Source organism: Oncorhynchus kisutch, linkage group LG18, assembly GCF_002021735.2.
Source record: "Oncorhynchus kisutch isolate 150728-3 linkage group LG18, Okis_V2, whole genome shotgun sequence".
NCBI lineage: Eukaryota > Metazoa > Chordata > Actinopteri > Salmoniformes > Salmonidae > Oncorhynchus > Oncorhynchus kisutch.
In genome coordinates this window covers 20,681,625-20,969,217 of record NC_034191.2, presented here as the reverse complement: position 1 = coordinate 20,969,217, position 287,593 = coordinate 20,681,625, and the positions used below count along the sequence as shown (strand labels likewise).

Sequence of the window (287,593 nt, the reverse complement as noted above, 5' to 3'; positions counted from 1 at the left end):
CATGACTCCCCCTGACAAAACATTATTAATAAATAAATACAAATCGCAGCACCCCTACCCCCAAACTACTTCCCATGGCTATAACTATAGTCTCTCTCTCTCTGTGTCTGGGGAGTAGGTTTACTATAGTCTCTCTCTCTCTCTGGAAAAGGTTTACTATAGTCTCTCTCTGTGTCTGGGGAGTAGGCTTACTATAGTCTCTCTCTCTCTCTGGCGAGTAGATTTACTATAGGCTCTCTCTCTGTGTCTGGGGAGTAGGTTTACTATATATACTCTCTCTCTCTCTCTCTCTCTCTGGGGACTAGGTTTACTATAGTCTCTCTCTCTCTGGGGACTAGGTTTACTATAGTCTCTCTCTCTCTCTGTGTCTGGGGTGTAGGCTTACTGTAGGTTCCCTCTCAAGACTGGATAATCCCTCTGTCAGAAAAATACCCTACAAGGATGTTCCACCCAGATTATTCATTTTCTAAATTTTATTGACACTGGGAAAATAATCTAAAAACTGAGAAGATAGCAACCCAGAGAGTTAGCAACTCAAGTTTTAGGTTTGTTTACGTGGCTAGAGTGTCAATAGGCCTATTGCAAAAGAAGCTCAGTTGTTCAGTATCTTTCACCTCAATACAGGGCCTCTATGTCTGGCTGGGCCCAATTAATATATAGAATTATTTGATTTTCTAAACCTGAACTCACATGAGAAAAGTATAACATAATTATTGAAAATCAGTCTCCAGCTATATTTTTACTGTGGGGATGTCCTCTGTCCTCTACAGCGGAGCTGAATGACCCAGCTATGAGGACTCTAATGGGGAGCAACCACCCAATTAGTTTTCAACATTGACAGACAGTGCTGCATGAGGCACAGGAGTGGAGGGGTTGGGGTTCACAGCACAGGAATGCTGGGGGGAATGTGCCTGGGAGAGTTTGTAAATGGAGCAGAAAACAGATGGTCAGCAGCACACACATCATGATAAAAATGAAATATTGGAGAGGATGGCAAAAGGAGACACAAATATGCCTCATTGTTGACCACTCCAATAAATCAATAAATCAACTTTCAGGTATATTAGTGCTGTCTTTCGACATTAGGTAATGCTGCTCTCATTTAGACTTACCACACACAGTTCTGCCAAAAATGTTACAATTGTGAAAATTGATATACTGTACTTTCTAAAAAAAGGAACTGTACAGATGCCGTACCTTAATTTGATCACTCAGTTGTTGCTAAGAATTTCTGTGCCGAAATTCAAATGAGCCTCTTGATTTACATAAATTCTCTCACTCGCTCAAATGCGAAAGCAACAGACAGACTAAATGTTCCACTACTGTAGGTCCTACTACTGCGACATTCAAATGTACAAAAATGTATCTGAAATGCCGCAATAACCATCAACAACCATCGTTTTCTATACAGTTGAAGTCGTAAGTTTACATAGACTTAGGTTGGAGTCATTAAAACTTGTTTTTCAACCACTCCACAAATTTCTTGTTAATTAACAAACTATAGTTTTGGCAAGTCGGTTAGAACATCTACTTTTGTGCATGACACAAGTCATTTTTCCAACAATTGTTTACAGACAGATCATTTCACTTATAATTCACTGTATCACAATTCTTTTAGACCTCCACAAGTCTGGTTCATCCTTGGGAGCAATTTCCTAAAGCATGAAGGTACCTCGTTCATCTGTACAAACAATAATACGCAAGTATAAACACCATGGGACCGTGCAGCTGTCATACCACTCAGAAAGGAGACGCGTTCTGTCTCCTAGAGATGAACGTACCGTGGTGCGAAAAGTGCAAATCAATCCCAGAACAACAGCAAAGGACTTTGTGAAGATGCTGGAGGAAACAGGTACAAAAGTATCTATATCCACAGTATAATGAGTCCTATATCGACATAACCTGAAAAGCCGCTCAGCAAGGAAGAAGCCACTGCTCCAAAACCACCATAAAAAAAGCCAGATTACAGTTTGCAACTGCACTTTTTGGAGAAATGTATTCTGGTCTGATGAAACAAAAATATAACTGTTTGGCCATAATGACCATCGTTGTGTTTGGAGGAAAAAGGGGGGCACTTGCAAGCCGAAGAACACCATCCCAACCGTGAAGCACGGGGGTGGCAGCATCATGTTGTGGGGGTGCTTTGCTGCAGGAGGGACCGGCCACTTCAGATGGCATCATGAGGACGGAAAATTACGTGTATATATTGAAGCAACATCTCAAGACATCAGTCAGGAAGTTAAAGCTTGGTTGCAAATGGGTCTTCCAAATGGACAATGACCCCAAGCATACTTCCAAAGTTGTGGCAAAATGGCTTAAGGACAACAAAGTCAAGGCATTGGAGTGGCCAACACAAAGCCCTGACCTCAATCCTACAGAAGATTTGTGGGCAGAACTGAAAAAGCGTGTGCGAGCAAGGATCCTACAAACCTGACTCAGTTACACCTGCTCTGTCAGGAGGAATGGGCCAAAATGCACCCCACTTATTGTGGGAAGCTTGTGGAAGGCTACCCGAAACGGTTGACCCAAGTTACACAATTTAAAGGCAATGCTACCAAATACTAATTAAGTGTATGTAAACTTCTGACCCGCTGGGAATGTGACAAAATAAATAAAAGCTGAAATAAATAATTCTCTCTACTATTATTCTGAGATTTCACATTCTTAAAATAAAGTGGTGATCCTAACTGACATAAAACAGGGAATTTTTACTAGGATTAAATGTCAGGAATGGTGAAAAACTGTGTTTAAATGTAAACTTCCGACTTCAACTGTAGCTTAATAACACAGAAAAGATATTGGTCTCCACTATGACATACAAGTGTATCCGAAATGCTGACGTTGTCACGTTCTGACCTTAGTTCCTTTGTTTTGTCTTTTGTTTTAGTATGGTCAGGGCGTGAGTTGGGTGGGTTGTCTATGTTCGTTTTTCTATGATTTTCTATTTATGTGTTTGGCCTGATATGGTTCTGAATCAGAGGTAGCTGTCTTTCGTTGTCCCTGATTTAGAACCATATTTAGGTAGACTGTTTTCCATTGTGTTTTGTGGGTGGTTATTTTCAGTCTTTGTGTGTCTGCACCAGATAGAACTGTTTCGGTTGTCACTTTGTCGTTTTTAATTTTTTTTATGTGTTCAGTTGTTTATTAAAAAGATGAACACTAACCACGCTGCGCTTTGGTCCTCTCCTTCTTCCACCGACGACAACCCTTACAGAACCACCCACCAAAAATGGACCAAGCAGCTTGGCAGCAGCAGCGGCCAAAATCACAGGACTCCTGGACTTAGGAGGAGATTCTGGACGGCAAGGGACCATGGGTACAGGATGGAGAATATCGCCTCCCCAAGGCTGAGCTGGAGGCAGCGAAAGCGGAGAGGCGGCGATATGAGGAGGCAGTGCGGCTGGAAGCCCGAGAGGCAGCCCCAAAAATGTATTGGGGGGGGCACACGGGAGTGTGGCAAAGGCAGGTAGGAGACCTGCGCCAACTTCCCGTGCTTACCGGAGAGAGGGAGAGGGACCGGGCAGGCACCATGTTATGCCGTGAGGCGCACGGTGTCCCCGGTGTGTGTGCATAGCCCGGTGCGGTATATTCCAGCTCCTCGTATCGGCAGGGCTAGAGTGGGCATCGAGCCAGGTGCCATGAAGCCGGCTCTATGCATCTGGTTTCCAGTGCGTCTCCTCGGGCCGGCGTACATGGCACCAGCCTTACGAATGGTGTCCCCGGTTCGCCTGCACAGCCCAGTGCGGTCTATTCCACCTCACCGCACTGGCCTGGCTACGGGGAGCATTCAACCACGTAAGGTTGGGCAGGCTCGGTGCTCAAGAGCTCCAGTGCGCCTGCACGGTCCGGACTATCCGGTGCCACCTCCATGCACCAGCCCTCCGGTGGCAGCCCCCCACACCAGGCTGTCTCTCCGTCTTCTGCCTACAGGTGCTCCCGCCTGTCCAGCGCTGCCAGAGCCTTCCTCCTCTCCAGCGCTGCCAGAGTCTCCCGTCTGTCCTGAGCTGCCAGAGTCTCCCGTCTGTCCTGAGCTGCCAGAGCCGCCCGTCTGTCCTGAGCTGCCAGAGCCGCCCGTCTGTCCTGAGCTGCCAGAGCCGCCCGTCTGTCCTGAGCTGCCAGAGCCGCCCGTCTGTCCTGAGCTGCCAGAGCCGCCCGTCTGTCCTGAGCTGCCAGAGCCGCCTGTCACGCCGGCGATGCCGGAATCGCCCTTCACTCCGGAGCTGCCGGAGTCGTCCTTCACGCCGGCGCTGCCGGAATCTCCCGTCCATTCGGGACCCGTGGCTGGGGTCCGAGGTCCGAGGTCGGTGACGAGGGTCGCCACGTTAAAGAGGCCACGGAGGCGGGTAGAGAGGCGGAGAAGGACTATGGTGGAGCGCCAGAGCCGCCACCGTGGACAGACACCCACCCAGGCCCTCCCCTATCCATTGTGTTTTAGGTGTTTAACACCACCGACGACAACCCTTACAGACGTAGGCTACACCCACACTATATCTTCCTGTAGCCTATCAAAACAAATTTCCATTCGAAATTCTCTTTTTTTGTTACTCCTGCAACGAAACTGGTCAAATTAAGAACCATTTACATAATTTAACACTTACATTTAGCGACTTACAGGAGCAATGAGGGTTAAGTGCCTTGCTCTAGGACACATTGGCATATTTTTCACCTAGTCAGCCAGGGGATTCAAACCAGTAACCGAAAGCCAATGCTCTTGTTAACCGCTAGGCTACTTGCATACCTATATATCAATAAACAAGGTATGACATTATACAATCCTATATACTACAAAGTAAAATATGTGCATTGCTATGAAGAATAGTACCAACATTACTTTCAGAGTTAATGGGGTACAATGGCAGAGTTTCACCATTCCCTTGTCTTCTCTCTGTCTCCCTCTGTGGAAGGCAGGTCTATTTAAAGCAGCAGGTCATTTCCGCCCGAGTCTGTTTTTAGAAGTTCGCTTTCTTAAGTGATTTCACAGGAGAGGAAATTAGATATAAATTATGACAAAATCTATCACACTGGAAAATCAGAAGCTCCCCTATCGCCCATTTATTAGACAAGTCAGTCACAGTGCCACACTGAAAGTGAATTTTTATGGAAAGTGGAGAAATGGTGGATGCTCATTAAGAGCAGGCTGTATGTGGAAAATATTTGCTGAGGTGTGACTCCATGTCTGTATGTGGATGAGATTTGCTCAGGTGTGACTCCATATCTGTATGTGGACTAGCTTTCCTGAGGTGTGACTCCATATCTGTATGTGGACTAGCTTTCCTGAGGTGTGACTCCATATCTGTATGTGGACTAGCTTTCCTGAGGTGTGACTCCATATCTGTATGTGGACTAGCTTTCCTCAGGTGTGACTCCATATCTGTATGTGGACTAGCTTTCCTCAGGTGTGACTCCATATCTGTATGTGGACCTGCTTTCCTGAGGTGTGACTCCATATCTGTATGTGGACTAGCTTTCCTCAGGTGTGACTCCATATCTGTATGTGGACTAGCGTTCCTGAGGTGTGACTCCATATCTCTATGTGGACTAGCTTTCCTCAGGTGTGACTCCATATCTGTATGTGGACTAGCTTTCCTGAGGTGTGACTCCATATCTGTATGTGGACTAGCTTTCCTGAGGTGTGACTCCATATCTGTATGTGGACTAGCTTTCCTGAGGTGTGACTCCATATCTGTATGTGGACTAGCTTTCCTGAGGTGTGACTCCATATCTGTATGTGGACAAGCTTTGCTGACGTCTGACTACAGTCCATATCTGTACTGCTCAACTCTTCATCATTTAAAGGTTCTCAGAAGAGAAGGCTATCTCGGCCGCAAGCTCTGCGAGTCTGGGACAATGATCCATTCATCACTAATGCATTTCACAGCACTCTCTCCTGATGCGTGGAGTACTAGCATGAGCAGAAACATCGGCCACTGAATGTTTTATAGTAGGATAGTATACTATACTTTTGAGATACAAAAATTGTAAGGCCACGGTAGACAATTGGCTATCTATAGCTTGAGCTTCCTAGATAAATGTGAAGAAAAACTTCCATCATTTGTGCAATGTACATAAAGTAAATATTAACATTTACAATATGAAGAGTATCATCAGCTAAGGAACTTTAAAGGGTCAGTCTTAACAATCATTTGGGTGAGTGTTAAATTCAGAGAGAATTCACATTTTGTATGCATTTAAAAAGTGCGGATGAATTCAAAGTATTCAAAGTAGTAAACAGACACCTGTGAATAGAAAAAGGATGGAATTTCTTGCAAAATTAAACTAAAATTAAAAATATAAAATGCAGATTATTGGTGTGAATGGTTGTTAACCAAGGTTGCCAGGTGCACAGTGTTTCCTCCAACACATTGGTGCTGCCCGCTTCCGGGTTGGATGCGCACTGTGTTAAGAAGCAGTGCAGCTTGGTTGGGTTGTGTTTCGGAGGACGTGTGACTTTCAACCTTCGTCTCTCCCGAGCCCATACAGGAGTTGTAGCGATGAGACAAGATAGTAGCTACAAACAATTGGATACCATGAAATTGGGGAGAAAAAGGGCAAACATTTTTTTAATTTTTTATTTATTCATTTTATTTGTGGAAATACAAATAACTAATATAACAACATTCTAAAATATCAGTATTTAAAAAACATGATTTATACTAATTCTCATAAAAGTGAGATTTGCAAACTGCATAACCTACATTTATAAGCTCCCACGTAACAGTACTCAATGACATGCTCAAACAATATAAACCAACATGCACGCTTTAATCACCACACTTTGACCTAAGTCATCCTGAGAATATCTAAAAGCACAGCTGGAGGGCAGGGTCTTTTCCTGTTCAGAGCCCCTTCATCATGGAACAGCTTGCCAGGCATGCCCCGGTTTCTGCCTCTGCTAAAATCAGGAAAATCGTGTTGAGCTATGGGTAGTGTATAGGTTAATCTCCCACTTTCTTGTCACCCTATAACCCCAGATAGAACAATGAGACAGATATTTCACCAGATGTAGAAATGTGAAGCATTCGCTTGGCGTTTCCACTCACGACCAATTATGGTAGTGAGAGGAATCCCAGTGGCCGGCAGAGGGAGAAGATGCAAAGATATTGATTTTGGCCGAGATTCTGGAAAATTTCTCATCGATTAAGCATTTTATCTCAATACAGTTTTCTGTTCCCAAAACTACAATATGTCATGAACATAATGGACTAAGTTTTGTAGACTTTACCCTTTGCTTTGTTTAGAAGGAGTGCAAAGGCGAATTTAATTATTACACACTTGCACTTCAGAGTGCAGGGCGTCCCCTAACGGAAATATGCAAACGCCGGTTAGAACGTGACAAAAGGATCTCGCTAGCTCGTGCTTGCCTCTGCCCACCGCCTTGCTTGTTCTTCCCACTATGACTAATTTGTTTGCATTTAAAATGACAGACTGTGATCTATCTTGGTTTAGTTATAAAACATCTTTGCAATAACTCCCTGTTTTTGAAAGATGGCGGCAGCTTTACACTATTGCGTTGTTTCAGTGTCTTTTCCCCCACCTACTGGTAGGTTAGATTTATTACATTATTCTGGGTACGTAATATCCAGACAATCCACTTACCACATTTACTCTCCTCCCTTCTTCGCAATACTGAGGTCAGAAGAGGCATAGTTCCTGAGGCTGTCAAGCATGTGTCGTGTCCTGGAAAGAAAGTAGGACTTGTGAGATTGAACCCCGGAAACTATGGTATATATGTGACCGGTGGAATGCTCCATGTATTAGCAGTAGGGACTTTAGGTGTTTAACACTTTGAAACTTTGTGGGGAGGACAGTAGCAGGGACCGAGTTCAAGTCCCAATTCAATACATTTGTGTCAAAAGTGGGATGGATGGCGTGTCAGTGATGCCATAGTCCCATTAGATGCCTCCTGGGACAACATTTAGGGAGATCTAAAGTACCTACCGGTATCTATAGTGCCTATTCGTTCTGAATGAAGTCCTTGGGATAAGAACAACACCTAGCAAAACCCAGTGGCGGTATTAGACTTGTGCAGTTGAAGACAATGGATTAAATACTTTAGAAAAGGCCTCCCGAGTGGTGCAGTGGTCTAAAGCACTGCATTTCAGTGCTTGAGACGTCACTACAGACCCGGGCTTGATCCCAGGCTTTACTTGGCTCATCGCGCTCTAGCGACTCCTTGTACTGGACAGGCTAACTTCGGTCGTCAGCTGATCGGTGTTTCCTCCTCCGGTTAAGCAGATGGGTGTTATTAAGCAGATTTTGGAGGACGTATGACTTAACCTTCACCTTTCCCGAGCCCGCTGGGGAGTTGCAGCGATGAGACAAGTTTGTAATTGGATATCACGAAATTGGGGAGAAAACAAATACGATAAAATTAAGATAACCTCAACGGGGCTACCAATGCTGTCACAGACACCATAATGGGACAGAAACAAAGATAAGTCCTCTAATTATGCTTTCTAGAGGACGACGGTAAATATATGTCTTAAATATAGGGGTTGTTGTTGAGACTACAGTAGCAGACCATTTCAAACAGTCCAGATATACAGTGCATCTGGAATGTATTTCAGAGCCCTTAACTTTTTCCACATTCTATTACGTTACAGATTTATTCTAAAAGCCTTGAGTCTTCTTGGGTATAACGCTACAAGCTTGGCACACCTGTATTTGAGTTTCTCCCATTCCTCTCTGCAGATCCAAGTTCTGTCAGGTTGGATGGGGAGCATCGCTGCACAGCTATTTTCAGGTCTCTCCAGAGATGTTCGATTGGGTTTAAGTCCGGCCTCTGGCTGGGCAACTCAAGGATATTTAAAGACTTGTCCCAAAGCCACTCCTGCGTTGTCTTGGCAGTGTGCTTAGGGTCATTGTCCTGTTGGAAGATGAGTGTCCTGGAGCAGGTTTTTATCAAGGATCTCTCTGTACTTTACTCCGTTCATCTTTCCCTCGATCCTGACTAGTCTCCCAGTCCCTGACTCTGAAAAACATCCCCACAGCATGATACTGCCACCACCATGCTTCACCGTAGGGATGGTATTGGCCAGGTGATGAGCAGTGCCTGGTTTTCTTCAGACGTGATGCTTGGCATTCCGGCCAAAGAGTTCAATCTTGGTTTCATCAGTCCAGAGAATCTTGTTTCACGGTCTGAGTCCACCTAAGTCCTTAGGTGCCTTTTGGCAAACTCCAAGCAGGCTGTCATGTGCCTTTTACTCAGTCTGGCCACTCTACCATAAAGGCCTGATTGGTGGAGTGCTGCAGTGATGGTTGTCCTTCTGGAAGGTTCTCCCATCTCCACAGAGGAACTCCGAAGCTGTCAGAGTGACCATTGGGTTCTTGGACCTTCAATGCTGCAGACATTTTTTGGTACCCTTCCCCAGATCTGTGCCTCGACAGAATCCTGTCTCAGAGCTCTACGGACAATTCCTATCTCATGGCTTGGTTTTTGCTCTGACATGCACTGTCAACTGTGGGACCTTATATAGACAGGTATGTGCCTTTCCAAATCATGTTCAATCAAAAGTTACTACAGGTGGACTCCAATCAAGTTGTAGAAACATCTCAAGGATGATACATGGAAACAGGTTGCACCTGAGCTCAATTTCAAGTCTCATAGCGAAGTATCTGAAAAGTTATGTAAATAAGCTATTTCTGTTTTATTTTATTTTATATACAGTACCCATCAAAAGTTTGGATACACCTACTCCTTCAAGGGTTTTTCTTTCATTTGACTATTTTCTTCATTGTAGAATAATAGTGAAGACATCAAAAATATGACATAACACATGAAATCATGTAGTAAACGAAAGTGTTAAGTAAATCTAACTATATTTTATATTTGAGATTCTTCAAAGTAGCCAACCTTTGCCTTGATGACAAATCTGCACACTTTTGGCATTCTCTCAACCAGCTTTATTAGGTAGTCATCTGGAATGCATTTCAATGAACATGTGTGTCTTGTTAAAAGTACATTTGTAGAATTTCTTTCCTTCTTAATGCGTTTTAGGCAATCAGTTGTGTTGTGACAAGGTAGGGGTGGTATACAGAAGATAGTCCTATTTTTTTAAAGACCAAGTCCATATTATGGCAAGAACAGCACAAATAATCAAAGAGAAATGACAGTCCATGAAGGCCAGTCAACGAAGGCCAATCAATCTGGAAAACCATCAAGTGCCATGATGAAACTGGCTCTCATGAGGACCACCACAGGAAAGGAAGACCCAGAGTTACCTCTGCTGCAGAGGATAAGTTCATTAGAGTTACCAGCCTCAGAAATTGCAGCCCAAATAAATGCTTCACAGCCCAAATTAATGCTTCACAAAGTATTCCATGTGAAGCTGGTTGAGAGAATGCCAAGAGTGTGCAAAGCTCTCATCAATGCAAAGCGTGGCTACTTTGACTAATCTATTTTGAGTTGTTTAACACTTTTTTGGTTACTACATGATTCCGTATGTGTAGAAAATAGTCAAAATAAAGAAAAACCGTTGAATGATTAGGTGTCCAAACTTTTGACTGGTACTGTACATTTGCAAACATTTCTAAAAACCTGTTTTGCTTTGTCATTATGGGGTATTTTTATTAAATCAATTTTAGAATAAGGCTGTAAGGTAACTAAATGTGGAACAAGTGAAGGGCTCTGAAATACTTTCCGAATGCACTGTATACCCGGACAGTTTGCAATGGTCTACTACTATAGTCTCAACAGCAACCCCTATATTTGACATATGTTTACTGTCGTCCTCTAGCTCCATTCACTTCACCAAAGAGGAAGAGGTGAAGACTTCACCACAGAATTTTCACACCATCTTTGACTTTAATAATGATGGTTATAAAAAAAAAGATAATATGATGTAGCTCAGGGGAGAGTGAACAGATTACCAATCAGATATCTTGCAATAGCATACCAAACATCAGGAACACCGTCCTAATATTGGGTTGCTACACATTGGGGCAGGCACTTCCAGTAATGTCATGTGAATAATGATTGGTTTTTACATAGATAATTTGTTTTCTTCTATGCTTCAAACCACAACTTGCAACCTCACTTGGGCAGCTCGTGCTGCAAAGCAACAACTAGACGAAAGTCGAGTGTAATCGAAGGTGATGCATCTAGCACACCCGAAAGTCGAGTGTAATCGAAGATGATGCATCTAGCACACCCGAACGTCGGACCCTTACAGTATATGGTTTTCCAACAGCAAGGCTAGATCAATATGGCAGTTTTGCCATTGTTAAAACAAAAAAATCTTTATCATGTTGAAATAAACGTCTTCCAAACCCCATAGCACACACTCACAAACTGAAATCATAATTGTGTAGATTGTACAATCAATCAGTGAAAGAGAGCATCAAACATCACATGCATTTGTATGTATCCACCGTATAAATGAATCGCAGGAAAAAGTTGGTTCCTGTTTGTCATGTCTTTGGTCACGTTCGCGTGGGTCAAACAAAAACATCCTTATGATAGGATGAAGTTGGGATAGAGAAACTTGCATTCAAGGGCTTCCAAAAATGTAAAAAGACACACCCTCTCCCCTCAGCCCTCAAATTAAGTGGATACTTCTGATGACGTCTGACAAATTGACACTTGCAGGGAGAGAGAAGAATTCATAATTTTTTTAAATGGGCCACTCTTGCCTGGAAATGTGTCACTTGTCCGTCCCATGGTTGTGTTTTCAGTCATAATGGAACCCATGGTAGTTGTTGTGTGTGCTACAGTCAATTATGATTGCATTTCATATCTTGGCTAGAAGACAACGCATCCGCAGACATCGAATATTAGCTATCCGACCATATCAGGTAAATTGAAAATTACAATGTATAAGTGTGGTGTCAGGGAAAGTTGTAAGTGCAAGCTAAAATTTTTACTTACACTTGTATGCTGACTTCTTCATATCAATGTTTATTTTAGGTTTTTGTGGACTTTTCTTAGTGGATGTACAATCATTGCGAATTTAATTGTGGCGCAGCGGTCTAAGGCACTGCATCTCAGTGCTAGAGGCATCCCTACAGACCCTGGTTTGTTTCCAGCTGTGCTTGTGTAACAGGGTTATATTGGTGATTCCCCTTGCCACTTTATTGTTAAGCCAATGGGTTTTTGGTTTGAGTTTGTCTTGCCTTCACCTACTCAACATGGCATCTTATTGGCTGGTTTGGGTATCTTGCTTACGAGGGGGGATGTTCCAGTTAGAATCATCCCAGTGAACAAGCACCAAACCAGCGGTAAGTTGTTGGTTGCCAAGCACTGTACATCAAAAGTGATTTTTATACTCTCAAGTGATGATTTATATGTACAATTTATATTAAATTGTTTGTAAATGTTATTCGAAGATCACACATAAGATGCAGCGGTTTTTGGAGAATATTTGTTGTGCATTTTGTTGTAAAGAATTCCCGCTGGTACTAGCTAGCAACTTACTGTGTCTGGTGGGGGGAGTTCATATTTGTACAGTGCGTGAGTGCAGAGTTGGATGGTGAGACGTGCATTGCATGACGTGCAATTTTGTGTCGTTTTGTGTCGTTCCTATCAGGTACATTGTTAAAGATATTATATTGTATATTGTAATTGTATTATTTTGGTAACTAGCCCAGTGAACAAGCACCAAACCAGCGTGCGTGAGTGCAGAGTTGGATGGTGAGACGTGCATTGCATGACGTGCAATTTTGTGTCGTTCCTATCAGAATAAAGCTACATGACTGGTGCTACATATTGGGGTTCCGTGTCGATGACTGATTGTACACAACGCAAGAAGAGTACTGTTACACTTGCAAGTCCCATAGGGTGGCACACAATTGGCCCAGCATCGTCTGTGTTAGGCTGGTGTAGGCCGCCATTATAAATATGATTTTTTTCTTAACTGACTTGTGTGAGGATTTATGTTCTATAACCCACTACTATATCACGTAAGATTGAATTGTTTGAACAGCAGCTGTCTGTGTGTGTGTGTCAAGGACTGAGCAACATGCTGAGACTGCTACATGTTGCAAAACTGTAGATAACAGCCCAGCAGATGCTTTGTCCTTGTGTTTGTATGTGACAATGTTTAGCAACACGTGTGACTTGCTGTATCTTACAAAGTTGTGGTTAATCAGGTACAGGGAGGGGGAGCTCATCACAAGGTTTGATTGAATTAGAAAATACTGAATAACAGATAACGGGAACTGAGTAGTTGCAGTAACTAGGGTGTGATACCAGAACAGTGAATCTATACATCGACAGAGGGTGGACTCCCAAGAAGTGCCAAGAGGCGGGGACCAGCCTGAGCGCCTGCGATAGGCTGAGTGAGCCTAAACCAAGTCTAAACCACTCTCAGCCTCTACTGTGATAGACATAGTTCCAACCTGTCTGTTGGCCTATCACAGTATAAGAACAACTGTTTACATACATCCTGTCAGTTCTCTGTTTGCCCTGCGAGGTGGGACAGAGAGCCTGTATATACGAAAATTGCATTTACCATTTATTGCTGGAATTTAATTAAAGATAATTAACGACAGATTCTGTCTTTTATCCTTCCTGATATCGGATTCGAAAAACACAACTCTAACACTTGCCTACTTAAATAAAAATTGGGCGTTTCAGGCCCTAGAGTAAACATAATTGAACACTCAAACTCTACCAAAAACTAGGGCTCTGGGGCTTACGTTTCCCTTTCTTGGCTAATCATTTGGACCAACGACAAAGATGGCCGTGGGGATTCCCCCAAGTGCATAAGGCAAGGAAGGGTATGTGTTTAAAACGCAGTCAAAACTTCATGACATTTGATCACATGATTTTTGTAAAAACATGTAGGCGCAAGTCATATATTGTGAAACCTAATGCAACACACTGAAAGACGGTGACCTATGATGGTGACTGACTTGAGAAAATTGATCGACTCGAACAAGCCCAACGACATTCACGAAATGAAGTCATGGGCGTTGATTGGGCAGGCCGAATGTTTCCTCTATGCCACTGGCTAGCTAGTTAGCTTACTAGGGGAGGCAGCCTTCGTGTATTTGCGTTACACTTCAATGGATGACCGGCACGATGGACGGGTGTCTGCGGGATGTTTGAAGCATGTAGACGAGAGTCGCCCCGGTCCCCCGAACGCATGGGTAGAAGATGATCAACACCAGTACGAGGAAGCGCAGACGGAGAAAACGGGTCCGAATGTCCCTCCATAATCTATTAGCAACAAACTTTTGAGTATTCACTAGCCAGCTTGCTGCTAGGTGACTAGCTAGCTATTATATCAAACATGAGCTAGCTCGTTGGCTAATTAGGGGCTTTTTAGAGAGCGTTGTTAGGGAGTGTCTTGTTCGTGGTTAGTTAGCTAACAGTAGCTAAAGATTGGTACGGTTAGTGAACGTTGGCTAGCCGTTAGCTAGCTAACGCGACATGATTTGCAGGACATTGACCTTGTTCACTGGCTAATAACCAGCCAGCTAGTTAACTAGCTAGTCAGTTAGTAGTAATGCCAGCCAGAAATTATTTTAAGAAATGTACCAGCCAACAAGTCCGATGTAGTTACGTGAAACTAACGTTAGTCAGCTGAGTGGCACTTTTGCAAACGTTATCCTTTGTGAATGTAGCTATCTCAACACGAACCGGCTTCTCTGGAATGTTCCGCTAAACGTTTGCTAGTTAACTATTAACTTAGTTATGGCACACAGCGTATACCCCCCCCCCCCCCCCCGGTCCGCCAGAAATGGTTTATTTCTGTAATTGTAATAGTTATGGTCTGAGTATTGACATAAATAGTAATCGTTAGCTAGCGAAAATCTATCGTTATTTTGGGGCCTGTTGCTCGTGTCACTAACTCGAGTCTACTCTGGCATTGGCATAGCCAGCAGATTTGACCCACCTGCTTACAGAGCTGTACTAGGGTCAGAAATTATTCCTCTGTATATTAAGACCCCAAGGAGTCGGCACAGGATATGGCTCAGAAAACGTACCTCAATCCAGGGATGAGAAATGCGTTTTACTTAGTTCCACCATTATCCCAACTATTACACAGAGAAGGTTAAACGGCTGTTTGTTTTTTTGCAGTCATCTAATGTTGTTAGTGTAACAGTTGGGATAATGGCACAATTCGGAGTACAAGGTATTTTTCATCCTGAATTAAGGTATGTTTTCTGAGCCATATCTTGTGCCGACTCCTTGGTGTCTAATTATACACAGAAATGTTTTCCGACCCTAGTACAGCTGTAAGCAAGTGGGTCGGATCTGCAGGCTAGCATTGGCAATGACATGTATCTAGTCATGTGAGAGGGCCTTACTGTCTCTTTCGAATGTATTCACGTTTAATATTTAAAATGAACACTATTTCAATATCAGATTTTGCATTGTCTGCAGGAAATATGGCAGGCACATCAGAGTGTATCCATATGACTTCATTGGATAGCCTGTATCGTTATGGACAAAAAAAACAGGCGTGTATTCAGTTGGGTGAAGCTAGTTAAACAAATCTAGGCCTACTCTATGCAAGTACAGTGTGTGTGATTGTAGTTGTTTTCTTGTCATGTCATCAGGTAATGGAAAAATAAATGGAACCCTAGTGGAGCGAGAGGACACCCCTTCTGCCCCTATTCCTGTGGCTGCCCTTCATTACTCGAGCAGCAGGCAACATGAAACTTCTAACTTGAAACCAAAACCACCTGGGAAGCTCCTTGCCATTCACCCAAAAGGCAGTCGTAATAGCCATTTTAAGAACAGTATGAACTGCAAAAATGACACTCCTTCAGAGTTGAAAACACGTGATAGCAAGAGCAAGTCCATTGCTTTACCAAATGGCGTTGTGCTTCTCAACCCTGGTCTGTATGCTAACGGCTACCCCAGCAAGCCAGGACCAGACAGTGGTGGCAGTGGTTCTGAGAGTGGATACATCACTCCCAAGAAACGCTGGGCTCAGAGGAGTGCAATGGCTGAGGAGAGTGTGACTGCTGGGCAGGAGAAGGCTGTTATACAGGCAGTTATGGTCCCTAACAAACATGAGATGGAGCCTCACACTCCAGAGGCTGCCAAAACAGCTGCAGACTCTCTGTCTCCCACCTCCATCAAAGGTGTCCCACCTGTGGCACAGGCCCATGTGGATCAGGTTGGTGAACTACAGTGTAGGACCTCTGAGGAAAAGGCTGCAGCATGCTCTGTTAAAAAGCTCGAAGACAGGCTGGGCAAAGCCAAGCTTACCTCCAAAAAAGAGGACTCATGGACCCTCTTTAAACCACCCCCTGTCTTTCCTGTGGACAATAGTAGTGCTAAGACAGTGCCCAAAATTAGTTATGCAAGTAAAGTGAAAGAGAATCTAAACAAAGCAGCAGTCCAAGCTGCAGGTGACTCCTTACCTCCCCAGTCCCAGGTGCCCACCAGACTCTCCCAAGTCCCCATGTCTGCTGTCAAAACCATCACCTCCCCTAGCTTCACCAATGGACCCCTATCTGGAGAGGGGAGTAGCTGCCCTCTCCCTGCGCCCCTTTTTACCTCTACTGTTTGCACTGCCCCAATGCCTGTCTCCCCTGCCAGCAAGTGGGAGAACGAAGCATCCTTGTCCAGCAACGGCACTGATATGTCAGGCACCCCCTCCATGATTACTAGAGAACTGAGAAAGGCCAGTCTCCTTGTTTATCCCCTGGGCACTTCAAATATGCAACCCGCCCTCTCCAGCGCCTGCCAAGTGGACTCACCTGCCGCTAAGACAAATCCCAAATCTCTGGTGGACATTTTCCAGAACCAGTGGGGGCTGTCATTCATCAACGAGCCCAGTGGAGGGCCTGGGGTGGGGCCGGCATTAGTGGGGCAGCCAGCCCGGAAAGGCCAGATCGTGGAGATCACCTTTCAGGGAGGTGGCCCTGCAGATTTGCCTCTACAAGTCTCTGCTACCTCCACTCTGAGACCCGACAAACCCCTCTTCCCAAAGGCGTACGAGCAGGACAGACTCACTATCTCCCAAGCCCCTAGCAGTGTTGGTAAATCAGGCCCTCCCTTGGCTCCTGGCCCTGATGCTGGGCTGGGAGACCCAGACCCTCTGAGGGGTGAGGCTGGGAGTAGAGGTGCCATAATGTCCTCTTTTAAGCACCCTGGTACTGAGCTGCCTCTTGCCTCCCCTGCTCAACCTGTGTCTGTCCTGGCCAAGGAGCCCTGCCACCCCAGGGGTTGCGACCCAGGATCTTGCTGGGGGGCGTTCGATCTAAAAGCTGCTGTTATTTATCACACTAAAGGTAGGTAGCTGTTCCATTCAACGTTCATTCACAAAGTTAAATAATTGACCTGCTATGGCTGGTCCTTAGAACAGAAAGAGAATAGTGCATGTAATAATTATGAATCTCTCACACTACTAAATATGTTTTATATTTTTACAGAAATTGAATATATTCAGAATTTACAAAAACAAGGTGAGTTAGTAATTCCTGCCGTATAATTGTAGAGAACCCGAAAAGCCTTGTCTTTTATATTGGTATAGTATGTCTTGGCTGAGCAAATCTGACGTGTCCTACTTCCTCCCCCCTCTAGATTCAAATGGAGTTGTGTTCTATGATCAGTCCAAGGATGGGCCTGTTCAGTTAAGTCATGACTGAGCGCTACACCCTCTCCTGGCTGCTGCCTCATGAAACGGTGCCCTGGAGGAACTGCTCCCTCTCCTATCTTAGATTCATGTTGCAGGACTCCTTTGATGCGAGCAGCTTGTGCCGTAGAGGGAACACAGTAGAGCAGCACCACACTGAGCCTCTTACAGGGGTGCTGTCATTCGGGAGATTACTGGATGGTTGAACAATGGGTGAACAAGCTTTTTGACGGGAAACGTGTCCACAAGAGTGGAGACAGGCTTGTAGAGGACATCATGTGGGATAATCAGTCACCACCTCTGCATTCCCGCCCCATCTTTGGAATCACAGGATACTGGAGAGAGATGGCCCCTCTCTTAGCCTGTCATGGAAGACAGGAATTCCAAACGTTCACATTTGAACTGTAAGGTATCACAGATGCCTAATTTTGTATTCGGACTGAAAACAAATGGGAAAGACTTGGAACGTTTTAGAATGGTTGCCTTCTAGATGTGAAAACAGTGTGGAAAGATGGGGTTTTCTGCTCGAATTCTAGTTTAGATGAAACCAAATATCATGGGGAGGCTTTTGTGAATTACACTAATTAGAAATCCCAGGTCATTGGCTGGACAGATGGATGGAATTTATTTGTGTTCAAGGTTCAAATCATGAGAACATGCATCCCTCTCCCACCGAGGCCTAGTCTGTTTGGTGTGTTTGTTGTGCCTCAAGGTACGGTCTCCATTCTTTGGGCTCTGTTAATACTGGACACATTTTTTTTTAGGGGGGGGGGGGGTTCCTCAGGATGTGGTGGTTACCAACACTGCGCAGAGGCTATACTTTTTTCCTTATCTTTTCATTTTCTGTTAATCAACCAGTTTATAATTACAGTTTATGCTTTACATGCTACCTCTACTTACCATCTCAATGCTCAAATGAATGCCCCATATTTGCATACCTTTTCTTTTAAGATTTAGTTTTTAAAGTTCTGGGCAGTCTTTTTCTCATTGGTTTTTGCACAGAATAGGCGCTTTGGCAGTGTTCACTTTTTACTGTAGTAATGCTTTAGAATTAGAGATTCATGCAGGGCAGTATTTTAACCAGAAATATGCAAATGTTCATGTTACAAGTCTCCTATTGACATCAATGCAGGATTTAACTGAAACTTAGGACTGTTTCAAGTCTGTTTCACCTCCAGAGGAGAATTGTTAAATTCATATGGAAAGGAATTCTTGGACTCTTTGACCAGGTTAGGCTGCTCCTTTCTGAGACTGTTAGATGTTTCTCTCTCCCGAGTCACCATAAGTGAATTTAATTAGCTTACATTGACTGATCAGCACTTTAAATCTATAGAATTAAAGCATAAAATGTACTAAATTTAAATGTCTATTTATCCCAGCGAACTCTTTGGCTCCTAACAATCACTGCAATTTTCAAATAGGACAGCCTGTTTATGACCTAATATAGTTGTTGCCAAAAGTTGTTTGGCAATGTTGATCATTAACGTGGCCAAACTAAGCCAGGGGACGTCTTTTGAACATTGTTTGTCAAGGTTAATGTGAAAATGAATCTTTATTTTGATAATGGCTAATTTATGGCACCTTAATTCCTTTTTTTGTCCCTCTTAATTGCAATTAAAATATTGGAAAACAATCAAATATCTCTGACCGTTGCATTGGGTACTAAAATAATACTACAGTGTATTTAGAAGACATCAGCACCTGGCGTATTAGAACATACTGAAAAACCCAGTTCAAGGACCGCTGTCTTCTGTTATGACAGACAAATAGCCTGTGTGTGTGTGTGTGCGCGCATGCATGCATGATGTATATCTTCACAAACATGGTCAAGGGTCAACACAAAATACAGGGTGCTTTTTATAACAAGAACATTGGAATTGCATCTGCTTCGTCAAGTAGGTCTCCACCTGCAAGTTGTGCCATGTCTCGACTGTTCATGCTGTCTTGTATTAAGTTATGTTAGTTTGTTCCTCACTTTTCCTTTCCTGCTGTAGTTATGGTAAGAATTTTAACAATCTATTAAAAATTACAGCTCATTTGCTGAAAGTACCTGTATTCCTGTCATTTAAATGACTTACAGCACACTCAATTAAATCTTTAAATGTCCCTTAAATTAAATCAGTCCGAATCATTCATTTCCATATTAGTGGTTGTTTGACAAATCTGAGGTTTGAATGGATCAAGAGACATACACAGCCAGAAATGTATAGAATAATACTAGTGGACCTAATAGATTCTACACATGCTGCGAGCGTGCGCCTACAGTTGCTAGACAAGGAGGTGGTATGTGTGTTTTGAGTCATTGCTCAACACCCCCCTTTACCAATGTAATGAGTGTATCAGTGAGCCGAAAGAGGACAGACATGTCTGAAGAGAGAGATGTGTACAGTATGTTGACTGAATATAGAGATGAGGTACTACCTCTTGAACCTGTCATTTTAACGCAAAAGGTGATGCTTTATTTCCTTCTGTTTCCTCTTGCTGTCCGTGTCTCCTGGAGACTAACATGCTGGAAATTGTAGAACTTAACAGGAGATGAAAATAAGGGAAATAATTTGTTCCACATTTGTATTAATAAAACCTTGTGGAAATTATTTGTATGCAGTCAGACATTCTTTTGGTAAGGAAGTGAAATATCAGATCAACATCAGAGATATAACAATGACCAGACAAAAATAGACTGATTTTATTATGCTATACACAGCATTACATATCTGACAATAGAAAAATATATCCACAGCATTCAAAATGCTTTTTTTACTGGTCAATCAATAACAGGAAATAAAAACAATCAATCTAGTAGTCAAACATTAGGCTACATAAAATAGTGAGATGTGAAACATGCAGTGGCAACCTGTCATTCAGAGGCCGAGCCCCACCTGTTTTACATGTTATTTGGCATTTATAGGTGTCACATATAAGTTCGCAAACAATGATAAAATAAATACAATCATTGAGTTAATTCAGCCGCATACAATCTCTTTTTTGCTTTCTTGAGTAAGGCAGTGCCAAAATGCAGATGTTTTAGCCTAGCTCAGTGTTTTCTGTGGTGGTGGGGCAGCCAGAGGAAAATACGGAGCGTAGTGGTTGGTAATGTTCTCTAGTTGTGCCGTGATTGACTCCAGTGTTCTATCACTCATGGGGACACTACGTCACCACACCACAAAATCTAAGGGTAGAGCTCGAAAATTAAAGTCCCTGGGAGCTGCCATAGAGTTACATTAGACGTGCCCACCCAAGAAGGCTCAAGGTCACTGGCCACAGATAACGGTCAGATCACGTTATATCTACAGAGGCTTTGATTGGACTGATCATGTCAACATACTTTTGAAATCTTAGCTAGCAAGCTAGCAGTCATCGTCATGAATCAAGTCGACAATCTAATGGCAAATCCTTTTCAATCCTTGTCATATGAAGATAAATAATTAAGATAAATGATAGATAAAACGTATCGGTGCTCATTGGCCAATGGACATAAGCATTACACAACAAGTTGGAAAATGCAAATTCAACAATAAGTGGTTTGGAAGGAATCCGTGGCTAACTGCAAGCATTGCAAAGCAATCACTAGCCTGCTATTCAGTGGAGTGGGTGTGTGGTCCCAAGTCTGGGTTTAAGGGTCTCTTTGGCCATGCTGTCAAGCCACGTTCAAAACAACTGGAAGCTCGGAGTTGGGATATCTGACTACAGGGAGTTCAAGACAACTGGGAACTCGGGAAAAAATGAGCTCCGACTGGGAAAATATGTTTTGAGTGGTCATCCAACTCCAGAATTGCAAGTCGGGAACTCGAGCCTCTTTCTAGTACATGCTAAACATATTTCATGTAGTCCTCGTATCCTGTTTTAGAGAAATGTAACCATCGAATATAGAGCTTTCATTGTCTGCTTATTTGACCCGTTTATTTATCCTACGGTTCTGACTTGGTGTACAGGGAGAATATTGGATGAACAGCCCATGTTCTGAATTCTGTAGCTGTACATTTCAAAACTGCTGAGCAAATAGTCATATTGACGACATCCGTCCTAGCTCACTCATTAACTTCTTGGTGACAGGGGGCAGTATTTTCACGTCCGGATGAAATGCATGCCCAAATTCAACTGCCTGCTCCTCATCCCCAGAAGATAAGATATGCATATTATTAGTAAATGTGGATAGAAAACACTCTGAAGTTTCTAAAACTGTTTGAGTCATGTCTGTGAGTATAACAGAACTTATTTAGCAGGCGAAACCCCAAGGACAAACCATTCAGATTTTTTATTTTGAGGTCACTCTCTTTTCAATTAGTTTTCATTGGGAATCCAGATGTCTAAGGGACCTTCTTGCAGTTCCTATAGCTTCCACTGGATGTCAACAGTCTTTAGAAATTGGTTGAGGTTATTCCTTTGTGGAATGAAGAAGTACGGCCATCTTGAACAAGGGTCACTTGAAGTGTACTGTTAGATAGAGGCGCGTGACCAGAAAGCATGCTTCAGTTTGTTTTCTTCCTGTATTGAACACGGTCTTAAATTTGATTGATTATTTACGTAAAAAAATACCTAAAGTTGTATAACAAAGGTAGTTTGAAATGTTTTGGCAAAGTTTACAGGTAACTTTTGAGATATTTTGTAGTCACGTTGAGCAAGTTGGAACCGGTGTTTTTCTAGATCAAACGCGCCAAATAAATGAACATTTTGGATATATATTGACGGAATTAATCGAACAAAAGGACCGTTTGTGATGTTTATGGGACATATTGGAGTGCCAACAAAAGAAGCTTGTCAAAGGTAAGGCATGAATTATATTTTTATTTTAGCGTTTTGTGTCGCGCCTGCAGGGTTGAATTATGGTTACTCTCTTTGTTTACGGAGGTGCTATCCTCAGATAATAGCATCGTTTGCTTTCGCCGAAAAGCCTTTTTGAAATCTGACATGTTGGCTGGATTCACAACAAGTGTAGCTTTAATTTATTTGCTATCTTGCATGTGTGATTTAATGAAAGTTTGATTTTTATAGTAATTTATTTGAATTTTGCGCTCTGCATTTTCCCTGGCTTTTGGCCAGGTGGGACGCCCACATATCCCAGAGAGGTTAATGTCTTAATCGAAATTACGGATTGCCTCCTATCAACTCATTATTCCGCTCATCGTTCCCTTATATCTGAGGCTGGTAACTTATCCTCTGCAGCAGAGGTAACTCAGGGTCTTCCATTCCTGTGGTGGACCTCATGAGAGCCAATTTCATCATTGCGCTTGATGGTTTTTGCGACAGCACTTGAAGAAACTTTCAAAGTTCTTGATATTTTCTGTATTGACTGACCTTGTCCTGCTAGCGAGACAACTTCTGGTGAAACTGGAGGGCGCACAATTCAAATAAATAATCATAAATATTATGGATTTGAAACATTTAGGTACATATAAGTGTCTTATATTGGCTGAAAGATTTTATTCTTGTTAATCTTACTGCACTGTCTGATTTACAGTAGCTATTACAGCGAAAACATGCCATGCGATTGTTTGAGAATGGCGCCCCACATCAAAATATTTTTCCAACAGCACAGGTTTCATACATTCACATATAACAATGAAATATTCACTTACTTTTTGAAAATCTTCCTCTGATTTGTCACCCAAAGGGTCCCAGCTATAACGTGTAGTGTCATTTTGTTAAATAAATCCTTCTTTATATCCCAAAAAGTCAGTTTAGTTGGTGCCATCGATTTGAGTAATCCACTTGTTCAACTTGCAGAGAAAGGAATCCAAAGATATACCCCTAAACTTTGTTTCAACAAGTCATACATTTCTATTTACTCCTCAGATACCCTAAAATATAATCAAACTATAATATTTCTTTCAGAAAGTTCAATAGGAAACCGATTTTAGCAGGTGCATCCTTTCTTCAAGGCGCACTCAAACACAAATTTCCAAGACCGTGTCCTTCTACTTAAACTGTTATTTCTTATTCGTTTTTGAAGTTACAAGCCTGACACCTTGAACATAGACTGCTGACACCCGGTGGAAGCCATAGGAACTCCATTCAGGGAGCTAATTTACAATATGACCTTTCTCTTGCATTTGTAAGAGGATGGTTTCTCTGAAAAAAAGATTCCGGTTGGTTTTCTTTGGATTTTCTCCTACCATATCAATTGTGTTATATTCTCCTACATTATTTTAACATTTCTAAAAACGTCAAGGTGTTTTCTTTTCAATGGTATCAATTATATGCATATCCTGGCTTCAGGCCCTGAGCTACCTGCAGTTTACTTTTGGCACGTCATTCAGACAGGAAATGGAGAAAAAAGGGGCCTATACCTAAGAAGTTAAAGAAATTATGGACTGTTGTTTCTCGTTGCTTATTTGAGCTGTTCTTGCCATAATATGGACTTGGTCTTTTAACAAATAGGGCTATCTTCTGTATACCCCCTTACCTTGTCACCACACAACTGATTGGCTCAAACGCATTAAGAAGGAAGAAATTCCACAAATGAACTTTTAACAAGGCAAAACTGTTAATTGAAATGCATTCCAGGTGACTACCTCATGAAGCTGGTTGAGAGAATACCAAGAGTGTGCAAAGCTGTCATCAAAGCAAAGGGTGGCTATTTAAAGAATCTCAAATGTAAAATATATTTAGATTTCTTTAACACGTTTTTGGTTACTACATGATTCCATATGTGTTATTTCATAGTTTTGATGTCTTCACTATTATTCTACAATGTAGACAATAGGAAAAATAAAGAAAAACCCTTGAATGAGTAGGTGTTCTAAAACTTTTGACCGATAGTGTAGGTACAGCAGATCACCTTATTTTATGGGACATTTTTAAATGTACTTTTAGAGGACATTCAATACAACACTCATTATTAAAACAAAAGCAGTTTAGGTCAAAGTAGATTAGACTAATAAAGGAAATTACAGCACAGGTAGATGGTAATGGTACTTTACTATAGAGGGACAAAATAGTTTAGAGAAAAAACTAAGTACTTACTCAAGAACGATCAAGTGTAATTTATTACAAGAATAAAGCAAATTGGATGGAAAATTGTGAAAAATGCACTACATTTTCTTGAATCTTCAACATAGAAATGCTATCAAAAAGAATTTACAGAAACTAGTTACAAATGATGGAGTTATCCATGACTCACGAAATTATATTTTGAAAAAGGAAGCGAAAAAATGTGAGCATATGTTTTCATATCAATCCCCTCCATTTCCACTGAATGATGTTAACTGTAAGGAAAGATTTCTTTCCTAATAATAATAAAGTCAAATTAACAAATTTACAGAAAGACCTGTGTGAAGGCCAATTTACAGTGGAGGAACTTTTTGAGACCATTAAATATTTTCAGTCTGGGCTAAAAACAGGGCTTGATGGTATGCCAGTAGAGGTATATCAGACCTTCTTTTTTTGTACTCAAAGATCCACTATTAGCATGTTTTAATTACTCCTATAAAAATGGTAGACTTTCAGGTGCTCAACAAGAAGGTCTGATTTCATTACTACTGAAACAGGACCCAGATGGTAAGTATAAAGATCCAGTCCGTTTAAAAAACTGAAGGCCTCTAACACTTCAATGTTGTGATGCAAAAATCCTGCCCGAAATGCATAGCATATAGATTAAAAAGGTTTTACCAGATATTGTTCTTCCTGATCAGACAGTTTTTTTTACATGAATGATATATTGGAGATAATATAGGACAATTACTTGACACAATTGAACATTATGAAACATCAAAGATACCAGGCCTGGTCTTCATAGCAGATTTTTAAAAGGCGTTTGATAAAGTACGATTGGAATTTATATATAAATGCCTGGATTACATTAATTTTGGTGAATCTCTTATACAATGGGTTAAAGTTATGTACAGCAACCCCAGGTGTAAAAGAGTCAATAATAGTCACTTCTCAGAAAGTATTGAGCTTTTAAGAAGAGTAAAACAAGGCTGTCCGTTGTCTCCATATCTATTTATTATGGCAATTGAAATGCTGCTATTAAAATTAGATCCAACAAGAACATCAAGGGGTTAGATATCCAGTGGATAAAAACAAAAGTGTTAATGTATGACGATGACTCTTCTTAAGTCCGCAATCTGGATCCCTGCTCAGTCTCATTGAAGATCTTGATCACTTTTCTAGGCTCTCTGGACTAAAACCTAATCATAACAAGTGTACCAAGTTACGTATTGGCTCGTTAAAAGACACAGTTTACACTACCTTGTAGTTTACCAATAAAATGGGCGGATGGTGAAGTAGACCTACAGTACTTGGTATTCATAGCTCAAAAAATATAAATGAATGTACCGCAATCTATTTCAATAGAACGTTTGCAAAAATAGATAAGATTCTGCAACGATAGAGAGGTCTATTTCTTGTCTATTTCTGAATAAATCACATTGACTAACTCTTTGGTCCTATCACAGTTGACTTACTTAATAATGGCACTGCCTACTCCAGACAACTCGTTTTTTAAATCATATGAGCAAAAAATATTTCATTTTATTTGGAATGCTTAGCCATACAAAATTAAACGTGCCTATTGATATAATGAATATGAGTTTTGGGGGCTAAAATGATTAAATATTAAAGCTTTAAACCTCTCACTAAAAGCTTCACTCATACCTAAGTTATACTTAAACTCAAAATGGTTCCCCAGTAGATTATTAAGAAAGGTTCATCCTTTGTAAAAAAAAAAAAATGCCTTCTTGCCTTTACACAGACTTCTCATTTCCGACAAATTGAAAATGACATTTTGTTTAAAGTATTTCCCTTTCTTAAACAAGCCATACAAAGCTGGTTAGAATTTCAGTTTTATCCTCCAGAAAAGATGGAACAAATATTACAACAAATATGGTTAAACTCAAATATACTGATGAATAAAAAAACATTCTTTATGGACCCCCCCATGGAATTATATGTATTAATAATATTATGAACAGAAACGGTAGAGTTATGTCACATATCCAGCTATAAAAGGAATGTCTGCTCAATCCAAACTTACAACCAACTGATTGCAGCATTACCACAAAAATGGAGGAGGCAAGTGGAAAGAGGGAGAAGGTAGGGAACTTGTTTGTCTGCCTTATACAGTGGGCTCCAAAATTACTGGCACCGCTGACTGGCAATGCACAAACAATACTTAAAAAATATAAACAATGTAATTATAGAAATGAGCTCAAAATACCAACGTGAGAAATACTGTACTTTACTAATGTTTCAGTGGAACCAACCACAATCATACAATTATTTAATACAAAATAAATGTAACCAAAATCAAGGTTTCATAATTATTGGCACTCCTCATTTAGTACTTAGTGCAAACACCTCTGGCAAGGATAACAGCATGGAGTCTTTTCCTGTAATGTTTGACAAGGTTAAGGAACACATTTGGAGGGATTATGGACCATTCCTCTATGCAGATCCTTTCAAAATCCTTAACATTCTTGGGTTTGCGCTTATCAACTGCCCTCTTCCACTCAGCCCACAGGTTTTTGATTGGATTGAGGTCCGGCGACTGAGATGGCCATGGCAGAACATCGATTTTGTTGTCACAACCATTTCTGTGTGGATCATGAGATATGTTTTGGGCCATTGTCTTGTTGGAAAATCCACCTACGGCCAAGTCCCAGACCTCTGGTAGAGGCAACCAAATTGTCAGCCAAAATTGCCTGATACTTGGTGGAATTCATTATGCCATCAAGGTATTGGAGTGGCCATTACAAAGCCCTGACCTCAATCCTATAGAAAATTTGTGGGCAGAACTGAAAAAGCGTGTGCGAGCAAGGAAGCCTACAAACCTGACTCGGTTACACCAGCTCTGTCAGGAGGAATGGGTCAAAATTCACCCAACGTATTGTGAGAAGCTTGTGGAAGGCTACCCAAAACGTTTGACCCAAGTCAAACAATTTCAAGGCAATGCTACCAAATACTAATTGAGTGTATGTAAACTTCTGACCCACTGGGAATGTGATGAAAGAAATAAAAGCTGAAATAAATCATTCTCTCTACTATTATTCTGACATTTCACATTCTTAAAATAAAGTGGTGATCCTAACTGACATAAAACAGGGAATTTTTACTAGGATTAAATGTCAGGAATGGTGAAAAACTGAGTTTAAATGTATTTGGCTAAGGTGTATGTAAACATCTGACTTCAACTGTATATGATTAGAACGATTCAAAATTAATGTAAAACATTACAGCACAACTGAAAAATATATGGCACATGGAAACCAAACAAGGGTGGTCTATGGTGATAGGTGGGATGGCCTGAGAGTGGCTGAGGGGTGGGATTAAGGAATTTATGTTCAGAAATGTATTATTGTTATGTGATTACTGTATATAAAAGTATGTAAAATGTGTATGCAAAATGTATGTATATGTAGCAGAAACACTGTAAAAAAAACAAATTTGTGTCCCCCTGAAGAGGATGGGTTAAAAATGGAAAAATATATATTATACAAATATTGTCTGGACCTCCATGGCATAGAAATAGAATGACTAGATTCTCATTTATCAACTACCAACCAAACTAACAGGCTGACAAACGGGGGTGAATATCTATGTAAAAGACAAGGAAACTGTGTCTTAAAGCCAAAAGCATTTTCAGAGCAATTGTGTGGACACAAAATAATGTGTTACATGCTGACCACACCGCTTGCAATTTACACATACATGTTATTCAATCATTGCACCCACACTGCTCGCGGGCATCAGCGAGCGTCTGCGTGGCCAGACGCTAAAATATAAGTTGGTTCTATTTGTGACGCTCAACGAGCTGCAAGTCCGGCCTCTCCCATCTCCTCATTGGTTTTTAGGAGCATATACCCACGTTGGTGATTGAAAGATGAACTTAGGTCCACACTCCAGTAGGTTGTAGTAATACTGTAAAGTTGGTTGCCAACTGCCATATGAAGTCCAAAGAAGAAAAAGAAGCCTTAATAGATTTTTAAGGAAGAAGGAGAGATGACAAGAAACAAATTCGGTTTACCGTTTGATCTGTGGATTAATTGTCAGAGTTGAGGACCTTGTGCATTTCAGGTAAAATAACAACCCAATGTTTATATACCAGGACAAATTAGCTAGCAACAGTAAGCTAGCTAGCTAAATTGCCATAAATGTTTAATACTTTTTGACCTGTCCCCAAATTAATATAATTGGTTCAGAGTTTGTTTTGATATTTCAACCTGCGTGTCCTGATCACTTCTGGTGTGAGTGAACAAAATCAAGTTGGAGCAAGTTTTTTTCAGAGTTCCCAGTTGTCTTGAACTCACTGAAGTCTGAGATTTCCCAGTTCCGAGTTTCCAGTTGTTTTGAACAAGGCAGAAGTCATGCTGGATTGACAACATGGCCAATGTATTCAATATATTTTGGCCTACGGTGTTGCATGTGAATGTTTATCCTTTTAAGCTTGGAAAAGAGACCCTTAAACCCAGACTTGGACCACACACCCTCTCCACCGAATAGCAGGGGAAGCAAAATAGTGATTGCTTTGCAACACTTGCGGTTAGCCACTGATTCCTTCAAAACACTCATTATTGAATTTGCGATTTCCAACTTGTTGTGTAATATTTATTTCCAATGGCCAATGAGCACCAATAAGTTTGATCTAGAATTTCTATTCATATGACAAGGATTGAAAAGTATTTGCCAGTAGATCGTCGACGTGATCCATGATGATGACTGCTTGTCTAGCTTGATTTTGAAGGTATGATGTTGACATGATCAGTCCAACCAAAGCTATGGTAGATATAACATGATTTGACATAATTTTATCTGTGGCCAGTGACCTTGAGCCTTCTTGGATGGGCACTTCTAATGTAAATCTATGGCATCACTTAAGGGGGCTTGAACTTTCTAGCTCTCCCTGTAGATTTTGTGGTGACGTAGTATCCCAATTAGTGACAGAATACTGAGCCAATCACGGCACAACTAGACAAGATTACCAACCACTATGCTCTGTATTTTCTGCTGGCTGCTCCTCCACCACAGAAAGCACAGAGCTAGGCTGAAACACCTTAATTTTGGAGCTGCCTTACTCAAGAAAGCAAAAAAGAGACCCTGTTTGTATGCGGCTCCATTAACTCAATACATTGTTTGCAAACTGATATATTTACACGTATTAATGCCAAAATAACAGGTGGGGCTCAAAACACTGTGAAGGACGGGTTGCCACTGTTTTTCCCACTGTTATGGTGGTCTTCACTGGAAAGATCCTCAAAGTGTTATCATGACGAAGTATAGGGAAGATTGTCTTTGTGAAAGTGTGTGTGATTGTGTGTATGTGTGTATTTTCATCAAGGTCAAAGAAAGACAGCTTTTCCTTGTCCCAATCCAGATGCACTCTCATCATTCGGGGAAAGTGATTCACCTCAAGATGATGTAAATCATCCTTTTGGGAAAATTCTAGGAAGTGACTAACACAGGTAGTCCAAATACCCTAGGATTTATATGGCATACTGCTAGATCTAGACCAACTAGATCTTTTGGGATTATTGGTGGCCACACCTACAGCCCAATAGGAACCATCAGAATTTTCTACGTCCCAGCTGTGTTATAACCCTCAGAACCTAGGACACATCCATGAAGCCTCTCTGGGTTGTCAGGGAGCTGTAGTGCTTTATCACAGTGTCTCATGCTGGTCAAGTCCTCGTACAGGATGAGACCTGTGTCTGCAGTGTTGGGATCCAGGATTACAGGAGCTAAGGAGAGATCATTTAACTTTACCATTTACTCTGTAAATTCACTACAAGTTTCATTGATACTCATATCTAAATTCCTATGAGCATTGTTTTGCAATAGAGAAGTTATGCAATTTAACAGTATGGGGGTCACTACTAGAATTAATATGAATTATACTGATACAGTCCTAGGACTAAGAACAAGGCGCAGATGAAACCTACTGTTGTTTTTTGCTGCAAAACATTACTCAGTAGCTAGGTTTCCATCCAATTTGCGAAAGATTTTCATGCGAATATTATTATAAAAAAATCACTCCTTGCTCCAAGCTCCGCTCCGCTCACATACTCTGCACCAGACCGAGGTCGCGTTCCCGGTTCAGACGTTTCATGCATAAACCTATGGTTGCGTACCACGTCATGGACGATTTTATCGGCTGACAGATTGGTATAACATATGATATGGTTAGCTAATACTTACAATACCTATCCAGCTGTTGTAAGATTTGGCATCCATCAACAACACCTGGGCAGAGAAACGCCCCCGGACTTTGTTGCGGTTCAAAGACTGTGCGTTATGACCTGCACATAAAAACACTTTTGTGCTTACATCATATACTGAATCAAAAACACGAGTTTAATGTGTTACCATTGTATTTTCGACTCTACCAATAGTTTTGCCACAAACTGTCGCGATAAATGCAAACTTGCCCAATCTGGTTTTCGCACATGCTCTCTAGACAACAGTTCGCTGATAAAGTGTACACTGGACAAGTTATAGGCTATACGATGAGATGGATAAAAGCAAGATCATTATGTCACTAGCATACAAATAATACCCTCAATTTTTATTGGAAAGCAGCATCAAGCTCATCACTGTGTACTTTCACCATCACGTAGCTTAAACTGTGCATGCTTTTCCAAGTCGCACTGGAAGGACCACACAACATTGCATCGCGTGACTGCACATTTACCTCGACATGATGGTTATTCTACCAACAATTGCGCAAGAAATCGTTTGCAACGCAATGTGTCGCATGATTAATTTTACAGACACAAAAAGATCCCATCATGTCGAACGAACAAATTGTGGATGGAAACGTATTTACAGTATTGGACCATCCCTTTCATCTTCTCCCTGACTCTTAACTGCAGGTTGCCCAGGTGTTTGGCCAGTCTATCAGCGCTCCTGAAACCCTCTTTGGATCTGGCAGTGTTTGCTTGGCTCTGGAAGAACATTCAGGAGTTAGTACTGCTGTGGTCTTGGTTATAGAACCACAGAGAGCAGGGAGAAAGGAGGAAGACCATGTACCTTGTCTCTGTGGCCTAGTAGTTCTGAAGAGGACCAATAAAGAAGGTGAAAATCAGTCTTACCAATAAAATAATCAGTAAATAATAATCACTATATACAATATCTACTCATAAGATCAGCTGTTTACTGAACCTGCAAAAATGAGATGTCTTCAATGCTCAGCTGTTGTTAGGTGGCTTTGATTGTGTATGAAAGTGATGATATCTCTCAGCTCATCTCTGTTATCTTGTGTTTCATCACCCGACTTTTCCTCACCTCTTCCATTCTCACTTCATCTATCCATCTATCTTCCTCTTGCAAAAACAGGTACAGCTTTTTAAACTGCCCCTTAATCTGCCACCCTGTATCCTGGGCTTGGATCTGGAGAGAGTGCAAGGAATATCTCAGATATAATGTATCTCTCCTGTTATAATTCTCTGTCACCAATTTAACTTGCTGGTTCTTTCTGTCATTATTCATACTATTTCCTCCCTCATGGCATCCAATCAAAATTGCTTCACCTCAGTCTTCCTGTAGGGCATGATCTTCCCTTAGATTAGAACAGAGTAGACAATAAAGAACACAAACTAGCCAAAATGCATACATTGTTGTTGCATCAATACTTAAATGTCATACCTTAATATGTTTTGCTGTATTATCACAGGTGAGTTTGACTCCCTTAAAGAGCCTCAGTTTATCCTTAAGAGGGTTCAATGCAGTCTTGAGTTTAACCTGAAAAGAAAGCAGCATGGTATTCACAAACTTGACCTGTATGTTACTGTGTGGGATTGCTGTGTAGGAAAGATTTGTTTATGAGTAAAAAAATAAAAAAGATTAGACAGGCCATATCTTAACACCAACTATTGTAAAGTACCACAAACTGGTTGCTAAATGTTCAAAATGATCCACATAGAAACAGCTACTGCAATAGTTTGTTTCCACAAATTTCCCCGGAAAAACAATCTATGCAACCGTATGTTCCTGTACAGCTTCCTGTATGGGGATGCAGTCATGCTTTTTATGCTTCCTTGAATCACGACACACCAAACAGATGAGCTCTTTATCCTCCAAACAGAAGAGCTTGAATGTCTCACTATGCAGACTGCAGAGAACCTCAGACCCTCCTGAAGCCCTCTGACTTCTTTCCTTTAAGACAGCCTCACACAGGTTCTTTAGAGCCCGGTTACAGGAATGATTACCCATTGAAAATACTTCCCTACAAACTGGACATTCCCAAAATCCTCTCTGTCTACAGCACTCCTGCAGACAGGCTTTACAGAAGCTGTGGCTACATAATAAGATGACAGGATCACTGAAGGTGTTTAAGCATACAGGACAGGAAAGATCCTCTTCTGGGAGAGACAATCTGGAGGCCATTTTCTCTCTGTCACACTTCTCCCTCTTTTGTAATGCCTTAAGAAAGCAGTTTACTTTCACTTTTAAAGACTCACTCCTGTTTTGTAGCAGCTACAAAATACTATAAATTAAAGGATGTCCTCATCTCCTTCAGTAACCGCTCTGAAATGTTGATATTAACAAGCAATATAGCTCCTGTGTCATGTACTTTGCCCTTAGTTGAACAGAACAAGCAAATAAAACGAGGTTGCAGCAAGAGCAGACTGTTACAGTGTTGTGCTGTGTCATCTCCTGTCAAAATACTTCCTGCATTCTGTGTATTACCTGTGTACGAGGAAAGGAACTACTGTGTGTTTGAAATACACAGATACCACAAAGGCCTGTGCATAATATAGTATTATCATAGCAAACAAATTGATAGTTTAATGTGTCTTGCTTCAATCATTGTGACTACCTTTTAAACTCTGTTAGTGGTAGATGTGTTCTTTTCCAAGGTAACCACTGGAGGGCAGTCAAGGTTTTGCAGATCTTGTACTTGAAGACACTTCCCTTACAAGGAATGATTTACACGATTTGTGTACTTTTTGTGTGTACAAGAACCATATTAATTCCAACAAATATTATTTCAAGTCATCTGTTATTTCAAGTAATCTTATGCCATGATAGCAAACACCAAAATATTCACATAATGGGGGACATGAGCATCGCTAGGATGAAATCATCTGTAAAGGAATATCTCAACAATAAACTCTTTATTTCTCTAGAGCAAATTGTATTTTTGCTTCATGCAATTCTAGCAATTTGATTAGAGATTAGTTTATTCAGAGGTCACATGTTTTTGTAGTTTTAATTGCAGGATGTAAACTGCATATTGTCTCAGGGTTGTCCCACTGTACATAGAACCACCTTCAGAGGGACAAGTCTCCTAAGTTTCTGTGTGAGAAGAGAACAAGGAGCCCCTGGCCCCTTAACCTTGACCGCCATGTAAGTGTTTGAGGCCATAATGACTACTGTGTGTAATTATGGTGTGAGGCAGGCTGGAATGTGACTTCAAAGCGTCTCCCTACTCTGTCGCACTATTCTTGTCATGTTGAGGGTGGAGAAATTGTAAAAATATTTCTTTAACAATTCTTTATTATTTATGTTGTCTTTTTTCCAATGGGCGGGTCTGCATGTCGAGGCACATGTTGTGTGTGAATTTGGAAGGACATAAAGCACAACTATAGTGGCTTGCAAAAGTATTCACCCCCTTGTTATCTTTCCTATTTTGTTGCCTTACAACCTGGAATTAAAATATAATTTTGGGGGGGTTTGTATCATTTGATTTATACAACATGCCTACCACTTTGAAGATGCAAAATATTTTTATTGTGAGACAAACAAGAAATAAGACAAAAAAATGAACTTGAGCGTGCATAACTATTCACCCCCCCCCCCCCCCCCCCCCAAAAAGTCAATACTTTGCAGAGTCACCCTTTACAGCTGCAAGTCACTTGGGGTATGCCCCTATAAGCTTGGCACATCTAGCCACTGGGATTTTTGCCTATTCTTCAAGGAAAATCTGCTCCCGCTCCGTCAAGTTGGATGGGTTCCAACAATCTTTAAATCATACCACAGATTCTCAATTGGATTGAGCCATTCCAAGACATTTACATGTTTCCCCTTAAACCAATCGAGTGTTGCTTTAGCAGTATGCTTAGGGTCATTGTCCTGCTTGAAGATGATCCTCCGTCCCAGTCTCTAATCTCTGGAAGACTGAATCAGGTTTCCCTCAAGAATTTCCCTGTATTCGGGACTGGGAAACTGGTCAAAATTGAAGGAATGATGGATGGCGCTACATCCATCATTCCTTCAATTTTGACCAGTTTCCCAGTCCCGCCGATGAAAAACATCCCCAAAACATGATGCTGCCACCACCATGCTTCACTGTGGGGATGGTGTTCTTGGGGTGATGAGAGGTGTTGGGTTTGCACCAGACATTGCATTTTCCTTGATGGCCAAAAAGCTCAATTTTAGTCTCATCTGACCAGAGTAGCTTCTTCCATATGTTTGGGGAGTCTCCCATATGCCTTTTGGTGAACACCAAACATGTTTGCTAATTTGTTTCTTGAAGCAATGGCTTTTTTTCTGGACACTCTTCCGTAAAGCCCAGCTCTGTGGAATGTATGGCTTAAAGTGGTCCTATGGACAGATACTCCAATCTCCGCTGTGGAGCTTTGCAGCTCCTTCAGGGTTATCTTTGGTCTCTTTGTTGCCTCTCTGATTAACGCCCTCCTTGCCTGGTCTGTGAGTTTTGGTGAGTGGCCCTCTCTTGGCAGGTTTGTTGTGGAGCCATATTCTTTCCATTTTTTAATAATGGATTTAATGGTGCTCTGTGAGATGTTCAAAGTTTTGGATATATTTTTGTAACCCAACCCTGATCTGTACTTCTCCACAACTTTGTCCCTGACCTGTTTGGTGAGCTCCTTGGTCTTCATAGTGCCGCTTGCTTGGTGGTGCCCCTTGCTTAGACTCTGGGGCCTTTCAGAACAGGTGTATATATACTGAGATCATGTGACAGATCATGTGACACTTAGATTGTACACAGGTGGACTTTATTTAAATAATTATGTGACTTCTGAAGGTATTGGTTGCACCAGATCTTATTTAGGGGCTTCATAGCAAAGGGGGTGAATACATATAGACGCACCGCTTTTACTTTATTTTTTTATTTTTTAAACAAGTCATTTTTCATTTCACTTCAACAATTTGGACTCTGTTGTGTATGTCCATTACATGAAATCCAAATAAAAATCAATTTAAATTACAGGTTGTAATGCAACAAAATGGGAAAAACGCCAAGGGGGGTGAATACTTTTGCAAGGCACTGTACTTCAGACCATCGTCATTAACATAGCTACAGTATCTGCAAGTATAGATTCAGTCCTGAACACAAGGTTGCTAAATTATTCTATACCTATATTACATTAATGATTCTATGCCTATATTACATTAAATATTCTATACCTGTATTACATTAAATATTCTATGCCTATATTACATTTAAGAATCTATGCCTATATTACATTCAAGATTCTATACCTACAGTTGAAGTCGGAAGTTTACATACACTTAGGTTGGAGTCATTAAATCTAGTTTTTCAACCACTCCACAAATATCTTGTTAACAAACTATAGTTTTGGGAAGTCGTTTAGGACATTTGCTTTGTGCATGACACAAGTCATTTTTCCAACAATTGTTTATAAACAGATAATTTCACTTATAATTCACTGTATCACAATTCCAGTGGGTCAGATGTTTACATACACTAAGTTGACTGTGCCTTTAAACAGCTTGTAAAATTCCAGAAAATTATGTCATGGCTTTAGAAGCTTCTGATAGGCTAATTAACATCATTTGAGTCAATTGGAGGTGTACCTGTGGATGTATTTCAAGGCCTACCCTGACATCATGGGAAAATCCAAATAAATCTGCCAAGACCTCTGGGAGCAATTTCCAAATGCCTGAAGGTACCACGGTCATCTGTACAAACAATAGTACGCAAGTATTAACACCGTGGGACCACGCAGCCGTCATACAGCTCAGGAAGGAGAAGCGTTCTGTCTCCTAGAGATGAACGTACTTTGGTGAGAAAAGTGCAAATCAATCCCAGAACAACAGCACATGACCTTGTGAAGATGCTGGAGGAAACAGGTACAAAAGTATGTATATCCACAGTAAAACGTGTCCTATATCGACATAACATGAAAGGCCGCTCAACAAGGAAGAAGCCACTGCTCCAAAACCGCCATTAAAAAAGCCAGTCTATGGTTTGCAACTGCACATGGGGACAAAGATTGTACTTTTTTGAAAAATGTCCTGTGGTTTGATAAAACAAAAATAGAACTGTATTGCCATAATGACCATCGTTATGTTTGGAGGAAATAGGGGGAGGCTTGCAAGCCGAAAAACACCATGCCAACCGTGAAGCACGGGGGTGGCAGCAACATGTTGTGTTTTGTTTTTGCTGCAGGAGGGTCTGGTGCACTTCACAAAATAGATGGCTCATGTGGAAGGAAAATTATGTGGATATATTGAAGCAACACCTCAAGACATCAGTCAGGAAGTTAAAGCTTGGTCGCAAATTGGTCTTCCAAATGGACAATGACCCCAAGCATACTTCCAAAGTTGTGGCAAAATGGCTTAAGGACAACAAAGTCAAGGTATTGGAGTGGCCATCACAAAGCCCTGACCTCAATCCTATAGAAAATGTGTGGGCAGAACTGAAAAAGCGTGTGCGAGCAAGGAGGTCTACAAACCTGACTCAGTTACACCAGCTCTGTCAGGAGGAATGGGCCAACATTCACCCAACTTATTGTGGGAAGCTTGTGGAAGGCTACCCAAAATGTTTGACCCAAGTTAAACAATTTAAAGGCAATGCTACCGAATACTAATTGAGTGTATGTAAACTTCTGACCCACTGGGAATGTGATGAAAGAAATAAAAGCTGAAATAAATCATTCTCTCTGCTATTATTCTGACATTTCACATTCTTAAAATAAAGTGTTGATCCTAATTGCCCTAAAACAGGGATTTTTTACTAGGATTAAATGTCAGGAATTGTGAAAAACTGAGTTTAAATGTATTAGGCTAAGGTGTATGTAAACTTCCGACTTCAACTGTATATTACATTAAAGAGGGCGCTAGCTGTCTTATAACCTCAACCTCTGATGAAACATAACTTGACTTCCTCAGAGCCTCTGTGATCAAGGTGTTATTTGGGGGCCAGTGACTACCCATACAGTGCCATGAAAAAGTATTTGCTGCCTTTCTGATTTTCTCTATTTTTGCATATTTTTCATACTGAATGTTATCAGATCTTCAACCAAAACCTGATATTAGATTAGATTAATTTTCAAATAACCAAAAAATAAAAGGATACTTATTTTATTTATTTAATTAACGAAGTCACGCAACACTCAATTCCCCTGTGAAAAAGCAATTGCCCTCTTACACTCAATAACTGGTTGTGCCACCTTTAGCTGCCATAACGCCAACCAAACGTTTCATGTAGTTGTTGATCAGTCTCTCACATCACTGTGGAGGAATTTTGGCCCACTCTTGCATGCGGAACTGCTTTAAGTCAGTGACATTTGTGGGTTTTCAAGCATGAACTGCTCGTTTCAAGTCCTGCCACAACATCTAATTTGGGATTAGGTCTGGACTTTAACTAGGCCATTACAAAACATCAAATGTGTTGCTTTAAAAAGCACCTGTTGCCAAAAGCACCTGTAAGCACCTGGATGATCATGAAGACTCTTGTAAGAATGTTCTGTGGACAGATGAGTCAAAAGTATAACTTTTTAGATGACATGGGTCCCATTATGCCTGGTGAAAACCAAACACTGCATTCCACAGTAAACTTCATAACAACGGTCAAGCATGGCAGTTCATGCTTGGAAACCAACAAATATCGCTGACTTAAAGCATTTCTGTATGCAGAGTGGGCCAAAATTCCTCCACAGTGATGTGGGAGACTGATCAACAACTACAGGAAGTGTTTAGTTGGAGTCATTGCAGCTAAAGGTGGCACAACCAGTTATTGAGTGTAAGTGAGCAATTACTTTTTCACACAGGGGAATTGGGTGTTGCAAAACTTTTTTAAATAAGTTAAATAATTAACTTTTTTGTTGTTGTTATTTGTAACCTCAGGTTCCCTTTATCTAATTTTAGGTTTGGTTGAAGATCTGATAACATTCAGTATGAAAAATAGAGAAAATCAGAAAGGGGCCAAATCCTTTTTCACAGCACTCCTGCACCACTACAGGGGTAAACTACAGGGCATGTCATGTCGTCAGAGCATCTTGCTGTAGTTCCGACAAAGACAAGCTTTTGTCATGGTATCAGTGAAAGCATAAATCACATAAATCACATCAGGGTTCTTATAGTGTCCTTCAGTGAAAAGCGGCAGGGTTTTAATTGTAGAGCGCTTGAATGGATAATGCTAGACGAGGGATGTGCAATGCTGGAACATAGCTACTGTAGGCCAGTTTGCCTTGAGCGTAGTGCTTCACTCATAACACCAGTGGGACACTAGTGATTTAACTCTCCTTGTGTATTGATGACAGACTCTCATGTCAGTGGAAGGTTTGTGTTATTAACAGCTCATATTTCACTCTGCTGGAATGCATGGCTGTCTCGTTGAAAGCCCTGGCACAGGAGGCCACCTCTAAAACAGTACACTGTAAAGGTAAGTCGTTTGTTCAATGTGAAGGCTTTGGCCAGCCAGGTATCACTTTTTTTGTATGTTGCATGTAATTAGAAGGTCCTTGCCTCAATATTTGATATGAGGAAATACTCTTATTTATCTAATATCTCTCAGATCTTTATCATTATCTTTGTTTGTGTTCTTTTCTTGGCAGATGGGAATGTTTGCTGCATGTTCTCACCATGGAAACAAATTCAACAGAAAGACAACAACACAGCTCACAGTGATGACGACTTGGCTCTGTATGTGCACAGACTGATGTGTCATCTAACCTGATGATAGGCAGACAGACAGTTTTAACGGGCACTCACTGACGGCTGAATCCTAACTTCAGATCTGCGAGCGTTACAAATGTTCGCACAAATCTCCCATTGACATGAATGAATGACTGACAATGACAGGGGATTGATGCTGAAGTACTGTAGATATTGCATTTACAGTAGTAGGTTCTAAACTCAGTCCTTTGGGACCATCAATCATTTCATGTATAGTATAGCATAGAATAACTTTATTTTTTATGGAGCACAGAGACCTTCATTGGTGTGTGTGTGCATCTGTGTGTTTGTGTGACTCAGCCCTGTGCCATCGACTTACACTCTCTTCCCACAGGTAGAGCCCTGCATGCAGACAGACAGCCCCTGGTGGGTGAGTCAGTCTGGTTGAGGAGGCGGGATAGGGAGGGAGGGGGGTTAGAAGTGGGGATCCAGCTCCACCAGCTCCATCCACAGGGTAAAATCCTGTCCAAATATGACATCACTGACCTCCAAAAGGCCAAGCAGCTCTGCCAGTGTATGAAGGCAGAGGGTTGGAGCTGGATGGGGGAGAGCGTGTATGTTACAGAGGGTTGGAGCTGGATGGGGGAGAGCGTGTATGTTACAGAGGGTTGGAGCTGGATGGGGGAGAGCGTGTATGTTACAGAGGGTTGAAGCTGGATGGGGGAGAGCGTGTATGTTACAGAGGGTTGGAGCTGGATGGGGGAGAGCGTGTATGTTACAGAGAGTTGGAGCCGGATGGGGGAGAGCGTGTATGTTACAGAGGGTTGGAGCTGGATAGGGGAGAGCGTGTACCAACAGGGTCCTCCACCTCTACAGGTTGACAGCTGCAGGGACAAAGGGCCAGGGGGCCCCAGACTACCTGGCTGCTATGCTGACTTTATTTCCATCACACCCAGTTGAACTCCCCCTATTTAACAACATCTTAAGTGAAGCCCATGGAATAACAAAGACTAAAAATAACATCTCACTTTCCAGACACATTATGTTCATATTCTCAATTACAAGAGTATACATATGTTATAAGCGTTGCTGTCGCACTCCGTTTTAAAGAGCACAATTATGTTTTCATTGGTTTGACACTTTACTTAAAAGAATAGTAGCAGTACTAAATGTCTTAATTGAAAACTGTTTTTATATCATTGCTAGATTACAAATATTAGTCTAAACCTTCTCATAGGAGTGTGAAGATTCAACAACCTCCCTTGCAACTCCCCAGTCAGAAAACTTGACCCCAAGTCACTCTGCTTACGTATTATGTCAAATTACCCAAGAATAAATAGTGTACAGTGCCTTGCGAAAGTATTCGGTCCCCTTGAACTTTGCGACCTTTTGCCACATTTCAGGCTTCAAACATAAACATATAAAACTGTATTTTTTTTGTGAAGAATCAACAACAAGTGGGACACAATCATGAAGTGGAACGACATTTATTGGATATTTCAAACTTTTTTAACAAATCAAAAACTGAAAAATTGGGTGTGCAACATTATTCAGCGATTATTCAGCGATTACAGCTGTAAGTCGCTTGGGGTATGTCTCTATCAGTTTTGCACATCGAGAGACTGAATTCTTTTTCCCATTCCTCCTTGCAAAACAGCTCGAGCTCAGTGAAGTTGGATGGAGAGCATTTGTGAACAGCAGTTTTCAGTTCTTTCCACAGATTCTCGATTGGATTCAGGTCTGGACTTTGACATGGCCATTCTAACACCTGGATATGTTTATTTTTGAACCATTCCATTGTAGATTTTGCTTTATGTTTTGGATCATTGTTTTGTTGGAAGACAAATCTCCGTCCCAGTCTCAGGTCTTTTGCAGACTCCATCAGGTTTTCTTCCAGAATGGTCCTGTATTTGGCTCCATCCATCTTCCCATCAATTTTAACCATCTTCCCTGTCCCTGCTGAAGAAAAGCAGGCCCAAACCATGATGCTGCCACCACCATGTTTGACAGTGGGGATAGGGTGTTCAGGGTGATGAGCTGTGTTGCTTTTACGCCAAACATAACGTTTTGCATTGTTGCCAAAAAGTTCAAGTTTGGTTTCATCTGACCAGAGCACCTTCTTCCACATGTTTGGTGTGTCTCCCAGGTGGCTTGTGGCAAACTTTAAACAACACTTTTTATGGATATCTTTAAGAAATGGCTTTCTTCTTGCCACTCTTCCATAAAGGCCAGATTTGTGCAATATACGACTGATTGTTGTCCTATGGACAGAGTCTCCCACCTCAGCTGTAGATCTCTGCAGTTCATCCAGAGTGATCATGGGCCTCTTGGCTGCATCTCTGATCAGTCTTCTCCTTGTATGAGCTGAAAGTTTAGAGGGACGGCCAGGTCTTGGTAGATTTGCAGTGGTCTGATACTCCTTCCATTTCAATATTATCGCTTGCACAGTGCTCCTTGGGATGTTTAAAGCTTGGGAAATCTTTTTGTATCCAAATCCGGCTTTAAACTTCTTCACAACAGTATCTCGGACCTGCCTGGTGTGTTCCTTGTTCTTCATGATGCTCTCTGCGCTTTTAACGGACCTCTGAGACTATCACAGTGCAGGTGCATTTATACGGAGACTTGATTACACACAGGTGGATTGTATTTATCATCATTAGTCATTTAGGTCAACATTGGATCATTCAGAGATCCTCACTGAACTTCTGGAGAGAGTTTGCTGCACTGAAAGTAAAGGGGCTGAATAATTTAGCACGCCCAATTTTTCAGTTTTTGATTTGTTAAAAAAGTTTGAAATATCCAATAAATGTCGTTCCACTTCATGATTGTGTCCCACTTGTTGTTGATTCTTCTCAAAAAAAATACAGTTTTATATCTTTATGTATGAAGCCTGAAATGTGGCAAAAGGTCGCAAAGTTCAAGGGGGCCGAATACTTTCGCAAGGCACTGTATGTATCTGTAATTTACAAATCTCAGAGCAGAAAGAAATCTTGAGCAGTTTGCTCATGCCGGCCTGCCTTTCAAAATGGTTATGTGGATGGGTGTGAAGTAAAGTTCTTGATTTATTCATGGCGACAGATAATTGCTGGTGTCTTGTCATCTGTCAGAAACACTGGGCCAAGGGATGTTCCAAACTACAGTCAAAGCTTTTTGTGTTCGGACCATAAATCTGTCAAGCTCTGCTATAAATCTCAGGCCTCTGAGGAAGCCTGTTTGTGCACTATACAGATGTAGGATCTTAAATTGATCACCCTGTTGGAGGATAACGTTTCTGCAAAGCAGGACATTTAAAACATGTAGTGTATTTGAGGTTTAAAAAGGCTTCTGAAAATTGTAATTTCCACTTAGAAATTTCCGACTTGATTTCTCTTTACGAAAAATGTATCAACTCCTAAAAAAATCTCCATTAATTGTAATCCACATAAAAAATAAAATGTCTTATTGAAGCAGGATTATTTTCCTGCTGTAGCAAACTGGCTCAAATTAAGATCCTACATCTGTAGGACAATAGGCTATGACTCAGCACACTGTGCTGTGCTAGCCCCAAATCCTTTCCGCAACAAATGAATCAAAGACAGTGCTGGACTACCTGGTGCTGTAATTACAGATGAAGGGTATGACGTGCAGACGGAGGGAATTAGATGCTTCCAATTTCTGATGGAGCAAATGAACACCCCACAGGTGGCGGAGGGAATGGAGACGTTGGTGCAGAGCATTAAACACTGGCTCTGTCTTAGAATTTAAGATGGCTTGGGGCAGCAGCTCCAGTAACTATGCTGACAATGCTCATTCTAACCCCAAAATAAAACACTTGATTGACCATCATTTGATTGGAGTCCACTTGAATTGGCAATCTCAATTGGTTTAGAGGGCATATACTCTATAATGCCATGATTTTAGGTGGAACAATCAAGGTCAAGTGTCTTGCTCAAGGGTACCTCTTTTTAGCAATCAAAAGGCAAGCTTTGGTCAAAGCCAAGGGCACTATGGCTACGCAAGCTTAACGTTTTATTTTATTTTTTATAAACAGTTGTTGTACACTAAGAAGAGACAAGAGATGTAGAATTAGTATAATTAGACCACCTTGAAATGGCAACACAACTTACTTCACAAGGTTAGGCTACTGCAAGATGCCTAGTTCCCACTGTGTTCTCTCAGACTCCAGAGAGCCAGTCCTGCCAAAACACTGAGCTTCAGTCCCCAGGATCAAAGTCCTCAGCTAGTATTGCATTATCTCCGACTTGTTCATCAGACACTCTACCTGTACAGGTCGTACATCCTCCCTTTTATTTCCTCTCATCCAACGGACTCTCAGTCAGTCCAGGATGTGGCTAACCAAGAACGTTTCATACGTTTTTATCCTTCCCCTCAGATCTTAGAGGACCATCTTGAGAGGAGCCGTGTCTGCAATCAAACCAAGGGACAAGGGAAAGAAATGTGATAGGGTATAGTCTAACATTGAAGTCATGGTGACTCAGAAGGTCATATTGTTATGGGGATGAATTGATAAGATATGAAGACATGGGCAAAACAGTTACTCTTCACTGTTCTTTAGGGAAAGCTCTGACTGGAATTGTCTGGTTGTGACCCACCCACCTTTTCCAAAACCCAACCTATGATTAGCATGGAAAGGTTATGGCTTTTACAACTCATTTCAAATTATAGAGAGAATACCATGTCAGAGTGTGCAGACCTGTGTTTAAGAAACCTAGAAATTACGTCCTAATTGCAGAACAAGAAAAAGAAGGGCAATGTTGTAATTCTCTCCTAAACAACTTTTATTTCCAACAACAATAACTCTCTGCCTTTTACTTTAGCGTTGCAATGGGGAAAACACATCGCTCTCACCATGTCAGTGCAGGAAACAAATGTAAAAACACATTTGCATGACACAAGCCTGGACATGGACATTTCTCTTTCAAATTGTTTATTTGACCAACAAGGCATTCTACATTGTAGGCCTCTACAAAATCGCTCCAAATTAGCACCCCCAAACTGAAAAGCCAAGCTATGCCTATGACAGCAGCTTAAAGGTTAAACGTTGGAAATGCTGTCGCTAAATGAGTGCATCAGCTGCTGAGTGGAGGATGGCTCATAATAATGTCTGGATTGGATAAAAATTCAATTTGATACCATTCCACTTATTCCGCTCCAGCCATTACCACGAGGCCGTCCTCCCCAATTAAAGTGCCACCAACCTCCTGTAGTGTGCATAGCCATTCACACCACTTAAGCCAAAGCGGCTAACTGTTGGGAAGGCTCAAAACAAGCACCTTGTACCTCGTAGGCCCAATTGACTTTTTAAGCACCGTGCTATAAACCCAGGCAGGAAGGAAACAATGTCTTCAATGACCTTTCAATGAGTGTGTGATAAGAGTGATGACCCCCAGCAGCATTTGGGCTGATATGATCAGCAGAGTCCAGTCTGACAGGTGAAGCTACAGAGCCTTAGAGAACAAGTGACGTTGTAAATCTAAATTTTTTAAAATGTTTTTGAAAGCATGCACTCAAGCAGTGTAATGACAGTGCCTTGGAAGTTAAAGAAAAAGAAGGTCAATGTTCTTTTAGGGGAGATATATATCATTCGCCAGTGCGTTTGAACCTAAAAAACAAACATTGTAATGGATATGTTTCATGTCATAGGTATGTGTATTGCTTGAGGTTTGTCTTGTGATCTGTTTCTTATGCGGTATCATCTTAAGATCCTTCCTCCAGGTATGGAGTCTGATATGGCCATGTGTTGCTTCTACATGTATGGGTCAATTATGTGCCTATGCTGCAAATGCCGCAGTAATGTAAAAAGTGGTCAGATGAAGCAGATGCTAAACTACAGGACTGTTTTGCTCTCACAGACTGGAACATGTTCCGGGATTCTTCCGATGACATTGAGGAGAACACCACATCAGTCACTGGATTTATCAATAAGTGCATCAAAGACGTTGTCCCCACAGTGACTGTACGTACATACCCCACAGACCGCAAGAAGCCATGGATTACAGGCAACATTCGCACTGAGTTAAAGGGTAGAGCTGCCGCTTTCAAGGTGCGGGACTCTAACCCGGAAGCTTACAAGAAATCTTGCTATTCCCTGCGATGAACTATCAAACACGAGCTAAATCACGAGCTAAATCACTTCTATGCTCCCTTTGAGGCAAGCAAGACTGAGGCATGCATGAGAGCATCAGCTGTTCTGGACGACTGTGTGATCACGCTCTCCGTAGCCGACGTGAGTAAGACCTTTAAACAGGTCAACATACACAAGGCTGCGGGGCCAGACGGATTACCAAGACGTGTGCTCCAGTCATGTACTGACCAACTGGCAGGTGTCTTCACTGACATTTTCAACATGTCCCTGATTGAGTCTGTAATACCAACATGTTTCAAGCAGACCACCAAGTCTAGGACAAAAAGGCTTCTCAACAGTTTTTACCCCCAAGCCATTAGACTCCTGAACAGGAAATCAAATGGCTACCCGGACAATTTGCATTGTGTGCCCCCAACCCCTCTTTTTACACTGCTGCTATTCTCTGGTTAACATATATGCATAGTCACTTTAACTATACATTCATGTACATACTACCTCAATTGGGCCGAACAACCAGTGCTCCCGCACATTGGCTAACCGGGCTGTCTGCAATGTGTCCAGCCACCCACCACCCGCCAACCCCTCTTTTTACGATACCGTTACTCTCTGTTCATCATATATGCATAGTCACTTTAACCATATCTACATGTACATACTACCTCAGTCAGCCTGACTAACCGGTGTCTGTATGTAGCCTCGCTACTTTTATAGCATTGCTACTGTATATAGCCTGTATTTTTACTGTTGTTTTATTTCTTTACTTACCTATTGTTCCCCTAACACCTTTTTTACACTATTGGTTAGAGCCTGTAAGTAAGCATTTCACTGTAAGGTCTACACCTGCTGTATTTGGCGCATGTGACAAATAAACTCATTTGATTTGAGTAGCACAGTAAGGGGAGTCAGTAGCCAAGTCAGTGCTCTCTAGACCCTAGAAGCTACAGTGGGATGGCACTGACACACATCGCGGGGCATGAGACCCCACGTGTCAAATCCACTGCTTACGAACGTCATCTGCAGGGATATTGATTTATTTGTTGAATATGTTCTACTAATTGTCTGGGATATGTAGAACAAAACATTGTACAAAATAAGCTATCAGCACAAGAGTGTCAGAGAATGTCGTAAAGAGGTAAGTGGCACCTTGGTGAGAGGAAGAAGATTGCTGTTGCCACTAAATCAAACCGTGAAAGTTTCCTATTACAGTATCATATTCCATTCATTTACACAAATGGTTCCTCTGCTCACATCAAAACTGTCTTTCACCTCTAACAGAGGAAGGGTTGGGGGACGGGGATGTGGAGGAGGTGGGTAGGCCGTGGAGGAAGAAGGGGGAAACAGGGTAGCAAATAGAGGCTAAGCAGCACTTGAGCCAACAGTGATTACAGGTGATAATTGTAAAATATTTTGTGTTCTTTTCCCTCAGCTTTGAAGTCTTGGCCCTTGTCTGTTCAAGTCCTGGTGGCCACTCAAGCTTGATTTATGACAGTTTCACGCTAGACATCCAAATTACACTGTACCTTAGTCTAGCCTTGGCAAGGTAAGAATCACTCAATAGAACGTGGCTAATTGTTGCCGTAGAGATATGATGTTCATGTCACATATGATGATAAGTGTTTTTGCTCAATTTTCTCAGCTATAAGGTGTAAAGAGACGTTTATTGATGTAGCTTACCTGATGAAGTCACTACATGTCAGGCGTGAAACCACAATTAGTAATTATTTTCACTGAACACCCACGATATTATACTTTACAATAAAATAGTGTGTGTGCGAAAGAAGTGAACCTTGATTAAGTGATTCTTTGTAAGGTTGATTTCTAACATTGCCATTTGATGATAGTGTTATAACATCCTGATAGCATTTTATAATATGTATTTCCAGGGCAAGTTTATGTTCATCTCTTTCAACTACTGTATGTGTGAGACTTAGTGAATCACAACGGCTGCTACTGCAATGCTTTCTCAGTCATAAAAAAACTATCCCTGAGACGTAAAAAGTGACTCATTGTTTTTAAGATAGCATTTCTATCTGTCAGGACATTCATACTCAAAAACTTGCCTACAGAAATTTCACAATGTCTTTTACGCACCATTATTTTTGGGGTACACATTATTTTTGAGATAACATTTCTACTGAAACATTCCAGGCATGTCTTCCCTCCAACAACATACCATGTTTTTTTTCACAATGTTGTAATGCTGCTGGATATCATCACATGTTCATGTTCCATTGTGACACTGATAATGCTAATAATGCAACTCAGAAGCGGAGGAGATCCTGCATGACTGGGGAGGCTGGGGAGAGGAGAGGAGGGGGTGTGAGTGTCTGAGCAGTTGACTGATCCTTCTCCTGTTTGCCCCCAGGGCCCTCGTAAACACATAATACAACTTTGCTTTTAGGCAAGCCTTCCTACAATGTGACACATACAAAAAGACAAGTCTTTAAAAGCACCTCTCACCTGTCAGAGCCATCCAGAGGTATGAACTGACTCACTCGAAGGAGCTAAGAGACAGTAGAAGGAGAAATATTTGGGCTTGTGGTATGGCTGAACACTAGCACTGTCTGCCGTTGCATTGGAGTCACGTAGGATAGAACCGGAGCTTGAAACTACCAGCCCAGAGGAGTTTCACCAGTTTTACCTCAGCTTGGAAGGTAAACATCTATAGTGTCTGCAGAAAGAGGCACCAGTGACAGACATGAGCCTGTCTTCTCAGAGTACAGTACTGAGGAGGAGTGTGGGCACCAGGCCAGCCATGAGCAGCCACGCTATTCTCACCAAGTCAAAGTTCTCTGAGGAGGAGCAAGAGGGGATTCTGCTGGGTTTGGATGAGGAGGAGAAGAACAGTGGCAGTGAGGACAGCGAGGCTGGCTCAAAGAAGTCTTTAGAGAGCAAGGGCGGCATGGCCGGCAGCTGCCCTGATGTGAAGAGATGCAGTCGTCCTGTCCGCTCCAAATCCCGCCGTGTGGCCGCCAACGTTCGCGAGCGAAAGCGTATCCTGGACTACAACCAGTCTTTCAATGCACTGCGCATGGTGCTCAAACATGACCTCAACGGCAAGCGACTGTCCAAGATCGCCACTCTGAGGCGTGCCATCAACCACATCTCTTCGCTGACCGTCTTCCTGGGCTCCCACCCCTGCCCCAGTGCCCTGCCAGGAGGACATCCACCCTGCACCCACGCAGAGTGCCTCAGAGAGCAGCCCTTGGCTGGAATTGAGGAGGCCATGCTGGTCCTGGGGAAGGACAGGGAGAGAGAGAGGGGCTTCCAGACCCCGGTGGAGACCTACTGTCTGCAGCATAAGCCGTTGCATTGGAGTCAACACCACCAGCAGTCCCTGCAGGATCCCGGTGCTCACAAGGCTCCCATCATTCTGCCTCCAGAGCTCCAGCTCTACACAGACACCCCAGTAGGACGACACCCCAGCCCTTCGTGCCTGCCATCCCCATCCTATGCTCACTTCTCCCCCACTGAGACCCAGTTCTACACGCCCTCGCACCCTCACGAGGAGTTGAGCAGCCCCCCGTACTACATCAGCAGCGAGTGGAGTGGGGGGTCAGGGTACCCGTTTGGAGTGAGGGCCAACTGTCGCCCGAATCACACTGACAGCTTCTCAGACTCCTCTCCTGCTGTGTCCTTCACGTGGCAGCTGGGTTACCTGCAAGGCTCAGCTGGCTACCAACAGTTCCTTACCATGTACTGACTGAATGAACCCAAGACATGAGCTCTAGTGGAGGGCACCAACGTTAAAGTCTACAATGATGTCAAACAGAGGGAAGCTGACATGTGTATATGTCTATGTATGTACAGTATGCATGGGATTGCAATGATGGATTTGGCTATTTGGCTTTGCAAGGGGAATTCTTAGTAATGTCTTACACTTGTTTAAACAGATTGACAAAAGTGTTGATGAAATTAAATGTTACAGCAGAATACAGTATATGTTTTACCTCCAATAGAGTCCCTAAGAATGAAAGGAATGTGTTTTAACATTTCATCATGTGTTTGTAATGCAGAATATAATGTGCTAAATATAGCTACTGAATGAGATGTATGAGTTGTTAGTCTTAAAACAGAGCATGAGGGACTAAACACAATATACATCTATATTTCTGTTTACCTGAGCTATGTATGTTTACATGAGAAAGATGACTGTTTTCTCAATGAGAGAATCCTAGTGCATCCTTCCCCTGCAGCACAAACCCCAGAAAAGCAACTTGTAGTAATTATTATAGTGTTAGAATTGTGCCTATGCAATTTGTATTTTTGTAAGAATTGAAAAATAATGCTGGAATAATAAAGAGAATTAAACATGTTCTGAACATTATGCATCACCCATACTTTAAAAAACGAAATTAATACAGGCGTTGATATTACTGTCTGGAATATTTCTAACATAAGATGATTGTTTATACAGTTGGGCTTTATTGAGAATTATTTGCATGGTTTCTTACCCCTGCGCCTCTCCTTTACAACCCCCTCCCCCGGCTCTTCTCCTAGACACTGAATGTTCCACTCTGTCTCTCATCCTGTATTTAGCATTGCCAACCACATTGCCTTTAGGTTAATGAAATAATTACGCATGTAGACATCCTTGCAATGTAATTGACCTTGAATTAAGCTGTTTTGAGAAAATCATATGACCCCATTTCTGATTCTCACCAGAATATGAAAACAATGTGTGGAGGGGGGTTAGAGGGAGGTGTTTATGGTACAGCTATACAGGTCCTTTACATCCCTGATTCAGGAAGGCCTGTGCCATAAAGTCTCTGACCTCTAAGTGCTTGTGAGTAGATTAGCAATTGGCAGCATGCCTTCTCTTGTCACAAAGCAAGAAAACTCACTAGTGAATGAATCCCTGAGGTGTGCAAACAGAGGAAACAGGCCATGGGAGAGACGTGATCAGGGGCAGGAATACAGTAGGTTGTAGTCAGGATCATAGCAAACTGATTCCAGTAAAAGCCAGACAGATCAGGAAGCTGATAAAGGAGGAGGAACAGAGGCAAAGGGCTTTAGTCTACTGGAGTCAAGGACCCTTCCCCCTTACCACTGTAGTTCCCACCGTTTCCTATGGATGTGAAACACAGTATTTTCCAGACAGACAGACCTAAACTGTGAACTTGTATGCCCTTTCATATACGAGCTGTAATTAAATATGGCTCCATAACATGACTTGACAAGCATATTAGATACTTACATCATCTCTAGTTAAAAACCTTATTAACCATTTCATTTCCACTGTTAGTGTCCTCCAGAGGGCAGTCACATCATTTATACCTTCTACTTGGAAGACACATGTACAGTAGGTATAAGTCTGAATCCTGAAAATGTTGTGTAGTGTTAGATACAGATATGGAGGGTGAGGTCTCACTTAATATTACAGTTGTGATTGAGTAACCTGGTTGGTTGGTTTACTTTTACAGTTCTGCATTGCTGTTGCCCTATCCTCGGCCACCCACCCTGACTTCACTCATATCAACACCACAAGATTTGGAAGGGTGGCCCGCAAGACTACTGTTGCCCCAGAAACCCCCATACCTGTAAGGCTTTAACAACGGGTGGGACTAATCCTAAATGCTGATTGGGTAAAACTTTGTCTCAGGCCTAACAACACCCGTGCCATTATATCCTCCAATCACCAGCTTTAAAGAAACACTCATACCTACTGATGTTTTGCAACAGAAAACCACCAGAGTCGAGTTCAACAAGGCTTCTGTTTGCAACAAGTTTATTGAACACGATGGGAGACAGAGAGCTTGTTTCAAGAGCAGGGCGCAGCAGGTGTTTACTGTAAAGGACCACAATAGGAGGCAGGTAGCTGGGTCCAGGAGCAGGCAGAAGGTCATACACAGGGGTTCCAAAAAGGCAACAGTACAGGCAGGGAAAAAGCTAGGAACGTCAGCCAGGAGATCAGGCAATAGGTTGATAACAGGAAATCTGATAGGCTAAAGTACAGGCAAGGAATAGGCAAACACTATCATACAAGGGAGGCGTAAATTACGGGGAAAAACAGCTCCAAATAGAAGTGTGTCACAAAACAAACAATACCTCACAATGATGGTGTGCAAAGAACTGAACTAAATAGTGTGTGATAATGACATACAAGTGTGTGAAAAGGTGATCAGAATTCAGGTGATTGGGATCTGGAGAGTGAGCTGCGTTTAGGGGATCTATGTGTTTGAGAGTGTGAGTTGGAAGCAGAAGTTACAGCATGTAACGATAGTAGTCCTCCTCGTCTGAGCGTGGTACATGTTCATAATGTTTATTTGCCTGAACACTGAAATACAAAATAACAACGTGAATAAACTAAACATTCCCGTGTGGAACAAACACTGACACAGAAAAATAATCACCCACAAAACACAGGTGGGAAAAGGCTACCTAAGTATGATTCTCAATCAGAGACAACGAACGACACCTTTCTCTGATTGAGAACCATACCAGTCCAAACACATGACCACAACATAGAAAAAGGAACATAGACTACCCACCCAACTCACGCCCTGACCATACTAAAACAAAGTCATAACAAAAGAACTAAGGTCAGAACGTGACACAGCAAACATGTTGCCAGAGTAACAATTTCAGTTGAACGATTTGAATGAACATTGTAAAATGTTACAGTGAAACATCTAACAGCTGCTTTTTGTAAGGATTACTGTGGCTTTTTCGTGACAATATTCCAACTGAAACCGACTTAGCTATTCCTTCTAAAAATAGTAGAACTTCTAAAGTACATGGTCACTTGATTATTTTTAGCTGCAGTTTAAAGACGAAACAGACACTTACTTTCGCCGCACACTATCTTCTCAGACTGTTAGCTAACGGTTGCTGCTAACACAAAACAAATGGAATATGTTAGCTAACTTTAGCAAACTATTTCCATTGTTGGAACGCCAGACACAACAGTGCCACAGGGAAAATACCTGGCCAAGTGTTTAATGGGGATTAAGATGGTAGACACCTGTGAATCAGTCATGTGCCTCCTTGTACTTTGTGACAGCATGCATGCTTAAGCAATGGGGAGCTCACGACTATTGACAATCTAAAAAGCTAACTACAAAACCCTCTGACCAGAACATATCAGACAGATGGGTGAGTCTAGAAAAAACAAAGACTGTACCAAAGACACAACGCCCTCAGGCTGTTCCTATCAGTTTTAAGAGAATACATTTGTCACCACAGGATTAGGTACTTGAGCAGACAAATGAGGGACACTGGCTTTTCCCAGACAATGATGATACTCAGACAAGGACAGATAGTGCTATTGTTTATTATCACTCCTGATGAAAACAAAGGCAAACAAAGGGGGTGGAAATATTTCATTTAAGATTTCAAACTGAAATATTTAAAAACAAAACTAACTACATTTGAAGTACTCCACATTTTGGTCTAATGTGAATGTTACTTGATGTGAATTCCAGGCTGAGAAACACATTTTTTTTGTTTTTACCCCTTTTTCTCCCCAATTTCGTGGTATTCAATTGGGAGTTACAGTCTTTTCCCATCGCTGCAACTCCCGTATGGACTCAGGAGAGGTGAAGTTCGAGAGCCATACATCCTCCGATACACCAACCAGCCAAGCCACACTGCTTCTTAACTTTAACAGTAGACTGGTGGTGTTGGACTGTGTCGCTACTTCCTGCAGCATACTCAAAGTCACTGCCGTCATTTGCCTCTCTGCAGTGACAAATCAGCAGTTGTGCTTGCTGGCTCCTTGTCACTGTCAACCCCAGCCCTGATTAATGCTGTGGAGTGTGGCAGTTACACAGCGGAAAGTGCAGAAAAATGCCTGTTCCAGACAATTGTCTCATTCTCTCTTCAACCATTTCCCGCTCTCCCTGACTCGCTAGTCCAGTCATGACAGGTGGGAGACAGGAGGTGATTTTTCACTGTGCCCTGCAGCTCCTCCCTACCTGCCTGCCTGACGGCCACCCACTCCTTCTCTCCCGTTCTGAATCCTTCACCTGTGTTAAAATGACAGCACAAAGTTGTGGCCGCCCATTGAACCCATTAGCCCTTAGCCAGAACCATAATTCCATGCCATGACCCCTCTCACAGCCTCACCTCACACAGCATTAGTAGTGCTGTCAGCTCATACTGAACCTAATATAAATATACACAGTGGCAATCTTAGCATGTAAATCTTGGTGGGGCAATCCCACAAAAAATGTTTCAGATGCATGCCAAGAAGTCACTACACAACACAACACTAAACAATATATTAATTGCACTCTAAGGGTGACAAACGGTGCTCACAAACTGTTAGGGCCTACATAAAACTGTCCCAACAGCAGAGTCCCAATATCAGTCCCAACACCTTACCACTGCTACACCTGCCTATCAGTGGAGCCTTGTCTGGCAGAGAAACAGTTCATTCAGCCTCATTAACTGCCTTTAAAAAAAACATAGCTGATATGGCTGACTTGCTTTAACAAATGTGGTTTCTACTGACAATTGAGATGTACAAATTATGGCATAAGGGGACGTCGAGCGGATAAGAGGCATTAATGAGCAAGCTAGGACAGACGTAGTCAAAATAACTATTTGTTTAGCACTTTTGAAATGTACAGCGCCAGAATTCAGAACATGGGCCGTTCTTACAGTATGCTCCTTGTACACCAAGTCAGAATGATAGGATAAATAAAGGGGGCATATAAGCAGACAATGAAAGCTCTTACAATATTATATTATGATATTTCTCTAAAACAGGCTATAGGCTACATGTGCACCACCAAGCCAGAACAGTTGGCTAAATTATGAGGGGAAAAGGGACCAAATTATTAGGGTGAGGCAGATGGGCTACTAACAGGTTACACAACATACACTTAGTATTACTTTCTTAGCTGCAGTATACATATCTCCCTGGCATATTACATAATTTATGCAGCAGCATACAATACATTTTTGGACTCACCTTGTTGTGCTGTGCTCACTTGAACAGGAAGGTGGCGCGGTGGTCCTTCATGGTCAAATTTTGTCATCAAACTTTGTCATCAAAGTCTGGCATTCTCTGGATTTATGGTGCTTTCAAGACAATTAGGAACTTTGAAAAAAAACAAGGTTGAATTATGATGACATCAGTGATCTTCAGGTCAGAGCTCTACAAAGAGGCCAGAGTTCCCAACATGCAATTCCGAGTTGGATCACCGTTTGTATTTTCCCAGTCGGAGCAAAAAATGTTCAGAGTTCCCAGTTGTCTTGTACTCACTGAAGTCTGAGATTTCCCAGTTCCGAGTTACCAGTTATTTTAAGCACGGCAGAAGTCATGCTGGATTGACAGCATGGACAATGTTTATAGCTTATCCCTTTAAGCTTGCAAAAGAGACCCTTAAATAGAGACTTGGACCACACACCCACTCCAATGAATAGCAGGCTAGTGATTACTTTGCAATGCTCACAGTTAGCCACTGATTCCTTCCAAACCACTCATTGTTGAATTTGCAATTTCCAACTTGTTGTGTAATGTTTAAGTCCAATGGCCGATGAGCACTGATTTGTTTTATCTATATCTTCTCTTCATTATTTCTCTTCATATGACAAGGGTTGAAAAGGATTTGCCAGTTGATTGTCGACTTGATTTATGATGATGACAGCTAGTTAAGATTTTGAAAGTATGATGTTGACATCAGTCCAATCAAAGCTACTGTAGATATAACGTGATTTGACATCATTTTATCTGTGGCCAATGACCTTGAACCTTCTTGGATGGGCACGTCTAATGTAACTCTATGGCAGCTCACAAGGGGCTTGAATGTTCGAGCTCTACCATAGATTTTACATCTGTGCTTAAACCTTGAAAAGGATGATTTCTGCGCAGTGTGAGATGTATCAATATGAACGTTTGCTTTTGAGTGCGTACGCACATGTGCCAAGCGGTAAAATGACGGAACTGGTTGTTAAGCATAGAATGGAGAAAATATATGTTGAAAATCTGTAAAATTGTGATAGTAGGCCTAATAATAAAAATATTTTTCTATTGAATTGTATTTCCATTGTGAATTCATGCATGCTATATTGACCCAGGCTATATTTGCCCACAAATGTGCATTTATTACGATAATAATCTATATAAAGTACAGTAATTGGTTAAATTAGAGTCACATTTGAAAGTGAAACCAGTGTTTAAATACTATACCTTGTTTTAAATACTTCGAGGGTTTAAGACATACTTTAGAAAGGCAAACAGATGGCATTCCTGTGCACATCAAAGTGCTATCCACCCTCGGGTTTTTGGTAACGGGCACTTTTCAGTGGGAGCTTGCCGATCCTCATCAAACATCCCTCGATGAGCCAATGTTTTGGATGCAATCATCAGAAAAACTAACTGTAACATACCATTTCCATGCACTTTCGCACAAAAGGTTGAAGTCAAGGTGGGTTTATTTTCCATCAATGGGTTACCAATACGAACAGAGAAATAGACGGCACCCACAGCGCCATAAAAGCACCATCTCAAAACGAGTTCAACTATGTGAACAGAAAAGGCTTCCACTCTTCATGTGCAGGTGATAGGTTATGTGATCCGCAAAAACGCTTCTGAATGTGGTGGCCAGGTGGAATGCACGGCTTGTTCATTCTGCAGAACAGAAAGGCCTATATGCAGGGTTGGGGACTGGGGAGTAGCGGATTACATGTAAGGGATTACAAAAAAACGGTAACTGTAATCCGTTACTTTACCAGCAAAAATATTGTAATCAGATTACAGATACTTTTGAAAAACTAGATGATTACTTTGAGGATTAATTTAAAATTCAGAAAGGATGCTTACAAAAAAATGTTTTGACACTTCTCTGTTTTCTTAATGACATTCAAATCAGCATTGACAGAAGGCGCAAATTTAAATTTGTTCCACCTGAGCGAGTCTGACCACATGTCAGAGACCACTATGATGACACACCAAATGATGATGGATCGCGGGAAAATAACAGGAATAGGCTTTTGTAGGCTATAGTCCCAGCTATGTCTTCCAATGGTGCGAATGCTGTTGGCATCCAAAGATGATCCAATTTGAATAAACGCTTGGAGGTAAGGATGACAGTAGTTTAGCTATTTGCGCTTTACGGATTGTGGTTGTTGTGGATGGCTGTTCACAACTCCAAATGTGTATTTGAACCCAATAATGGTTGAGTTCAATAATTTGAGTTTAAGGTGCCTATCAATCATTGTTTTTGAAATCAGTGGTCAGCAAGTGAAAAATGCACTCCTGCAACACCTGCATAGTGCGGATCCCAGCCTATGGAATAAAAGTGGGGCTTTTATTGCTCAATCTAATTCATGCTGATACATTTTTTTTGCCCATAGGCCTAATGGACTCATGCTCAAATTTGCACTCTTTTGATGGACTTAAAGGGGCAATCTGTAGTTTCTACATCCATTTTTGGACTAAATTCTTGAAGAATATAATTTATAAATACCTCATGAGTTTAGTTCAACTGTCACACTCCGTGAGAACCCAAAATATAAGCTTGTTTTATTCCAATATTTGTACACATTGTAAATGTAAAAAAATTGTTAAAACAATAATTGTATATCATGGATGGGCAGTCCTTGCATCCATAGCTCTGTATGTTAATGTCATGCTCAGGTAAAACGGGGGTCATGCTCAGGTAGTTTTGGGGTCATGCTCATGTAAAACGACCCGGAGGACGAGGCGCAGGGCGATCCGGATGGAGACGATGGAACTCATGCAGCAACGAAGGGTCCAAGACGTCCTCCACCGGCACCCAGCATCTCTCCTCTGGACCGTACCCCTCCCACTCCACGAGGTACTGAAGGCCCCTCGCCCGTCGAGTCCAGGATGGCTCGAACAGCATACACCGGGGAACCTCCCGCACCTCAGACTCCTGGAGTGGACCATCCACCACCGGCCTGAGGAGAGCCACATGGAACGAGGGATTAATACGGTAATCTGGGGGAAGCTGTAACCTGTAGCATACCTCGCTCAGTCTCCTCAGGACTTTGAATGGCCCCACAACCCGTGGACCCAGCTTCTGGCAGGGCAGGCGGAGGGGCAGGTTTCGGGTCGAGAGCCAGTCCCGGTCCCCCGGTGCGAACACCGGGGGCCTCTCCGTGGTGGCGGTCGGCGCTCGCCTTCTGCTGCCTCACGGCCATTGCAGGTGCAATATGTCCTCAGGCACCCCGTAGTGCTGGAAGACGTGAGTGAACAGGGCCTCCGCAGTCTGTAGGGCCATAGGGAGACCGGGCAAAGGGAGGAGACGGCAGGATTTAGAAAACCTATCCACAACGACCAGGATCGTGGTGTTGCCCTGTGAGGGAGGAAGATCCGTCAGGAAGTCCACCAACAGGTATGACCACGGCCGTTGTGGAACGGGTAGGGGTTGTAACTTCCCTCTGGGCAGGTGCCTGGGAGCCTTGCACTGGGTGCACACCGAGTAGGAGGAAACATAAACCCTCACATCCTTGGCCAAGTTGGACCACCAATACTTCCCACTAAGGCAATGCACCGTCCGACCGATGCCAGGGTAACCAAAGGAGGGTGACGTGTGGGCCTAATAGATCAAACGGTCGCGGACAGGAGACGGAATGTACAGGCGCCCAACTGGACACTGGTGGGGAGTGGGCGCCAGCTCCCACACCACCGGTGCCACCAGGCAAGAAGCCGGAAGTATGAGAGTGTGATCCATGGACCGCTCCTCTGTGTCATACATCCGAGACAGTGCGTCTGCCTTAGCGTTCTGGGAACCTGGTCTGTAGGACAGAGTGAAAACAAAACGGGTAAAGAACATGGCCCACCTTGCCTGGCGAGGGTTCAGTCTCCTCGCCGCCCGGATGTACTCCAGATTGCGGTGGTCAGTTTGAGATGAGAAAAGGGTGTTTAGCCCCCTCAAGCCAATGTCTCCACACCATCAGAGCCTTGACAACAGCCAACAGCTTCCGGTCCCCCACATCATAGTTTCACTCCGCCGGTCTGAGCTTCTTCGAAAAGAAAGCACAGGGGCGGAGCTTTGGTGGCGTGCCTATCCCAGCTTTGGACGCGTCCACCTCCACTATGAACGCCAAAGAGGGATCCGGATGAGCGAGCACGGGAGCCGAGGTAAACAGAGCATTCAGGTGACCAAAAGCCCTGTCTGCCTCAGCCGACCACTGCAGCCGCAGCGATCCCCCCTTCAGCAGTTAGGTAATGGGAGCTGCTAACTGACCAAAACCCTGGATATACCTCCGGTAGTAGTTGGCAAACCCTAGAAACCGCTGCACTTCCTTTACCATGGTGGGAGTCGGCCAATTACGCACGCCTGAAATGCAGTCACTCTCCATCTCCACCCCTGAAATGGAAATGCGGTACCCTAGGAAGGAGACGGACTGTTGGAAGAACAGACATTTCTCAGCCTTGAGGTACAGATCATGCTCCAACAGTCGACCAAGCACATTGCGCACCAGGGACACATGCTCAGCGCATGTAGCGGAGTATATCAAATCAAATCAAAATCAAATGTATTTATATAGCCCTTCGTACATCAGCTGATATCTCAAAGTGCTGTACAGAAACCCAGCCTAAAACCCCAAACAGCAATCAATGCAGGTGTAGAAGCACGGTGGCTAGGAAAAACTACCTAGAAAGGCCAAAACCTAGGAAGAAACCTAGAGAGGAACCAGGCTATGTGGGGTGGCCAGTCCTCTTCTGGCTGTGCCGGGTGGAGATTATAACAGAACATGGCCAAGATGTTCAAATGTTCATAAATGACCAGCATGGTCGAATAATAATAAGGCAGAACAGTTGAAACTGGAGCAGCAGCACGGTCAGGTGGACTGGGGACAGCAAAGAGTCATCATGTCAGGTAGTCCTGGGGCACGGTCCTAGGGCTCAGGTCCTCCGAGAGAGAGAAAGAAAGAGAGAATTAGAGAGAGCATATGTGGGGTGGCCAGTCCTCTTCTGGCTGTGCCAGGTGGAGATTATAACAGAACATGGGCAAGATGTTCAAATGTTCATAAATGACCAGCATGGTCGAATAATAATAAGGCAGAACAGTTGAAACTGGAGCAGCAGCACGGTCAGGTGGACTGGGGACAGCAAAGAGTCATCATGTCAGGTAGTCCTGGGGCACGGTCCTAGGGCTCAGGTCCTCCGAGAGAGAGAAAGAAAGAGAGAATTAGAGAGAGCATATGTGGGGTGGCCAGTCCTCTTCTGGCTGTGCCAGGTGGAGATTATAACAGAACATGGGCAAGATGTTCAAATGTTCATAAATGACCAGCATGGTCGAATAATAATAAGGCAGAACAGTTGAAACTGGAGCAGCAGCACGGTCAGGTGGACTGGGGACAGCAAAGAGTCATCATGTCAGGTAGTCCTGGGGCACGGTCCTAGGGCTCAGGTCCTCCGAGAGAGAGAAAGAAAGAGAGAATTAGAGAGAGCATATGTGGGGTGGCCAGTCCTCTTCTGGCTGTGCCAGGTGGAGATTATAACAGAACATGGGCAAGATGTTCAAATGTTCATAAATGACCAGCATGGTCGAATAATAATAAGGCAGAACAGTTGAAACTGGAGCAGCAGCACGGCCAGGTGGACTGGGGACAGCAAGGAGTCATCATGTCAGGTAGTCCTGGGGCATGGTCCTAGGGCTCAGGTCCTCCGAGAGAGAGAAAGAGAGAAGGAGAGAATTAGAGAACGCACACTTAGATTCACACAGGACACCGAATAGGACAGGAGAAGTACTCCAGATATAACAAACTGACCCCAGCCCCCTGACACATAAACTACTGCAGCATAAATACTGGAGGCTGAGACAGGAGGGGTCAGGAGACACTGTGGCCCCATCCGAGGACACCCCCGGACAGGGCCAAACAGGAAGGATATAACCCCACCCACTTTGCCAAAGCACAGCCCCCACACCACTAGAGGGATATCTTCAACCACCAACTTACCATCCTGGGACAAGGCTGAGTATAGCCCACAAAGATCTCCGCCACGGCACAACCCAAGGGGGGGGGCGCCAACCCAGACAGGATGACCACATCAGTGAATCAACCCACTCAGGTGACGCACCCCTTCCAGGGACGGCATGAGAGAGCCCCAGTAAGCCAGTGACTCAGCCCCTGTAATAGGGTTAGAGGCAGAGAATCCCAGTGGAAAGAGGGGAACTGGCCAGGCAGAGACAGCAAGGGCGGTTCGTTGCTCCAGAGCCTTTCCGTTCACCTTCCCACTCCTGGGCCAGACTACACTCAATCATATGACCCACTGAAGAGATGAGTCTTCAGTAAAGACTTAAAGGTTGAGACCGAGTTTGCGTCTCTGACATGGGTAGGCAGACCGTTCCATAAAAATTTAGCTCTATAGGAGAAAGCCCTGCCTCCAGCTGTTTGCTTAGAAATTCTAGGGACAATTAGGAGGCCTGCGTCTTGTGACCGTAGCGTACATGTAGGTATGCAGGACCAAATAAGAGAGATAGGTAGGAGCAAGCCCATGTAATGCTTTGTAGGTTAGCAGTAAAACCTTGAAATCAGCCCTTGCTTTGACAGGAAGCCAGTGTAGAGAGGCTAGCACTGGAGTAATATGATCAAATTGTTTGGTTCTAGTCAGGATTCTAGCAGCCGTATTTAGCACTAACTGAAGTTTATTTAGTGCTTTATCCGGGTAGCCGGAAAGTAGAGCATTGCAGTAGTCTAACCTAGAAGTGACAAAAGCATGGATTCCTTTTTCTGCATCATTTTTGGACAGAAAGTTTCTGATTTTTGCAATGGTCTTGATATGTTCTTCAAAAGAGAGATCAGTGTCCAGAGTAACGCCGAGGTCCTTCACAGTTTTATTTGAGACGACTGTACAACCATTAAGATTAATTGTCAGATTCAACAGAAGATCTCTTTGTTTCTTGGGACTGTCGTGGAAATTTCCTCTATTTACCAAATCATGGGAGCAAACCACACACACAAGTCAGAGTTAGTTATCAACGTCCATTTTTAATCATATAAGCTCTAGCATTTTGACTTTCAACTGTTCAGTATCTCTAATGAAAAGTTGAGAGTCCCCACACAATGGCAAAATGGGATCCTTTATAGCAAAGATCACACATAGTCAGACAGCATAGACATAATTCATCGTTCAGCTTTGTCTCCTTTCCCAAACCCCAGAACCATAAACCAATCCTCCAAATCAACAGGCATATATCAAATTGTCATTTAGATACAACCAACTCAAAATACAACCAAACCTGGACAAGCTCACGGAGAGGAGAGTGAGGCTATAGGTTAAGATAAAAGGGAGCATGAGAATGATTCCAGACACTGCCACCCTCCTTTCCCCACTAGAAAAAGGTAGGGAGTAAAAGATATGTTTACACATGATGACACTTTGACCTCTCCCCTCTCAGTGGCCCATGCAACTTAGTCTTGACATAGAACAGATAACTGCAACCTCGCCACAGTATTATACAAAAATACCATTCTGATGAGAATTAACTTACACACATTTGATGAATATAAAACATCTTACATATGTTACCAACAAATTCTGAATCTTCCACGACAGGACCTAGAACAAGCATCTCTGTTTTGTCCGAGTTTAAAAGTAGAACGTTTGCAGCCATCCACTTCCTTATGTCTGAAACACATGCTTCTAGCCAGGGCAATTTTGGGGCTTCACCATGTTTCATTGAAATGTACAGCTGTGTGTCATCCGCATAGCAGTGAAAGTTAACATTATGTTTTCGAATAACATCCCCAAGAGGTAAAATATATAGTGAAAACAATAGTGGTCCTAAAACGGAACCTTGAGGAACACCTACATTTACAGTTGATTTGTCAGAGGACAAACCATTCACAGAGACAAACTGATATCCTTCCGACAGATAAGATCTAAACCAGGCCAGAACTTGTCCGTGTAGACCAATTTGGGTTTCCAATCTCTCCAAAAGAATGTGGTGATCGATGGTATCAAAAGCAGCACTAAGGTCTAGGAGCACGAGGACAGATGCAGAGCCTTGGTCCGATGCCATTAAAATGTCATTTACCACCTTCACAAGTGGCGTCTCAGTGCTATGATGGGGTCTAAAACCAGACTGAAGCATTTCGTATACATTGTTTGTCTTCAGGAAGGCAGTGAGTTGCTGCGCAACAGCCTTCTCTAAAATTTTTGAGAGGAATGGAAGATTCGATATAGGCCGATAGTTTTTTATATTTTCTGGGTCAAGGTTTGTTTTTTTCAAGAGAGGCTTTATTACTGCCACTTTTAGTGAGTTTGGTACACATCCGGTGGATAGAGAGCCGTTTATTATGTTCAACATAGGAGGGCCAAGCACAGGAAGCAGCTAATATCAGAATGTCGTCGATATACACCACTACACCCTGCCCGCGCAGGTCCCAGAAAATCTCGTCAACAAAGGCCTGGAAGACTTATAGAGCATTCATCAACCCGTATGGCATGACGAGGTACTCATAGTGCCCTGAGGTGGTACTAAATGCCGTCTTCCACTCGTCCGCCTCCCTGATACGCACCAGGTTGTAAGCGCTCCTGAGATCCAATTCTGTGAAGAAGCGCGCCCCATGCATTGACTCGATCGCACTGGCGGTGAGAGGCAGCGGGTAGCTGTACCTCACAGTGATCTGATTGATACCTCGATAGTCAATACACGGGTGCAGACCCCCATCCTTCTTCTTTACAAAAAGGAACTCGAGGAGGCAGGTGAAGTGGAGGGCCGAATGGAATCCTGCCCCAGAGATTCAGAGACATGTGTTTCCATAGCCGCCGTCTCTCCTCCTGGGACAGAGGATACACGTGACTCCTGGGAAGTGCTGCGTCTACCAGGAGATTTATCGCACATTCCCCCCGTCGATGGGGTGGTAATTTAGTCGCCCTCTTCTTACAGAAGGCGAGAGCCAAATCGGCATATTCTGAGGGGATGCACACGGTGCAGACCTGGTCTGGACTCTCCACCGTAGTCGTACCGATGGAAACCCCTACACACCTCCCTGAGCACTCTCATGACCACCCCTTGAGAGCCCTCTGTTGCCACGAAATAGTGGGGTCATGACAGGCCAACCAGAGTAAGCCCAGCACCACGGGAAACGCAGGAGAATCAATAAGGAAGAGACTGATTCTCTCCTTGTGACCCTCCTGCGTAACCATGTCTAGTGGAGCGGTGGCCTCCCTAATCAGCCCTGACCCTAATGGTCGACTATCTAGGGCGTGCACAGGGAAGGACATATCCACAGGAACAAGGGGGTTCCCTAAACTATGGGCAAATGAACGGTCAATAAAATTCCCAGCTGCGCCTGAATCAACGAGCGGCTTATGCTGGTAATGTGGGGAAAACTCAGGAAATGTAATAAATGCATACATGTGAGCAACAGGGAACTCTGGGTGAGCCTGGTGCTGACTCATCTGGGGTGACACGATAGCGCCCTGCCTGCTGCCTCGACGCCCTGAGGAACCCCCCCAGCACCGACCAGCAGTGTGCCCTCTGCGGCCACAGATGGTGCAGGGAATGACCCCTCCTCCGGTCGCCCTAAGCGCAGCACCTCCCAGCTCCATGGGCATCGGATCGGAGGTGCTGGGGGATGGGACTGACAGGCCCCGATCCGGACGTCCACGGGTGGCCAGCAGGTTGTCCAGCCGGATGGACAGGTCCACCTGCTGGTCCAACGTGAGGGTGGTGTCTCGGCAGGCCAACTCCCGATGGACATCCTCGCGCAGACTCCACCGGTAGTGATCGATCAGGGCCCTGTCGTTCCATCCCGTGCTGGCGGCCAGGGTCCGGATGTCCAAAGTTAAATCCTGCGCACTCCTCGTCCCCTGCCTCAGGTGGAACAGACGTTCTCCTGCCGCTCGACCCTCAGGTGGGTGGTCGAAAACTGCCTGAAAGCGTCGGGTTAACTCTGCGTAATGGTCCAATGGCGCGTCTCTCTCACTCCATATGGCTTTTTGCCCACTCCAGCGCTTTGCCTGAGAGGCAAGAGACGAGGGCGGACACACTCTCATGTCCCAAAGGAGAAGGGTGGACAGTTGCCAGCTAGAGCTCCTGCTCGAGTAGGAACCCCTGGCATCCGGCAGCCGTCCCATCATACTCCCTCGGGAGTGGCCGGCCGAATCCCGCTGAGACCGGGTGAAGGAGGGGTGGACCGTGGGACCTACTGTAGTGGGGCTGGTGGAGGCGTTGGAAAACATCCTTCTCTCTCCCATCTATCCATCGTCTGCAGTACGCGATCCATGGCGGTGCCCAGACATTGTAACATGGTCGTGTGCTGCTGGACACGCTCTTCGACTGAGAAAGGGGGGCCGTCTGCTCCTGCTGACTCCATTTCAGGTGAATAATTTTGTAATGCGTCTGTGTGTAGCTGGTGAGATGAGTCAGGTGCAGGACAGCAGATATGAGTAATGAAAGCAATTTTACTCAATAATATAACAATACACGTCGTATAAATACAAAGCCACAAATATGTACCGCAATACAATAAACAATTACTCACAAACAAACATGGGGGAACAGAGGGTTAAATAATGAACAAGTAATTGGGGAATTGAAACCAGGTGAGTAAGACAAAGGCAAAACAAATGGAAAATGGAAAGTGGATCGGCGATGGCTAGAAGGCCAGTGACATCGACCGCCGAACGCCGCCCGAACAAGGAGAGGGACCGACTTCGGCGGAAGTCTATACTTACATATTTCCAAGTCCTGTTCTTGATAATCAAGGGGTATAACATTTATTGGAAGTATAGATTAGCCAAATTGTAAAGTAAAATAAAAAATGTACATGCATATATGGTCAGCTATGTAAACTTTATCCTGCAAAATATGTTTTTCAATTGGTAACATACATTTTTGTCTTTATTCTAATGCCTCTTAAGGGGAAAGTAATCTAAAAGTAACGGAATGTAATCAGATTACGTTACTACATTTGTAAATTATTTCCAATGTGTCAAGCAATAATCACTTTGTTTTCTCATGATTTGGTTTGGTCTAATTGTGTAGCTATCCTGGAGCTCTGCGGGGTCTGTTTGTGAACAGAGCCCCAGGACCAGCTTGCTTAGGGGGCTCTTCTCCAGGTTCATTTCTTTGTAGGTGATGGCTTTGTAATGGTTTGGGAATCGCTTCCTTTTAGGTCGATGTAGAATTTAACGGCTCTTTTCTGGATTTTGATCATTTGCGGATATCGGCCTAATTCTGCTCTGCATGCATTATTTGGTGTTTTACGTAGTACACAGAGGATATTTTTGCAGAATTCTGCATGCAGTCTCAATTTGGTGTTTTTCCCATTTTGTGAATTCTTGGTTGGTGAGCTGACCCCAGACCTCACAAGCATAAAGGGCAATAGGTTCTATAACCAATTCAAGTACTTTTAGCCAGATCCTAATTGGTATGTCAAATTATATGTTCCTTTTGATGGCATAGAAGGCCCTTCTTGCTTTGCCTCTCAGATCGTTCATAGCTTTGTGGAAGTTACCTGTGGCGTTGATGTTTAGGCCAAGGTATGTATCGTTTTTTGTGTGCTTTAGGACAAAGGTGTCTAGATGGAATTTGTATTCGTGGTCCTGGCAACTGGACCTTTTTTGGAACACTATTATTTTTGTCTTACTGAGATTTACTGTCAGGGCCCAGGTCTGACAGAATCTGTGCAGAAGATCTAGGTGCTACTGTAGGCCATCCATGGTTGGGGACAGAAGCACCAGATCATCAGCAAACAGTAGGCATTTGACTTCAGATTCTAGTAGGGTGAGACTGTAGACTGTTCTAGTGCCCTCACCAATTCGTTGATATACATGTTGAAGAGGGTGGGGCTTAAGCTGCATCCCTGTTTCACCCCCTGGCCCTGTGGAAAGAAATGTGTGTGTGTGTTTTTTGCCAATTTTAACCACACACTTGTTGTTTGTATACATGGATTATATAATGTCGTATGTTTTTCCCCCAACACCACTTTCCATCAATTTGTATAGCAGGCCTGTCATGCCAATAAGTGTCCCCCTCAACATCACAATGGGATTCAATAACCTTTTAGTGTCCATTGCTATATCAATGGTGTGATAACCTAATGATGTGAATTTTGGAGATCATTACAGACTAAATTACGTTCTTTTCATTATCGCTATGCAAACAAGGCTGATTTCCACTACAATTTCTCTGTTGAAACAAGTTTTGTTTAGCTAACAAAATAAAAACATTATTTCAAACTACTTTTGGGAACCTTGTTAACATTACAACATGAAATCCATGACTTACACAATGCTACATTTCATAAATGGAAAATAACATTTGTCTCCTTGACACATTAAAGTTACTTTTGTATTTTTTTATTTAACTAGGCAAGTCAGTTAAGAACAAATTAATTTACATAAATAAAGGAAATCTGCTTGATTCATACACTGGCTTGTCTGGCTGCCATGTTTTTATTTTAACCTGCCCTTCCCTTAATATCATTTAATTAGTCCTCGTTTATTAAGCATTTTTTTCTATCTATTGTAGGATTTAGGATACAACAAGGAATAATGTGGAAGAAATTTTATTTTTTATTTATTTCACCTTTATTTAACCAGGTAGACTAGTTGAGAACAAGTTCTCATTTGCAACTGCGACCTGGCCAAGATAACGCAAAGCAGTTTGACAAATACAACAACACAGAGTTACACTTGGAATAAACAAACATACAATCAATAATACAGTAGAAAATCTATATACAGCATGTGCAAATGAGGTAGGATAAGAGGGGTAAGGAAATAAATAGGCCATGGTTACAACACTGGGATGGTAGGATGTGCAGAAGATGAATGTGCAAGTTGAGATACTGGGTGGCAAAGGAGCAAGATAAATAAATAAGTACAGTATGGGGATGAGGTAGATTGGATGGGCTATTTACAGATGAGCTATGTACAGGTGCAGTGATCTGTGAGCTGCTCTGACAGCTGGTGCTTAAAGCTAGTGAGTGAGGTAAGAGTCTCCAGCTTCAGAGATTTTTGCAGTTCGTTCCAGTCAAATCAAATCAAGTCAAATTTGTATTTGTCACATACACATGGTTAGCGGATGTTAATGCGAGTGTAGCGAAATGCTTGTGCTTCTAGTTCCGACAATGCAGCAATAACCAACGAGTAATCTAACCTAACAATTTCACAACAACTACCTTATACACACAAGTGTAAAGGATGAAGCATATGTACATAAAGATGTTGAGGATCAGCGGGGTGGAGATATTGTTACCTACCCTCACCACTTGGGGGCGGCCCGTCAGGAAGTCCAGTACCCAGTTGCACAGGGCGGGGTAGAGACCCAGGGTCTCGAGCTTGATGACGAGTTTGGAGGGTACTATATGGTGTTAAATGCTGATCTGTAGTCTATGAACAGCATTCTCACGTAGGTATTCCTCTTGTCCAGATGGGTTAGGGCAGTGTGCAGTGTGGTTGCGATTGTGTCGTCTGTGGACCTATTGGGGCGGTAAGCAAATTGGAGTGGGTCTAGGGTGTCAGGTAGGGTGGAGGTGACTAGCACTCACTAAGGTAACTAGCACTCACTTTCTTCATCATGAAGTGCTTTGAGAGACATGGTCCTTGACTAGTCTCTCAAAGCACTTCATGATGAAGAAAGTGAGTGCTAGTTACCTTAGCTTTCTTGGGAACAGGAACAATGGTGGCCCTCTTGAAGCATGTGGGAACTGCAGACTGGGATAAGGTTTGATTGAATATGGCCGTAAACACACCAGCCAGCTGGTCTGCGCATGCTCTGAGGACTCGGTTGGGGATGCCATCTGCCTGCAGCCTTGCGAGGGTTAACACGTTTAAATGTTTTACTCACATCGGCTGCAGTGAAGGAGAGTCCGCAGGTTTTGGTAGCGGGCCGTGTCAGTGGCACTGTATTGTCCTCAGTTATTTAGAAAGTTATTTAGTCTGTCTGGGAGCAAGACATCCTGCTCCGCTACGGGGCTGGTTTTCTTTTTGTAATCCGTGATTGACTGTAGACCCTGCCACATACCTCTGAGCTGTTGAATTGCGACTCTACTTTGTCTCTATACTGACGCTTAGCTTGTTTGATTGCCTTGCGGAGGAAATTGCTCCACTGTTTGTATTCGGTCATGTTTCCGGTCACCTTGCCCTGGTTAAAAGCAGTGGTTTGAGCTTTCAGTTTCTCGTGAATGCTGCCATCAATCCACAGTTTCTGGTTGGGGAATGTTTTAGTACTTGCTGTGGGTACCACACTGCTGATGCACTTGCTAATAAACTCGCTCACCGAATCAGCGTATTTGTCAATGTTGTTGTTCGAAGCAATGCGGAACATATCCAAATCCACGTGATCGAAGCAATCTTGAAGCGTGGAATCAGATTGTTCCGACCAGCGTTGAACAGACCTGAGCGCAGGAGCTTCCTGTTTTAGTCTCTGTCTATAGGCAGGGAGCAACAAAATGGAGTTGTGGTCAACTTTTCCGAAAGGAGGGCAGGGGAGGGCCTTATATGCGTCGCAGAAGTTAGAATAACAATGATCTAGGGTTTTACCAGCCTTGGTAGCACAATCGATATGCTGATAGAATTTAGGGAGTCTTGTTTTCAGATTAGCCTTGTTAAAATCCCCAGCTACAATGAATGCAGCCTCAGGATATGTGGTTTCCAGTTTACATTGAGTCAAATAAAGTTTTTTCAGGGCCATCAATGTGTCTGCTTGGGGGGGAATATATGCGGCTGTGATTATAATCGAAGAGAACTCTCTTGGTAGATAATGCGGTCGACATTTGATTGTGAGGAATTCTAAGTCAGAAGGGTTCCTGTATGTTGTTATGATCACACCACATCTCGTTAATCATAAGGCACACCCCCCCCCGTTCTTACCAGAAAGATGCTTGTTTCTGTCGGCAAGATACGTGAAGAAACCAGGTGGTTTTACCGACTCTGATTGCATGTCTCGAGTGAGCCATGTTTCCGTGAAGCAAAGAACGTTACAGTCCCTTATGTCTCTCTGGAATGCTACCCTTCCTCGGATTTCATCAACCTTGTTGTCATGAGACTGGGCATTGGCGAGTAGTATGCTCGGGAGCGGTGCGCGATGTGCCCGTCTCTGGAGCCTGACCAGAAGACCGCTTCAGTTCATCTGTGTATCTCACATATTATGTGCCCAGTATGATAAGGCAAGAACACTTTTTTAGCAGATATTAACAACATGACACTAACAGTAGCTGTAGATGATGTAATGAAATGTTGGAGGGTGGTTGGTAATGGACTACATCAGGTGGATCCACGTCTGGGTGTTTGGCAGAACCCCTAGGTCCTGGAGAACAGGAGCAGAGTTAAAGAGCACAGGGTTGGAGACAGATATAAACAATTAAACACACAGGTTACACTTTACCGTGAGAACATTTAATGGATTCGTGCAGTGTTAGAAATGGAAGAGATGTACTTTTCAACACTTTTGGAATGTATAGCCTACCTCAAGCTGGTCCCCCTCCGACTCAGAGCATAGATAATCAGACTGATCCGAACTGGTTCTGGTGGATGGGATACCTCTTGGGGGGCTTGGACAGTCGATGGTGCTAAAGTCATTTGGAGAGGTAAATTGAAGAGGTCTACCATTTCATGCTTTCTCAAATGTCAACCAAATCATTTTTACCTGGTCAAAAACCTCCACATCGGTGCCTGAAGGTGATCCTCGAAGGCGTTCTGACCTGGTTCGACAACTTCCACCACATCAGGTGGGGTTTCAGTGATCGGAAAAAACGTTATACAAAAATGGCAATAGACCAACAACAACACTAAGTCAATCACACATTTGAAAGACTACAGTATATGCAACAATAATACAATTGCATTGTTTACCTCAGTCAACAGCTGCGGCTCCCGTCCGTACTCAGTGGAGGCCTGGATGCTGTTATTGTGTGCTAAGAGAATAGCCTTTTTCTCCCACCCTTCCTGGTACCAATCAAGGAACTTTCCCATGGCAGGCTTGAGGGTCTGGTTGGTCCATTCACCAAACCTGGAGGAGGGGGCAGGCAAGCGATATCTATTGACAATGTAAGATAGTGAAATGTGTCTGATTATGTACCATGGAAAAACAAAAACCAATGGTAAAAATAAATAAAACAAACCATTGGTGACAGAATATAACGTATAACATCCGTACCAGCATTCATGACCTCGATCACTCAAGATGAGGAGAACCGTGGGTGTTGAAGATATCCATCATCGCCTTGGAGGTGACCTCGCTAGTCTCGTCCTTGATGGGTATCATACGAAACGAAAAACATTTTTTGGTTGCAAGCACCCTTTTCAATGGGTTATACAGAAGGGAATTTAGAGTTAAGCACATACACTTCCTTTTACTCACCTTAATGGGTATTGCCTCCACCCACTTGGTAAAATGATCGGTCACCGTTGCCATTCCTGGATTTCGTGAAGGTTCCGATGTGGTCCTCCCCTGACATTTAAAGTGGTCCGATGAGGCCCACCCCTGACATTTAAAGTGGTCAGATGTGGTCCACCCCTGACATTTAAAGTGATCCGATAAGGTACACCCCTAACATTTAAAGTGGTCCGATAAGGTCCACCCCTGACATTTAAAGTGGTCTGATAAGGTACACCCCTAACATTTAAAGTGGTCCGATAAGGTACACCCCTAACATTTAAAGTGGTCCGATAAGGTCCACCCCTGACATTTAAAGTAGTCAGATGAGGTACACCCCTGACATTTAAAGTGGTCCGATAAGGTACACCACCCGACATTTAAAGTGGTCTGATAAGGTACACCCCTGACATTTAAAGTGGTCTGATAAGGTACACCCCTGACATTTAAAGTGGTCCGATAAGGTACACCCCTGACAATTAAAGTGGTCTGATAAGGTCCACCCCTGACATTTAAAGTGGTCCGATGAGGTCCACCCCTGACATTTAAAGTGGTCCGATAAGGTACACCCCTGATATTTAAAGTGGTCCGATGAGGTCCACCCCTGACATTTAAAGTGGTCCGATGAGGTCCATCCCTGACATTTAAAGTGATCCGATGAGGTCCATCCCTAACATGTAAAGTGTTAGAAAGAAGAATACTGGTTTTCATACACACACACACACACACACACACACATTCTATAATATTGAACTCTGCTGTGGTCAAATAAAGGAACCATTACAAAACAACTTATCAGGGCAAAATTTGAATTGGGACACTTACCGATCAAGTGCCATGGTGAAACAACTTTGATGGGCTTCAACTCCGGCACCACAGTCTTTGCCATCTCAAACTTCTGGCAGGCTAGACAGGGTACTGAACCTTAATAAGCAAAAAGTGACAATTTGAAACATTGTGTGCTTTCTGATATGACATTCATTGAAATCCTAATATTTTCAAATATAATAATATGATTGATAAACAAAAGGTTATTTCACTTGCATAGCTGTCCACCTCCTTGACAATTCCCCGTCAGAAGAAGAGTAGGTTGATTTTTGCAATCATGTGCTTCACTACGAAATGGCCAGCATGCATCTCGGTCAGCACAGCCTCCTTCTCTTCCTTAGTGAAAATCACCCTCCTGTGTGGCTGGCCATCCTTCCCCCGTAGGTAGATATGATTGCCTAACAAGTTGGAAGAGAAGAGTTGTTGAAATACTCTAGTCTAAGTACATTTGCACTGCTGTCTTTCTCTCTCTCTGTTTCTCTCTCTCTGTTTCTCTCTCTCCATCTCTCTCTCTGTCTGTCCTCCACTCTCTTCCCACCTCTCTCTCCCTCTCTCCTTTTCAACCTTTCTTTTTCACTATCTCCCCCCTTCTCTCTCCCTTTCTGTGTGTCTGTCTAGCGAAGAAACATAGTTAAGGGCATTTGGAATTACCATAATTGCTTACGCCTATCCATTTGATTGATCAGGTCTAATGTATAGCTGGATACCTCAATATGACAGATATATAACTATATCAGTGGAGGCTGCTGAGGGAAGGACGACTCATCATAATGGCTTGAATGGAGTCAATGGAATGGTATCAACCACATAAAAACCACTTGTTTGATACCATTCCATTTACGCCATTCCAGACATTATTATGAGCCATCCTCCCCTCAGCAGCCTCCTCTGAACTATATGCATAGCTAGCAACATGGAGATGACCAACTAGCTAGATGGAAAATGGTTGTTGAAAAATGGTTGTACATAGCTAAATCCGTCCAGTTATTTAATAGAAGTTGCTTATTAACTGCTTAACATTACCCTGAATTGTTAATTTCTCTGAATCTCTTGTTGCGATCAGTGGTGCCTTCATAGTACTTCTCTTGGTTGGAAACATAAAAGAAACTCTCCTCGAGGGAGGCCATTGAAGTGCAAGCTACATACAAATAGAAAGCTACAGTAACAGTTACAGTAGCTAGCTAGCTAATGTTATCTATATAAAACTGTCTGGCTAACCAGCTACTGTAGCTGGCTAGCTGAGTAGGCAGGCTGAGGTAAATACAAATATATGGTAAAGAAATTGTGTTCTCTTTCCAGTCTTTTCGGTCCTCTGAAGCAGCAGGTAGTCAGCAGTTTGTCACCGTCAAAAATGTTTGTTTGTCAATTAGGGTGTGCAGGGTGAATACGTGGTCTGTTGTACGGTAATTTGGTAAAAAGCCCATTTGACATTTGCTCAGTAAGGACACTCACTGTGAAATAGATAGAACTCCTAACACATCTCTCTCTCTCTCTCTCTCTCTGTCATGTCTCCCTGCTTGAGTGCTCCAGTGAAGTGAGCATGTCAGCTGTCAGAGAGTGTTGAGCTCTGAGCCAGTCAGCCAGGTCTGTCCTGCTGCTCTGAGGCCATGTCAGTGGAGGAGGTGACAGCTCAAGCTTCTCCCTAGCCAAGCGCAACCCTCACATCCTGACGTAGTCCCACAGCTCTCCTTCCTCTCTCTATGAGTCAGCCGGTCTAAGAAATGGCTCTTTCTGAATATACAGTGGGGCAAAAAAGTATTTAGTCAGCCACCAATTGTGCAAGTTCTATCACTTAAAAAGATGAGAGAAGCCTGTAATTGTCATCATAGGTACACTTCAACTATGACAGACAAAATGAGAAAAAAAATTCTGGTGGAAAATAAGTATTTGGTCACCTACAAACAAGCAAGATTTCTTGCTCACAGACCTGTAACTTCTTCTTTAAGAGGCTCCTCTGACCTCCACTCGTTACATGTATTAATGGCACCTGTTTGAACTTGGTATCTGTATAAAAGACACCTTTCCATAACCTCAAACAGTCACACTCCAAACTCCACTATGGCCAAGACCAAAGAGCTGTCAAAGGACACAAGAAACAAAATTGAAGACCTGCACCAGGCTGGGAAGACTGAATCTGCAATAGGTAAGCAGCTTGGTTTGAGAAAAGCAACTGTGGGAGCAATTATTAGGAAATGGAAGACATACAAGACGACTGATAATCTCCCTCGATTTGGGGCTCCACTCAAGATCTCACCCTGTGGGGTCAAAATTATCACAAGAACGGTGAGCAAAAATCCCAGAACCACACGGGGGGACCTAGTGAATGACCTGCAGAGAGCTGGGACCAAAGTAACAAAGCCTACCATCACTAACACACTACGCCGCCAGGGACTCAAATCCTGCAGTGCCAGACGTGTCCCCCTGCCAGTACATGTCCAGGCCCGTCTGAAGTTTTTTAGAGAGCATTTGGATGATCCAGAAGAAGATTGGGAGAATGTCATATGGTCAGATGAAACCAAAATATAACTTTTTGATAAAAGCTCAACTCGTTGTGTTTGGAGGACAAAGAATGCTGAGTTGCATCCAAAGAACACCATACCTACTGTGAAGCATGGGGGTGGAAACATCATGCTTTGGGGCTGTTTTTCTGCAAAGGGACCAGGACGACTGATCTGTGTAAAGGAAAGAATGAATGGGGCCATGTATCGTGAGATTTTGAGTGAAAACCTCCTTCCATCAGCAAGGGCATTGAAGATGAAACGTGGCTGGGTCTTTCAGCATGACAATGATCCCAAACACACTGCCCGGGCAACGAAGGAGTGGCTTCGTAAGAAGCATTTCAAGGTCCTGGAGTGGCCTAGCCAGTCTCCAGATCTCAACCCCATAGAAAATCTTTGGAGGGAGTTGAAAGTCCGTGTTGCCCAGCAACAGCCCCAAATCATCACTGCTCTAGAGGAGATCTGCATGGAGGAATGGGCCAAAATACCAGCAACAGTGTGTGAAAACCTTGTGAAGACTTACAGAAAACGTTTGACCTCTGTCATTGCCAACAAAGAGTATATAACAAAGTATTGAGATAAACTTTTGTTATTGACCAAATACTTATTTTCCACCATCATTTGCAAATAAATTCATAAAAAATCCTACAATGTGATTTTCTGGATTTTCTTTCTCATTTTGTCTGTCATAGTTGAAGTGTACCTATGATGAAAATTACAGGCCTCTCATCTTTTTAAGTGGGAGAACTTGCACAATTGGTGGCTGACTAAGTACTTTTTTGCCCCACTGTACCTATAACTATACGTCTCTAAAAGATGTCCTACTCAGCCTACTCTCCATATATATCATCTATAATCAAAGCAATTTGGGGGTTGAAAGATGGATGAGTATTTGAACTAAGCTCTGAGGGATTTCAGGGAGCTGAATGATGTCCTTATTATCTTAGCATTTCTTCATCAAGATACTGTAAATGTGACAGATTCAGATTAGTTTATAGTTTTTTTCCAGAGGCTTAAATCCATTATGTCACAGTAGAAATAGAAATAAGCCAGCAGCACCAGTGTCCATACGAATAACTTCATTAATGCTGGAACAACAACAAGGACACATCTATCAGACTAAGCGAGCTACACTAAAAGCAGCATTCATCTCCCCCACTACTGAGAAGCACCCGTAATAGCAATTTATAGCCCTGTCATTTAATCTCATTACAACTCATTTGTTTACCAGCAGAACATGTAAAACTAAGTAACAAGGCACCATAAAACAAATTGCATCTTTACACCGCATGCCAGAGTTTACAAATGATAGTCATCAAGCAACAACAAAAACATAAATTGCAACGCATCCATCCCTTTTATATTTGAGACAAAACAGTACATTTAGAGTGCAGGCCAGGCAGGCAGTGCTGAAACGGAGTCTGAGAAGGAGAAGAGTCTAAATGGCAAAAGTAGAGCATGGACTGAGGCTGCATTTTTCAAGCATCCAATCCCTCAGCTTCATCCAAGTGACTGCTCTGTGGTCAAGTGAGTGTGGAAAGCAGACTTTAAAGTTCAGTTCCTCCTTCGCCCTCAGCACCAACAGACAGACAGACAGACAGACAGATCGCTCTCGGTTCATTTTATGATGAAAGGCCAACTCAAGCGGGGCTGTTTCAGTCCACCCCTGCAGGAAATGAAAGAGGGCAAAAATCCCTCCCTCCCTCTCATTCCTGACACGTGAATGTACTCTGACTGCAAGAAAACAAAGAAAGGGGAAAGGGCAGGGAGAAATAGCTGATGGATGCTAACAAACATGGAGGAGGGGGGGGGGGGCAGACCAACTCCTGACATTTCACAGAGTAAAGGAGGTCAATGTTGAACTGAGTCAGCCCTGGATTCATTCATTACTAATATGCATTGCTGCATTCAGTTTAGTCCCCGAGGATAAGCTGATTTGTACACCCGGACCGGATGACAAACACATTATCTTGGACATTACTGCACCGCAAGCTGATGAACATATCAGTCACTGGCACAGTCAGTGTACAGACTAGAGTCAGACGCATTGTCCTCCACTTGCTTATAGAGGGTAATATAAAGGCAAGGAAAGGACGCAGGGATTTCATGCTATAAGCCTTTGTGTCATATGTCCGTGTTATATATGCAGCCTTCATGCATGGATGGTAACCTGTAATGTATAGGAGGTGTTAATCCTGACCCAGGGTGAGGTGTAGCCTACTTTACAAGGGACTCCTAACATTAGTCATCTATATCCCCTGGGCACAGTTTAAAAAAAATGTATCTATCTGGATTTCACCTATCGGATAGGATTGAATGCATAGAAAAAGAATGAATAGAATGGAAAAATCATTGACGGGTGAACCCGTTCTATTCTTTCTATTTCTATGCATTTAATCCTATCCGACAGGCGAAATCCAGATAACTTTTGAAAAATTGGGAACAGATCTCTGCCACTTGATTTAATTAGAACCTTAGAGTTCTGGAGAGCTCATCCCTGCCTCGTGTGCGTCAGGATCGATGCTAGTTCTCTGTCCCTGAGATGGTTACAGGGTGTGTAATCTGCATTAAGGGCAAAGCAGTGGCATACATTAGCATCTGTTTAATTGGTATTAAGTAGGTTGTATACCTCTGTCAAGTCTGTGGTCGGCGCCAGGCAGTGTCAGCTGTAATTACATTACTTGTAGTTTGCATGGTGTTGTGCACATTGGCACTCTGGGTAATAAATTAGCTTTCGTGTTGATAGGAGACTGACTGTACAGGAGTGAAATGTAAGTGTGAATATGAGAGCTTCTCCAAAGGCTCAAGATAGCATGAAGCTCATATACCCATGGGAGTGTGTGTGGGAGTCTGCACTGCAGTGAAGAACTGTGACGGAGGAGATGTTTTACCTTCAGTTCTATACAGAGACCATTTCCATGTTTCTGTTTCTCATTAGGAACAGCAATCAGTGTGTTCATTACGACGCAACCACACAGGGATGGACTATTTCAATCTAGCAGGGGAGACCGACAATGAAGTCCTACACTGCCTTCTGCTAACTTTGTGCTGTGACTATCCATTACTAATGGCACTAAAAGACCTGTTCCTTCTCCAACCACTATATTCTCCATCAACAGTCGAACCAAGCAGCCCACTGGGGAATTCAGTTAAACAATCATCTGGTGTGTGTGTGTGTGTGTGTGTGTGTGTGTGTGTGTGTGTGTGTGTGTGTGTGTGTGTGTGTGTGTGCGTGCGTGTCCGTGTGTTTAACAATTCTTGCGGGGACCGGAAGTCCCCACAAGAATAGTAAACCAACAAAGATTTGACTAACCTGGGACATTTTGTTGGTCCCCACAAGGTCAAATGCTATTTCTAGGGGGTTTAGGGATAAGGTTAGAATTAGTGTTTGGGTTAGAATTAGGGTTAGGGTTAAGGTTAGGGTTAGATGTTAGGGAAAATAACCTTTTGAAAGGGACTGAATTGTATGTCCCCACAAGCTTAACTGTGCAAGAATGTGTGTGTAGAGAGAAAAATAACTACATTTTTTTATCCTCTGTTTTTCAGGTCCTATGTTCTAACCAGCCTTATAACAGGTCAGTAAGGCTGCATTTACATCGGCAGCCCAATTCTGATGTTTTTCCCACTATTTGGTATTTTGACCAATCACATCCGATCTTTTCACATCAGCTCTTTTTTTCAGCGCTGATCTGATTGGCCAAAAGACCAATTAGTGAAATAAATATCAGAATTGGGCTGAACACAGTTTAATTGACTGACACTACAAACTGACAATGTAGCATTTGGTCTATTCCTCCACAGCTGCACCCCTTTCTATCCTCCCTTCCACTCTGTTTGTAATTTCAGGCCAATACTGATCCCATTGATCCATCCATCCAGGTCATGACACTGATGCAGCTGTTGGAGTCTGATATTTCAAATTCAAGCCACAGATATTCCCCTGCCATCTGACACTTTCAGTCTACATAAAAAAAGACCAATAGCCAACCTCTATCTCACAGATACTAATAGGTGCCTGTAAGACCAGGGGCACCTGTCTAAAATGACAGTATTTAAACTAATTCATTGCAAGAATGTTCCATGATGGAGGCTAATTGATATATCGCAATGAATGTGATGATAGAAAGTAAATGTAAATACATATATTTTATATTATTTTTGACAAATTATTTAAATACAATCGAATGAAGGTTTATGTTAGGTAGACCATGTGTAAAACGTGCACAGTGCACATTGAAACCCCAGTGAGCTGTTTGGAGCATCCTTGAAGAGCATGCGCGCTGTATTCCTGTCTCTATCCGGTTAAACAGCTGGGTCTCTGCACGGAGAGAGACAAACGTGATTCTGCTCTGCTGTGTGTGTGACAAAGGCGACATGTCGAGGATAAAAAATATTGGGATTATTGCTTTTCTAATGCCTTCGCTTTAGAAGGCATTACATAAGAAAATAAAAAGGATGAGATGAGGCCTACGAAGACGAGACATCCACATCGCCACATGAAATGATGAGCGCCAATTCGAATCAAACACGCAAGGACTGGGGATTGCCATTTATGAAGGAGGTGCAGAATTTCATTAACATATGGAGCTTTTGTTAACGATTTGTTTTTCGTTGGTCTGTTTTAGCCCAGAATACCATCGAAACACTGGCGTTGTGGTAAGACCTGCAGTATGTTTGTAATTGTGGAGCCGTATATATTTAGAAATTGTTCATATGATGATTGTTGATTTTTTTAAACTGTTCAGTTGTCATTTGTGCATGAACTATCCCGTGGACGTGTATAGGCCACTGAACAGGTTGAAAACAACCTCAAATGTGACATTGGAGAATAAAAAGGGTTGTTGTAGGTTATAGTAAATTGAAGTGATGCATAAATGATGCATTTTGAGGCCATGGGAAAAACTACATGATGCAAACAAGTGGAATACTTGGAGAAGATATGAGATTATTTTTGATCAGTTGAAATCTAACCTATGATTTATTGGCAAATCTTTCCTCATATAAAGGATCCCACTTTTTCCCAACGTATAAAGGCGTTATAGAGTATGTATAGTCCTAATTCAAAACCATATTAAATATGATACATCATCGAAGTATCAATCAATCAAATGTATTTACAAAGCCATTTTTACATCAGTTGATGTCACAAAGTGCTGTACAGAAACCCAGCCTAAAACCCCAAACAGCAAGCAATGCAGATGTAGAAGCACGTGTCAAGTAGGTGTCCTTATTGGTGCTACATTGATGCCCAGACAAAGCAGGTGCAGTACACAGGCCTCAGTGGTGAATTTCTCACTCTGTTTTCTTCCCACACATCCTTTCAGTCAGAGAGCCCAAGATAAAGACTCCCTCTCTCTCTTGCACACACACACACACACACACACACACACACACACACACACACACACACACACACACACACACACACACACACACACACACACTCCTTTCCCTCCAATCTAGTATTGAATGGGGTATTCAGTGGGCCGTTTGCGTTAGATCACAAGCCACTGTCAGCCTCCTGGGCTCTGGCATTTGGGTCCACCAGTGGTAAAAAAGGGGGAATTGTGGAAGGTTGCAAGGGGGAATGGTTGGAGGCTTGTTGTCTGGGTTAGGAAAATGGAGGTGAAAATGAAAGATATGATGCCAGTGTGCCACCAGTCACATTTTATTTACAACCCTTTTTCTCCCCAATTTCATGATATCCATTTACAATCTTGTCTCATCACTGCAAGTCCCCAATGTGCTCAGGAGAGGCGAAAGTCGAGTCATGCGTCCTCCGAAACACAACTCGACAAAACACGCTCCTTAACACCTGCCTGCTTAACCCGGAAGCCAGCCACACCACTGTGTCGGAGGAAACAACGTTCAACTGACAACCGAAGTCAGCCTGCAGGCCCCCCAGCCAAACCCGGACAACGCTGTGCCAATTATGCGCTGCCCTATGGGACTCCCAGTCACGGCCAGTTGTGACAAAGCCTGGGATTGAACCCGGGTTTGTAGTGACATTTCAAGCATTGCAATGCAGTGCCTTAGACCACTGCGCCACTCAGGAGGCCCCATACCATACATTTTCAGCTACAGAGAGATGAAGAAAAATATTACAACAAAACATTCTGTAACTGCAGTTAAAAACTTTCTGCAAATCACTGGCTAAACACACTGTAGGCATAACCAGATGTTCTTCAATAAATACAGTCTTGCAGCAGCAGAGCTTGGTGCAGCTCCTCAATCTTTACACATGCATCCATTTTATTTCAGTAGTCAATAAAATACTGTCCAGGATCTGGCTTTTGTGATCATTTTAGCAGCCATTTATTGAGCGGTTTTTAGTGACTGTGGCTTGTTTATGGCTTGGCCAATGGAAATGCAACACAAAGTGTAAATAACCCAAGACAGGTCCATTCCCTAACAAAATATTAATGCAGCGCTCCATATATATATATCCCTTGCTGGCTGGCTCTTAAAGTATTGGTAAGTGCCGGCCCTGGACCACTCTCAGGAGTGGCTGAGTGTATTCCACACAGGTCACGCATGGAGAGGCTGTCCTTGGCTTAGCATACTCTCAGCTCACACCCTAAAATCTGGGTCAGAATTCACAGAAATGTATATATATAAATAACTCCTGTTCTTGGTCTCATACTCCTGCTTTATAAAAAATAAAATAAAATACACATTCGGTCACAAAAAATATGTGCAGAAATGCCACAGTAAGGTTTTTTAATTGGAAAAACAAATGATTAAAACTGGCAAAATGTGCAAGATAGTCTAAGATGTGAAGGTAGGCTAAAGCATATGAAAGGGAGCTTACTCTAGAGCTTAACTATGTTTATGATCATCAACTTGTCTGTACTGCACCTGAAGACAGTCCTTGGGTTCCAGGAAGTAAGGAGCAACGGAAATAATGAAATTGAAAAGAAAAACAAAGGACAACAACTAAAGAAGTACCTCGGTGCTTGCCTGGGGCAAGGTAGTTGTTCTGAGGCAGAACTCACAAACACAGAAAACGTGTAAGAGGGAGCTCTGCCTGGCATATCAGGATATGAATTTGGATGAATATTCAAGAGATTTATCTGACTCTGCATAAGATTTGTCTTGTCCTGAAACTTAAGAGATTTGGCAGGTTTTTGGACAGATAAATGTATCTGTTTGTACAGGCTCTCTTAGTCACGGCAGTGCTTTATTGCCAGCCTTCCCATAATTCTTGAAGCTGGTCTCTAATGTTTATTCTCCATTTAAAAGTAGCCTGTTTTGCATGTGATTAATGCCTTTAATCATCTGATATCTGTACTAGCATAACCCAAAATTGTTAATGCCATACACACAGTCCTGGTTAAACTGTGTGTTGTTTGAGCAATGATCTACATTCATTAGTGAAAAGCTCAGCTTCATAACTGTAGGGGTCCTATTTTTGATATATCTTCAAAAGGGAAGAGGCTACCCACAACTCAGTTGGTGATGAGAAAAACTGGCATTACCTCTGTCTTGTACTGCCCAGTTAAGATTGACAAGTGCAATCTGCTTTCTGCAAAAACAAGTATGTTATTGCCGAAAGGGAGGGGGTTAAAGGCTGACTGAGCAAGATGTGTTGACCTCACTGTTGGTTCCTGTCAGAAACTGACAAATTAGATGATGACACAATGAATCGCTCATTGTGGTTAAAGACTGTAATTTAATCACTAGCTAACGATACTGAAGCTGTCATTTTTGTGAAGGAAAACTTGCATCTGATAGTTATTCTGTAAATTCTTTCTCTAAGCTTATTTTCATTCCACTCTGGTCTCGCTTTGTGTTGGCAAGAAAGAATGCCATCGCATCTCAAGCCTTTGTTTAGAACTGGGCCATGTTCCAAACCAGTGTCTGAGATGAAGGTCAGAGGTTACTCTGACAAGAGCAGGATCTAGTTTTGAGACCATTCAGGCAATTGGTTTTGTGTCATGCATGCCAACTACATATTGTAGACATAGAACTTATAGTTTGCCATCTTGTAGAGGAGGAAATGGTGACTGACTTAGGCTCACCTCCTCTCCTTTATAATAGAGACGTATACAACCATAATCACTCTGCCTCAATAATACAATATTTCTCCTGTGTCTCCTTTCTGTAGTTTCATCTCTGGGGATAAGACGAGAAAGCTGAACCTTGACCTCATTCAGACTGCCTTCCATTGGCTCTGGAGGAGGTGGGCTGAATCATCCTGACTCGAGAGGTTCTGTCTTACATCAACAAGCTATGGAGTGGAACCTCTTGCTCAAGCGGCTCAAGGTCGAGGTACATCTAAGGACATTTGACCAGTAGGGTCTACCAACTCCTGATTCCTGTTCCTCTCGTTCTGAGAATTATTGTAGATCACAATAATTGTTTTGCTGAGATGAGTAGACAAGGGGGTATGATACTGGGATAGAATGCTTTACACCAGAGCTCTGTATATGTTTGGAGCCAGCGGCAGGCTGAGATAAAGAGGGGTATCGATGGCCAAGCCCCTCTACAGACTGCAGCGTTTCCTCCGGAGGGCTCAGCTGTTCCTGCTCTTCCTGGGTGTGGCCTACATCATGGCTGGGAGCGTCCTGCTGCTCCAACGGGCCAGCCTGGTGGTGACCCAGCGAGGGGCCACCAGCCCTCCACTGCCCTCCCTGCCCTCCATACCCTCACCACCCCGGGCCCTGGAGCTGGGGATGCCACCCGTGAGGGTAGGAGGCTACGGGGGCAGGAGCCCACGGATCATGGCCAGGGGGCAGGGGTACCAGCCTGGGAGCCTGTTGGACAACAGGACTGGAGCACGCTGGCTCATGTCGAGGAATCTAGAGATCCGACACCTGCGGCGGCGCTGGTTCCACAGCCTGATGACGGAGAAGGATATGTCACAGGTGGAGAGGAGCACCCCCAGGAAGAATGTGCCTCACAAGGGTACCTACCGACCTATCCCAAAAATGAGTAAAATTATTCTTTGCCATTTAGAGTGGAGATTCTGAAGGGGTTTTGTATTCTATAAATTAGCTATGTGGCAACTCCTCAAGTTTTGGAGATGCTACCTGAGAAAGTGGTTGACAAAATGAAGTAACACAATGACAGACTACTTAACCTGTAACTAATGCTTTGCTGATTTATGTATGTTTGTTTGGTCTCACGTCAAGGTTCTTACATAGGCTGCTTTCTGGATAATTCCAAGGAGCGGGCTTTAAGGGGGTCTGTATTTACTGATTTCCGAAAAATGACCAGCACCATGTGCCAGGATACCTGCTCAGCGAGGTAAATATATCTCCATCCTGCTTCAACACACTATTATCAGATCTTTCATAATATAGGAAATATTTCACATCTCAGGAGGAGCATATCATCAACATTATATAACCCCCATTCCCATCCTATAATCTCTGCAGATTAAACTGCACAGAATCTGTGTATCTGGAATGCACTCACAGGTAGGCAGACTATAGAATTAGCATAGCATATGCATATGCTCACCCCGAGGAGCTCCATGATACTTGACTTGTATTAACTAGCAGTGGAAGAGGGTTTGGGGGAAAGAGTGTAAGCACAGACCTACAGTTGCGGGAGCAGAGCTCTAGCTGGCTTGTCCCAGGCTGAGAATTTGAAGCTTCCGAATTAAGGACGTGTGAGCAGAGGAGGTGAGGGGTTTTGTGGTCTCAGGGTAGATGTTGGGGGAGTTGAGGAGGGGGGGGGGGGTGATCTGCAGTGAGGGACTAGGGAGCGACAGGCAGGCAGACTGCTTCAGTCTCTGTCAGTATTAATTGTGCAGCAGAGCAAAGGGAGCGAGACATATGGTACTCCCCTAATTAACCCCTAGGGTTGAAGAGCGTGCTGCATTTGCATTGCTGTTGAATTCATTATTAACATACTGTATGTTCTCATGTTATACGCCTGGTTCAGCATAGTTATAGAAAAAACATTACTCTTAAAAAGAAGACTCTTTAGGCAATCAATATATTAAATAAGTTTCTTATGAATAACCAGATTGTTTAGAGATTACGGATGTGTTGTGCATACTTTGAATTGATGTAAACTGTTACCAGAGGTTCATATCTATCTGAATGTCATTTAATACAGTGGCTACCAGTTTGCTGGTCTGGAGTATGGGTCGGAGTGTTACTGTGGCAACCACATCACCAGCCTACGTGTGAGAGACAAGGAATGTAACTTGGACTGTAAAGGGGAGAAAGGCTCGCTCTGTGGCGGTGTTGGGCGCCTGTCAGTATTCACGGTGGAGGATATGCTTCCAGGCCAGAGGAGATGTGAGTATGAGGGACCTGGTCCAATCTTGAGAGCTGGGGAACAACAGGAGATTGTGTGAAGTTGATATCGCATCGCATTCACTTGAGACTTGCAGCTGTGCAAACTACATCTCCTGTGTTTGCAGACAGGAACGTGCGTTACCGCGGCTGCTTCAGGGAGCCTGAGAACAGCTCCTCTACATCTCTGGTCCATGTGCTCCAGCTCAACCTCACCTCCCAGTCCTGCATAGAGGCCTGCATGAATAAGGTTGGACCCCTAGGGGACCATTGCCAGGATTTTGCAGTATGACGTTGCTTATAAATACATTGTGAAGCATTTACTATGTGCCTATGAAGACTTTTTGAATGCCCTATATACCCATTATATGTTTTAGTTTGTTTAAAGTGTTATCCAATTTGCCTGGCCTAGGAGTTTCCACTGGCTATGCTGAGGAGTCCGGACTGTTTCTGTGGTTACGCTACTCCTGACTTCACTCTCCATGAGCCGGCTGAGGAGGAGCACTGTTCACAGAGCAACACCACTGAAGCTTCCTTACCATCAACCCTCCAGCACTTCTACCAGGTTTACCAGACACCTGTCCCAGGTAACACGGTCAGACAACCACAAAAGCATTCTTCCTTCAAATCCAGGACTGCCAACCTTGTGAAATCATTTTAAGCACCACTTTCGCTTGACACCAAACTCCACTTTGCACCACGGAAATTCAAATCAATCACTCAAATTGTGTTGGACTTTGTCTTCTGCAATTCGGTATGCTTCTGAGCAGGCTATTTACAAATCCCATCCTAACTTAAAATGTTACATTCCTTTCTCCTAGACTCCAGATGCACAGAGAAGAATTTCCTACCAGAGAAGTCCAGTTCATTGGTAGCGCTTTCCAGCTTCCCAGGAGCAGGCAACACCTGGGTCAGACACCTCATAGAGTTGGCCACAGGATACTACACAGGCAGCTACTACTTCGATGGGACCCTTTACAACAGAGGTCAGCTCCTATACTGTACAACCACTGTATGTTTACACTGCATAGGAAAGAGGGCACCCACACATTAGGAAACCATTTTTGTCCTTGGCCATCTGTTGTGCAGATCCAGCTATTTGCCTCAGTCCATAATGAATTCAAGATTGTTTTTTGAAAGTTATGATCCATACCCCTCTTGTCTTGCTTGGTGTATATGGCCAAAGATAAAAGCAAAATATTTCCCATATGGTTTGTGCATCTGTGTCTTGGTGTTTTGTAGGCTTCAAAGGCGAGAAGGATTACTGGAAGAGTGGTCGGACCATTTGTGTGAAAACACATGAAAGTGGGAGAAGAGAGATAGAGATGTATGACTCTGTCATCCTGCTGATCAGGAGCCCGTACCGTTCCCTCATGGCTGAGTTCAACAGGAAGTGTGCAGGACATCTGGGATACGCCTCTGATCAGCACTGGAAGACCAAAGGTACAGAGCCAGCCTGGAATCTGGGTTTTATTGTGGCTTGTATTAATCATGTACAGTATAGTACACCAGCCAGTAGGAGTCCTTCTGGGACCGTGTTTTGTTTTTTATTGAAGGGGGGAGTGTCTGTGTGTCTGTCTGCATTGTGTGAGTTGATGTTCTTTCTGAAAAGCACTGCACAATAACATGCCCCCACCCCCACACTTCTCGTAGAGTGGCCTGAGTTTGTGAGCAGCTACGCCTCCTGGTGGGCATCCCACGTACTGGACTGGCTGCGGTTCGGCCAACGGGTCCTAGTGGTCCACTTCGAGGAACTCCAGACAGCGCTGGTGCCCCGGCTACGATCCATCGCCTCCTTCCTCAACACCACAGTGACAGAGGACAGACTGCTGTGTACCGAGAGCAACCAGGATGGACACTTTAAACGCTCCGGGGCCCGGCAGCCCACCTTCGACCCCTTCACACCCGACATGAGAGGACTGATAGACGGGCTGATCCGTGCTGTGGACCAGGCTCTCCGGGACAGAAACCACACAGGCCTTCCACTGGAGTATCTGCCCAGATGATGGACTGCTAAACTCTGATAACCCTGATCTCTACCTTGTCCACTACCCTGTCCCTCCTCAGTTTTCACTGCCTTAAAGCTGTGGTGGCACGGATGGATGGATACCCCCAATCCAACTCAAGAGAAAGCGTTTCAAATCAGGAACGTGCCCTGCAAAGGAAACATAGAGGCTATTCTCACAAAGCACTTTTTATGCTTTAGAAGCGCTGGTTTATTAAAGCTCTGTTTTTCTGTTTTAGATGTGTTTTGGTTTTTGGGACATTGCCTAATTGGAGGTGAACTGATAAGTGTACCAAACAACGGAAACAGTTTCCTCTGTTTTAAATCAACTCTAAATAAACTGTACCTCCTATAAAAACTATAGGCTACATCCTGTGGTACAATCCACTTTTCAGTTTTGTTTTTGTGATCAAAATATAAAAACTCAATATATTGGATTACAACATAATAAAGTGACATTTCAAATATACAATGCAGGCAACATCTTCAGAAAAGGGATACTGTTATATGAGTTAACATTGGAGTGTTTGTAAGGTGGTGTTTTAGGCATATACAGAATTAATGGGTTCCTATGGTAATACTGACAAAATATAATTAGATCATCAAATAACCAAAATATACCTTTATCCAAAAAATATCTACACTACAGCCAAGGGAAGTGGAACAAATCTGTCAGGTATTTTGAGTGCTACATCCCCAGAGAGCAGTGGTGGAAAAAGTACCCGATTGTCATACTTGAGTAAAAGTAAAGATACATTAAAGGGAATTGACTCAAGTGAAATTCACCCAGTAAAATACTACTTGAGTAAAAGTCTAAAAGTATTTGGTTTTAAATATACTGAAGTATCAGAAATCATTTCAAATTCCTTATATTAAGCAACCCAGATGGCATGATATTCTTGCTTTTTAAATTTACGGGTAGCCAGGGACACACTTCAACAATCAGACATAATTTACAAACGAAGCATTTGTGTTTAGTGAGTCTGCCAGATAAGAGGCAGTAGGGATGACCAGGGATATTCTCTTGATAAGTGTGTGAATTAGACCATTTTCCTGTCCTGCTAGGCATTCAAAAAGATATTGAGTACTTTTGGGTGTCAGGGAAAATGTATGGAGTAAAAAGTACATTATTTTCTTCAGGAATGTAGTGGAGTAAAAGTTGTCAAAAATATAAATAGTAATGTACAGATACCCCAAAAAACTGCTTAAGTAGTACTTTAAAGTATTTTTACTTAGGTACCTTACACCACTGCCAGAGAGGAGAGGGAGAGTGTGTAGGTCAATGACAGAATGATCTGTCCCAGGTCAAGAGCAGCACTGGACCAGGCCAGACAGACAGTCCCAGCCTGCAGCCCAGGGAAGAGGGTCAAGTCACTAGTCCTCTATACTAATTTGTACTGAGCTGATAAGAGCAGCAGCACTGGTTGTGTGGGCGATGCGCTTTGGACCAAAGTGTCTGGATTTACAATTGTATAATATGGTACTCTTTCTCTCTCTCTGTCTCAGTCTCTATCCCTCCCTCCCTGTCTGCAGCATCGAATACACTCAAAATATTTGTTAAATGTTTTTTGGAAAACAGCTTAGTGATATATCAAAACAGCTTAGTCATATATCAAAACAGCTTAGGGATATATCAAAACAGCTTAGGGATATATCAAAACAGCTTAGTCATATATCAAAACAGCTTAGTGATATATCAAAACAGCTTAGTGATATATCAAAACAGCTTAGGGATATATCAAAACAGCTTAGGGATATATCAAAACAGCTTAGGGATATATCAAAACAGCTTAGGGATATATCAAAACAGCTTAGTCATATATCAAAACAGCTTAGGGATATATCAAAACAGCTTAGTGATATATCAAAACAGCTTAGGGATATATCAAAACAGCTTAGGGATATATCAAAACAGCTTAGGGATATATCAAAACAGCTTAGGGATATATCAAAACAGCTTAGGGATATATCAAAACAGCTTAGGGATATATCAAAACAGCTTAGGGATATATCAAAACAGCTTAGTGATATATCAAAACAGCTTAGTCATATATCAAAACAGCTTAGTGATATATCAAAACAGCTTAGTGATATATCAAAACAGCTTAGTGATATATCAAAATACCAAACTACATCTTGCATTCCTATTAGGCCTTATTACACAAATACACATAAAAGCATGTACATCCTGAAAATAAAAGGGTATATTTCAGCAGAGACCATGGGTATGCAATGTTGGAATTATGGGTAAAGGGATAGTTCCCTCAATATATACTATTCTCAATTTACTTTGGCTGTAGTCGATTCACCATTGCCATACCACTACTGCAACTATGGAAGAATAAACAAACATTTAATCAAGAGGTTACTAAAACGTGTTGTGTCTGAACCTGCAATTTACCTCAACACTGGTAAAGTACACTGTGATAAGTACATATACCGATGCTGTCCACATCATACCTAAATCACCAGTTCACATTGTCTTTCCTTTATCAGGCATTGTAATATAAAATCCACCAGATGGTGTCAGGGTAGGACCTATAGAGCATCCTAACAGGACAAGTAATGCATGCTACAGCCATTCCATAAGCATATTGTCCAGATATGACAACAATAAATATTATTTTTTATCCATGGACAAGTTTTTGACAAACCTGCACGATAGAAAGCATGTGTACACATTAATTTAATTAGTATGATTTGTGTGTGGTGATTTTGTATGTTTAGTTGGTGTCTTCGGCTGAGGCGTCCTTTTCTCCCCTATTTCTGGCAGCAGGAGAGAGGTGTCAAGGTGTTACATTTAAGAGGCTCATCAGCTTATTCAGGATATGGGTCAGCAAAGGTGGAGTTGCTTTTCAACCCACCTCCCAGCACTCTCTCTCTCTCTCTCTCTCTGTGTGTTTCTCTCTAATGCACACATGCACACACACACTGCCATAGCCTACCACCCAGGATTCAAATTAATCAATAAAGGCCTATCTAGTCATAGGAGATAATCCCCGATATTTAGTAGGTCTGTCCATATTCAAATATATTAGGTCTGTCCATATTCAAATATAGTAGGCCTGTCCATATTCAAATATAGTAGGCCTGTCCATATTCAAATATAGTAGGTCTGTCAATATTCAAATATAGTAGGTCTGTCAATATTCAAATATAGAGGTATGTCCATATTCAAATATAGTAGGCCTGTCCATATTCAAATATAGTAGGTCTGTCAATATTCAAATATAGTAGGTCTGTCAATATTCAAATATAGAGGTATGTCCATATTCAAATATAGTAGGCCTGTCCATATTCAAATATAGTAGGCCTGTCCATATTCAAATATAGAGGTATGTCCATATTCAAATATAGTAGGTCTGTCAATATTAAAATATAGTAGGTCTGTCAATATTCAAATATAGGCCGGTGCATGATATCTATCTTACATTTCTCTATGTTGTGATGTCGAAAGAGATTCCCTAAAAACGCGCCACAACTTTTTCGTAGCAGGTTAGGAGAATTTACGCAGCAGATTAGAATAATTAACGTAGCAGGTTTGGAGAATTAGCTTAAGGGTTAGCAAAAATGCTTTCCTAACCTGCTATGAAAAGTCACTTGCTTCAAAGTGACGTGTTTCTGAGTCCCGATGCCGAAAGCCAGTTGTTTGTATCTAGGCTAGTGGCCAATCCTCAAAAAGGGCTTTAGGTGTTGAGATACCCCTACAAAGCACAACCATATTTTTTCACATCTCCAATGTCTCCCGTTTATTAAATGCTTTGTTGCTGATTAATAGACAACTCTCAAGTCAAGTTTGCTCTCATTCAGTGCTGTATTGTCCTGCCTAACAAAAATACATACAGTTACACGTGTTTTGATGTTGTGGCTATTGCAATTGGCTCTAAGGAAAACACACCCTAAACTCAGTAAGTGTAGAATAATGGTTGGCTGGAGGGGGTGGGGTGTTGAAGTTTATACATGCATAATCTATGAGCAGAATGACTGTTTTACCTCAATTAGCCACGAAATCCCTAGTTGGGAAGTGATTGTTTACTGGAAGGTAAACATTTTCCCTCATGTGGGCCAGCCCTCTAGAAATTAGAGTTCAAATCAATGAGCTTTAGCCCCTAGCCATTTGAGTGACAGCTAGCAAGATCCACACACAGCAGAGCGAAAGACAGAGCAATGATGTGGTGCACATATCTGCACATGTGACGTAATGTAGTACGCAATTTTCGGGGACCACTTCTGGCTCATGGGTGTTACTTTCAGAACTACTGGCTAAAAAGCATACAAAGCACCAGAGAATATCTTTGAAAGACAACTTTCCAAGTCAAATTTGCTCTGATTCAGTGCTGTATGGCTCTGCCTGACAAAAATACATACAGTTACAAGTGTTTTTGTGTTGAAGCTATTGTAACTGGCTCTAAGGAAAACAAGTGGGCTGAGACAGTGAAAATGGTCATTTCTGGGGCCTCCCGAGTGGTGCAGTGGTCTAAGGCACTACATCACAGTGCTAGCTGTGCCACTAGATATTCTGGGTTCAAGCCCAGGCTCTGTCATGGGTGGCGCACAATTGGCTAGATGCATTAAGATATCCTAATGCGGTTTATTTGTGTATGTCAGGCAGACAACTGACTATTTGTATTCCAAATTTGAGCAATATCAGCGCTTGCAATATTGGGTTACATGAGTTTATGTGACCCATCCCCCCTCCAGCCAGGCATTATTCAGCACGTTTGGAGTTTAGTTTTTGAGTAAAATATTTTTTCACAACCAACCATTTAATAAATGGGAGGCATTAGAGATGTGAAAAAATATGGTAGTGTTTTGTTCGACCTCGGGTAGGGGTATACTTTTTGGGGGGGAGGCCCTGCCACTAGCCTAATCTGTCTAAATTGGTACTGGGTTCCTGAAATGCGACGTCAAAACAGCTGAAATGACTGACGCAGGCAAATATTGAGGAGCTCGGGGGATACACGAGCAGGGAGAACCCTTCGTTAACGTTAATTATTCCCTCAACACCTGAGAGCAAATTCAATTTAAGTGTGAGGCCTATCATTGTCACATAAACGCATCAGACCAATTATTGCTCGGTGCATATTGTTCATGCAACAAGCTGTCTCCATGGCAAAGGAAAAAAACAAGTTAAGTTACACTAGAAAAAATACTTTCAGTTTTTCATCTTCATCACTGTTATTAGTGCCAAATAGAAAATGTCTAATTATATTTCTTTAGAGCCCTCTCTGTAAATCAAAATGTGATATTCTATTGAATATAAGGCTACTATCTTGACAAGGCTTTGTGGGACGGTAATGTGTTTCAGAGACTCCAACGTGCATTGACAATCCTCTTATAGTATGCCTTACCGAATATGGATTAGGTCCGTGTGCAGCACCCGTTTTGCCTACAGGTCACTTTGAAAGGGCTTTGATTGAATTGGCGTGGTTGATCTTGGCCTGCTATATTGTACAATATATATTCGTTAGAAATTCAATATAAATAAGTTTGACATTGAAGAAAATATCGCTTAATTTTGAATGCTTTAATAATCTAAGTTTCTGCAACCTGTTGAGCATCAGGTAACCTTGACTTTCTAAGGATACCTTACAATAATACATAATGTTAGTCTGTTTGAATCTAATGAGCTAATATTATAAGGTGAGAAAAAATGTAACTTGCGTGTGGAGTGAACCTGTGTAGCGCGCGATAGCCTCGCGAAGCGCGAACAGCGGGATGTAAGGAGCTCTCTAGGGTGCTGAAGTTGACAGACAGAAGGGAGCTCCTGCCTCTTCCTCACTCTATCATACAGACCAGAAAGATAATGAGGTGTTGTGTCTTCAACTGGGCAACGGTATGACATTTTACATGAGTTAAAATATAGAGAATACTGAAATTGTGAGGTAAGGATTACTGGGGGAAAAAACAGGAGTGTTAAAAAACTCTCTTCAGGCTTCTCAGCTTTCAAGAAGGCCAAGAAAAGCAATGGTAAGTGCAACCTATTATGCTTCAAGTTATGCTATTTCACGAGTGTATCTTTGGGAAAACATGCTATCAAATACAGTGATCTCACTTTCACATAGCTTACTTTGTTTTAACGCTATGCAGTTCAATGAACTTTGAAGTAGCCTAACCCTAATTAGAAATTATGTTCAAATAAATAGGCTACTCTAAACTTTTTTTTGCAGGTGTCTTTGGTTTGGTTTATAATGCTCTGATGTAGGATCACAGTTCACCAATACGGATACTCAAGCAGGATAATGCAACATATTCCTCTAAATGTTGGAGGTGTGCTATGGGATTTATCCAACTATCCATACAGCCCCACCATCTTCAAGAGCAGACAAAGCCTTACAACTCTGCCATTCTATAACTTTCTGCTATGGGTCCTGCTCGGGGTTTTAACGTTTCCATGCTGTGTCCAGTGTTTAATCTTCAAAGTTGGGGTCCTTGGGCCCTGGAACTGCGACCCGGTCTACTCCAAGGCCCTACCTGCGGTGGCCGCTAAATTGGCCGTGGGTAGAATAAACGAGGATTTCAGTTTAGATTTGGGAAGCAAATTGGACTTCGTGATCCTGCAAGAAGCATGTGAAACTTCTAAAGCGTTGACCACATTTGTGTACTACGAGAAAATGGTGGACGGTTTCGTCGGCCCCACGAATCCAGGATACTGTGACGCAGCCTCACTTTTGAGCAAAAACTGGGATAAAGCTATATTTTCCTGGGCTTGTATTAACTATGAGTTGGATCGAATCAAGGGTTACCCAACCTTCGCACGGACACTGCCGTCACCCACACGGGTGTTGTTCACGGTGTTGAAGCATTTCTGTTGGGCCAACATCGGCATCGTGTCTTCCAATGAGGATATCTGGATGGACACCGCCGGTAAAGTGGCCAACTCCCTGCGGAGCCAGGGACTTCCCGTTGGCATAGTAGCGTCGGTGGGAATGAACGAGACGGAGATGGAGAGTACATTGAGCAGAATCCAGGCTGCGGGGGAGATCAAAGGCGAGTGTTTTTAACAATTTCTTTACCGTCTCTTTGCGGAAGTTTTAGTTACTGAAGAGATACGAGTGAAGTATGTGCAGGTTATGCTATCAAGCCTCACAAGGCCTACACACAAGGCCTACACAACAATGTGATTGATCAGTTTAAAAGGGTAATCCTCAACTGAAACAATAACAAAGCATTTCCCTGCCCTGGTTTCCGTAATAAACTGAGGGATGGGGTAGAAGAAATCTAACCCCTTTCAAATTCATAGATAGAGCTATGGATACAATTACTAACCATCCATGATATCAATATTATAGTTTTAACCATGTTAGAGACTATAAAGTGTTTGTTTACATTTACTTTGTTTACAAACATTGGAGTACAATGAGCTTTAATTTCGGGTTCTGATGGGATAAGACAGTTGGAATAAGCCAATGAGACATAAGTTATATTGTTCTAGAATCAATGGGTACATATCATTCATTTATAAGTCCCAAATGTTATGCAGCAACTACAGATTGACCCTTTAAGGTAGGGAGGGTCATGTTGGCCAATGATGAATGTTACCTCAACCTGTGTTGATTAAGTTATTTTACAGTTTTTACAGTAGGATGATTCAGCAACATGCACAGAGATGCAATTCCTTCATGCACATGGTCATTCCAGGTGGCGACCCCTCACTGTCTCTGTCCTGTGTGTTCCAGTGATCATCATGTGCATGCACTCTGCTCTGATTGGTGGGGAGCAGCAGACAGCCTTCCTGCTGAAGGCCCATGAGATGGGTCTGACAAAGGGCCGATACGTGTTTGTCCCCTACGACACCCTGCTCTACAGCCTGCCCTACGCCAACACATCCTACTTCCTCCTGCAAAACAACACCAAGCTGCGGCAGGCCTACGACGCCGTGCTCACCATCACTGTGTCCTCAGATCTAATGTCATTCAATGAGGCGTTCAACATGGCCAAGAGGTTTGAGGAACTCACCATATCACTGGTCCCACAGCAGGTGAGGAGGGTGCTTTTTTGATATTTTCACTTTTGGGATGTGAGTGGATTCCATCTGAATTTCAATTGATTGTTATGTTATCACATTGTTATTACAATAGTATTATAAAAATGCCATTGATTGCATTTATTGATTATTGGTTATATGGAGAAACACCATAGTCTTCAGGTCATTTGATGATTTTATCTGTTTTAGGTCAATGTATCACTCTCAGTTTTGGAAAAGCTAATCACTTTAGCCAAATAAACAATTTATCAATGGCCTCCTTGTATTCCAGGTCAACCCCCTGTTTGGAACCATCTACAACAGTATTTACCTCCTTGCCAAAGCCATGCACAATGCCAGAAGAGCTGGCAAGTGGCTCTCTGGGACCAACCTAGCTTATTTCACCAGGAACATGACGTTCTCTGGCTTCAACCAGAAGATCCAGATAGACACTGAAGGGGAGAGCCAGACTAACTATGTCATCTTGGACTCCGACGGATGGGAGGGTCAGCTGTACCGCTCCTATATGGTGGACCTGAGCGCTAACATGGTCCGCTTCGCGGGGAAGTCCATTAACTTCCCCGGGGGTTCCCCTCCTCCCTCAGACTCCAGCTGTTGGTTTGAACCAAACACAATCTGCACTGGAGGTAGAGAATCTGTTTAAAATCAAATCATATTTTATTTGTCATATGCACCGAATACAGCAGGTGTAGGTAGACCTTACTGTGAAATGCTTACTTACAAGCCCTTAACCAACAATGCAGTTCAAAAAATAGAGTTAAGGAAATATTTACTAAATAAATTAAAGTAAAACATAAAGTTGTTAGTTTGTGTATTTCATTCTTCCATCACACAACCAAACTATGTCTTTAGTCTCCATCTCTTACCTGTGTCTCAGGTGTGGAGATAACCTTCGTCATAGTGGTGTTTGTGATCCTCTTCGTTATGATCGTGGGAGGACTTGGTCTAAGTCTGTTTGTAAGGTAACTCTTCTCACTGTACTGTTCTGTTTCTTACTGTATGTTTATGCTGTTCAGATACATAGAGACTATAAACCCAGACAGAGATAGTTGGTATTGGTGTGCTGTGATCTTGGCTGACATGCTCTCTGATTGGCTGGCAGGAGGAGAATCCAGCAGATCCAGTTGGTGAAGGGTCCCAATCGGATCCTACTGACTCTAGAGGACCTCACATTCATCAACCCTCAGCTTAGCAAGAGAGTAAATATATTGTCCCATGTGATCCTCTACAATATTACCTCTATCTGATATACTGTATGTTCATTCATATATTTTATGCCTCATAGAAAATCACTATAGAGGACCTGGGTGACTCTAAAAGTGCGATAGACAACAACAGTATGCATTCAGGAGACCCGCACCACTCTGTGGACAGCATCACAACAGCAACACATGAGACCACAAATGTAGCTGTCTATGAGGTAAGTAGACGACGTTGACCACTGAACCACAAGTCAAATTTTCATTCCTATCCCAAAAGATTTCAACGTGACTTGTAGAGAATGGAGCCAGGATAAAACCACATATTTTTGTCCATGGCTTCACAGGGTGACTGGGTGTGGCTGAAAAAGTTTGAAGAAGGCCATTTCAAGGAAGTCAAGCAGAGCACGACCAAGATCTTTACAAAGGTAAAATAAAACATAACAACAACAGCAATTTCAAGCACAAGGTCAGTGAAATGCTTGCAAGCTCTACCCAACAGTGCAGAAATAAATATCTAAAATAGTATAGCTAATAAAACATTTAATATAAATGTATATACTGCATTTTATTTCATATATAGATATTTTATTATTAGTATTATACTATTAAGAAAACAAGAGAAATAATATAATGTATAGAATCTTGTCTGGGATGTGAGTTTTTTTTTGTTAACTTTGGGGTCTTCATTTTGTGTGAATGTGTCCAGATGAAGGATCTGCGAAATGAGAACATCAATCCGTTCCTGGGGTTCTTCACAGACTGTGACATGTTTGCTGTGGTGACGGAGCATTGTTCCCGTGGCAGCCTGCAGGACCTCCTGAGGAACGACGACGTGAAGCTGGACTGGATGTTCAAGTCTTCTCTGTTGCTGGATCTAATCAAGGTATGACATGTTTGACATGTCATGTTACAGAACTTTTTCTGCTAGTCTAATTTGTCCCAATAAGATTTTAACATATCTTATAAAACCTGATCATGTTCATTTAAATTGTTTTTCTAGTACTTTGTCATAAGTAACACCAATGGTTTACATGTGTTGATCATATTGGCCTCTCAGGGTATGAAGTATCTGCACCATCGAGAGTTCCCTCACGGCCGGCTGAAGTCACGGAACTGTGTGGTGGACGGTCGCTTTGTCCTCAAGATCACAGACTATGGCTTTAACGAGCTACTGGAATCCCAGAAATCCCCCCAAAATCTAGTTCCACCTGAAGGTAACATCTATGCCTAGATCTGCACATTTTTGGGAAAGAAATGTCACTCTTTTTTTTGACAGTGCAGTCAAAAATGTGATATATATTTCCACACTATGAGGTTGAAATAACTCTGTGAAATTTTGAAAATTATGTTAATGCCCTTTAAGTGTAAGAGTTATTTGAAAATACTGCCTTAAATTTCAGCTTGTTTTGCATGGGTGTCGTGTCGGACCACCAGGTGACATCATAACAAAGAGAGTTTTCCCTCCTCTCTGCCAATAACAGTTTTCAGGTTACACATCCCTCCCACTAGGCTCCTCCAGTTAGGCCACTCTCTCAGAACACTCCCAGACAGTCCTAGCAAAATTCTTGCTTGAGAAATGTAATTTTACTAAGAAGCTATTTTTGTAAGGTACTTAATTGTTACCCAGAAATGATTTGATATTGAAATTAAAATTGCTGCATTGGACCTTTAAAGATGGACTTCACACACAACCATTTGTATTTCTAGTTTGTGAGCATACATCTATGTCATTTAAATGTGCTGCATTTAACTACCATGCCAAAATCATGACCCTGTGCTTCTTTATCTCAGATCAGTTTTGGACAGCTCCAGAGTTCCTCCGAGACGTGGAGAACTCTCGGAAGGGCACCTATAAAGGAGATGTGTATAGTTTTGCCATTATACTCCAAGAGGTGGTTGTCCGAGGACTTCCGTATTGCATGCTGGGTCTGACTCCTGCGGGTAGGTCTGGGGGATACAAAACAGGCAAAACCATACAATCCACTCAGAGAGGAAATGTTTTGTTTTACCTTGAGGTCATTTTTTGGTATTTTGTGAATCAACATCAATTGATTGATTAGTTATACTGGTATCTATCGAGTAATGTCAGAGTTGTAAATCACTATAATTTCCCTATCTACAGTGGATGTATGTACCTATCTATGTAGCTACATATTGTACAGCATTTCTGCTTTGCTTTGACAAACTGTCTAGTACCAGCTGCCAATAAGCTGTGTAATGAGTTGTTATGCTCTAGTGCTGTTGCTATATAACCTCTCACCTCTCTTTCTCTCTTCCTCCCAATCAGAGATCATCCGTAAGGTGAAGAAGCCTCCTCCCATGTGCAGGCCTACGGTGGCCCCAGATCAGGCTCCTCTGGAGTGTATTCAGCTGATGAAACAGTGCTGGAGTGAACAGCCTGACCGGAGACCAGCCTTCGATGAGATCTTTGACCGGGTCAGCAACACTCAACTGTCTCCATGGTTATATTAGCAGTTGACGTTACTCTTCAATAAAACACACCCCAAATCAATTCAGGGGGAGAAAAATAGGTTTATTCAAAGAGGAGATGTTATACTGAGAGGTACAGTTGAAGTCGAAAGTTTACATATAACTTAGCCAAATACATTTAAATTCAGTTTTTCACAATTCCTGACATTTAATCCAAGTAAAAATTCCCTGTCTTAGGTCAGTTAGGATCACCACTTTATTTTATGAAAGTGAAATGATTTATTTCATCACATTCCCAGTGGGTCAGAAGTTTACATACAGTGGGGAGAACAAGTATTTGATACACTGCCGATTTTGCAGGTTTTCCTACTTACAAAGCATGTAGAGGTCTGTAATTTTTATCATAGGTACACTTCAACTGTGAGAGACGGAATCTAAAACAAAAATCCAGAAAATCACATGGGAATTTCTGGATTTTTAAGTAATTAATTTGCATTTTATTCATGGTTGGGATGGTGTTCTTCAGGTTGCAAGCATAACCCTTTTCCCTCCTAACATAACAATGGTCATTATGGCCAAACAGTTCTATTTTTGTTTCATCAGACCAGAGGACATTTCTCCCTTAAGTACGATCTTTGTCCCCATGTGCAGTTGCAAACTGTAGTCTAGCTTTTTTTATGGCGGTTTTAGAGCAGTGGCTTCTTCCTTGCTTAGCGGCCTTTCAGGTTATGTCAATATAGGACACGTTTTACTGTGGATATAGATACTTTTCTACCTGTTTCCTCCAGCATCTTCACAAGGTCCTTTGCTGTTGTTCTGGGATTGATATGCACTTTTCTCACCAAAGTACGTTCATCTCTAGGAGAACTCGTCTCCTTCCTGAGCGGTATGTGTGGTCCCGGCTGAGTGGTCCCATGTTGTTTACACTTGCGTACTATTGTTTGTAAAGATGAACGTGGTACCTTCTGGCGTTTGTAAATTGCTCCCAAGGATGAACCAGACTTGTGGAGGTCTACAATTTTTTTTCTCAGGTCTTGGCTGATTTTTTTTCCATTTTCCTATGATGTCATGCAAAGAGGCACTGAGTTTGAAGGTAGGCCTTGAAATACCACCATTTGACTCAAATAATGTCAATTAGCCTATGAGAAGCTTCTAAAGCCATGACATAATTTTCTGGAATTTTCCAAGCTGTTTAAAGGCACAGTCCACTTAGTGTATGTAAAATTCTGACCTACTGGAATTGTAATACAGTAAATTTTAAGTGAAATAATCTGTCTGTAAACAATTGTTGGAAAAATGACTTGTATCATGCACAAAGTAGATGTCCTAACCGACTTGCCAAAACTATAGTTTGTTAACAAGAAATTTGTGGAGTGGTTGAAAAACGAGTTTTAATGACTCCAACCTAAGTGTATGTAAACCTCCGACTTCAACTGTAGATGTTCATTCTCCCCTGTCCTCAGTGATTCTCTTCAGTGATTCTCTTCAGTGATTTTCTTCAGTGATTCTCTTCAGTGATTCTCTCCTGTGATTCTCTCCTGTGATTGTCTCATCAGAACAAAGGGACAGGATGTACTTTAGAACCCAGCCCTAGCCTGTGGTTGAACAATTGGATTTCCTTATAATAAAACTGGGCCAATGGCTAAATAACAAGTATACTATTTCAGGAATCAATTTGGACCAATGAGAACTTGCCATATAGCTATGAGTCCCAGACTTAAATTCCTCCCATGTCTCTGACCCATTGATCATTAATCCCCTATTACAGAAAAAACAGTATTTCCATTCATCATTAGTACTCTATTGACTTTTAGTCCTCTTGACCTTTTGTACTCTATTGACCTCTCGTCCTCTGCGTTGTGTATTTATCTTGGGAAATATTCTTACAGTTACCTGCTGTCAGTGTCATAGCAGGGTAATGCAGGGAATATGTCTGGGTAATTATAGGCTGTGGACAGCAGAAATTGGTCTCTCAGCATTCATGGGCCGGGTCCAAAATCAGTCTTGCCTACTACTTAATAAAACGAGATACTGTGTACTAATCGTATTACACACTATTTAGAACGTACGGTTTAGTAAAAACAAATGCAGTACGCAACAACTAACATACTCGGCTCACCCATCCTGAGAATGTGTCATCCAATAATGCTCAATTTAAAGCATACTTGAGTTTTGAAATTTCACTTACTATGAAACGTTCTATTTTTGCATACAGTACCAGTCAAAAGTTTGGACACACCTACTCATTGAAGGGTTTTTCTTTATTTGTACTATTTTCTACATTGTAGAATAACAATGAAGACATCAAAACTATGAAATAACACATATGGAATCATGTAGGAACCAAAAATATATTTTAGATTCTTCAAAGTAATGTCACGCTCATCATAATGAGTGGACCAAGATGAAGCGTGATATGTTTCCATCCTTTATTTAGAAGAGAAACTTAAAGCACAAAAATAATAAAGCGAATAAATTAAACGTGACGCTACATGCAGTGCAGAAAGCAACTACACACAAACATAGTCAAGATCCCACAAATACAATGGGGAAATGGCTACCTAAATATGATCCCCAATCAGAGACAACGATAAACAGCTGCCTCTGATTGGGAACCATATCAGGCCAACATAGAAATGCAATTCCCCTCGATAACCCACCCTAAATCACACCCAGACCCAACCAACATAGAGAATAAACAGCTCTCTATGGTCAGGGGGTGACAAGTAGCCACCCTTTGCCTTGATGACAGCTTTGCACACTCTTGGCATTCTCTCAACCAGCTTCACCTGGAATGATTTTCCAACCGTTTTGAAGGAGTTCCCACATATGCAGAGCACTTGTTGTCTGCTTTTCCTTCACTCTGCAGTTCAACTCATTCCAATCCATCTCATTTGAGTTGAGGTCGAGTAATTGTGGAGGCCAGGTCATCTGATGTAGCACTCCATCACTCTCCTTCTTGGTCAAATTGCCCTTACACAAACCAGATGGGATGGCGTATCGCTGCAGAATGCTGTGGTAGCCATGCTGGTTAAGTGTGCCTTGAATTCTAAATACATTTATTTAACCTTTATTTAACCAGGTAGGCTAGTTGAGAACAAGTTCTCATTTACAACTGTGACCTGGCCAAGATAAAGCAAAGCAGTTCGACACATACAACAACACAAGTACACATGGAATAAACAAACATACAGTCAATAATACAGTAGAAAAGGTCTATATACAGTGTGTGCAAATGAGGTAAGATAAGGGAGGTAAGGCAATAAATAGGCCATGGTGGCGAAGTAATTACAATATACCAATTAAACACTGGATGATAGATGTGCAGAAGATGAATGTGCAAGTAAAGATACCGGGTGCAAAGGACAAAATAAATAAATAAATACAGTATGGGGATGAGGTAGATTGGATGGGCTATTTACAGATGAGCTATGTACAGGTGCAGTGATCTGTGAGCTGCTCTGACAGCACTAGAAGAGGGGGATTTGAAGAGGGGGAGGATCGCGGCAGCTTTCCAATCTTTGGGAATCTCAGACAATACGAAAGAGGGGTTGAACAGGCTAGTAATAGGGGTTGCAACAATTTTGGCAGATCATTTTAGAAAGAGAGGGTCCAGATTGTCTAGCCCGAATGATTTGTAGGGGTCCAGATTTTGCCGCTCTTTCAGAACGTCAGCTATCTGGATTTGGGTGAAGGAGAAATGGGGAGGCTTGGGCGAGATGCTATAGCGGGTGCAGGGCAGTTGCCCGGGGTAGGGGTAGCCAGGTGGAAAGCATGGCCAGCCGTAGAAAAATGCTTATTGAAATTCTCAATTATAGTGGATTTATCGGTGGTGACAATGTTTCCTAGCCTCAGTGCAGTGGGCAACTGGGAGGAGGTGCTTTTGTTCTCCATAGACTTTACAGTGTCCCAGAACTTTTTCGAGTTTGTGCTACAGGATGCAAATTTCTGTTTTAAAAAGCTAGCCTTAGCTTTCCTAACTGGCTGTGTAAATCAAATCAAATCAAATCAAATTTATTTATATAGCCCTTCGTACATCAGCTGATATCTCAAAGTGCTGTACAGAAACCCAGCCTAAAACCCCAAACAGCAAGCAATGCAGGTGTAGAAGCACGGTGGCTAGTAAAAACTCCCTAGAAAGGCCAAAACCTAGGAAGAAACCTAGAGAGGAACCAGGCTATGTGGGGTGGCCAGTCCTCTTCTGGCTGTGCCGGGTGGAGATTATAACAGAACATGGCCAAGATGTTCAAATGTTCATAAATGACCAGCATGGTCGTATAATAACAAGGCAGAACAGTTGAAACTGGAGCAGCAGCACGGCCAGGTGGACTGGGGACAGCAAGGAGTCATCATGTCAGGTAATCCTGGGGCATGGTCCTAGGGCTCAGGTCCTCCGAGAGAGAGAAGGAGAGAATTAGAGTATATTGGTTCCTAACTTCCCTGAAAAGTTGCATATCATATAAATCATATAAATCACTGACATTGTCACCAGCAAAGAAACCCCACACCATCACACCTCCTACTCCATGCTTCACAGTGGGAACTGCACATGTGGTGATCATCCTTTCACCTACTTTGAGTCTCTCGAAGACACTGCAGTTGGAACCAAAAATCTCAAATTTGGACTCATCAGACCAAAGGACAGATTTCCAACGGTCTAATGTCTATTGCTCGTGTTTTTTGGCCAAATCAATTATCTTATTATTATTGTTGTCCTTTAGTAGGTTTTTTTTCCAGCAATTTGACCATGATGGCCTGATTCACGCAGTCTCCTCTGAACAGTTGATGTTGAGATGTGTCTGTTACTTGAATTCTGTGAAGCATTTATTTGCGCTGCAATCTGAGGTGAAGTTAACTCTAATGAACTTATCCTCATGAGCGCAAGTTTCATCATAGCACTTGATGGTTTTTGCGACTGCACTTGAAGAAACTTTCAAAGTTCTAGAAATGTTCCGTATTGCCTGGCCTTCATGCCTTAAAGTAATGATGGGCTGTCATTTCTCTTTGCTTATTTGAGCTGTTCTTGCCATAATATGGACTTGGTTTTTACCAAATAGGGCTATCTTCTATTTTCCACCCCTACCTTGTCACAACACAAATCAAATCAAATCAAATCAAATTTATTTATATAGCCCTTCGTACATCAGCTGATATCTCAAAGTGCTGTACAGAAACCCAGCCTAAAACCCCAAACAGCAAGCAATGCAGGTGTAGAAGCACGGTGGCTAGGAAAAACTCCCTACAACTGATTGGCTCAAGAAGAAGGAAGGAAATTCCACAAATTAACTTTTAACAAGGCACACTTGTTAATTGAAATGCATTCCAGGTGAAGCTGGTTGAGAGAATGCCAAGAGTGTGCAAAGCTGTCATCAAGGCCAAAGGTGCTTACTTTGAAGAATCTCAAATATAAAATATATTTAGATTTGGTTACTTTTTTGGTTACTACATGATTCCATATGTGTTATGTCATAGTTTAACATTCTACAATGTAGAAAATAGTAAAAAATAAAGAAAAACCCTTGAAGGTGTAGGTGAGTCCAACCTTTTGACAGGTAATGTACCTAAAAATGCATCCTATTTAGAACACTAGTATTCAGGTTTTCATAGCTTTATGGATTTTTACAGAGATCATAAGTCATACCTGATATTACATAATGTAGTGGTAAACCGATGATGATGGTGTATGTCACAGTTCAAGCTGATCAACAAGGGCAAGAAGACCAACATAATTGACTCCATGTTGCGGATGCTGGAGCAGTACTCGTCTAACCTGGAAGACCTGATCAGAGAGAGGACAGAGGAGCTGGAAGTGGAGAAACAGAGGACAGAGAAACTGCTCTCTGAGATGCTACCTCCGTGAGTCAAGCATCATGTTATAACACTCACAGAGACAATTAAATAAGACAATGGGCATCTTATTATAAGATACCATTCTTGTATGATGCCACAGGTATTATCCTTTTATTACATGATGTAGTACTTTACTTTCAACTTCAAATGATTGTTTGTTGCTCGATGTCACGTTACCACTAACACGTTACCACTAACACAAAATGTCCCCTGTCACATTACAGTTCTGTGGCAGAGGCTCTGAAGACGGGTGCGACGGTGGAGCCAGAGTACTTTGACCAGGTTACCATCTACTTCAGTGACATAGTAGGCTTCACCACCATCTCTTCCCTCAGTGATCCCATCGAGGTGGTGGACCTGCTCAATGACCTGTACACGCTGTTCGACGCTGTGCTCAGCAACCACGACGTATACAAGGTCAGTTATACTATTTTCACACTACTGTGTTGAACCAAAATGAGCTGAGCCGAGGCATCATAGTTGCTGGAAACGGGTTTGGGTGTCGTGCTAGGGGAGCTTCACAACAGCACAGATCAAGTGACGTGATGATTTTTTTAGTATCAATGTGCCAATGTTTCACTGTATGCCTGCTTGTTTGCATTGTATAGGTGGAGACCATTGGTGATGCCTACATGGTGGCATCAGGTCTACCCAAGAGAAATGGCAACAAACACGCTGCGGAAATAGCCAACATGTCCCTGAACATCCTGAGCTCTGTGGGCACCTTCCAGATGCGCCACATGCCTGGCATTCCCGTCAGGATACGAATAGGGATACACTCAGGTGAGAGAGGGCATTGGGTTGTCCCTGCCTGGCAGACACACTCTGAAGTTAGTCTGATTAGCTAGATGATCAATCTTGCTCAATGGTTGTATGCCAAAGTAAGGTGTTTATAAATATGAAGAGTTTCTTTCCAAAACACCATATATCCATTTTCTGAAATGTTGGTAAATTAGCTTATATTGTTTAAACTTCTTATGGCTGGGGGGCAGTATTGAGTAGCTTGGATGAATAAGGTGCCCAGAGTAAACTGCCTGCTACTCAGGCCCAGAAGCTAAGATATGCATAGTATTAGTAGATTTGGATAGAAAACACTCTGAAGTTTATACAACTGTTGGAATGATGTCTGTGAGTATAACAGAACTCATATGGCAGGCAAAAACCTGAAATCCAACCAGGAAGTGGGAAATCTGAGGTTTGTAGTTTTTCAACTTTTTGCCTATCCAAGATACAGTGTAAATTTGGTCCAATTGCACTTTCTAAGGCTTTCACTAGATGTCAAAAGTCTTTAGAACCTTGTTTGAGGCTTCTACTGTGAAGGAGGAGAGAATAAGAGCTGATTGAGTAAGAGGTCTGGCAGAATGTCATGAGCTCAGTCAGGCACCGCCCGTGAGAGGTACCTGCGTTCCATTGCATTTCAAAATACAAAGGAATTCTCCAGTTGAAACATTATTGAAGATTTATGTCAAAACATCCTAAAGATTGATTCTATTCATCGTTTGACATGATTCTGCGAACTGTAAGGGAACTTTTTGACTTTTCGTCTGGCCTGTGTGTCATGAATTTGGATTTGTGAACTAAACGCGTGAACAAAAAGGAGGTATTTTGACATAAATTATGGACTTTATCGAACAAAACAAACAGTTATTGTGGAACTGGGTTTCCTGGGAGTGCGAGTTGATGAAGATCATCAAAGGTAAGTGAGTATTTATAATGCTATTTCTGACTTCTGTTGACTCCACAACATGGCAGGTACCTGTATGGCTTGTTTTGTGTCTGAGCGCCGTACTCAGATTATTGCCTGTTGTGCTTTTTCCACAAAGTTAAAAAAAAATCTGATACAGCGGTTGCATTAAGGAGAAGGTTATCTAAAGTTCCATGCATAATACTTGTATCTTTTAGCAATGTTTATGATGAGTATTTCTGTAAATTGATGTGGCTCTCTGCAAAATCACCGGATGTTTTGGAAGCAAAACACATAACGTGCCAACCAAACACAAAAAGCGGAAATAGAGATAAAATGAATCACTAACCTTTGATCATCTTCATCAGATGACACTCATAGGACTTTATGTTACACAATACATGTATGTTTTGTTTGATAAAGTTCATATTTATCAAAATAGGAGTTTACATTGGCATGTTACATTCACTAGTTTTAAAAACATCCAGTGATTTTGCATAGTCACATCATTCAACAGAAATACTCATCATAAATGTAGATGATAATACAAGTTATACACATGGAATTATAGATATACCTCTCCTTAATGCACCCGCTGTGTCAGATTTTTAAAAACTTTACGGAAAAAGAAACCTATGCAATAATCTGAGACGGCGCTCCGAAGTAAAAGTCACAATAGCCGCAACGATGGCGTCAACATAAACAAGAAATTACATGATAAATATTCCCTTACCTTTGATGATCTACATCAGAAAGCACTACAGGAATCCCAGGTCCACAATAAATGTTTGTTTTGTTCGATAATGTCCGTTATCTATGTCCAAATACCTTCTTTTGTTAGCGCGTTTGGCATACATATCCAAACGCTCATTCTGGTCAGCGTTACATCGGACAAAAACTTCAAAACGTTATATTACAGTTCGAAGAAACATTTCAAGCTAAGTACAGAATCAATCATTAGGATGTTTTTAAAATATAGCTTCGATAAAGTTCCAACCTGAGTATTCCTTTGTGTCTTCATGAGCAATGGAACGCAAGTGGATACCATGAGGAATGCGCGTGATTAGAAAATGGCTGACTGCCAGACATCTGATAGATTCTGCTCTCATTCACTCCCACAACACCGTAGAAGTCTCATTCAAATTTCTATTGATGGTTGACATCTAGTGGAACCCCTAGGCAGTGCAACATCATTAATATCTCAAGGGGATTTCATTGGGGACTCTGGTGAATACATAAAAAGCTCAGATTTCTCACTTCCTGTTTTGATTTCTCCTCAGGATTTTGCCTGCCATATGAGTTCTGTTATACTCAAAGACATCATTCAAACAGTTTTAGAAACTTTAGAGTGTTTTCTATCCAATGCTAATAATACTATGCATATATTTGCAACTGAGACTGAGGAGCAGGCTGTTTACTTTGGGCAACTTATTCATCCAAGCTACTCAATACTGCCCCCCAGCCATAAGAAGTTAATTTTTTTTTTTTTTTATCAATACAGTTATATAAGATCCGTATGTAAAACATTAACATTTGACATTTTTGTCATTTAGCGGATGCTTTTAACCAGAGCAACTTACAGTGATTGCATTCATCTTAAGGTAGCTAGTTGAGACAACCACATATCGCAGTCAAATATACAGTGTGCGAACATTCCATTCTAGCTAAACAATGCATATACTGTATAGGGTTTTGCAAAAAATAACTACATTTTAATACACACTTAAAATCGATGAATTGGAAAAGTTATGTTTAACACGAATATGAAGCTACCCATAAGCACAAATGTGAACAATTTGTGGATATACTGTTTTGGAAATAAGCTCTTCATATTACAATCAATCACTTTGATTCTATTTCCTTTTCTAACTGTCTGTATGTAGAGATCCATCATTCATAACGAGGGCGGCTGAAACAGTAGCAGGCCAGGGTTTGGTTTCTCAATGTGATGTCTGAGATGTGATGCTCATGTGTTGTGTGTGTACAGGGTCATGTGTTGCTGGGGTGGTGGGTCTGACCATGCCTCGGTACTGCCTTTTCGGAGACACAGTCAACACCGCCTCGCGTATGGAATCCACTGGGCTGCGTGAGTATCAGAGGTTCTTGGTGTTGATTTACAAACATTAAGAACACCTTCCTAATATTGAGTTGGAACAGCCTCAATTCGTCAGGGCATGGACTCCACAAGGTGTCGAAAGCTTTCCACAGGGATGCTGTCCCATGTCGACTCCATTGCTTCCCACAGTTGCGTCAAGTTGGCTGGATGTCCTTTGGGTGGAACATTCTTGATACACACGGGAAACTGTTGAGTGTGAAAAACCCAGCAGCGTTGCAGTTCTTGACATAAACTGGTTCGCCTGGGCTGGCACCTTCTACCATACCCCGTTCAAAAGCACTGAAGTCTTTTGTCTTGCCCATTCAGCCTCTGAATGACACACATACACAATCCATGTCTCAATTGTCTCAAAGCTTAAAAATCATTTTTAATCTGTGTCCTCCCCCTTCATCTACAATGATTGAAGTGGATTTAACAAGTGACATCAATAAGGGATCATAGCTTTCACCTGGATTCACCTGGTCAGTCTATGTCATAGAAAGAGCAGGTATTTTTAATGTTTTGTACACTCAGTGTATTTCTGCTCAGGATCTGCATTATTTTGCTGGTATGGTTTGTCGTGACAGTGTTATTTCCTTTCAGCTTATAGAATTCATGTAAACATGAGCACTGTGAAGATCCTGCGCTCCCTCAACGAGGGCTACAAGATAGACATCAGGGGCATGACAGAGCTGAAGGTATAAACACCTCACAATACATTATCCTATGTGTTCACCTGTAGGATTTCTTTCAACTGTTTATAAATAAATCATGAATAATGATGTGTTCCTACAGGGTAAAGGCATTGAAGAGACATACTGGCTGGTTGGGAAAGAAAACTTCACAAAGCCTTTACCGAAGCCTCCAGAGATTAAACCAGGGTAAGACCTCACAATACCGTACCTTATGTGGAGACCCTGCCGAGAACTAAGTTCATCTTAACATGTCTACATTTCATTCAGTGAATATTTGTTAATTGATTATACAGCAGTTTATGTGTAATCATTTCACTCATTTTCTCATCATTCACTGCATGAGCAAAATGGAGTCCCAATGAGTACCAGGATGTGATTGAGGCTGTTATGGTCGTGTTACAGTACATGTGTTGTCTACTTTAGGGATGACAATCATGGACTGAACCCAGAGGATATAGCTGCGTACAAGAGAAAAAAAAGCAAAGAAAAAGCTTGATTCTCTGAGTCAAAATCGAGGAGGTAGCTAGCAATTTGCATGCCGTGCTCTGTTGTGTCATGGTGAAAATCTAGTTGTTGTGTGGTGTCTTCTGTTGCATGTGGTTTGTGGCTTTCACAATCTGTGGGATTTTGTTGAGCACCCTCTACTACCCCCACCCCCTATACTGTCCATCCATAGTCTCTTGATCTGATCTCTTCTCTAATCTTCTAATCTTATCACCTTCAATACCATTAAAAGCAGAGCAGAGCTTGACCATCCTAGAAAAGCTCTATTCATTTTGGTTAATCGAGTGGTTCACCGTCATTACCGTCCTTCCGTTCTTTTCACCTTCTTATTTGAGGCAGCACCTCTAAGACACAGGTGGGGAGGATGGGCTCGTAGTAATGGCTGGAACGGAATAATTGGAATGGTGCACATCAAATACATGGTTTCCATGTGTGTGATACCACGTAATTCACTCCATTCCAGCCATTAATATGAGCCGTCCTCCCATCACCAGCCTCCTATCCTCTAAGACAATTAACATTCTGCTTCTTCTGCCATGTCATCTTGTCTCGTCTTGTTTCTCCAATTGCCATGTTTGCAATAATCTGATAGTCCTTCTATTGTTTGAAGTGGAAGTACGTAGAGTTTAAATGTTTTTGGATCTTCCATTCTCAGGGACAACTGGCAAGAGATGGTGACAGATGAGATCAAGACGATATTTCGGAAGGCCAACCGGGAGGTGGACAAGCCTAAAATCTGAGCAGATGAGACAGAGATAGAGAGAGACAAAAATGGGGAGAGGAGGAGGTCACATCCGAAGAGAGAGAGAGGAAGAGAAAAGGATGATGAAGGACTGGTGGACAGAGGGCATGGACCGGCCTACTCACTGCGGCTTACATGGTCTCCTTTAATAGGATTTGCCTGGCTGCTGTCTGTGTAATCTGCTTGTGGCCAGCACAGCAGAAAGGGAGAACATTAATGAAATGAAGGTTGTTGAATTACTGTCCTGCGACAGTGATAGTGCATGTCTTCTTAATGAACTATGCACTTATTTCTCTGGACTCCCATTGGCCACTAAGTGGCTTCGTGTCAGTGGAGTATTTTTGTCTAGATGGGATACAGTTTATGTCAAAACAAAGTTATCGTAGCGGGTTAGGAGAATTTACGCAGCAAGTTAGGAGAATGAATGCAGTAACTTATGAGAATTAAGTTTAATTAAGGTTAGGAAAAGGGTTAGGTGTAAAGTTAGCTAAAATGCAAAACATTTCAAATTTTGACATCAGTTTGACATAAACTGTAACCCACCTGGACATGGCCAAGTGGAGTTGAAGTCCCAGACCTCAACAGAATGATCTACTGTATCTCTCCACTCCCATACTGTACTGTAGCTTTTAATCACATGCATAATGGAAATTATTTTCTATTTTTGTTATTGTTTCATCACTCTTCTAAACATTTTGAAAGGAGCACTTATCTCTACCTGAAGAGAGTTAATTTTAGTTAGTTATGGGAAAATATGAAATTCCATTTTTAAGTTATGGCCAAAAACATTTGTAAGAATGTAAGATTAGCATTCCAAAGTTGTGAGAGGAAATATACTCTACCGTTATAAAGTTTGGGGTCACTTCGAAATGTCCTTGTTTTTGAAAGAAATCCAATTTATTGTCCATTAAAATAATATCAAATTGATCAGAAATACAGTGTAGACATTGTTAATGTTGTAAATGACTATTTTAGCTGGATACGACAGATTTTTTATAGAATATCTACATAGGCGTACAGAGGCCCATTATCAGCAAACATCACTCCTGTGTTCCAATGGCACGTTGTGTTAGCTAATCCAAGTTTATCCTTTTAAAAGGCTAATTGATCACTTGAATTTTTTTTTTTTAGCACAGCTGAAAACTGATGTGATGTTTAAAGAAGCAATAAAACTGGCCTTCTTTAGGACTAGTTGAGTATCTGGAGCATCAGCATTTGTGGGTTCGATTACAGGCTCAAAATGGCCAGAAAAAATACCTTTCTTCTGAGACTCATCAGTCTATTCTTATTCTGAGAAATGAAGGCTATTCCATGCGAGAAATTGGCAAGAAACGAAACACCAGTCTCAACGTCAACAGTGAAGAGGTGGTGCTGGCCTTCTAGCCATATCTCAGACTGGCCAATAAAAAGAAAAGATTAAGATGGGCAAAAGAATGCAGACACTGGACAGAGGAGCTCTGCCTAGAAGGCCAGCATGTCTTCACTGTTGATGTTGAGACTGGTGTTTTCCGGGTGCTATTTAATGAAGCTGCCAGTTGAGGACTTGTGAGGTGTCAGTTTCTCAAATTAGACACTCTAATGTACTTGTACTCTTGCCCAGTTGTGCACCGGTGCCTCCCACTCCTCTTTCTATACCCGTTAGAGACAGTTTGCGCTGTTCTGTGAAGGGAGTAGTTCACAGCGTTGTACGAGATCTTCAGTTTCTTAGCAATTTCTCGCATGGAATAGCCTTCATTTTTCAGAACAAGAATAGACTGACGAAGAAAGTTATTTGTTTCTGGTCATTTTGAGCCTGTAATCGAACCCACAAATGCTGATGCTCCAGATACTCAACTAGTCTAAAGAAGGCCAGTTTTATTGCTTCTTTAAACATCACATCAGTTTTCAGCTGTGCTAAAATAATTGCAAAAGGGTTTTCTAATGATCAATTAGCCTTTTAAATGGATAAACTTGGATTAGCTAACACAACGTGCCATTGGAACACAGGAGTGATGGTTGCTGATAATGGGCCTCTGTACGCCTATGTAGATATTCCATTAAAAATCAGCCGTTTCCAGCTACAATAGTAATTTACAACATTAACAATGTCTACACTGTATTTCTGATTAATTTGAAGTTATTTTAACATACAAAAGAAAAAGCTTTTGTTTCCAAATCAAGGATATTTCTAAGTGACCCCAAACTTTTGAACGGTAGTGTATATATATCTAATGTATTGTCAGTAGATTGGTATATAGATAAATAATTCCCTATATTAATCATGTGTTTGTTTGTATGAGAAAAATAAGTGTGTTTTTTGGGGACAATGATACAATGCAAAAAATAAGGACAGACACATATATTCCATTTATAATTTGAACTGTGGATTTCTGTGTTACATTGACCTCTAGAAATTCAAAAAAATGTATATGCATGCTGTATCCGCTTGTTATAGATCGTCTATGTAATATTTCTGTAAAAAAGTCTTGCCATTTTTAAGCAGGGCATTTGGAGCCACGGGGTATAGTGATTCTCAATAGACAAGACAAGTAAAGAATTGTCATGTCCAATGTCGATGACTTCATTGACAAGCGTACAATCTTTTGTTTGGTTGAAGGTATGACTTGTATGAATGACAATGAATGAGCGTCCATTACAAGCACTATGAGCGCATACTTTAGGGTTACCCATGCAGTGAAAAACGTGAATAGATCATTACCAAATAACATGAGCAATGATATATGCAGATGGTTGTTTGATGATATACAGTATATTGGTAAGCTTTTAGTGTCTATGTATATTAATGAATCTATTTAATAGACTAAGAGAACAATTAATTAAAATAATGTACAGTATGCAACATACATTTTTATGATGCACGGTGTTGAAAAATGTAATCTGTTATTGATTACAGTTACATAAAAAATAAAGTAATCAGTAATGTAATCCGTAATCAGAAACGTAAAGATGCATTCATTATATGTTATTTGTCTTGGATATTTATGAGACACAAAGACTCATGTAAATATTATATATATATATATATAATTAAATAAATCACTGTGGTTTTATTTATATGTATGCATATGACACTGGGTTACAATAATTTATTTGGCTCTTCTAGACAAAAAGTGTAACAGTTTTCTTCTGGGGAAAGAGAGGCGGACCAAAATGCAGCGTGGTTAGTTTTGTCCATCTTTAATAAAGATGAAAATACAACAATCTACAGAACAAGAACCGTGAAAAACCGCAACAGTCCTATCTGGTGCCACAAACACAAAGACAGGAATAATCACCCACAAGAGACCTAAAGAATATGGCTGCCTAAATATGGTTCCCAATCAGAGACAACGATAAACACCTGCCTCTGATTGAGAACCACTCTAGGCAACCATAGACTTACCTAGAGTACTACTCTAACCACAATCCCATAACTACAAACAACCCCAGACAAAACAAACCACATATATCCCCATGTCACACCCTGGCCTCACCAAAATACTAACGAAAACACAGAATACTAAGGCCACGGCGTGACAAAAAGAAAGGGAAAGTATTATCCACGTGGTTGCTCTATTCGCCAGAAGATGGCGGTGAGATCACATCTCTTGATCTTTCTGTCCTCCATCACCTTTGTCCATTACTCTCTAAATTGTTTGTTCATGGGAACGTGATGATGAAAGACTTTGTTTCTAACACCCCATATTCTACAAAATGTCTGTTTTTCATAATTATTTAGGATGGTTGATGAACAGTTTCTGAATCAGTTTCGTGTCTAAGGTCTCAATTGACAATAGAGATGTGTCAGAAGTTTTACTTCCTTGTTGGGTAGAACTTCTCCCTGTTTCACCATGCTAACCCTGCACTACAACCTCACCCAGCTAGGTTGATTATCTTCTTAATGGGGATTTCCTATCTTAATGATCTCTATATTAAGCTCCGGCAGTACTAACTAATGTGTTAAATAGGTACTGCCTGTAAGCTTTGGGAATCCTTTGGAATTGTGTGCCTTTTGCAGGTTTAAAACTTAGCCTATGTAAGGTCCCCCACGAAAGATTCTCCACATTCCATTCTGGAGACAGAGGAATGTTCGCCCTCAGGCCGACTGAAATCATTTTCCTCACTGAACACAGACAGTTAGATACACAAGTGCATACTCACTGCACAATTTAGTTAATTTCAGAGGCTTATATCCTGATTATGGCCCCTTATGTTAAATCTAATATTTTCTTAATCATGATGTATCAGTATGCTTAGACGAAACTGACCAGATTCTTACACTTATCAACTTTGAATGTTAATCACACACCAAGTTCATTTTGTGTTTATTTTTATTGAAAAATAGTCAAAAAAGGACACAACATTGAATTATGGCAACATTCCAAGGTTGTGGTAAATGCCTACAACATAAAGTCACACAGTTTGATTGGCAAATGGCATAGATAATTCAATTAAAACAAAGAGTACAGAGGAACAGTTTCAGTGCAGCTGGAAGGCAAAAACTGTGAAAGCCTGATAAATGTACTTTGCTGGTTGGAAAGTGGAAGATAGTATGTCATGAAAGTTGCTTGTGCAACAATATTTCTCTTTAAACAAAGATAATGCAAGTAACCACACAGATCACAAACTAAAAATAAGATAGAAGCCAAACCCATACTGGTGAAAATAATGGTGGAATATGTCTGATTTTATGGAAGGCAGAAATCTGAGAGATCATAGCTAATTAATATAAGCATGCTGTCAGGTCATCTGCTATTCAATGTTCAGGTACTCTATAAAGGCACTTATGGTGTTTGGCTATTTCCTGAAATGTGTTGAAATGCAGACTTTAACAATGTTATTCATTATGGCACATTGCAAAGGCCAAACAGCATTCATTCAAACGTATACACTCCTGTTCCCTGGGAGTGCTTAATGTGTCTGTGATACATTAGTAGGCCTAGCTATTCAGTCCACAGATTACCTGTTGGAATGTGTTCTTGAGGTAACAGTGATACCATGATACCATAATACACATACCATTTCCTGGCATGATTCAATCAGTAAACCGTAACTCACATCCATTAACTATTATAACTCATCACGCATCTTGTCTCCTTTGGGTCGCACCATTCTGCCGATGAAGAGGATGGAGTTGGTCTTGTTGTCCTTCACCAGGAAGATGAAAGGATGGTCAGCGTAGAATAACTTGGGATTCCTCAGCTTCTCGCTTCCGAAGATGCTGGTGTCAAAAGGGTTCCCCTCAATGTCCCACTCCATGGCAGAGGCGTGGAACACATTGGAGAGGTACAGGTCCTTCTTGCCAGAGATGTTGGAAAAATCAGCCTTGGTTTTGTCCACAGCTTCAGTCAGACCAAGCTCACCAAGAGTTTTCTGGAGAGAAGAGTACAATAGAGAGTGAAACATGGAGAATTGGTTTATATGTAGGTCAAATATGTTATTTCAGAGTCAAGCTTGCAAGCTAACTCATAGATTATGAGATAAGTCATTAATAACCTTTAAATATATTGAAAACAATATAGTCGCAATGTTGTCTTTACCTGGAGGTTGTGGCTAACTTCTACACTGACTTTGGGCAGAGAGATGGCCACGGCCCTCTCCTCCATCTTGCCCATCCAGGTTTCCAGCTGCTTGCGGGTCAGCAGCTTCTCCAGCCTGTCCAGGGGCTCCAGGTGGTAGGGCATGATGAACACCATGCTGGACTGCTTCTGGCCCAGGGGCATGTCCAGCACAAACAACATGTTCTCTGTGTCATCATGGAACTTATAGAGACCTGTGGAAAACAGTCATGAGATAAGAATAGATTAGTCAACTGATCTTGATAATGTCTTATATTAAGGCTTATAGTATGGTATGTCTCTATTCAAAAGGTTAATGAAACCTACCAGTGCGATGCATCATGGGAACAGAGACTGTGAATGAACGGGTCACCAGGAAGCCACGGTTGTCTACCATCTTCGCATGGAACTTCTCATCCCAGTGAGCTGTAGACAGAGGATGTTTGTTTTCTAAAGATATTCACATCTCACAAGCTCACTGTTTAATACTCCCCAATATCAACAGTAATAGCAGTAGCGGAAGGTACTAACTACTAGGCTACAGAGTGTTTTTGAAGAACTCTACTTACGCTTGAAGAACATAGCGTTGGCGATCATGGCTCCATCAGCATTCTGCACATCCTTGGTGATCTCAGGCAGCTTGCCGTTTGTCGACTTGGCCGCCCATTCGTTGATGGAGTTCACTGCGCTCCGCTTGTCCCTGAGGTTGATCTTTGAATGGTCATAGTTGTAGTGCTTCTTGCTGCTCTTCACAAAGTCATCGGCAAAGGTGACCGAGCTGGGGCCGTAGAGGCGGTTGCTGATCTTCCATGTGACATTACGGGTCTTGGAGTAGCTGACCTCATTCAGGAGCTCTGACAGGCCTGTGTGCAGGTGCTCATCCTTCAGGGTGTCAGCGCTGAGGACAGACTTGACCTGGGAGGCGGTGGAAGCCTTGCCCCCGAGGGCCACCATGCCCAGGGAGGAGGCCACCACCACAGGGGATATCAGGATGTTGTCAAGGCCCTTCTCCTTGGCCACCGTGTGGTAGAGTCTGAAGGCCAGATTGGCGCTCTGGTCAGCCATGGTGGTGGCATGGCTGCTCAGCTTCTTCCTGTCTTCTCCAGAGGCCACAATGGCCAGCAGACACAGAGCTACGACGGTCACCCACATCCTGTCTTTCTTCTGGTTCTTGAGCAGCTATAGAAGCCTGAAAGCAGACAAAAATACAAGAATGTAGGAATTTTGTGTTGGTATTTGAGGCCACTGTTTTAAAAGAGTCTGTTTGTGTAGCAAATAAGTGTTGGAGTGTAGTTTTAGTCAGAGGACACTTATTCAGCAGTTAAATTACAATAGTCACCACAAATTACAATGTTGAACCCAGAAGAGGGCAGGGTTGGCTGCACAAATGAATGGCTTCCAATTTCAGGCAGCCATGTTTCTAGCCACGTCAGCAGCTGAAGAACACTTGAGCTATAGCAGCACCCTAGTGTGCTGGGCTCTGACTGAAGGTGTATTTTGTATACCTCTGTGTTCTTATTCATTGTAGAACAACAAAAAAAGTATAAATTCACATTTTCTAAAAGAAAATGTGATATTCAGAAGTTCCCAGAGGTATCATTAATGCACATTGTTATGAATTTCCACATAGAACCTATGCGGGTACTTTTTGTCCGTGAACAGAAGCCCACAGTCTTTTTAAAATAAAAAGGAGCAAATGTTCAGCCTCAGGATACGTCTAACAACTATTAATCCTTTGATTTCCGACTACTTGTAAATTGCTTCTCTGCCTTCAAAAACATGGCAGTAAAGCTGTTTTTTTTAGAATTTTTCACTTTGTATATCTTTGCATCATCTTGGGATACCTTGAAATGTTTTCATACTGATGCCAAGGTTTTCGTTTTTCATTCTGAAAGAAAAGAGGTGCATGGGATAATCTCCATACAGCAGGTGATAAAGCATTAGTCAAACCCACATGGAGCTTTTTTTTCATAACATTTCTTTGAATATAAGGGTCATTCTTGAAAACAATTTGTATTTGATATTTTCTTGAATAAGATTCATAGCTAGGTATATCGTGCACACACACATGTAAAACGTATCTCATTGGTCAGTGCATGACCCACAGGTTTTGCCGTCTGCAGCGCAGGAAAAGTCTTTGTTCGATCATTTTTATTTTATTTTTAGAAAACATCGCAGCACCCACCCCAAATGACTTCCCACCGCTTTGAACGTCCCACCACTCCCAAAATCATATATGCAATGTAACTAACAATTCAGCTTGTTTGTATGTGCAATTACCCACAACCAAATAATATCCCCAATGAAGTTAATGCAATGAATTGTCATTTTCTCTCTTCATTTATTGAATAGCTGTAACCCAATAATCGACATGCATCATCAAGCAACGATATTATCTCAAAATACAGTTATAACTGCCATATCTAATACCGTTTATAGATAAATTGAATGAATGAACATCAATGCGGCATCCTATCAGCTACTCCAGTTCTCACCAAACAGTTGAGATAATAGCGTATATGTGCCGTTTGATTAAACGTAAAGATTGTGCAAGAGTGCCTGAATCAGAATTACATACCAAATTCTACAAAGTTATGTTGAAAATAGTTTCAGAACCTAAATGCATGCACTACTTTTACTTTAAACCATTAAAACAAAACAACAGCTTTCCCCCCAAAACATCGTTAAAACTGAGCATTCTCCCAGTCTCTCACAGTCCTTACCTGGCACAGCTTGGCACGACCTCTTCCAGATATCACTCTTTGGGTTAGCTCCTCTGTCGATTGATGTTCTTATTATTTTTACTCCGGCCTATATATATCCCCCAGAAAAGAAACTTCTGGAAGTTGGGAATGGGGTATGCAAATGAAAACCTCTGGCTCTCCTTAGGAATCCTAGACGTCAGACCTCCCCTGGATCCATTTGCCTGAGTCCTCTGCATGGTCCTAATGCTGCAGGCTGACTCAATCCCACACACAGCTTTCATCATATAAAACTTTCACACATTTTCTAACTTTCATTCACCAGCACAGTATATATGGGTAAAGTACAATAGTGTGTATTTTTCAACAGAGGATATGTGCATGTCAGTATTGATGATATCCCTTTGGCTTCCTCTTGTAGTTGTGAATGAGTACATTGGGCACAATGCTCATACTGTCTGCATGATTTGTATTATCAATAATCCTGTTCAAAATCAATGATTATGGAAGGGATTCCACACAACATTTATAACAGTAATTGTAACCATAGTTACTAGAAGTTTGTCAAAGTAATTCGTTTCAGCCTCCTCATCACTCCCCCCTCCCCCATACTGCCACGTCTTCCCAGGCTGATTGCAGGCTTGTTCAGGATGGGGGTTGTGGAGCAGGAGCTATAGCAACAGTGCTGTAAACGAGCTAGAAATCAAGCTCTGACCTAAACACGTCCTCACCAGTCTCAATACAAGCAACTGCAACCACTTTTTACATCATTTCAACTAAAAGTAACTGCCAGAGAGCCCTGCCTGCTGCCTCGTCTCCCAGAGGGACCGACACGGCACCGACCGGCATGTGTGCCCTCTGCTGCCACAGATGGTGCACGTGATGTCCTCTCCTCCAGCCTCCCTACACGCAGCCCCTCCCAACTCCATGGGCACCGGAGCGGGGGTGCTAGAAGATGGAACCGACAGAGCCCCCTCTGGACGTCAGCGGGTGACCAGCAGGTTATTCAACCGGATGGACAAATCCACCAGTTGGTCAAAGGTGATGGTGGCATCCCTGCAGGCCAGCTCACGTCGGACATCCTCGCGCAGGCTGCATTGGTAGTGGTCGATGAGGGCCCTGTTGTTCCAGCCTGCCCCGGTGGCCAAGGTCCGGAATTCCAGGGTGAACTCCTGGGCGCTCCTCGTCCCCTGCCTCAAATGGAAGAGCCGTTCCCCCACCGCTCTACCCTCGGGCAGATGGTCGAAGACAGCCCGGAAGCGGAAGGGTGAACTCCTCGAAGTGGTCCAACGACGCGTCTCCTTCTCCACACAAGGCGTTTGCCCACTCCAGAGCTCTCCCCGAGAGGCATGAGACAAGGGCGGACACTCTCTCCCTTCCCGAGGGAGCTGGGTGAACGGTGGCCAGGTAGAGGTCCAGTTGTGAAAGGAACAACCTGCACTGTGATGCTGTCCCATCATACTCCCTGGGAAGGGAACAGAGGACTAAATACATGCAGTGTGATTAGGGAATGCAAACCAGGTGTGTATGGAACAAGACAAAACAAATGGAAATATGAAAAATGGAGCGGCGATGGCTAGAAGGCCGGTGACGTTAATCGCCGCGTGCCGCCCGAACAAGGAGAGGAGCCGACTTTGGCGGAAGTCGTGACAGGCGGGTCATTTTTTACCCTTAAGACAACACAAGGTTTAAATTGCCCTCACATGCTAGCTGATGAGATACTTGCCTTTTGGTGATTGGGGGAGAATGTTCCTGAGGCTTCTACAAACACAACTCCGCTACCATACCCATGCCGCAGTCCCATGTCCCCACCCACTCCCCCAGGCGTCGTTTTTTCATTCTAATAGAGTCAAATACTCTGAAATTGCTCATCCCCTGCATGAGGCAGGGTAGGCCTAGTTCAATCAAGCCTGGTCCAATCCCCAATGGAACTAATATACATGCAAAGATGGCCCTATCCAGAGTAACAATAGATTTGTTTTTGAGTGAGGACTATAAAACTCACCAGGGCCTCATTAGTGCATATTCCATTTTAGTTCAGCAGACCAACATGGACTTAAAGGTGCTCCTGTGAAAGAATGTATATTCTATACTACTGAGCCATTTTCTTTATGCTAGTATTCTTATCTTTTATTATTGTTGTTCTATTGTCGAGAAGAAACTTTCAAGAAAGCATTTTGTTGGCCAGTGTATACCATGTGTATCCTGTACATAGGACTAATACAACTTGAGACTCCTGTGAAACGATGTAGCGACAAGTAGACCTAAGCCTGGTGGAGATAGGGACATATGTTATACATTTCTGTTGCTCTTCTGTACCTCTGTACACAGCACTTTATATGAAATAAAAAGCCTTAGGGGGTGCTACTACTTCTTACTTAACCCACAGGGTTGAAAGGCTAGGGTTGTGTTTCGGAGGACACACAGCTCTCGACCTTCGCCTCTCCTGAGTCTGTACGGGAGTTGCAGCGATGGCACAAGACTGTAACTACCAATTGGATATCACGAAATTGGGGAGAAAAAGGGTAAAAAAATAACCTGTAATTATGCTCCCATGCTGAACGTTAGATACACTATCAGCATTTTCTGTGTTTGAGTTTTTGTGTTTCTACATGATTGGACTTGTAAAACCCTACCGCTATGCAGGATTCTGTACCTTCACTCAGCGAATGTGACAGACACAAGGGATCTATTGAGTTAAAGGAAGATTGGGTGGTGCTGCCAAGACTAACATATGATGTAAGACCTCAGTGATGTTTCCACGATGCTGCAGGATGTACATTTCTGAAGCATTACCTTTAGGTCTTGTAGATATGTAAAGAGCAGGGTAATTAAAGAATCAGCAAATGTATCACGATAATGCAATTCACAAATCGTGAATAGTCTACGATGAATAATACATCTATAAACTCGTTAGCTTATAGGAGGTATTTTGATGCCATGTCAATATATTTTTATACTGTGGTTGATAGTATGTGTAACCATTGACCAACAACAATACATTGAAAAAACAACTATTGCATATTTCTGTCAAGTTGAAGTAACTAAACTTCCATTGCTTAGAATCATTCATTTTGTTCCAACATCCAGCTCTTGTTCCAAACTTTTGAACTTTACATATAAACTTGATTTGTCCTAATTATGGTTTGATTAACTTTTGCTCCTCTTCAGGTCTGTGTCTGTGTTGGGCTGACAGAATAGGCTAATGACTGCCTGGGGTGGAACAAAGACCGCATAACAGGGTAATCTAGAGAAGGGCTCGTAATACTTGGCTATTGGATTAGCAGGCCCTCTGGTGGTATAAAGAGATTCACATTTTCCCAAACGGCAACTAAGTTTCCTTTTCACTGTGCAAGTGCAGTACTTGAGGGAGACTCAAGTTTATCTAGTTTTTAATTGAGTTCACATTTTGGCACTTTAAAATAATTGTAATAATCATGTTGTGGCTTTAGTATAACCCTGAGGTTAGTTCTGATTGGACTCCTATTCTCATTACCTGTCTTCTAAATATAGACTTCATATTTTAGTATTATTTATTCATACTAATTCATCTGTTTATTTTCCTATTTAGATCAGCATACGGATTAAAGACGTGTCAAAGTGAACCTGTAAATATTCACAATGAGACTAATCCCATGCCATTCTACACATAGCCACTGGATGGTGGTCAAAACAAATAAACGCCTTGTCTGATCTGAAGCTGAAAGTTTTGAACTGAGATTGAGCCACACTTTGTAATAAGTCTTTGCAATTTTGATCCAACTGGAGGAGAAGGTCAGTCAAGGAACCTTGGATCTTCTCCTCTAATGCATTTTGAGAAAGAGGGAAGGAGAGAATATGCAAGGAATTAAGGAAAGATGATTGAAAAAAGAGCCAAGTTCTCCATCACCTGAGCGGCCGCAAGCTGTTACATCCTAATTTGACCTTGCTTCACACACCTTCACCTGTACAAAGACCCCAGTCGGTGATGGCCCCAGTACCACCCAGCCACCCTTCCTGCTGCTTGGCCTTTGGAGGAGAAATGTACAGAATCATCAAACCAGCTGGAGCCTCTGACTAATGCCTGCCTAGGGAGAGCAGGGGGTCTGCTACTCTGCTGCTGCTCCCTCACACATCAAATGTCACAGGAAGTAGTCCAAACACCATGCTGCCTCCCCTCCTCTGTGCATCCGCACGCTCCCAGCCTGGAAGTGGAGCCCTGTGTGAGTGTGTGTGTGTGTGTGTGTGCGCGTGCGCATGCGTGTGTGTGTTTGAAATGTAGATGGATGATCCGCTGGCTGTCATGCATCATTTCATATGAAGAGATTAATTGGACTTAAATCATTAATTTTCCATTACTTCCATCCGTGGGTTGTTCACTCTCTTGCTAATTGAGAATTACCAAGTATAAATGAACCAGATGGATGCATAAAGGATCTACACTACTACAGTACTAAAATTATGTTCAATCATTTTGGGTGCCAACCATAAAATTACACTTGTACATGTCCTGACAACAATCACTGTGCAATTCTCATTCAAGGTTCTCCCTCTGTCAAATTCAATTGACGTCAGAATGATAGCAATGAAAGCATTTTCTGTTTCCCTAGTGATACATAGAAATAGATATTTATTTTCTGGTCACAATTCCCCTTCCGCTTGAGATAGGGATGTACTGTCATGCCAACCACAGATTCAACTACTTGATAGAAAGAAAGTTACACCTATAACTAGTGCCTAGAGTTTTTCCTGATCAGGTAACATGGTCAGGAAAAAACATCAGGCCTTAATTATGATGAAAACTATAACACTATGAACATATACAAAACATATACTATGAAATGTAGATTTAAGTTTATTCTGCACTTTTTAGGGCATTCTAATGTTGCTATTCTTTGTGTGGGAAATCTGGATGTGTGCAATTGCTAGAATCAACTTGAGAGATGAAATGGTATGAAATTAACAGCTGAGCCCCAACCAGAACAGAAGCTGCTGTTTATCGAAGCCCGGTTCTGTTAACGACAGTAAGTTCCGTTTGGGTGAGTGAGAATCAATGACACAAGCCTTTTTTTACCCTCAATTATGCAAACAAAACAACATAATATTGTCCTGAGAGTTGCATAATCTACTTTAAAAAAAATCCTTACATTAAAGTTTTACAAAATGAATGAAGAGAGCTGACAGCTTATTAGCACCTGATATTACACTAAAAGGATGTGGGGTCCAACAAGGGTTCTTCTAAGATCCTAAAAGTTCCTCGAAGAACCTTAGGGTTCTTGGCACTGAAAAATGCACCCGAAAGGTTCTTCCAAGAACCCCAAAGGGGGTGGGGTTCATCGAGGAACCTCCTTAGTTGGTGGGGGTTCTTGCAGGAACCTAACTGCCCAACTTAAACATTTGGATTTGAGATGACAGCAGGTGCAGTCAGAGAAAAATGTAAAGATCTCCTCAAGGTAAGTTTTCTCCCTTGTTTGATCTAAATTTATATTGTTTTATGATTATACCATCTATTTTTTTTTCTTTGTAGAAATGGTAGTGTTGTTTGACTTTTTGTCCATTTTCTAAAACAGAAAATGGACACAATTCAATGGATATCAATCAACAAAGAGATAAGAATATGTTAAAGGCTGCAGCTGCATTGGGTGCAGATGACTGAACTTTTGTGTGTGTCTGAGTCTGCAGGTATACTGACCAGTAGGCAGACAAAGGTATGTACAATTGGTATTGGTATGTTGTGCAGATCACATGTATCATCTACAGTTCATTTTGACATCTCTAAACCCTTACAAGACTCAGTCACAGCAGCATCCCTAACCTCTTCAATTAAAATCCCAGAGACGTCTACATTATGGACAAGGGATGTGTATAAAAAACATGATCAAAAGTGAAAGTTGTTTTTCATTCACAGAAACCAAGGTATGAAAACTGCCATGTGCACGTAAAAAAAAAATCTGTATAATTGCTTTTTTTTGGATTCACACACTTCACCCTCCCACAATCTGAATAAATGCTCATGGCTGTAGTGACAGATTCAGATTTGTGACAGCAGTGGGGTTCCTGTTCCTCTAGTCTACTGGGTGGTGTTGACTGTCCACCAACAGTCTCAACTTGTTTTAACACTTTTTCTTTATTAGATTGCTATTGAGTCAGTGATGCTTTTGGCCGTGCCCCATCAGACCCACTATATATAGCATTTCACTGTGTGTATGATGTGGGTTATGGAGCTATATTTGATTACTTTTACATGATCATTACCTCATCCTTTGTTTTTCAGCCTTTTCAGGCTTCTTAGAATGGGAGACGTCGCGTGCCGGGAAGATGGGTGACGCTCTTTCGCTTTAAAATAAAACCTACAACTCCGCCCACTGGTACTCAGTCGATTGATTTTCTCTCCGGGTGTTCATAGGCAAGGCTTGCATTAACCTCAGAAGACTAACCTTGGAATATTTACTGAGAAAACGAAGTTAAACTGATACACACTTCAATGTAGCATAAACCCACGAGGTTGAATTGAGTAGAATAACTCTGGGTCAAATGGTTTTCCTTTATTGTGACAGGACACATTTCCTTTTGACAACATTTGGTGGCCACCCACCTCAACACGTTTGACGCAGACAGCAGCCCATTTGTCGCGTGGTGTGAGGACAGTTGGTCTGAGGACTTCGTAAAATATTCCTACAACTTCACATGGGAGAAAAAGCCTGAAATAATTGATAAAGGTAAGTGTTGTCATATCCAAGCGATTATCTGAGCAGTTGAAGTAAGTGGGTGCCATGTCATGGTATCAAAGTAGTTTTTTGTTGAAAAGGAACAAAAAACGCTGGTTATTTACCTTTTGTGACAAAGTAACCTACCTATTTGATCATTCACTCAGCAGAAGTTGTTGCATTTTTATTTCTGTAAATGTAGTAACTTCAGAAGCTCACATGCATGTCACGCTTAATCATGAAATATTAAATAATTCACACCTTCAAATGAACCTAATAGGCTACAAAGGAGACGCCCGTGTATGCGAGACAGGCTATGGTTGGAAAACCCTAACTGTATTGGGAGAAAATACGACTTTATTTAACTAAGGATGTATTATTTATCTATTTATAGGCTACACACCACCTCAGACAACCAGCCTATACAGGCATTTTCATCTGTCCAATTTACAGACAAATAAATCTGGTATCAATGGCAGTAAGTTTCACTATTCTTGAACATGCAGGTTTGTTTCACTTCCAGATCTATGGATGTATGAAGCAGCAGTAAAACATAGTCAAAAGGGGGCTGTTATTCTAATGCACATACCCTAATTCACATGCATCTCTGAATTGTGGTATGGCATTGGCGGCCCTCCCATTTGGGCGTTGGGGCGGTGCTCCACTTGTAATTGCAACCCCCCCCCCCCCCCCCCCACACACACACACTTGTGATAAAAAAATAAACAAAACATGTTTAATTTAAATATTATACCATTAATGGATTTAGTTTTAAATGTGTACCTGGTCCCTGGTTTGATTCCAGGCTGTATCCCATCCAGCTGTGATTATGAGTCCCATACGGCTGTGCACAATTGGCCCAGCGTTGGCCGGGGTAGGCTGTCATTATAGATAAGAATTGTTCTTAACTGACTTGCCTAGTTAAATAAAAAAAATTGCCTGTCTTGTCACGCTCGCTCTAGTCTCCCTCCCAATATTTATCTCGCACCATACGGCTTACTTCCGCACGACTAGATCTGCTCTATCAGGTACAGATGGCGCTAAAGTAAAAAGTTAATTGTAATGAACTTGTAAATAAATAATCATAACAGTCATGGAATCCTGGGAACTGATGGAACTGATAAGCCAGACCTCTACATCCAACTAACTAGAACACTAGCTAGAACCTTCTCATGGCAGATCTGGTAGGACAAAAAAGCAAGACTGTGGTTTATTGTTTTCCCCCCCATGTAGCTATGTGACAGGGCGACATGTTGTGTGGACTACAACTGTATTAAACCGGGTGTATCACAAAGCATGATAAAATGAATTAGGCAGCTACAGTAATTTTGAGAAGCAGAAATATTTGTTTGGCTTATTTTATTACTTTTTTATTTTTAATAATTAACCAGTTGATCTACCATTGATAAGCGGCTAGCTAGTTGGTAGCTTGCTAGCTCCCATGCCAATTTTTTTATATTTTAATTTGACCTTTATTTAACCAGGCAAGTCAGTTAAGAACAAATTCTTATTTTCAATAACGGCCTAGGAACAGTGGGTTAACTGCCTGTTCAGGGGCAGAACAACAGATTTGTACCTTGTCGGCTCGGGGGTTTGAGCTTGCAACCTTCCGGTTACTAGTCCAACGCTCTAACCAGTAGGCTACCATGCCGCCCCGGAATATCTGACTAACTCTGACATTTTGAAGTTATTTCAAAATGAAAGTTAACTGGCTAGTGCATCATGCTTTGTGACATTGTTAGCTAGTTAGATGTATGTTCACTTATTGCATTTGCATGGTTGTTACCTAGTGCACTCGTTTGCTTGCTGCTCAAAACAGTGGCAGAATGTGCTGCAGTGAGCGTTTGGTTTTTGACAAGCAAAAGTGAAATGGGTGTATTTATGCTGTTGTTCAAATGCACCGATTTCTTTGAGAAGATACATAAAGCAACTACGAGTAGTTCAAAAACTTGGCATCATATTTCTGTCCTGCTGCTTTGTTGACAACTCCAACCACTTCGTGCCCTGAGTATTCAGCCAATCAGCGGCCTTCACTGATGTATGGTGAATTTCAAAATGCATAAAAACAAACTGCAGATATGTACACAGAGGAAATCATAAATAAGGTTGTGTGAACCTGCCAGTACTAAGTGGAAAAAGCAGACTTTTTTTTTTAAAGGTATGCTATTAAAAAAAAATATATATTTATTATTATTTCACCTTTATTTAACCAGGTAGGCCAGTTGAGAACAAGTTGCCATTTACAACTGCGACCTGGCCAAGATAAAAGCAAAGCAGTGCGACACAAACAACACAGAGTTATACATGGAATAAACAAACGTATAGTCAATAACACAATATAAAAAATCTATATACAGTGTGTGCAAATGAGGTAAGATTAGGGAGGTAAGGCAATAAATAGGCCGTACTGGCGAATTAATTACAATTTAGTAATTAAACACTGGAATGAGAGATGTGCAGAAGATGAATGTGCAAGTAGAGAACCTGGGGTTAAATGGAACAAAAAAACAATATGGTGATGAGGTAGTTGGATGGGCTATTTACGGATGGCCTATTTACGGATGGGCTATTTACGGATGGGCTATTTACGGGTGGGCTATTTACAGGTGCAATGATCTGTGAGCTGCTCTAACAGCTGATGCTTAAAGTTAGTGAGGGAGATATGAGTCTCCAGCTTCAGTTAATTTTTTTTATTTATTAAAAAAATTCGTTCCAGTCATTAGCAGCAGAGAACTGGAAGGAAAGGCAGCCAAAGGAAGAATTTGCTTTGGGGGTGACCGGTGAAATATACCTGCTGGAGCGTGTGCTACAGGGGGGTGCTGCCATGGTGACCAGTGAGCTGAGAATTTGCGGGGCTTTACCTACCAACCACTTATGGATGACCTGGAGCCAGTGGGTTTGGCGACGAATATGAAGCAAGGGCCAGCCAACGAGAGCATACAGGTCGCAGTGGTGGGTAGTATTTGGTTACAAAACGGATGGAACTGTGATAGACTGCATCCAATTTGCTGAGTAGAGTGTTGGAGGATATTTTGTAAATGACATCGCCGAAGTCAAGGATCGGTAGGATAGTCAGTTTTACGAGGGTATGTTTGGCAGCATGAGTGAAGGATGCTTTGTTGCGAAATAGGAAGCCGATTCTAGATTGAATTTTGGATTGGAGATGCTTAACGTGAGTCTGGAAGGAGAGTTTACAGTCTAACCAGACACCTAGAATATGTGTACAACTACAAATACCTAAAGTCAGAACCGTCCAGAGTAGTGATGCTGGATAAGCGGGCAGGTGCGGGCAGCGATCGGTTGATGAGCATGCATTTAGTTTTACTTGTATTTAAGAGCAATTGGAGGCCACAGAAGGAGAGTTGTATGGCATTGAAGCTCATCTGGAGGTTAGTTAACACAATGTCCAAAGAAAGGCCAGAAGTATACAGAATGGTGTCTGCTATCTATGCTCTGTCAAAAATGCTATCAACTTTGACTGACGTGTGTTGTGAGGCAATGCATTTTACTTTGGCATCAAAAACCTGAGTGGTGAGTGTCAATCTCTCTACACTCTGATGTAGACAGACTAGATGTCTTGTATTATTGGTGAGTGTGAACTTAAAAACATCAGTCATCATAGATATTGGTGTCTAAATGCTGAAATTTGACATTTTTTATGGAGAACTCCGCATTATTGCAGCAGTCTGGCTAGGACAGGCACAGGAAAATGGACTAGAACATTCCATGGAATGCACTTGTGTCCTCAACAGTTATTCTTATTATGTGTTTCATGTGTACACACCAAACACTGATTGGGGTGCCCACAGTCTACTCCTTGACTAGAGGTTGAGTCCGTTTCACAGTAATTGATTCTGAGGAAGAGAGTATCAGTCTCACTGTTAACCTATTTATAAATGTCTCATAATACAAATGTTAAGATGACATGAAATGTTACGTGATGGACTCTAATATCTGGAACCTTGTCTTAGACTATTTATGTTTATGTATTTCGAGCATAAGCTGTGTCCATTTGCACTGGTGCGGTTCTCAACATTTCTTTGTTTAACATTCCTCTGGCAGTTTATGTCCCAAAGAGCAATTAAGCAAGCAAGATGGGCTGCCTGGTATTCTTAAACATATCAGGCAGCCCATCTTGCTTGCTTAATTGCTCTTTGGGACATAAACTGCCAGAGGAATGTTTATTCCATAAATGGTGCCATCGTTTTTTCAATAGCCAGTGTGTGTTCCTTGAGAAAGGCAACAGTCAAGATCTGCTGTTGGTCTTACATCTATAATAAGAGCTTCTATCACTAAGGCTGCATGTAAACTGCATGTTTAGCAGTCGAGATGAGATGGCAGTGTGGTATTATCCTAATTAACATGTGGGAGCGGGAGATGGTGAGCGAGCTATTATTACAGCCTGTCTTGTGGGAGATAAGCCCTCCACCACCTACCCTCTCTCTGACACCCTACTTTCAGTAAAGACACACCCTCTTTCTGACCCCCCCATGTATCCTGGTGTGATGAGTAGGCCTAATGTAAGGACGGGGTCACTACATGCCTAACCACACCCCTTTAGCACTACCACTGGAGGGCAATAATGTGATATGGGGGAGTCAGTACCACTGCTAGACTGGGGATTTGAAATTCTCACCTTATGTATAGTACTTTCAATCATATGACTTCTATCTTTGTTTTTTGTATAAAGGCAAACAGCCTGTCTTAAGGCGTCCACACGTTTCCCAAACTAAACCGTTCGGAAGAGTTCATGCATATACAGTTAAAGTTGGAAGTTTATATACACTTAGGTTGGCGTCATTAACCTGTTTTTCAACCACTCCACAAATTTCTTGTTAACAAACTATAGTTTTGGCAAGTCGGTTAGGACATCTACTTTGTGCATGACAAGTAATTTTTCCAACAATTGTTTACAGACAGATTATTTCACTTATAATTCACGATCACAATTCCAGTGGGTCAGAAGTTTACATGCACAGTCAACTTAGTGTATTTAAACAGCTTGGAAAATTCCAGAAAATGATGTCATGGCTTTAGAAGCTTCTGATAGGCTAATTGACATAATTTGCGTCAATTGGAGGTGTACCTGTTGATGTATTTCAAGGCCTACCTTCAAACTCAGTGCCTCTTTGCTTGACATCATGGGAAAATGAAAAGAAATCAGCCAAAACTTCAGACAAAAATTGATTGTAGACCTCCACAAGTCTGGTTCATCCTTGGGAGCAATTTCCAAACGCCTGAAGGTACCACGTTCATCTGTACAAACAATAGTACGCATGTATAAACACCATGGGACAACGCAGCCGTCATACCACTCAGGAAAGAGATGTGCTCTGTCTCCTAGAGATGAACATACTTTGGTGCGAGAACTGCATATCAATCCCAGAACAACTGGACAATGACCCCAAGCATTCTTCCAAAGTTGTGGCAAAATGTCTTAACCTCTAGTGACACCCCATCCCGTGAACGGGACCGTTATCATCATCTGACACTAATTAGCATAACGCAACGGACATAAATCTTCATAAATCAGAAAAGCAATCAAATTAAATCGTTTACCTTTGATGAACTTCGGATGTTTCCACTCACGAGACTCCCAGGTAGACTCCCAGGTAGACAGCCAAAGTTCATTTTTTTCCCAAAATATTATTTTTGTAGGCGAAATAGCTCCGTTTGTTCTTCACGTTTGGCTGAGAAATCGCCGGGAAATTGCGGTCACCGCAACGCCGAAAAATATTCCAAATTAGCTCCATAATATCGACAGAAACATGGCAAACGTTGTTTAGAATCCATCCTCAAGGTGTATTTCTAATATCTATTCGATAATATATCAGTCGGGACAATTCGTTTTTCACTCGGAACGATTGGAGTAATGGCTACCTCTGTATTTTACGTGAGAATCTCTCTCGGAGCCACCATGTGACCACTTACGCAATGTGGCTGCCTACGGCTATTCTTCAACAGAAATGCGTAAAACTACGTCACAATGCTGTAGACACCTTGGGGAATACGTAGAAAGCGTAAGCTCGTTGATGGTACATTCACAGCTGAATAGGAAGTCATTGGAACGCAGCGCTTTCAAAACCTGGGGCACTTCCGGATTGGATTTTTCTCAGGCTTTCGCCTGCAACATCAGTTCTGTTATACTCACAGACAATATCTTTACAGTTTTGGAAACGTTAGTGTTTTCTATCCAAAGCTGTTAATTATATGCATATTCTAGCATCTTTTCCTGACAAAATATCCCGTTTAAAACGGGAATGTTTTTTTTCCAAAAATGAAAATACTGCCCCCTAACACCAACAGGTTTTAAGGACAACAAAGTCAAGGTATTGGAGTGGCCATCACAATGCCCTGACCTCAATCCTATAGACAATTTGTGGGCAGAACTGAAAAAGCGTGTGCGAGTAAGGAAGCCAACAAACCTGACTCCGTTACACCAGCTCTGTCAGGAGGAATGGGCCAAAATTCACCCAACATATTGTGGAAAGCTTGTGGAAAGCTACCTGAAACGTTTGACACAAGTTAAACAATTTAATAGCAATGCTACCAAATACTAATTGAGTGTATGTAAACTTCTGACCCACTGGGAATGTGATGAAAAAAAATAAAAGCGGGAAATAAATAATTCTCTCTCCTATTATTCTGACATTTCACGGTCTTAAAATAAATTGGTGATCTGACTGACCTAAGACAACACATTTTTACTGGGATTAAATGTCAGGAATTGTGAAAAACTGAGTTTAAATGTATTTGGCTAAGGTGTATGTAAACTTCTGACTTCAACTGTATTATGACAACATTTTGAGACATTTGTTCATTTTGGACTCCGGTAAGTTTTTTTTTCTTTTTTGGGCTGTTAAGGCACTTTTTTCTCGAGGCAAGCTGAAGTCTATGCCCCTTCTTCGGTGATCGGTCAACAGTAGGGATTCTTCAATAAAGTATTTGCTGCTGATGACTAGTTTTCATGCACATTTTTTTTCATTGAGAAATACTGCACCAAGCATCTTATATGTAACATTTCTCAACTAAGATCTCCTTGGCAAGAACTGCAAAATTTATCAAATCAAATGTTATTTGTCACATGTGCCAAATACAGGTGTAGACCTTACTAAGAAATGCTTACTCATAAGCCCTTAACCAACAATGCAGTTCAAGAAATAGAGTTAAGAAAATATTTACAAAATAAACTAAAGTAAAAATTAACAGAATAACGAGGCTATATACAGGGGGTACCGGTACCGAGTCAATGTGCGCGGATATTGTCACGACTTCTGCCGAAGTCGATACCTCTCCTTGTTCAGGCGGTGGTCGACGTCGCCGGTCTTCTAGCCATCGCCGATCCATTTGTTTTGTCTCATTTTTCCACACGCCTGGTTCTCATTTCCCTCATTATGTGTTGTGTATTTAACCTTCTGTTTCCCCCCATGTCTTTGTGTGGTATTGTTTATCTGTTTCATGTATGCACACATATGTCTGGTTGCACTGGGTTATGTCAACCCGTATTGTATTTCGTGTTTTCGTTGTGCCGTGTACTTTTGGTTCACTGAAATAAAAGGCTCTGTTTGCTACACACTATCTGCTCTCCTGCGCCTGACTCCCTTGCAGCCATTTACACATACCTGACAGAATACCACACCCATTATGGAGTCAGCAGGAGCAGGTACCTATGGTAGCGGAGTTGAGGAGCGCGTCCAGGAGCACACGGCGTTGATTCACCATCTCGGCACCGCCATAGACCGCGTTGTTCAGACGATGGATCGCTGGGAGAGACATGGAGGTCCTCCAGTATCTCCCCCAGCACAACAGGTGTCCTCACTACTCCTGTACCCGGTCTCGCCCTTCCTGGAGAGTATGATGTGATGGCGGCACGGTGCCAGGGCTTCCTGCTACAGCTGGATCTCTACCTGAGCACCGTTTATCCAGCTCCCTCGGGAAGGGAGAGTGTGTCCGCCCTCGTCTCATACCTCTCAGGGTGAGCTCTGGAGTGGGCCAACGCCGTGTGGGGAGAAGGAGATGCGGCATTGGATGACTTCACGGAATTCACCCGCCGCTTCTGGGCAGACTTTGACCACCCTCCCGAGGGTAGAGCGGTGGGTGAACGTCTGTTCCACCTGAAGAAGGGGACGAGGAGTTCTCACTGGAATTTCGGACCTTGGCCGCCGGAGCGGGATTGAATGACAGGGCTCTCATCGACCACTACCATTGCAGCCTGCGTAAGGATGTCCGTCAGGAGTTGGCCTGCAGGGATACCACTCTTACCTTCGACCAGCTGGTGGACATGTCTATTCGGCTGGATAACCTGCTGGTCACCCGCGGACTTTGATTCCTTTTCCCAGCACCACCGCTCTGGTGCCTGTGGAACTTGGAGGTGCTGCGCACAGGGAGACCGGAGGCGGGGCTTTCACAGTGTACCATCTGAGGCTGCAGAGGTCACACTGCCGGTCGGTGCCGTGTTGGTTCCTCTAGGGTACGAGGCAGCAGGCAGGACACTCTGGTGTCACCCCAGGTGAGAAGGCACCATTCTCACCCAGAACCCACTGTTGCACACATGTTTTTGTTTGTTACTTTTCCTGAGTTTTCCCAGCATAAGGCGCTCGTCGATTCAGGCGCGGCTGGGAATTTTATTGCCAGATCATTTCCCCATAGTTTAGGGATCCCCATCGTTCCTGTGGATGTGCCCTTCCCCGTTCACACCATAGATAGTCGACCATTAGGGTCAGGTTTGATTAGGGAGGTCACCACTCCTTTGGGCATGGTGACGCAGGGGGGGTCCTACGGAGAGAATTAGTCTCTTATTTACTCTCCTGCGTTTCCCGTGATGCTGGGCCTACCCTGGTTAGTTTGTCATTACCCCACGGTTTCTTGGCCACAGAGGGCTCTCCCGGGGTGGTCGCGAGAGTGCTCAGGTAGTTGTTTAGGGGTTTCCGTTGGTGCTACTACGGTGGATAGTCCAGACCAGGTCTCCACTGTGCGCATTCCCCCTGAATATGCCGATTTTGGCTCTCGCCTTCTCCAAAAAGAAGGCGACTCAATTACCACCTCGTCGACGGGGCGTTTGTGCGATAGATCTCCTGGTAGGCGCTGCACTTCCCAGGAGTCATGTGTATCCCCTCTCAAAAGAGGAGACGGAGGCTATGGAAACGCATGTCTCCGAATCCCTGTGTCAGGGATACATTCGGTACTCCCCTTCCCCCGCCTCCTTGAGTTTATTTTCTGTGAAGGAGGGAGGTCTGCGCCCGTATATTGACTATCGGGGTCTGAATCAGATCACTGTGAGGTATAGTTACCTGCTACCGCTCATAGCCACAGCGATTGAGTCAATGCACGGGGCGCGCTTCTTCACCAAACTAGATCTCAGGAGAGCTTATAATCTGGTGCGTATCTGGGAGGGAGATGAGTGGAAGAGGGCTTTCAGTACCACCTCTGGGCACTGTCATGTCGTACGGGTTGATGAATGCTCCATCAGTCTCCCAAGCCTTTGTAGATGAGATTTTCAGGGATTTGCAGGGTGTGGTGGTGTATATTGATGACATTCTAATATACTCCGCTACACGCGCCGAGCATGTTTCCCTGGTGCTTGGTCGACTTGGAGCATGACCTGTACAACAAGGCTGAGAAATGCCTGTTATTTCAACAGTCTGTCTCCTTCATAGGGTATCACTTTTCCACATCAGGGGTGGAGATGGAGAGTGACCACATTGCAGCCGTGCGTAATTGGCCGACTCCCACCATGGTAAAGGAGGTGCAGCGGTTCTTAGGGTTTGCCAACTACTACCAGAGATTTATCTGAGGTTTTGGTCAGGTAGCAGCTCCCATTACCTCACTGCTGAAGGGGGGGCCCGGTGCGCTTGCAGTGGACAGCTGAGGCGGATAGTGCTTTTAGTCACCTGAGGGCTCTGTTTACCTCAGCTCTTGTGCTGGCTCATCCGGATCCCTCTTTGGCTCTGTTTACCTCGGCTCTTGTGCTGGCTCATCCGGATCCCTCTTTGGCGTTCATAGTGGAGAGGGATGCGTCCGATGCTGGGATAGGAGCTGTGCTCTCTCAGTGCTCGGGTACGCCACCGAGCGAAACTATGATGTGGGGGACCGTGAGTTGTTGGCTGTTGTCAAAGCTTTGAAGGCTTGGAGACATTGGCTTGAGGGGGCTAAACACCCTTTCCTCATCTGGACTGACCACCGCAATCTGGAGTACATCCGGGCGGCGAGGAGACTGAACCCTTGCCAGGAAAGGTGGGCCATGTTTTTCACCTGTTTTGTTTTCACCCTTTCTTACAGACCAGGTTCCCAGAACGTGAAGGCAGATGTACTGTCCCGGCTGTATGACACAGAGGAGCACCCCATGGATCCCACTCCCATACTCCCTGCCTGGTGGCACCGGTAGTGTGGGAGCTGGACGCGGACATTGAGCGGGCGTTGCGTACAGAGCCCCCTCCCCTCCAGTGTCCTGCTGGTTATCTGTACGTTCCGTTTGCTGTCCGTGATCGGCTGATCTATTGGGCCCACACGTCACCCTCCTCTGGTCATCCAGGCATCGGTCGGACGGTGCGCTGTCTGACCGGGAAGTACTGGTGGCCCACTTTGGCTATGGATGTGAGGGTTTATGTTTCCTCCTGCTCGGTGTGCGCCCAGTGTAAGGCTTCCCCCATCACAGGGAAACACCACGATCCTGGTCATTGTGGATAGTTTCTCTAAGTCCTGCCGTCTCCTCCCTCTGCCCGATCTCCCTACGGCCCTACAGACTGCGGAGGCCTTGTTTACGCACGTCTTCCGGCACTACGGGGTGCCTGAGGATATAGTGTCTGATCGAGGTCCCCAGTTCACTTCAAGGGTCTGGAAGGCGTTCATGGAACATCTGGGGGTCTTGGTCAGCCTTACCTCAGGTTTTCACCCCGAGAGTAATGGGCAGGTGGAGAGAGTAAACCAGGATGTGGGTAGGTTTCTGAGGTCCTATTGCCAGGACCGGCCGGGGGAGTGGGCAGCGTTCGTACCCAGAACAGCGTTCGTACTCACAACTTCTGCCGAAGTCGATGCCTCTCCTTGTTCAGGCGGTGTTCGGCGGTCGACGTCGACGATCTTCTAGCCATCGCTGATCCATTTTCCAGTTGTTTTGTCTCGTTTTTCCACACACCTGGTTCATCTCATTTCCCTTGTTATGTGTTGTATATTTAACCCTATTTTTTTCTCCCCATGTCTTTGTGTGGTATTGTTTATCTGTTTCATTATTGTATTTCGTGTTCGTTGTGCCGTGTACTTTTGGCTCGCCTAAATGAAAGGCTCTGTTTGCTACCTATGTGCTCTCCTGCGCCTGACTCCCTTGCAGCCATTTATGCATACCTGACAGATACAGGTTATTCAAGGTAATTTGTACATGTAGGTAGGGGTAAAGTTACTATGCATAGATAATAAACCGCCAGTAGCAGCAGTGTAAAAACAAAGGGGGGGGGGGTCAATGTAAATAGTCCAGTTGCCCATTTTATGAATTGTTTAGCAGTCTTGTGGCTTTGGGGTAGAAGCTGTTAAGGAGCCTTTTGGTCCTAAAGCTTGTTGTGCGGTTGCAGAAAGAATAGTTGACTGTGACTGGAGACTTTGACTATTTTCTTGGGCCTCTGGCATTGCCTAGTATATAGATCCTGGATGGAACTTTTTGAGGATCAGGGGACCCATGGCAATTTTTTTCAAGCTCCTGTCGTGCCCTCTTCACAACTATCTTGGTGAGTTTGGACCATGATAGTTCATTCGTGATGTGGGCACCAAGGAATTTGAAACGCTAGACCACAGCCCCGTCGATGTGAATGGGGGCCTGTTCGGACCTCCTTTTCCTGTAGTCCATGATCAGCTCCTTTGTCTTGCTCACATTAAGGGAGAGGTTGATGGCACAACACCTCCCTGACCTCCCTATAGGCTGTCATGTTGGTGATCAAGCCTACCACTGTTGTCGTCAGCCAAGTTAATGATGGTGTTGGAGTCGTGGTTAGCCAGGCAGTCGTGGGGGAACAGGGAGTATAGGAGGGGACTAAGCAAGCACCTCTGAGGGGCACCAGTGTTGAGGATCAGCGTGGCAATGTTGTTGCCTACCCTTACCACCTGGGGGCGGCCCGTCAGGAAGTCCAGGATCCAGTTGCAGAGGGAGGTGTTTAGTCCCAGGTTCCTTAGCTTAGTGATGAGCTATGAGGGCGTTATGGTGTTGAACGCTGAGCTGTAGTCAATGAACAGCATTCCCACATAGGTGTTCCTTTTGGCCAAGTGGGAACGGGCAGTGGGGCATGCGATTTTGATCTGTGGATGTGTTGGGGCGGTATGTGAGTTGGAGTGGGTCTAGGTTTTCTGGGATGATGGTGATGTGAACCATGACCAGCCTTTCAAACCACTCCATGGCTAGTGACGTGAGCAGGTTACCTTCACTTTCTTGTGCACAGGGACTATGGTGATCTGCTTGAAACATGTAGGTATTACAGACTCAGTCAGGGAGAGGTTGAAAATGTCAGTGAAGACACTTGCCAGTTGGTGCATTCATGCTTTTGAGTACACGTCCTGGTAATCCGTCTGGGCCTTGTGAATTTTGACCTGTTTAAAGAGTTTGCTCACATCGGCTACATCTGGAATAGCTTGTTCTCAAATGCATGCTTCAGTGTTGCTTGCCTTGAATGCATTTAGCTTGTCTGGTGTCTTGCTGCTTCACTGGGCAGCTCACGGCTGGGTTTCCCTTTTGTAGTCCGTAATAGTTTGCAAGCCCTGCTACATCCAATGAGTGTCAGAGTTGGTGTAGTAGGATGCAGTCTTAGTTTTGTATTGATGCTTTGCCTGTTTGGTGGTTCGTCTGAGGGCTTAGCGCAATTTCTTATAAGCACCCGGATTAATGTCCCGCTCCTTGAAAGCGGCAGCTCTAGCCTTTCACTCGTTGCAAATGTTGCCTGTAATCCATGGTTTCTGGTTGGGGTATGTACTAGGAATGCATTTTTGTCAGATACCGATATACAATATTTTCCTTGCCAAAAACGACTATACGGATATTTTAATCATTCTAGTACAGTTAAATAGTTGAAATACACATACACACACTGACCAAAAAGTTATTTTGTCCACATTGTTTTACTAACACCTTACTTGCTGTGCTGTTTCGTTGTTAATTTGTTCAGTCTCAACCAGAATTTAATCACACAGTACATGTCAAGCCTTGAAGTTTCAGCTCTGTCTGTCTGTGGCCTCACCTCCTCGGTGTGCACTTTTTTTAGTGTCCTTTTCCATTTTGTCCAGCTGTGTCTGTAATATTTTACGCAAACCCTGTTTCTTGTCTGCATCGAAGTAGCGGTCCTTGTACCTAGCATCGAGCATGGCGGTGACACCGTAAAGTGGCTCCGAGAGAATGCCACCAAATCGCTTGTTCATAGCCTCAAGTACTTTTGCAAGTTTTAACCCCACGTTCTGTGTCGGCAGTTTTGTTGAGCTGGCATTTCAATGCCATTACTGATTGATTGTATCACATCTGCTGCGTACACAGTAGATGAGCTTATTTCTCAAGTGAGTTGTTCAAATGGAGCTAGGAGTGTATTCATGTTCTCAAATGCCATTGAAATGGCAGCAGCGGTATGAGAACCAGCACATTCTTGAGCATGCAATACTGCTTTCCTCAGTATGAAATCCTCATCGACCCACTGTGCTGTCAGATTCGGCACGCTCGTGGGGCTGACATCGCTGGTCCAAATGTCAGTCGTGAAGCTAATAGCAGTGACGTCCATAGCAAGTAGCTCAGGGATATGCGTTTCAACAATACTTTAACTCCAGTAGGGCAACATCTGGAAAAATAGAGCCTACTTGGCAGTGTGTACCGAGGCTTGACCTACTCGACCAGTCGGCAAAAGCCAACATCATCCACGACAGAGAACGGTTGATTGTTAAGAGCAATGAATTTCATTATCTTGGTGTTAATGGATTTTGCCTTTGAGGTGTTTCGCTGAAATGTTCTTACTCTTTCAAATGACTGCTCGACTTGAACTCTTTTAGTTGTTGAAAGTGTGTGCTTAGTGTTTTTCTGCTTTTGTTCTGTGTAGCACTGTATTTTTCTTGTCATCTACCTACATTATATAGGTATGCACGTCAGCTTTGACATAAGTTTAAAGCTGATGTGCAAAACTTAACATCGTGCCGATGCTGGCTCCCTATTTCTAAAGAAGATGGAGAAAAGGCTAGGAAGGACAAAATACTGGAGATTTGATGCAGGTATAGCGAACTAGCGCAAAAATAATATTTGATATCGTCAATACAATATATTGTCAAAAATAATATCCTGACATGTATCTGTATAGATTCCCCCCCCCCCCCCCCCATCGCTAATTGACATGTTTACTTAGTCTCCATAGAGACTCAAAGCAAGAGGCACCCAATTATGTCATATTTATACCCCCACGGTGAAAGGCAACACTAGTCTAACCATATGGTGAGTCAGAGCCAACAGTGTTCCTTCTCTTTGCGGACACAAATGTTTATCCTGTAAAACAAGTATGTAACGAACCTTCCAATGATTAAAAGAGTCAGTAGCGCCCCAGCTCTCTCTATATGGGAAAGAGATTTTCAAGGAGAAGGACTGCTTAACAGGCTGGGCTTGTCTGCCTGTCTGTCCCTGACTGTCTACCTCAACTCTGTGAGGAGAACGTCACCTGGCACAGATCAGTCCCCTGATAGAGGACATAGCTCTGTGTGATGCCAACAACAGACAGATGGCTACCGTACTGACCAACCATCTATTACCCATCCATACAGATGGCACCTGCCTGGATACTGCCTGCGTCTACGTTCAGTACAGTAAAACACGGGCTGTACTGTAGAGCACACAATGAGTTAATGAGAATGGCGATGGTGTTTGTTCGTTCACACAACTCAACAATAGTTCCTCCTGCATGCCACAGAGGCCTTTGTCAGCAGTTTCCTTTCCAGGCCACTGTATCAGCACCTATGATTAGGTGCCAACACCAGAATTACTTTCACAGGCATACGTCGACCTGCCGGACAGACTGGGAGGGAGAGCTGAGCCATTGTTTTAATACTGAGCAGGCAACACCAGCATGATACGGGGAACATTGTGTGAGGCAGACGGGACAAGGTTTGAGGAAGCGCCCCAGGTGGAAGTGTATGCAATATGAGATCGGCCAGTCAAAGCACTGTTTGTTCAGACAGAGGGCCTGGTTCTGCTGCTCCTTCATCTGACAAGCTGCTTCAGCCAACAAACTAGAGGCAGTTAAAAGGGAAATATTATTCTAGGGGTTATTTTTCATGTGGAGGTATAACCATGCCACCGAGATACATCTCTACAGTCTTTGACAGAGGTTCTCTGCTGACATAACCAAGGGCCTTTTTTGTTGTAAAAGAGCAGGAATCCATGTGATTTGTTAGGTAAGAATCCCCAGCTGTGTGGGGGAAAGGTCAAAATGAGAGGCGAATCGCCCCGTTGGGAAGAGCGTATCAGGAATTGTAAAGAGTTCTTACCAAACAGTAGGCCTACTGCGTCTGTCCTGGAGCAGCTGGGCAAATTGTTGCAATTACACATTACGAATTGCTATATAATTCGCAGTTTTATCAAATGGACCATAGCATAATTAATGATCTCTCTCCATTCCACTATCTAGTATGTCCTGAGTATCCATAAATAAGTATAATTTCTGATTTAATTTCATCCCTAAAAATTAATGGTCCACAACAAGTAATTTTACAAAGACAATTACGTGGCTGAGTGATGAGAGTATTACTAAGTCTCCTTTAGTGCACTGTAAGAGGCTACATAGCTACAGCTATATCTAAAAGTGTTCTAAAAACCAACCACACGGAACATCCCCTCACACAAACTGCTGCAACTGTAGTCATACGTTTTCAAATACTTTAATAGCTTCTTGAGCCTGCAAAAAAGTATAGAAGACAGACTTTCTTGATTTGACCAGGCCTGGTTGATGGTGAGGAAGGCCTCAGGTCTCAGACAAGCCTGCAGGCAGCAACATCCTCTAAAAGGCCTGAGGGTAATGATCATTAATGGAACGGTTCACCCATTTTGAATGTTATATTGTTTTTGTGCATCTCTGAGTGATCTATCGATTCCCTGGGTTAATTCATGTGTATCTGAGTTACTGGTGTTCAAGCAGGCAGAAATCCAGCAGGTATGACGTAGAACCGTGATGAAGCTAGAATTTGGATAGAAAACACTCTGAAGTTCCTAAAACTGTTTGAATGATGTCTGAGTATAACAGAACTCATATGGCAGGCAAAAACCTGAGAAAAATCCAACCAGGAAGTGGAAAATCTGAGGTTTGTAGTTTAAGTCATTGCCTATCGAATATAGTGTCTATGGGGTCATATTGCACTTCCTAAGGCTTCCACTAGATGTCAACAGTCTTTAGCACCTTGTTTGAGGCTTCTACTGTGAAGGAGGGGGGAATGAGAGCTGATTGAGTCAGGTGTCTGGCAGAGTGCCATGAGCTCAGTCTCGCACGCTCCCGTGAGAGTTAGCTGCGTTCCATTGCATTTCTACAGACAAAGGAATTCTCTGGTTGAAACATTATTGAAGATTTATGTTGAAAACATCCTAAAGATTGATTCTATACTTCATTTGACATGTTTCTACGAACTGTAATATGACTTTTCGTATGAACTTTCGCCTGGACTTGCCCGCGCCTCCGGAGTTTGGATTTGTGTACTAAACACAACAAAAAGGAGGTATTTGGACATAAATGATGGACTTTATCAAACAAATCAAACATTGATTGTGGAACTGGGATTCCTGGGAGTGCATTATGATGAAGATCACCAAAGGTAAGTGAATATTTATAATGCTATTTCTGACTTCTGTTGACTCCACAACATGGCGGGTATCTGCATGGCTTGTTTTTGTGTCTGAGCGCCGTACTCAGATTATTGCATGGTTTGCTTTTTCCGGAAAGTTTTTTAAAAATCTGACAGAGGTTGCATTAAGGAGAAGTGGATCTAAAATTCCATGCATAACACTTGTATATTTTAGCAATGTTTATTATGAGTATTTCTGTAAATTGATGTGGCTCTCTGCAAAATCACCGGATGTTTTGGAACTACTGAATGTAACGCGCCAATGTAAACTGAGATTTTTGGATATAAATATGAACTTGATCGAACAAAACATACATGAAGTCCTATGAGTGTCATCTGATGAAGATCATCAAAGTTTAGTGATTAATTTTATCTCCATTTATGCTTTTTGTGACTACTCTCTTTGGTTGGAAAAATGGCTGTGTTTTTCTGTGACTAGGTGCTGACCTAACATAATCGTTTGCTTTCGTCGTAAAGCCTTTTTGAAATCGGACACTGTGGCTGGATTTACAACAAGTTTAGCTTTAAAATGGTGTAAAATACTTGTATGTTTGAGGATTTCTGTTTGGGATTTCTGTTTTGAATTTGGCGCCCTGCAATTTCACTGGCTGTTGACGAGGTGGGACGCTACCGTCCCACATATCCCAGAGAGGTAAATTTTTCCTTCCCCAATTTTTTATAATAAATAGCACACTATTAGATAAAATACTTTGGTTAACAGATTCCCATTGCTTGCCTCATTTTTGTATTTTATCAAAAAAAAAAAATTGTTTGCAATAATAAATTGGCAGGCTCTGTAATATCTAACTTTCCTCCTCTCTCTTTCACTCTTCTTCCTCTCCACTCTCTAACAGAACATTATGCTAATGTTATCCATGAAAATGTCAATATATTTTTACACTACTTATAATGTCAAACCATTAAAATTGTAATCTACAAATAAGTATTCTCATAATTAATTGTCCATTAATTGAATATAATCATATTTTCAAATAGCCCTTCCACTGCATGTTTACATATGAACGTTTTTTAACCTAGCTACCACGACAGTAGCTGGCTAACCTAGCTAGATAACTTAGTCGACAGGTTATGCTAGCTTACATTAGCTATTTAAAACCTTATAAAGCAGAGCATCTATATAGCGAGCAGCCACCTCTGCTGAACAAAACAAGCACAAAGTGATTGAGACGTCAACCGGTAGGCTCTGCTGCTCAGTCTTACCACATAAAATAATATCTTTGCACAGTTAAAAACAGGGACATTTCCGGGGACAGCTCCAGCCGGGGACAGGCCACGGGGACAATGGGTAACGGGGACGTCTGGCCACTCTACTCAAAAGTATATTTGCGTTGCAAATGTTCGACTCCTTTCTGAGGCACATTGATCTACAGGTTGGACATGGTGAGATTGTAGACTCCTAAATCAATAGTGCAGTTTGTTTAGCCTATTTTACAGCTAACTAGTTCCGTTACATGGTGATATTGTCTTTGGTATTTTTGTGTGTAGGTATGTTTGTTTGCTAGCTAGCCAGAGAGCATTGCATTGTGGATTTTGTAGTCAACTTGAGCTGCAACAGATTTCCATTGATTTTCCATGTTGCTGCCAACCTTATTATAATGCCAAAATGAAACATTTGTTCACAAATAATATTGTTCACCCATATTAGTGTTATTTAAAACTGTAAATATTAAGGAATTAGTGGTTTTGGGTGTTCTAGCATGTGTTGCCTCATGGAATAATGAATGTGCTGCACTTTACTTTGGACAGTTAAACTGTTGTGTGGGTGACTTGGAAACTGTACTACTCTGGCCTGGCCTCCACCGCCACTTTTGCTTAATGGCAACCAACCCCTGCTTGTTTTCTTTTGATTATAACCCCACTCATCAGGTCTCTAAGCACCATCCTGTTGGTTAGCGCTGCTCTCCTCCACTGTTTCTGTGGTAGCCTTAATCACAGGCTTTCACCTCTGAGACGAGGCATCTGCAAACATACATTGTGCCCACATGATGACAGGCTCACTGTTACGGAGACTGCATGACTCAATGAAATGCATCACCACCTGACAGGTTGAAAGAGAGCTACTGCTTGTTGATGCTAGTCTGATTTAATTGGCTGTTTGATCAAGGAGAACAAAACTGTTTGAAACCAAGTAGTGTGTGGTTATGCAAAAGTCTGCCTTGTGTGTATCCAAGCAATGTCTCCTTTACATGGTGTGTCTTTTTCACATTTTAATCTTAATATGTAATCCTTTAAAATCTGTGGAACATAATGCTGTAATCCAGAATTATCTCCCTTGCCTGCCTATGTAAAATAAAAAATGAATATATGTCAGCAGCAATATAAATGAGGACACCTGTTATAACTAATACTTTGCGTCCCCAGCAGGTGATGCCTCCCTCTAACTCCCCAAGGAGAAGGCTATATTTACCTAAATCTATTATCATCTGATCAATCACCTTCTCCTCGGGCTCTGATTCCAGATGCACACTGGATGCAGTATAACCCAGTATTACCAACCGTCTGACTCGGCTCTTTTCCCCCTGCCTGTGTCCTGCCTGCGACAGATCACACCTCTCCTTGGCCCATGAGAGGAGACAGGGACTGAGCACTTCCTCTGAGATATCCTTTTTCTCTAATGAAAAAAATGAGAGGAGGATCTCTTTATGGCATCTGACCCAGTTCTACTGTACCCCTCCTGGCTTCTGGTGCTCCTTCAGGATCCCTATGCTGACCTGTCCTGGCAGGTTTCCGGTGCTCCATCATGATCCCAATGAGCTGGGTGACGGCTGTTCCTTTTATTTATTCATTGTACTAATTTTAATTGAAATGAATGACCCCTTGGCACCCCCCATCATTCTCTGTAATACCAAAGCGTTATTAGACGTCCATTAGATGTTAGATTACCAGTGACCCATTTTTCAGAATGATGAATGTGGCTTAGTCTCAGCCTTGCTTTTCATGCTGTACAGCATTTCTGTTGAGAATTTAGAGCTGGGGAAATTCCGTGCTTACAAATGTTGGATCTGTTAATGAGGCAAACCGCAGTGACTGTAAATCTTAAGAAATGAAGATTTTTCTTCATTGCTTTCTTCAGTGTTATTATGGCCAAGGGAAAAACGTTGCTGCTAGGTATCATCATAATCGTTTTTGCTACATATTAGGTTATACCATTGTAGACAATGTCAGCGGTTTGGAAAGTGTACCTGCAACATTAGGTTTTACTGCAGAGGGGCTTTGCTTCACGTTACTGTGACGTTTCCTGTTCCTTCTGGCAAAAAGACAATGCCTTTTTTAGATTCTCTTTCCTTCATGTCTCACTTGCTGTTACAGTGAATGTACCAACATATCATTCCACAACTATCTCGCAGTCTGTCTCCTCCTCACCGGATGCCTGCCTATGACGGTGACACTTGAAAACTAATTGTGCATTTAATAGTTGTGCATTTAATAGTCCGTTTGTGGAATTCACACTCGTTGATCTACGGTTGGCCTATTCCCTTTTTAAACTTTTAGCTGAAAAAAGATCTGTTGAGATTATTTTACTTTGAATATCTTACATTTTTCAGGATTTTGCTTATATAATATCTGTCTAGACCCGTACAAAATGGAGACTAACCTGCCCTAGTTTCGCAGATGTTCTCCTAATGTAGCCTAGAATGGGTCATTAGTTCTATCTTGACTAAGGACAGTGCTCAGTCTCATGTTCCCAATTTTGTCATGGATATCTGGAAATGTGTTGGACCTACACTGCACATTTTCAGTGGTGAACAATATTGGGTAACTGAGTGTCAAATCAACTCGTGTTAACTATAATTACCCATCACCCACCATTACCCATCAACTATAATTACCCACCACCTCTCTGTCAACCTTGCTTGTATTTCACATGCTTGTATTGAATGTGATGTGTGTGTGTGTCACCAAAAGGTAAACAGATCTACGTGTCTATAGTTTCATCATGTCACCCTTCAGTATCACAAGATAAGATGGGCTTATTCCGTCAGGCGCCCTTGTTCTGCTTGGGTGGTATCCAGATTGTCATACCTTCATACCGTCCTTGTGCCATACCTGGATATTCGGTAATGCCAGCATTGAACACAAAGGGAGCGGTTTTCAAACTCCACTGATGCTCTGTAATCTGAAGGTTAGCGATGCTAACAAGTACATGTATAATCCCATAGAGAATGCTAACTAAATGTTTCTGACCTAAACTATACAAGTAACTCCAATGCTACTCAGTTTGCTCTACGCACAAAACAAATATTAGCCAGTAGGGGATTCTCTGCTGTTACCAAGTGAATGCTTGATTTTGGAAGAAGCTAACCATTTAGCTAGATAGCTAACTAAGCTCAGCAAACAAAGAAGCACCCTCTCACTGTCAACTGTGTTTATTTTCAGCAAACTTAACATGTGTAAATATTTGTATGAACTTAAGATTCAACAACTGACATAAACTGAACAAATTCCACTGACATGTGACTAACAGAAATTGAATGTGTCCCTGAACAAAGGGGGGGATCAATATCAAAAGTAACAGTCAGTATCTGGTGTGGCCACAAGCTGCATTAAGTACTGCAGTGCATCTCCTCAAGGACTGCACCAGATTTGCCAATTCTTGCTGTGAGATGTTACCCCACTCTCATTGTGTTCATTTCATCTGTCACATTACTATGAAGCACCTGCAAGTTCCCGGACATTTCTGGGGGGAATGGCCCTAGCCCTTACACACAGAATGAGCAGTAAGGCTGGTGGCATTGTCATGCTGGTGTCAGAGTCAGTAGAAAGGCCTCTTTAGTGTCCTTAAGTTATCATAACTGTGACCTTAATTTCCTACCGTCTTCAAGCTGTTAGTGTCCTAACGACCGTTCCACAGGTGCATGTTCATTAATTGTTTATGGTTCATTGAACAAGCATGGGAACCAGTGTTTAAACCCTTTACAATAAAGATCTGTGAAGTTATTTGGATATTTACGAATTATCCTTGAAAGACAGGGTCCTGAAAAAGGGATGTTTCCTTTTTTGCCAAGTTTAGCTACTAAATTAGCAAACCAAATGCACAACAACCATCTTATGGCTTTTTCCAAATACCCCGGTATACACTATTTATTTATATTTATTTCACCTTCATTTAACCAGGTAGACAAGTTGAGAACAAGTTCTCATTTACAACTGTGACCTGGCGAAGATAAAGCAAAGCAGTTCGACACATACAACAACACAGTTACACATGGAATAAACAAACAGTCAATAATACAGTAGAAAAAGTCTATATACAGTGTGTGCAAATGAGGTAGGATAAGGGAGGTAAGGCAATAAATAGGCCATGGTGGCGAAGTAATTACAATATAGCAATTAAACACTGGAATGGTAGATGTACAGAAGATGAATGTGCAAGTAGAGATACTGGGGTGCCAAGCAAAGGAGCAAGATAAATACAGTATGGGGATGGCCTATTTACAGATGAGCTATGTACAGGTGCAGTGATCTGTGGAGCTGCTCTGACAGCTGGTGCTTAAAGCTAGTTAGGGAGATATGAGTCTCCAGCTTCAGTGATTTCTGCAGTTCGTTCCAGTCTTTGGCAGCAGAGCACTGGAAGGAAAGGCGGCCAAAGGAGGAATTGGCTTTGGGGGTGACCAGTGAAATATACCTGCTGGAGCGTGTGCTACGGGTGGGTGTTGGCTATGGTGACCAGTGAGCTGAGATAAGACAGGGCCTTACCTAGCAAAGACTTGTAGATGACCTGGAGCCAGTGGGTTTGAAGCGAGGGCCAGCCAACGAGAGTGTATAAGTTGCAGTGGTGGTTAGTATATGGGGCTTTGGTGACAAAACGGATGGCACTGTGATAGACTGCATCCAATTTGCTGAGTAGGGTATTGGAGGCTATTTTGTAGATGACATCGCCAATGTCGAGGTTCGGTAGGATGGTCAGTTTTACGACGGTATGTTTGGCAGCATGAGTGAAGGATGCTTTGTTGCGAAATAGGAAGCTGATTCTAGATTTAATTTTGGATTGGAGATGCTTAATGTGAGTCTGGAAGGAGAGTTTACAGTCTAGCCAAACACCTAGGTATTTGTAGTTGTTCACATTCACAAGTCAGGACCGTTCAGAGTAGTGATGCTGGACGGGCGGGCAGGTGCTGGCAGCGATCGGTTGAAGAGCATGCATTTAGTTTTACTTGCATTTAAGAGCAGTTGGAGGCCACGGAAGGAGAGTTTTATGGCATTGAAGCTCGTCTGGAGGTTAGTTAACACGGTGTCCAAAGAAGGACCAGAAGTATACAGAATGGTGTCGTCTGGGAACAGGTGGATCAAAGAATCACCAGCAGCAAGAGCGACATCATTGATGTATACAGAGAAGAGAGTCAGCCTGAGAATTGAACTCTGTGGCACCCCCATAGAGACTGCCAGAGGTCCGGACAACAGGCCCTCCCATTTGACACACTGAACTCTATCAGAGAAGTAGTTGGTGAACGAGGCAATGATTTGAGAAACCAAGGCTGTTGAGTCTGCCAATAAGAATGTGGTGATTGACAGAGTCAAAAGCCTTGGCCAGGTCGAAGAATACGGCTGCACAGCAATGTCTCTTATCGATGGCGGTTATGATATCGTTTAGGACCTTGAGCGTGGCTGAAGTGCACCCATGACCAGCTCTGAAACCCGGATTGCATAGCGGAGAAGGTACAGTGGGATTCGAAATGGTCGGTAATCTGTTTGTTAACTTGGCTTTCGAAGACCTTAGAAAGGCAGGGTAGGATAGATATAGGTCTGTAGCAGTTTGGGTCTAGAGTGTCACCCCCTTTGAAGAAGGGGATGATCGCGGCAGCTTTCCAATCTTTGGGAATCTCAGACGATATGAAAGAGAGGATGAACAGGCTAGCAATAGGGGTTGCAACAATTTTGGCAGATCATTTTAGAGAGGGTCCAGATTGTCTAGCCCGGCTGATTTGTAAGGGTCCAGATTTTGCAGCTCTTTCAGAACATCAGCTATCTGGGTTTGGATGAAGGAAAAATGGCTTGGGCGAGTTGCTGTGGGGGGTGCAGGGCTGTTGATCAGGGTAGGAGTAAACAGGTGGAAAGCATGGCCAGCCGTAGAAAAATGCTTATTGAAATTCTCAATTATAGTGGGATTTACCGGTGGTGACAATGTTTCCTAGCCTCAGTTTAGCTGGGAGGTGGTGCTCTTATTCTCCATAGACTATACAGTGTCCCAGAACTTTTTTGAGATTGTGCTACAGGACGCAAATTTCTGCTTGAAAAAGCTAGCCTTAGCTTTCCTAACTGGCTGTGTATATTGGTTCATAACTTCCCTGAAAAGTTGCTTATAACAGGGGCTATTTGATGCTAATGCAGAATGCCACAGGTTGTTTTTGTGCTGGTCAAGGGCAGTCAGGACTGGAGAGAACCAAGGGCTATATCTGTTCCTGGTTCAACATTTTTTTAATGGGGCATGCTTATTTAAGATGGTGAGGAAGGCACTTTTTAAAGAATAACCAGGCATCATCTACTGACGGGATGAGGTCAATATCCTTCCAGGATACCCGGGTCAGGTTGATTTAGAAAGGCCTGCTTGCTGAAGTGTTTTAGGGAGCGTTTGACAGTGATGAGGGTTGGTCGTTTGACCGCAGACCCATTACGGATGCAGGCAATGAGGCAGTGTTCACTGAGATCTTGGTTGAAAACAGCAGAGGTGTGTTTGGAGGGCAAGTTGGTTAGGATGATATCTATGAGGGTGCCCGTGTTTATGGATTTGGGGTGTACCTGGTGGGTTCATTGATAATTTGTGTGAAATTGAGGTCATCAAGCTTAGATTGTAGGATGGCCGGGGTGTTAAGCATGTCCCAGTTTAGGCCACCTAACAGCATGAGCTTTGACGATAGATGCGGGGCAATCAATTCACATATGGTGTCCAGGGCACAGCTGGGGGTAGAGGGTGGTCTATAGCAAGCTGCAACGGTCAGAGACTTGTTTCTGGAAAGGTGGATTTTTAAAAGTAGAAGCTCGAATTGTTTGGGTACAGACTTGGATAGTAAGACAGAACTCTGCAGTAGATTGCAACACCGCCCCCTTTGGCAGTTCTATCTTGTCGGAAAATGTTATAGCTAGGGATGGAAATTTCAGGGTTTTTGGTGGTCTTCCTACGCCAGGATTCAGAAACGGCTAGGACATCTGGGTTGGCAGAGTGTGCTAAAGCAGTGAATGAAACAAACTTAGGGAGGACGTTTCTAGTGTTAACATGCATGAAACCAAGGCTGTTACGGTTACAGAAGTCAACAAATGCGAGCACCTGGGGAGCAGGAGTGGAGGTAGGCTCTGCAGGGCCTGGATTAACCTCGACATCACCAGAGGAACAGAGGAGGAGTAGGATAAGGGTACGGCTAAAGGCTATCAGAACTGGTCGTCTAGACTGTTTAGAACGGAGAGTAAAAGGAGCAGGTTTCTGGGCGCAATAGAATAGATTTAAGGCATAATGTACAGACAGAGGTATGGTAGGATGTGAGTACATTGGAGGTAAACCTAGGCATTGAGTAATTATGAGAGAGATTGTCTGTAGCGATGTTTAAACTAGGTTGATGTTTCCGCATATGTGGTAGGTGGAACTAAATGGTTGGTTTAGGCATATTGAGCAGGGCTAGAGGCTCTACAGTAAAATTAGACAATCACTAACCAGGACAGTAATGGACAAGGCATATTGATATTAGAGAGAGGCATGCGTAGCCAAGTGATCATAGGGGTCCAGTGAGTGATTGGGCTGGCTGGAGATACGGCGATTCAGATAGCTAGCAGGCCGGGGCTAGCAGAAGGGCCTTAGATGCACGTCGCGGCGGAGGAAAGCCTGTTTTAGCCTCTGCATGCGGTGACTTTCGATAGACCAGTCGTGATGGATTAGTAGGGTTCCGAGTAGCAGAGGGGTCCAAGTCCAATTGGCAAAATTGGTATAGTGGCCCAAGAAATTGGCCGATGGATCTATTCAGGTAACGGGCCGCAGCTAGCAGAATGGCATTCAGGGGGCCAGTTGAGTACCCCCTCGAGCAGGTTACATCGGTAATCCAGTCGTGAAGGATCGGCGGGGTTCCGTGCCCTGTACCGGCAGTGGAAGGGGTCTGGGTATTGTAGCCCAGGAGTGACTGATGGGCCTCTTCAGCTCGCTGGGAGAATGGGCCTAGCATGAGCTAGCTCCAGGCTAATTGGTGCTTGCTTCGGGACAGATGTTAGCCAGGAGTAGTCACTCAGATTGCAGCTAGCTAGCTGCGATGATCCAGGTGAAAAGGTTCAGAGCTTGCGGTAGGATTCCGGGGATATGGGGAGAAAATAGGTACAGTATGCTCTGGTTTGAGTCGCATTGTACAAACTCACAAGAGCTTTCCGAGCTAAAGGTTAGCTGATGACCGCTAGCAGTGGTTAGCTGACTACTAGCTAGTAGCTACTGAGCTGGCTAGCTTCTGTTGGGGGATTCTGGTTCCGAGGTAAATAAAAATACTTTAGAAAAAACAGATCCACACCACATTGGGTGAGGCGGGTTGCAGGAGAGTATCTTGAAGTTGAGGTTTTAGAAAAATATAAAAAGATATGCGAAGAAAAATATATAAAAAGATATATACATGGGACAAGACGAAGGAAAAAGATGTCTGACTGCTACGCCATCTTGGATAAGACCGATATATCGATATTCCGCCCAAGCCTAGCATTTGTGTAAGTAAGACTTTTGAGAACTTGCCGGCTGAAGTCTTCCTAGAAAGGTGTTTTATAAGCACTGCAGTCAGTGCAAAATCTTCAATTCACTCAATTCCTCTGGTTGTTTTCTTTTACCCACAAAGTCGACCCCTCCCTCGGCAGAGCTTTGAAGAATGTTCCCTGGCTCCTCTGTGCTTGTGTGGATAGGGACTATGGGGAGCAGTGGTGGTGAATAGTTTGCTGTGAGGTAGGGGGTAAACTCTACTTCCCTGATGCTTCTGGTAGTAGCTCGCTAGCCCTGGTGTCACAGGCCCTGGCATAGAGGCATGCTTTCTACTGGTGTCTCTCTGGTAGCCAGCTATCCCTTGTCTCAACAGGCCTGACTGGGATGCTTTATTTCCCTATCCTCCAAGCCTTCCTGTTACAGTTTGAATTGATGCATGACTCCTCTGCTGCTGACATATTAAAGGCAGCAGCCTGTTTGCCTGCCTTCAATATGCCAGGCAGCAAGCCACAGGGAGAAACTACTAACTGTATTTGACTTGTCACTCATTCTTTACAGTGCACACAGCTCTTATAGCTCTGTTCTGTCTTCTGGGCATGCACATTGAGTGAAATGACTTAGTCATAGATATCTAGTAGTACTATCTTGCTCAACATCTCAGGTGGAATAGAATATGCCTTGTTGGTTCACCTAATGGTAGCTGTAAGGTCTTGATCAGAATCAATAAAAACGACTCTAGTGCCTGTTGAAATGTGCAGAATGTACGTGTTGACAGTTCCGTTAGGACATATTACGCAACTTCTTTTTTTAATGGGCCTCTCCAACAGAGGCCAAAATGTTCTGGCAGCCGTGTTTCTTTACAAGCTGTTGTTGAATACTCTGGTTTGTTGTTTTAACCCAGTGTCGTGGGGTATAGAAATCCAAGACTCAATGTACCTTGAACTGCCATGCCACCGGTGTTGTGTGCTTACATAACATCTATATTCATCCAGGTGATTGTGCGTTTTGAATGACAAAAACTTGAGTCAACCACAATTCAGTCAAAAATGTGATTTTCCTATGTTTTCATATATATACAGTACTAGTCAAAAGTTTGGATACCTACTCACTCATTCAAGGGGTTTTCTTTTCTTTTACTATTTTCTAAGTTGTAGAATAATAGTGAAGACATCAAAACTATGACATGTAGTAACTGAAAGTGTTAAACAAATCAAAATACAGTGCCTTGCGAAAGTATTCGGCCCCCTTGAACTTTGCGACCTTTTGCCACATTTCAGGCTTCAAACATAAAGATAAAAAATGTATTTTTTGAAGACTCAACAACAAGTGGGACACAATCATGAAGTGGAACGACATTTATTGGATATTTCAAACTTTTTTAACAAACCAAAAACTGAAAAATTGGGCGTGCAAAATTATTCAGCCCCTTTACTTTCAGTGCAGCAAACTCTCTCCAGAAGTTCAGTGAGGATCTCTGAATGATCCAATGTTGACCTAAATGACTAATGATGATAAATACAATCCACCTGTGTGTAATCAAGTCTCCGTATAAATGCACCTGCACTGTGATAGTCTCAGAGGTCCGTTAAAAGCGCAGAGAGCATCATGAAGAACAAGGAACACACCAGGCAGGTCCGAGATACTGTTGTGAAGAAGTTTAAAGCCGGATTTGGATACAAAAAGATTTCCCAAGCTTTAAACATCCCAAGGAGCACTGTGCAAGCGATAATATTGAAATGGAAGGAGTATCAGACCACTGCAAATCTACCAAGACCTGGCCGTCCCTCTAAACTTTCAGCTCATACAAGGAGAAGACTGATCAGAGATGCAGCCAAGAGGCCCATGATCACTCTGGATGAACTGCAGAGATCTACAGCTGAGGTGGGAGACTCTGTCCATAGGACAACAATCAGTCGTATGTTGCACAAATCTGGCCTTTATGGAAGACTGGCAAGAAGAAAGCCATTTCTTAAAGATATCCATAAAAAGTGTTGTTTAAAGTTTGCCACAAGCCACCTGGGAGACACACCAAACATGTGGAAGAAGGTGCTCTGGTCAGATGAAAGCAAAATTGAACATTTTGGCAACAATGCAAAATGTTATGTTTGGCGTAAAAGCAACACAGCTCATCACCCTGAACACCCTATCCCCACTGTCAAACATGGTGGTGGCAGCATCATGTTTTGGGCCTGCTTTTCTTCAGCAGGGACAGGGAAGATGGTTAAAATTGATGGGAAGATGAATGGAGCCAAATACAGGACCATTCTGGAAGAAAACCTGATGGAGTCTGCAAAAGACCTGACTGGGACGGAGATTTGTCTTCCAACAAGACAATGATCCAAAACATAAAGCAAAATCTACAATGGAATGGTTCAAAAATAAACATATCCAGGTGTTAGAATGGCCAAGTCAAAGTCCAGACCGGAATCCAATCGAGAATCTGGAAAGAACTGAAAACTGCTGTTCACAAATGCTCTCCATCCAACCTCACTGAGCTCGAGCTGTTTTGCAAGGAGGAATGGGAAAAAAATTCAGTCTCTCGATGTGCAAAACTGATAGAGACATACCCCAAGCGACTTACAGCTGTAATCGCAGCAAAAGGTGGCGCTACAAAGTATTAACTTAAGGGGGCTGAATAATTTTGCACGCCCAATTTTTCAGTTTTTGATTTGTTAAAAAAGTTAGAAATATCCAATAAATGTTGTTCCACTTCATGATTGTGTCCCACTTGTTGTTGATTCTTCACAAAAAAATAGTTTTATATCTTTATGTTTGAAGCCTGAAATGTGGCAAAAGGTCGCAAAGTTCAAGGGGGCCGAAATACTTTCGCAAGGCACTGTATATTTTAAAGTAGCCACCCTTTGCCTTGATGACAGCTTTGCACACTCTTAGCATTCTGTCAACCTGCTTCACCTGGAATGCTTTTCCAACAGTCTTGAAGGAATTCCCACATATGCTGAGCACTTGTTGGCTGCTTTTCCTTCACTCTGCGGCCCACTCATCCCAAACCATCTCAATTGGTTCAGATGATTGTGGAGGCCAGGTCATCTGATGCAGCATCCCATCACTGCTTCTCAACCTGGAGGTGTGTTGGGTTATTATCCTGTTGGAAAACAAATGATAGTCCTACTGAGCGCAAACCAGATAGGATGGCGTATTGCTGCGGAATTCTGTGGTAGCAATGCTGGTTAAGTGTGCCTTAAATTCTAAATAAATCACTGACAGTGTCACCAGCAAAAAACATCACTCCTCCTCCATGCTTCACGGTGGGAACCACACGTGGAGATCATCCGTTCTCCTACTCTGTGTCTCAAAGACACTCCGGTTGGAACCAAAAATCTCTAATTTGGACTCATCAGACTAATGATGATTTCCATAGGTCTAATGTCCATTGCTTGCGTTTATTGGCTAAAGCAAGTCCTTCTTTATTATTATTGGTGTCCTTTCGTAGTGGTTTCTTTGCAGCAATTCAACCATGAAGGCCTGACTCCTCTGAACAGTTGATTTTGAGATGTTTATCCTGAACTCTGCAGCCCAAATAAATGCTTAAATCTGAGGTGCAGTTAAATAAATACAAAATAAAGTTTTTTATTTAACCTTTATTTAACTAGGTGAGTCAGTTACCTTCTTGAGGGGCGGTGGCAGTATTCTGTATTTCGGATGACTGGCGTGCCCAAAGTAAACTGCCTGTTACTCAGGCCCAGAAGCTATGATGTGCATATAATTGGTAGTATTGGATAGAAAACACTGCAGTTTCCAAAACTGTTAAAATAGTGTCTGTGAGTATAACAGAACTGATATGGCATGTGAAAACCCGAGAAGAATCCATCTGGAATTTTTTTGGGGGGGCGTCTGCCCATCCAAATCCTTGTTTATGGAAAAATCAAAGGAATACCGCCCAGATTGCAGTTCCTATGGCTTCCACTAGATGTCAAAAGTCTTTAGATCGAGTTTCAGGCTTGTTTTTTGAAAAATGAGCTAGAATTTGTAGTTTTTCTAGGTTGCTCCCATTTTTGACTGTAGTATTGTGGCACGCGTGGATGAGGGCGGGCACTTCGTTATTTATCTCCGGTAATGAACAAACTATTCTCCGTCTTAAATTGTATTGTTTATTTACATATTAGGGTACCTGAGGATTGATTAACGTTGTTTGACTTATTTTGATGAAGTTTATTGGTAACTTTCAGGATTTCTTTGTATGCATTTTGAAAGAGGGAAACGGGTGGCTTACTGAATCAAGCATGCCAACTAAACTGACTTTTTTGGGTTATAAAGGACTTTATCGAACAAAACAACAATTTGTTATGTAGCTGGGACCCTTGGGATTGCAAACAGAGGAAGATCTTCAAAGGTAAGTGATTTTATTGTATCGCTATTTCTGACTTATGACACCTGTGCTGGTTTGGAAAATGTTTAATACCTTTGTGTGTGGGGCGTTGTCCTCAGATAATCGCATGGTATGCTTTCGCCGTGAAGCCTTTTTTGAAATCTGACAAAGTGGCTGGATTAACAAGAAGTTAAGCTTCTAAATTATGTAGGATACTTGTATTTTCATGAATGTTTAATATTAATATTTTGTATTTGACATGCTCCGATTTCACCGGATGTTGTCGAATTTGATCCCGCTAGCGAGATTTCCGCTCTAAGAGGTGTTGAGAACATTCTTATTTACAGTGATGGCCTACTGAGGAACAGTGGGTTAATTGCCTTGTTCAGGGGCGGAACGACAGATTTTTTTTCCTTGTCAGGGATTCGATCCAGCAACCTTTCGGTTACTGGCCAAACTCTTTAACCACTAGGCTACCGGCTGCCCCAAGAATGAACTAAATGGACTTATCCTCTGCAGCAGAGGTAACTATGGGTCTTCCTTTCCTGAGGAATGAGAGCCAGTTAAATCATAGCGCTTGATGGTTTTTGCAACTGCACTTGAAGAAACTTTCAAAGTTCTTGAAATTTTACAGATTGACTGACCTTCATGTCTTAAAGTAAAGTAATGAATGATGGACTGTCATTTCTCTTTGCTTATTTGAGCTGTTCTTGCCATAATATGGACTTGGTATTTTACCAAATAGGGCTATCTTTTGTATAACACCCCTACCTAGTCACAACACAACTGATTGGCTCAAACGCATTAAGAAGGAAAGTCCACAAATGAACTTTTAGCAAGGCACACCTTTTAATTGAAATGCATTACAGGTGACTACCTCATGAAGCTGGTTGAGAGAATGCCAACAGTATGCAAAGCTGTCATTAAGGCAAAGGGTGGCTACTTCGAAGAATCTCATTACTACATGATTACATATGTTATTTCATCATTTTGAGGTCTTGTATTATTCTGCAATGTAGAAAATAGTAAAAAATAAATAAAAACCTTTGAATGAGTAGGGGTGTCCAACCTTTTGACTGGCACTGTATATTCACACTGAGGTTGGAATAATACTGTGAAAAGACGGCCGGATATTTTAGCCTGATTTGGTGCTCTGGAGTTTTGGCCTTCCATATGGTGACATCAACATGCGTTAAATTAGATAATAGACCAATAAGTGTTCGAAACCTCTGCCAATAATAGCACATTTTCCGTTTTACCCTCCCCACTCCCAGACAGTGCTAACAGATTTCTTGCTTGAGAAATGTCTCTCTGCTAAGAAGGTATTTTTTGCCATTTTAATTGAAAACTGAGTTGTTACACATAAATGATTTTGATATTGAGATAAAAAAAATATCTGCATTGGATCTGTAAAGGGATCCCTCATCCATCCCTCATCCAGAACCATCCACAACCAAGATGGCGTAGCAGTAGGTCGTCCTGTCCTGTCGTGTCCCTGTATATATCGTTTATTTTTCGTTTTTTACATATTTTCTCCACATATCTCTTTGAAAACATTTTGCTAAACCCTAAGCTTCCAAATACTCTCCTGCAACCCGACTCACCCAATGTAGCTATTTTTCCTAAAGTATTTATATTTACTTCGGGACCCCTCAACTGAAGCTAGCCAGCTAACCAGCGGGTATGCTAGCGGTCTCCAGCTAACCGGTCATCAGCTAACCTGTAGTTCGGAAAGCTCTCGCCTGTTCGTACAACGCGACTTTAACCAGAGCACAACGGACCTATTTATTTTTCATCCCCGGATTCCCACCGCAAACGGAACATCTTTCTGCTGGATTTTTCAGCAACTAGCTATCTAGCTAAACCGCAACCTCGGATTACTCCTGGCTAGCGTTTCCACCCACTTAGCTTGAAGCTAGCCCGGCCGTAGCACCTGTGCTACTCCTGAGCTACAATACCCGGGCCCACGACCGGTCTACCGATGTCATCGCATGAAGAGGAATAAACAGACTCAACCCATCGCGACGTCCCCCAAAGGCTAACTCTCTAGCCCTCGCTATCTCCCTGCTTGCTAATTCGGCCTGCTAACTGCTAGCTTGTCCAGCTCCGGCACGCTAACTGCTACCTTGTCTAGCCCTGGCCTACAAACTGTTAGCTTGTTAGCACAGGCCTGCTAACCGCCTGAATCGCCGCGTCTCAAACGCTCACCGGACCCATATTTACTTTCTATCTCTTTTGACTTTTAATTAGTTTATACCTTCCGGAAACCTGCCTCACCCAATGTGATACGGAATCGCTATTATTTTTTATTTATTTTTAGAACACACTCAAGAACCTCCAGAAGCTAACCAGCTAACTAGCTACAAGCTATTTAGTCATTGTTAGTTTTTTTTAACCTGGATAACACTCGCCAGGCCAGCTTCCCTGCCCTATCCACCGCTGCCCCCTGGACACTGATCTCTTGGCTACATAGCTGATGCACGCTGGACTGTCCATTAATCACGGTACTCCATTCTGCTTGTTTGTTCTATCTGTTGGCCCCGTTGCCTAGTCTACGCCATTTTACCTGCTGTTGTTGTGCTAGCTGATTAGCTGTTGTCTCACCTACTGTTTTAGCTAGCTTTCCCAATTCAACACCTGTGATTACTGTATGCCTCGCTGTATGTCTCTCTCAAATGTCAATATGCCTTGTATACTGTTGTTCAGGTTAGTTATCATTGTTTTAGTTCACAATGGAGCCCCTAGTTCCACTCTTCACGCCCCTGATAACTCCTTTGTCCCACCTCCCACACATGCGGTGACCTCACCCATTACTACCAGCATGTCCAGAGATACAACCTCCCTCATCATCACCCAGTGCCTGGGCTTACCTCCGCTGTACCCGCACCACCCCATACCCCTGTCTGCGCATTATGCCCTGAATATATTCTACCATGCCCAGAAATCTGCTCCTCTTATTCTCTGTCCCCAACGCTCTAGGCGACCAGTTTTGATAGCCTTTAGCCGCACCCTCATACTACTCCTTCTCTGTTCCGCGGGTGATGTGGAGGTAAACCCAGGCCCTGCATGTCCCCAGGCACCCTCATTTGTTGACTTCTGTGATCGAAAAAGCCTTGGTTTCATGCATGTCAACATCAGAAGCCTCCTCCCTAAGTTTGTTTTACTCACTGCTTTAGCACACTCTGCTAACCCTGATGTCCTTGCTGTGTCTGAATCCTGGCTCAGGAAGGCCACCAACAATTCAGAGATTTCCATACCCAACTATAACATCTTCCGTCAAGATAGAACTGCCAAAGGGGGCGGAGTTGCAGTTTACTGCAGAGATAGCCTGCAAAGTAATGTCATACTTTCCAGGTCCATACCCAAACAGTTCGAACTACTAATTTTGAAAATTACTCTCTCCAGAAATAAGTCTCTCACGGTTGCCGCCTGCTACCGACCCCCCTCAGCTCCCAGCTGTGCCCTGGACACCATTTGTGAATTGATCGCCCCCCATCTAGCTTCAGAGTTTGTTCTGTTAGGTGACCTAAACTGGGATATGCTTAACACCTCGCCAGTCCTACAATCTAAGCTAGATGCCCTCAATCTCACACAAATCATCAAGGAACCCACCAGGTACAACCCTAACTCTGTAAACAAGGGCACCCTCATAGACGTCATCCTGACCAACTGGCCCTCCAAATACACCTCCGCTGTCTTCAACCAGGATCTCAGCGATCACTGCCTCATTGCCTGTATCCGCTACGGAGCCGCAGTCAAACGACCACCCCTCATCACTGTCAAACGCTCCCTAAAACACTTCTGTGAGCAGGCCTTTCTAATCGACCTGGCCCGGGTATCCTGGAAGGACATCGACCTCATCCCGTCAGTTGAGGATGCCTGGTCATTCTTTAAAAGTAACTTCCTCACCATTTTAGATAAGCATGCTCCGTTCAAAAAATGCAGAACTAAGAACAGATACAGCCCTTGGTTCACCCCAGACCTGACTGCCCTCGACCAGCACAAAAACATCCTGTGGCGGACTGCAATAGCATCGAATAGTCCCCGTGATATGCAACTGTTCAGGGAAATCCGGAACCAATACACGCAGTCAGTTAGGAAAGCTAAGGCCAGCTTCTTCAGGCAGAAGTTTGCTTCCTGTAGCTCCAACTCCAAAAAGTTCTGGGACACCGTGAAGTCCATGGAGAACAAGAGCACCTCCTCCCAGCTGCCCACTGCACTGAGGCTAGGTAACACGGTCACCACTGATAAATCCATGATTATCGAAAACTTCAATAAGCATTTCTCAACGGCTGGCCATGCCTTCCGCCTGGCTACTTCAACCTCGGCCAACAGCTCCGCCCCCCCCGCAGCTCCTCGCCCAAGCCTCTCCAGGTTCTCCTTTAACCAAATCCAGATAGCAGATGTTCTGAAAGAGCTGCAAAACCTGGACCCGTACAAATCAGCTGGGCTTGACAATCTGGACCCTCTATTTCTGAAACTATCTGCCACCATTGTCGCAACCCCTATTACCAGCCTGTTCAACCTCTCTTTCATATCGTCTGAGATCCCCAAGGATTGGAAAGCTGCCGCAGTCATCCCCCTCTTCAAAGGGGGAGACACCCTGGACCCAAACTGTTACAGACCTATATCCATCCTGCCCTGCCTATCTAAGGTCTTCGAAAGCCAAGTCAACAAACAGGTCACTGACCATCTCGAATCCCACCGCACCTTCTCCGCTGTGCAATCTGGTTTCCGAGCCGGTCACGGGTGCACCTCAGCCACACTCAAGGTACTCAACGATATCATAGATAAAAGACAGTACTGTGCAGCCGTCTTCATCGACCTTGCCAAGGCTTTCGACTCTGTCAATCACCATATTCTTATCGGCAGACTCAGGAGCCTCGGTTTTTCGGATGACTGCCTTGCCTGGTTCACCAAATACTTTGCAGACAGAGTTCAGTGCGTCAAATCGGAGGGCATGCTGTCTGGTCCTCTGGCAGTCTCTATGGGGGTGCCACAGGGTTCAATTCTCGGGCCGACTCTTTTCTCTGTGTATATCAATGATGTTGCTCTTGCTGCGGGCGATTCCCTGATCCACCTCTACGCAGACAACACCATTCTATATACCTTCGGCCCGTCTTTGGACACTGTGCTATCTAACCTCCAAACAAGCTTCAATGCCATACAACACTCCTTCCGTGGCCTCCAACTGCTCTTAAACGCTAGTAAAACCAAATGCATGCTTTTCAACCGGTCGCTGCCTGCACCCGCATGCCCGACTAGCATCACCACCCTGGATGGTTCCGACCTAGAATATGTGGACGTCTATAAGTACCTAGGTGTCTGGTTAGACTGCAAACTCTCCTTCCAGATTCATATCAAACATCTCCAATCGAAAATCAAATCAAGAGTCGGCTTTCTATTCCGCAACAAAGCCTCCTTCACTCACGCCGCCAAGCTTACCCTAGTAAAACTGACTATCCTACCGATCCTCGACTTCGGCGATGTCATCTACAAAATGGCTTCCAACACTCTACTCAGCAAACTGGATGCAGTCTATCACAGTGCCATCCGTTTCGTCACTAAAGCACCTTATACCACCCACCACTGCGACTTGTATGCTCTAGTCGGCTGGCCCTCGCTACATATTCGTCGCCAGACCCACTGGCTCCAGGTCATCTACAAGTCCATGCTAGGTAAAGCTCCGCCTTATCTCAGCTCACTGGTCACGATGGCAACACCCATCCGTAGCACGCGCTCCAGCAGGTGTATCTCACTGATCATCCCTAAAGCCAACACCTCATTTGGCTGCCTTTCGTTCCAGTACTCTGCTGCCTGTGACTGGAACGAATTGCAAAAATCGCTGAAGTTGGAGACTTTTATCTCCCTCACCAACTTCAAACATCAGCTATCTGAGCGGCTAACCGATCGCTGCAGCTGTACATAGTCTATTGGTAAATAGCCCACCCTTTCTCACCTACCTCATCCCCATACTGTTTTTATTTATTTACTTTTCTGCTCTTTTGCACACCAATATCTCTACCTGTACATGACCATCTGATCATTCATCACTCCAGTGTTAATCTGCAAAATTGTAATTATTTGCCTACCTCCTCATGCCTTTTGCACACATTGTATATAGACTCCCCCTTTGGTTTCTACTGTGTTATTGACTTGTTAATTGTTTACTCCATGTGTAACTCTTTGTTGTCTGCTCACACTGCTATGCTTTATCTTGGCCAGGTCGCAGTTGCAAATGAGAACTTGTTCTCAACTAGCCTACCTGGTTAAATAAAGGTGAAATAAAAATAAATAAAATAAAAAATGATGGGACGTGACGGTAGGAATGACGGGGAGCGATGGTAGGCACTTCTAGAAATATACAGTAGTCTGAGTACTGCTTTTGCTTCCCTGCATGGCTTTTGTCATTTGTCCACTGGGGTGGTGTATGCCTGTTTTTGTTATGGCTTTGCAGAGCACGGTTGTCCATCTCCATAAAACCCCATGGCTCTTTGAGATGCATGAGGCGTAACACCTCTAAAGGTTGAGATCCCTGGCCCAGCGCACTGCATGCATGCTCATCTCAGAACACATCTGACAGGTGATGGCCTTTCTGCTTTTCTGGGAAGTCAGCTTGCTGGGAAGGATCTGGTCGCTTCCTGTCAGCTGTCATGAAATGGCATTTAGTCTGCAGCAATAGAGCACAGTTACTCCGAGGGGTCAGGCCTATGGAGCTGGCTGAGGGAAAAGGACTCCAGAGGAGTGAAGTTTAAGCAGCTTAGTGCTATGTTGTGACTGCATGTTTTATTAGAATCCAATCCTACTTGCCTAACTACCTACCGTAGGCCAGGGTTAATGGAAACTATGGAGCTGATGAACTTGATGACTCAACTGTGGAGTGCGGACTACTTCCCAAGTGTGTGTGTGTGTGGTGGTGATGGTCAGGCTTTTTCAACCTGGATGCACCGTATAATGGATACACCACGTAATGAATGTCCTGCTAGTGTTAATGCTGTTGTGAGTTTACAGGCATAATATTAAGGCTACCTGTGGTCTTGGTGCCTCATCAGTATCGCCCCCCTCCTTCTGAGTGAGTAGCTGGCTAATGTCCCTAAGAAGAGACAATGTCTCAGATTGATTATTCACAAGCACGCTCATCTGTTTCCAAGGCTAGCTGCCTGCCCCAATTAAAGCTCAGAGAGCCAGGGCGCACACATCTGTTTTATCCCTACTTAACAGTGCAGGCCAATAGGCCATTGGAGAACTGGGACATTTTCAGCTTCCAGGAATTGTTTACAGATCCTTGCGACATTGGGCTGTGAATTATCATGCCGAAACGTGATGGCGAACGATAAATGGCACGACAATGGACCTCAGGATCTCGTCACGGTATCTCTATGCATTCAAATTGCCATCGATAAAATGTAATTGTGTTCATTGTCCGCAGCTTGTCTGTCCATACCATAACCCCACTGCCACTCTGTTCACAATGTTGACATCAGCAAACTGCTCCCCCACACAATGCCATAAACGCTGTCTCCCATCTGCCCGGTACGTTTGAAACCGGGATTCATCCGTGAAGAGCACACTTCTCCAGCGTGACAGTGAGCATTTTCCCACTGAAGTCGGTTACAACGCCGATCTGCAGTCATGTCAAGACTCTGAGGACGATGAGCATGCAGATGAGCTTCCCTGAGACAGTTCCTGACAATTTGCGCAGAAATTATTTTGTTGTGCAAACCCACCGTTTCATCAGCTGTCTGAGTGGCTTGTCTCAGATGATCCCGCATGGTAAACAAGCTGGATGTGGAGTTCCTAGACTGGCATGGTTACACGTGGTCTGCGGTTGTGAGGCCGGTTGAACGTACTGCCAAATTCTCTAAAACCACTGAGGCGGCTTATGATAGAGAAATTAACATTCAGTTCTCTGGCAATAGCTCTTGTGAACATTCCTGCTGTAAGCATTCCAATAGCGCTCTCCCTCAACGTGAGACATCTGTGGCGTTGTTTGACAACAGCACATTTTAAAGTGGCCTTTTATTGTCCCAAGCACAAGATGCACCTGTGTAATGATCATGATTTTTGATAATCTATCCAACTGACAGGTGTGGCATGTCTTGGCAAAGGAGAAATGCTCAGTAACAGGGATGTAAACAAATAGTGCAAAAAAATTGAGAAATAAGCGGTTTGTGTATATGGGACGAACACTTTACGTGTTGCATATATTTTAAAAATATATAGTATTTGATATCTTTCCAAAAAAGCTTAAAGGTTGTGCTTAACTTAGCGAGTCTGACACGATGGCACCTAATGGAATAGTCCCAAAAGTTTAAAACCCACCCACCTGGAACTCTGCTGAACAATGGTTGTTGATCATCAGGCTCTCTCTCTCTCTGATGATCGGGGATGCCAGGACATCCCTCTGCCTGTCCAGTGGAATGTGCCAACTGTATCCTTCACATTTGCATTAGAGTTACCCTGACGGGAGTACTTTTGGAAAGTGTTTTGTGTGTTAGCCTGCTATTGTCCTCTATGTTTAGCAGCTGTGGCGGTGTAGGGTGTATAGGAGTGTGCTGGGCCTGGGACGCTCTGATTGCGCGCGGCACGCAAAGCCATGCCACAGCACACCGTTACAGCTGTCTGTGTGATTTATCATAGACTCCTGTTAGGAACGGTGTGTGATAGGGTTGCTGTGATTTTTGTGTAGCTTGAGGCCACGTGCATCATGTGCATGTTCAAGGCTAGTAGGCTACAAAATCAAATCACATTTTATTTGTACATGTGCCCGAATACAGCAAGTGTAGACTTTACTGAGAAATGCTCAATTACCACCCCTTTCCCAACAATGCAGTTTAAAAAGTGAGAACATTTTAACAAATGGATAAAAAGAAAATTGTAATGAAATAACATAATACAATAACGAGGCTATATACAAGGAGTGTCGGTAATGAGTCAGTGTACTGGGGTCAAGGTAGTTGGTGATTTGAGGTAATATGTCCAGGACATGCTGGAGGATGTTGCAGGTAGCAGAACGTTCTCCACGGCGTCTCCAGACTGTCACGTCTGTCACATGTGCTCAGTGTGAACCTGCTTTCATCTGTGAAGAGCACAGGGCGCCAGTGGCGAATTTGCCAATATTGGTGTTCTCTGGCAAATGCCAAACGTCCTGCACGGTGTTGGGCTGTAAGCACAACCCCCACCTGTGCACGTCGGGCCCTCGTACCACCCTCATGGAGTCTGTTTCTGACCGTTTGAGCAGACACATGCACATTTGTGGCCTGCTGGAGGTCATTTTGCAGGGCTCTGGCAGTGCTCCTCCTGCTCTTCCTTGCACAAAGGCGGAGGTAGCGGTCCTGCTGCTGGGTTGTTGCCCTCCTACGGCCTCCTCCACATCTCCTGATGTACTGGCCTGTCTCCTGGTAGCGCCTCCATGATCTGGACACTACGCTGACAGACACAGCAAACCTTCTTGCCACAGCTCGCATTGATGTGCCATCCTGGATGAGCTGCACTACCTGAGCCACTTGTGTGGGTTGTAGAATCCGTCTCATGCTACCACTAGAGTGAAAGCACCGCCAGCATTCAAAAGTGACCAAAACATCAGCCAGGAAGCATAGGAACTGAGAAGTGGTCTGTGGTTATCACCTGCAGAACCACTCCTTTATTGGGGGTGTCTTGCTAATTGCCTAAAATTGCCTATAATTTCCACCACGAGGTGTTGGTGAATGAATATGCGCCTCAGTTCCTGGCAAGTGATTTAGCGCAAGTGGGACGAGGAGCTGTGTCAGCCTTTTGGAGCCATGTGGGAGAGTGACTCGAGGGAGGAAGTCACTCGTTTCGCAATTGACCAAATGAAAACCAACCATTTGTTAATGAAATGTGTTGATGGATCACAGAGGGAGAGAGGAGAGGGCAGATGTGACAGGCTGTGACTGTCACCACTCCACTGACTCATCAACTCTCCCTGAGACAGCTTCTTTTAACGTCAGTGATGTAATTACTATCAGCCTGCTTGTTGAAATGTACTCTTCACTGGATGTTTCATTAACCAAAGCCTCCCCTATTCATCTATATGCTTGATGGCTATAGCTCAATTCTCCAAGTAGATGGTTGTGGTTTTTAATGGCAATGAGGAGAGATTTATTAAAGCAATAAAATCCTTTAATGAGGTGGTCTTATGATAGAATGTCAGGTACTAATGAACTGACCAAACTCATCTATCAATTGAAAAAGGGAATCCATGCTTGGAGCTCCATCTCATCAATTGACCCTTTGCACAGCCCTGTCCCCCTTGATTACTGTTGCTGCCTCGGACAACATTTTCCCGGAAGCCCAATTTCCCATTCAACCACTGGCGAAATCCCCTCACAATGATCTCAAACTGTGTTTCTAATACCCAATTAAATACAGACTCCCCCTTGCTAGTCGGGAGACTTGGGTATGTTGTGGTGGACTGTCATTACAATGTGAATGGGTCTTAATTCACTGTTAGCATGCAGTCAAAGCTACAACCACTTTTGGAGCTAGAGGTTTCAAATCATATCCTGATGTCGACAGCAGATGGGAGTTGTATTCATAACATTGCTAACTTAGCTAGTTAACTTACATTTTGAAAAAGCAAGTTATATTAAGTAGCTAGCTAGCAATGCTTGGTGGTTAATGAGACTGGTGCACTGCTCAATCATTTATCCATGTGATAAGATTAAATATTTTATTAATAATACAAAACATAGACATACAAACGACTACATCATACACACATGACTATCACACCTGCCCAGACCCACTAGCCCCCACCCCTATCTCCAGCGCCCTTATCACTTTCTGCCTCATGCCCTCAAACTGCACAATTTTGTTTCTCCATGTTGCCCACTCTCTTTACATTTTTAGAATAAAGCATGTGACCTTTCCATTGCGTGAACGACGGAGTTTTGGCTGAATTTTCCAGTTTCATGTGATTTTAAACGTGCGCTTGTCGGAGCTGTCGGACTCTATTTGGAGCGGTGCGATGGGTTGCCCAAAATTCTGAGGCGGGGTTTAGCGTATGGTCAATTGTCTATAGATTTAAGTTTGCACAAAGTCTATCGAAAATAGCCTTGGGAATCTGAATCTGACTGACGCTGTGTAGTTTAGCTGCCTATGGGTCTTTGAGCTCCAGCTAGTTGGGGCGGCAGGTAGCCTAGTGGTTAGTACGTTGAATCCCTGAGCTGACAAGGTAATACTCTTTTGTTCTGCCCCTGAACAAGGCAGTTAACCCACTGTTCCTAGGCCATCATTGAAAATAAGATTTTTTTCTTAACGGACTTGCCTAGTTAAAAAAAGTTTTTAAAAAACAAAACAATTTCCAGTGTGTTACCTCTGCTGAGAGGAGAAGCTATGAAAGTCTGAGAGGTGTCTGTACTATGTTATCTGTAACACTCCTGCCCAATGGCTTTGGCCTGACATCTGGTCATGCTGAAGGCCTGTGCTTCTTGGCCTCAGTCTACTTCTAGTCTGTTTGGTGGTTAATGGAGTCTCACTCTCCCCTCTCTCTCTCTGCTGGCCTGGGAAATGTGCTGAAGCATTTCCTACCCTGCCTCTTTGATTGGAGGAAATGAGGCAGCAGAATCTGAGATTAACAACTTGGTCCCCCCCCCCTTCTGTCTTATTTCTCAGACATTTGGACAGAGAGCATTCAAGGCAACATGTGATTTGCTGTCCGCAACAAATATTTTGAGAACGTTGGGCTTTGTAAAGAAAGAGCTGGTCTTGTTTAGCAGACGGTCACAGACAATGTGTGACTTTGTTGGGGCAGCCCACACTCCTAACAGTATGCTGTCAGGCGTCTTTACTTGCAATCGGTCACCATTGCATAATGCTCAGGCAAATTAACAATGGTGAGAAAAATGCACTTTTGACACATTTCAGTCTTGCCTTTACTCAATTGGATCACATTGGAGATAACAAGATCAAGATTGCTCTGCAAATAGTCTAAACTGCATAGGCTATATTTACATTAGTTATTTTTTACATCTTTCATGTTGTTTTCTGGGTCGAGTCAAAATGCAAGCAGAGACCCCTCAGTCCTTTTTAAACATCACTTAAAAAAACATAAGCCTATGCAACATTAATCAATACAAATGTACCAATTAATGTTACTCCAATGACCAGAGAAAGTGAAATATTCCTTGATATAAAAAGACAAGCCGCTAATAATAACAATGGCAGTATAGAGGAACACTTTTCTGTAGTCATTCAATACAGCTGCAGTGTATATATTCTATATATCAACGATGTCAAATCAAATCAAATGTATTTATATAGCCCTTCGTACATCAGCTGATATCTCAAAGTGCTGTACAGAAACCCAGCCTAAAACCCCAAACAGCAAGCAATGCAGGTGTAGAAGCACGGTGGCTAGGAAAAACTCCCTAGAAAGGCCAATACCTAGGAAGAAACCTAGAGAGGAACCAGGCTATGTGGGGTGGCCAGTCCTCTTCTGGCTGTGCCGGGTGGAGATTATAACATAACATGGCCAAGATGTTCAAATGTTCATAAATGACCAGCATGGTCGAATAATAATAAGGCAGAACAGTTGAAACTGGAGCAGCAGCACAGTCAGGTGGAAGTTGAAACTGGAGCAGCAGCATGGCCAGGTGGACTGGGGACAGCAAGGAGTCATCATGTCAGGTAGTCCTGGGGCATGGTCCTAGGGCTCAGGTCAGTTGAAACTGGAACAGCAGCATGGCCAGGTGGACTGGGGACAGCAAGGAGTCATCATGTCAGGTAGTCCTGGGGCATGGTCCTAGGGCTCAGGTCCTCCGAGAGAGAGAAAGAAAGAGAGAATTGGAGAGAGCACACTTAAATTCACACAGGACACCGAATAGGACAGGAGAAGTACTCCAGATATAACAAACTGACCCCAGCCCCCTGACACAAACTACTGCAGCATAAATACTGGAGGCTGAGACAGGAGGGGTCAGGAGACACTGTGGCCCCATCCGAGGACACCCCCGGACAGGGCCAAACAGGAAGGATGTCGCTCTTGCTGTGGGTGATTCCCTGATCCACCTCTACGCAGACGACACCATTCTATATACATCTGGCCCTTCTTTGGACACTGTGTTAACTAACCTCCAAACGAGCTTCAATGCCATATAACACTCCTTCCGTGGCCTCCAACTGCTCTTAAACGCTAGCAAAACCAAATGCATGCTTTTCAACCATTCGCTGCCCGCACCCGCCCGCCCGACTAGAATCACTACTCTGGACGGTTCTGACCTAGAATATGTGTACAACTACAAATACCTAGGTGTCTGGCTAGACTGTAAACTCTCCTTCCAGACTCATATCAAACATCTCCAATCCAAAATCAAATCTAGAATCGGCATTCTATTTTGCAACAAAGCCTCCTTCACTCACACCGCCAAACTTACCCTAGTAAAACTGACTATCCTACCAATCCTCGACTTCGATGTCATCTACAAAATAACCTTCAATACTCTACTCAGACTGCATCCAATTTGCTATCACAGTACCATCCGTTTTGTTACCAAAGCGCCTTATACCACCTACCACTGCGACCAGTATGCTCTAGTCGGCTGGCCCTCGCTACATATTCATCGCCAGACCCACTGGCTCCAGGTCATCTACAAGTCTATGCTAGGTAATGCTCCGCCTTTATCTCAGCTCACTGGTCATGATAACAACACCCATCCATAGCACGCGCTCCAGCAGGTATATAACTGGTCATCCCCAAAGTCAACACCTCCTTTGGCTGCCTTTCCTTCCAGTTCTCTGATGCCAGTGACTGGAACAAATTGCAAAAATCGCTGAAGCTAGAGACTTATATTTCCCTCACTAACTTTAAACATCAGCTATCTGAGCAGCTAACCGATCGCTGCAGCTGTACATAGTCAATCTGAAAATAGCGCACCCAATTTACCTATCTCATCCCCATATTGTTTTCATATACCTTGCTGCTCTTTTGCACACCAGTATCACTACTTACACACCATTTGCTCATCTATCACTCCAGTGTTAGTCTGCTGAATTGTAATTACTTTGCTACTATAGCCTATTTATTGCCATACCTCATGTCATTTGCACACACTGTATATAGACTTTATTTTTTTGTGTGTTGACTGTATGCTTGTTTATTCCATGTAACTCTGTTGTTTCTGTCACATTGCTTTGCTTTATCTTTAGGTCGCAGTTGTAAATGAGAACTTGTTCTCAACTAGCTTACCTGGTTAAATAAAGGTGAAATTAAAAAGTACTGGTTGTATTGTGAGTGGAAGTAGGGAGATCACACGCTTTATGGCTTATAAGTGTTGAACGAAGTGTTGACCATGCTGAGTAACAACTTAACATGAACTTACTCATAAAAACAGCAGCTCTTTGCTGTATTCATTGAGTCTCTCTCGAGACATGGTTTTACATTTTTGAAATCTCACAGTATAAACTTTGCTGTGTGCAAAGCTTTTTATATTATACCTTTTATTTCAACAAGGAACACAGACTAAGACCATGGCTAGTGGAAACTGTGCAGACATGGTGATCTATCTGATTGGCCAGCGCTAGGCCTCTAGGTGCATTTGATTTGCTCTCTGGGCTTGCCGGGTAGGCGGACTTCTACCATCAGACACGTGAAATGGTTAAAAATGGGAACACTGCCTTCCCGGCACTAGGGCTGCTGACTCAAGTGCACCAACCGCCAACAACTCGAAACAAATTTAAAAAAAATAGGAACGCAAGGCTTTATCGTTGTTTTTTTTAACATAAATGTTTGGTGATTGACAAGGAATGCCTTAGAGATCGACATTGATCATGATTGACCTGTTGATGACCACAGGTCTACACCTTTACTCATCTCTCTTTGCCTGTTCATTATCTAATGCAAACAACCTTTCTGTGAATATCAAATTGTCTGCATTCTGTGCAGTATAATGTATTAGTGACGAATGCTGAACTGGAACAGCTAGTCTAAGAGTATGCCCAACCATTGTCATTGGTCATGCCTTTCCATTGGTCCATTTGAAAATACCCATCCACTTCGTTGGGCAATGGATATTCTGTAACGATCAATCTCTACTCTGGAAACCTGACTGGACTAGAAACCTAAATACAAATTATTATCAGAGAATGGCATGATCCAAGATATTCACTACAATGAAGTTGAGTGCTGTTTATTAACCCCACTACATAATAGGATGACCTAGAATAGGTGTGTGTATATGTTTTACTTGAGCTCATATTTGAAGTTGGTTAGTTCAGTGTCATCATCCTGTCTATGGAACTAAGACCCTCCCAAGTCCTTTCTTCTCCATATTAATACACTTACACACACACACGCGATAGTGCCCAAGAATAGAAGCCGGAACTACTTCATTATGCAGTACTCCCTTTAATATATCCATTCCTCACCCCCTCCTGGGAGGTTGGGAAGTCTTTGGACAGCAGTTAATTTCCACAGCAGATTTTATAAGCCCATGGTTTGTACTTGTGTTATGCATCCATCCACCCCTCTGATGTGATTTATTTAGACAAAAAACAGATGATCAAATAGCTGTGCTTCTGCAAGGCAGAGAAGGCAGCAGTGTCTGATCCTCAGCTAAACCCTACAGCACCCTGAAGCTCCTCAGCCAGGACTAGTCTTACTCCACCACATGGCTCAGCCTGATTTTGGTCTGGTCCCGGAGCTGCACCACAGGGCCAGCTGGGGCATGACAGGGTGGTCTTGACAAGCCCCCTGCCCTTCTCACTGCAGTTCCACAAATAACATGAAGCACAGCCCCCTCCTACAATGCAAATAAACAGCTGTCTAGAGCAGCAGAGCTCACATCGCCCTGATTGCATGCTGATGAGTGTAATTAACATTCAAAAACACAGCGCTGCTCACAAAGACAGCCCATAGGATCACTGCAATTAAAACCTGCGCAGTGGGAGGACTAGCAAGTCAGGCAAAGCCTTCAATTGAGAAACATGCTGATAACATTGCATTCTAATCTCCATTTGTAATAAATTTCATTAATCACCAAGCCATGTTTTACTAACAGTTTAAACTCACATCCTCGGTTGTAATCTTGTGTACAGATAAATTATTTACAGTCTTGATAACATCTTAGATTGTTTCACTTTCAGATTGTAATCGACATGCATTTTTCAGAGTAAACTTGATCAGCATGCTCATTCATACCCCAGGAGGACTGTGACACATACAGTATGGAGCCAGCCAGGCTCAGGCTTAATGTTAATGTCATTATTATTGTTATTAGAGCTGATATGAGTTGCTGCTGAGCCAGCAGGATATTTCAGTCAATCTCTGAGTAATTAATCTGTGATTAGTCAGAGTAGACCCAGGCAAAAACTGACTCCTGCCCCACCTGCCCAGTCCTTTAAATTATGACTAGATTGTAATTTAGCTCTGGCCTTGTAGGTATCGTTGGAAGCCATAAGATGCAGACAGTTGTCATTGGAAACAGGATTTGACAATGGCAATTCGAATTTGTGTCTTGGCTTTGTATCAAAGCACTGAAAGGGCTTGTCATTGTACTGTGCAGGGGTGGACTGGGACCAGAAATCGGCCCTGGCATTTCTAACACCCCCCTTGAGGCCCCCACACCAGACATTTTTTTCCCCTTGAGGCCTCCATTACTAGCCAGATAATTATCATTTTGCGCAATAAAACCAAGTTAGACAGACCCACTGCGCTAAAAATAGACCAACCCATCTGGCATTTGCTTGTCATGCCAGATGGCCAGTCCGCCACTAGTACTGTGTGTTCTATTTTACTGAGGTACTTCAATAACACTTTTTTTTTTTTTGCTTTGATTAGGGATGCACGATATATCGGTGAACATATCGGAATCAGACGATATTAGCTAAAAATGCCAACATCAGTATCGGCAATGTCTAGTTTAACGCCGATTTGCAAAACAATGTCAAAGCTGACGTGCATACCTATATAATGTACAGTTGAAGTCAGAAGTTTACATACACTTAGGTTGGAGTCAATAAAACTCATTTTTCAACCGCTCCACAAATTTCTTGTTAACAAACTATAGTTTTGGCAAGTCGGTTAGGACATCTACTTTGTGTATGACACAAGTCATTTTTCCAACAATTGTTTTCAGACAGATTATTTCACTCATTATTTCACTCTGTATCACAATTCCAGTGGGTCAGAAGTTTACGTACACTAAGTTGACTGTGCCGTTAATCTACCCATCGTGGCCATAAGAAGTTAAACGGCTTGGAAAATTCCAGAAAATGATGTCATGGCTAGAAGTTTCTGCTAGGCTAATTGAGATAATTTGAGTCAATTAGAGGTGTACCTGTGGATGTATTTCAAGGCCTACCTTCAAACTCAGTGCCTCTTTGCTTGACATCATGGGAAAATCCAAAGAAATCAGCCAAGACCTCAGAAAACAATTCTGGTTCATCCTTGGGAGCAATTTCCAAATGTCTGAAGGTACCACGTTCATCTGTACAAACAATAGTATGCATGTATAAACACATGGGACCACGCAGCCGATGCTGGAGGAAACAGGTAGAAAAGTATCTATATCCACAGTAAAACGAGTCCTATATCGACATAACCTGAAAGGCCGCTCAGCAAGGAAGAAGCCACTGCTCCAAAACCGCCATAAAAAAGCCAGACTACGGTTTGCAACTGTACATGGGGACAAAGATTGTACTTTTTGGAGAAATGTCCTCTGGTCTGATGAAACAAAAATAGAACTGTTTGGCCAAAATGACCATCGTTCTGTTTGGAGGGAAAAAGGGGATGCTTGCAAGCCGAAGAACACCATCCTGTCCGTGAAGCACGGAGGTGGCAGCATCATGTTGTGGGGGTGCTTTTCTGCAGGAGGGACTGGTGCACTTCACAAAATAGATGGCATCATGAGGCAGGAAAATTGTGGCTATATTGGAGCAACATCTCAAGACATCAAGTCAGGATATTAAAGCTTGGTTGCAAAGGGGTCTTCCAAATGGACAATGACCCCAAGCATATTTCCAAAGTTGTGGCAAAATGGCTTAAGGACAACAAAGTCAAGGTATTGGAGTGGTCATCACAAAGCCCTGGCCTCAATCCTATAGACAATTTGTGGGCAGAACTGAAAAAGTGTGTGTGAGCAAGGCCTTCAAACCTGACTCAGTTACACCAGCTCTGTCAGGAGCAATGGGCCAAAATGCATCAAACTTATTGTGGGAAGCTTGTGGAAGGCTACCCAAAACGTTTGACCCAAGTTAAACAATTTCAAGGCAATGCTACCAAATACTAATTGAGTGCATGTACTTTTTTGACCCACTGGGAATGTGATGAAAGAAATTAAAGCTGAAATAAGTAATTATATTTTAAGAATGTGAAATGTCTGAATAATAGTTTAAGTGTTGATCCTAACTGACCTAAGAAGGGAATTTTTACTAGGATTAAATGTCAGGAATTGTGAAAAACTGAGTTTAAATGTACTTGGCTAAGGTGTATGTAAACTTCCGACTTCAACTGTAGGTACATGACATAATGACGCCACGTAAAACTTTGCGCTACACGTGTAACACAGCATTCCCAACCTAGCCCACAATGTCTGCTGTGTGGATCGAGCAGTCAATAAGTCGAGCAGTTATTTGAAATAGTAAGAACATTTCAGCGAGACAACTCAGTCGAAATTCATTAAAGCCAAGAAAATAGAATTCATTGCCCTTGACAGTCAACCGTTCTCAGTCGTGGGTGATGTTAGCTTTCACCGACTGGGCGAGCACCAATACACATAACCAAGTGCGCTATTTTTCAGATGTTGCCCTAACGGAGTTAAACAGTAATAGCGTCACTGCTATTAGCTCCATACTCACCAATGTGTTGGAGGAAACACCATGCACCTGGCGACGTACACTGCGCCCTGCCCGCCACAGGAGTCGCTAGTACGCGATGGGGCAATGACATCCCTGCCGGCCAAACCCTCCCCTAACCCGGACGACGCTGGGCCAATTATGTGCGTCTCCCCATGGGTCTCCCGGACATGGCCAGCTTCGACAGAGCCTGGACTCGAAACCAGAATCTCTAGTGGCATAGCTAGCACTGTGATGCAGTGCCTTAGACCACTGCGCCCCTCGGGAGGCCATGGTAGACTTAACTAAAGAGATCCATCAAGAAGCTTTAATATTCTGGGGGAATTGTTGAATTGAAGTTGAGCAATATTCCAATTGTAGGCCTATTTCTGTAAAGGGGTAGTGAAATCAATCTGCCATAATTAATTAATGTGTTAGGTAGTTATATGCAATTAAAAGTTACATGTTTATTGTAATTCAACGACCACTTATGTCTTTCTAGTTCAGTGCAATATGTTGGTATTGAAGTCAAATCAAATCAAAGTACATGTTTAACTTAGCACCACCCATTGATGCGATGTAACATTAAAATTCTGAATACGGGGTAAAACAAAAGAGAACAAAAAACTTTCATGGTTGTCCCAAGCTATAATCCTGTGATTCCCTAACAAACCACCTCCCTTCAGGATGACACTTAGAGATAAGGTTTCTGGAGACTCTCTCGGCCAAATACATTTTAGCATCGCCCCCACCCCTCATCGTTCTGTAGCAATTCTCTCTCCCTGTATCACAATCACAAATAAAACCATTTAATAAATTATCCAACCAAAATGTAGAATGACAGTCCAATTTAGCACACATCATCCCTGTTTATGAACAACTTTTTATTGCTGGTAATGGCTCTTCTCATTACAGCCCCCTTTTGTCCCTGTTTTGCTGTTACGAGTGGCCTGGTAATAAAAGATCAGTATCTCAATGCATTCTTAGTCTAAATAGTTAGCAGGGTGTATACAACCCCCCCCCCCCCCCCCCCCACCCACTTTCCTTCACCCGACACTTATCATTCTAGCGTGTCTTCTTCAGATAGCGTTTACAGTTCATTTTCCTAATGTAACATTTGCCTGTGACATTTCATGGCCCTTGATAATGTCCCAATTTTTAATATCCAAGTAGATAGTTCTGTTTCTCCCATGTACACGAGCTGTTGTCTCACCTGAGCTGTTCTCTCTCTCTCACTCTCACTCACTCACTCACTCACTTCACTCACTTCACTCACTTCACTCACTTCACTCACTTCACTCACTCACTTCACTCACTTCACTCACTTCACTCACTTCACTCACTTCACTCACTTCACTCACTTCACTCACTTCACTCACTTCACTCACTTCACTCACTTCACTCCACTCCACAGGTGCTCTCAGCACCCCGGCCCTGGTTTATGGCTCGGACTCGGTAAAAGTCACTGTCTCTGATTGCACGCCTTTGTCGCTCTTTCTTCAGCCGGTTAGGGAGGGTTTTGAGGTTTACACACACTCTGTGGTCAAATTATTCCTACCATGCATTTAGACACTATCTGACCACCTTCCCATGATAACCTCAAAGTACAGATCATAACAATAGTTTAGTTGATTTAATTTCCGTTTCAGGAAATCCAGACAAACATTGATTAATTTTTGACATGAACCTTTTCTTCATAACATTATCTCGGGCGGCAGGGTAGCCTAGTGGTTAGAGCGTTGGACCTAGTAACCGAAAGGTTGCAAGTTCGAATCCCCGAGCTGACAAGGTACAAATCTGTTGTTCTGCCCCTGAACAGGCAGTTAACCCACTGTTCCTAGGCCGTCATTGAAAATAAGAATTTGTTCTTAACTGACTTGCCTAGTAAAATAAAGGTACAATTTTAATTTTAAAATCTCAACGACAAATGTCAATAAGCATAACGTATTGTTACTGCTAAAACCATTAATAACTAAATTAGTCCATACTCCTTTATTCTACTGGCAACCTCTTGGAAGAGTTACCATTATCCAATCTGGTAAAATTTGTATCAAAACAAAAACACAAAATGAAATCAGCAATACATATATCACAATCCATTTTAAATAATTGTCATCCCTTATTAACATATTTTCCTTTCTATAAGCAGACTGAACACTATACCACTGTATAAGTACACAAGGACCAGGACCTCAGGGAAATGGTAATTTTCCCCTTTGGAACACGTGATTCAAAAACATGTTAAATCAAAAATAAACAAATTCGAATAACTAATCAAAATAGAATCACAACTCTTTAACTCCCTATGGAAATAATAATCTCCTAAAGTAATGGTACAATTTGGATCGAGACTGGTGTTTCTCATTCATTTTTTAATTAAATCCCTGTGTTCCGTTAATTTCTAGTGAGGTTGATCATTGCTCACGAGAATTTTTTTAGGATACAGGGCATTCGACACCATTAAAATGTTTCATCCACCTTTTCTTTCCCTGTCCTTCAGAAACAATTTAACAAAAATTTCCATCCTTCTGCATTCCCAATTTAACTGAATTGAGAAGACCCCATCCAAAAAATCCCACAGTATCAATACACCACTAAACGCACATTCGGAACCAGTAAATGGTGTGTGCGTGCTGGTGAACCGTAGGTCCAGAACACATATGAACCGGCCTCACTTATTATCTTGAACTCATTTATGGCCTAATTCAATTACATTAATACCTCAAACTGCCGAATATCACTAACTGCTCTCCTCCCTCAATCTCAGGGGACCTTCCAAATCAAAATAATGAAACTGCTCTTTTGGAAAAGTGTACATTCCGTTAGCATTCACTATGCAACTTTTTAATCAGCAATCCAAATGTATGAATTATAAACTAAACCTGTTAATTGTAAATTCACTGTCCTGACTCCAATCATGAAATGTTTGTTTTAATCCACCCCATCCTTTATTTAGCATGTACTACCCTTAGACACGGCAACATTATCTCACCACCGAGTCTAACACTGGTCTTCTTACCTCATTATTCTCCATAACCACCACATAAAACATTTTAAATTTCATTTTAGGTTTGGTAACCCCTATACCAATTCCTCGTGACCCCTCCACCCTTTCGAACATTCTAGAATCAATTCCAGAACAAGACTACATTAAACGTAAATCTATTTAAAAATAAAACCACAATGTCTCATGATATCAGAAAAAACTAAACACGGCATTCTGAGTTTGCAAGGAGTGTTTAGCCATCTAATTTAAATGTGTTACCTTTAGAGTCCATCCCCTGGCATTTCGCCTAGATTCTTCAACCCAAATTTAGCCAATTTCCCATCGTAAGGAATCCGCAATTTCATCCCTGGCTTCTACTAAAAAGTTATGTAAAACGTGATCTCATACGTCTTCCTTCACATAGAAACTGTCATTTCTATTCATCATTTATCGATTAAACAGAGCCTATACACCGCTTGGTGAAAGTTTAATTTCTGCTACTTTCCGGAGGACTTTCAGGAGTTTTTCAGTCTTTTTGTCCCAGCTTTGATGCACCTGTGCTGACCTCGCCTTCTGGATGGAAGCAGGGTGAACAGGTAGTGACTCAATCTTTTTTGCCTTCCTGTGACATCGGGTGTTGTAGGTGTCCTGGAGGGCAGGTAGTGTGCCCCTGGTGATGCGATGTGCAGACCGCATCACCCTCTGGAGAGCCCTGCGGTTGTGGGCGTTTCAGTTGCCGTACCAGTCGGCGATGCAGCGCGACAGGATGCTCTCAATTGTGTACCAGTAAAAGTTAGTGAGGGTTTTAGGAGACCAGCCAAATTGTTCAGCCTCTTGAGGTTAAAGAGGTGCTGTAGCGCCTTCTTCACTACACGGTCTGTGTGCGTGGACCATTTCAGTTTGTCGGTGATATGTACACGAGGAACAAAAAACTTCCCACCACCTCCACTGCTGTCCCGTCGATGTGGATAGGGGGGGTTCTCCCTTCAGTTACCTTAGCTTTCTTGGGAACAGGAACAATGGTGGCCATCTTGAAGCATGTGGGGACAGCAGACTGGGATAGGGATTGATTGAATATGCCCGTCAACAAACCAGCCAGCTGGTCTGTGCATGTTCTGAGGACGTGGCTAGGGATGCCGTCTGGGCCGGCAGCCGTGCAAGGGTTAACATGTTTAATTTATTTTACTCACGTTGGCCACGGAGGAGGAGAGCCCACAGTCTTTGGTAGCGGCCGTGTTGGTGGCACTTTATTGTCATGAAAGAGAGTGCAAAGAAGTTGTTTAATTTGTCTGGGAGCGAGACGTCGATGTCCACAACGAGGCTGGTTTTTTGTAATCCGGGATTGTCTGTAGACCCTGCCACATACGTCTTGTGTTCGAGCCGTTGAATTCTGACTCCACTTTCTCTATAACATAACATTGAAAGTTGTGCAATGTAACAACAATATTTAGACTTAGGGTTGCCACCCGTTTGAGAAAATACAGAATGGTTCTGTGTTTCACTAAAAGAATAAACATTTTGTTTTTGAAATTATAGTTTCAGGATTTCACCATATTAATGACCAAAGGCTCGTATTTCTGTGATTATTATAATAAAGTCTATGATTTGATATTTGATAGAGCAGTCTGGCAATACTAAAGTGCCTATTAGAACATCCAATAGTCAAAGGTATGTGAAATACAAATGGTATAGAGAGAAATGGTCGAGTCATAATTCCTATAATAACTGCAACCTAATATTTCTTTACTGGGAATATTGAACTATCAGCTTTCAGATGTTCTGAGCAAGGAACTTAAACGTTAGCTTTTTTTACATGGCACATATTGCACTTTACTTTCTTCGCCAACACTGTGTTTTTGCATTATTTAAACCAAATTGAGCATGTTTCATTATTTATTTCAGACTAAATGGATTTTATTTATGTATTATATTAAGTTAAAATAAGTGTTCATTGTTCATTCAGTATTGTTGTAATTGTCATTATTACAAATATATATATATTAAAATCATCTGAGTAATCAGTATCGGCTTTTTTTGGTCCTCCAATAATCGGCATTGGCGTTGAATAATCATTATCGGTTGACCTCTAGTTACAATCCCGGATATCTCTTTGGAAAGCAACTCTTGCCCTAATTTCATCGACTTTGTTAACCTCTCTGGGGTATGTGGGACGCGTCCCACCTGACCAAAAGCCAGGGAAAATGCAGAGTGCCAAATTCAAATAAATTACTATAAAAATCTAACTTTCATTAAATCACACATGCAAGATAGCAAATTAAAGCTACACTTGTTGTGAATCCAGCCAACATGTCAGATTTCAAAAAGGCTTTTCAGCGAAACCAAACAATGCTATTATCTGAGGATAGCACCATAGTAAACAAAGAGAGAAAGCATATTTCAACCCTCATGCCTTACCTTTGACGAGCTTCTTTTGTTGGCACTCCAATATGTCCCATAAACATCACAAATGATCATTTTGTTCGATTAATTCTGTCAATATATATCCAAAATGTCCATTTATTTGGCGCGTTTGATCCAGAAAAACACCGGTTCCAACTTGCTCAACGTGACTACAACATATCTCTAAAGTTACCTGTAAACTTTGTCAAAACATTTCAAACTACTTTTGTAATACAACTTTAGGTATTTTTTTAACTTAAATAATCGATCAAATTGAAGACTGGATGATCTGTGTTCAATACAGGAAGAAAACAAACTGAAGCATGCTTTCTGGTCACGCGCCTCTATCTAACAGTACACTTCAAGTGACCTTCGTTCAAGATGGCTGTACTTCTTCATTACACAAAGGAATAACCTCAACCAATTTCTAAAGACTGTTGACATGAAGCGATAGGAACTGCAAGAAGGTCCCTTAGAAATCTGGATTCCCAATAAAAATTCATTGAAAAGAGTGACCTCCTAGGGACTGGACATTAGCGAGTAATATACTTGGAAGTGGTGGGTGATGTATGTGCATCCGAAGGAAGACCGCTCCTCTAGAAGACTGCTAGAAGACCACTCCTCCGACGGCGTTGTTTTGGGTCGGCCTCTGTAATCAGTTCAAATGCCCTAGGAGGTGCAGACAAAGGATCCGCTTTGGGAAAGTCGTATTCCTGGTCGTTGTGCTGGTAAGTTGACGTCTCTCTGATATCCAGTAATTCTTCCCGGCTGAATGTAATAACACTTAAGGTTTTCTGGGCTAACAATGTAAGAAATAATACATAAAAAAACGAAATAATGCACAGTTTCCGAAGGACTTGAAGCGAAGCGCAGTTAGAGATGGCAGCTATCTTTCTTTTCTCATTCAGTGCGTAAATAAGCGTGTGGCATGTTGCTATTCAAATTTCATCTGTCTTGCTGACTGTTGATGTTCAAATGTCACCTCAGTGAAATACCCATAACAATCAACCTTGCACCGGTCTTGTGTCCTAATGGATACAATATTTCCTTTTTAGAATGTATTGTAGGCAATACTAATGTTTCTGTTTTCTTGTTGCTCTCCCATGCAGGTTTCCTGTTTGGTCAATGGGATGTTAGAGGTCTGGAGGCGTGCCAGAACTGAAGGAGCATGGTGAAGCACCAACCCCTGCAGGTTTACGAGAGGCAGCTGTGTTTGTCATGTCTCACAGGGATCTATGGGTGCCGGTGGAAACGGTACCAACGGTCACATGATGACACCACCAAGGTGAGTTCTGCCTAGCAGACCTTACGTTTGTACCTAAATGACCATAATGTACATGGCATATTGTTGTTGGTATATGGAAGTTAGTAATTTCTGGAAGATCTATTATCGGCCAAATGTCAGTTGGTTGACTGGAGCGAGTGTAATCGAATGGTACCAGACAGTCCACTTTCTTTTTTTCGTTCCAAGTTCACTGCAGGATTACAGCACCACACTGTATCTTATATCTCATTATTAATTAAAAACACTCTAATTTGGCGTGTCTGTGAGAGCGTGCAGTGCATGTGGGCAGGATTCCTCCCTTATGCCATCCATTACCCATGCCCCATCTTTCAAGATGCATTTATAAAAAGCCATGTAGGCCCACTGTTCCCTGGGCGCCGAAGATGTGGATGTCAATTATGCCAGCCCCCCCCCCCCCCCCCCCCCCCCGCACCTCTGATTCAGAGGGGTTGTTTTAAATGCGGAAGACACATTTCAGTTGAGTGCATTCAGTTGTACAGCTGACTAGGTATCCCCTTTTCCCTTTCCCATCCCTTTCGTAATAACCTGTCCTTGGGCTGTCACTGGAGGTGCCTTTGGCCTTGCAGAGCACCTACATGTCCTGGAACTGTGTTTAAGTCTGTATGTGCTGCAGATAGTATTCCATTTTTTTATCAAGCATTCAGAGCCTCCCCTTGGTCACATTCATCGCAGCCTTTATTTGTTTAAGTAGGTTTTCCATCATGCCAAGCAGCCCTGGTCTGTCAGATTTAGTACCACATGGTAATTGGAGCACAATAGTCCACCATCACCTAGCTAGCCTGGGACAAGTAGACAGAGCTGAAACCTATGTGTGAAATATAATGTACCGTAAATCTTTTAAGTGGCATAGAAATGTGATCAAATCAAATTTATTTATATAGCCCTTCGTACATCAGCTTATATCTCAAAGTGCTGTACAGAAACCCAGCCTAAAACCCCAAACAATGCAGGTGTAGAAGCACGGTGGCTAGGAAAAACTCCCTAGAAAGGCCAAAACCTAGGAAGAAACCTAGAGAGGAACCAGGCTATGTGGGGTGGCCAGTCCTCTTCTGGCTGTGCCGGGTGGAGATTATAACAAAACATGGCCAAGATGTTTGAATGTTCATAAATGACCAGCATGGTCCAATAATAATAATAATCACAGGCAGAACAGTTGAAACTGGAGCAGCAGCACGGCCAGGTGGACTGGGGACAGCAAGGAGTCATCATGTCAGGTAGTCCTGAGGCATGGTCCTAGGGCTCAGGTCCTCCGAGAGAGAGAAAGAAAGAGAGAATTGGAGAGAGCACACTTAAATTCACACAGGACACCGAATAGGACAGGAGAAGTACTCCAGATATAACAAACTGACCCTAGCCCCCGACACACAAACTACTGCAGCATAAATACTGGAGGCTGAGACAGGAGGGGTCAGGAGACACTGTGGCCCCATCCGAAGACACCCCCGGACAGGGCCAAACAGGAAGGATATAACCCCAACCACTTTGCCAAAGCACAGCTCCCACACTAGAGGGATATCTTCAACCACCAACTTACCATCCTGAGACAAGGCCGAGTATAGCCCACAAAGATCTCCGCCACGGCACAACCCAAGGGGGTGGCACCAACCCAGACAGGAAGATCACATCAGTGACTCAACCCACTCAAGTGACGCATCCCTCCTAGGGACGGTATGAAAGAGCCCCAGTAAGCCAGTGACTTAACCCACTCAAGTGACGCATCCCTCCTAGGGACGGTATGAAAGAGCCCCAGTAAGCCAGTGACTCAGCCCCCGTAATAGGGTTAGAGGCAGAGAATCCCAGTGGAAAGAGGGGAACCGGCCAGGCAGAGACAGCAAGGGCGGTTCGTTGCTCCAGAGCCTTTCCGTTCACCTTCCCACTCCTGGGCCAGACTACACTCAATCATATGACCCACTGAAGAGATGAGTCTTCAGTAAAGACTTAAAGGTTTGCGTCTCTGACATGGGTAGGCAGACCGTTCCATAAAAATGGAGCTCTATAGGAGAAAGCCCTGCCTCCAGCTGTTTGCTTAGAAATTCTAGGGACAATTAGGAGGCCTGCGTCTTGTGTAGGTATGTACAGCAGGACCAAATCAGAGAGATAGGTAGGAGCAAGCCCATGTAATGCTTTGTAGGTTAGCAGTAAAACCTTGAAATCAGTCCTTGCCTTGACAGGAAGCCAGTGTAGGGAGGCTAGCACTGGAGTAATATGATCACATTTTTTGGTTCTAGTCAGGATTCTAGCAGCCGTATTTAGCACTAACTGAAGTTTATTTAGTGCTTTATCCGGGTAGCCGGAAAGTAGAGCATTGCAGTAGTCTAACCTAGAAGTGACAAAAGCATGAATACATTTTTCTGCATCATTTTTGGCCAGAAAGTTTCTGATTTTTGCAATGTTACGTAGATGGAAAAAAAGCTGTCCTTGAAACAGTTTTATTTGAGACTACTGTACATCCATCAAGATTAATTGTCAGATTCAACAGAAGATCTCATCTCTGTTTTGTCTGAGTTTAAAAGTAGAAAAATCCCTTTGGGTGTGGCATACAATTTAACACACTGTAACATGTATTGCAGTGGCATCCTACATCTCACGTGCACCTCAATCAAAAATATGTACCCTTTTTCTAGTTATAGGAATAACCTCTCGTCCTGTGAGCTTAGCATGCAAACTCTGCTGAGTGGTGGATGGATGAGCTATACGTTTTGACCTTTCATTCCTACCCTATTTGCCCTCAGGAAGGTAATGCTGCATGAGTACTTTAAATCTTCAGATAGATGGAGCACATTCATGTTTGACAGGTCTAAGGCCACATGGAGAATTTTTTTTCTCATCCTTTGGTGGGAATAGGATCCTGTGGCTCTGTTTCCTGTTGTCTCTGAGACTGGTAGATATGGTACTGCAGAGTCAGCTGTGTATTTGTGTCGCCTTGGCCACCATGGTCATGTGTGGCGGGCGCGTTGGCCCACTGGGGGAGAATTGGCCAATCAGCAGCCTGTCTGTGCATAGTACCACAGGATTATATTGGACTTGCTGTGGTGCTACTCTGTGTTTACCAGTCTCCTTCTTTGCCAGAATCTGCATCCCAACCTCAGACCCCCACTATGCCATGTTTCAGTAGCATATTTTTCTGCATCCTCCCATGAGCCTATTATTATGGAAGTACTGTACTTTTGAATGCTGCTAACTAAGCATGAATACCTATTCAGTATAATGAATAAAAACTCAGTAAAAGTATAACTGTAAAAATTAAGTTAATTGGATGTCTACAGTCTACAAATTGGCATTACATTTTATTTGCGTTTTGAGTAACTTATTTTTTTACTTATTGTGTACATAATGTTTCTGCTACAGTCTATGACCGAAAATAACTTCTGGACATCAGAAAAACGATTACTCACCACGGACTGGAAGAAATGTTTTCCTTTTAATGAGTCCGACGAGAAGGATATCCTGCTTTCACTTGAACAGGCCCAGATCCACGCCTATTGGCTGTCCTTCCGAGAAGCCGGGGGCGAGCGAGTAAACTCCCACTGCCATCTGTTCTTCTTGCTAACGTGCAATCATAAAAAAATCGAATTGATGACTGATTATTAAGATTATCCTACCAACGGGACATTCAAAACTGAAACATCAAATGTTTCACCAAGATGTGTCCGAACGAAGAAATGGACAATATAGAGCTGGCGGGATTTTCAATGCACCGGCAGAACAGAGACACTACCTCTGGAAAGACAAGGGATGGGTGGTGTCTTTTTGTCAATAACAGCTGGTATGTGATGTCTAATATTAAAGAAGTCTCGAGGTATTGCTCGCCTGAGGTAGAGTACCTTAGTTTGGTCGACAACTTAACATATCTACCAAGAGTTCTCATCTGTATTATTCATAGCAGTCTATTTACCACTACATGACTGTTTTGCTAGCACAGACTGGAATGTGTTCCGGGATTTATCCAATGGCATTGAGGAATACACCACCTCAGTCATCATTGCCTTCATCAATAAGTGCATCGACGATGTCTTCCCCACAGTGAATGTACGCACATATCCCAGCCAGAAGCCATGGACTACAGGCAACGTCCGCATCGAGATAAAGGCTAGAGCTACCACTTTCAAGGAGCGGGAGACTAATCTTGGTAGATAGTTTGGTCGCTTATAAGAAATCCAGCTATGCCCTCAGACGAACCATCAAACAAGCAAAGCGTCAAGACATGATTTAAGATTGAATCCTACTACAAGTGCTTTGACAGGCTGGTCATGGCTCACATCAACAGCATCCTCCCAGACACCCTAGACCCATTCCAATTCGCATACTGCCCCAACAGATCCACAGATGACGCAATCCCAATCGCACTCCACACCGCCCTTTCTCACCTGGACAGAAAGAACCACTGTGAGAATGCTGTTCATCGACTACAGCTCAGCATTCAACACCATAGTGCCCACGAAGCTCATCACTAAGCTAAGGACTCTGGGACTAAACACCTCCCTCTGCAACTGGATCCTGGACTTCCTGACGGGCCGCTGCTAGGTGGTAAGAGTAGGCAACAATATGTCTGCCACGCTGATCCTTATAACTGGGGCCTCTCAGGGGGAGCAAATCGAGGGTTTCAAGTTCCTTGGTGTCCACATCACCAACGAACTATCATGGTCCAAACGTACCAAGACAGTCGTGTACACGACAAAACCTTTTCCCTCCCAGGAGACTGAAAAGATTTGGCATGGGCCCCCAGATCCTCAAAAGGTTCTACAGCTGCACCATCGAGAGCTTCCTGACCGGTGGCATCACTGTCTGGTTTGGCAACTGCACGGCATCTAAGGCACTACAGAGGGTAGTGCGAACGGCCCAGTACATCACTGGGGCCAAGCTTCCTGCCATCCAGGACCTATATAATAGGCGGTGTCAGAGGAAAGCCCATAACATTGTCAGACACTCCAGTCACCAAATATATAGACTGATTTCTCTGCTACCGCACGGCAAGTATTACCGGAGCACCAAGTCTAGGGCCAAAAGCCTCCTCAACAGCTTCTACCCCCAAGCCATTAGACTGCTGAACAATTCATAGAAATTGCCACCGGACAATTTACATTGACTGCTGCTACTCGCTGTTTGTTTGTTACCTATGCATAGTCACTTCGCCCCCACTTACATGTACAAATTACCTCAACTAGCCTGTACCCCTGCGCACTGATTCGGTACAGGTGCCCCGCTGTATATAGCCTCACTATTGTTACTTTTATTATTACTTTGTTATTTTAGCCTACTTGTTTTTTTTTTTTTACTGCACTGTTGGTTAAGGGCTTTTAAGTAAGCATTTCCCATTTTTAAGTAAGTCTACACTTGCTGTATTCAGCACATGTGGAAAATAAAGTTTGATTTGATGTCCATTTATGCAGCTCCAACAGCCGAGGCCCTAGTGCTACAGCACCAAAGGGTCTCTGCAGAGATGGACTGACATCCAGGCCAACATTGAATATAATTGTGTCCCACATGGCAGAACAGACACACAGTCCCACACAAAGCCCTGGCCTACATTGTGAACCATTTTTGTTCTCTTTCAAATTAACAGGATTACTTTAAAGGGATACCTAGGGATTTAGGCAACGAGGCCCTTTATCTACTTCCCAGAGTCTGATGATCACGTGGATACCATTTTTTTGTCTCTGTTTGGGGTTTCAAGGAAGTTGCTAACTAGGGCTAGTGCAGTTGCTAACTAGGGCTAGTGCAGTTGCTAACTAGGGCTAGTGCAGTTGCTAACTAGGGCTAGTGCAGTTGCTAACTAGGGCTAGTGCAGTTGCTAACTAGGGCTAGTGCAGTTGCTAACTAGGGCTAGTGCAGTTACTAACTAGGGCTAGTGCAGTTGCTAACTAGGGCTAGTGCAGTTGCTAACTAGGGCTAGTGCAGTTGCTAACTAGGGCTAGTGCAGTTGCTAACTAGGGCTAGTGCAGTTGCTAACTAGGGCTAGTGCAGTTGCTAACTAGGGCTAGTGCAGTTGCTAACTAGGGCTAGTGCAGTTGCTAACTAGCGCTAGTGCAGTTGCTAACTAACTAACTGGAAGTCTGAGTATTTGCTAGCAGATACCATGGATTTCGTCACTGTGCTAATTAGCCTTGGCTTGTGAAACTACCTCTAACTTCCTTCATACTGGACATAGTGCCATGAAAATGCTATCCACAAGTTCATCTGACTGGGGAAGTAGGTAAATAGCCTTATTGCCAAAAATTGCTATCATCACTGTTTTATGTCGCAACTAAAGTCCGCACTAAACTAGAAAACCAGATGGGCAACATTCTAATATGGCAGGGAACATTCATGCAACATGCAGGGAGCATTCTCTTTGCTATCTTTTTCCTGTCTTCCTCTTAAGTCTTCCATTACTTCTTTAGTTCCCTGACAGAATAAAAGGTCAAAAGCTTCAACACCTCTGCAGAAAACACATTTCCAGGCTGTAGAAGTTACTGAGTAAACAAGCGTTAGGAGGATGTCTCTATATTCCTGTGGGACAGGGCCAAGAGGGCCTTGGAACACAAACCACGATGTGCAGTGATGTTGTTGGTGGGCCCAGGAGCGTTCTGTGATACAGGTGCGTATCCAGCACTCATCCTCAGACTTCTGTGTGATGATTCTCTTCTATGAGACGACTAAACCAGCAGCCGCTAGGCTAGCTGAATGAGGGGTTGATGGTGATAGTCTGTCATGATCGTTAGTAAAGCTTTAGAGCGACTAGAAATCACAGTCCTAGGTTTTCTAATGTCTGATCATTTTAATGATGGAAATTTATTTTGATGGTAATTTGATTATGTGATTACTTGACTAATTTAAGCACTATGTTCATATAAGACATTCAGGTAAGCAATTATATTAATACCCTTTGGTGGAGGTCACGATCAATTGTCTTTGAAAACAAATTAACTGGTAACCTTTGTACTAATAGTGCCTTGTCTACCTGTCTCTATAGTTCAATAATCATATGTAAGCACCTTTCAGTCAGCCTGCACTCACGTCCAGTAGTGCTGACATTCAAACAATTTATCTTAATATTGGGCGAGGAGGGGAATAGCTTAATCTTCCTGAATCCAGTCTCTCTCCAAAGGGAAATGTTTTCTGTCTGTCAGTTTGAATCCCTCTCCGTCTGTCTGTCTCTACTCAGATTCTCTTTGAGTTCGCTAAGTTCAAAACGGCAGGATGGGACTGTTTACCCACTACAATTACCGGTTATATTAAGGGGAATTATTCCATGTAGACATTAGAGGTTGATTTAGATAGGATTTTCCAATACAGATTATTGGAGGACCAAAAAAGCAGATATTTTAAATGTATTTATTTATTTGTAATAATGACAATTACAACAATACTGAATGAACACATTTTAAATTAATATAATACATCATGATTGACCATCTTGAACTTCTTCCATGTTCTAATAATTGCGCCAACAGATGTTGCCTTCTTACCAAGCTGCTTGTCTATTGTCTTGTAGCCCATCCCAGCCTTGTGCAGGTCTACAATTTAACCCTGATGTCCTTACACAGCTCTCTGGTCTTGGCCATTGTGGAGAGGTTGGAGTCTGTTTGAGTGTGTGGACAGGTGTCTTTTATACAGGTAACGAGTTCAAACAGGTGCAGTTAATATAGATAATGAGTGGAGAACAGGAGGGATTCTTAAAGAAAAAAATAACAGGTCTGTGAGAGGCGGAATTCTTACTGGTTGGTAGGTGATCAAATATGTCATGCAATGAAATGCAAATTAATTACTTAAAAATCATACAATGTGATTTTCTGGATTTTTGTTTTAGATTCCGTCTCTCGCAGTTGAAGTGTACCTATGATAAAAATTAGAGACCTCTACATGCTTTGTAGGTAGGAAACACTGCCGATTTTGCAGGTTATCAAATACTTGTTCTCCCCACTATACCTTTGACTATTGGATGTTCTTATAGGCACTTTAGTATTTCCAGTGAAACAGTATAGCTTCTGTCTCTCCTCGCCCCTACCTGGCCTTGAACAAGGAACACATCGACAACAGCCATCCTCGAAGCATCGCTCCACAAAGCCGCGGCCTTGCAGAGCAAGGTGAACAACTACTTCAAGGTCTCAGAGCGAGTGACGTCACTGATTTGAAATGCAATTAGCTCGCACCCCGCTAACTAGCTAGCCATTTCACATTGGTTACACCAGCCTAATCTCGGGAGTTGATAGGCTTGAACTCATAAACAGCTCAATGCTTGAAGCAGAGCGAAGAGCTGCTGGCAAATGCATGAAAGTGTTGTTTGAATGAATTCTTACGAGCCTGCTACTGCCTACAACCGCTCAGTCAGACTGCTTTATCAAATATCATATCATATCAGACTTAATTATAACATAATAACACACAGAAATACGAGCCTTAGGTCATTAACATGGTCAAATCCGGAAACTATCATTTTGAAAACAAAACGTTTATTCTTTCAGTGAAATACAGAACCGTTCCATATAGTACATAATTAACGGGTCTAAAGTCTAAATATTTCTGTTACATTTCACAACCTTCAATGTTATGTCATAATTATGTACTATTCTGGCAAATGAATTAGTCTTAAATGGTCTTCACACAGTTCGCAACGAGCCAGGCGGCCCAAACTGCTGCATATATTAGGAATAAATGGTCTTCACACAGTTCGCAACTGATTGCACGGAACGCAAGAGAAGTGACACAATTTCCCTAGTTAAAAGAAATTCATGTTAGCTGGCAATATTAACGAAATATGCAGGGTTAAAAATATATACTGGTCTACTGTTTTTAAAGAAAGGCATTGACGTTTATGGTTAGGTACACACATTGGTGCAACGACAGTGCTTTTTTCGCGAATGCGCTTGTTAAATCATCACCCGTTTGGTGAAGTAGGCTGTGATTAGATGAGAAATTAACACCGCATCGATTATATGCAATGCAGGACATGCTAGATTAGCTAGTAATATCATCAACCATGTGTAGTTAAGATTTATTGATAGTTTTTTTATAAGATAGGTATCATGCTAGCCAGCAACTTACCTTGGCTTCTTGCTGCACTCGCGTAACAGGTAGTCAGCCTGCCACGCAGGCTCCTCATGGAGTGCAATGTAAGGCAGTTGGTTAATATTTCATTTTGTTTACCATAATTACATAGCTTTCGTTGGTTGGTGGAAGTGTAGGCTACCTTCTAGTACGTGTTATGTCCAAAAGGCTAACCAGAGAAAATACACTTTCAGCAGTAGTGTGATTTATCAGAGGCTGTATTCTTTCCCCTGTGCTAGTGTTCAGTGAGTCCAGCCAGTCCGGGAGGTTACCAAGGTCTCCAATGTTTTCCTGAACTTTTCAACTCTTCAGATATGAGTGTCCAATGACAACACGCTGTTTCAGATCAAAAGCTGACCAAGAAGAACAGGTAATACCAAAATATCTAGGGTATCATATTAGTTGTAGCTATGAGAGAGCTGAAGAGGCCATTCTGTTCTGTAATAAGTGAAGCCACGGCCAGTTGGTGCTCCTGACAGTTCTGTCATAACTGGAGAGAGGGTCGAGGACCAGAGGGCTGGAACCCTCTAACCCTGATCTTCTCAGGGCAATGTTGTTGGTCTGATAGGTGGGCCTTAGCTAGGTGGGGAAACACACTATTTTGAGGGAGTTGTGAAGGGATTAGGGCTGTGATGAGCTGTGGGACATTCAGTGACAACGCCACCAGCTGCTGGTCTGGCCCAGGACAACAAGGAGACGGGCAGACCACTGCCTGAGGAAAGGGTGGGTGATGGTGGGAAGGACTGACTCGCTCGCTATCCCGGCCTGTGTACACCTGCTTCAGTCCCTAGTTGCATTCTTGAAAAAAAACAAATGTATTGAATATTTAAATCATACAATATACTTGAGTGAAGCCGCTCAACAACTACATCACAATAGTCATCTAATGGACTCCCATCCAGAGCGACACACAGAAGCAAACAGGGTCAACGCCCTGCTCAAGGGCACGTCGACAGATCTCCCACAAGGTCAAAAACGGGGACCCGATCCATCAGCCACCGGCCCAAGCTCCCACCCGCCAGGCCACCAGCCCTCCAAGATCCATCCCACAGTTCCCCAAGAGCTGCCCCTCAACCATCAGACCCCTCCCACTATAAAATAATCCATTCCCCACCTCCAAGACCACCCCCCCCCCCCAATAACCATGAAAATGAACAAAAGACAAGGAAAACAGAAAACAACAATGCAAACAACAAAAGTCATAACAGCAAGGCAAACTGAATGTTTGAGTGCATGTATAGCACTATTTGTTTGTGTGTATGTGTACAAACACCTGCACGGCATCATCCACAGGCAAACCCTAGTTGCATTCTTCATAGTTTGGCATATTCCAGATAGTTAATTGATGATACACTTTGGACTGTAGTGTTAAGTGGTGAAGTGTGTTTTAATACAGGACTGGACAGATGCACAGTTTTGATGTTGTTGGTTCTGTTTTTTGTGCTCCGTTTTATTTACTTAACAAATAAGGAACACTCAATGTGCACTTTATAATCAAAATACAGCTGTAGATAGAATTCAAAGATCAAACATCACACATACAACTGATGTCTCTCCTGAGTTCTGCAAAATAGGAAAAGTCTTAAATTATTTTACTAAGCCCGAAGTCCAGCTCTAGTGATGTAACTGCACATGTCATTACCTTCTACTCATCAGACCAAGCCCATGCATACACAGCTATTTATAACTTGCAAGAGATACAATAGTTCCAGTGTTTTCTAAGGGCTCAGCAGTAAATGTACACTCCCCAAGTTGATTTACAGAGGTATGTCTGACTAGTCTCTTATCTCTTTTACTCCCTTGCAGGGTTCTCTGTCTAATCTCTTTTAGCCTAGAGGTGCCTTCTCACAGACACCCTGCAATAATTCACACATCTCTCAGACTGTTTCTTTATAAGGGGCTGAGACTAGAAAAGACTGGAACAATTAAACCTTATTATATATATATATATATATATATATATTTTATAAATGTATAGGGTCCTAGACTACAGATTAATTTATAATATAGATTAACTATATATAATTAATCTTGCACCAAATGTTTGTATTATAATTGATAATGCTTATGTTGTATTAATAGAAGGGGAAGGGCTATAAGACCCCTCCACATTTATATATATAGTTATATATAGTTACTATATATATTTGTTGGACTGGCTACAGGATTATGTCTGCAGAATTAATGATGTTACAGTAAGGCACGAAGTAGTATAACTATATATAGGGGTCTTATAGCCCTTCCCCTTCTATTAATACAACATAAGCATTATCAATTATAATACATCAAACATTTGGTGCAGCCCCTATCATGACCCCAATTTGACCCCGTCAATGTACAGAAGCTAACTAAAGCATTATCCTATGAGATTGAGGAGTGTGTGAATACTAGGCGGAATTGGTTCTCTAGGCTAAAACGCTCTCAACACATTTCCATAGATATTGCCAAATGTGCCTTCTGGCATGTGGTAGCGTGTTTGCATGATGTGTGTATATTATGAGTAATGGGTGGGTTCTTCCTCACGCCTCTTATCTTGCTTCCACAGAATTGCCATGTGAAATAAGTGTAATTCTAAGTGTTCAATAAGTGCTTTCAATAAATCTCATGCAAATTATTCAATTTGGGATTTTTTTAAATTGAAGGATTGGATACCATTTAGCATGAGGTCTGTTGATGTGTAGAAGTAGTATTTCTGTGGATTGACTGGGCTAATGTAGTTTGAATTGTCGTGCCTTACTGTAACATCATTAATTCTGCAGACATAATCCTGTAGCCAGTCCAACAAATTGCCTTCATTCCTTTAATATTGTACAAGATTGCATGATATACTGTAGCACAATAAATTACACAAGAACAGAACATTTACATAATTAATTTCGGCAATTGCAGCAGTCAATTGTGTAGCAACTAATGAAACATTGTTCTTAACCTCTGTAAGACGATGTTCCAAACACTCATCTAGAATGTCTCTACATCTCCTTTCTGAGTTCAAATTCTTGCTCTGCTCTGGATTCCCTTTCAGTGGATTCCCTTTCAGTGGATTCCCTTCCAGTGGATTCCCTTCCAGTGGATTCCCTTCCAGTGGATTCCCTTCCAGTGGATTCCCTTCCAGTGGATTCCCTTCCAGTGGATTCCCTTCCAGTGGATTCCCTTCCAGTGGATTCCCTTCCAGTGGATTCCCTTTCAGTGGATTCCCTTCCAGTGGATTCCCTTTCAGTGAACTTCACGTGCCTGCATGCTTGATTTGATAGACCTCAAGGGTTGGTGTGGAATTAGCTCATTCCTCTACTGAGCTGCAGTCAGGAGCTACTGTAGATGGGACAGCAGTTGGGCAGGGGAATTCTGGAGCCTAATAATATTATCATCATCATGGTGTTAGTGAATCATTCATTTATTATGTGCTCCATCTGTCTGTCCTCCTATTACCTTGCTGGTGCACTTGGATCCGACGTTCACCTTTTCTGTTTCAAACAGGGAGTTAAACCTGACAATGAGTTTACAGTATATGTGGACGTTCTAGTCTAGCATCATTACATTCATTATAATTTGCCTGCCTGTGATTTTTATTTATTTTTATGACCGTCTCGTGGGAGCGCTCTCTAGCTTGCTGACCTGCAGTGAAGGTGGACTGTTCCGTGCTTCATGCTAGGTGTGTGTGTGTGATATCTTCTCTGCAGCTGAATGCTGGTTGGTCTATCTATAGTCATAATGACACTATAAAAGCCTGGACTCCTAGCAGGCATGGGTAGAGGCAGATGCTATAATGACTTTGGTACTGGGAGGTAACGAGAGGAATTGGCCCCATAAGAGAAAAGCCAATACAATCATGAAACACTACACTGCTGGCTGTTTAGATGGAGCCACTGGAGAATAGTGGAGAATACTCTGCTAGCCTTGGAGCTAGCAAGTAGGAAGGAAATTGGATTACGTGCAAGCACCTTTTGTGGAGTAGTCCCATTTAGGCACAGCACAGCAAGATGGCCTTAAACATATACAAATATATTGTGTCAACTAAACTCGTTATACCTAAACTGGTCAGTAGAAAGCTACTGTGATGTAACGAGCATAGCTCTTTTCTAAACATCTTGAAATATTAATTTATAGATGCGCTATGCATACATCACTCTGCATTTCCTGGTTGCTAAAATTCTCAGTTAATTTGACTAAACATGCAAGTGTAGTGTAGAGAATCATTGTACCATCTAAACCTCTGTGAAATACCTTTTCAAAATCCAAAAATATTGTATTTTCAGATGTTTGAAGCTGGTGTTCAAAACCTAAAGTAAAAGATGCAAAAACGAAACTTAAGAACAGGAAGCATAGAAATAGCACATACAGAACATATCTACTGCTTTCAATGAGAATGACACAACACATATGTGAATTTGGTCAGGTTGCCCAAGAGAAGTTACATATTGCAGCTTTAAACCATTTAGAATATGCCGTTTGTTCGGCTGTACATGCAAATATGTTATGTAAGTGATGACATGTCAGCAATCTACTCCTCATATTTGGTCCTGAGAGACAGTGGAGGATCCTCTCAGATTTTTAGCAGTAATACGAGGGTTTACGGTTCCACAGAAGAGAATTATCCCGTGATCCTTTTCATCCCTCCTATTTTTAGCCTCTGTTGGTCAATGAGGCTTAGGCTATGATGTATTCCATCCTTATTCAGGTGCCTGCCTGCCTGCCTAGTGCCCTTCAGACAAGCAGTACAGCAATTTTTATGACATTTCAAAAAATATAAATACATTTTTCCCGGTAGAGGAAAGTAATTTCCTCACCCCGCTCCCACTAGCAGAGTACAAGGCCGAATGAGTCGGCTCTGTTGGGCTTGAAAACCTCCCATTCAATACAATCTAAAACCTTTTATTTCCTCTCAGACCCATTAAATACTGTACTTTTACAAAAAAATATTCCTGACCTCTCTTGACTGGTAGATAAAATTGACCATTTAACCTCACTTGGACACGTTTTGTGATAAATATAACAAAAAGGTTGCATCCCTCATTTTTGAATGGAAGTTCAACATACTGTATGATTCAACAGACTACTAGATCTATTACACTCAGTACATTTTGAGTTGGTTCCTTGTTTCGACTGTAGTCAGAAAGCAGTTTTTAATGCTATGGTGTCGGCTCTGGCCTGAAGGCATATGTTCCTCCCTAAATAAAGCAAGACTTGCAGAATGCAAATGTGATATCAGGCAGGCAGGCCGTATCATGCCAGACATCTCTGATTTGATCAGCTCCTAAACAGCAGCAGAGAAGAACAGTCAGACAGGATTAATGTTCAGTCATACTGTACACGTTGCACATACTAAACAATGATGCTGGCTTGGCTGAATATTAATTGAAGGAATAAATGTGACAGCCAGCCTAATAATGCTCCAAACACGTTTGAAATGATATGTTCATTTGAAGCTTGAATTGCACATTATTTACATACACATTTATTGCACATTGTATGCAATCTTTGCCACTCACATAACTGGCCTGTGAACTTGATTAGCTCCCAAACAACCAGGTTAAAATGATCCCTAATGTTTTTTGTCTCCTTTGTTGTCCAAACACTACCTACTAATTGACCATCCAGTCCCTCTCCCAGGGGTGTCACCTCTGTAATCCATTTTGCCATCAGCACGTGAACAATGTCCCCTTGCATGACCTCAAGGTGTCCCTCTCCCAGGTGTTTTTGGGTAGTCATTAAAAGCCAGGGGGACAGGGCCAGAGCAGTTGGATCAGTCAGCAGGGCCCAGTCAGACCCTAGCCTGCACCACAGGGACCACCTCCCTACCACAGGGTTAACCCTATGGTTACCTTGATGTCTGGCTTTCTCACGTTGCAATCAATACGAGATTTGGAAGTGTAGCCATGTGAAACTAACCCTATGGTAACCGTTCTGGAGTCCGTATTACTATGATTTCTGAACGAGAGTGATTTTCTTAGTACGGTCATAAAAGGAAGTAGTAAATATAGAGAATAGCCTAATCTTCATGACTAATGTTCAAACTTAGACGTCAAACAGTAACAAGGTTCTGGTCTATATAATAATAATAATAATAATTATAATAATAATAATAATAATTTAACATATGTTGTTTTCCCGGTTTTATAATTACTTATCCGGAAGAGATTGGTGGCTAAAAAGAATCGCCACCTACAAATCCCACATGCTTCCTTCCCTCATACTACTATATACTCAATCCCTGCCCCAAATCACCAAATCTGCCCCATCATGTTACGTAATAATCCTCATACCATCCCAAACATGTGCTTTAGTGTCCCCCTAGTTAAACTGCTGTTTGGCCTGGGCTGAACTTAACACATGTAGGCTCTCCTCTCAAGTGCCCAGGGAGATGGGCAGAAGGTATACAAAGCTGGTATCTGTCACCACCCAGCCATTAGACCTGGCCCTGTCTTAAATCCTGTGCTACTGCCAGCCGATGCCCTCCATGGAACAGTCATCCAAGGTGAACGTCCAGACAGCTTTGTTTGTGCTCTCATATCACCTTGATATCCCCTATCACAGCAAGGCTAAGTACAGGGTCAACTGGGTCTTATTCTGGATGGTGCAATGTAAGAACATTATTACAGATAGAGCTGGAACAAGTGTTTTATTTTGTATTTGTATATATTTTTTGCAAATCAAACAGTCATGTCAGTTATATTTCTACATCTTTATCTGAGCGTTCTCCAGTCCTCCAGACTCTGAGTAAGCCTGATTGTGCTAATTTGTGGGCTGGTGTATAAATACAGTTTGAAGAGCAGCCAGTCTTGCTGTCTGTTTGAAAAGCTCACATTTTGTGCATTGTCTTCCAAGGTGTGTGCATGTCCGCATGCTAACATTATATCTTGTGTCTCTTTTATTAGAGCTCTTATTACAGCTTGCGGTGGCATTTGAAGGCTGACCAATAGTTGGTTTATGGCCTTATTGGCTATTTAAGTTCATGTGAGTAATTACTTGATAGGGATGACAGTGGATTGGGGGGATGTGAGTTTGAGCCCCCCTGCTTTTTTACTGAGACCATGTTGCCCTATGACTGTTCAGATCAAATTTTATTTGTCACATACACTGCATACTGCCTCTACCTTCGCTGAAACCAGACATGTGTTTCTTTCTTTTCAATCAGTTGCAAAGCGGCATGAATGTTGTCTTGTCTTTGGTCATGCAGGCTTTGTGAATGTGTACACAGTGGGAGTGTGAAATTATTTATGAACAGAATTGACAGTACATACACTATAAAACATGAGCAATATTGTATTGACTTGTTCGCCAGACCATTCCTCATTTGTTTGTGGTTTACCACGTTAATCTGATGCAGCTAGCGAATGGTGTTTTAAATGTTTGACATGCCTCCAGGTTTGAGCCATCAGTCTGTGTGCCGGCCCTGGCTGCACCGTCATCAGTCTCTCTACATCCAGATTATAGTCTTTGGCTTTCTCACGTTGGCTGGATTAGGGCAGATTGCCCAATGATGACTGCCGGATATCTAGGAGACTGTTGTTGCTTGCATTTCTGTTGTCGGTGTTGATTGTTATGTTGATGTATGGGGGTAATGTTAAGTGATGTGCCAGTCTGGGGTGGAGAAAGCACTTTCTCATCAGCCCTTTGCTCACTTGCAATTAAAGAAAGAAATACAGTGAATGTAACAATAGTATTCCAATGTTTCCTCACCTGTTTCAACACAACACTGGCCAAAGTGCTTTATGTTCATCTGATGATATTTGACTAATGGTACTCTGGTAAAGGTAATAATCCTTCCTTTGTGTGTTTTGATTCCCAGTGGGAGTTCCTGTGGTCTCTCATCCTCTTCTTCACCTTCTCTCTGCTCCTGGTCTGGTTCTACTTCTGGTGGGAGGCACACAATGACTACAATGAGTTCAACTGGTGAGTCCTGCTGTACCGTGTGTATGCTAGTTATACAACTCATAGATGAATGTCTCTCAGTATATCGGCGTCATCCGTCAGTGGTCTGTTCACTAAATGCTCCTATGACCACCCCCTACATTGATTCTCTGGCAATTACTTAGATTAATGTTTTACTTTTAAAAGATGCCATTTTGTCTCCATATGTTTTTGCCTGAATTGAAAATGCTAACTCTAGAGTGTTGTTTTTTTTGGTTGGCCAAAATCATTTTGGGATAATCCTCTTCCCTAATATGGGTGCGGACGTATAGGCCTTAGGGCATCTATCACTGCAGATTATAGTTAGCATGATTACATAAAGCAGGAATACCCTTTGACCCCAAATCACCTCTCAGATTATTCCATTTATGTCTTCCCCACAGTTACCATAAAACCAATTATACTTGGAGACAATTCAGGTGTTGGTTTTGCCATGAGACCAAGAGACATTGCGCATTCAATTGAAGAATATACTACCACTGAAATTATGAATTGGGTTTATTTAGTTGAGCTTTTGACCAAGCCCTCAAAGCCTTCTACATTGAATGTGCACGCTATGCCCCAGAGTCCACTATGATATGAGAAACTCCTACATGGCAGTATGTGCTTCTAAGTCCAGCCATATCCGTGTGTACTGTAGTTTCATAGTGTTCAGTGGCATTTCATTCACGCTGGGTTGTCAGACCAGACAGACACACGGTCAAGTCAGCTTGTGTCTGACAATAATTCTGTCACCCAGAAAACAGAGACTAAAGGCTAAGTTCTCGGACACACCAACAGCGTTTGCTGGCCGAGAGCACTTTACACCTCTGAGCGTAATTTGCAAACCGAGTGCGTACCGATTTTACATGTAGAATTGCGTGAAAAATGTTGGCAGTCAGACGTTTGGTGCAATGTGTGTGTGCCTTGAGAGAGAGAGAGCAAAGCTTTGTTTCTTCTTGTAAGGTGCAATTTGCTTTGTCCCCCCAAGGTCATTCCCCTCTCTGTTCACCACCGCCTTTCTCTTCCTCTCATTAGTGCACAATGTCACCTCTGCTTCCCCCATCGTCCTTTGCTCTGTATTTCTCTCCCTGCCCCCTCATCCCACTTTCTCCTTTCATTCTCTTATCTCTTCTTCTCTCTCCTATTAATTGTATCATCACTCTCTCTACACACTCTCTCTAAAGGCGTCAGCATGCCTCAGTTCGGCTGGTGCCTAGCTGAACTCGGCTAAATCAAATGAAATCTTATTGGTCTCATGCGCCGAATACAATGCTTACTTACAAGCCCTTAACCAACAATGCAGTTTTAAGAAAAATAAAAGTTAAGAAGTTAAAAAAAATGAAAGAGAAACAATAAAATAACAATAACGAGGCTATATACAAGGGGTACCAGTACTGAGCCAATGTGCGGGGGCACAGGTTAGTTGACGTAATATGTACATGTAAGTAGGGGTAAAGTGACTATACATAGATAAACGGTGAGTAGCAGCAGCGTAAAAAAAGGGGGGGGGGGGTCAATGCGAATAGTCTGGGTAGCCATTTGATTAGCTGTTCAGCAGTCTTATGGCTTCGAGGGTAGAAGCTGTTAAGAAGCCTTTTGGACCTAGGCTCTCTGGTACCGCTTGCCGTGCGGTAGCACTGGGAATCAGAACAGTTTATGACTAGGATGGCTAGAGTCTTTGGCAATTTTTAGGGCCTTCCTCTGACACTGCCTGGTATAGAGGTCCTCTGGCAGGAAGCTTGGCCCCAGTATGTACTTCCTCTCCTGTGTGTGGAGACACAGCCTTAAGGAGACAGTCTTTTTAGAACAAGGCATCAATAATTTGCCACGTTAACTTCCGACTTCAACTGTATGTTAAAATACACTTATGTTGGAGTCATTAACTTGTTTTTCAACCACTTCACAAATTTCCTGTTAACAAACTATAGTTTTGGCAAGTTGGTTAGGACATCTACTTTGTGCATGACACAAGTAATTTTTCCAACAGTTGTTTACAGACAGATTATCACAATTCCAGTGGGTCAGAAGTTTACATACACTAAGTTAACTGTGCCTTTGAACAGCTTGGAAAATTCCAGCCGCCATACCGCTCAGGTGAATGTACTTTGGTGTGAAAAGTACAAATCGATCCCAGAACAACAGCAAAGGACCTTGTGAAGATGCTGGAGGAAACGGGTACATAAGTATCAATATCCACAGTAAAACGAGTCCTATATCGACATAACCTGAAAGGCCGCTCAGCAAGGAAGCTGGTTGGCCTACTCCTGGTTGGCCAGTGCTGGTTTCTATGATCTTGCGCTCATCATCTCAGAGACCAAATCAGCACTAACTGTAGCCTGCCCTGATATCCATGAGACACTACTATTGTGTAACTGGCTTCCGTTTGACAGGTTTTTATATAACCGCTCTGGGGAGTGGAGCGACGGGACCGTTCCAATCCTGGCCACTACCGCTGCCGGCTTCACTTATATTGCATTTTTAATGGTGAGTTGTGTCATCTCATCAAACTTTCACTGTGAGATGATATTGATACTGTGTCTAGGCCCTGGGTAACAGCCAGGTAATGTTAGGGGTGTAACCTGGCAGGGCAGAAACGTGTTGCCATGCATGCCTGGACCAAGTCCACATGTGAAAGTTATGATGGCACAGGCAGGTGTTGACCTGTTTTGAAAACAGTGGTTGTGGAAATTCACGTGATGTGATTTATTTATGTGTGTCTATTCTTTCAGATTTTAGCACTTTGCCACATAGCAGTGGGACAACAGCTGAACTTGCACTGGCTGCACAAGGTAATGCTCAAGTGTGCGATTTTTTGAGTGTTTGTATGTGTATGTACAGTTAAAGTCGGACGTTTACATACACTTAGGTTGGAGTCATTAAAACTCATTTTTCAACCACTCCACACATTTCTTGATAACCTCTCTAGGGTACGTGGGACGGTAGTGTCACACCTGGCCAACATCCAGTGAAATTGCAGAGCACGAAATTCAAAAATACTAAATTAAAATATTTAACATTCTTAAAAATATGTGTTATACATCAAAATAAAGCTTAACTTCTTGTTAATCCAGCCACCATGTCAGATTTCAAAGGCTTTACGGCGAAAGCAAAGCATGCGATTATCTGAGGACATCACCCCGCATACAAACACATGAATCATATTTCAACCAGGCAGGTGCAACACGAAAGTCAGAAATAGCGATATAAAAAATGCCTTACCTTTGATCTTCTTCTGTTGGCACTCCAAAAGGTCCCAGTTACATCACAAATGGTCCTTTTGTTCAATAATGTCCTTCTTTTTATCCATAAAAATTCAGTTTAGCTGGCGCGCTTCAGTCAATAATCCACTCAGTTTCCATCCATCAAAATGCACACAAAATGAATCCCAAACGTTAATAATAAACTTTTCCAAACAAGTTAAACAACGTTTATAATCAAACCTTAGGTATCCTAATATTCAAATAAATAATACAATTTAAGACGGAGAATAGTATGTTCATTACCGGAGCTAAATAAGAAAGAATGCGCTTTCCTCCACGCGCTTGGAAACACTACAGCCAAAATGGGAGCCGCCTAGAAAAACTACAAACCCTGAAACTCTTTCTAAAGACTGTTGACATATAGTGGAAGCCCTAGAAACTGCAATCTGGGAGGATGTGGCCTTATTATTAAAGTACTTGCCATTGAAAATAGTGGTAAGCTGAAATTGTTTTTGGGGGGGGATATGGTTTGTCCTAGGGGTTTCGCCTGCCATATCAGTTCTGTTATACTCACAGACATAATCTTAACAGTTTTAGAAACTTTAGTGTTTTCTGTCCAAATCTACAAATTATATGCACATCCTACCTTCTGGGCCTGAGTAACAGGCAGTTTACTTTGTGCACGCTTTTCATCCCGACGTGAAAATAGTGCCCCCTTCCCTAGTGAGGTTAACAAACTATAGTTTTGGCAAGTCTGTTAGGACATCTAATTTGTGCATGACACAAGTCATTTTTCCAACAATTGTTTACAGACAGATTATTTCACTTATAATTCACTGTATCACAATTCCAGTGGCTCAGAAGTTTACATACACAAAGATGACTGTGCCTTCAAACAGCTTGGAAAATTCCAGACAATTGTCATGGCTTTAGAAGCTTCTGATAGGCTTATTGCCATATTTTGAGTCAGTTGGTGTACCTGTGGATGTATTTCAAGGCCTACATTCAAACTCAGTGCCTCTTTGCTTGACATCATGGGGAAATCAAAAGAAATCAGCCAAGAGCTCAAGGTTCATCCTTGGGAGCAATTTCTGAACGCCTGAAGGTTCTACGTTCATCTGTACAAACAGTAGTACGCAAGTATAAACACCATGGGACCAAAGCCAGACTACGGTTTGCAACTGCACATGAGGACAAAGATCATACTTTTTGGAGAAATGTCCTCTGGTCTGATGAAGCAAAAATCGAACTGTTTGGCCATAATGAATATTGTTATGTTTGGAGAAAAAAGAGGGAGGCTTGCATGCCGAAGAACACCATCCCAACCGTGAAGCACGGGGGTGACAGCATCATGTTGTGGGGGTGCTTTTCTGCAGGAGGGACTTCACAACATAGATGGCATCACGTGGAAGGAAAATTATATGGCTATACTGAAGCAACATCTCAGGACATCAGTTAAGTTAAAGCTTGGTCGCAAATGGGTCTTCCAAATGGACAATGACCCCAAGCATTCTTCCAAAATTGTGGCAAAATGGCTTAAGGACAACAAAGCCCGGGTATTGGAGTGGCCATCACAAAGCCCTGACCTCAATCCTATAGAAAATGTGTGGGCAGAACTGAAAAAGCGTGTGTGAGCAAGGTGGCCTACAAACCTGACTCAGTTACACCAGCTCTGTCAGGAGGAATGGGCCAAAATTCACCCAACTTATTGTGGGAAGCTTTTGGAATGTTTGACCCAAGTTAAACAAGTTAAACAATTTAAAGGCAATGCTACCAAATACTAATTGAGTGTATGTAAACTTCTGACCCACCGGTAATGTGATGAAAGAAATAAAAGCTGAAATAAATCATTCTCTCTACTATTATTCTGACATTTCACAATATTAAAATGAAGTGGTGATCCTAACTGACCTAAGACAGGGAATTCTTTCTTACAAGGATTAAATGTCAGGAATTTTGAAACTGAATTTAAATGTATTTGTTTAAGGTATATAAACTTCCGACTTCAACTGTATGTGCTTTAGTGTTTGACTGTAATTACGCATACAGTGAGGGGAAAAAACTATTCCCTGCTGATTTTGTATGTTTGCCCACTGACAAAGAAATGATCAGTCTATAATTTTAATGGTAGGTTTATTTGAACAGTGAGAGACAAAATAACAACAACAAAATCCTGAAAAATGCATGTCAAAAATGTTATAAATTGATTTGCATTTTAATGAGGGAAATAAGTATTTGACCCCTCTGCAAGACATGACTTAGTACTTGGTGGCAAGACCCTTGTTGGCAATCCCAGCGGTCAGACGTTTCTTGTAGTTGGCCACCAGGTTTGCACACATCTCTGGAGGGATTTTGTCCCACTCCTCTTTGCAGATCTTCTCCAAGTCATTAAGGTTTCAGGGCTGACGTTTGGCAACTCGAACCTTCAGCTCCCTCCGCATATTTTCTATGGGATTAAGGTCTGGAGACTGGCTAGGCCACTCCAGGACCTTAATGTGCATCTTCTTGAGCCACTCCTTTGTTGCCTTGGCCGTGTGTTTTGGATCATTGTCATGCTGGAATACCCATCCACGACCCATTTTCAATGCCCTGGCCGAGGGAAGGAGGTTCTCACCCAAGATTTGACGGTACATGGCCCCGTCCATCGTCCCTTTGATGCGGTGAAGTTGTCCTGTCCCCTTAGCAGAAAAACACCCCCAAAGCATAGTGTTTCCACCTCCATGTTTGACGGTGGGGATGGTGTTCTTGGGGTCATAGGCAGCATTCCTCCTCCTCCAAACACGGCGAGTTGAGTTGATGCCAAAGAGCTCCATTTTGGTCTCATCTGACCACAACACTTTCACCCAGTTGTCCTCTGAATCATTCAGATGTTCATTGGCAATCTTCAGACTGGCATGTATATGTCCACGAGGTGAGATCTTGCACGGAGCCCCAGGCCGAGGGAGATTGACTGTTATTTTGTGTTTCTTCCATTTGCGAATTATCGCACCAACTGTTGTCACCTTCTCACCAAGCTGCTTGGCAATGGTCTTGTAGCACTCCCTTTAAGAGTGTTCACCTAATCTCAGCTCGTTACCTGTATAAAAGACACCTGGGAGCCAGAAATCTTTCTGATTGAGAGGGGGTCAAATACTTATTTCTCTCATTAAAATGCGAATAATTTTATTACATTTTTGGCATGCGTTTTTCTGGATTTTTTTTGCTATTCTGTCTCTCACTGTTCAAATAAACCTACCATAAAAATTATAGTCTGATCATTTCTTTGTCAGTGGGCAAACATACAAAATCAGCAGGGGATCAAATACTTTTTTCCCTCACTGTATGTGTATATGGCCTGTATACTGTGTGTGTCTTCAAGTGGCTGACTGAACACTGCTTGAACCCCACATTTTGAGTTCAAGATTTCCTGGGGGTAGTGAAAGCAGTGACATCATGCCCCAGGGTGCTGTTATCTGGCCAAACACACTACAGATGGTTGGAATAGTTAGCCTTGGGGGGAGGGGGAGGAAGAGTGTGTGTGATTGTCTGTAACACTCTCTGTTTGCCCTCATAGATTGGAGTGAGTGCTGCCCTGCTGACCACTGCCATCGGATTCATATCTGTCAATCAAACATGGGGGGAGGAGTGGGCAGTCATCCCTGTATCACTCCAGGTCAGTTCAACAACCCATGCCCCTTTAGGGCTCTGCATCACACTGTATTACACAGGACACCTTCCCGATATGTGGTTATATACTTGAAAAATCATGTGTGAACGACTGTATTGAACTACAGTACCAGTCATAGGTTTGGACACCTACTCATTCCATGTTTCTTCTTTATTTTTTTACAATTTTCTACATTGTAGAATAATAGTGAAGACATGAAAACAATGAAATAACACACATGGAATCATGTGGTAACCAAAAAAGTGTTAAAGAAATACATTGTATATTTGAGATTCTTGAAAGTAGCCTTGATGACAGCTTTGCACACTTGGCATTTTCTCAAACAGCTTCATCAGGTAGTCCCTGTAATGCATTTCAATTAACAGGTGTGCCTTGTTAAAAGTTAATTTGTGGAATTTCCTTCCTTCTTAATGCATTTGAGCCAATCAGTTGTGTTGTGACTAGGTAGGGGTGGTATACAGAAGATGGTCCTATTTGGTAAAAGACCAAGTCCATATTATGGCAAGAACAGCTCGATTAAGCAAAGAGAAACGACAGTCCATCATTACTTTAAGACATGAAGGTCAGTCAATATGGAAAACTTTGAAAGTTTCTTCAAGTGTTGTCGCAAAACAACATTAAGCTCTATGATGAAACTGGCTCTCATGAGGACCGCCACAGGAAAGGAAGACCCAGAGTTACCTCTGCTGCAGAGGATAAGTTCATTACCATTAACTGCACCTCAGATTGCAGCACAAATAAATGCTTCACAGAGTTCAAGTAACAGACATATCTCAACATCAACTGTTCAGAGGAGACTGTGTGAATCAGGCCTTCATGGTTAAATTGCTGCAAAGAAACCACTACCTAAGGACAACAATAAGAAGAAGAAACGACAGTCCATTACTTTGATTAGGTATGTCCAAACCTTTGACAGTTACTGTACATAGAATTGCAACATTCAATTGAAATGCGTCTAATATATATATATATATATATATATATATATTATTAAGACGGAGTCAATATGTTAATTAATCCTTTATTTTATTGAATCATTTTTGGTTTTAGTAATCATGCAGTAGCCTACAATATGTCATACTATTGACAACTGTGATTGAGAGTAGTAATTCCACACCTTCAACACTGAATGATTTCATTAATAGAATGGGTGTCCTTTGGTCCCCTGTCCAGGCCACGGGTCCCTTCCTACACCTAGGAGCTCTGGTGGCTGTCACCGCTCTGGCCTGGCTGGTGGCTGGGCAGATCGCCTGCACAGAGAAAATAAGTAAGCAGCTCGACACGACCCCGACTGTGTTACTGACCATGGTAGTGTTGCACGGTATACTGAAACTTCTGTACTAGAGTTTTTGTTACTTTCGGTACAATGTGTCTCAAGTCATATATGGATTGAGTCTTTTTAGTAATTTGTCTGAATCTTCTCAAGGGGGTGGTAGTAAGCTAGCCAGGCTACTTGCGCTTGTACATGCAGCTGACACAGCGCCAGGCATTTTTAATAAGCAAGCGAGAGGAGAGCGAAAATGCCGACATCATGGCTTCTTCAAAAGAAAACATTGTACCTCCACGTCCGCAGCTTTTTGACAAAACTGTCTCCAGAAGCGAACTGTGGGAATACTTTGCTTGCGGAGCAGATGAGGGCTAGCCCACCAAAACAACTAAGCAAAATATGTTACAAAGCAGTGCAAGGGACGTTTAGTTCCAAATCTACATACAAAAAAATACTCTCTTACACATGACATTTGCATTGTAACGTTGTAGTTATTCTACGAAATTTGAATTGTTTTTGTATGAACATATTGTAGCGACCTTGTTTTATAAGCACGTATATCGACTCAGCCACGAGCATGCTTTTGTGCTACAGTCGATGGCACGCTGGGCTTCAGCCATAAGGTTGATGGTCCCGAACCACGCTCCCTGCCTGTTTCATTACAATATATTTAGCATGACATTCATGTGAGCATTATAATATGATTACACAAACCAAAAGTTTGGTGAAATGCACACAACTTGACAGCAATATATTTAGACTACTTCACATTTGTCTGGGCTTGCTAGCAGTAGCCACTAGCCTGCCAGCAGCCCTATGCAGAGCATTGCACCATGGGAAGTGAAATGCACTCTGGGAATCATAGTATACTGTGTAAATTCCATTGTACTTCTATGGCATGTAGACTATAGAAGTTTAAGAAATGAGCTTCAGTGTTTTTTTTGTGGTTTTGGAACTAAACTGTTCATTTAGTATATTATTTAGCTGTAATGAATTATAGGTCTAATGAATGTAATTTGACCCAATATTTTGGCCATAGATAAGCAAATTAACCATTTTGTCTGCTCTGATTCTATGATTTATAGTTTTGCATAAGCAAAGTTGAAGATATTCTTATGTTATTTAATGGTGTTTATTTTTTGCAAGACATTTTATATACAATTTAAGATATTCTATTTGTTATTTTAGTAGTTCTACCAATTATGAACACTTTGCTCAATAACTAGCTACAGTAATACGCTTTCTTTTTTTGTTGCAGTGGCAGCGTTTCAGTATTGAGTAGCCTTTTGGTAATGAATATCGTTTTGATATCTAGTATTATGATGATAAACCTGGTATCGGTATTGAAGTTAAAAAAAATCTGCTATTGTGACAACACTAGAGCATGTTACCAACTGTTCACCTCACTGAAGAAATCTCAGACACTACTGCCAGATGACTTAAAGGAAATCTCCACCCAAAAACAATATTTTGGTATGTTTCATTAGTCCATTGTTGACATCATAGGATGCAAAATGCATCATACAGGGATGATTTCTGTTTTTTGAAAGTTACATATCTTGAAAACTTGATTGCTGACAAGCAAAACTTTTTGGTACTATGTCAACAACGGACTAATGAACGAAATGCCAAAAGATAGATTTTGGGTGGAGTTTTCCTATAACAGCCTCACAGAGCCCTGGGCGTTAAATGATTAACACCATGTACACAAAGGGCAAGCCCCCGTCAGGTTGGCAGGGATACTAGGCATTCCTCTGGCCTCACATGACACCACCAGTCCACAGGACATTATTAGGCCCTGTATGTTGACATTGCCAGTTAGACATCAAGTACTGGGGTATTTTTGCCATCCTTAAATTTGTCAGAGACTAGTACAGGGGAGGCAGACTAGTGTTAGTTGCTTGGGGATCTAGATGAAATACTGAATCATCAGTGCTATTTTTGGAGGCACATTACTTTAATGAATATTCAGTTGTAGTTTATAGACACTCCAGTTCCATTTTTTTAATACGTTGTATTTGGGTAGAACAGTGAATTTTTGTGGACAAACACAAAGCCGTAGCAGTTTGTTTGCGCTCACAGTAACTCTTAACAAAGAGTTACATTATTAATGTGTGCTGTAATATTGCTACAATATAAAAACCCTATAATTTATTTATCCTTAATTTTACCAGGCTATTCTTATTGAAATACAGTATACAGTGCATTCGGAAAGTATTCAGGCCCCTTGACTTTTTCCACATTTTGTTACGTTACATCCTTATACTTAAATTGATTCAATTAGTTTTTTTCCTCATCAATCTACACACAATGCCCCATAATGACAGTGACAACAGTTTTTTTTTAAATGTATTTGATCATCTATAAAAAATAGAATAACTTATTTACACAAGTATTCAGTCTCTTTGCTCTGAGACTTGAAATTGAGCTCAGGTGCATCCTGTTTCCATTGATCATCCTTGAGATGTTTCTACAACTTGATTGGAGTCCACCTGTGGTAAATTCAATGGATTGGACATGATTTGGAAAGGCCACACACCTGTCTATGTAAGGTCCCACAGTTGACCATGCATGTCAGAGCAAAAACCAAGCTATGAGGTCGAAGGAATTGTCCGTAGAGCGCAGAGACAGGATTGTCGAGGCACAGATCTGGGGAAGGGTACCAAAAGATTTCTGCAGCATTGAAGGTCCCCAAGAACACAGTGGCCTCCATCATTCTTAAATGGAAAAAGTTTGGAACCGCCAAGACTCTTCCTAGAGCTGGCCAAAATGAGCAATTGTAGGAGAAGGGCCTTTGTCAGGGAGGTGATCAAGAACCCGATGTTCACTCTTCCAGAGCTCCTCTGTGGAGAAGGGAGAACCTTCCAGAAAGACAACCATCTCTGCAGCACGCCACCAATCAGGCTTTTATGGTAGAGTGGTCAGATGGATGCCACTCCTCAGTAAAAGGCACATCTCTGGTCTGATGAAACCAAGATTGAACAAAGTGTCACGTCTGGAGGAAACCTGGCCTACTGTGAAGCATGGTGGTGTCGGCATCATGCCGTGGGGATCTTTTTCAGTGGCAGGGACTGAGACGAGTCAGGATCGAGGGAAAGATGAATGGAGCAAAGTAGAGATCCTTGATGAAAACCTGCTCCAGACTCAAGACCTCAGACTGAGGCAAAGGTTCACCTTCCAACAGCACAATGACCCTAAACACACAGCCAAGACAACGCAGGAGTGGCTTCTGGACAAGTCTCTGAATGTCCTTGAGTGGCCCAGCTAGAGCCTGGATTTGAGCCTGATCGAACATCTCTGGAGTGACTTGAGAATAGCTGTGCAGCAACGATCCCCATCCAACCTGATAGAGATTGAGAGGATCTGCAGAGAAGAATGGGAGAAACTCTACAAATACAGGTGTGCCAAGCTTCCAAAGAAGACTCGAGGCTGTTATCGCTGCTAAAGGTGCTTCACCAAAGTACTGAGTAAAGGGTCTGAATACTTATGTAAATGTAATGGTTTTGTATTTTTTTCATACATTTCCAAAAATATATACAAACCTGTTTTTATTTTGTCATTATGAGGTATTGTATGTAGATAATTTTTTCTCAATCTATTTAATCCATTTTAGGATAAGGCTGTAACGTAACAAAATGTGGAAAAAGTCAAGGGGTCTGAATACTTTCCGAATGCACTGTGTATCTCTTCAACAAATGAAATCTATTTCAGTGCAGAATACATTAGCCTGTGGTTTAGCGGTGGCTTACAGAGGTCAGTAGGTCCTGGATGTGAAGTTAGATGTGTAGCTAGCTGGTGTGCCTCTGAATGCCAGAGAGGTTCTGAGGGCAGAGGGTGTGTCTGTAACAAGAGTTCTTCTGACGCAGTCGATCTGGCCTAAGTACTGACCTTGAAATGAATCCGACCTCCTGTGTCAGTGATGTACTCTAGCTACATTCATCATCACTTACCTGCACTACAGCGCACAGAGATGGAACAGGAGAAAGTGTGGCTAGAGGCTGGCAGGCTTTGACACTGTATATATCTCAACCCAAACTGTCCATGTAAAATGTTAAGAAACATTGAGTGAATGGTCTTCCTGCTCATAGAGAAACTACTTTCAGATGTGCTATTTATTTATTTCCTTGACCATCTCAGTATAATAGACATCCTTGACAAGAGCAAAAAAGTATTCCATGACATTGAAGCTTTTGGCCATAGCTATTCTATATACTCAGGTGTTCTAGTTTGTTTTAATTGTCTACCCCAGGGTTTTTATTCATTATATATCTATGTTGTGTTCTACGCCCGCCCCAGGGTTTCTATTCATTATATATCTATGTTGTGTTCTACGCCCGCCCCAGGGTTTCTATTCATTCCATATCCATGTTGTGTTCTGCCCAGGGTTCCAGGTGGTGGTTCTCCTGCTCTACCTGAGTGTTCTACTGGGCCTCTACATGGCCCCCCTTTCCATCACCTCCCCCTGCATCATGGACCACGCAAACCTCACTCCACGCCCTGATGTCATTGGCCACCAGGGCGCCCCCATGGTGAGTCAGCTGAACCAGCTGCCCAATCAGAGGACTTGTAGGGGGAGGCACCTCCTACACTATGCTTATAGAGTATACAATAACAGACCCATAGAGATGTAACTTACATAGAGGGCACTAAAGAAATCATGCTGGCCAACAGTTTCTTCATATTTACACCCACTCACTTCCTTCATACTACCTATGGCTCTATTCTAGTGTATTAATGACCCTCTGAACCTGAGCTGAAAATAGCCCAGAAATAGATAGACTTCTGGGCTTTCTGTAAGCACTATATAGAAACTATAGGCTATTGTATGTGAGAGTCCTTACCTATCAGGTCAATCTATAGACGTAAGATTTCATATGATACCATGTTTAGTATTTCTTCACTTGTTTTCTTCATTCATATCACGTAGTGCTGCATTTCTCCCCAGGCATGCCTTTCCTTTCCGGCATCTAAAAGCATTTGTTTGTTGTATTTTATTAAATTGAATTGTGTATTTGATTGAGAGGAAGTGTGAGTGTATGAGAGAGCCCACGCCTGCTTTGTTTGTCTTGATTTGTTTGACTTGTCAGCCAAACGCTGTATGACTCTATACTATATAAGCCTAGTGTATGAAGAATTCTCATGCTGTTGCCAAAGCCTCACCGCTCAACTCCTAACACAGGGTTTCCCAAACATTTTTGGCCCGTGACCCCATTTTGCTATTAAAAATTATTTGGGACCCCACCAATTAAAATATGTTTTATTTAATCACCAGCCAATGTTTACTTTTTAAAATTTGGGCTATAACAGTCTATTACCAATCAGTCTGGCAGTGTTTTTGACAGTATTTCAATCTGAAGCTGATATGGTTTGAAGTGAGTGAAATGCATCAGAAAGGTATTGGGAAGTTCAGAAGATCATCAGGCAATAATGTTGTATGATCTTTTGTGTAGAAAATAACATCATTAGCTAGGTTTCGATCCAATTGACAACAGATTTTTCATGCGAATATTCTAAAATCTGCATAAAGAAAATTAGCCAATTTTCCACCAAACTGACTCGTTTGCAGATAAAAATCAGTGCGTACTGACAGTGCACATAAAATGTACTTTTTCACGTAAGTGTTGATGTACCAAATAAAAATAGAATGTTCAATGTGTTTCCATGGCATTTTCAACACTTCCAATAGTTTTGTCACAAACTGTTGTGTTAAATAGCAAATGGGCCTACTCTGGTCTTCGCACGTGCTAGAGTGCGCAGATACAATGAGCAAAACAATATTTGCTCATAATTAATTTTACAGACACCACAAGATCCCACCATGTCGAACTAACATTACTTTTTGGCATCTATAAAATGGTTCCGAATCTTCCTGTTTCCATCACATCTGTCGTGATTTTTTTACTGTATGACTTGCATATAAACTGTGGATTGAAACGTGGTTACAGATTTTCTTTTTCTCCCTGTCTAATTTAGTGCTTGGTCTTGTCCACTCGGTTCTAACAGCTTGTGGGCAAAGTAAAGGGAAACCACACATACCAACATGTTCCTGAGAGTCATGTCTTTCAGTGATGGGGCCATAATAATTTGTAGCATAAAACCAAGGAAACAGAAACCGCTCTGTTTAATATAACTGCATCTAGTGGTTACCAGATGTTACTGATGTAACCCCTTGTTCGATGAACTAAGTGTCAATTTGCTCTCGCGATCCCAATCAGGCTTCCCCTAGTTTGAGAAACACTGTCCTAACAACTCGAATACATGACACATCCAGCGAGCTGCAGACACACACACACACACACACACACACCCCTGCTCTGCTCCCCAACCAGCCAGTTGGGGCATGTTACAGTAGTTGATCACCCCAGAAGTAAAACACTGTGGTGGAATTAACAGTCTTAAAGACCTGAGAACTCCCCCAGGACACACCACATGACCCACTCTGTTTACCAGCAGCACTTTACATTGACTTTCCCAGGCTTCCAGTCCCCTCACAGTATTACAGTTTGAACTACAGTATCACTGACTTATCAGTTTGACCCATGTGGCCTGGTATTGTGTGTTGCACAAGTCATTATGTTCAATAATCTGTTGTTTATAAAACATGCGCTCATAACCCATGACTTTTAACTGGAATCCATTCTCCAAGTTTCCTCAGACATTTAAAGGGACATTTAAAAAAAATGTAAAATTCATATTCATCTCCAGCACCACCCCAACAACATACTATGTGAAAATGGCGCATTTCAACTGAGTATTAGACTTCTGAAACCTGTGAACTCTCAGATTGCAGTAAGGTATATGAACCTCTCTGACCTCCAAGATGCATCAATATAATGTATGTGCTGATGTTCCTCTCTGTCCGTCTGTCTGTAGCTGGCTCCAGAGAACACTATCCTGTCTTTCCAGAGGGCTCTGCAGATGAATGTCAGTGGGCTGGAGGCTGACGTGGCCATCAGGTACACACACACCGAAAGAGACTCACAGTGCAGCCAAACTAGATCAGTAGGGAGTCCAGTCAAGTCTGTTGTGGTTGATGGAGGAGTCCAGCCAAGCGCAGGTCATTCTGCTAGTCTGTCCCTCCTGTCCAGGATTCAAACCCTTATAGTCAGGCAGGCAGGCAGCATGACAGAAAGCCAAGTCTAGGTCCAAAAGGCTTCTTAGCAGCTTCTACCCCCACAAGCCATAAGACACCTGAACAGCTAATCAAATGGTTACCCAGACTATTTGCATTGCCCCCCTCCCCGCCCCCCACAGTTGCTGCTACTCGCTGTTTATTATCTATGCATAGTCACTTTACCACTACCTACATATTACCTCAACTAACCGGTGACAGTTTTAGCAGCAGTAGCAGTGGTGGTAGCAGCGGTAGCAGTAGCAGCCATAGTAGTTGCAGTTTTAGCTTTAGCAGTAGCAGCGGGGAAGGTGGTGGTGGTGGTGGTAGCAGCAGTGGTATCAGTAGCAGCAGTAGTAGTTGCAGTTTTAGCAGTAGTAACAGTTTTAGCATTAGCAGCAGCGGTAGTAGTAGCGGCAGTGGTGGTGGTAGTGGTGGTAGTGGTGGTGGTGGTAGTGGTGGTGGTAGTAGTGGTGGTGGTGGTGGTGGTGGTGGTGGTAGTGGTAGTAGTAGTAGTAGTATAACAGTTTTAGCATTAGCAGCGGTAGTAGTAGTAGTAACAGTTTTAGCATTAGCAGCGGTAGTAGTAGTAGTAACAGTTTTAGCATTAGCAGCGGTAGTAGTAGTAGTAGTAACAGTTTTAGCATTAGCAGCGGTAGTAGTAGTAGTAACAGTTTTAGCATTAGCAGCGGTAGTAGTAGTAGTAGTAACAGTTTTAGCATTAGCAGCGGTAGTAGTAGTAGTAACAGTTTTAGCATTAGCAGCGGTAGTAGTAGTAGTAACAGTTTTAGCATTAGCAGCGGTAGTAGTAGTAGTAACAGTTTTAGCATTAGCAGCGGTGGTGGTAGTAGTAGTAGTAACAGTTTTAGCATTAGCAGCGGTAGTAGCAGTGGCGGCAGGAAGAGGAGGACACCGGAAAGCTAAGTCTAGGTCCAACCTAAGTCTAGGTCCCCCAAGCCATAAGACGACTCCTGAACAGCTAATCAAATGGTTACCCAGGCTATTTGCACTGCCCCCCGCCCCTTTCAGCTGCTGCTACTCGCTGTTTATTGTCTATGCATAGTCACTTTAACACTACCTACATATTACCTCAACTAACCGGTGACAGTTTTAGCAGCAGTAGCACTGGTGGTAGCAGCAGTGGTAGTAGCAGTAGCAGCCATAGTAGTTGCAGTTTTAGCAGTAGCAGCGGTGAAGGTGGTGGTGGTGGTAGTAGTAGCAGCAGTGGTATCAGTAGTAGTTGCAGTTTTAGCAGTAGTAGTAGCAGTTGTAGTAGTAACAGTTTTAGCATTAGCAGCAGCGGTAGTAGTTTTAGCAGTAGCGGTGGCGGCAGCAGCAGGAGTCAAATCAAATCAAGTTTTATTTGTCACAAACACATGGTTAGCAGATGTTAATGCGAGTGTAGCGAAATGCTTGTGCTTCTAGTTCCGACAATGCAGTAATAACCAACAAGTAATATAACTAACAATTCCAAAACTACTGTCTTATACACACAAGTGTAAGGGGATAAAGAATATGTACATAAAGTAGTGGTAGTAGCAGTGGTAGCAGCAGGGGTAGCAGTAGTAGTTTTAGCAGCAGTAGTAGTGGTAGCAGCAGGGGTAGCAGCGGTAGTAGTTGCAGTTTTAGCAGTAGCAGTGGTGGTGATAGTAGTAGTAACAGTTTTAGCATTAGCAGCAGCGGTAGTAGTTTTAGCAGTAGCAGCGGTGGTGGTAGCAGCAGCAGTAGTAGTAGTGTACTGTTTTAGCAGGACACCGGAAAGCCAAGTCTATTTCCAAAAGGCTTCTTAGCAGCTTCTACCCCCAAGCCATAAGATGACTGTCGCTTTAGTAGTAGCAGCACTGGTAGTAGCAGCGGTTTTAGCAGTAGCAGCACTGGTAGTAACAGCGGTTTTAGCAGTAGCAGCACTGGTAGTAGCAGCGGTTTTAGCAGTAGTAGCAGCAGTTTAAGCAGTAGCAGCAGCAGTTTAAGCAGTAGCAGCGGTAGTAGCAGCAGTTTTAGCAGTAGCAGCATTGGCAGCAGTTTTAGCCGTAAGCAGCAGCAGTTTTAGCAGTAGCAGCAGCAGTGGTAGTAGTAGTGGCGGCGGTTTAGTAGCTTTTAGCGGCTGCGGTGGCGGCAGTACTTTTAGTAGCAGCGGCGGTAGTTTTGGTAGCAGCAGTGGCGGTAGTTGTGGCAGTAGCGGCGGTAGTTTTGGCAGTAGTGGCAGTAGTTTTGGTAGTAGCGGCGGTAGTTTTGGTAGCAGTAGCAGCGGTAGTAGCAGCAGTTTTAGCAGTAGCAGCATTGGCAGCAGTTTTAGCCGTAGCAGCAGCAGTTTTAGCAGTAGCAGCGGCAGTGGTAGTAGTAGTAGCGGCGGCGGTTTAGTAGCTTTTAGCGGCTGCGGTGGCGGCAGTACTTTTAGTAGCAGCGGCGGTAGTTTTGGTAGCAGCAGTGGCGGTAGTTTTGGCAGTAGCGGCAGTAGTTTTGGTAGTAGCGGCGGTAGTTTTGGTAGCAGCAGTGGCGGTACTTTTAGTAATAGTAGCTGCAGCGCCGGTATTTTTAGTAATAGTAGGCAGTTTTAGTAGTAGCGGCGGCAGTTTTAGTAGTAGCGGCGGCAGTTTTAGTAGTAGCGGCGGCAGTTTTAGTAGTAGCGGCAGCGGTTTAGTAGCTTTTAGCGGCTGCGGCGGCGGCAGTACTTTTAGTAGCAGCGGCGGTAGTTTTGGTAGCAGCGACGGTAGTTTTGGTAGCAGCAGTGGCGGTAGTTTTAGTAGTAGCGGCGGTAGTTTTAGTAGTAGCTGCGGTAGTTTTGGTAGTAGCGGCGGTAGTTTTGGTAGTAGAGGCGGTAGTTTTGGTAGTAGCGGCGGTAGTTTTGGTAGCAGCGGCGGTAGTTTTGGTAGCAGCGGCGGTAGTTTTGGTAGCAGCGGCGGTAGTTTTGGTAGCAGCAGTGGCGGTAGTTTTGGTAGCAGCAGTGGCGGTAGTTTTAGTAGTGGCGGTGGTAGTTTTAGTACCGGCAGCGGCGGTAGTTTTAGTAATAGTAGCAGCGGCGGCAGTAATTTTAGTAGTGGCGGTAGTTTTAGTAGCTGCGGCGGCGGTAGTTTTAGTAGCTGCGGTAGTTTTAGTAGCTGCGGCGGCAGTAGGTTTAGTAGCTGCGGCGGCGGTAGTTTCAGTAGTAGCAGTTTTAGTAATTGTGGCGGCGGCAGAAGTTTTAGTAGCGACAGCAGTTTCAGTAATTGCGGTGGCGGTAGTTTTCGTAGCAGTGGCGGTAGTTTTCGTAGCAGTGGCGGTAGTTTTCGTAGCAGTGGCGGTAGTTTTCGTAGCAGTGGCGGTAGTTTTCGTAGCAGTGGCGGTAGTTTTCGTAGCAGTATTAGCAGTATTAGCAGCGGTAGTAGTAGTAGTAGTTTTAGCAGTAGTAGTAGTAGTAGTAGTTTTAGCAGTAGTAGTAGTAGTAGTTTTAGCAGTTGTAGTAGTAGTAGTAGTAGTTTTAGCAGTAGTAGTAGTAGTTTTAGCAGTAGTAGTAGTAGTAGTTTTAGCAGAAGCAGTAGTAGTAGTAGTAGTTTTAGCAGAAGCAGCGGTAGTAGTTTTAGCAGAAGCAGCGGTAGTAGTTTTAGCAGAAGCAGCGGTAGTAGTTTTAGCAGAAGCAGCGGTAGTAGTTTTAGCAGAAGCAGCGGTAGTAGTTTTAGCAGAAGCAGCGGTAGTAGTAGTAGTTTTAGCAGAAGCAGCGGTAGTAGTAGCAGCAGTTTTAGCAGAAGCAGCGGTAGTAGTAGCAGCAGTTTTAGCAGAAGCAGCGGTAGTAGTAGCAGCAGTTTTAGCAGAAGCAGCGGTAGTAGTAGCAGCAGTTTTAGCAGAAGCAGCGGTAGTAGCAGTAGCCCTTTTAGCAGTAGTAGCAGTAGCCCTTTTAGCAGAAGCAGCGGTAGTAGCAGTAGCCCTTTTAGCAGAAGCAGCGGTAGTAGCAGTAGCCCTTTTAGCAGAAGCAGCGGTAGTAGCAGTAGCCCTTTTAGCAGTAGCAGCGGTAGTAGCAGTAGCCCTTTTAGCAGTAGCAGCGGTAGTAGCAGTAGCCCTTTTAGCAGTAGCAGCGGTAGTAGCAGTAGCCCTTTTAGCAGTAGCAGCGGTAGTAGCAGTAGCCCTTTTAGCAGTAGCAGCGGTAGTAGCAGTAGCCCTTTTAGCAGTAGTAGCAGTAGCCCTTTTAGCAGTAGCAGCAGTAGCAGTGGTAGTAGCAGTAGCAGCGGTAGTAGCAGTAGCCCTTTTAGCAGTAGCAGCCTTGGTGGTAGTAGTTTTAGCAGTTGTGGTGGTAGTAGTTATAGCGGCGGTGGTAGTAGTAGCGGTTTTAGCAGTAGCAGCAGTAGTTGTAGCCCTTTTAGCAGAAGTTGTGGTGGTGGTGGTAGAAGTAGCAGCCAGGACAGCACTTTCATAGACCCATGGCTGTATTTAGATAACATGAGATGGATGACAAGATGAGCTAGAAGAGAAAATTCCATAAAGGACATGCTTGTGAATGAGTTGGCTGGAGTGTGCGTTTGCGCACATAGATGTTTGTTTGTTTATTTATTTAACCAGGTAGGCAAGTTGAGAACAAGTTCTCATTTACAATTGCGACCTGGCCAAGATAAAGCAAAGCAGTTGAGAATCTGTGGTATGATTTAAAGGTTGCTGTACACCAGCGGAACCCATCCAACTTGAAGGAGCTGGAGCAGTTTTGGCTTGAAGAATGGGCAAAAAACCCAGTGGCCAGAGGTGCCAAGCTTATAGAGACATACCCCAAGAGACTTGCAGCTGTAATTGCTGCACAAGGTGGCTCAATCAAATCAAATATTATTTGTCACATACACATGGTTAGCAGATGTTAATGTGAGTGTAGCGAAATGCTTGTGCTTCTAGTTCCGACTATGCAGTAATAACCAACGAGTAATCTAACCTAACAATTTCACAACCACCTTATACACACAAGTGTAAAAGGATGAAGAATATAACATAAAGATATATTTTTTATTTTATTTCACCTTTATTTAACCAGGTAGGCTAGTTGAGAACAAGTTCTCATTTGCAACTGCGACCTGGCCAAGATAAAGCATAGCAGTGTGAACAGACAACACAGAGTTACACATGGAGTAAACAATTAACAAGTCAATAACACAGTAGAAAAAGAGAGTCTATATACATTGTGTGCAAAAGGCATGAGGAGGTAGGCGAATAATTTACAATTTTGCAGATTAACACTGGAGTGATAAATGATCAGATGGTCATGTACAGGTAGAGATATTGGTGTGCAAATGAATAAAAACAGTATGGGGATGAGGTAGGTAAAATTGGGTGGGCTATTTACCGATATATGAATGAGTGATTGTACGGAACGGCATAGGCAAGATGCAGTAGAGGGTATTGAGAACAGAATATACATATGAGATGAGTAATGTAGGATATGTAAACATTATATTAAGTGGCATAGTTTTTAAAGTGGCTAGTGATACATTTTTTACATCAATTTTTCCATTATTAAAGTGGCTGGAGTTGAGTCAGTATGTTGGCAGCAGCCACTCAATGTTAGTGGTGGCTGTTTAACAGTCTGATGGCCTTGAGATAGAAAGTGTTTTTCAGTCTCTCGGTCCCTGCTTTGATGCACCTGTACTGACCTCGGCCTTCTGGATGATAGCTGGGTGAACAGGCAGTGGCTCGGGTGGTTGTTGTCCTTGATGATCTTTATGGCCTTCCTGTGACATCGGGTGGTGTAGGTGTCCTGGAATGCAAGTAGTTTGCCCCCGGTGATGCGTTGTGCAGACCTCACTACCCTCTGGAGAGCCTTACGGTTGTGGGCAGAGCAGTTGCCTTACCAGGCGGTGATACAGCTTGACAAGATGCTCTCGATTGTGCATCTGTAAAGGTTTGAGTGCTTTTGGTGACCAGCCAAATTTCTTGAGCCTCCTGAGGTTGAAGAGGCGCTGCTGCGCCTTCTTCACCATGCTGTCTGTGTGGGTGGACCAATTCAGTTTGTCCGTGATGTATACGCTGAGGAACTTAACTTACTACCCTCTCCACTACTGTCTCGTCGATGTGGATAGGGGGGTGCTCCCTCTGCTGTTTCCTGAAGTCTACAATCATCTCCTTTGTTTTGTTGACATTGAGTGTGGGGTTATTTTCCTGACACCACACTCCGAGGGCCCTCACCTCCTCCCTGTAGGCCGTCTCATCGTTTTTGGTAATCAAGCCTACCACTGTACTGTCATCTGCAAACTTGATGATTGAGTTGGAGGCGTGTATGGCCACGCAGTCGTGGGTGAACAGGGAGTACAGGAGAGGGCTCAGAACGCACCCTTGTGGGGTCCCAGTGTTGAAGATCAGCGGGGTGGAGATGTTGTTACCTACCCTCACCACCTGGGGGCGGCCCATCAGGAAGTCCAGTTACACAGGGCGGGGTCGAGACCCAGGGTCTCGAGCCTGATGACGAGTTTGGAGGGTATTATGGTGTTAAATAATGAGCTGTAGTCGATAAACAGCATTATCACAGGTATTCCTCTTGTCCAGATGGGTTAGGGCAGTGTGGTTGCAATTGCGTCGTCTGTGGACCTATTGGGGTGGTAAGCAAATTGGAGTGGGTCTAGGGTGTCGGGTAGGGTGGAGGTGATATGGTCCTTGACTAGTCTCTCAAAGCACTTCATGATGACGGAAGTGAGTGCTACGGGGCGGTAGTCATTTAGCTCAGTTACCTTAGCTTTCTTGGGAACAGGAACACTGGTGGCCCTTTTGAACCATGTGGGAACAGCAGACTGGGATAAGGATTGATTGAATATGTTCGTAAACACACCAGCCAGCTGGTCTGCGCATGCTCTGAGGACGCGGCTGAGGATGCCGTCTGGGCCTGCAGCCTTGCGAGGGTTAACACTTTTAAATCTTTTACTCACGTCGGCTGCAGTGAAGGAGAGTCTGTAGGTTTTGGTAGCGGGCCGTGTCAGTGGCACTGTATTGTCCTCAAAGCGAGCAAAGAAGTTGTTTAGTCCGTCTGGGAGCAAGACATCCTGGTCCGTGACGGGGACGGTTTTCATTTTGTAATCCGTGATTGACTGTAGACCCTGTCACATACCTTTTGTGTCTGAGCCATTGAATTGCGACTCTACTTTGTCTCTATACTGACGCTTAGCTTGTTTGCTTGCCTTGCTGAGGGAATAGCTACACTGTTTGTATTCGGTCATGTTTCCGGTCACCTTGCCCTGGTTAAAAACAATGGTTCGTGCAAATTCTGCCATCAATCCACGGTTTCTGGTTTGGGAATGTTTTAATAGTTGCTGTGGGTACGACATCGCCGATGCACTTGCTAATAAACTCGCTCACCGAATCAGCGTATTTGTCAATGTTGTTGTTTGACGCAATGCGGAACATATCCCAATCCACGTGATCGAAGCAATCTTGATGCATCTAATCAGATTGTTCCGACCAGCGTTGAACAGACCTGAGTGCGGGAGCTTCCTGTTTTAGTCTCTGTCTATAGGCAGGGAACAACAATGGGTCGTGGTCAGCTTTTCCGAAAGGAGGGTGGGGGAGGGCCTTATATGCGTTGCGGAAGTTAGAATAACAATGATCCAGGGTTTTACCAGCCCTGGTAGCACAATCGATATGCTGATAGAATTTAGAGAGTCTTGTTTTCAGATTAGCCTTGTTAAAAGCCCCAGCTACAATGAATGCAGCCTCAGGATATGTGGTTTACATAGTCAAATAACGTTCGTTCAGGGCCATCTGTGTCTGCTTGGGGAGAAATATATGCGGCTGTGATTATAATCGAAGAGAATTCTCTTGGTAGATTGTGGTCGACATTTGATTGTGAGGAATTCTAAGTCAGGTGAACAGAAGGAATTGAGTTCCTGTATGTTGTTATGATCACACCACTTCTCTTTAATCATAAGGCATCTTCTTACCAGAAAGATGCTTGTTTCTGTCGGCGCGATGCGTGAAGAAACCAGGTGGCTGTACTGACTCCGATAGCGTGTCTCAAGTGAGCCATGTTTCCGTGAAGCAAAGAATGTTAGTCACTTATGTCTCTCTGGAATGCTACCCTTGCTCGGATTTCATCAACCTTGTTGTTAAGAGACTGGTCATTGGCGAATAGTATGCTCTGGAGCAAAGTGCAGTGTGCCCGTCTCTGGAGCCTGACCAGAAGACCGCTTCATCTGCCCCTTTTACGCCGTCGTTGTTTTGATTCGACGGCTGGGATTCGATCCATTGTCCTTGGTGGTGGGCAAAACAGAGGATCCGCTTCGTATTCCTGGTCGTAATGATGGTGAGTTGCCGTTGCTCTTATATCCAGTAGTTCCTTCCGACTGTATGTAATAAAACCTAAGATTAACTGGGGTACCAATGTAAGAAATAACACGTCAATTTTTTTTTTTTTTTACTGCATAGTTTCCTAGGAATGCGACACGAGGTGGCCATCTCTGTCGGCGCCGGAAATCTCTACAAAGTATTGACTTTGGGGGGGTGAATAGTTATGCATGCTCAAGTTATCTTTTCTCTTTTTTATTTATTTTACTTATGTCTTGTTTGTGTCACAATAAAACATATTTTGCATCATCAAAGTGGTAGGCATGTTGTGTAAATCAAATGATACAAACCCCCAAAAATTTTAATTCCAGGTTGTAAGGCAAAAAAATAGGAAAAATGCCAAGGGGGGTGAATACTTTCGCAATCCAATGTATGTGCTGATGGGCTGGGCTCTGGTCTGCACTGAGCTCATGGTGGAGATGACTAATGAAACCTAAACAGGGCCTGGGCCAGGCTCTATACGTCTGCCTGACCAGAGACACAGGAGAGCTATGCACGCGTGTGCACACACACGCACAAACACTTGTGCGCACACACACACGCACAAACACTTGTGTGCGCACACACACACGCACAAACACTTGTGTGCGCACACACACACACATCTGAAAGGACAGAGGTCATTCTGGCACTTATTAAATATTTCAGTCACACTAAATGGTCACTAAAAACAATGAGGAATGATCGGTTACATGATGTTTTTGTCCGATTTAGTTGCTTGGGATGGAATCTGACAAAAGTGTTGCGATTCTTCTGTTGAATTTGACAAACAATTCCAAGTGTAGATCATTTGTCATTTTCCATGTTTTACAACCTGAGGTTAACTGAAAAGGTGGGGAAATGATTTGGCATTCAAAGTGAAGGTAAAGCAAGCAACATGAAAGTAGCTGTGATGTAAAGCTAGTTATGTTGTAAGAAATTCCACAAAATATCACAGGATATAAAAATCTGAGATTTTGAGAAATAAGATCATATCATATTGAAAAAACTGTACGGCAATGAATATACTATTTTATTAGTAGACCTGACTGTTTAACTCTTTCCTGTCCTAGCTTTGACGGGGTGCCATTTCTGATGCGAGACCGCACCTTGAGGAGGACTACAGACGTGGGGAAGGTGTTTCCAGCCAGACAGCTGGACGATGCCTCCTCCTTCAACTGGACAGACTTACACAGCCTCAACGCCGGCCAGTGGTTCCTCAAGGTACCACAATATTATTCACAACCCGCTAGGGAGGAATGGTACGGTCTGTCACACCCTCTCTGAGGAATGGTACGGTCTGTCACATCCTCTTTAGGGAGGAATGGTATGGTCTGTCACACCCTCTCTAGGGATGAATGGTAGGGTCTGTCTCACCCTCTCTAGGGAGCAATGGTATGGTCCGTCACACCCTCTCTAGGGAGGAATGGTATACTCTTATGCCATCTTTCGCTCTCTGAAGGTTTTTAATCATGCAGTAATCACACCACCCTTTCTTTCACTAGGCCTATATTTCTCCTCCAAGCTTTGGGTCCATTTCATTGCTACTCGGCAAATAGGAAATCTGATAAATGTGGAGAAAGTGCCCAATTTTATCAATCAAGATTACTTCACTGGATTGAGTTCAAATAGAATTGACCCAAACCCTGATCTCATCTCTCATCATAAAGTGGTGTATTAATACAATTGCCATATATAATCTTATAAATAGAGTAAATTGATCAGATTGACTGTGAGTACCTGTGTGCATTTTCCTCTAGGACGACCCCTTCTGGACGGTCCAGTCCATGGCTCAGAGGGAGGTGATGCTGGTGGGGAACCAGGGCGTGTGTAGTCTGGAGCAGCTGCTGAGGCTAGCCTCCCTCCATAACCAGACAGTGGTTTTCAGCCTGCGACGACCCCCGCACAGACACCCCTGCTACCACAGTTGGATCAATGATACCCTAGAAGTCATACGCCTGTCTGGGATTCCACAGCACCTGGTGAGACAGGCAACACTAGTGTACCCGACTCCGATAGAGGTCCTTTGTAGCTCAGTTGGTAGAGCAATGGCGCTTGTAATGCCAGGGTAGTGGGTTTGAATCTCGGGATCACCCATACTTAAAATGTACACATGATTGATTTAAGTCTCTTTTGGATTAAAGCATCTGCAAAATGGCATATTATATAATATTATTATTATAGATAGTGGACAGAACCTTGTTAGGGCTCAGACACTGTCCCCCTGGGTTATCTAGGGAAATCAAGAGGAGGAAAACAGCACTCATAGTGGAGAGAGGGAACTGACTACTGTCAGCTTGAGGCTGACCTGAAGATTGCCTGTGACATCCATCACTGTCACCAATGTAATAATCATTACTCTGTCACCACTGATGTCACTAACTGCACATCTACATGTCCTTTAAGTAATCTGAGCTGTCTGTGTGCGTGTGTCTGTCTATTTGTGTGTGTGTGCGTGTGTGTGTCTCGGCCGGTGTGCGTGTGTGTGTCTCGGCCGGCGTGTGTGTCTCGGCCGGCGTGTGTGTGTGTGTCTCGGCCGGCGTGTGTGTGTGTGTGTCTCGGCCGGTGTGCGTGTGTGTGTGTGTCTCGGCCGGTGTGCGTGTGTGTCTCGGCCGGTGTGTGTGTGTCTCGGCCGGTGTGCGTGTGTGTGTGTGTCTCGGCCGGTGTGCGTGTGTGTGTGTGTGTGTGTCTCGGCCGGTGTGCGTGTGTGTGTGTGTGTGTCTCGGACGGTGTGCGTGTGTGTGTGTGTGTGTGTGTCTCGGCCGGTGTGCGTGTGTGTGTGTGTGTGTCTCGGCCGGTGTGCGTGTGTGTGTGTGTCTCGGCCGGTGTGTGTGTGTGTGTGTCTCGGCCGGTGTGCGTGTGTGTGTGTGTGTGTCTCGGCCGGTGTGCGTGCGTGTGTGTGTGTCTCGGCCGGTGTGCGCGTGTGTGTGTGTCTCGGCCGGTGTGCGTGTGTGTGTCTCGGCCGGTGTGTGTGTGTGTGTGTCTCGGCCGGTGTGTGTGTGGGCCCGTTTGTGTGTGTGTGTGTGTGTCGGCCCGTGTGTGTGTGTGGGCCCGTTTGTGTGTGTGTGTGTGTCTCGGCCGGTCTGTGTGTGTGTGTGTGTGTCTCGGTCTATCTGTGTGTGTGTCTCGGTCTGTCTGTCTGTGTGCAGGTGATGTGGACCCCAGACTGGGACAGGGGGCAGGTAAGACAGGTGGCTCCAGGGCTTCAGCAGACATCAGTAGAGAAGCTGCCGCCTCAAGTCCTTCACCAGCAGGGAATCAGCAGCCTGCTGCTACGTTATAGCCAGGCCAGCCCCTATGACATCCGGTGGGTTAACAGGCACAGACACACATGCACTGTGTGTGCTTCTTCTGTATATATGTGTGTATGAAATATGAATGTGTCTGTCTGTACCCTCCAGAGAGTTCTCCAGGAGCAACGTGAGTGTGACTCTGTACACAGTCAATGAGCCCTGGCTGTTCTCTGTGCTCTGGTGCAGCGGGGTTTCCTCTGTCTCCTCTGAAGCCCCCAACATCCTCAGAAAGGTGCCTTACCCCATCTGGCTCATGGTAAGTCCCTCACAGCACCCCCTAGCACTCACACCATTACCCCCACAGCACCCCCCTAGCACTCACACCATTACCCCCACAACACCCCCCTAGCACTAGGGCAGCAGGTAGTGGTTAGAGCGCTGGACTAGTAACCGAAAGGTTGCAAGATCGAGTCCCCGAGCTGACAAGGCCCCTGAACAAGGCAGTTAACCCACTGTTCCTAGGCCATCATTGAAAATAAGAATTTGTTCTTAACTGACTTGCCTAGTTAAATAAAGGTAAAATAAAAAAACACCATTACCCCCACAACACCCCCCTAGCACTCACACCATTACCCCCACAACACCCCCCTAGCATTCACACCATTACCCCCACTGCACCCCCCTAGCGCTCACTCCATTATCCCCACAGTACCCCCCCTAGTACCCACACCATTACCCCCCTAGCACCCACACTGCCCCAGACCCTCCTGGCACCCCTCCTTGGGTTAGCAGACTGACTCACAGCAGGGAACACAATGGGTGGTGCAGACTAGAATATAGAGCCCATCCTGGGTGAGGTTGACATGAAGTTCAGGCTAGCACTGCATCTGTTACCCACTCTGTGTCTGTCTGTCCTGTCTGCTTGCCTGCTAGTCAATATGGCCACTGTCTACACCCACAATGTCTGATAGTATGGGATCTAGGTCTATGTGGGACTTATATTATTCTGACTAGAGTATTATTTTGTTATTGTCCCCTCTGTAACTTGGAGCACCTTTTGATTAACAAGTCCATTATGCATTACACATGAATTACTGTACCACAATATTATATGAATTTCAATATTACATCATTTTAGAAAGGCATTCTTTGTTCTAGGTTTGTTGCTACCTGGCTGTGAGTTGTTTTAGGAGACAGTGACACCTGGTGGTCTAATGCTGCCATGTTGTGTTTCAGAGTCCAGATGAATACTGTCTGATCTGGGTCGCCGCTGATCTCATCTCCTTCACTGTAGTTATAGGAATTTTTGTATTCCAAAAGTAAGTACTCCTTAAAAAATATATATTTAATATGTTGTGATATCCAATTGGTAGTTAGTCTTGTCTCATCGCTGCAACTCCCATGCGGACTCGGGAGAGGCGAGAGCCATGCGTCCTCCAAAACAGGACCCTGCCAAGCTGCACTGCTTCTTGACACACTGCTCGCTTAACCCAGAAGCCAGCCGCACCAAGATGTCGGAGGAAACACCATATAACTGGTGACCGAAGCCAGCGTGCATGCACCCGGCCGCCACAAGGAGTCCTAGAGCGCGATGGAACAAGGACATCCCAGCCGGCCAATCCCTCCCCTAACCCGGACAGCGATGGGCCAATTGTGTGCCGCCTCATGGGTCTCCCGGTCACGTCCGGCTGCGACACAGCCGGGATTGAAACCAGATCTGTAGTGACGCCTCTAGCACTGATCAGTGCCTTAGACCGCTGCGCCACTCGGGAGGCCGAGTACTCTGATGTAATTTTTAAATGTAGTAATCAAGTGTTTTCCTCTCTCTCTTAATTATCTGTAATTGCTGCCATAGTGCATCTGGCAGCCTTTACACAGTTATCACATCTCTTCCTCCCTCAGTGTGTCCGCTTCACACCCTCTCTCCTTTATCCAAAACGACTTAGTCATGCGTCCATACATTTATTACGTATGGGGTGGTCCTGGGATTCAAGCCCACTATCCTGGCTTTGCAAGAGCCATGGTCTACCAACTGAGCTACAGAGGACCAGCAGGCTCCATGTATACAGCAGTCGAGATGTTGTACAATCACACATCAACAGATAACTCTGCATACACACATTAACAGCAAGGCCATTTTACAGCAAGTGTGTTAAAACACAGGGATGGATAAAGCTCATTTACAATGCCAACAGCTTGGCTTTGAGAATCAGGAGTATCTCTCGTCAACCAAACAATGTTTCCCCTTACAGTTGTTTGCACTTTGAAGTAACATTAAACCAGAAAGTATGCTTCCTTGAATCTTCTGAAAGACTATGGGAATCTGCTAAAAGGAATTGAATCTTCCTTCCTGAGCCATAATGCTGTTGTGGGATGGAGGACAGCAGACCAAGGCCTCCATCCTCTAGTCTTATGTGTGGGTTTGCTATGCTTAGCAAAGTGCTGGCCACTGCTGGCTTCTAAACTGACTTATTTTACGCCTTTTCTTCTTTCTTCTTCCTCATCTCCTCTGCCTGATGTGCATGCTCCTCCTCTTCTCTGCTGCATTTTGGCATCTGGCAGCTATCACATTATCAGGTAACTGAGTCAACTCTGACCCACGATGGTTTCCCTTTTTATCTTTCTTCCTCTATCTCAGTGAAGCCAGTATCTCCATCCTTTATTTCTATATACGTCATCATTTACATCTTAGATCTCTCTCTTTTTCTCACCTGTATCGTTGTTGTATTTCACTGCTGCCACTGCTACAGTAAATACAAGCGAGCCTACCACTATTGGCCTTTTAGTGGCAGACGGCCATGCTTTCTCCCACACAGCACAAATGCTTGTGTTCACTTTTATCCCGCTTGAGTTTTACTGTTATCGACCGAATGACAGTCTACAAATTAATTCTAGAAATGTATTAGAGGGAAGCGCTCATTTTCATTTATGGTGTTGATTTGGACAAAAGCTCTGCTGGGTTATTTTTAAGTGCATTGATGCATTAGCCAAGACACAATATTGCTAATGTAATCATTTTGATTTACATGCCTCTATTTGGTAATTACCATAACCAAATGGATTAGGGAAGTAAATCTTCTTGCCTCAAATGTTACTCCAGTTGTGGTCACAGCTAGTCAGTAACTGATAAGTATGAGCTTTCAGAGAAGTGGGGATGTCTTTGGCTCAGACTCTATTTGTACGTGTCCTTGTAGATGCATGTGTGCATAAATCATTTGATTCATTCAGTACAGCACCCAACTTCAATATATGTCTGTTTGCTTGGTGTCATTTTGAGGTCAGCCAATTAGAGAGCAGAGACCGCAGTATTGTGGTATGACCAGAGGCTCTATATCAGGGTTCTCAAACCTGTTCTTGGAGAGCTACTGTAGGTTTTCACTCCAACCCCAGTTGTAACTAACCTGATTCAGCTTATCAACCAGCTAATTATTAGAATCAGGTGCTCTACAATAGGGTTGGAGCGAATACCTACTGGATGGTAGCTCTCCAGGAACAGGGTTCGGAGAGACCTGCTCTATATGATGCCCTGACCCCTGTGTGACCTTTCCTCATCAGATGGAGGTTGAGTGGCATGCACAGCTACAACCCTGAACAGATCATGCTGAGTGCCGCAGTCCGGAGGTCCAGCAGAGACGTCAACATTATGAAGGAGAAACTCATCTTCTCCGGTAAGGAAGGACCCCACAGAGAGGAGAACTGGAATTCCTGTGTCTACTGTATTGTGTGTTGGTGTTTGTTTCTCTGACTGTATCCCAGTACTCTGAAATGTCTTCCACTCCTTTTCTCCTGTCCTTATTTATTTACCACTGATCTGATGACATTGGATAGATGAAGTGGATGCCCGGTTGTTTTGGCCAGTCATATTGCATTCTCCTATTAATCAGTGGACACAGAAAAGAAGACAAGGAAAGGCAGCCATTTTAGGAGTATCTGAGGATGCCAGTGTGTGACCGTATCCCAGCATGCATCTCTCTGAGTGTCTTATGTAATTGCCCTCCCCAAGGTCAACCGCAGTAGCAGTCTCATCCTGTGTGTGTGTGTGTGTGTGTGTGTGTGTGTGACCTGCGCTCCTCTCCACCTCCACTCTTCATCCTGCCATCTGTCCATCCTCCGACTGCTGTGACCATTCTTCCGACCATTCCATCCATCCCTCCCTTCCCACCTCCCTCTGCCTGCCCCGCCCTTCCCCCCGCTCCTCCCCAATCGCCCACAGAGTCCTGCATCATGTATAAGGGCTCCTAGACAGCCCACTGTGACCCACCAGCCTCTCCTGGTGGGTGGTGAAAGGTAAGTCTAATGGGGATGCTGATGAGTCTTCAATGATCATCAGTCAGTCCAAACCACTCTAAAATCACATTAGTAGGTCTTAGAAGATACGTGGTGACATACAGAGCAAAGGAAGCTATGGGATTTCTCTGGTGTGGTTTGGATATGACGTTGTAGTGTTATTGTTTTTGATGTCCTGTGTATTCAATGTGCATTGATGTGGTCTGTGTTATCAGTGAAATACCCTGTGAACACCTACTGATGTCCCTTCACTCTTCTGCCTCCCAGAGGTGAGCAATGGTGTGGGCAGTGCTGAGGACCTGTACATGGAGAATGGCTTTGACTACTACAACAACGAAGGCATCTCCCATTGACTCTCACTCTCCTAATGTGAATCTACTGAAAGATACCTGACTCTACTAGCATGTGGAAACTGAGTAAATTAAGACTGTCTTGTCAGTCCTGATTACTCTTGTTTTACTCAGTGTATCCAGATAGTTATTGGTTTGTTCCTCCTACTGACTGATTGATTGACAGGCTGCTGTATTGCTGAAGAATCGCAGGCAAGCACCACCCATTGCTTTGTACATTCTGTAAATAGGTTTGTTTTTGCTTGTTAAATACAAATGTGGGACTAAAATCACTTTTTATTGATGAACCAATTGATTTGTCAGATTTGTGGCCTCTTCTCACCTCTAGGTCCCTTTATTATTTTTTTACAATTTGTTTGAAAATATATTGGCCCATTTTAAATATCATTTTGCACTCAAACCTCCCGTGCCCACCCATGCTCTAGATGCTTTGGAGGCCCCCCCAGTTACCAATGCTTGTTTATTATTAATAACCTTTTTATTTATTTAACTGTTATTTACTTGCAGTCACTTTATAGCACAGCCAATTCTTAGTTATTTAGAGGATTTTACTACTTGTGCAGCATTGCTCCTATTTCTTGCCACGTTTGGGTGCTTTTTTAGGAACAAAAACAACACGAACAAGCTGTTTACAGAGGGTCCTGCCTTCTCCGACTAAGTGAAATATTTACATGATGTAAGATAATGATTTGAACAGCATTTCCTTCATCCATGCTTGTGACATACAATATCGAGTGACTTGTGGAGCTGTGCTGTCTCAGGCAGGGCTTGTGTTCAGGCAGAACTGCTGGGTATGTTTTCGGTTCATTGTGAATGTTTTCATTTTTAAAGGATGTGAACAGTGTATTATGGTCTCACCACCTACCAAGTATGCAGTTCTACATGGTGTGTACATGTTACAAAAGTTTTATATGCTATGGCTGTCTGAGGATTATATTGGAAATGTGATGCATAATAATAGCAATAGTGTTGAGAAGTTTATGAAAGTCAAGTCATTTAAATATTTTGCAGACCAACTTCTCAATGGCATTTGAACAGCAAACTGCATCATATAGAGTAACATTAAAGGGTATCTTTTATGTCGTGATGAAGTGGGGTGTGTTATATTAACTGTGAAAATAAAGCTCTAGGCTGTTGAAGGGACAACGCTGAGTATCAGAATAGTTCACACAGGGTCAAGGAATGGATTGACTTGTGTTCATTTACTCCTTTGGTATTTGTGTGCCTCAGAAGTCAACATTAAAATGCTTCTGATACCAAAGTGATATCCTTTTATTGTGATTTTTCTAGATGGAAGATAACTAACACCATTTAGGTTGGTGTTACTGTTGACTGTGTAGATTTAGCTAATGTCAACCATATTCCTACTGTATGTGAACGCTTGATGTACAGTGCCTTCAAAGTATTCACACCCCTTGACTTTTTCCACATTTTGTGTTAGACTGAATTTAAAATGGATTAAATTGATTGGCCTACACATAATACCCCATGATGTGAGTGGAATTATGTTTGTATTAAAAATTAAAAGTTGGAATGTCTTGAGTCAATATGTATTTAACCCCTTTGATGTGGCAAGCCTAAATAAGTTCAGGAGTAAAAAGTCACATGTTGCATAGACTCAATCCAAGTTTGCAAAGCTCTTACACGTACCCAGAAAGACTCATCTTGCTACCAAAGGTGATTCTAACAAGGGGTGAATACTTAGGTATTTCTAAAAACGTTCACTTTGTCATGGGGTAGTGTGAAGAAACAAATCCATTTTGAATTCTGGCTGTTAGACTAAATGTGGAATAAGTCAGGGGTATGAATACTTTCTGAATGTACTATGCAGTAGCCCATGCCAGTAACTAAACATACTGATGTTTTTCCATCAATTGTACAGTTACGCGGCAAAATGTTACCACATTGCTGAAGAAGCTAGTGAGTGACAATGGTAAATGCAATTTTCACGATTTTCAGTTGATATGTGCTGGGAACATTATCACATGTTTTATTTTTTTCTTCCACCTGTACTAGAACGTCAGTATCATGGAATGCAGACAGCAAGATGCATCTGTATGTTATTTTCTCTTACAGCAATGGCAATCTCTGTTGGTCCTAAACTGTGTTTGAATGTATATTAAAGCTGGCTTTAATTTTGTTTGCTGCTCTAGAAAATGAAATGGTATTTTGGGTAATTCAGGATTTATTTAAAGCAGCATGTAGTACAAGCAGATATAAGGGAGCCATTTGGAGGAGCAAAATTTGCAGTACAAAAATCTTCATCTACATACTCCGTTGAAATGGAACAGTCCTAGATAAATTCCTATAACATATCGCTAGAGAACTGTTTTATACCTCTAGGCAAGTCAGTTAAGAACAAATTCTTATTTTCAATGACGGCCTAGGAACAGTGGGTTAACTGCCTGTTCAGGGGCAGAACGACAGATTTGTACCTTGTCAGCTCGGGGGTTTGAACTTGCAACCTTCCGGTTACTAGTCCAACGCTCTAACCACTAGGCTACGCTGCCGCCCCGAGAACTGCAGTATCCGAGGCACGTTCAACAAGATATGCATGCAAATTGTTTGTCAACAAACATGTTTGTCCTCTAATTCCAGGGGCTGTAATGCCTCAACCATTACTGTCCACCTGCAGTCTTGTGAGACACGGTAACACTTCAAACAGGCACCATAAGCCTAGTCCTGTGTTTTTATGGCACTTACTTACATGTCAGCCAGTGATTCTTAATTCAATTGCACCAGAATGATGATGCTGGCTAATAAGTTAGTGGAATACTGAGCATGTCCCTTATTTAGAAAATCTGTTAACCCATACAAAGCTGAGCATAGGCTATTGTTTGAATGTAAAGCTAGTAACAATGTGTGCAAAAATATTTGGTCCGAAACTAATAGCATTATGCCTTCGTCAATAGGACCCCCTAAAGGACTGGTGGTTCTTCATATCAGGTGACTTAAGCACAAAGCCTAATAGTGCAGCTCTCTGAAAAGGCACAAGCACGTTGTCGTCCACTGAAAAACAACACCTCATGTACACCCCCCCCCACAGTACAAGCACTAGAAATAAATAAATAAATAGCTGAAGGTGTCTTGGCTGGTCACAGTTCTCTAGAAATAAAAGGTTGTTCCCTGAGTTGAACACAATTTTCAATCTATGACAGTTGGTCTAATAAGTTGGGTTGACTGTAAAAAAGTGATGGTGTAATTTGAGTTTCTCTGTGAGAACATATTGCAGCTGAAGATCATATTTTAACCTCATCAGACCTTGTGAAGATGGAGAAGCACAATTAACAGTTAGAATGCAGACGATCCTTTAATATGGCAAGTATCTGTCTGGTGGCATCCTTGCTACCTCTAGACTAGATCAATTGAAGACGGTCTTGCGGAGGTGTCTGTTGGGGATCTCTATAGCGCTGACCTGTAGGGGCCAGGAGCCCCCCATGATGCCAGCCTGGATGGCCACCCCAGTCACCACTGCCAAGTCTGGGTCCACTGAGGTGTTGGGCTCCTTCCCAAAGTACTCACTGATCAGCTTCCTGATCCTAGGGATGCGTGTGGAGCCTCCCACCAGAACTATCTCATCCACCTCCTCCTTCCCCAGGTGGCCCTCGGCCAGCACTGTCTCTACAGGCGCCAGAATCTTCTGGAAGAGGTCGGCGTTCAACTCTTCAAACAGCTCACGGGTTATGACTGCTTGGAAGACGACTGGGATTGGGTCCTCGGTGGGCCCCTGTGGGGGTTGCTTGGCGTCTCCTTGGGGCTCCAGGTGCAGGGGTACCCTGAGGTCGGCGCTGGGCTGCAGGGTGAGGTTGAGCTTGGCTGCCTCCACGGCCTGGCGGAGATGGTGGATGTCCTCTTTGAGGGTGGGGGGAACGCCGTACTGCTGGCGGACCCTCTCCATGGTGTACTGGAGCAGTCTCTGGCTGAAGTCCTGTCCCCCCAGCTTGTTGTTACCTAGGAAACGACAACAGCAAGGATCATTCTGAGCCCAAGAATACTATCGGAGTTGATTCCATTTCAGGTTATGTACTGTATGTTTTGAATTAGTTGTGCTAATTGGAAATGGTCATCTTTAACTACAATATGGCAAATGTTCCACTTGTACTGTATGCCCAATTTAAAAACAGAAGATAAATGAAAATGACCAACTAAACCATGCATATCTACAACATAAGGAGTTGAGAGTAAATTAGCGTCTTACCTGCCATGGCTCTGGTGAGGAACATGCCCCCCTGTTTGTTGAGCAGAGAGACATCCAGCGTTCCTCCTCCCAGGTCTACCACCAGCACGTTGAACACGTCCACCTTGTGTAACCCATACGCCATCGCTGCAGCTGTGGGCTCGTTGATCACACGCAGGATGTCCAGTCCTGAGTGGTGTAAACAGAACAATCAGATGTTAGTTATAGTGGGTAGTGTAGATTTGGTCAAAGCCCTTAGGAATCTTAATGACGTTGGATTAAATGTCCACTAGTCTACTCTGTATGTATCAGTGCATTCGTAAAGTATTCAGACCCCTTCACCTTTTCCACATCCCTCTCAATCTACACACAGACCATAAAGACAAAGCAAAAACGGGTTCAGAAATGCAAATGTATAAAAAATTACATTGAAATATCACATTTACATAAGTATTCAGACCCTTTACTCAGTACTTTGTTGAAGCACCTTTTGGCAGCGATTACAACCTGGAGTCTTCTTGGGTATGACACTACAAGCTTGGCACACCTGTATTTGGGGAGTTTCTCCCATTCTTCTCTGCATATCCTCTCATGCTCTGTCGGGATGGATGGGGTGCGTCGCTGCAACGCTATTTTCAAGTCTCTCCAGAGATTTTAGATCGGGTTCAAGTCCAGGCTCTGGCTGGGCCACTCAAGGACATCCAGAGACTTGTCCCGAACCCACTCCTGCGTTGTCTTGGCTGTTTGTTTAGGGTCGTTGTGCTGTTTTCCCCAGTCTGAGGTCCTGAGCGCTCTGGAGCAGGTTTTCATCAAGGATCTCTACTTTTCTCCGTTAATCTTTCCCTCGATTCTGACTAGTCTCCATGCTGCTGAAAAACATCCCCACAGCATGATGCTGCCACCACCATGCTTCACCGTAGGGATGGTACCAGGTTTCCTCCAGATATGACGCTTGGCATTCAGGCCAAATAGTTCAAGCTGGTTTCATCAGACAAGAGAATATTGTTCCTCATGGTCTGAGAGTCCTTCAGGTGTCTTTTGGCAAATTCTAAATGGGCTGTCATGTGTCTTTTACTGAGGATTAGCTTCCGTTTGGCCACTCGACCATAAAGGACTGATTGGTGGAGTGCTGCAGAGATGGTTTTCCTTCTGGTAGGTTCTCCCATCTCCACAGAGTAACTCTGTAGCTCTGTCAGAGTGACCATCAGTTTCTTGGTCACCTTCCTGACCAAGGCCCTTCTCCCTCAATTGCTCAGTTTGGCTGGGCAGCCAGCTCTAGGAAGAGTCTTGGTGGTTCCAAACTTCCTCCATTTAAGAATGATGAAGGCCACTGTGTTCTTGGACCTTCAATGCTGTAGAAATCTTTTGGTACCCTTCCCCAGATGTGTGCCTCAACACAATCCTGTCTCGGTGCTCTACGGGCATTTCCTTCAACCTCATGGCTTAGTTTTTGCTCTGACATGCACTGTCAACTGTGGGACCTTAGGTGTCCAATCAATTGAATTTACCACAGGTGGACTCCAATGAAGTTGTAGAAACATCAAGGATGATCAGTAGAAACAGGATGTACCTGAGCTCAATTTTCAGTCTCATAGTAAAGGGCCTGAATACTTATGTAAATACGTTTTTTTATTTTTTTAAAATAAATTTGCAAGAAATGTCTATAAACCTGTTTTCGCTTTGTCATTATGGGGTAGTGTGTAGATTGATGAGGAAAAGTTATTTAATCAATTTTAGAATAAGCCTGTAACGTAACAAAATGTTGAAAAAGTCCAGGGGTCTGAATACAGTATGTAAGTATTAAGTAACACAGTTATTTTAGAACAAACACCTAATTATATCAGTGATTGACATTAAAGTCTAACGCAGTTGCACATCTGAAAATGTAAATTAGCTATTGACGAGCATTAGTGACATATTGCCTGCCTTTCACCTACCCATAGGAGAGGAATCAGAAAGATCAGTAATTTAATTATTTGTATTTTGGTTGTTATCACTAAAAAATGTATCAGAGCAGGCTCAGCTCGCCATAAATGATGTCTTTCACTTACACAATGTGGATGAACCAGAGCAGGCTCAACTTGCGCTCGGTTTTACTTGCCCCGGGCAATAGGGCAACCCTTAAATGTCAATCCCTGGATGATAGACTGTTTCTAAATGAGACTACACTAAACTGCTATACAGTGTAAGTAATTCCTGTAGCAGTGTTTACACATCAGGTATTGATACGGTTTTGCCAGACAGAGACTGACCGGCCAGGTTGGCAGCCCTGATGGTGTAGTTCCTCTGTCTCTCATCAAACTCAGCAGGGACAGAGATAACAGCCCTCTGAATGGGGACACCCAGGTGACGCTCCGCCATCTTCCTCATCTTCAGAAGCAGCCGAGAACCAATGAATTCAGGAGTAACTGTGAACGTCTGGTTGGTGGTGACAAAGAACTCTGCACTGCCATTGTTGTTTATCACCTGAAAGAAAGGTATTACAAATGAAAGTCAGCAGTCATTGATATAGCATATTTATACACCTGTAATCACACATAGCTTATGTAGCCAAATGCTGATGATGTATTAAGTCATTTTCACCGTGGTGTATTGACTGTCAAAGTAACTACAGGAATATGTACTGTACCTTGAATGGATAACGAGCACTTTCCTGCTCAAGGAGCTCTTGTTCGAATATCTTTCCAATAAACCGCTTGGCATCATAGATGGTGTTTTCAGGATTGCTGTCGGCCAGATTCTGACCCTCGTGACCGGCGAGGACTTCGGTAGATGTGAACGACACCGCACTCGGGATGCTCTTCCGCCCCTCCTCATCCCCTATCACCTCCACATTCCCGGTACCCGGGTGGAATACTCCTACGGAGCAGAAAGTGGTCCCCAGATCTAGGCCGATCACTTTGGGTTTCGGTGGAGGCAGATACTGCTGGCCCAGATAGCCAGCCAGAAATAAAGCCAGAATGACCGATCCTGCGACACGGAAGATAAAGAAATTACGTGTGTTTAGGGCTGGATGTTGACTACGTAGCGAACTAACAACTGGTACCGATAGCCTACTTATTTACATATTAATTCAGCGTTGACAGTTCTGACACTTCGTTTACCTTTCCAGCTAACTTGACTACAGTGAATTAGGTAGCAACTAGCCAGCTGTTACCACCGGTAATTTGTCAGCCCACTTGCTACTTACTATTAGCTAGCTAAACAGCTGGTTAGTTACACAACAACAAAAACACATTACAGTTCAATCTTACTTACCGATCATAGACATTTCCCCAGCCATTGTCAAGTATTGATCACCACCGAACTGAAACGTAGTAAAACAAAATCTAGGCTAATCGCCTCATCAGTTTCGGAATGGATGAATGTTGTCACTATTTACCACAGCCACTAAGTCATAAACCCCGCCTATATCTACAATGTATCTTCTTTTAAACTTTAAACTTAACCCTTAAATACACTGCTAACCTTATGACTAACCATATCCTTTTTACGATAGCCAATTGTGACTGTAGTAATTAATGAAACCCCTCTTGACCTGTTCTATGTTCAGAATCATGTGGATGATCCACAGAACTACACGTCACCATTATAGGGTGCGTTCGTAAATTTACTCTGGAGTGCCAGAGGACATGGGCCGCTCTGAATTTACGTAAATTCAGAGTGTTTCGCTCTCGGGGGGCATACTGGACGCTATGGCCGAGGAGTAGGGTTGATATGAGCGTTCTGACCTCACAACGGCAGTGAAGCACCCAAGCTAACTGGCTAAAGTTAGCTAGCATGCTAGCTACTTCCTGGCATAAATGAGAGAACACCTCACTCTGACAATTTTTCTCGCCCTTTCTCGCGCTGGTTATGCTGTGTTCATGTTATTCAGAGCGTTGGTGTCGCTGATAGCAGCCATTTAATTACGCCTTTTTCCGAGGTTTACTGACACCGGCCATACTCAACGGGTGTTGAGCGTTCCTAAATTAATCAGTTACTCTGAGCGAATTTACGAACTCACCCATAATGTGGTCTAAAGCTTCTGGGTAACGTAGTCCAATCCATGCGTTATCGCTTATATATACACAGGATGAGAAAGCAAAGAAACAACCTTTCCCATGAACACTATTCGTATATGCCGTTCAAATGAGTGTGTTCAGCGTCGTAACATTTTGAGGCATGCAACATGTAGCAATATTGTACAACTGCAACACCTTTTCTGTGCACATTTTGATTGAAAATATATTATACATTCAGTGCAGTACAAATTAACGGATTAGTTAGACAGATGACTTGATGCATAAATACTTTATTAATGTGTGACATGTTGCACTTATTGAGTTCTACAAGTATGTACATTTCACAGGAGGTTGGTGGCAACTTAATTGGGGAGGACGGCTCGTGGTAAGGGCTGGAGTGGAAAAAGTAGAACGATATCAAATACATCAAACATATGGTTTCCATGTGTTTGATGCCATTCCATTCGATCGTTTCAGCCATTATTATGATCCGTCCTCCCCTCAGCAGCCTCCACTGGTACTGTACATTTTGTTGAACCAGGATTGTTCAAAAAGATATGTAAAAACTCCCATGCACGCACACACACATGTTTGTTTTACTATCCTTGTTGGGACAAGGATAGTAAACAATGAATTTCCATTCAAAATCCCACTTTTCCTGACCTTAAAACTAACCTTAAACCTAACCTAACCCTAACCACAACCCCCTAACTCCTAAACCTAACCCCTTAAGCCTGAAATAGCCTTCTGTCACCACAAGGATAGTAAAACCAAACACACACACACACCATAGTTTCCAGCACAATACACAAACATTAAGATTTGATTTAAGTCAAATATAATTTGTCAGGGGTGTCATTCCATGGAGGGCCTAGTGTCTGCAGGTTTGAGTTGTTTTCCTTTCAATTAAGACATAAACTACCAGGTGTGGGGAGTTCTTTTCTAATTTGTGACCTTAATTCATCAACCAAGTACAAGGGAGGAGTGAACCCGCAAGGGAACCCGCAGCTATTCGGCCCGCCGTGGAATGAGTTTGACACCTGTGCTTCATGTGAATGAATAGGTTAGATAAAAGGTGCATAAATGAGGAATAAATTCATTAGTTTTAAGAAAAATTGGCTACATTTAACATGTAATTAATTAAATCCCATCTTGTAAAACCAAATACAGACAAGACAAACATGGTGAGCCATTGTAATTTACATGTCAAAACCTGTTAGTTAGGATAGTCTGGCCTATCAGTGTGTGACTGGTTGGCTCTCTGTGTCCTCTTTGCTGTTTTCAGAGCACTCTGATAGAATAAAGCAGCCTGAGTCTCTTGGACAGTCGCTCTTCTCCACCTTCAAACTGTGTGATGAAGAGGGCTCCTCACTCTCCCTCACATCATCGCCTGCGAACACAAGAACAAAGCAGTCTGGTTGGTTGGATCCTCAGACCCAGACAGACTCATGTGGGTTGCCAGCTTAGCTGCCCCGATCCAAGTCAATTTAAATTAATTTTGGTTGCCATTCTCAAACCATCCAAATGGAATTAAGCTTGATTTAATGACTAGATTCATCCCTGGCTGGTAATCTTTGCCAGGGTTAGCCAACAGCCAGTCATGATATCTGGTTCAGCCAGGGTGGCAGTGCCATCTGTTTGGTCCGAAACTAGCCCACACTCACAATATCTGGTTTAGCCAGGGTGGCAGTGCCATCTGTTTGGTCCGAAACTAGCCCACACTCACAATATCTGGTTTAGCCAGGGTGGCAGTGCCATCTGTTTGGTCCGAAACTAGCCCACACTCACAATATCTGGTTTAGCCAGGGTGGCAGTGTCATCTGTTGAGTCGGAAACTAGCCCACAGTCACGATATCTGGTTCAGCCAAGGTGGCAGTGCCATCTGTTTGGTCCGAAACTAGCCCACAGTCACAATATCTGGTTCAGCCAGGGTGGCAGTGCCATCTGTTTGGTCTGAAACTAGCCCACAGTCACGATATCTGGTTCAGCCAGGGTGGCAGTGCCATCTGTTTGGTCCGAAACTAGCCCACACTCACAATATCTGGTTTAGCCAGGGTGGCAGTGCCATCTGTTTGGTCCGAAACTAGCCCACAGTCACGATATCTGGTTCAGCCAGGGTGGCAGTGCCATCTGTTTGGTCCGAAACTAGCCCACAGTCACGATATCTGGTTCAGCCAGGGTGGCAGTGCCATCTGTTTGTTCCGAAACTAGCCCACAGTCACGATATCTGGTTCAGCCAGGGTGGCAGTGCCATCTGTTTGGTCCGAAACTAGCCCACAGTCACGATATCTGGTTCAGCCAGGGTGGCAGTGCCATCTGTTTGGTCTGAAACTAGCCCACAGTCACGATATCTGGTTCAGCCAGGGTGGCAGTGCCATCTGTTTGGTCCGAAACTAGCCCACAGTCACGATATCTGGTTCAGCCAGGGTGGCAGTGCCATCTGTTTGGTCCGAAACTAGCCCACAGTCACGATATCTGGTTCAGCCAGGGTGGCAGTGCCATCTGTTTGGTCCTAAACTAGCCCACAGTCACGATATCTGGTTCAGCCAGGGTGGCAGTGCATTCTGTTTGGTCCGAAACTAGCCCACAGTCACGATATCTGGTTCAGCCAGGGTGGCAGTGCCATCTGTTTGGTCCGAAACTAGCCCACAGTCACGATATCTGGTTCAGCCAGGGTGGCAGTGCCATCTGTTTGGTCCGAAACTAGCCCACACTCACAATATCTGGTTTAGCCAGGGGGGCAGTGCCATCTGTTTGGTCTGAAACTAGCCCACAGTCACGATATCTGGTTCAGCCAGGGTGGCAGTGCCATCTCTATGGTCCGAAACTAGCCCACACTCACAATATCTGGTTCAGCCAGGGTGGCAGTGCCATCTGTTTGGTCCGAAATTAGCTCAAATAGACATTTATGACCTTAATTTAGACCAACATAAATGGAGTTATGTGGGGACACAAACATAAATAACCTTTATGCTAAGTGTACGCATCCTGTTTTGTAAGCAGCTGACAGAAACGGTCTAGTATTGCTCATTTCCTAATCTGGATTGGAGACCAATCTTTCTGTTTCATTTTATGTTTCAGAGCCTTGCAGTGTTTTATAGAGGAAGACATTTTGCCTCTTTAAGCAGTTTCTCTCTGACTGGTGCCAACTCAGCAAGAGGAGCAATTCTAAAATAATAGCAGCGATAAGCATCTGCTTATTATAACATACAAAGATCAAGATGTTACTTCCTGAGTGTAGTGCTGCGCATCATAAAATGTCTGTGGTACAATTGGCTATTCCCTTTGCCCCAATATAAATACGGTAGGGCTAGGCTACAGTAGAAATTGGTTTTGCTACTCACTCTCTGTATATCTGCAGTCGACAGCAGCCAGCAGCCTGACTCTGTGTTCTGGATTCATCACGTTCAACTCTATAAGGTGTTTCTCCTGCAGGTGCCTCAGGTCCTCTACTGTCTGGTAGCCATTCAGAAGCAGTGCAGATGCATACTCCTTGAATAAACAAATACAGTTCCATCTCATCTACCTTTCATAATCTTATACTAATCTGTTCACATTTGAGTGCTTTAGGTTATGTTTATGCATATTAAAAATGTTTGTTGTGTATTTGAGACAACACTGATTGGTTACTGTAAAGAGGAAAGAACAAAATGTGTCTGTATTTGGAAGTCATTTAAAGAGTCAAAGCTTGACCATGGCTAGAAGCTATCCAGCTTTTGTCAAATTAACGTCATTTTAGCTAACCATAACCCTTTTCCTAACCTTAGCCCAATTATTCTAACCTGCTAGGTTAATTCTCCTAACCTGCTACGAAAAGTCAAATCTGAAGTTAATTTGACAATAGATTGATCCCTTCTAGCCATGCCATCCGAGCACTCACCTCTAGATGTAGCCGCTCCAGTAGTTCCAGTAGTGTCTTTGGTCGTGGTCTCTTGCTCATCCTCTGAGGCCTGATCTTTGGCGCCTCCTCCTCTCTTTCTTTCTCCATGAGCATGTCAACATAGATGAACTTGAAATTGCCCACTTTGTTGTTCAGAATCCCTGTCCATATGCCCATGGGAGGTTTACTGATGATGCTGATAATGTCTCCAACCTGGGAAGAGACATCAATAGATTGGACTCATACATATAGATTATGAAGCAGCACTTACAAACAGCTTTCATAGCATTTCACAATACACCCATTCTGGAAACATTGTCTTCTGTCTACCTTGAGTTTGAGGGAGTCAGTGTCATATGGGCTGGGAAAAAAGTCTGTGTGGACCCGTGCTCTACCACAGAAGTGTCCGTTGTAGGAGCCGTCCTCTTCTAGTCTCAGACTGTCTCTGGTACTGGAGCCATCTGAGACGCTGGCCAAACCACCTGAGCCAACAGGGGACAATACATCACAATATGATTACACTGCACATATTTACCCATGGAGGGAAGGTTACAAGCCTATCCTAATATTGTAATATGATGGTAATAATAAAATAAAATGTTATTTGTTATTTGTACCGAATACAACAGTTGTTGACCTTACAGTGAAATGCTTACTTACGAGCCCCTAACCAACAATGCAATAAATAAAAAAATTCAACGAATAAGAAATAAAAGTAACAATTAAAGAGCAGCAGTAAAATAACAATAGCGAGACTATATACATGGGGGTACCGATACAGAGTCAATGTGCGGGGGCACCGGTTAGTCAAGGTAATTGAGGTAATATGTACATGTAGGTAGAGTTATTAAAGTGACAATGAATAGATGATAACAACAGAGATTAGCAGCGATGTAAAAAATAAAATAAAATAAAAAAGGGAGGGTTTCTGACCTCCTCACTATAGGCTGTCTTGTCATTGTCGGTGATCAGGCCTACCACTGTTGTGTCATCGGCAAACTTAATGATGGTGTTCGAGTCGTGCCTTGCCGTGCATTCATGAGTGAACACGGAGTGTAAGAGGGGACTGAGCATTCACCCCTGAGGGGCCCCTGTGTTGAGGATCAGCGTGGCGGATGTGTTGTTACCTTCCCTTACCACCTGGGGGCGGCCCGTCAGGAAGTCCTGGATCCAGTTGCAGAAGGAGGTGTTTAGTCCCAGGGTCCTTAGCTTATTGATGAGCTTTGAGGGCACTATGGTGTTGAACGCTGAGCTGTAGTAAATGAATAGCATTCTCACATAGGTGTTCCTTTTGTCCAGGTGGGAAAGGGTAGTGTGGAGTACAATAGAGATGGCATCATCTGTGGATATGTTAGGGCGGTATGCAAATTGGAGTGAGTCTAGGGTTTCTGGGATAATGGCGTTGATGTGAGCCATGATCAGCCTTTCAAAGCACTTTATGGCTACAGACGTGAGTGCTACGGGTCGGTAGTCATTTAAGCAGGTTACCTTAGTGTTCATAGGCACAGGGACTATGGTGGTCTGCTTAAAACATGTTGGTATTACAGACTCGGACAGGGAGAGGTTGAAAATGTCAGTGAAGACACTTGCCAGTTGGTCAGCGCATGCTCACAGTACACGTCATGGTAATCCGTCTGGCCTTGTGAATGTTGACCTGTTTAAAGGTCTTACTTACATCGGCTGCAGAGAGCGTGATCACACAGTCTTCCGGAACAGCTGATGCTCTCATGCATGTTTCAGTGTTATTTGCCTCGAAGCGAGCATAGAAGTAGTTTAGCTCATCTTGTAGGCTCGTGTCACTGGACAGCTCTCGGCTGTGCTTCCCTTTATAGTCTGTAATGGATTACAAGCCCTGCCACATCCGAGAAGCATCAGAGCCGGTGTAGTACGATTCAATATTAGTCCTGTGTTGACACTTTGCCTGTTTGATGGTTCGTCGGAGGGCATAGCGGGATTTCTTACAAGCTTCCGGGTTAGAGTCCCGCTCCTTGAAAGTGGCAGCTCTAGCCTTTAGCTCAGTGTGGATGTTGCCTGTAATCCATGGCTTCTGGTTGGGGTATGCATGTACAGTCACTGTGGGGACGACGTCATCGATGCACTTATTGATGAAGCCAATGACTGATGTGATGTACTTCTCAATGCCATTGGAGCAATCCCGGAACATTTTCCAGTTTGTGCTAGCAAAACAATCCTGTAGCTTAGCATCTGCTTCATCTGACCACTTTATCATTCATTGAGTCATTGGTGCTCCTGCTTTAATTTTGGCTTGTAAGCAGGAATCAGAAGAATAGAATTATGGTCATATTTGCCAAATCGAAGGCGAGGGAGAGCTTTGCATGCATCTCTGTGTGTGGCGTAAAGGTGGTCTAGAGTTTTTTTCCCCCTCTGGTAGCACATTTAACATGCTGATAGAAATTTGGTAAGACCGATTTAAGTTTTCCTGCGTCAAAGTCCTCGGCCACTAGGAACGCCGACTCTGGGTGAGCGTTTCCTGTTTGCTTATGGCGGAATACAGCTCATTGAGTGCAGTCTTAGTGCCAGCATCAGTTTGTGGTGGTATGTAGACAGCCACAAAAAATACAGATGAAAACTATCTAGGTAGATAGTGTGGTCTACAGCTTATCATGAGATGCTCTACCTCAGGAGAGCAAAACCTTGAGACTTCCTTGAATATCTTGCACCAGCTGTTGTTTACAAAAATACATAGTCCGCCACCCCTTGTCTTACTACCAGACGCCGCTGTTCTATCCTGCCGATACAGCATATAACCACCCAGCTGTATGTTGATAATGTTGTCGTTCAGCCACGACTCCATGAAGCATAATACATTACAGTTTTGAATGTCCAGTAGTTTAATCTTTCGTAGGTCATTGATTTTATTTTCCAAATATTGCACGTTTGCTAGCAGAATGGAAGGCAGTGGGGGTTTATTCGATCACCTACGAATTCTCAGAAGACAGTCCGCCCTCCGGCCCATTTTTCTCTGCTTTCTCTTCACGTTTCCAGGAAAGTAGTATGTCATTCACGTTGGGCTCGTCGGACTCGTTAAAGGAAAAAAAGGATTCTGCCAGTTCATGGTGAGTAATCGCAATTCTGATGTCCATAAGAGAGCAGCAACATTATCAGTCATAAGAGAGCAGCAACATTATGTACAAAATACAAAATAAGTTAAAAAAACAAGTTACAAACAACGCAAAGAAACAAACAAAAAAAACACAATTGGATAGGAACACGTAAAACGTCAGACTTCTTTTCCGGGGCCATCTTAATAATATGGTAATACAATGGTAAAATAAAATACATGAAAACACATCACATTAGCTTATTCTTCATTTACAAACGTGTAACTTCATTTACAGACTTGTATGAGGAGAGACATGACTTTCTGTTGACATCCCTGTGGAGAGGACTTACTGGAGGAGCTCTGTCCGCTGCAGAGGCTCTCCAGAGAGTTGCTGGTCTCTTCAGAGCCTTTCTCAACAGGAGGACTGCTCTCTGTTTCCTCCTCTAGGTCTCTGTCAGTGTCCTCACCCTGCATGGGGAAATACAAGATGGACAAGCCACTATGTGAGTAAGCTAAATAATTTCAGGGTGGATTCCTTTGCTATATAAATAACAGTGCTATTTATATAAGGAAGGAAGTGTCATTAGGTTAACAATTCAACATAGCCACTTACAAATACTGACTAGGTTGTTGGATACTATTTTGTCACTTAGACCTAATTTCAATACAAATTGAGTCTTGCTTGGCCAGACTTACACTACATGACCAGAAGTATATGGACACCTGCTCGTTTGGCCCTGTCCGGGGATATCATCGGATGGGGCCACAATGTCTCCTGACCCCTCCTGTCTCAGCCTCCAGTATTTATGCTGCAGTAGTTTATATGTCGGGGGGTCAGTTTGTTATATCTGGAGTACTTCTCCTGTCTTATTCGGTGTCCTGTGTGAATTTAAGTATGCTCTCTCTAATTCTCTCTTTCTCTCTTTCTCTCTGAGAACCTGAGCCCTAGGACCATGCCTCAGGACTACCTGGCATGATGACTCCTTGCTGTCTCCAGTCCACCTGGCCGTGCTGCTGCTGCTCCAGTTTCAACTGTTCTGCCTGCGGCTATGGAATTCTGACCTGTTCACCGGACGTGCTACCTGTCCCAGACCTGCGGGTTTCAACTCTCTAGAGACAGCCTGAGTGGTAGAGATACTCTTAATGATCGGCTATGAAAAGCCAACTGACATTTACTCTTGAGGTGCTGACTTGCTGCACCCTCGACAACTACTGTGATTATTATTATACGACCATGCTGGTCATTTATGAACATTTGAACATCTTGGCCATGTTCTGTTATAATCTCCACCCGGCACAGCCAGAAGAAGACTGGCCACCCCTCATAGCCTGGTTCCTCTCTAGGTTTCTTCCTAGGTTTTGGGCTTTCTAGGGAGTTTTTCCTAGCCACCGTGCTTCTACACCTGCATTGCTTGCTGTTTGGGGTATTAGGCTGGGTTTCTGTACAACACTTTGAGATATTAGCTGATGTACGAAGGGCTATATAAATAAATTTGATTTGATTTGATTTTGATCCAGCCGAAGCTTGGTATTGCGCATGGTGATCTTAGGCTTGTGTGCGGCTGCTTGGCCATGAAAACCCATTTCATTAAGCTTCCAACTAACAGTTATTGTGCTGACGTTGCTTCCAGATGCAGTTTGAAACTTGGTAGTGAGTGTTGCAACCGAGGACAGACGATTTTTGCGCATTACGTGCTTCAGCGTTCTTTGAGCTTGTGTGGCATACCACTTCGCGGCTGAGCCGTTGTTGCTCCTAGAAGTTTCCACTTCACAATAACAGCTCTAGCAGGGCAGACATTTGAAGAACTGACTTGTTGGAAAGGTGTCATCCTGTGTCCGTGCCACATTGAAAGTCACTGAGCTCTTCAGTAAGGCCATTGTTTTGTCTATGGAGATTGCATGGTGGTGGGCTCGATTTTATACAACTGTCAGCAATGTGTGTGGTTGAAATTGCCAAATCCACTCATTTGAAGGGGTGTCCACATACCTTTGTATATATAGTGTATTTTACAAGAGTGTTCTTATGACATAGGTAGACGTCACAATGGTTCATTTGAGTATGTGGGTTATAGCCAGTCAGATGGAAAATATACAATATTTTAAGAGCTCTGGATGTTTTTATACACTACGCAAATATAAGTACTGTGTAGGATGAGAAAGAGGCAGTCTGTAGTGTAACTCACAGCTTCCTCAGAGAAGGTTTTGAAGTGCTTCTTGCCCATCTTCCTGCGCATGGTTAGAGAGATGGCCTTCATCTTCTTCCCCAGGCTGCCTTGTTTGGTCTGATCAGAACTCTCACATCCAGACTCCTCTGTCACTTTTGTTACATTTTCCTCTAGTCTGGCTGGTGATGGTTGTCTGATGCCGTCAAATCGCCCAAAACTGGTGGAGCGCTGCATGGAGAGATCACAGATGACAGATTGAATATGTGTTTGCCACAGTGGCAGCAGGAGTCAGGACTCAATCTGGAACATTATGCAATACATGTTGCACACCCATCCCACCAAATCACTATGGGTTTTTGATGATTTCCTTTCCTTTTTTCTTATGACATAGGTAGACGTTTTTATACACTACGCAAAAATAAGTACTGTGTAGGATGAGAAAGGGACCAAATCAGTGGTAATGAATTATTTTATCCTACTTCCTTGATTTACAGTAATACTGCGCCATTGTCTTGAGCAATGTGTCTTGAGCCTAGAAGTCTGGCACGTGAGGCTACTTGAACTCAATCCCATTTGCACTATGCGTGTATCTCTATCATCTCTATTCAGATGTGCTTAGAGCCAATAGATTTTCATAAACCTAAAAGTATTTAATGAATAATTCCAGTAAATCCCTATTACATACCAGGACCCCACACTGCAGCAATCTAGGGAACCTTTTGAGTAATTTGATGGACCCTCCCCCTCCTCACAACTTTGACCATATATCTGCTGCACTTCTACTCATCATCAGTCAAAGACACTGCTTCTTCTTTCAGTTAGAATCACATTTTAGTGCTAACTATTGTGGGTAGTTAGCACTAAAGAGTTGTCAATTCTACACAAATAGTTATCAATTCAATGTATTTAAACGTGCTACTTAGAAATAATGTGTTTCCACCTACCTTTGGTTTACTGGGCTTTGGTTTGTCTGAAACATTTGAGGCTGCCCTCTGTAGCATTTTGTGTTGATGTTGTTTGGTTTTAGAGTTCAGTCTAATGTAATCTTAAAGAAGCCTTTCTGTACTCTGACCAACTCTGATGGTAGTTAAGTGTTAACTGCACTAAACTAACCCAGAACGAATGCTTGGCTTCCTCAAAATGACAGGATGTGACATGTGAGGCAATCAACATTCTTTCTATTACCACGGTATCCGTTTCAGAAGGGGAAAAAAGACATTCTGCTAGATGAGCACTTTGCGGTCTCTCTCTAAAAACATTTTAATTTCTAGGAACACTGTGATGAAGGTGACATAATTTTAGAACCTAGTTACCATTTGTGGTTGGGCTACATTTGCTGCATGACTCACACCTGGCATAGGCTATACAGTGCCTTCAGAAAGTATTCATACCCCTTAACTTATTCCACATTTTGTTGTGTTACAGCCTGAATTCAAAATTGAAAAAATATATTTTTTCTCACCAATCTACACACAATACCCCACAATGACAAAGTATTTTTTTTAAAGTAGGACATTTTTGCTAATTTATTGAAAATGTAATACAGAAATATCTAATTTACATACGTATTCACACCCCTGAGTCATACATTTTAGAATCACCTTTGGCAGTGATTAAAGCTGTGAGTCTTTCTGGCTAAATATTTAATAGCTTTGCACACCTGGATTATACAATATATGGACATTATAATTTTTTTTATTCTTCAAGCTCTGTCAAGTTGGTTGTTGATCATTGCTAGACAGCCTTGCATTAGATGTTAAAGCCAAGTCAAAACTCTAACTAGGCCACTCAGGAACATTCTTGGTAAGCAACCACAGTGTATATTTGACCTTGTGTTTTAGGTTATTGACCTGCTGAAATTATGCCGATTTAAAGCATACCCATAACATGCAGCTACTACCATGCTTGAAATATGAAGAGTGGTACTCGTGTTGGATTTGCCCCAAACATAACACTTTGTATTAAGGACATGAAGTTCATTACTTTGCCACATTTTTTGCAGTTTTACTTTAGTGCCTTATTGCAAACAGGATGCATGTATTGGAATATTTGTATTCTGTACTGGCTTCCTTTCTTTCACTCTATCATTTAGGTTAGTATTGTGGAGTAACTATGTTCTTGAGCCATCCTCAGTTTTCTCCTATTACAGCCATTAAACTCTGTAATTGTTTTAAAGTCCCCAGTGACCTCATGGTGAAATCCAGAAGCGGTTTCCTTCCTCTCTGGAAACTGAGTTAGGAAGGACACCTGTATCCTTGTAGTGACTGGGTGTATTGATACACAATCCAAAGTGTAATGAATAACTTCATCATGCTCAAAGGAATATTCAATGTCTGCTTTTTTAAAATTTGTACCAATAGGTGATCTTCTTTGCAATGCATTGGAAAACCTGTGTTTGAAATTCACTGCTTGACTGGTGGACTTTACAAATAATTGTAAACTCAGCAAAAAAAGAAACATCCTCTCACTGTCAACTGCGTTTATTTTCAGCAAACTTAACATGTGTAAATATTTGTATGAACATAAGATTCAACAACTGAGACATAAACTGAACAAGTTCCACAGACATGTGACTAACAGAAATTTAATAATGTGTCCCTGAACAAAGGGGGGATGAAAATCAAAAGTAACAGTCAGTAGTATCTGGTGTGGTGCATTAAGGACTGCAGTGCATTTCCTCCTCATAGACTGCACTAGACTTGCCAGTTCTTGCTGTGAGATGTTACCCCACTCTTCCACCAAGGCACCTGCAAGTTCCCGGACATTTCTGGGGGGAATGGCCCTAGCCCCCACCCTCCGATCCAACAGGTCCCAGACGTGCTCAATGGGATTGAGATCCGGGCTCTTCACTGGCCATGGTAGAACACTGACATTCCTGTCTTGCAGGAAATCACGCACAGAATGAGCAGTATGGCTGGTGGCATTGTCATGCTGGAGGGTCATGTCAGGATGAGCCTCCAGGAAGGGTACCACATGATGGAGGAGGATGTATTGCCTGTAACGCACAGCGTTGAGATTGCCTGCAATGACAACAAGCTCAGTCCGATGAGGCTGTGACACACCGCCCCAGACCATGACGGACCCTCCACCTCCAAATTGATCCCGCTCCAGAATACAGGCCTCGGTGTAACGCTTATTCCTTCGAAATAAACGCAAATCCGACCATCACCCCTGGTGAGACAAAACCATGACTCATCAGTGAAGAGCACTTTTTGCCAGTCCTGACTGGTCCAGCGACGGTGGGTTTATGCCCATAGGCGACGTTGTTGCTGGTGATGTCTGGTGAGGACCTGCCTTACAACAAGCCCTCAGTCCAGCCTCTCTCAACCTATTGCGGACAGTCTGAGCACTAATTGAGGGATTGTGCGTTCCTGGTGTAACTCGGGCAGTTGTTGTTGCGATCCTGTACCTGTCCCACAGGTGTGATGTTCAGATGTACCGATCCTGTGCAGGTGTTGTTACACGGGGTCTGCCACTGCGAGGACGATCAGCTGTCTGTCCTGCCTCCCTGTAGTGCTGTCTTAGGCATCTCACAGTACAGACCTTGCAATTTATTGCCCTGGCCACATCTGCTGTCCTCATGCCTTCTTGCAGCATGCCTAAGGCATGTTCACGCAGATGAGCAGGGACCCTGGGCATCTTTCTTTTGGTGTTTTTCAGAGTCAGTAGAAAGGCCTCTAGTGTCCTAAGTTTTCATAACTGTGACCTTAATTGCCTACCGTCTGTAAGCTGTTTGTGTCTTAACAACTGTTCCACAGGTGCATGGTCATTAATTGTTTATGGTTCATTGAACAAGCATGAGAAACAGTGGTTAAACCCTTTACAGTGAAGATCTGTGAAATTATTTGGATTTTTACGAATTATCTTTGAAAGACAGGGTCCTGAAAAAGGGACGTTTATTTTTTGCTGAGTTTATGTGTGGGGTACAGTGATAAGGCGATTCAAAAATCAGATTAAACAGCATGTGTCTTTAACAACCGTTCCACAGGTACATGGTCATTAATTGTTTATGGTTCATTGAACAAGCATGAGAAATGTGTGGGGTACAGAGAAAAGGCGAATCAAAAATCAGATTAAATACTATTATTGCACACACTTATTATGTGACTTGTTAAGCACATTTTTACTCCTGAACATATTTAGGCTTGTCATAACAAAGGGGTTAAATACTTTTTGATTCAAGACTTTTCATTTTGATTTACATAATCCACTTTGACTATAGGGCAGTGGTGGAAAAAGTACCCAGTTGTCATACTCATGTAAAAGTGAAAGTCACCCAGTAAAATACAGCTTGGATAATAGTGTATTTGGTTTTAAATATACTTAAGTATCAAACGTAAATGTAATTGCTAAAATATACTAAAATATACTAATATATAAGTATTAAAAGTCAAATTTACGTCTAAATAATTTCAAAATCCTTATATTAAGCAATCCCAGACAGCACAATTTTATTTTTTTATTTTTTATGGACTGAAATTGTGGGATAAACAATGTTTTGAAACCTTCATCAATTACTATTATTTGGGTTCAGTTCTTTCAAAAGTTCTTTCACACAAAACATTCCAGTAAGAATATAGCAGGAAATATAATTATCCTAAATTATACTGTCGATGTTGAACTTTTCTTTGCTCAAATGTCAAAATCTCGGGTGAATGTTTTGAGGAAGTGTTGAGGCTATGAACTGCAGACACAGAAAGCTGGCAACTTTGTGATGTCGAAACAGTTTCCGTTTGAACATTTGGACTCCGTATGGACGTTTGACTAAAACAAACTCTTCTTGATCTACTTGATAATACATTTGACACATTAAATGTTATTTACTGCCACATTAAATCAAACATGATGTGATTATCTTACATTAGGCTATATAAATCGCTATTCTAAGATAAATGTTGCCCTCAGAAAATTTGGGAATCAGTCAGCATCAATTACCTATTTAATTCATACTGTGGTTGATAACTTTTTAGCAAGCTAGTACGTTGATTATTAGGTCACAGTGTAACACCCTGATCTGTTTCACCTGTCTTTGTGATTGTTCTCCACCCCCTCCAGGTGTTGCCCATCTTCCCCATTATCCGCTGTGTATTTATACCTGTGTTCTCTGTTTGTCTGTTGCCAGTTCATCTTGTTTGTCAAGTTAACCAGCATTTTTGTTCTCAGCACCTGCTTTTCCCAGTCTCTCTTTTTCTCGCCTTCCTGGTTTTGACCCTCGCCTGTCCTGACTCTGATGGGTCTGGATGGGCGCTCTATAGGTCGAGTCACCCATAACACCACTCTCATCAACCTACATGTGTCAGGGAATCCTATCGAGACCATTCAATTCCTGCACGGTCAGTTGCTCCTGACCTCTCCGCCATTTCTGCGGAGTACCAGGACCTCCGGGAGCTGTTCAGCAAGTCCCGAGCCACTTCCCTTCCACCGCACCGCCCCTATGACTGCGGGATTGACCTTCTCCCTAGCCCCCCCCCCCCCGGGACGTCTGTACTCTCTGTCGGGACAAGAGACCAAGGCTATCGAGACCGACATTGGGAACTCCCTAGCTACAGGTTTTATCTGTCCCTCTTCCTCTCCCGCTGGCGCAGGGTTCTTCTTCGTGGAGAAAAAGGACAAGAACCTGCGCCCGTGCATTGACTACCGGGTACTCAATGACATTACTGTGAAGAACCGTTATCCGCTACCACTCATTTTCTTGGCCTTCGAGCTGCTCCAGGGTGCCACTGTTTTATCCAAGCTGGATCTACGACACGCCTACACGTGGTGCGGATACGAGAGGGGGACAAGAGGAAGACCGCCTTCAACACGGCCAGCGGCCACTACGAATATCTGGTCATGCCCTTTGATCTCACCAACGCCCCTGCCGTGTTCCAGGCTCTGGTGAATGATGTTCTCCGTGACATGTTGAACCAGTTCGTCTTCATCTACATTGATGACATCCTCGTCTTCTCCCGCTCCCCCCAAGAACACGTGTTTTATCGCCTCTTTATCCGGGGTTACAGCACCCTGGCCTCCCCCTGTCTGCACTTACCTCTACCAAGGTTCCGTTCACATGGTCCTCTGCAGCTGACTGGGTGTTCCTGGACCTTAAACACCGCTCACCACTCCTGGTTCATCCTGACCCTTCCCGTCAGTGTCTGGTGGAGGCTGTGACGGAGATGTCCGTCACTGGCTGCGGGCAGCATTTGGTACACTGACACACACACACATTCATCGCGCCTCCCTGCTCCGTTATCAGCTACGTTAACAATGTGGGTCGACACACAAGTTAAAACCTCTTATGGATGATGCGAATTTTCGCAGCTTTTTGTTAAAAATCGCGCAACATTTCAGCGTCCTGCTACTCATGCCAGGAATATAGTATATGCATATAATAAGTGTGTGTGTATAGAAAACACTCTGAAGTCTCTAAAACTGGTTAAATCGTGTCTGTGGCTGTAACATAACGTGTTTAGGAGTCAAAATGCGTCGAAAAACTTCACCGAAACACCAAAAAAATATCCATCCGCCAGTCAATGTATTGTTTAACGCTGAAAAAAATACATAGGAATCCCCTGTAAGCGCCTACAGCTTCCACACGATGTCGCCAGTGCTGTCATTTAGGGGCGGCTTTATCCTTGGTTTGGTGACGTATAAGCACTTCCTTTCTTTTGGCTCACCACAGGATGTTATGATTGTAAAAACATGGACGATGATTTCAAGACTTGCTGCTATCGAATACAGATCGCCCCGTGATCAATTTAATAGATTATTAACGTTTATTAATACCTAAAGTTGGTTTAGAAAAGTAGTTTTAAGTGATTTGTAAAAGTATATAGGCAACTTTTGTAATTTTAAAAAGTGACGTTGCGTCTTGTAAAGGGGCATTTTTCTGGATCAGACCAGTCTTCAGCAAATCACATTTTGGGTATACAATGACGGATTTAATCGGGAAAAAGACCCAATTGTGATGTTTATGTGACATATAGGAGTGCCAAGAAAGAAGCTTGTCAAAGGTAATGAATGTTTTATATTTTATTTCTGCGTTTTGGGTAGCGCCGGCTACCGCAAAATCTGTTGTTTTGTTGACGGTCTGGTATTTTCGGGGGGTGATTGCTATCACATAATAGCTTCTCATGCCGAAAAGCATTTGACAAATCTGACTTGGTGGCTAGATTCACAACGAGTGTAGCTTTAATTCACTACCTTGCATTTGTGTTTTAATGAAAGTTGGAGTTTTATCGAAAACAATAGGTGGCTCTCTAAAATATCCAGCCGATTTTGATCCCGACACAGGGACCTCATACTTAAGAAGTATTAACGTCCCTATCTTAGTACATACATTTCACACTTATCTCCCGTCAGTAACAGGTTATGGTATAAGGAATATACAGACAAGTGTTCATGTTTAATTTAAGCAACGTTTATTATACTTATCAATGTTATGGATGAGCGTGTTGTTTGTTTGGTTCTGTTCCTCTCTCCATCTCTGTAGCTTCTGGGTATGCTGGTGTCATGACGTTGCACTCTTTGGGTACAGAGAGCACCCTCCCCCTCTCTCTGCACCATCCCCCTCACTCTCTCTCTCTCCTACACCCAGGCTGCTGTTAGGCAGGTCATACATTCCTGGAGGAGATTCTTCCTCATGGCCAGACAGTATAGAGAGAAAATGAGTTTTCATAGAGAGAACAAAGGAATTTCTTCCACCTCACAGAACTTGAGAACTGAACAATTTTCATGTTCTGGAGAATGTATGAAAGGTCGGTGAAATAGCCAGGTACGAACTGGTCCATTTGGTACAATTTTGTGAAACTCATGAGAGACAATACAGCTACATTACCATAACCCTGTTTATACAAGAGTCTCAGTAATGAGGTCTGCATCTAATTATTGTATGAAATGAATGAGTAAAGATGAAACTATTTGTGAAATGACGTGATGCTATGTAATGATGTTAATGTGAGAGGATTGTATTTCTGTTTCAATGAGTCATTGGCCCGCCCCCAGTAGCACAGACATGACCTGGCGTCATGGGACAGCTCTTTTCAATGTTGCGAATAAAACCCCCACCTGGGTTTTCCCACTTCAGACCATGCTTCCCTCAATTACGAGAGGGCTAAGGTTTGAGTAGAGACCATGCTTCTCTCAATTACGAGAGGGCTAAGGTTTGAGTAGAGACCATGCTTCTCTCAATTACGAGAGGGCTAAGGTTTGAGACCATTGCTAAATTCTTAACCATACCACGTGGTTAAACACTGAGACTATCTAACCGACAGAATAAGAACAAATCTTTGATACTAATTACTAGTCTGCAGCTAGGAATTCGGTATCATTGAACGCGAAGACGGACAACCACCGAAACATCTATTCTATTACAACATTGCATGAATGTTACTCTGAACTATTCTTTCTAACCACAGCAGAGAGAGAGAGGGCGGACAAACTCTCCAACAGAAACAAACGTTCCAACAGAGATCACGACGACACACTGAACGTAAATATATATATTGATTGCAGTTATTCCCGAATGAGTGAGCGTTCATGTGCAAAGGATTAGCATTTCAATTGTTATCATTATCAACTTTGTAGTGTCTTTTATTTCAGTGGACCCCCTCTTCCCATTTGTCCACCAAGCCTCCATGCCGGTTTAGCCCACTAGGGCACATTCCCCTATCATTTCCTTGTAACCTTATCTACCTTTTTGTTTGTGCATTTCTGTGATTATTTAGTTAGTTAAAAGACAATTGAAGTATGGATGACTCATAGTGAAGACCGGGTTCGTGCAGATAACCAACAATTTATGACTGCTTTTCCCAGTCTCTCTTTTTCTCTCTCTCTTGGTTTTGACCCTTGCCTGTCCTGACCCTGAGCCTGCCTGCAGACCTGTACCTTTGCCCCACCTCCAGATTTTTGACCTCTGCCTAACCTGAGCCTGCCTGCCGTCCGGTACCGTTGCCCCACCTCTGGTTTACTGACCCCTTGACCCCCTGACCCCCTGACCCCCTGACCCCCTGACCCCCTGCCTTGACCTGTCTATTGCCCCTCTTGGATTATTAAACCATTGTTCATTCGACGTTGTCTGCATCTGGGTCTTACCTTCATACCTGATACAGAGCAATCTTTTCTACATGACTTCTTCCTTGCATTGGAATGTTCCAAACCGTTAGTCATTCTCAACATTACTTATACACTTAGAAAAAAAGGTGCTATCTAGAACCTAAAAGAACCCAAAAGAGTTATCCTATGGGGGCAGCCGAAGAACCCTTTTGGAACCCTTTTTTCTAAGCGTGCAGGCCTCAGTTTGGAGAGGATCCTGTTGTCATCAAAGAGGAACAAACAAACATTGTCCTCACAAATAATGGTCAAATTCACATCCGAAACAAATAAAATAGTGAGTTCATGCAGGAGTTGTATAGGCAGCGGTTTAACTCTTTGCATTTCATGGTACTACAGTTGAAGTTGGAAGTTTACATACACCTAGGTTGGAGTCATTAAAACTTGTTTTACAGCTACTCCACAAATTTCTTGTTAACCAACTATAGTTTTGGCAAGTCGGTTAAAAGAACCCAAAAGAGTTATCCTATGGGGGCAGCCGAAGAACCCTTTTGGAACCCTTTTTTCTAAGCGTGCAGGCCTCAGTTTGGAGAGGATCCTGTTGTCATCAAAGAGGAACAAACAAACATTGTCCTCACAAATAATGGTCAAATTCACATCCGAAACAAATAAAATAGTGAGTTCATGCAGGAGTTGTATAGGCAGCGGTTTAACTCTTTGCATTTCATGGTACTACAGTTGAAGTTGGAAGTTTACATACACCTAGGTTGGAGTCATTAAAACTTGTTTTACAGCTACTCCACAAATTTCTTGTTAACCAACTACAGTTTTGGCAAGTCGGTTAGGACATCTACAGTGAGTTCTTATAAAATACTTATTTTCCACCATAATTTGCAAATAAATTCATTAAAAATCCTACAATGTGATTTTCTGGAATTTTTTCTTCTCATTTTGTCTGTCATAGTTGAAGTGTACCTATGATGAAAATTACAGGCCTCTCTCATCTTTTTAAGTGGGAGAACTTGCACAATTGGTGGCTGACTAAATAATATTTTGCCCCACTGTACATGTGCATGACACAAGTAGTTTTTCCAACAATTGTTAACAGACAGATTATTTCACTTATAATTGACTGTATCACAATTCCAGTGGGTCAGAAGTTTACATACACAAAGATGACTGTGCCTTTCAACAGCTTGGAAAATTCTAGAAAATTATGTCATGGCTTTAGAAGCTTCTGATAGGCTAATTGACATCATTTGAGTCAATTGGAGGTGTACCTGTGGATGTATTTCAAGGCCTACCTTCAAACTCAGTGCCTCTTTGCTTGACATCATGGGAAAATCAAAAGAAATCATGTATAAACACCATGGGACCACGCAGCCGTCATACCGCTCAGGAAGGAGACGCGTTCTGTCTCCTAGAGATGAACATACTTTGGTGCGGAAAGTGCAAATCAATCCCAGAACAACAGCAAAGGACCCTGTGAAGATGCTGGAGGAAACAGGTACCAAAGTATCTATATCTACAGTATCTACAGTAAAACGTGTCCCTATCGACATGGCCTGAAAGGCCACTCAGCAAGGAAGAAGCCACTTCTCCAAAACAGTCATAAAAAAGCCAGACTACGGTTTGCAACTGAACATGGGGACAAAGATAGCACTTTTTGGAGAAATGTCCTGATGAAACAAAAATAGAACTGTTTGGCCATAAGGACCATTGTTATGTTTGGAGGAAAAAGGGGCAGGCTTGCAAGCCAAAGAACACCATCCCAACTGTGAAGCACAGGGTGGCAGCATCATGTTGTGGGGGTGCTTTGCTGCAGGAGGGACTGGTGCACTTCACAAAATAGATGGCATCATGAGGAGAGAAAATGATGTGGATATATTGAAGCAACATCTCAACACATCAGTCAGGAAGATAAAGCTTAGTCGCAAATGGGTCCTCCAAATTAACAGTGACCCCAAGCATACTTCCAAAGTTGTGGCAAAATGGCTTAAGGAGAACAAAGTCAAGGTATTGGAGTGGCCATCACAAAGCCCTGACCTCAATCCTATAGACAATTTGTAGGCAGAACTGAAAAAGCGTGTGCGAGCAAGGAGGCCAACAAAGCTGACTCAGTTACACCAGCTCTGTCAGGAGGAATGGGCAGAAATTCACCCAACTTCTTGTGGGATGCTTGTGGAAGGCTACCCGAAACGTTTGACCCAAGTTAAACAATTTCAAGGCAACGCTACCAAATACTAATTGAGTGTATGTAAACTTCTGACCCACTTGGAATGTGATGAAAGTAATAAAAGCTGAAATAAATCATTCTCTCTACTATTATTCTGACATTTCCCATTCTTAAAATAAAGTGGTGATCCTAACTGACCTAAAACAGGGAATTTTTTACTATGATTCAATGTCAGGAATTGCGAAAAACTGAGTTAAAATGTATTTGGATAAGGTGTATGTAAACTTACAACTTCAACTGAATATCTGTATAATCAGTCCTCTGATGTTATAGGAATGGGAATAAATTAAATGTTTACATTGCAGAGCTACAATTGACCAATGGCAAATGATAGAAGTCTATGGACAATAACATTCCCTAATCCCACACTGCTTGCAATCAGGAATGCTTGTCTCAGTCCAGGATTACAGTTTCTAATCTATTTCTTCAGACCCTCCAGGCAGACCCTTGGAAATAAATGCTCAGCAGTTTTTCATGATTGTTCTTAAATCTTGCAAGAAATGATTTTCATCAACTCGTCCTACAGTCGTGGCCAAAGTTTTGAGAATGACACAAATATGAATTTCCACATAGTTTGCTGCTTCAGTGTCTTTAGATATTTTTGTCAGATGTTACTATGGAATACTAAAATATAATTTCAAGCATTTCATACGTGTCAAAGGCTTTTATTGACAATTACATGAAGTTGATGCAAAGAGTCAATATTTGCAGTGTTGACTCTTCTTTTTCAAGAAATCTGCAATCCACCCTGGCATGCTGTCAATTAACTTCTGGGCCAAATCCTGACTGATGGCAGCCCTTTCTTGCATAATCAATGCTTGGAGTTTGTCAGAATTTGTGGGTTTTAGTTTGTCCACCCGCCTCTTGAGGATTGACCACAAATTCTCAATGGGATTAAGGTCTCTGGAGTTTCCTGGCCATGGACCCAAAATATTGATGTTTTGTTCCCCGAGCCACTTCGTTATCACTTTCCCTTATGGCAAGGTGATCCATCATGCTGGAAAAGGCATTGTTCGTCACCAAACTGTTCCTGGATGGTTGGGAGAAGTTGCTCTCTGAGGATGTGTGGTCTCAGGATGCTATACTGTTGGCATGACACAGGACTGATGGTAGCACTCACCTTGTCTTCTCCGGACAAGCTTTTTTCCGGATGCCCCAAACAATCGGAAAGGGGATTCATCAGAGAAAATGACAGTCCAATCCCTGTACCTTTTGCAGAATATCAGTCTGTCCTTGATGTTTTTCCTGGAGAGAAGTGGCTAATTTGATGCCCTTCTTAATACCAGGCCATCCTCCAAAAGTCTTCACCTCACTGTGCGTGCAGATGCACTCACACCTGCCTGCTGCCATTCCTGAGCAAGCTCTGTACTGTTGGTGCCCCGATCCCGCAGCTGAATCAACTTTAGGAGACGATCCTGGCGCTTGCTGGACTTTCTTGGACACACAGAAGCCTTCACAACAATTGAACCGCTCTCCTTGAAGTTCTTGATGATCCAATAAATGGTTGATTTAGGTGCAATCTTACTGGCAGCAATATCCTTGCCTGTGAAGCCCTTTTTGTGCAAAGCAATGATGAGACGGCACGTGTTTCCTTGCAGGTAACCATGTTTGACAGAGGAAGAACAATGATTCCAAGCACCACCCTCCTTTTGAAGCTTCTAGTCTGTTATTCGAACTCAATCAGCATGACAAAGTGATCTCCAGCCTTGTCCTCGTCAACACTCACACCTGTGTTAACGAGAGAATCACTGACATTATGTCAGCTGGTCCTTTTGTGGCAGGGCTGAAATGCAGTGGAAATGTTTTGGGGGGATTACGTTCCTTTGCATGGCAAAGAGGGAAAGAGGCAATTAATTGCAATTCATCTGATCACTCTTCATAACATTCTGGAGTATATGCAAATTGCCATCATACAAACTGGGGCAGCAGACTTTGTCAAAATGTATAGTTGTGTCATTCTCAAAACGTTTGACCACGACTGTACATGAAGTTACTAGAGGGTAGCATGCAGTGGAAATGTATCTACAGTACACACACTAATGTTGATTTAGAATGGAACACCCTAAACACTTCTACTGTGACATTAGGAATGTTTCTTTTTCCATTTGATGCTGTTGACAGATACAGTATAATCCTATATTTTTAGACATGGTCCTATTTTATATTTTATAACCCTGTTTATTAGAAAGAAAAATCTTAAATAGCCATAATACAGCTTTCTAAAGATAAACATTTGTCCAAACACTAGCCACTCCTTTTCCCCAGTTTTTCCTTCAATGGCCTGTAACCAATAGGTGTTGATCCCTCTCCAGGAACCAAAGAAAAAAAAAAATATAGGAGCCTACGCAATCACAACACTGGAGTAATCTGAAATAATCTGCCCCAATGTCACGTAAAGTCCAAACAACAGCTTTGTCTCACACAAAGCACCCAGAGCATGTGCTCACTGCATTTCCGATTGATACAGTATACTGCATGTATAGAAATATCTCAATGAGTGCATGTGAGCCCATCCTCTTTCCTAGTGTTTGTTTACCAAATCATAGTTTTTATAGCAGTCACTTACTATGGATTAAAATAAACCCAAATCATCTATTTCAATGGAATGTAATGATTGGTTTGTTCCAAGGCATTTGAAGTAGGGTATAGATTGGAACAAAAATGTCCACAAAATGCCCAGTCTATTACAGATATACTATATAATCTACTATAATCTACTTTAACAGATGGCTATGTTGTCATTGTTTGCCATTAACTCACATTGGGGTTGCAGAGGTCCAAATCAGTAACAGAGAGAGAGACACCCTGGGGCGAGGGGTCTCGTTTCAGGCTCTCATCTTGGTACAGATCCTGGTGTTTGTCCTTGGCCCGGGGCAGGGTGTAGTCATGGGCATAAACGGGGTAGTCTGTGAGGGGCCTGCAGCAGATGTGGTAGGATGTCCCACAGGCCTGAACGTTCTCAGCTGGGTTACTCCAGCAATGGTTCCTAGGATGAGCTCCAGGGCCTCCAGGCCCGGTCCTCAGCTCCATGGCACCCGGGGCTAGGGTAGCATTCTCCTGGGCTGATGGTAGTACAGACTCACAATCAGCAGCTGACCTCCGGACCACATCCAGATACGGTCCTGCCATCACTGGGATGGGCCCTGCTGGGTGGTGACCGGAGAAGAAGGGTACAGAAATGAACATCTGACAAATTATCGATATTCATCAAAATTGTATAGAACACATGTTTGTCATGCTTTGTTATGTTGTTACTACTGTTGTCAATATGATCAAGGAGACATACCATAAGTGTCGTGGTCTGTGGTAGATTTTCTGAGTTCCTTACTTCGTGTGGTGTCCTGATTTTTCTTGGCCCATTCTTTTCCATTTTTTGTACTCCCTTTCTTACAAGTCTTCTGATTCCCAGGCTTTTGACTCCCATGCTTTTGACTCCCATGCTTTTGACTCCCAGGCTTTTGACTCCCAGGCTTTTGACTCCCAGGCTTTGGACTCCCAGGCTTTTGACTCCTTTTGATTGGCATTCTGGGCCTGGCCACTTCCCCGTTGTCATGGACAATCTGGAGTGTCACAAAAATCAAACACATAATAAAAACATGTCGGTTTTGGAGGTTGTCAATAACCACATTTCCATTCACAGTTTTTATCCAACTAAAGTCATCATATAAAAAATTATAATAATATGACAACTGTGATGAAAACAGGAAGTTTCGGTACAAGTTTCTAAATGCCGACAAATAATTTGCTCTTTCGACACGGTTGGATCTTTTGTGTCAATAAAATGAATTAGGACAGAAATGGCAGTGGAAAAGGTGGAAATGCCTTTTATGAGCCAATACTGATGTAATAACCATCATATTTAAGTAAACTTGGAGTAACGCGATGATATGGTGTGTGGTTCTCATCCCACTATGACTCGGGAAACCATGCAGTTTATTAGGCTACAGATGAAATAAGTTTGATGAACATCAGAGGGTGGTAAATACACTGTGATCTTGATGCTCCTTCTCAATACATTTCGAGGGTCTTGTTCTGGTGACATGATGATCGACGCTTGACAGCCGTCTGACAAATACATAATGATAAATAATAATCTCATCATGTAGACCAACTTTTTCACTCAGGCCCCCCTTCCAGCATTGGGGAACATCCCTTTCCTCCCACATTTCCTCCCACTATTTCTATGGGCACAAGCACTGTTCATGACACAAACTGTTCACATCCCTCTTGGTGGAGAGAAAATGTTACAGGTTATTAATGTTAAAGCTTATTTCCGTCAATTCTACACGTTTTGTCATGGGCGCAGAGAATATTTTGCAGTTTCTTGCAATTATTCTATACATTTTGCCATGTCTGTTTTAATGTGATATTTGAGTGACTCAAACATTACAACAAAATATATGGGATAAAAAACCTGGCTGACATGGGCTAGTTGATCTGGACACAGATTTTCACCTTGTCAGCTTGGAGATTAGATCTTGCAACCTTTCAGGTTACAAGTCCAATGCTCTAACCACTAGGGTACCTGGGGCAGCAGGTAGCCTAGTGGTTAGAGCATTGAACTTGTAACCGAAAGGTTGCAAAATCGAATCCCTGAGCTGACAAGGTTCAAATCTGTCGTTCTGAACAAGGCAGTTAAACCAGTGTACCTTGGCCGTCCTTGAAACAAAGATTTTATTCTTAAATGACTTAGTTAAATAAAGTTAAAATACATTCTGACAAGTTATACATCTCTCTAAGGAATGTTGTGCATTATTGTTATGGGATTTTTATGAATAATGACTAAATTATGTATACTTTTAGCTTAGAATTATAACTAAACAGAATACTACTCTGTTACTGTATGGATGTATGAATCTTATTAGAATCATAATACTGAATATAATGTGTGTAATTTTAGTCAAGAATTAGAACAAGAACTTTCTGTTCCTTGTTAGAAACTAATGGAGCTATCGTCAGACCGGCTGGAATACTGTGTTCCTTACAGGACATTCTGTCCCCACCCAGGGAGGGGAGAGACCTTGGGCTTGTAATAGATTGTTTAACAGGTGGCAGACAATGTGAGAAGGCTTGTGAACTATATTGCATGTATCTGAGAGGAGGGGGGGACATGTATGACGAAATGTGAGGTATATAAACCAATGTACATGGTATTAGGACCAGAGCTCTCGAGAATAAACGCTATTGATTCATTTTTGATGGCTGGTCTCTGTCCATTTTATGCAAATAAGAACTTTACAAATCCTTAGAAACGGACAGAGTGTTTTAATTGAATTGGTTAATGAACACATAATAACTAAATTCATCTAACAATTACACTATTACAACTTTGAAGAGTAAGTTGAAAATTGGAATGAGTTCCTACAACTGCAAAAAATATTTGGGGAACCACTGATGTAGACAACACCCCCACAGCCTACCTGCACTGTATCTGCGAGCTGTTGGCTAGAGCACATGTGCCAAGACCAGAGTAGGCCCATTTGGTATTTACCGCAACAGTTTGTGACAAAACTATTGGTAGAGCTGAAAGTGCGATGGAAACATTTTGAACTTCAGGTACATGAAATCTTAAGAGAAGATGTAAATGTTGTGTGCAATACGTCATCACACATTGATTTGTATCTGCAAAAAGTCAATATGGTGGAAACACCACTGGTGGAAAAATGCACAGATTTTCTTTATGCAGATTCTAGAGTATGTCTATTGGTGTAAAAATATGTCACCAATTGGATGGAAACCTAGCTATTGTCAGGTTCAAAAAGCTCAGTCGTGTCTTATGGTGGTTTTACGGGTTAGTATTATGAACAGCTAGTCATGCATTTTTTCTGGGTGAGATGCTGGCACTACTGGTTTCCAAATCCCATTTTTGGATACCAGCACACTGCACTAGTCTTGTTAGCATCTGTGCCAAGCTGCCAACACAGCGACTGAGAGAGGCTCTGAGTGCCCAAATGTGGATCCACTCCAACACCATTGGCAAGCAATAACATGTCTGGACCACACTGTGAATTAGTGAGAGTAGGCACTCCCTTAGCACTCCCATGGTGCCACCCCAGCAACCCACCCCTCTTTGCCATGTGGCCCAGAGATTATGGGGGCATAGTGGTACCCATCTCCCAGCTGAGCCATCTGTACAGCATTGAAACTTAATCAGCATTTGCGTTGTGATTTCCCAATTTAAAGCCAAGAGGCTCGTTGGATGTGAAAACAGGCAGATCGACGTCCCATTATAAGACTGTAAATGGGCAGCTGACATGGGATGGGCAGCATGGAGTCTGCTGCCGATCAATCACCAGGTCTCTCTGCCGGCTGTTGGGCCTGTCTGGATTCTGAGCCCAGCCCTCGTAACTCACCATCTACATACAACAACAGAAAGAAAACATTTATTAAATCAACTTTAGGAAAGAATAGATAGAGCAAATAGAAATATGTAAATTGTAAACTAATTGTACAAGCTCAAGGTACTGGACAAAGTGAAGGATAGTTATTTTCCCCAACCTGAGTTGTTGGTGGGGTTGGTGGTTTTTCATTCTTCTTTATGCTCGACTTGCGTCCTCCTCTTCCTACTTTGGTCTTGGCATTGGTTCTGATCATGGCTTTGGTCTGGACCTCAGTTCTGAGCATGGGCTTGACCATCTCTGAACAACAGAGTCACACCAGTCAGAAGTCTCTCTAAACTCCTAAACCTTGATAGGTAATGTTCCAATATAACACTGTGATTGAGACTTTTATTTTGAGATATAATCTCTTGTGTCCATTCACAATCACATTTAGTTTCAGTACTATACAGTGAAGTCTACCCTGTGTCTCAAGTACTAGACACTAATGCAATGCCCCCACCACAACTTCATGTACTGTAGTACACTGACTAAATGACACATGCCCTGCACTGCCCCCAGTATTACAAAACTAATATCCTGTTGGCACAGTGCATTCGGAAAGTATTCAGACCCCTTGACTTTTTTCACATTTTGTTACGTTACAGCCTTACTCTAAAATGTATTAAATAAACAATTTTCCTCATCAATCTACACAAAATACCCAATAATGTCAAAGCGACAGGTTTTAGATTTTTTATCAAATGTATTTTTTTTAAAGACCTTATTTACATAAGTATTCAGAACCTTTGCTATGAGACTTGAAATTGAGCTCAGGTGCATCCTGTTTCCATTGATCATCCTTGAGATGTTTCAACAATTTGATTGGAGTCCACCTGTGGTAAATTAAATTTATTGGACATGATTTGGAAAGGCACACGCCTGTCTATGTAAGGTTCCACAGTTGACAGTGCATGTCAGAGCAACAACCAAGCCATGAGGTCGAAGGAATTGTCCGTAAAGCACCGAGACAGGATTGTGTCGAAGCACAGATCTGGGGAAGGGTACCAAAAACTTTCTGTAGCATTGAAGGTCCCCAAGAACACAGTGGCCTCCATCATTCTTAATTGGAAGAAGTTTGGAACCACCAAGACTCTTCCTAGAGCTAGCTGCCCAGCCAAACTGAGCAATCAGGGTAGAAGGGCCTTGGTCAGGGAGGTGACCAAGAACCCGATGGTCACTCTGACAGAGCTTCAGAGTTCCTCTGTGGAGATGGGAGGACCTTCCAGAAGGACAACCGTCTCTGCAGCACTCCACCAAACAGGCCTTTATGGTAGAGTGGCCAGACGGATTTGCCAAAAGGCACTTGAAAACTCTCAGACCATGAGGAGCAATATTCTCTTGTCTGATGAAACCAAGCTTTAACTATTTGGCCTGAATGCCAAGAGTCACATCTGGAGGAAACCTGGTACCATCCCTACGATGAAGCATGGTGGAGGCAGCATCATGCTGTGGGGATGTTTTTCAGTGGCAGGGGCTGGGAGACTAGTCAGGATCGAGGGAAAGATGAATGGAGCAAAGTAGAGAGATCCTTGATTAAAACTGGCTCCAGAGTGCTCAGGCTTCAGACTGGGGCGAAAGTTCACAACAACCCTAAGCACACAGCAAAGGCAACGCAGTAGTGGCTTTGGGACAAGTCTCTGGATGTCCTTGAGTGGCCCAGCCAGAGCCTGGACTTGAACCCAATCGAACATCTCTGGAGAGACTTGAAAATAGCTTTGCAGCGATTTTCTACAACCAACCTGACAGAGCTTGTGAGGATCTGCAGATATGAATGGGAGAAACTCCCCAAATACAGGTGTGCCCAGCTTGTAGCGTCACACCCAAGAAGACTCACGGCTGTAATCACTGCCAAAGATGCTTCAACATAGTTCTGAGTAAAGGGTACATGTGTAAATGTGTAAACTTGATACATAATAATTATTTTTTTACAAACATTTCTGAAAACATTTTTTGGCATTGTTATTATGGGGTTTTGTGTGTAGATTGATGACAGGGAAAAACAATTGGATACATTTTAGAATAAGGCTGTAACATAACAAAATGTAGAAAAAGTGAAGGGGTCTGAATACAGCCAAGTGTGTTAAGAGAAGCTCCAGTCTACACAACACTCTACGTAAGAGAGATTTGGGTGCTATGGAAATCTCATCAGACACTTGAAAACTGTAGGCCACACTCAAGTGACGCCAAAGCCAGATTCCATGTTGTGGAGTGTCTAAATGAAAGCATGTGAATAGATCCACTTAACCTCAAACTCCCCAAACAATTTACCTTCGTTTTGATTGTTCTCAATGTGGACTAAATCTAAATCGTTTTCTGGAGGGACTTTGGCGGGCAGCCAGAGAGCAGTATTGCCGCTGGCAGCGGCATGATCTGCAGGGAGAGAAATCAAAACTGTTAAGGGTTTATTTGGCTGACCAATTTCAGGTCAGGCCACAGTGAAAACAAAATGGAGGCCCTAAGTACCACAGACAGTCAAGTAGGTTACCGTGGCTGGCTATGAGCGTTTAAGCTTTCCAATTTTATTTTTGAATGTGTCCTCCTCCCTCAAACAAGTTTTGCAACAAAATACTGTAGTAGACTCCTGGGACAAGTGCCAGTGATCTTTTTACCTCATTGGGCGCAAAAACATCTAGAGATTTGGTCCAATACTCTCTTGGCAATGTAACTGTTTTTCTGTGCATTGCTCATGTTTGACTATTCTGTTGAAAATGTGTGTCTGGCTAATGCTAAACTGTTGATTGATCGTCTTTCAGATGGGACGTTAACTTCTTGAGTGTAGGGGGCAGGATTTTTGTTTTTGGCTAAACAAAGTACCCATTTGAAACTGCCTATTTCTCAGTCCCAGAAACTAGAATATGCATATAATTGTCAGATTAGGATAGAAAACACTCTAAAGTTTCCAAAACTGTCAAAATATTGTCTGTGAGTATAACAGAACTGATATTGCAGGCGAAAACCTGAGGAAAATCCAACAAGGAAGTGCTGTTTTTCCTGAAAGCTCTCTGTTCCATTGGATGTCTTGCCTCCATTTAAAGGGATATCAACCAGATTCATTTTCCTATGGCTTCCTCAAGGTGTCAGTCTTTAGACATAGTTTCAGGCTTTTATTTTGAAAAATGAGCACGAAAGATAACATCGCGGATAGCTGGGTGGATGAGTGGATAGCTGGGTGTTCGCAGAGTTTTGCTTGCGCAACAGAATGGGGCAGCAATTGTCTCTCCCTCCCCTATTGAAAAAGCGACAGACCCGGTTGATATATTATCGATTATATATTTTAAAAACAACCTGAGGATTGATTATAAAAAACGTTTGACATGTTACTGTGGACATTACGGATACTATTTGGAATTTTCGTTTGCGATGTCGTGACCGCTCGAGCCTGTGGATTTCTGAACATAACGCGCCAAACAAATGGAGGTATTTTGGATATAAAAATAATCTTTATGGAACAAAAGGAACATTTATTGTGTAACTGGGAGTCTCATGAGTGCAAACATCCGAAGATCATCAAAGGTAAGCGATTTAATCTATTGCTTTTCTGACTTTCGTGACCAATCTACTTGGCTGCTAGGTTTTTGTAATATTTTGTCTACTGAGAGAGATGTTCTTACATAAACGCTTGTTATGCTTTCACCGAAAAGCTGTACTGAAATCTGACCCTCCAGGTGGATTAACAACAAGCTCAACTGTGTTTTGCTATATTGCACTTGTGATTTCATGAAAATTCAATATTTGTCATTTGGCGCACTGCAATTCAGAGGGTGTTGATGAAAATGATCCCGCTAACGGGATGGGTGCATCAAGAAGTTAAACGGGTGTCCTGACTCTCTGTGGTCACTAAAGATCCCATGGCACTTATCGTAAGAGTAGGGGTGTTAATCCTGGTGTCCTGGCTAAATTCCCAATCTGACCCTCATACCATCATGGCCACCGAATCATCCCCAGCTTCCAATTGACTCATTTCATCCCCCCTCCTCTCCGCTGTAACTCTTCCCCGGGCCGTTGCTGTAAATGAGAATGTGATCTCAGTCAATTTACCTGGTCAAATAAAAATTCAATAAAATTGTATTTTTGTTCTTAGTGGTATAGTATATAATTTAGTCACACACTCTTGCTGCTGGTGATTCTCTGATCCACCTCTACGCAGACGACACCATTCTGTATACTGGCCCTTCTTTGGAAACTGTGTTATCTAACCTCCAGATGAGCTTCAATGCCATACAACTCTCCTTCTGTGGCCTCCAACTGCTCTTAAATGCAAGTTAAACTAAATGCATGCTCTTCAACTGATTGCTGCCCACACCTGCCCGCCTGTCCAGCATCACTACTCTGGACGGTTCTGACTTAGAATATGTGGACAACTACAAATACCTAGGTGTCTGATTAGACTGTAAACTCTGCTTCCACACTCATATTAAGCATCTCCAATCCAAAATTAAATCAAGAATCGGCTTCCTATTTCGCAACAAAGCATCCTTCACTCATGCTGCCAAACATACCCTCGTAAAACTGACTATCTTACCGATCCTTGACTTCAGCGATGTCATTTACAAAATAGCCTATCACAGTGCCATCCGTTCTGTCACCAAAGCCCAATATACTACTCACCACTGCGACCTGTATCCTCTCGTTGACTGGCCCTCGCTTCATATTCATTGCCAAACCCACTGGCTCCAGGTCATCTATAAGTCTTTGCTAGGTAAAGCCCCGCCTTATCTCAGCTCACTAGTCACCATAGCAGCACCCACCCGTAGCAGGCACTCCAGCAGGTATATTTCACTGATCACCCCCAAAGCCAATTCCTCCTTTGACCGCCTTTCCTTCCAGTTCTCTGCTGCCAATGACTGGAACGAACTGCAAAAATCACTGAAGCTGGAGACTCATATCTCCCTCGCTAACTTTAAGCACCAGCTGTCAGAGCAGCTCACAGATCACTGCACCTGTACATAGCCCATCTGTAATTAGCCCGTCCAACTACCTCAACCCCATACTGTTATTTATTTAATTTATTTTGCTCCTTTGCACCCCAGTATCTCTGATTGCACACTCATCTTCTGCACATCTACCACTCCAGTGTTTAATAGCTATTTTGTAATTATTTCTTCACTATGGCCTACTTATTGCTACCTCCCTTATCCTACTTCATTAAGCACACATTGTATATAGACTTTTTTCTATTTTATTATTGACTGTATGTTTGTTTGTTCCATATGTAACTCTGTGTTGTTGTTTGTGTTGCACTGCTTTGCTTGATCTTGGCCAGGTCGCTGTTGTAAATGAGAACTTGTTCTCAACTAGCCTACCTGGTTAAAAAAAGGTAAAAAAAGAAAAAACAAAAGTCTTGAAAAAAGTCTGCCTTGCTATCACTTCTCTTTTCATCAAGTACACCTCACAAACAGACCTTTATTATACATACCTAATGTTCCGTTATCTGATGCTGATTTGGATATATGTGTTCTGAAATTAAAGGGCAGACAAATTACAGGATTAAAGCCACAATCTGCTATTTCAACAACCTGATTGATCCAAAGGGATACTGTGTACTTAAGACAGCAAGTCCCAGGGATCTTTGCAGTAGATCTGACTACATTTTAAGTGGATATTGTTTTAATCCCCAGTCTAACAACAACACCATTTTATTACCAAGGGGCTGGGAACCATATTGTGGTCTACTGCTATAGATGTATTTAAAGAAAGTCCTGGTATGTCTTCAAGTGAGAGAGAATTCCCATATAATTCAATCATGTAAGTTGTTGTGGTTCAACATTTGTCTTTGCAGTTTATAGCTGTCTAAAACCATAAATGACATAGAGATTGCTCTTAAGTGCTGCTTGTGTAGCTTTTGAAGTGGGACATCAATTAGAGAAGCCTAAGGTGTTGACTGAGATCTGTAGAGTACATGGATGTGCTCGAATCCACTTACTCAAATTAGCACAGAGCCCTGTGCCTCCTGTTTTCTTGGCAACCAACATAACAGGGCCTCCTTTTCATCTGATCACATAAAATTGGTTTGACTAGTGACACCGAAATGAAAATGAAATTTTCCAGTGTGTAATTGATTTGGATTGTAATGTTCCTTCCTTTCCAATCCTTTGCTTTAGAGAGCATTGTATAAATAGACAGATGCTTGGGGGGCTTACAGTGTGAAATCTACATAGAGGCAGGAAGCTTGGTAAAGATTTGCGACTTAAAGTATTATCCCTTGGGTGGATAGAGCGCCTTTGGAGACATTTAACTCTACTGACTAAAGGCTGAACTCAGGGCTGGTCCACTCCCATGTGCTTTTTATTATGGATACACTACCCTGCACGCACACTCTGTCAATAGAAACCGATCTGAGCAAGGTATGACATGAACTCACCTTCTTTTCTTTTTGTCGGTGTTGTTCTGCATCTGGGAGATCTCCTGAAAACAAAAGACAACCGTATCAATCTTTGATTCTACATGCTTATACTGTATGTGCTCCCTGTCACGACAGTCCCTGGTTCGTATCCAGGCTGTATCACATCCGGCTGTGATTGAGTTTCCCATAGGGCGTTGCACAATTGGGCCAGTGTCCTCCAGGTTTGTCAGGGGTAGGCCGTCATTGGAAATAAGAGTTTGTTCTTAACTGACAAGTGTAAACACGTGGAAGAGTTTGACTGTTGTCAAGAAAACGTTTGCATAAACATGACAAAGTTATTGGTTGTGATGTCCACGTATCTTAGCAGAACAGAATGGATTGGCGGCTGATGGTTATGACTTTAGGACCAGCTGTCAATGGATTGTTTTCATCTTCATAATTTAATAATGAGCTTTATTGTTTGGGTCTAATCTAATCCTCTGGCAGACCACAAATCTCAACTCCTGCGAGAACAGGTACCCCACAAGATCTAGCTCTGGTTTTTGTCCAGATGGCTAACTTATACCCATGACATGGCATTATATAAATTATACACTATATAGTTGACAATATCCTGCCATGAATGCGCTAATCAGTGAGTATGTTGGGGGCACAGAAAAGAGGAGCTACAGATTTTAGCATTTGGTATGTTTAAGGTCAAGATCTTAATTCTGGGAAATGGACTTCCCCATTAAAACTCAATCTAAGCGTACAAAGTGTGTGTGAATTTTTGTGTGTGTATATGTGTGTATTCATTTGCATAGGTATATTCATCCATTTGTGCACACGTGTGCATATTGCATATGTGTGTGTGTAATCACCATGGAGATGGATCGTCCCGAGCCACGCAACTTTTCATTCAGCAGCACGGCGGGGCTACAGGAGCGGCTGGAGGAACGGCTGGAGGAACAGCTGGGGTTGGTGTAGACCTGGGCATCACTGGAGTCCTGCACAGCCTCATACAGACTGCCCATAGAACCCTCCTAGACACACACACAATCACAGACACAATCAGGAGACACTGTAGACTGCTGCGCTAATCTAGCAACAAAGACCTGTTTGAGATTTCTTGCGTCTTGGGGGAAGCTTGATAAGATTTGATCAGATATCTCTATGGATTACCATCTCTTGATTGAATTCTTTTTACACTGAACAAAAATATACATGTAAACTGTTGTTGGTCCCATGTTTCATGAGCTGAAATAAAAGATCACAGAAATGTTCCATCTGCACAAAAAGCTTGTTTTTCTCAAATTTGGTGAACAAATTTGTTTGCATCCCTGTTAGTAAGCATTTCTCCTTTGCCAAGATACTGTAATCCATCCACCTGACAGGTGTGGCATATCAAGAAGCTGATTAAACAGCATGATCCTTACACAGGATTGTGCTAGGGACAATAAAAGGCCACTCTAAAATGTGCAGTTTTGTCACCCAACACAATGCCACATCACAGACCACGTCTAACCACGCCAGCCCAGGACCTCCACATCCGGGATAGTCTGAGACCAGCCACCTGGACAGCTGATAAAACTGTGGGTTTGCACAAACTGTCTGAAACCATCTTACGGAAGCTCATCTGCATGCTCGTCATCCTCACCAGGGTCTTCACCTGACTGCAATTCAGCGTCGTAACCGACTTCAGTGGGCAAATGTTTACCTTTGATGGCCACTGGCACGCTGGCCACCATTGATGGCCACTGGCATCAACAATCAATCAAGTCTATGCGAAGGAGATGTGTCGCCCTGTGTAACGGATGTGAAATAGCTAGCTAGTTAGCGGTGGTGCGCGCTAAATAGTGTTTCAACCGGTGACGTCACTTGCTCTGAGACCTTCAAGTAGTGGTTCCCCTTGCTCTGCAAGGGCCACGGCTTTTGTGGAGCGATGGGTAACGATGCTTTGTGGGTGTCAGTTGTTGATGTGTGCAGAGGGTCCCTGGTTCGCGCCCGTGTATGGGCGAGGGGATGGTCTAAAGTTATACTGTTACACCTGCATGAGGCAAATGGTGGTAACACCAGATACTGACTGGTTTTCTCATCCACGGCCCTACTTTATTTTTAAGGTATCTGTGACCAACAGCTTCATATCTGTTTTCCCAGTAATGTGAAATCCAGAGATTACGGTCTAATAAATGTATTTAAATTGACTGATTTCCTTATATGAACCTCCGACACATTGGTGCGGCTGGCTTCCGGGTTGGATGGCGCTGTGTTAAGAAGCAGTGCGGCTTGGTTGGGTTGTGTATCGGAGGACACATGACTTTCAACCTTCTTCTCTCCTGAGCCCGTACGGTAGTTGTAGCGATGAGACAAGATAGTGGCTACTAACAATTGGATACCACGAAATTGGGGGTAATATAAAAATAAAAAAAGACAATCTGTCAGCAGCACCTGTAGAACTGGGATCCATTACATCTGGGCCACTACTATGTATTGTGAACTATTCCATAGTAGATCCTGATACACATGATGGTGAATAACAACAAAGCTGGAATCAAAAGCCTGAAGCAGCAATCACGCTTCAGTTCAATTATAACTGTGTTCAACATCCCTAACATCTGGCCAAGGAGAGGACTTGGTAGGCTACAGCAACATACTCATCTAATACAGTTGTGCTTGTGATTTATTTACTTTCTATGAAAACTCCCAAATTTGGATCATCCCAAAAACAACCCATCAAAGCTACACTCTAGTGTAATTACAGTAATAGCATCACTTAGTTGCTTCTATACACAAACACAGAAATGTACAGTACAAGACACAATTGTACTCCTTCCAAAGACTACAACAGCCATTTTAAAAGGAGATTTTATAGCACCATACAATTGAAGTAAATACTGAAGTAAAGCCCCACAGAAATCCTAGTCCAAATCAAGCCATGCCTCTCCAGTGGTGTAGCGCAAAGTCCAAGGGGCAGAGAGAAAAACTAATTTCCTGTCATAAAAAATGAACAATCATGTCTTATGATTTGTTCATGTACTTTTTGGGGTGGCAGTTGTGCTCCGCCAGTGTGCTATGCCAGTGTGCTTCTCACTGCGCTGAATTTTTAGGAACACATCATCCCCTCCTCAACACACAGACACATCTGAGAGAGAAAGAAGCCCTACACTCTGAGGAGAGGTAGAAAAAAGAAAGTTGAGCCTTACCAGAGAGAAGCAGAAGAGGTTCATCTTTGAAGAGAGGAAAGACTATACCAGTTTCTTTCCCCTGGAGCTGGTGAGAGAGGTGTGGACTGGATAGAGCTGTAGAGAGCGATGTGAACTGGACAGAGCTGTAGAGACTGTTGTGGACCAGACAGAGCTGTAGAGAGCTGTGCCGGGGAGTCACTCCATCAGAGACACAACAGCCCTCCGCTAGTCGCTAGTCAAGGGCTGCCTGCCTGCCTGCCTGCCGTCTGCTCAGATTAATATCACATGAAATCCCTCCCATAATCCAAATAGAAGGAGGGACCATTACTCCATTAAAACCAAAGAGACCTCACTCATTCACAATAGAAACCCCTCACTGGAGTACCAGAATGCTACACTATATACACTACCGCTCAAAAGTTTTAGAACACCTACTCATTCAATTTCTTTATTTTTTATTTTATAATTTTATAAATTGTAGAATAATAATGAAGAAATCAAAACTATGAATAACACATGGAATCATGTAGTAACCAAAAAAGTATCAAACAAATCAAAATATATTTCATATTTGAGATTCTTCAAATAGCCACCCTTTGCCTTGATGACAGCTTTGTACACATTTGGCATTCTCTCAACCAGCTTCATGAGGTAGTCACCTGGAATGCCTTGTTAAAAGTTCATTTGTGGAATTTCTTTCCTTCTTAATGTGTTTGAGCCAATCAGTTGTGTTGTGACAAGGTAGGGAGTGTATGTATTTGGTTAAAAAAACAAGTCCATATTATGGCAAGAGCAGATCAAATAAGCAAAGAGAAGCCGACAGGCTATCATTACTTTAAGACATGAAGGTCAGTCAATGCAGAACATTTCAAGAACATTGAAAGTTTCTTCAAGTGTAGTCGGAAAAACCATCAAGCGCTATGATGAAACTGGCTCTCGTGGACCGCCACAGGAATGGAATACCCAGAGTTACCTCTGCTGCAGAGGATAAGTTCATTAGAGTTACCAGCCTAAGAAATTACAACCCAAATAAATACTTCACAGAGTTCAAGTAAAAGACAAATCTCAACATCAATTGTTCAGAGGAGACTATGTGATCGGTCGAATTGCTGCAAAGAAACCACTACCTCATGAAGCTGGTTGAGAGAATGCAAAGAGTGTGCAATGCTGTCATCAAAGCAAAGGGTGGCTATTTGAAGAATATTTAAACACTTTTTTGGTTACCACATGATTCCATGTGTGTTATTTCATAGTTTTGATGTCTTCACTATTATTCTACAGTGTAGAAAATAGTCAAAATAAAGAAAACCTTTGACTGGTATTGTATACAAAAGTATGTGGACACCACTTCAAATGAGTGAATTTGGCTATTTCAGCCACACCCATTGCTGACAGGTGTATACAATCGAGCACACAGCCATGCAATCTCCATATACAAACAGTAGTAGTAGAATGGCCTTACTGAAGAGCTCAGTGACTTTCAGCGTGGCACCGTCATAGGATGCCACCTTTCCAACAAGTCAGTTCGTCAAATTCCTGCACTGCTAGAGCTGCCCCGGTCAACTGTAAGTGTTGTTATTGTGAAGTGGAAACTCCTAGGAGCAACAACGGCTCAGCCGCGAAGTCGTAGGCCACACAAGCTGACAGAACGGGAGTGCCGAATGCTGAAGCTCGTAAAAATCGTCTGTCCTCGGTTGCAACACTCACTGCCGAGTTCCAAACTGCCTCTGGAAGCCATGTCAGCACAAGAACTGTTCGTCGGGAGCTTCATGAAATGGGTTTCCATGGCCGAGCAGCCGCACACAAGCCTAAGATCACAATGCACAATGCCAAGCGTCGGCTGGAGTGATGTAAAGCTTGCTGCCATTGGACAGTGGAGCAGTGGAAACGTGTTTTCTGGAGTGATGAATCACACTTCACCATCTAGTAGTCCGACGGACAATCTGGGTTTGGTGGATGCCAGGAGAATGCTATCTGGCCCAATGCATAGTGCCAACTGTAAATATTGGTAGAGGAATAATGGTCTGGGGCTGTCTTTCATGGTTTGGGCCAGGCCCCTTAGTTCCAGTGAAGGGAAATCTTGATGCTGCAGCATACAATGACATTCTAGACGATTCTGTGTTTCCAACTTTGTGGCAACAGTTTGGGGAAGGACCTTTCCATGACAATGCCCCTGTGCAAAAAGCGTGGTCCATACTGAAATGATTTGTTGAGATCGGTGTGGAAGAACTTGACTGGCCTGCACAGAGGACTGACCTCAACCTCATCGAACACCTTTGGGATGAATTGGAACACCGACTGTGAGCCAGGCCTAATCGCCCAACATCAGGGCCCGATATCACTAATGCTCTTGTGGCTGAATGAAAGCAAGTTCCCGAAGCAATGTACCAACATCTAGTGGAAAGCCTTCCCAGAAGAGTGGAGGCTTTTATAGCAGCAAAGGGAGTCCAACTCCATATTAATGCCCATGATTTTCGAATGAGCTGTTCGACAAGCAGGTGTCCACATACTTTTGGTTATGTAGCGTAGATTAAGCCATGGGGTGGATAGAAAGTTTTTGGATTCTTCTATTACATTGAGCTGATTTCTGACGTGCTGTTCCTTATTTTTCCATAGTGTATTTCTGTATTGTTTTAGTGATTCACCATAGTGAAGGCATAGAATCGGGTTTTCCGGGTCTCTATGTTCTTGGTTGGACAAGTTTCTCAATTTCTTTCTTAGATTTTTGCATTCTTCATCAAACTATTTGTCATTGTTGTTCATTTTCTTCGGTTTTCTAATTTTAGATGTTTAGATTTGATAGGGAAGCTGAGAGGTCAAATATACTGTTAATATTTTCTACTGCCAAGTGTCGTGTCTTTGGCATCATTAAACTGAAGACTTATTTTTATCAAAATAAATTCTCTGTAATTATTATCACGTGATTAAACTAACTTAATCAGGCAGATGTAATTAACTAGGAAGTCGGGGCACCAAGGAAAATATTCAGATTACAAAGTTATAATTTTCCTAATATAACTTTCAGATATTTTAATATCTGATCAATTAGTCTTCTAATTAATGAATTATTATTTACCTCATGTTGGTTATCTGCACATTGTTGGTTATCTGCACAAACCCAGTCTTCACTATGAGTCATCCATACATCAATTGTCTTAAATCATTTATTTATTAACTAAATAAATAATCTCAGAAATGCACACAAACAAACAAGTAGATATGGTTACAAGGAAATGATAGGGGAATGTGCCCTACTGGGCTAAACCGGCATGGCGGCTTGTTAGACAAAGGGACTGAGGAGGGCGCGAAAGATAAAAGACACTACAAAGTTGATAATTCTAACATTTGAAATGCTAATCCTTTGCACATGAACGCTCACTCATTCGGGAATAATGTAGATGTTTCGGCGGTTGTCCGTCTTCGCGTTCAATGATACCGAATTCCTAGCTGCAGACTAGTAATTAGTATCAAAGATTTGTTCTTATTCTGTCGGTTAGATAGTCTCAGAGTTTAACCATGTGGCATGGTTAAGAATTCAGCAATCGTCTGAAACCTTAGCCCTCTCGTGTTTATCGGGGTAAGCTGGTCTGGGCTCAAACCTTTGCCCTCTCATAATTGAGGTAAGCTTGGTCTGAAGATAAATTCCCAAGGTGGGGGTTATATTCGGAAGAGCAGAAAGGGGCTGTCGCATGACGCCAGATCAATGTCTGTGCTCATGGGGCGGGCCAATGATTTAGTTAAACTCCAAAGGGAATTGGAGTTTCCTTCAATAAACAGTTTAAAATCACATGACATAATTTCACAAACAGTTTCATCTTGCCTCATTCGTTTTATACAACAATTAGATGCAAGCCTCATAACTGAGACTCTTGTATTAACAGGGTTATGGTAATGTGGCTGTATTGTCTCTCATGAGTTTCACAAACATTAAACAAAATGGACAGGTCGTAGCTGGATTCATCCCCGACCGTGTACACCTTCTCCAAAGCAAGTACGTTGTTCAGTCCTCAAGTTCAATGCTGGAGAAGAGGCTCCTTTGTTCTTTCTATGAAAACTCACTCTCTCTCTATACTGTCTGGCCATGAGGAAGAATCTCCTCCAGGAATTTACGACCTGAGATAACAGCAGCCTGGGTGTAGGAGAGAGAGAGAGGGGGAAGGCACACTATACCCAAAGAGGGCCACGTCATGACACAAGTTTACACCTTCACTATTACAGTGGAACGTTTTGTCCAGGAAGTTGTCTAAAATGGATTGTATTTGTTGTTTCCTAATTGTTTTTTGGTAGGTTTCCAAACTACATTCCTTCCATCTATTGCATTTCTTAATATTACTCAGTTCCTTTGGCTTTGATGCCTCATGATTGAGTATTGCTCTGTTCAAGTAGACTGTGATTTTGCTGTGGTCTGATAGGTGTGTCAGTGGGCTGACTGTGAACGCTCTGAGAGACTCTGAGTTGAGGTCAGTGATAAAGTAGTCTACAGTACTACTACCAAGAGATGAGCTATAGGTGTACCTACCATAGGAGTCCCCTCGAAGTCTACCATTGACTATGTACATACCCAGTGTGTGACAGAGCTGCTGGAGTTGTGCCCCGTTTTTGTTGGTTATTTTGTCTTAGTTGTGCCTAGGGGTCATATGGGGGAGGGAATGCTGTCACCTCCAGGTAGGGGTTTGTCCCCCTGTGTGCTGAGGGTGTCAGGTTCTTGTCCGGTTCTGGCATTTAGGTCGCCACAGACTTGTACATGTCCCTGGGCCTGGAAATGATTGATTTCCCCCTCCAGGATGGAGAAGCTGTCTTCGTTAAATTATGGGAGTTCTAGAGGCAGAGCCTGCTGAGCATCTGATACATGCCATTGGCTTGGACTAGTGTAAGAGTGGGGGTTGGGCCTGTTTGCCTGCTCACGGCCTGGGCGCATGTGTGACTTCCATGTCGAGGCCCTCTTTGCGGGAGTGGGGTGCATGTGTTGGGCAGGAGGGGCATAGGTCTGATCTGAGGAGGGGGGGGGGGTGTTGATTGGTTGGGATGGGGGCGTGTATGTGGCTGGTGGTGTTGTGGTCTGGATGTAGGTCCTCTCTGCGTGTGTCCTGTATGTGTAGGTCCAGGGGGGGTCCCGCAGGTCTGGGAGAGTGTCTCGCTGGTCTGGGTGAGTGTCTATTCATCTGTTGCTCCTGTGTGAAGTGTTGGGGCTGCGTTTGAGAGTGATGTCCTTTAGAGTCCGGGCGAAGGTGGGCACTGCTGCCTTGTATCGGTGGACATGGTCATAAAGGCTGTTCAAGTCCAGGGTGGAGTGGTGGGCCAGGTAAACATGGTTTTGAGGCACAGTCGGGGGAAATACTTGCGTTTACCCGCTGTATGGTAGCAGGGTGGAAGTCTTTTCGTGGTAGCAGGGTGGAAGTCTTTTCGTGGTAGCAGGGTGGAGATAACCACTTGTGCATAGGGGAAAGTAGAAGAAGCTTTTTCAATCATTCCCTTGAGTGCTGTGGCCACCCTTTCCTGCTGTGTTCTCTGGTTATTTGTGCCGGTGTGTATTATTATGTGGCTGGGTGACCCTATTTGGTCCTCAGACAGAAGGTCTAGGACGCTGGGTGTTCGGACACCAGAGTTTAGACACTGTATTTGGGAAAAAGTTTATTTTCTTCTATATATTTCCCATTTGAGTCCATAAGGATTACACTCTGTGTCTTGTGTATGTCCTCAGTGGGTGTGTGGGGAATGTCAGGAGGGCTATCAGAGTGGCTGCAAGGGGGGTGCTCAGAGGGGGTGAGATCCCCTGGACTGTTGTTTGGGTCTCACCTGCCTTACCTCCAGAAGGGAAATGTATCCTTCATTTCAATGAGGGGGTAGTACTCTGTGCTGGGAGGTTGACTTTCCGCTTGGGGTTGCTCGTCTGTGGGGTTATATAATGAAGAGGTCTGGTCTGACCCACTAGGGGTGGGGTTATCTTTCTCAAGGGAGCGCTTCTCCTGCTGGGCTAATTCTTTGATTAGGTGAAGTCCAGCTGAAACTGTTTGGGGTTGCCCTGTACCAATAATGTTCCAGACTTATAGAGATTTATATTAGCTGACTCAGAGTCCTCGTTGTCTAGTATCCTGAGTTTCCACCCCTCGTTAACACCCCCCCCCCCCCCTCTTAACAGAGGGTAGTGTGCTAATATAGCACTGTGCCATGCCAGGGGATGGTTTGTGTGGAAGATGAGATTGCTGATGTTCCCAGTTTTATAATAGTCAGAAAAAGTGTCTCTTGATTTTCCATAAGGAGCTTCATCTTGTGATCTTTTCTGGCCTTATCATTCTTTATATACACTGTATTTGAATTGAATTACCTCTGAACAGCAGGAGGCAACTTCTAAGGCCTCTCCATTTGTTTGGAGTAGACCGTGCGACTCTCCTGCCATTGTTGGGCTAAAAGGCTTTGACACCTCTCACTTGACACGTCATTGCTAATTGAAGTTGTTTCAAGGTTGGCAGCATTAATTTAGCATTCAGTCCTTATAAAGTAATGTAATGTATTTTTTTTCTTGGCTTTTGGAAATCAATATAGCTTCAGACTAAACTTGAGTTCAGTTGCAGGTTGAATGGTGTTTTCAGGTTTCTGTTGTTTTCCAGAGCATTTGCTGTATAGCGTTGGAATAATAATCTTTGGTAGTTGTAAGCCTTCCAGGTGATACTGTAATTCCTTCCAAAATCAGGTTGTAGGTTTTGAGTTTTGGTTTTGAGTGAAGGTTGTAGAGGGTAGCATCCTGTATATGTCCCTGACAAAAAATCCAAGTTTGTCTAACTCTAAATCTATCTTTTTTGAAGAACATGCTGAAAAAAGCAGGAGCTCATCTGCTCATGACTCTCTCTCTCTCTCTTCCCCTATCTCTATCTCTCTCTCTCTCTTCCCCTATCTCTCTCTCTCTCTTCCCCTATCTCTATCTCTCTCTCTCTCTTCCCCATCTCTATCTCTCGCTCTCTCTTCCCCTATCTCTATCTCTATCTCTATCTCTCGCTCTGTCTTCCCCTATCTCTATCTCTATCTCTATCTCTATCTCTATCTCTATCTCTATCTCTATCTCTATCTCTATCTCTATCTCTATCTCTATCTCTATCTCTATCTCTATCTCTATCTCTATCTCTTTCTTTTGCTCTTTCTTCCCCTATCTCTATCTCTATCTCTATCTCTATCTCTCGCTCTCTCTTCCCCTATCTCTATCTCTATCTCTATCTCTATCTCTTTCTTTCGCTCTTTCTTCCCCTATCTCTATCTCTATCTCTATCTCTATCTCTCGCTCTATCTTTCCTTTTCTTTTTATTCTTTCTGCAGGATTAAAGAAGTAGTCCACACAGCTTAAGTTAAGTGCATTTGATGTCTTTTCTGCACCGCTTTCATCTCTTTCCCCATCTCCTAACCAGAAATGGCTAGGAGTTACAAAAACCTGAGTCCATACAGTAGCCTACATAGCGTGCTCTTCCACAGTTGGCCTGGGGATTTGGACTTCTCAATATAGAAAACCAGCGGGGTGCATGTTAATGTTATAGACCCTGCTGTGATTCAATATATAGGAGGAGAGACCTAGACAGGAGAACCTGTAATATGTACTCTTACATTACTGTACCATATCCTCAGTTAACTCTCACCCCAGCCAAGCACTCGCTCTCCCAGACACCCACCACTCAACACAGCAGGGGGCCTTAACAACTAACAGCTTATTTACCCACAGTCATTTCCTCCAACCTTAATCTGTATATTTATATCACCTTAGGAAAGTATTCAGACCCCTTGACTTTTTTCTACATTTATTTTCAGCAATCTAAACACAATAATTCATAATGACAAAGCGAAAACAGGTTTTAAGGAAATAAAAAACTGAAATAACTTATTTTCAGACTCTTTGCTATGAGACTCGAAATTGAGCTCAGGTACATCCTGTTTCCATTGATCATCCTTGAGATGTTTCTACAACTTGATTGGAGTCCACCTGTGGTACATTCAATTGATTGGACATGATTTGGAAAGGCACACACCTGTCTATATAAGGTCCCACAGTTGACAGTGTATGCCAGAGCAACAACGAAGCCATGAGGTCGAAGGAATTGTCTATAGAGCTCCGAGACAGGATTGTGTCGAAGCACAGATCTGGGGAAGGGTACCAAAAAAATGTATGCAGCAGTGAAGGTCCCCAAGAACACAGTGGCCTCCATCATTCTTAAATGGAAGAAGTTTGGAACCACCAAGACTCTTCCTAAAGATTGAACTCTTTGGCCTGAATGCCAAGCATCACGTCTGGAGGAAAGCACGGTGGTGTCAGTATCATGCTGTGGGGATGTTTTTCAGTGGCAGGGACTGGGAGATTAGTCAGGATCGAGGGAAAGATGAATGGAGCAAAGTACAGAGAGATCCTTGATGAAAACCTGCTCCAGAGCGCTCAGGACCTCAGACTGGGGCATACGTTCACCTTCCAACAGGACAACGAAAGATCTGAATAGTTATGGAAATGTGATATTTCCAATTTTTAAAAATATAAAAACAGTTTTTTTGCTTTGTTATTATGGTCTATGTGTATAGATTGATGAGGGAGAAAAACAATTGAATCAATTTTAGAATAAGGCTGTAACGTTAAAAAAATGTAGAAAAGTTAAGGGGTCTGAATACTTTCTGAATGCACTGTATATACAGCATTTGTAAAAGAGACCTTGGTCTCAATATGTCTTCCCTGTTAAAATAAAGGTTATGCTGATTCTAGTGGCTTTTGTTCATCACTGTAAGTTATGCAACTGGGTTTATCATAAAACCTGCTTAATAACAGTGTCTTATGACTCAAAATAGAGATTAAAACCATAATGTGGAGCTGTATACCAGGCTGCTAAATGTCAGCATGTGATATAGTTGTTGGATCACAAATGGTAAAGGAACAAATAAATTAATCATTGCTTCATTCAAAAATGAATTTGTATTACCTTTAGTTAATTTGTTTGAATGCCAAACATGCCATTCATGCCATTCATATCATAACGTATTGTTTCCATGCACTAATCCGTTTCAGTGCTGTTTCTGTAAACTGTAAATCAGTTTCTGCCTTTTCTGGGTAACTATAAAAGTGCATTGTAAGATCAGAGGGTTTCTGGGATAACATGTTCTCTTTTGTTCATAGAATGTGTGTTATGCTGACCCCTTTAAGATGTTTGAATGAAACAGTGAAGGTTGGCTCTCTAACACCCACAAATCCTCAAATGTGGAGCTCTAATGGAAAAGGAAATAATGGTTGGAAGATAAATACATATCTAGATGTGACACATATTTGCCTGTTTGATTTAGATGACCAGCCACAGCCCACCCACTGGGCCCACACTGGTTTCATTTCAATGAAATTACGTTGAACCAACATGGAATAAACGTTGAATTAACGTCTGAGCCCAGCTGGCACTGACCTGTGCTGAGTGATGACATTTAAACATTTGCCTTATCTACAGTTATGCACAATAAGATGATTTTATATGTGTAGTGGTGAGTAGTGGTGAGTGGTACAGGTTCTCCATAACTCCCCCTCATTAGAGGGATTTAGATAATCCTGCCTGCCCAGATGCATACGGCCACGACAGGCCAGCATTGTCCCCGTCTGGTGACCCACATCCCAGCAGAAGGCCATGAGCCAGCATGACCCACTCAGGAGCATCTGGAGAGAGAGGAGACTAGGAGAGGCTACACTAGAATCACAGCTCAGGCATTGGAAATCCTCATTACTGTAAAACCTCCATGTTTTAATGCATTAAGTTAAGCTTTGAATGACAGCAGAAGCAGTTGAGAGTTGTTCAAAGGGCTAGATTGTTTTGCACGACAGAAAGTATAGTATTGCCTTTTTTAAAGATTATCACAAACAATAGCACTGACTTTGCTGATAACTTCTTTATTGAGGAAAAATGTACTTACTATGATTGTGATATGGGTTGTCTCACCTAGCTATCTTGAGATGAATGCACTAACTAAGTCGCTCTGGATAAGAGTGTCTGCTAAATTACTCAAATGTAAATGTAATTCATTGAAAGGTTATAATGTATCCCATATTCTAAAGTATGTCCCACACAACATTCAACTGTCTCTAAACAGAAGGTGTGTAGTCAGTGGTGATGGTTCTCCGTGGATCATGTCAGTTCTCACACAGGTCTCCCTGGCAACAGTAGGCGTTGACACCTGAGACACACATCTCCTCGCAGGTACGAGTCACTGTGTCCGCTGTGAAGGAAAAGAAGGAAGTAGAAAATGTTTGAGCAATTTACAGATGATTATTGCGCTCAGTTGATTAATAATACATCAATATTATTGATACAGATTGAAAGGACTGACTGAAAGAAGACAAGTGGAACATTTACCAGTCACCACAGTTCTGCAGAACATGCTCGATGGTGGACATTCTGTCACTTGCTTGCAGTCAGCATCATCCTCTTCACAGGTGTAACACCTGAGTGTGAGCACTGTGGAGAAATTCACATTTAGAGCAGAAGTGATGATAGGATTCTTAAAGTGTGGATCATCATTAGCTTATCAAAAAACAGTGGTGGAAAAAGTACCCAATTGTCATACTTGAGTAAAAGTAAAGATACCTTAATAGAAAATGACCAAAAATAAAAGTGAAAGACATCTAGTAAAATACTACTTGAGTAAAAGTCTAAAAGTATTTGGTTTTAAATATGTTTCAGTGGCAAAAGTAAATTTAATTGCTAAAATATACTTAAGTAACAAAAGTAAAAGTAGAAATAATTTCAAATTCCTTATATTAAGCAAACCAGACGGCACGATTTTGTTGTTGATTTAATTGAGGGATAGCCAGGGGCACACTTCAACACTCATACATCATGTACAAACAAAGCATTTGTGTTTAGTGAGTCTGCCAGATCAGAGGCAGTAGATGACCAGGGATGTTCTCTGTTTAGTGAGTCTGCCAGATCAGAGGCAGTAGATGACCAGGGATGTTCTCTGTTTAGTGAGTCTGCCAGATCAGAGGCAGTAGATGACCAGGGATGTTCTCTGTTTAGTGAGTCTGCCAGATCAGAGGCAGTAGATGACCAGGGATGTTCTCTGTTTAGTGAGTCTGCCAGATCAGAGGCAGTAGATGACCAGGGATGTTCTCTGTTTAGTGAGTCTGCCAGATAAGAGGCAGTAGATGACCAGGGATGTTCTCTGTTTAGTGAGTCTGCCAGATCAGAGGCAGTAGATGACCAGGGATGTTCTCTGTTTAGTGAGTCTGCCAGATAAGAGACAGTAGATGACCAGGGATGTTCTCTGTTTAGTGAGTCTGCCAGATAAGAGGCAGTAGATGACCAGGGATGTTCTCTGTTTAGTGAGTCTGCCAGATCAGAGGCAGTAGATGACCAGGGATGTTCTCTGTTTAGTGAGTCTGCCAGATAAGAGGCAGTAGATGACCAGGGATGTTCTCTGTTTAGTGAGTCTGCCAGATAAGAGGCAGTAGATGACCAGGGATGTTCTCTTGATAAGTGTGTGAATTGGACCATTTTCCTGTCTTAACCATTCAAAATGTAACTGGTACTTTTGGGTGGCAGGGAAATGTATGGTGTAAAAGTCAAAGTTTTCAAAAATATAAACAGTTAAGAAAAGTACAGATACCCCAAAAAACAAGTTAAGTATTTTTACTTAAGTACTTTACACCACTGCAAATAAATACATTGGCATTGAGAAAGTTAGTTGTCAGTCTATCAAGAGGAGTGTGAGCATTTTCATTCCTTACTAAGTTGTTGAAGATCCTTGATTGTTATAAGATCAAACTTTTCCCCTAACAAACATAGTTCAACAACATCATGCAACGTAGGCTACATATGAATCATTTTGCCCTGGACCTGAAATTGAGTTTTTTTAAAGCACACCTCAACCAAGAGTTGCATCTATCATATTTATAAACCAGTCTATATTTATTAAGTTTGCTCACCTTGAGTGTTACAGAGCAGCACCAGCAGCACAGTTGTCAGTAGCAGGGTCCTCATGTTGTCCAGTAGTGTGAAGGAGTAATGTACAGGTACAGCGTTTGTACTGATACACCTTGCAATGTACTGAGTACACACCTAAACAGACTAGTTTATTTCATTGTGCACTTACATTAAATGCATTCCTTCCCCCTTTGTTTTCTAAGACAAATTCAAGCAATGCAGCGAGACAAGGAGGAGGAGCAACTTCAGTGGAGGGACTGGTGAAGTGTTTTTTCAGTCCTCTCTATGTTCTAAGAATGCATTCTTGCCAGTGAATCTGGCATCAGCATCTGGGCATGCAAATCAGACAATAGAGTGTTGTCCCCATTGCTGGGAAATAACCAGGAAATAACCTGGTTAAATAACCTAACCAGTTGGACTGCATTCTTTCATTACAGTCCAAACAACTAAATGAATAGAACTTCACAAGCATAGTCCTATTCATTATCTTAAAAATGCATTACTTTCAGAAGTTTTCATATTGGTAAGCAGGGACCAACTGGGACCAGAAATTAGGCATTTCTAACACACCGGACCATTTTTCCTCCAGATGTCCCATTATTAGACAAATAATTATTCATATGTGCAAAAACAACAACTTAGACAGGCCCATTGTGCTACAGATCGATCAGCCCATCTGTCATTTGCCAGAACTGCCCTATGGCCAGTCTGTGTCTGTAGGAATGTATGACACAGATGATATACAGCATTACAACCAATAGGCTACTAAGGAATACATCTGTTTTTCAAATACTTAATGGAAATATCTCACATAAGGTTAAGGTTTGCATGGCCTTGCTAAGACTAGTAGCTGGTAGGGAGTAAAGTTACCTTTGATGAAACCTCTTGCAACCTTTCACTCCATCTCACATTGCTTTATAGTTGCAGTTGAGTCAAGGCTGCTAGAACAACTACTACATGTTTACCTATATTTAATTGGGGTGGCAGGTACCCTAGTGGTTGGAGCATTGCTGGATCGAATCCCCGAGCTGACAAGGTAAAAATATGTTGTTCTGCTCCTGAACAAGGCAGTTAACCCACTGTTCCCCCGGTAGCTGTCATTGTAAATAAGAATTTGTTCTTAACTGACTTGCCTAGTTAAATAAAGGTTAAATAAAAATGTTAATGAAATTGAAGGGAACCAAAATGCCCTTTGAAACCAAATCACTTTACAGCACATCACATGCTGATTTGTGTGAAACTGAGTAGAGTGACAAGTGGTTAACAGTGCCCCCTTCTGGACAAATATAGTAATGTTGGCATTATGTTCAATAACGCCAGCTCTCTTTTCTACCAGTCAAGGTTACGTCCTCACCAGGGGAGAACTACTACCCACTCTCATTGAAGCCATGTGAGTTCAAGGCCGATTTAAAAATCCTGGTACTGCAGGCATTGTTAGCAGAAAGGAGGACACCGCCATTATAGTGAATTGAAAAATGTGAATCTTCATGTACCTCCGCAATGGTTCGTTGGACAAAGTTTATGGGGAAATGAATGGCATTTTTGTAGGGTTTTTGGATAAACACCGAAAATAAGGTCTGTGGTAAACACAGGTTTTTTTCTATGAGATAATCTTCATCAGCTACACAACATTTTGTGAATTTTTAAGCATTTGTGTCGTTTAAAAAGCACATAAAGACTTCATAATTTATAAAGATCATGTTAACTAACTGATATTATCTCATAGTACAAAACATATAAGATCTCCTAAGCCTGTGTTTACCACATACCTTTTCAACGTTTATCTCAAAACCCTATTCTTTCCCCATAGGATGGCTGAATGAACCAGAGAGAACTCATTTCCGGGCTTTAGGACTACAAGCTGACGAGCTCTATTGATTCTTCACATAGGAATGAATGGTGTCGATGGCTTTGTCCAATCATATGCAGTCCTTGGTCCTCACCCCAAAAGTAGACAAGTCTACAGATATATGATCTTAATTTGACCAGATTCTCACAGCAGATTATAATTAATGGACAGTTTTGTAGGGCAAAAAAAATTGTTTAAGTGGAAATTACAAACTTAAGAAGCCTTTTTAAACTTTGAATACACTACAAGTTTGTATTTCCTGCAATGCTAATTAAGATCCTACTTCTGTACATTGATTGGGAGTGGTTGAATAAGTGACACAAAAGCACAACTCATCTAATCCAATTCATGCATAATACAATGTTAGCAGAAAAGAGGACACCGCCATTATAGTGAATTGAAAACGCTTTAGATAGGAGAAAGGCTGACTGCAGACTAAAACA

The 287,593-nt window shown here is 42.8% G+C and overlaps 10 protein-coding genes and 1 long non-coding RNA gene across 23 annotated transcripts; 5 read left to right on the top strand and 6 right to left on the bottom strand.

Annotated features, from left to right (window-relative positions):
• Positions 1-6,638: 6,638 nt before the first annotated feature.
• Positions 6,639-12,005, bottom strand: LOC109909516 (uncharacterized). The gene is made up of 3 exons (XR_002257758.2): positions 11,867-12,005; positions 7,597-7,677; positions 6,639-6,892 (listed from the first exon to the last, which is right to left on the bottom strand). It is a non-coding gene; the product is annotated as an uncharacterized LOC109909516 (long non-coding RNA).
• A 1,589-nt stretch (positions 12,006-13,594) lies between these two features.
• Positions 13,595-19,647, top strand: nufip2 (nuclear FMR1 interacting protein 2). Of its 2 annotated transcripts, none has more exons than XM_031795525.1 (4): positions 13,595-13,716; positions 15,505-17,190; positions 17,332-17,364; positions 17,483-19,647. In XM_031795525.1, exons 2-4 carry the CDS (start codon positions 15,690-15,692, stop codon positions 17,545-17,547), a joined length of 1,599 nt encoding a protein of 532 aa, XP_031651385.1. In that variant the 5' UTR covers positions 13,595-13,716; positions 15,505-15,689; the 3' UTR covers positions 17,548-19,647. The 2 variants fall into 2 exon arrangements, with proteins under 2 accessions (XP_031651385.1, XP_020363886.1); XM_020508297.2 differs by lacking the exon at positions 13,595-13,716 and adding an exon at positions 13,793-14,137.
• A 28,429-nt stretch (positions 19,648-48,076) lies between these two features.
• On the top strand, positions 48,077-49,081 carry LOC109909470 (class A basic helix-loop-helix protein 9-like). The gene has a single exon (XM_020508504.1). It carries the CDS (start codon positions 48,077-48,079, stop codon positions 49,079-49,081), a length of 1,005 nt encoding a protein of 334 aa, XP_020364093.1.
• A 29,167-nt stretch (positions 49,082-78,248) lies between these two features.
• On the top strand, positions 78,249-88,579 carry wscd1a (WSC domain containing 1a). 2 transcript variants are annotated; one of them, XM_020508298.2, is made up of 9 exons: positions 78,249-78,524; positions 82,071-82,870; positions 83,098-83,212; positions 84,032-84,216; positions 84,342-84,463; positions 84,626-84,800; positions 85,035-85,199; positions 85,456-85,656; positions 85,867-88,579. In XM_020508298.2, the coding sequence occupies exons 2-9, from the start codon at positions 82,435-82,437 to the stop codon at positions 86,217-86,219; spliced, it is 1,752 nt and encodes a 583-aa protein (XP_020363887.1). In that variant the 5' UTR covers positions 78,249-78,524; positions 82,071-82,434; the 3' UTR covers positions 86,220-88,579. The 2 variants fall into 2 exon arrangements, with proteins under 2 accessions (XP_020363887.1, XP_020363888.1); XM_020508299.2 differs by having other exon boundaries at positions 78,249-78,619.
• A 3,182-nt stretch (positions 88,580-91,761) lies between these two features.
• Positions 91,762-110,321, top strand: LOC109909240 (retinal guanylyl cyclase 2-like). The gene is made up of 19 exons (XM_031795245.1): positions 91,762-92,188; positions 92,389-93,208; positions 93,898-94,199; positions 94,477-94,831; positions 95,083-95,167; positions 95,308-95,404; positions 95,491-95,625; positions 95,752-95,832; positions 96,114-96,290; positions 96,465-96,621; positions 97,199-97,348; positions 97,695-97,843; positions 103,530-103,693; positions 103,912-104,104; positions 104,296-104,470; positions 107,359-107,457; positions 108,070-108,164; positions 108,262-108,347; positions 109,321-110,321. Exons 2-19 carry the CDS (start codon positions 92,461-92,463, stop codon positions 109,403-109,405), a joined length of 3,333 nt encoding a protein of 1,110 aa, XP_031651105.1. The 5' UTR covers positions 91,762-92,188; positions 92,389-92,460; the 3' UTR covers positions 109,406-110,321.
• A 3,378-nt stretch (positions 110,322-113,699) lies between these two features.
• On the bottom strand, positions 113,700-117,841 carry LOC109909241 (serpin H1-like). 2 transcript variants are annotated; one of them, XM_020508301.2, is made up of 6 exons: positions 117,668-117,841; positions 116,789-116,832; positions 115,514-116,133; positions 115,272-115,370; positions 114,927-115,159; positions 113,700-114,759 (listed from the first exon to the last, which is right to left on the bottom strand). In XM_020508301.2, the coding sequence occupies exons 3-6, from the start codon at positions 116,094-116,096 to the stop codon at positions 114,457-114,459; spliced, it is 1,218 nt and encodes a 405-aa protein (XP_020363890.1). In that variant the 5' UTR covers positions 116,097-116,133; positions 116,789-116,832; positions 117,668-117,841; the 3' UTR covers positions 113,700-114,456. The 2 variants fall into 2 exon arrangements, with proteins under 2 accessions (XP_020363890.1, XP_020363889.1); XM_020508300.2 differs by lacking the exon at positions 116,789-116,832 and having other exon boundaries at positions 117,668-117,840.
• Positions 117,842-123,993: 6,152 nt separating this feature from the next.
• On the top strand, positions 123,994-231,077 carry gdpd5b (glycerophosphodiester phosphodiesterase domain containing 5b). 8 transcript variants are annotated; one of them, XR_004203935.1, is made up of 18 exons: positions 123,994-124,344; positions 180,450-180,625; positions 197,460-197,563; positions 199,954-200,047; positions 200,293-200,352; positions 204,317-204,415; positions 205,604-205,697; positions 210,081-210,226; positions 212,571-212,653; positions 222,141-222,291; positions 222,828-223,049; positions 224,217-224,374; positions 224,469-224,616; positions 225,537-225,619; positions 226,863-226,877; positions 227,856-227,968; positions 228,304-228,587; positions 228,855-231,077. XR_004203935.1 is itself a non-coding variant. In XM_031795519.1 (18 exons), the coding sequence occupies exons 2-17, from the start codon at positions 180,509-180,511 to the stop codon at positions 228,540-228,542; spliced, it is 1,716 nt and encodes a 571-aa protein (XP_031651379.1). In that variant the 5' UTR covers positions 123,994-124,344; positions 180,450-180,508; the 3' UTR covers positions 228,543-228,587; positions 228,855-228,971. The 8 variants fall into 8 exon arrangements, 6 of the variants coding, with proteins under 6 accessions (XP_031651379.1, XP_031651380.1, XP_031651382.1 ...); XM_031795519.1 differs by having other exon boundaries at positions 228,514-228,587; positions 228,855-228,971; XR_004203934.1 differs by having other exon boundaries at positions 227,856-228,587; positions 228,855-228,904.
• Positions 231,078-231,104: 27 nt separating this feature from the next.
• On the bottom strand, positions 231,105-236,843 carry hspa13 (heat shock protein 70 family, member 13). The gene is made up of 5 exons (XM_020508302.2): positions 236,373-236,843; positions 235,744-236,084; positions 235,367-235,580; positions 233,136-233,303; positions 231,105-232,888 (listed from the first exon to the last, which is right to left on the bottom strand). The coding sequence occupies exons 1-5, from the start codon at positions 236,395-236,397 to the stop codon at positions 232,299-232,301; spliced, it is 1,338 nt and encodes a 445-aa protein (XP_020363891.1). The 5' UTR covers positions 236,398-236,843; the 3' UTR covers positions 231,105-232,298.
• Positions 236,844-237,388: 545 nt separating this feature from the next.
• On the bottom strand, positions 237,389-247,382 carry LOC109909246 (SAM domain-containing protein SAMSN-1). Of its 2 annotated transcripts, none has more exons than XM_020508308.2 (7): positions 247,172-247,382; positions 246,246-246,455; positions 244,413-244,530; positions 241,329-241,480; positions 240,999-241,211; positions 240,463-240,610; positions 237,389-238,508 (listed from the first exon to the last, which is right to left on the bottom strand). In XM_020508308.2, the coding sequence occupies exons 1-7, from the start codon at positions 247,226-247,228 to the stop codon at positions 238,357-238,359; spliced, it is 1,050 nt and encodes a 349-aa protein (XP_020363897.1). In that variant the 5' UTR covers positions 247,229-247,382; the 3' UTR covers positions 237,389-238,356. The 2 variants fall into 2 exon arrangements, with proteins under 2 accessions (XP_020363897.1, XP_020363896.1); XM_020508307.2 differs by having other exon boundaries at positions 241,329-241,486; positions 247,172-247,349.
• Positions 247,383-259,650: 12,268 nt separating this feature from the next.
• On the bottom strand, positions 259,651-273,628 carry LOC109909245 (uncharacterized). 2 transcript variants are annotated; one of them, XM_020508305.2, is made up of 9 exons: positions 273,399-273,628; positions 271,077-271,238; positions 270,235-270,278; positions 269,290-269,330; positions 266,142-266,243; positions 263,992-264,131; positions 263,847-263,849; positions 260,780-261,053; positions 259,651-260,639 (listed from the first exon to the last, which is right to left on the bottom strand). In XM_020508305.2, exons 1-9 carry the CDS (start codon positions 273,420-273,422, stop codon positions 260,245-260,247), a joined length of 1,185 nt encoding a protein of 394 aa, XP_020363894.1. In that variant the 5' UTR covers positions 273,423-273,628; the 3' UTR covers positions 259,651-260,244. The 2 variants fall into 2 exon arrangements, with proteins under 2 accessions (XP_020363894.1, XP_031651376.1); XM_031795516.1 differs by having other exon boundaries at positions 259,651-260,636.
• A 9,471-nt stretch (positions 273,629-283,099) lies between these two features.
• LOC109909736 (short neurotoxin 8) lies at positions 283,100-285,537 on the bottom strand. The gene is made up of 3 exons (XM_020508750.2): positions 285,304-285,537; positions 283,733-283,834; positions 283,100-283,595 (listed from the first exon to the last, which is right to left on the bottom strand). Exons 1-3 carry the CDS (start codon positions 285,356-285,358, stop codon positions 283,510-283,512), a joined length of 243 nt encoding a protein of 80 aa, XP_020364339.1. The 5' UTR covers positions 285,359-285,537; the 3' UTR covers positions 283,100-283,509.
• Positions 285,538-287,593: the final 2,056 nt, after the last annotated feature.

Bases quoted from the DNA above. Each gene is read 5' to 3' on its own strand.
- nufip2 (XM_020508297.2), top strand. From the start codon at position 14,005: ATGGATGACCGGCACGATGGACGGGTGTCTGCGGGATGTTTGAAGCAT. The intron at 14,138-15,504 runs GTCCGAATGTCC...TCATGTCATCAG, and splicing joins AGCGCAGACGGAGAAAACGG to GTAATGGAAAAATAAATGGA. The intron at 17,365-17,482 runs GTGAGTTAGTAA...TCCCCCCTCTAG, and splicing joins TCAGAATTTACAAAAACAAG to ATTCAAATGGAGTTGTGTTC.
- gdpd5b (XM_031795517.1), top strand. From the start codon at position 180,509: ATGGTGAAGCACCAACCCCTGCAGGTTTACGAGAGGCAGCTGTGTTTG. The intron at 224,617-225,536 runs GTAAGTCCCTCA...GTTGTGTTTCAG, and splicing joins CTTACCCCATCTGGCTCATG to AGTCCAGATGAATACTGTCT. The intron at 227,969-228,854 runs GTAAGGAAGGAC...TCTGCCTCCCAG, and splicing joins GGAGAAACTCATCTTCTCCG to AGGTGAGCAATGGTGTGGGC.
- LOC109909470 (XM_020508504.1), top strand. From the start codon at position 48,077: ATGAGCCTGTCTTCTCAGAGTACAGTACTGAGGAGGAGTGTGGGCACC.
- LOC109909241 (XM_020508301.2), bottom strand. From the start codon at position 116,096: ATGTGGGTGACCGTCGTAGCTCTGTGTCTGCTGGCCATTGTGGCCTCT. The intron at 115,371-115,513 runs GTAAGTAGAGTT...CTCTGTCTACAG, and splicing joins CAACGCTATGTTCTTCAAGC to CTCACTGGGATGAGAAGTTC. The intron at 114,760-114,926 runs GTAAAGACAACA...TCTTCTCTCCAG, and splicing joins AAGTTAGCCACAACCTCCAG to AAAACTCTTGGTGAGCTTGG.
- LOC109909246 (XM_020508307.2), bottom strand. From the start codon at position 247,228: ATGCTACAGAGGGCAGCCTCAAATGTTTCAGACAAACCAAAGCCCAGT. The intron at 244,531-246,245 runs GTGAGTTACACT...TTCCCCATGCAG, and splicing joins AAACCTTCTCTGAGGAAGCT to GGTGAGGACACTGACAGAGA. The intron at 240,611-240,998 runs GTGAGTGCTCGG...TGTTTATTCAAG, and splicing joins TGGAGCGGCTACATCTAGAG to GAGTATGCATCTGCACTGCT.
- hspa13 (XM_020508302.2), bottom strand. From the start codon at position 236,397: ATGGCTGGGGAAATGTCTATGATCG. The intron at 236,085-236,372 runs GTAAGTAAGATT...TCCGTGTCGCAG, and splicing joins TGGGGAAATGTCTATGATCG to GATCGGTCATTCTGGCTTTA. The intron at 233,304-235,366 runs GTCAGTCTCTGT...TACACCACTCAG, and splicing joins CAGGGCTGCCAACCTGGCCG to GACTGGACATCCTGCGTGTG.
- LOC109909240 (XM_031795245.1), top strand. From the start codon at position 92,461: ATGCAACATATTCCTCTAAATGTTGGAGGTGTGCTATGGGATTTATCC. The intron at 96,291-96,464 runs GTATGACATGTT...TTGGCCTCTCAG, and splicing joins TGTTGCTGGATCTAATCAAG to GGTATGAAGTATCTGCACCA. The intron at 97,844-103,529 runs GTCAGCAACACT...TGTATGTCACAG, and splicing joins TCGATGAGATCTTTGACCGG to TTCAAGCTGATCAACAAGGG.
- LOC109909245 (XM_020508305.2), bottom strand. From the start codon at position 273,422: ATGAACCTCTTCTGCTTCTCTCTG. The intron at 269,331-270,234 runs GTGAGTTCATGT...CTTTAATTTCAG, and splicing joins ACCGACAAAAAGAAAAGAAG to AACACATATATCCAAATCAG. The intron at 260,640-260,779 runs GTATGTCTCCTT...GTCACCACCCAG, and splicing joins CACAGACCACGACACTTATG to CAGGGCCCATCCCAGTGATG.
- LOC109909736 (XM_020508750.2), bottom strand. From the start codon at position 285,358: ATGAGGACCCTGCTACTGACAACTGTGCTGCTGGTGCTGCTCTGTAAC. The intron at 283,835-285,303 runs GTGAGCAAACTT...ATTTCTCCACAG, and splicing joins GCTGCTCTGTAACACTCAAG to TGCTCACACTCAGGTGTTAC. The intron at 283,596-283,732 runs GTAAATGTTCCA...TTTCCTTCACAG, and splicing joins CTGCAGAACTGTGGTGACTG to CGGACACAGTGACTCGTACC.
- wscd1a (XM_020508298.2), top strand. From the start codon at position 82,435: ATGGCCAAGCCCCTCTACAGACTGCAGCGTTTCCTCCGGAGGGCTCAG. The intron at 83,213-84,031 runs GTAAATATATCT...CATTTAATACAG, and splicing joins CAGGATACCTGCTCAGCGAG to TGGCTACCAGTTTGCTGGTC. The intron at 84,801-85,034 runs GTAACACGGTCA...CCTTTCTCCTAG, and splicing joins TTACCAGACACCTGTCCCAG to ACTCCAGATGCACAGAGAAG.